Raw genomic sequence first — 280,173 nt, 5'->3', positions numbered from 1 at the left:
TGTGGCCTCATAGAATGAGTTTGGTAATGTTCCTTCTGTTTCTATATTTGGAATAGTTTGAGGAGTATTAGTATTTCTCTTCTTGGAAAGGATGTTAGAATTCTGCACTACAATCATCTGTCCCTGGGTTGGGAGACTTTTAATGACTACTTCTATTTCCTTAGGGGTTATAGGACTATTTAAGTTTGTTTGCCTGATGTTGATTTTACTTTGGCAGGTGTTATTTATCAAGAAATTTGTCCATTTTCATTTATATTTTCCAATTTTGTGGAGTACAGTCTTGTGAGGTAAGATCTAATGATTCTTTGAATTTCCTCAGTGTCTGTTATGTCCCCTTTTTCATTTTTGATTTTATTTATTTGCATGCTGTCTCCCTGCCTTTTAGTTAATTTGGTTAAGGGTGTATCCATTTTGTTGGGGCTGTCAGTGGCCTGGAGCTCCACACATAGGCTATACTGGATGGCTATTGAACCCCAGGGATCTTCTGTCTAGGCCTCTCCAATATTTTCTAGAAATTGAACTCAGGCTAACTGGACCATCTTTCTAGCCAATGAACTAATGCTACCACTTCCCAGTGGGGGCAGGGACAAAAGAAACCCTCAATGTCATAAAACATACTGTGTTTTATTCTGCCTCTAAGAAACCAGGTTTCATCATGGAAGCTGGACATAAAGCTACTTTGGTAAACTCTCTCACCCTAGTCAGAATAGCTACGATGAAGAAACTAAATGCCAGGCAGATATAGTGGCAAACACCTTTCATCCCAGCACTGAGGAGGCAAGGGCAGGTGGGTCTCTGAGAGTTTGAGGCCAGCTTGGGCTACATGGTGAGTTCCAAGACAGCCAGAGCTATACAGTGAGACACTGTGTCAAAAATAAATGTGGCAGGAAGGAAGAAAGGAAGGAAGGAAGGAAGGAAAGGGAAGGGAAGGGAAGAGAAGAGAAGGGAAGGAAGAGAGGGAGGGAGGGAGGGAGGGAGGGAGGGAGGGAGGGAGGGAGGGAGGAAGGAAGTAGAAAAGGGAAGGGAAGGAAGAGAGGGAGGGAGGGAGGGAGGGAGGAAGGAAGGAAGTAGAAAAGGGAAGGGAAGTAGCAGGTGCTGGCATGGATGTGTGAAAAGAACACTTATTCGCTGCTGATGAATGTAACAACTGGTGCTGCCAAGTGAGCCATCTGTGTGATGGTTCCTCAGAAAGTCAAAAACAGATCTACTGTATGACCCAGCTACAGCACTCTGGGCATGTGGCCACTGTGCATTCTACCTCCAGAAAGACCCTTGCTCCCTCACGCTCAGTGACATTCTATTCCCAGTACGGAAGAAAAGGAATCAACCTAGGTGTCCATGGATTATGATAAATGATGAAGTTGTCTCTCGTGTGTTCTATGAATATTACTTAACTGTTGAAATTATCGAATTTGAGGCAGCTACTGGTGGTACACACCTTTAATTCCAGCACTCAGGAGGCAGAAGCAGGTGGACCTTTTTGAGTCTGAGGCCCAGAGTGAGTAGGACCAGGCCTCCAGGCTTCCCAGACAGCCAGGACTACAAAAAGAAACCCTGTGTTTAAAGCCAAAAAGGAAAGAAAGAATGGTGAAAAATCCAGGCCAGTGTATGGAGCTAGAAACAATAATTCTGAATGAGGTTAACCCGGACCCACAGAAATAAATGTCACACATTCTCTCAGTGTGGATTCTAACTTTGAGACCTTAGTTTTATACGTTTAACCTGGGGTGCCTGTAGAATCTAGGAGTCTAGAAGGGTCTGTGGGCATTTTAAAGGAGGGCACCGATATTATGGGCAACTACCTCATTTTCATGCCCTCCCACAGGGCACAAGACTTGCACTGTCCCCTCAGTCACTCTACACTCATTCTTTACCCAAATAAACACCTCATACCCCCAACTCCTCAGCCTTCTCTTTTACCCCTGACAGTGACAGTCAAATGTCACAGACTGTCTCTAACCACTGCACCTTCCAACCTACATCCTGTGAACTGAGTCACAGGACATTCACAAAGGTTTCCAGTTACCAAGAAAAATATGTGATTCAGCAGCTCAACCTACTCAGGAAACATCTGAGTCTGGAGAATATGCTTTCCCTTACCCATCAACTGCACCCTCTCTCACATCCCATAAGCAGACTCATAGTTTTCAACGCTCAGTTCCAGGAATGGTACCCTGACCCCATCACCTCTACCTCAGACACACTCAGCTTGTGCCTCCTTTCCCATCTAAAGACAGGAAAAAAGGCTGTGAGATCCATTCCATCACCTCACAACTCACACTTGATCTCTGTGCACACCCATCCCATGGCCCTTCTTCCTGCCTGTCTGGATCTGGGACCAGCCTTTCTCCTTTGTGTCACCTAGCCTTTGCAGCTTCCCCCACTCTGCCACCTTCAGACCGTGTGCTAGGTGGGTCCACCTTTTGCCATCTCAAGCTTTTCTGTATAATGAAAAACAGGAAACAACTAAAGAACCCAGGAGATGACCCACTGGATAAGTGTCCTTGATGCCGAAACATGAACAGCTGAGTTCAATTCTCCAACACCCATATAAAGTGTAACCAAGTGAAGCCACAAGTATACCTGTAACCCCAGAACCATGAAGGGCAGAGGCAGGAGGATGACTGGAGTTTGCAAGATACCAGCCTAGCTCCAGGCTCAACAAGAGACCTCGTCTCAAAGAAGCAAGGCAGAGAATGATGGCGCAGCATACCTGACATCCTCTGCTGGCTTCTATGTAGGCACACAGGCATGCACAAAAGCACACAGGCACACATGCATACACAAAGCCACACTCAGAAGTAAAGAGTAAAATAATAGTTGCTTATGACTAGGAATGGGAGAGAAAAGATGTTGATCAAAAGATTCAAGTTCTGGAGATGTGGCTTAGTTGGTAATGTACTTGTTAATATGCACAAAGCCCTGGATTCCGTCCCTAGCATCATGTAAACTGGGCATGGTGACCTTTCCTAGCCCCACTTGAAAAGTGAAGGTAGACAGGTCAAGAGTTCAAGGCCAGCCTTTAAGTTTAAGGCTAGTCTGGGCCACAGGATACCTTGCCAAAGGAACAGAAAGGAATAAAACGGACAACGGCTACAGAGATTTCTCATTAATGAACACTATGCACTTGGGTACTTCTTACAGAAGACCCAAGATCTGTTCCCAGTACCCAAGACAAGTAACTCACAACCACCTATAATTCCAGCTCCACTTTTAAGAGAACCTGGTGCTCCTGGCATCCTAAGGGATCTGCATCATGTGCAATCCCCACCACACACATACACACACACCACACACATACACACCACACACATACACACCACACACATACACACACACCACACACATACACATACACCATACAGGGACAACCCATACATACACACACACATTTATTTACACACCACACACACACACCTTAGAGATACCATATAGAGACACCACACATATACATAACACACACACACACACACACACACACACACACACACACCATAAGGACAACATACACATACCACACACACCCTACACAAACCACACAGAGACACCACACACACACATACCACAGACACTATACACATACCACACAAAGGCACTCTGGAGCTGGAGATACAGGTAAGCTGCCTGATGTGGGTGCTGGAAACTGAACTCAGATCCTTTGGAAGAGCAGCCAGAGCTCTTAACCTCTAAGTCAGCCCCTGTGGTCATCTTGGCAAATACGATTGGACAATGTTACAATCTATCCCACTCACTCTCACTTTATGGTTTTATCCTTTAAATGTGCTGTACAACGTCCCTTCAGGGTCGCAGTTCAGATCCCGAGTCTGTTCTGTAGGCCTGATTGGTCAGTAGTGGCTTGATGACAATAAACTCTTGTCATCTGCATTGACCTGGTGTTTGAGTTTTGTTGGATTTAAGCAAACTCCATTACATAAACTTGGCCTGCCACTCATCTTGGTTACATGGATTATTGCATTCTCTATCATAGGGCTGGTGTTCAAACATATTCACACTAAGGACAGCTTTATTTTTCTCAAAGCAACAGACCACTAGTGAGGCTGCTATGATAGGCTTTCTACTCACAGGGTGAATCTTGTACTTACTCAATTGAAACCTATTCCCATCTCATTACAAATGAACCAGACTCAGACTGTGGTTATTTTATTTGGCTTTGACAGTTACTGGGAGGTCACCCCTAATCTACTTTTCTAACTGCTGGACTGGCTTCTTCCCCAGTGGTGTACCCCAAATACTTGTTTCTCATGGCCCTTCTCCTCTTGTGGTAGCTTTCTCCTCTCTTTTCTCTCCTCTCCTCTCTACCTGCCTACCTCTACTCCCTCATGGATTGCCTGGAGCCATTTTTATTCAACCAATAGTTTTAAATTAGTGAACAAGGTTTGCACAACAAAAGCTGATACATGTGATAATTAACTCATCTTGAAGCAACTAGACCTTAGACTATAGAATTTAGCATTACATAGCAACAGAACAAACCTCAACAAAATCTGTTGGAATCTTTGATCAGGTCTGTCTTCATACATTCGCATCAGCCTGTCTTGTCTTTGTTTCCTTTCCTGCTGCTGTGATTAAAAAAAAAAAAATTGACAAAAGCAACTTCCTCTTCCTCTATCTCCTGTCTTTGTCTCTTATTCTCTGTCCTTTGTACCCCTGGAGTAAATAAATCTCCTTTGTGCTGAGAACTTAGTCTTGGGGGTTCTGATGATACTTTTCATCATGTCTCCCAAATTTAAGACATCAAAAAAAGTCCCATAACCTTCCCAAACAGCACCACTAGCTGGGAAGCATGTGTTCAGACAAGTGAGTCTATGGCAGATGTTTCAAGCCTCAGCACACATATAAACAATTCATTTCAACCTGACCTGCATCCCTGGTGTGGCTCTACTGTCCAATCTTACAGACTTGGTAGGTGGTAGACAGTGGAAGCTGCATGGAATCTGTAAAACTAAGAAGCTTTCTGAAGCAGAGAGGCTCTGTAACCTGGGCCAGGATGCCTCTTTAACCTAGACCTCTTCTGACTCTGGTAGAACATGCTCAATACTCAGTATCCTCAACACCGCCCAGAGAATCCTCTCTGCAGTGGGCAACAGTGAATGCAGAGACTCATAACTGGGTCAGAGTTATGAGTGTGATAATGTGACTGTTGAGTGCCCTGCCATACATGGGGCATCTGTACCAGCACCACAAAGGGTCAGGGAATGTTGCAGAAGATGGGGGCAGAATGAACCTAAGAGCCAGCAGATGTGGAAGAGCAGATGTGAAGGGCTGACTTCAGGGAATGGCACGGCCCTGCACTCATGAACTTACCTGGGCAAGACTGGGCCAACAAGATCGTCCGTTCACCAATAAGAAAGCACTAACGGGTCTGATGGGTCACCAAGTGAGAATACTCAAAAGCAGAAGCACATGATGGGGGGCCCTGAGAGAAGGAAAACATGGTGGGTATCATCAAGACACATTATATACGTATCAATATAGACATGTATTAAATTGTCAAGAAAAAAACAAAAGGCGTTTCAAATTTAAATTTACTACTTAAACATTTAGAATTCAGTGGCGTTAGACATGTTCCCACAGTTGTTCAGCCACCAACCGCCCCCCCATCTCCATAACTCTCTCACCTTCCTAGACTGAAGCTCTATGTCCACTCAGCACTGGCTGCTCACCTCTCTCCCCATCCCTGCTCCCACCGTTCTGCCTTCTGTTTCTGTGGTTCTGGTGACTTAGGGATCTTCTGTGTGTGAAGTCATGTGATGTGTGTTCTTTTAGAGATGCCCTGTTACTGAGCACTTGCTCCTTAAAGTTCAACCATACGGAAGCAGATATCAGAGCCGCTGTCCTTCTTAAGGCTGAATAATATTCTGTCACACATATGCAGCACCTGGTGTTTGTTCATCTGTTAGGTTAGTAGGTCTTTGAGTTGTCTTCATCTTTTAAGTTTTGTGACTAGGACTGTTCTGAACATTGGAGAAAAGGGATCAAATGGAGAAGGAGATAGAGCAAGAGGAAGAAGTGGAGGAGGTGACAGAGGAAAAGGAAATGGGAAAGAGATGCAGGAAGAGGGAGAAGGAGAGAGAGAAGATATGGAGAGGTGGTGTGGAGGACACTGAAGAAGGGCTGATCAAACAGAAGGAGACAGGAGGGGGGAAAGGAGTAGAAGATAAAGAAGAAGATGGAGAGATGAGAGAGAGAAGGAGCAGGCAATGGATGGAGAGGGAGATGGAGGAGGAGATGAGAAAAAGATGAAAGAGATAAAGAAATGGAGCAGGAAGATGAAAGAAGAGGCCAAGGAAGGGAGAAGGAGAATAAGGAGGAGGTGTCAGTTACAATGGATAAACACCAAAAGTGTCAAAAGCACAATAGTAGAAGTTAAGAATGTGGCCGTGGGTGGAAAACCTTTTGCAGGAGGGATGACACACCTTGCCAGAAATAACTTTTGACTGGAGGCCTGGAGAATGAGAAGGGTTCATTCATCCATGAAGATGTGGCGACAGAATGCAGAGAGCAACAAACAGATGAGTCAGGAAGTGTAGGCTCCCAGAGGAACGGAACGGCCTGCAGCCATAGTTCAACCTGTACAGGACTCAAATGTGCTGGGTCCTGTTTGTGAAGAGAAACACGCAAATGCCATTTATAACAGCTAAGCTCCAGGGTTGGCATAAAGACCTACTTTGTAAATGTGACAGTTTGTTGAGACTGGCTTCTGAAACGTGGGAGACAGCACAGCACTGCAAAACAACTGACTCTATCTTACACAGTAGCCATGTTTGGGAAAGAAGCAGCCAAAGACAAAAAGAAAAAAGAGGAAAGAGAAAAGTAAGAAGGAGAGAAAGAAAGAAAGTAAGAAAGAAAGAAAGAAAGAAAGAAAGAAAGAAAGAAAGAAAGAAAGAAAAGACATCCATTTAAAATGGCTGGGGAGATAAATTATATAAAGAGATGAGATAGACAAATAAACAGATTAAATTAATGACCAATTTAGTAGAAGATGATGATGATGATAGATAGATAGATAGATAGATAGATAGATAGATAGATAGATGATGGATGAAGGGATGGACGAGTGGATGGACAGTTGGACAGGTAGTTACAACTATAGGTAACAGGGCATAGTTCTGTAACTAGGGCTAACCACATCTACCCTAGACTTCTCTAGACACCCAGGTTGATAGCTATCTGGGTAGCTGCTTTTCTACCCTTGTCTGGGTCCATGTCTCTGGGTACATCTCTGTCTACACTTTTGAGTGTTGGCCCTATACCCCCATGACCATGACCAAGCAGCCTAACCTCTTCAAACTCTAATCTCATCTCCTGCTAACTGAGCCTGACCTTGCTCTTCCTCCTTCCTCATAAGCACGTTCACAGCCTTGGGTGTCCCTGAATACACTCTATTCCAAGATTCTTAATCATACCTTTCAAGACCCTTTTTGATTTATCGGGAGACATACTTGAAGCTTCGGGGAATTAAAGCAGGAGCTGTGTTCTCTACTTTTTTTTAATATTTACTGCTATCTTTTCAAAAGATTTATTTTATTTTGTTTATGTGTGTCTGTATTTGTGCATGTGCCGGTGTCCAGAGGCCAGAACGGGACATCAGATCCCTTGGAACTGGCTACAGATGGTTGTCAGCCTCCTGAGATTCGTACTGAGCCCCATGCTTTCCTCGTATCAGCTGCCCTTCAACCCTCACTGGAAAAATTCACTTGCATTCCTTCCTGACAGCAGAACCCAACTTCCTCCAATGTAAACTGAAGACAGCATTTCTCCTGGAGCTTCTGGGCCTTCGGACTGAGAGAAGTAGTAGTTGTTCAGAGTAGTCTGAACAACTACTGAGTTCTCAGCTTCTCCGGCATTAAGGCCTGTGCCATGTTAGCCAATGTAACCCTTTTTTAATATATATGTATTCCATACGCTCTGTTCCCTTAGAGAACTTCACTAATACATAACAAGTACGAAGAAATAAAATGATTTCCCTAAATGGGAAGAAAATAAAGACAAAACATAAAAATAAAACTAGGGGAAGGCTTAGAGACTAGCAGAGAGACAGAAGGGGTACTTCTGAGCAGAGACAACATTCCAGAAAAGCCACATGTGCTCCCAGGTGAACATGTGTCCAGGTCACTAAGATATCCAGGCCCCTAGTACAGTCTTGGATTTCAAGAGCTCACTCCTGCAGGCAGATGGCTGGATTCTGAGTCCGTGAGAACCTTGCAAGAGAAACCTTCACATCTGTGACCTGCCATGTCCCTGAACACCATGCCCTTCCTTCAGAGTTCCCAGAGTCCTTGGCACACACAGAGGAAAAGGAAGGCCATCAATGCAGGTCATCCTTGTGAGCTAGCTGCAGGGTGGAGACCTACAGAGACCTTTCCAGAAAGACCAGAGAAGTGGCTGAAAAATTCCAGGTTCGGGAAACAAAACTGTCAGGAAATGGGTAGAGGAGTTACCCTCAGAGGATGATGGGAATTGAGGCCAACGGGTCCAAATTGATGACTTTAGAAAATACTCCCCTCCCCCCTTGACTATGTCCTTGGGTAATCAGGCAGAGATCCATCCTTATGCCCCATACCTCAAAGAGACACAAAATCTGGCTCGCACTGCCTTGTATAGCCAAGGCTGGCCTTGAATTTCTGATCCTTCTGCCTTCCCCTCCTGAGAGCTAGGATGACAGATATGTGCCTCATGTCCAGTTTATGTAGTGGTTCGTGCATGAGCCCAGGGCCTTGTACATGCTAGGCCAGTACTACACCAATGGAGTGACATCCCCAGCCTCTCACTGCCTACTGAGTATCTGTGCGCGCTGCCCTCTTTTCTCCGTATTACATCTAGGCAACTGCCCTGTCCCCTACATGACAATAATACCATTGCTGGAACTTTTAGGACATCAGCCTGGGCTCTGGCAATCCCCAAAGGATGATCGTCTCAGGTATACATCCCCAGAACTCCAACTAAAGAGATAAGCAAGGGGTGGAAAGATGGTGCAGTCATAAAGTATACCTTATACTTGCCTTGCAAGTATAAGGACCTGAGTTTGATACCCAGAAACCACATAGAAATGTCGTGGGTGTGCAATTGTATTCCTAATGCAGGGGATGCAGAGGCAGGAGGACCCTCAAACCTGCTGGTGCCAGCCAGCGTAGCCTGATGGTGAGCTCCACAACAAGTGATAACTTGTCTCAAAGGAGCTGAACAGCTTTCCTGAGGGTGAGGATGACACTGGAAGTTATCTTCCAGTCCCCTCTACCCCCCCCCACATACACACACAGAGGAGGAGCAAAAATGAAAAGCAGAGAAAGGAGATTTTGTCGATAAGATCACGTTGGAAAAAGAAACAAAGAGGGCCTGGTCTATCACTAACCCCCCATTGTCTAGGCTCTAGACTCTTGCGAGGTTTAACGAGTTATCAGAAATGAGTGTAATCTGGGTTGGGGAGATGACTTAGTGGGGAAAAGGTGCTTTCAGCAAAAGCCTGATGACCTGTACCCATTCCCAGAACCCACAGGAAGGTGATGGAGAGAACCAACTCCACAAATCGTCTCTGACCACCACCTTCCATCCTTGGCCATAAGCACACAAATAATAATGAAAAAAGATTCCCTAGAAGCATGTTTTAAGTCTCTTCTTGTGAGGCCATCTCCCCTCTGGCTCTACCAAGACTTCAGCCCTCTTTCCTCAGTGTGAGATTCCTGATAAAATTGTACTTCTCTGGGTCTGTGTTTCAGTAGTCAGATAGCACCAGTACCTCTCTTTAAAATGCCTTCTCTCTTGCCAGGACAGTTACTGTGTCATCTCCTCAGCACATTCTAGCATTCCAGAATCTCAGAATCTCAGCATCTCAGCACATCCTAGCATTCCAGCATCCCAGCATCCCAGCATCCCAGCATCCCAGCATCCCAGCATCCCAGCATCCCAGCATCCCAGCATCCCAGCATCCCAGCATCCCAGCATCCCAGCATCCCAGCATCCCAGCATCCCAGCATCCCAGCATCCCAGCATCCCAGCATCCCAGCATCCCAGCATCCCAGCATCCCAGCATCCCAGCATCCCAGCATCCCAGCATCCCAGCATCCAAGCATCCCAGCACCCCAACATCCCAGTATCCAGCATACCAGCACTCCAACATCCAAGCATCCCAGCACCCCAGCATCATAGCACCCCAGCCATCCCAGCATCCAGGAGCCCACTATCTTTTTTTTGTCATTCTCCTCATGCCTAGACAGAGGAAGCTTTCAAATACAAAACCCCAACTTTGGCACCTCTCCTCAAAAAATTCTCCCAAGGCTCCCTATTTCCTTAAGGGTACAAACCTAAAGTAGGGGCTAGAGGTGTTGTGAATTTGACACTCCTCCAGCCTGCCTTTCTGTGACTTAGAAGCACATTTTCACTGTCACTGCCAGTTGCCTCATTTGTTCTCCTCTCTCTCTCTCTCTCTCTCTCTCTCTCTCTCTCTCTCTCTCTCTCTTTCTCTCTCTCTCTCCCCACTCCAAGATGGCCTTTCCATCTCACCACTCCCCCAATAAATGTCTTACACTAGATCTGTTTTCATGGTGTGATCTCTTAGCACCACACCTTGCCCCAACCCACCAAGGTACTCCAGACCCCTTATCCTAATATGTGGCTCAGTTTTGTGGACTGCTTGCCTATCCCTGGGTTCTGCCTCCAGCACCACATAAACCAGGTATAGTGATACATAGCTACCTGCTGGTCCAGTGTGCTTTCTGTTGCCGTTAAATACCAGGACCAAGGCAACTTGGGACAGAGTCTACTTCTAGGACAGAGTCTGTCACCTAGGAAATTTGGGGGCAGGAATTTGGAGCAGAAACCATGGAGGAACACTGCTTACTGGCTTGCTTCCTTTGACTTGCTCAGCTAGCTTTCATAGGCAGACTAAGACCTCTTGCCTAGGGATGATATTGCCTAGGGAGTTGTCCACTCCTCCCCAGTATTGACTAGCAATTAAGAAAATGCCTCATATTCCCACGAAACAATCTGATAGAGGCAATTCCCAGTTGAGACTCCCTCGACTGAACTGTGCCAAGTTGACGGCAGAAGCTAACAGAGGTCTGTTATCCCAGCACTTGGGAGCTGGAGACAAGATCAGAAGTTCACAGTCATCTTCAGCTGCAAAGTGAATCCAAAAAACCCTGGGCTGTGATGATAGCAGCAGCAGCAACAACAACAACAACAGCAGCAGCAGCAGTAGTAATTCTGGTATAGCAGCTCAACAAATGACAGCTACATACTGCATGGCAAGATACCCTCAGTATGATCATGTATGACATTGTCATGCAGTTACCAGAGACTTGCAGGTAACACTTCATGGCTCATTCTGAGGGCAAGACATAGAAGACCCCTCCCCTCAACTCTTCTAACATAGATAAATAAGATAAATCTTGGGAAAACAAATATACAGGTGCTCGTCATCAAGACCAACCATCTGAACTCCATCCCCAGAGACCCACATGGCAAAAGGGGAGAACTGACTTGTATAAATTATCTTCTGACCTCCACATATGTGACATGACACACCCAGAGCCACACATACTAATTCATTAATCAATTAATTTAAAATATCTACTAGGCCTATTAAGCTCTTCCTCCTCACGCTCCCATGACCCCCTTTCTACACTCACAACCACAGATAGTCCAAGTTACACATACATCTAAAGGCTGTAAGCTGGGATCCACAGATGAGATCAGGAAGTGTGTGTCTTCCTAGTCTGGGTGATTTTGTCAGTATGATTGGTTCAGTTCCACCTGTTTACCAGAATAAAGCACAGGAGATGTTCAGAAAAGAATAATCTCAGTATTGCACTGTCGGTTTTTTGACCTGGGACAAGCAGCTGAAGTGCCTATTTAATATATCAAAGCAGACCTGGCCTCCAGGTTCTCCCAGCATCCCTCACTCCCTATGTGTTACAGGGTATGGCTAGCAAACCCTGCCTCTACCCTGAGGCTGCCTCCCACCCCCACTCCTTGCCCTCAGAGGCTTTTTCCCTATATAATCCAGACATTTTGGTCACCAACTCTCTCTCTCTCTCTCTCTCTCTCTCTCTCTCTCTCTCTCTCTCTCTCTCTCTCTCTCCATATCTCACACTGTCTTTCTCTCTCTCTGTCTTTCTCTCTGTCTCTGTCTCTCTCTGCCCCACCCACTCCCACCCCTCCCATCTTCCTGTTTGCATAGCAAGTCCCCTAACCCGATTCTTTGGTATCAGTGAGTCTGCCTGAGAGCTGCCCCCAATAACCTGCCTTCATATATTTAATTTGGCTTGAATTGACTTATTTCATCAGTGGAGAAAACCTATTGTCTTGGTGTTGTTACTCTGATCACACTAACAAAAGGAAAAATAATTTGGCAGGCAACTTCTTTGTGGAATTAAAAAAAAAAAAAGTATGCCAAAACTCATACAGGAAAAAAAAAAAAAAAAAAAAGAATAATGACTGGGCAACTTGCTTTAATCAGAATGTGAAATAGAAAATCCCTGAGTTGGATTGAACAGTGTGTGGTGATTTCTTGCCTCCAAGAGAGCAGCTGAGACCCAGAGGAGAATGACTTCCCCAACACAGCACACTAGGAACAACTCCTTTCTTTCCTCTTCTCCCAACACTCCACTTCCTGCCTTCCCAAGGCTCTCCTCTGCGGTCTGTAAAGCTGGCCCTTTGCAGAGACAATGGCTAACCCAGAGGGCACTCCGTCAGCATCCTGACAGGTGTTCTGAGAAGGAGCTGAATTCTAAGACTTTGTAAGTTGGAAATAAATAAAATCCACATCTTCTCAGTTTATGGGAGGTTAGGTAAAAACAGCCGTCGTGTATAGTAGAGTCTTTGAACTTTACTCTAGACAGAAGCATTCCTGGTCCAGGGCTTCTGGGAATTGCCTAGAGGAATAAAGTGTTTTGAGCATTGGTAATGACCAAACACTGAGTAAGTGGCTATGAGGGATAGGTCTGGGTTGCCTGATCCAAGATAAAAAGACAGACCGCCAGTACCAGATTCAGGAAGGGGACTATATTTCAGATTAACACTGGGTCAGTAGAAGACATTTGATCTAAACATTTTTTAAAAAAACTATACTTTTCTTTCTTTCCTTTCCTTTTTCTTTTAGATACAAGCACAAGCTTTGGTCTAAAGTAACATTGAGAAAAACATTTTTACCTGTAAAAGCATTTTCCCCCTCAGCAACTACCTTTATTTAAAAAGAGAAAAAGATGGAGCTAGAAGGATGGCTCAGCAGTTAGGAGCCCTAACCGTTATTCCAGAGGACTGGGGTTCGATTCCCAGCATCCATATGGCCCTCACAATTGTCTGTAACTCCAAGATCAGATACCTTCACACAGATATACATGCAAGCAAAAACACCAACACAAGTTAAATAAATAAATATGATTTTAAAAAGAAAAAGATAACCCCTTGAATCTGCATGACAAACTGCACCCGTTTACTCTAGCATGCTACTAAAGCCATTTTTACATCTTAAAGACGCTCCTAATCATAAAGACTCAAGAGACCACCGGCACAACTCACCATGGCCAAATTAATTAAAGCAAGTGTTTTTATTCATGTGTAAGGGTTGCTTCCTCCTAAGGCGAGGTTTGAGAGGCTGGCCTTAGAAGCGAGGAAGACAAGGTTTTTGTAGCTCAGGGGAAAGGGGTTTCCAAATGGGAGATTTGGTGGGTAAAGTAGGCGGGGTTACAGGAGCAGACCATAAGCATAAGAGGTTAGTCCTAAGGACCTCCTGAAACAATGACATAGTTGCAAGATGGTTATAACAATGTACCCATCACAACAGGTAGTCATAACAGGTAGTCAGTCATAATAACCGTTTGAAACAAAGTATGGTTGTTGTCCTTGGAACACGCAATACAGAACAATTGTAGTTAAGGTTACAGGAGGAGCATAGCCCAATCCTTGAGAAACAGAGGTTTAATCACAAACAGGAATAAACCTTGTACCTAGTTGTATTCATTTTAACTGTGTGCTAAACTATTTTTTGCATACCCAGTTAAAATGTATCTGCATATTTACAAATTTATTTATTTATTTATTTATTTATTTATTTAATGTATACAAGTATCTTGCCTCCGCGTTTGTATTTGTATCATGTCTTTACCTGGTGCCTATGGAGGTCAGAAGAAGACATCCAATCCCCTGGAACTGTATTTACAGGTGGTTGAGAGCCACCATGTGGGTGCTGAGAATCAAGCCTGGGTCCTCAGCAAGAGCAAAAAGTGCTCCTAACCACTGACCCACCTCTCTAGCCTTCAAACTGAGTATTTTAATGATGTATTAAAAGGCCTGACACTGCCTTATAAACTTGATGGCTCTAAACATACTAAAACCTATTTAAAACAATTACTTTAGTGTTGCAGCAGACAATTAACCTCTTCTTCAATCGCCTTGGCAGCGGCCAAGGTGGGGCAGCATAAGTTCCTCACTACCCACTTCACACACACACACACACACACACACACACACACACACACACACCCTTATATTTAATATGCCTTAATCAGCTCAATAACTGGGCTACTCCCAAATATCCATGTGGCTATCACCTCCCCTCTGATATTCCGGAGTTATTACCTACTAAAATCTACATTCCACCGTTGTTATCCTAGACTCAGCGTGTGTGGAGGGGCCTGGCATGGTGATTTTAAATCTTCCTTCTTTTCTTGGTGCCCTTGCCCGTAAATGCTAAAGTCCTGCCTCTGTCTCCCTGCTCAGCCATTGGCCACTGGCAACTTTTACCAACCAAAACCGAAACTGGGGGCAAGGATCCTCAGCGTCTTACTTGAGGGATTCTCCTGCAATTTTGGGAGCCCAATTAACATAATACAAGCGTTAAACCAAATCTACAACACTTTAGTCTTTGTTTCTATAAAACCACATTCATTAGAATCATAAAATCAAGATTTCATTAAGCTATAAAATTATATATATATATATATATATATATATATATATATATATATATATATATATATAATGATTTTTCCAAAACAGGGTCTAAATAAATATATAAATAAAATTTTAATTCATTTGCATAGTAGTTATGGATAACGTAAAAGTATTGCAATTGAGGCTGGAGAGATGGCTCAGCAGTTAAGAACACTCACTGCCTGTGCATCCAAAGGACCTGGATTCCATTCTCAGCATCGACATGTCAGCTCACAACCAGCTCTAAGTCCAGTTTCAAGGGATCTGATGCCCTCTTCTGGCCTCTAAGCACACCAGATAACACACATGCTATGCAGACATACATACAAACACCCACACACATAAAATTAAATTTTAAGAGTTTTTAATTATCTGATTTTGTTTTCATGCATTCTTAATATAAAACTGTTCTATGTAAGGTTTTTTATTAATAGATATGTTTACTAAAGATCCTGTTAAATTTCCTTTTCAGGGTAAGGATCACAGGAGATAAAAGTCAATAAACAATACCATTCAATCAAGGACATGCATAGAAGAGTTGGGGAAGAATTGAAGGACCTAAAGTGTGTAGAAACCCCACAGGAAGACTAACAGAGTCAACTAACCTGGACCTCTGATAGGCCTGGGTAGGGGGATACCCAAGGGGCCCCCACCCTCTCAGAGGAAAAGGGGAGGGGGGAGGGACTCTGTGAGGGAAGGACCAGGAGGGGAAGCAGTGTTTGGGAGATAGATATCATTTGATTGATTGATTGATAGATAGATAGATAGATAGATAGATAGATAGATAGATAGATAGATAGATAGATAGATAGAGGAGGATCTCAATGAATTCAAGCCACCCTGGCCTACATAGTGAGTTCCAGGGCAGTCAAGGCTATGTAGAGAGACCCTGTCTCAAAAAAAAAAGAATCTATGATATGTATGTACAAAAGTTCTGGTCATGATGTTATTTCCTTGATCTTTGTCTCAATTCTGGTTGCACAACATGGTCTCTATTGCTTGAGGACACTGATTAAGAGATACCGGTTCCTGCTGGAATGCTTTGTTCTGTGCTACAAATTCCTTCATTCCAAAGTCTGAGATATTCATGTACATATGGATAAATAAAAGCATTTGTAGAACCTTAAGGATGTTTTCAATGATTGCCTCCTTAAAATAAATGAACGAATTAACAAATAGGTTTTCCAGGTCCATATATTTGATAAGTTTATGTAAGAGACAATAATAAGCAATTTTTAATCATCATTTTTAAAACCTGCTTCAAGGCTTGCAAAAATATCTTAACGTTTACAGATAATCTTAATGCATTATGTCATAATATATTTGAAATAATTATTTATCTCTGCTTTTAATTGTTTGCTTGTTTGTTCAACGATCTGTTTTTGAGTCAGGGTCTCACAACAAGGCCCTGGATGTCCCAGAACTCACTACATAGACCAGGCTGGCCTTTAACTCACAGAGATCTGACTTCTACTGCCTCCCAAGTGCTAGGATTAAAGGTATGACCCCCCCACCTCCCACTGGCTGTGTTTAGTTTTAAACAAAGATAAAGCACCTTAGGTAAATATGTGTTAAATAATTAACATACTTAAGACAAAAGTAAACAGGTGACTCGGGAGGACTCCAGTAAAGGTCACTCTTTACCCTGCTTTTGATGTCTCAGACCCTAAGAGAAGCGAGTGGTTTTTGTTTAAAGAAGAACAATTTCAACATGTCTTACATTTTTAACTAATAGTTATTTTAAATTAATTTATAAAAGGCCACTAATGTATCACCTGTATTTATAACTGTAAATATTTGAAGATACCATATATATGTTTTCTTTGTTCCTGTGTTCTCATTTAAAATTATCTTATGAAAATATTTTCTAAATGTTATAAAAATAATAAAGATTAAAAACAAAAGCATCAAGTTTTGAAAAAGAAGACATAAGGGATACAGGTATGATTGCTCTGGAATGGAAACAGATGCAAATAATGTTAGATTAAATTAAGATTTAAGTTTTAGAAAGATTGTAAAAATAAAACTTACAGAAACTGGATATAACTAAATTGTGTATAAAATAATGAATCTTAACCTAAGGTCAAGAATCAATAGCTGAAATTATAGAAGTTAGGCAGTTCTTCCTCCCAGCCCCATGCTCCCAGAAATAAAACTCAGACTTAAAATATATTTACAAATACCTTGGCCATAGAGCTAGGCTCTTCTCTGACTAGCTCATAATTCAAAATAACCCATTTAGGGGGTAACCTTAGCTGTGACTCACTACACTGGGGAGATGAAACCTGAAAAGGCCACCTCCTGTAGTCAGACAGGAACCCCAGTGGAGCAACAGAGACACCAACCCACTAACAAAACTTTCAACCCAAAATTTATCCTGTCTACAAATAATGAGCATGAGAAAGGGAGCAGAGACTGAGGGAATGGCCAACCAACAACTGGCCCAGCTTGTGACCCATCCCATGGGCAAGCACCAACCTCTAACACTACTAAGGATACTCTGTTATGATTGCAGACAGGAGTTTAAGCATGGCTGTCCTCTGGAAGGTTCCACCCAGCAGCTGACTCAGACAGATACAGGCACTCACAATCAAACAGTGGACGGAGCTTGTGGACTCATAGAAGAACAGGAGGAAGGAGTGCAGGCCCTGAGGGGATAGGAACTCCACAGGAAGACCAACAGAGTCAACTAGCCTGGACTTTTGGAGCTCTGCGAGTTTGAACCACCAACCAAAGAACACACATGGGCTGTACCTAGACCTCCCCACACATATGTAGCAGATGTGCAGCTTGATCTTCATGAGGGTCCTGAACAACTGGAATGGTGGGCTGTCTCAAAAAACGTTGCCTGTACATGGTATATGTTCTGCTAGCTGGGCTTCCTTGTCTGGCCTCAGTGGGAGAGAAGTACCTAGCCTCCCAGAGACTTGAAGTGCCAGGAGGTGGGGAATACCCAGGGGGTCCCCACCCCCTCAGAGGAGAAGGGGAAGGGAGATGGGGGAAGAGTTAGATGAGGGAGTAGCAGGAGGGGGACAGAGAGTGGGATGTAAAATGATTAAGTTTTTAAAAATCAAATTAAATTAAAAATAAATAAATAAAATAACCCATTTATTCTAATCTACATTCTGCCACACGGCTATGCTCAGGTACCTCAGGGCTGTCTCTCACATCTTCCCAGGTGAATCTCCCACACCACTAACCCAGAATTCTTTTCCCCTCCCAGGAAGTACCACCTTCCTCTCTCTAATTGCCCAATCACAGACTTTAGCCTTTTGTTGACTAAATTGGGAAGCAAGGTTTGCACACAAGAAGCTGGTTGCCCCCACCCCACAAGTAGGGTTGCCCCCACTCATCCAAGAGCAACCAGATCTTGGAGTATAGTGTTTAGCAATTTGAATACATAGCATCACCAAATCAACCCCAACAGATCATCCCGACTCCATTTTAAGATTAGAAGCCATCTTGTTAAAAGGTCAAAATAAGTTCATTCCTGTTTTCTATGAAACTTGGATTTGACCAAGTCTTGACCCATTTTCTAGTTGACATGTTCCACACCCTATATCCCCGACTGCCACCCTGAAGAGAAGATGCTCGTCCAAGTTCCTTGGAAATTTCTTGTAGGTTTTTGTTGTTGTTGTTGTTGTTGTTGTTGTTAGAGTTTTTTTTTGGGGGGGGGGATGCTAGATGAGCCTTCCTTTTTTCTATGTTCAATTCCATTTTCTGAGAGCCCACTTTACGGAGACAGCCCTGTCTGACAGAAAATAATGCCTGCTTAAGCTGACTGAAGAATTTGAGTGATGGTCTGTCTTTCTTTTGTTCAGTAGAATTAAGAAAGATGACATCAGTATTTGATTCTGTTCCCAATAGTGTTTTCCTTAAGTGATTGTTTTTAATGGCTTTCAGACAAGAGATTTGCCCTGTTCTTTACTGAATGCAACATTTAAAACCTGTGGTTACATTTTATTTTTAAATATTTTGTTTTTTTTTCCTTTGGGTAATACCTTGGATAGTCAGTCATTGCCTTCACCATGGGAGAAGTTCTGGTTAGAAAGTCATTCCTATTTGAGCATTTCTACTAAGTTACATGCTAACTGGGGAACTCTATTCAATGGACAAGTTTTTAAATCTCTCTATAGAGTTAGGCCTATTCAATAAACAAGTAACACTAATAAATTATCAAGATAAAATTATCAAAACTACAGCTTGGACTTTCTTTTAAGAGTTACCCTTCTGGGGGCCTGGAGAGATAGCTCAGTGGTTAACAGCACTGGTTGCTCTTCCTGAGACCAGGTTCCATTCCCAGCACCCACATGGTGGCTCATAATTGTCTGTGTTCCCAGGAAACCCAACACCCTCTTTGGGTACCCCCCAACCCCAACAGTGCACACACATGGTACACAGAATTAGTACATGCAAGCAAACACTCATATTCATAAAATAAAATAAAAATATCAAAAAATTAAATAAAAGATGTGTTCCTTTTAGAAAACTTCCATCATATCCACATAAAATAATTGAAAACCTATAAAAAAAATTAAAAACTTCATGTGCCTCTACTAAACAAGTATAAATTAGTCCTCCTCAAAGGCTAAGAAAAAAGAACATCACATTAAAGACTGTTCTGACTGAAGAGAAAGGACCTCATCCAGGTACTTCTTGCCCCCAGATTCCCAGGGATGAGCCGGATGAACTCATATCAAACATCTGCCAGCTTATTTCACCCGAGAGCAGTAACACGTGGACATCAGAAACACTTGGTCATACAGGTCTCCAGCTCCAGCTAAATGAACATTTCTATCATATTTTATGCTGATTAAATACTTTATTTTTATTAATATTTTTAAATTCTATATGACTGATATTTAATATTTCACTTGGCATATTTGTAAGAGATAAAATAATGGTAGCCTTTGTTTTACTGAAGTTATAAATGAGGATATTATATTCTTTCATTAAATGTGCTTTTTTTAACCTCTACCCTACTCAAAAATAGTTTTCATGTTTAAAATAGTTATGTGTTTTCACTGTCTTTGTTTTAGTTTTTTTCTCATTATTCAATACAATTTGGATTTTCTTAGTTTTAAATGGACAAAAACTTACTTTTAAGTCTTCCAAAGAAAATTCTATTTGGGGATAACTATATTTTAAGTCCAAATTCTTAGACCTTTTGCTCTAAAAACAAACATTTTTCTAATAAAAAAAATATAGCCCAACTGATTGCATTACTATGAGTACACACACACACACAAAAATTTAAACATTGTAAAAGGTACCATAGTATACATTGAACAGACAACCTTTAACTCCATTTACTCTAGCTAGAGACCCAAAGATTGTGGGTCAGCTCTGACTATATAGATTACACAAAAATTGGTCCTTAATAACGGCAGCATTTATATCTTATATCTTAGGTAATGATGTTTCTTGAATAAATTAGTATCCAAGGTGTCCAAAGTACAACTAAATATCAATCAAACAATTATTATATTCTGGTATGGTACAGGCCTTTAATCCCAGCACTCAGGAGGCAGAGATAGCTAAATCTCTATGAGTTTGAGGCCAGCCTGGTCTACATAGTGAGTTCCAGGCCAGCCAAGAACATAGTAAGTTCACATGGATAGAACGTGTCTTAAAAACACAAAACAAACAAGTATGCCCAATTTGCATTTTTCTGATAAAAAGGAAGTGGACAGTACTACAGCAACGTCTTCTATTAATCCCACTTCCATTTCTCTTCTTTTTAAATTTTTTCATGTGCATGAATGTTTGCCCCATGTGTGTCTGTGCACAGAGAGTGTTGGATCTCCTAGAACTGGAGTTACAGATGGTGTGAGCCACCACTGTGTAGACACTGAGAACCAGTGGTTCCTTCACCACTGAGTCATCTCTTCAGCCCCATTTTTATTTCTAACCCTTAAAATAAAAAGCAAGATGTTTACACCTACAAAGACTATAACATTCTGATTTCTAATGGATCTGGACTGTAGTTTCTATCAATGTTATTAACATTTGGTACATAAGAAATTTCTTAAAAGAAAGTATTTTTAAATGTTATATTGTTGTCTAATTTTTCCATAATATGGTTTTTCATTCACTGAATTCCAAACTGAACCTGCCGTAATACCAGTGTGGTAAGACAGATCTTGTCAGTGTCCACAGATAAGACCTATGCTATTTTGAAGAGTGAGCATCAATCTTTCCTAGAGTGACAGCTAGCCAGTCCACATGATGTTATGGCCACAAGACCAAACTGGACCAAAGAGGAACTAAAATTCAGGGAACTGCAGAGATGGCTCAGCTTTTCAGAGCACACCGGCTGCCCTAGCAGAGGATTCAAATTCAATTCCCAGCACTCAAACAGAAGGTCAAAAACTGTGTAACTTCAGCTTCAGGAGAATCTGACATCCTCTTCCTGCTTCTGAAGTCACTGAAGACAAATGGAATTCAGACTTACATGCAGCAAGACACTCACACACATAAAATAACACAAGCCTAAAAAAATTGTAAAGAAAAGTTAAAATTTAAAGACAATGGATTTTTAAAATGCTCTCATATGAATGTGATGATTTGTAGAGTACAAATAACTATAAATACAGGAAAAACATACAATCTAGCTTTCTTAAATATGCAATTTTTGGTTATTTAAAATCCATGTTTTCTCCATGTGTCACCTTTACTCCATTAGACCAGACAATGTTCTTAATTATTTTAATTTTAGACATAATTGTGAGGAGCGGGTGTGGCGACCAACCCAAGATGGCGCCCGGGACGGCTGCCAAGTCTCAGGACTAGCACCTGACTTCCTCATACACCCCACAAAGAGCCACGTCCACAGAACTACTGTGCAGTCTCGCTGCTACACATTATCAGGCCACCTGACGTGTACCAATGAAACTACCCCACATGGCAGGCACTGTATGGGGACGGCTTGGGGATAAAAGGAGAAAAGCAACTGGAATGGGGGGGGCGCTTCCTGAGAGAGGTGTTATAAAAGGTTCCTGAATAAACTGCATTGTGAAGAGTCCCGTGTTACGTCACTCCTTTCTGCGGGTCAGATAGAGAAGCGACAAGTGGTGGCCCATATGGGGAAGTTCAGAACTCATCGCAGTCAGGGCAGCTAGCTGGTAAGTTCCCAGGTAAGTGGGACAAGGACAAATTCTCGTATTGGAGACGAAATAATGTTGGGGTCCACACTAGCCCCACGTTGGGCACCAAAATAATGTTGGGGACCGCACTAGCCCCAAGTTGGGGCGGCCAAAATAAATGTTGCAGCCCAGGCAAAATGTTGAGGCCAGGGCCGACCCACGTTTGGGCGGCCACTGTATCCCGGCCCAAGCTGCTGCTCCGGTCTGCAGGTTGGATTTCAGCAAGAGCGAGGGTGAGGGCAGATTCTACCTAATGTCTGATGTGTATGAATCTCTCTCTCTGGTCTGATGTCTGGTTCTGTCTTCTATAGTCTGATTCTAAGCCACGCCTCTAAGTTACACCTTTAATCATGCCCTTAGGTCTTGTCTCTAACTCTGATCTCTATACTTCTAAATCACACACCTTTAATCTCACACACCTTTAATCTCACGCACCTTTAATCTCAAAGGTATCTAAACCAAGATTATTGGAGTGTGCTCAGCTGTTGTAGGCTATTGTAATACAAGTCTCATGTCAGGGTATATGGCTCAAGATGGCTGCAAAGCTGATAGCCGCTTTCTGCTAAAAGTCGGCCCCCAACAATATAAGTTCCCGGTTTTGGGACAAGTTAAGCAGGCTCTTCAGAGTTTGTTAAAAAACAAAAGGAGTAGGGCTTAAGAAGGCTAGTAGGGATACTAGTCACAGGAGTACTACCAGTGTGGAAGCTAGTGAGATCTTGCATAGATGTTGGGGGTATTTACATTGGAAATGAAACCATCTTTGTTTCTTTTTTCCCCACTCTATTAGTATCTTTCGAAGGAACAAGGTCAGAAAAAGTTTGGGTGTTTTTAAATTGGCTTGCTTTATATGAGGTTTTTTTGACACAGGTATGAAAGGCTAGCCTAGCCCTTGAATAAGACTTTTAAGACAAACATCACATCAAGCAAGAGAGTGATTAATATTATCAAATTGACATTGTTATGATGCAACACAAACCGATGTGGGTTCAGACTTTTAATCATGTTTAATAATGATTGGATGTCTCAAGAACATTTGTAGGTCAGACTGTTATAGTTTGGAAGTCTCACTAGTTTTAGATTGCAGAATGATAGATAGTTTGTGATCTATCCAAGTTGAGAGTCAGGGTGTAGTTCTTAGAGGTCTGTGGGTACCGGATTACACATCCACCCATGCAGGGCCACGTTAGGTTAGCTTGGGAATTTACTGAGTACAATAGTTCAAAGCTGTTTCTTTGATTCAGGCTGATCAGTAGGACCCCCTTCATTCTCACCTGCTTGGGTGTGGCTGCTGGGAGCCTGTGCTTCATCCAATGTGGATTTGATGGACTATAAAAGCGCACATACACACCAGTACTTATATTCCAAATCCATGTTTATTCTTCTCTGAGGTACAAGAGACACAACAGAGATTTTAATCTTCTCTCTCCATTATGTGGAGGTCCCCAAAGGTAGTGTTATTAAATGGCAAAGAATAGTTATATGAACAAGGAAGCTGCTGTTTTCAATCCAATTGTTTGGACTCCCACAAGTCTGAATGCGATTATGTTGTTTGAAAACACAAAGGAGCATTACAGCAATGGTGGTGTCTGTGGCAAGCAATCCCTAGGATATTTGGCTTTTGTGTGGAGTAAATGGAAGCTGTACAGATATATCTATCCCCTATGAGTATGATAGTGGGTGGAGTTATTGGTAATGCTAGTTTTTGCTGGGATGGGGGTGTTATTTTGAAAGTTCAGTAAAATTGTTGAGTTCAGGAAAGAATATTTCTTTCCAACTCACTCCAGTGTGTGTTTGGCCACCCTTCATATTTATAGTGTTTAATGGTAGTTTTAATGGTTGTGTGTTTTAAAAAAGTGATAATAATAGTTGTTTTTATTCATTATGTTGAAATGCTTCTAAATATCATTTTGCTATGGTTACCCGTGTGCCTTGATATATTCCTTGGCCTATGGAAGCCCCTTTCAGCTATGATTTTATTTAGATCTAAAAGAGATTTTGGCATTACTGCAGCAATAGTTATAGCCATTGCTGTTTCAGCCACCACGACCACAGTGGCTGCTATTTCATCGACCACCACAGTCCAGACAGCAGCTGCTTTGAATAATATGTCTGCAGCAGTTGCCGAGGCCTTGGATACTCAAGGAAATATTAATAGTCATTTGAAAGTGGGCATTCCATTGCTTAATCAAAGAGTTGATCTTGTTCAGGAACAGGTAGATGTATTGATGGAGTTGGCTCAATTGGGTTGCCAATGGAAAAATACAGGTATATGTGTTACCTCCGTGCCTTTTCAGAATATAAGCCCTGCTAGTAATCTTTCCAAAAGCCTTTCTCAGTACCTTACAGGAAATTGGTCAAGAGAATTCAAGGAAATGCTGAGAGCATTACAACAATCCATTGTTCACATTAACTCGACCAGAGTGGACGCCTCCCTGGCCTCCAGATTGACAAGCTGGATTCTTCAAGCAATGTCCCACATCAAGGAGTGGGCGGGAATCAAGGGGGGGTTGCTATGTGCCTGATCCTTATTAGTTGCCTTGCCTTTTGGTGCATGTGTAAAATGAAAGCCCGACATGACAAAATGCGGCCTTGATTGTACAAGCGTTTGCAGCCGTGGAGATGGGACAATCTTCTCAAGTGTGGCTTGGCATGCTAGAGAGGTAGTCAATGATGGGTAAGACTCCTTGAGCGTGTTACCAACCTAAGACAGGGACCAAACCAAAGCTGTTTGACTCCCAATTATGGGTAAGGAACATTGTTTGCAAGGGGCAACCTAAGACAGGCACTCTCTGCCAAAATTAATAAATAAGAGGGAATTATGAGGAGCTGGTGTGGTGGCCAACTCAAGATGGCTCCCGGGACAGCTGCCAAGTCTCAGGACTAGCACCTGACTTCCTTATACACCCCACAAAGAGCCACATCCACAGAACTACTGCGAAGTCTTGCTGCTACACATTATCAGGCCACCTGACATGTACCAATGAAACCACCCCACGTGGCAGGTGCTGTATGGAGATGGCTTGGGGATAAAAGGAGAAATGCACCTGGAATGGGGGGGAGGGCTTCCTGAGAGGGGTGTTGTAAAAGGTTCCTGAATAAACTGCGTTGAGAAGAATCCCATGTTACGTCGCTCCTTTCTATGGGTCGGATAGAGAAGCGACACATAATAATCTTATTATGTTACATGTGAATATTACATCAGATATAAAGTATAAAAGACAAGAAGAATCACAATTGTCGTGCCCCCACTAGATCAGCAAGGAAGAGGCTACAAACCGGATCCTTCTCAACAACCTTTATTGGACGCGCTCTTTTAGGTTTCTGGGAGAGACCTCGAATGCCCAGAACGGGCTGTTTATATACCCTCAGCCCTGGGCGGGGCAAAGCACATGGAGGTGCTCGATTGGTCAATTTGCAGTGCCTCATATGCATACACCTCAGCATACCCCGCCCGGGAGGGGGTGATTGGCCAGGTTCGTGGTACCCTAGTGGTACCTTATTTACATGCCCCATTCGGGAGGGGCTGGAGCCAAATTCCAAAGTGCACTGTGCAGTGCACTGGTAGTCACTACATGAGCCTAAGCAGCCGCCATCTTGGATTGCACGTCAGAGCGGCTGATGTGCAAATGCCAGTCAAAGCGGCGGCACTGCTTCACTCAGCTGTCAGCCGCTTTGAGTCGGCGGTGCTGCTTTACTCAGCCGACAGACCTGCGGCGCCATTCAGTCAGCCAACAGACCTGCAGCTCCGTTTAGTCCGCCATTAGGTCGGAGGCTTACATCTCCCCCTTTTTTGTTTTATTGCAAACCCTGAGTCATAGAACGGGTACATGATAGTTGCCCTATGAGTGTAGTTGTACAGTGAGGGAAAACAGAGGCCTGATCCCCTGTGAAAGATGAGATATTGTAATGGGTTTCTTCTCTTGCAATGAGTAATACTTCCCATACCCATCTCGATGCCTTTTGATGGGGAAAGGGAGCCTCCACCCTGGGGCGCCACCAGGAGAGGAGGTTTGGCATCAAACCTTTGTGCAATCAGGCATACTTTCGGGAAATCTATCCATACTCGTGGAACATTCCCTGTCGAGTACCCACTCACAAACACCTCAAACTGCCAGTAGTGCACTCCTTAAGGGCTGGTATCTATGAAACCTGCTCATATTTCCTTCAGGGTTGCTAGCCAAACATGGGGAGGTTCACCATTCTCAATGGCTGCTAAGGCTTGGTAGACTACGGTTTTGTGCCTGGCATGGTCTCTCTTTAGTTTGCATAGAAGCCACATGCAAAAGACACAACCGGCCAACACCATGGCTCCCCAAACCAGGACTCCTGCCCACTCTTTAAAGAAGGAAAAGGCATTGGCCATCCAGGAGGTGAGGTCACTGAGGGAGAGAGGCTGCAGTCTGGTCCCATTCAGCTGGGCAACCTGGACAAACAATCTGGTCACCATCTCTTCTGCTTGCAATGACCAGTTGCCTCGCAGGTATTCTGACAGCATCCTAGATTGATTAATAGACTGAGAAAAGTTAGTTTGTAGGAGGGTGACACAGAGGCCTCTCATGGAGTACACACAGGAGGCCTGAATGACTTTGAATAGTTCCTCTACTTGGTTTTGGACTATATCAATGCGCTGGTTAGCCAGTAGTATTCCAGAGGTAAGATGGGCATTAATCTCTCTCTGGGTGGTCAGTGCAGCAGCTGTCTGCTCTACTATGGAATTGACTGTCTCTGCCGTCTGTACTTGAGAGGTCATAGCGACCGCAGCAGTTGTGGCCGCGGCGGCAGATATTACAATAGCAGTTACTATCGCTGCTGTGATACCAAAATAACACTTATGGCGCAACAGGGTTAGTATTGGAAATTGTTCAGGATCAGCTTCGACAGGGACGGGTACAAAGGTTGGTAACCGCACCACCAGAGCTGTGGTACTTGTCCCATCCCAGCACTCAGATATCAAGCAGGCAACCCCAGAGGCGTTGCAACTTAGCACCTCCCCTGAGGTGTTAATCAGAATAAAGAAAAAGGGGGGCTTCACACAAACGGGAGCCTCTGTGTAAGAAAGATTCTGTAATTGCCCATTAATCTTGATATCTGACAAACTCACATCGGGGTGCCTGGTGGCACTAATGTTAACCAATGAGAAATTGCCCCCTCTCAACCTAGAGAATGGGGTGAGAGAAGTAAAGGCTGACTTGTTATTAGAGAGCAGCCATTGATACCAGGGCCAGATGTTACCTGGCCTGGATGCAATCCTTAAGTTATTAGTATACTTTGCTTTAAACAAAGGGGGGCTAAATTCAAACCCAGAAGATATCTGGGTGTCCTGATGATCGGGACTCTGGCAAGGAGAGAAATCAGGGGGAAACTCTTGGTATGGTGGACAAATAGGCAGGATTTTGCACTTAGTGGACTTGGCTTGGGTGGAATTACCATCAGAGGGTATAATTAAATATTGAGACATAAGCAAGGTGGTAATATTAAGGGAGGCACTAGAATTAGTGCCTGTCTCTCCTGAACCCTGGCTAAAGCCGGAGCTCAGCTTTGATAGAGCTGCGTGTAATACTCCGGTGCTTGTTCCCCCTATATCTATGGGATCTAGCCAATTCACCAAATACTGGGATGCTAGGAAAATGCATGGAGCAACACTCCTATTGAAGGTGAAACATAAGGTGCCTGCCAAGGTGTAATTAGTGGCTGTATACCTTGCAGGGGCCTCCTGAGTGGGAATAGTGCAGGGCATATCTTGCTCACAAGAGGTGGAGAAAAAGGTGGGAAGAACCGGGGAATTGCTATGGATGGGCATGGGAACCGGCCAGGTTCTGGCTATCGCCCATAGTTGAATGGCTAATCCCTGGGTTACCATCAGCAGTAGACTCATCATCTGGATCCTCACGTATGTCTTCCGCATTGTCCCGGTCCTGGGGTGGTTCAATACGTCTGGTGAGGCGTTCAGGGACCCAAATTGGATCTTCCTGGTCCTGTGGAAAAACACAGACAGCTCCCCTGGATCTGGAAATGACCGGATCCGGACCATGCCATGAGCCTGTTAAGACATCCTTCCATTTTACTTCTTGCTTAACGGTTGGGGTGGACAGTGAATGCCGGTCGGCCGCTGAGCGTCTGTCTGCATCCAGTGTCAAAAATTTTAGAGTGAAGAGGGCTAAAGAAAGTTGATCTTTTGGGGAGTGCCCATGAGCTACTCCCCCTTTTTGTTTTATTAGCAGTTCCTTTAGTGTGCAATGGGCACGTTCCACGATACCCTGACCTTGAGGGTTGTAGGGTAAACCAGTGATATGTTTCACCTTTATGTGTTGACAGAATGTGGCGAAAGGCCTAGATGGATAGGCTGGTCCATTGTCCATTTTAATGACATCGGGTTTTCCCCATGCCACCCAAGCCGCAAGGCAATGGCTTATCACATTGCGGACTTTTTCCCCACTTAGGGGAGAGGCATAGACGATGCCTGAACATGTATCTATAGAAAGGTGGACATACTTAAGAGTCCCAAAGCGGGATATGTGGGTAACATCCATTTGCCAGAGTTTGAGAGGCAACAAGCCTCTAGGATTAATGCCAGTATGAGGCGGATGAAGAAACTGTGCACAGTCTGGATAATTGGTTACAGTATCTCTGGCTGCTGCTCATGGCAAGCGAAACATATGGTGGAGTGTGGTGGATGGTACGTGAAACTGCTTATGAAAAGCAGAGGCTTTGGTAATTGCATCCGTGTGGAAGACAAATTCCATGCGGGTGGCTGCATCCACCAGAGCATTGCGCTCTGTCCTGGGACCTGGCAGCATAGTATGGGCTTTCATATGTTGGATGAAAAACTTATTTTCCCTTAGCCAAATAAGCTTCTGGATCTGTTGGAGAAGGTGGCAGACAGGACTATACTTAATAGGTCTTGCAAGTTCCAAAGAAGCTACAGCATTAGAAGCTACAGCATTGACCACATAACTGGAATCTGATACCAAATGAAATGGACCAGGGAAGGTTTGAAAGACCACTAACACAATTTGGCACTCCACGAGTTGTGGAGTTCCAGGGGTAAACTGAATTTGTACTGGGGGTTCAGAGCCAACAACGTAACTGCCAACTCCTGTTTTGGAGCCATCCATATATATATCCACTGCCTCAGGTATAGGTAATGAGGCTGTAACCTTTGGAAATATAATGGGGTGATTGATAAAAAACTGCAGGATAGGGCTCTTGGGTAAATGATTATCAAAATCTCCATCAAAGCTACATCTAAGAATAGTCCAATCATCTATCACGGCACACAAAGTTTGTATCTGCTGACTAGTGTAAGGGGTAATAATCCTCATTGGAGGCACACCGAAGTGTGCCAAGCACGATTTAAGGCCCATTAAAGCTAACTGTGCGATGACCGTGGGATAGTGTTCCACGGTTTTACTAGGAGAAACATGAGGATGTATCCATAATAGGGGGCTCTCCTGCCTTAGTACTGCAGTAGGTTGTCTCAGTGTCCGTAAAATACATAAAAGGATGGTATGCACATCACGGACGCGAGTAACTTGTGCCTTACTTAGGGCAGTTTCTACCCTTTGCAGGGCTAACCTAGCATCTGGTGTGAGGCTCCTGGGGGAGGTCAGGTGGGGATCCCCCTTCAAGATGTCAAATAATGGAACAAACTCATGATTGGGGATCTTTAAATAGGGTCTAATCCAATTGATATCTCCTAATAATTGTTGAAAATCATTTAGTGTACGTAAATGATCTTTTCTGATATTTATTTTTTGAGGTCTAATGTCCCTGGGAGATATTACTGCTCCCAAGAATCGTCCCACCATTTCTGTCTGTACCTTCTCTGGAGCCACATATAATTGTGCTTTCTTCAGTTGTTTAATCAATGCTGCATAAGCAGAATCCAACTGGTCTCTGGTGGGAGCGGCCAGTAAAATGTCATGCATGTAATGACAAACTCTAATCTCTGGGAAGGTCTGCCTAACTGGCAGCAAAGCTCGCCCTACATACAGCTGACACATAGTAGGACTATTGGCCATTCCTTGTGGTAGTACCCGCCATTGATAGCGGGCGTCAGGTTCCTCATTGTTTATTTCGGGAACAGTAAAAGCAAACCGCTCGCAATTGGCAGGGGCCAATGGTATAGAGAAGAAACAATCCTTAATGTCAATTATAAAGATAGGCCATTCCTTTAGCAGGCTAGAAAGTAAAGGAAGGCCTCGTTGAATGGGGCCCATAGGTTGCATCTGGGCGCTGATGGCCCGCAAATCATGTAGCAATCTCCACTTACCCGATTTCTTTTATTACAAAGATTGGGGTGTTCCAGTCCTGCCTCTAATTGTTCTTGCACTAAGGCTCTTGCCGCCTGTAACTTTTCTATAGGCAATGGCCACTAAGGGACCCACACTGGGTCCCCCGTTTTCCAAGTGATAGTATACCTCCCTCAGTGGCCCCTAAGAAAAACCCAGCCCAGTCCTATCATGTTTGGGAAGTGTAGTTATCACATCTGGGCTGCCTTGCAGATTCTTTCCCAGTCCCTTGCCTGGCCTATAGCCCATGCCCTGCATCATATTTTGTGATTGAGCAGAGTAATCATTTGTGAGTTTCATGCCTAATTGTACTAGTACGTCTCTTCCCCACAAGGTGACCGGGAGGTCCAGAACATACCTAGTAAACCTTCCTGTTTTCCCTTCCTGGTTTTTCCACACCAGCTCCTTAGAGCTCATCATGGGGGAGGATTCATAGCCTAATCCCCGGAGGTTTTGAGCAGACCTCTGGGTTGGCCATTTGGCAGGCCAGTCATGGGCAGATATGATGCTACGATCTGCCCCAGTGTCCAACAGTCCCCAAAAGGATCGACCTTCTACCCATAGTGTCGTCATAGGACGATCTTGTAATTCTAAAGAAAGGCAAAGCGAGACCCGGTAGACCCGAGCCCGCTATTACCTCTAGTCTTGTTATGGGATGGAAAATAGCTATGCAAACTGGGCAGTAGTAACAGCTGAGCTATCCTATCTCCTGGGGAAATAGCCATAATTCCTCTTGGAGAGGAGGCCAATATTTTGACCTTCCCAGTATAGTCTGCATCTACGACTCCTGGAACGATCTGTAATCCCCTCAGAGCTGAGGATGATCGTCCTAAAAGTAGGCCTACAGTGTCTTTGGGCAATGGTCCTGAAAAATCAGACTCTATAGGCTGCACTCCCATTTGCGGTGTCAGCACGATTCTAATGGTGGCACTGAGGTCCAGTCCTGCGGAACCCGGAGTGGCCCTCCTTGGTTCTGAGGGGCTCGCAGAGATGGACTCTGAATGGCCCCATACATTTGCAGGCCCTGGGGTCGTGGGCCCTTCTGCCAGTTTTTTGGATGAACACCATCATAGTTGTTACGTAGGGGACGTCCGTTAATATCTCTGAAGGAGCGACATTCTTTTGCCCAATGATTCCCCTTCTTACATCTGGGACAAGGCCCAGGGCCCTGTCTGTGTTGTCCCGTACTGTTACTCCTCTCGGGGCACTGTCTTTTGAAGTGCCCAGACTTCCCACAAATAAAGCAGGCTTTGGCTCTCTCTATTCCTTTTGCAGCTTGTAGGACAGCAGCTGCTAATCCTGCATTGGACAAAGGGCCTCCTATTTCCCTGTATGCCTTCATCCATGCCTGCAATCCTTTAGCCTTCCATGAAGTGATAGCATTCCTACATTCCTTCGTACACTGCTCATAGATAAGCTGTTCTATCAATGGCATGGCTGTATCTGGGTCACCAAAAATCCTCTCTGCTGCCTCTATCATTCTTGCCACAAAGTCAGAAAATGGCTCCGTGGGCCCCTGGATGACCTTTGTTAGGTTTCCTGATACCTCTCCTTTGTTGGGCAGGGACCTCCATGCCTTTATGGCCATAGCATTAATCTGGCTGTAAACTGGTATGGGATAACCTGTCTGATTTGCGGCCCATTGACCCTGACCCATTAACATGTCAAAGGACCATGCATCTTGGCCATCGATTTGGTTGGCCTGAGCCTGGCTTTGAGCGTACTCGATACACAGGGCCTTCCAGTTCAAATACTGTCCCATAGTTAAGCAGGCTTTAACTGTGCTCATCCAATCAGATGGGGTCATGGCAGGCAAGGTTAATCTTTCTAACAATGCCTGAGTAAAAGATGCATTAATCCCATCTGCCTGGACGGACTCAACCAAGGCCTTTAGTTGCTTAAACTCTAAAGGCTCATAAAATCTCTGTCGATTATCATCCTCAAAAACAGGAAAGGCCCCCGCGGCCTCCTTCCATGTCTGAGGGCAAAAGAAAGATCCCTTTTCTAATGGTGGGCGCTGCGGAACTTCCGCATGAGGCGGCGTTCCTGCAGGCGGTGCACTAGGTGCCGCCCAGGGCCGTGGCTTAAGCCCACTCCCATCTTTTCTCCCCTCTTCCTGTTTCTTTCTTGAAAGAGTCATTGATCTCATTTCGGCTAGGAACTCTTTCAGCTCCTCCTCCATTTTGTCTAACTTATCCTCTTCCTGTTTATCCTTGGCCTTACTGATGTTTCCCCGACCAAAATCACATCTTTTTTGTATATACTTAGTGGCTCCCCTTTTGAGCTCTGCTTCTTCCTCAGAAGCTAACCCTGACTCATCTGAAGTTTCTAATTCTTTCAAAGAGGGGTAAATCCCTGTGGATCCCTCTTCCCTCTTCTCCTTTTTATCCTTTTCAGGCCGTTTAGGCCTGTCTTTGGCTCTGCTAGCTTTTCCCTTTTCTTTATCTTTGTACCCCTTATCCTCTTTTTTCTCCTTAAAGGCCCTTTCCTCTTCTGACATGCTCTCCTGATGCTCTTGAAGCAATTTCTGTCCTGCTTTCACACCCTCAACACATCTTTTATCCTCCAAGCAGGCGCATATTATGCGCCAAAGGGGCCTCACCCCGGGTTTCACTGACCCTTCCTCAGCCTCCCTATCAAGCTCTTCACCCAATTTCTCCCATGAGCCAATGGTTAGAGACCCTGTGAGTGCAAACCACGGGGCTACTCGCTCTATTTCACGTAGAAAGCCCTCTAGCACTTTTCTTTTTATATCAAGGTGTCATTGCTCAAGGAGCTCTTGCAACGTGCTCAAGAATTGGCTAGATTGAGTATTCCCCATGTTACTCACTTAGCTATATGAGATTTACACACGGGTGGACAGACGGAGTTGTCTAGCCCTGTCTGTCTTAATCAAACATTGGGCTTATATTGTCCTGTTCCCTCAGAAACTTTCCCTTGGGCAAATTGCCGCTAGACTGCGGACTTCTGAGCTGCCTCTTTTCCGAGGTCTTTTGAGGTGCCTCTTTACTGAGGTCTTCTGAGCTGCCTCTTTACCGAGGTCTTTTGAGGTGCCTCTTTTCCGAGGTCTTCTGAGCTGCCTCTTTACCGAGGTCTTCTGAATCTGCGAATTTTCGAATCCTCTTTTTCTGAGGACCTTTTCTTATTATCCCATTTGACCTGGGAACTTACCGGTACCACCGCTTCTCAGGGTGAAGAGTTCTGAATCCGCGAGAATTTCTCCTTGAGTTCCCCCGTGCTCGATTTCTTCTTCTTTCTTCGGTCCTCTCTCCCGGGTTTCTTCTTTCTTCGTTTCTTCTTTCTTCTTTTCTTCTTTCTTCGTTCACGGGTTTCGGCACCACTTTGTCTCGCCCCCACTAGATCAGCAAGGAAGACACTACAAACCGGATCCTTCTCAACAGCCTTTATTGGAAGCGCTCTTTTAGGTTTCTGGGAGAGACCTCGAATGCCCAGAACTGGCTGTTTATATACCCTCAGCCCTGGGCGGGGCAAAGCGCATGGAGGTGCTCGATTGGTCAATTTGCAGTGCCTCATATGCATACACCTCAGCATACCCCGCCCGGGAGGGTGTGATTGGCTAGGTTCGTGGTACCCTAGTGGTACCTCATTTGCATGCCCCATTCGGGAGGGGCTGGAGTCAAATTCCAAAGTGCACTGCGCATGCCAGTCAAAGCGGCAGTGCTGTCAGCTGCTTTGAGTCAGGCAACAGACCTGCGGCGCCATTCAGTCAGCCGACAGACCTGCAGCTCCATTTAGTCAGCTGACAGGTCTGCGGCTCTGTTTAGTCGGCCGTCAGGTCGGCGGCTTACACACAATGACTAAAAGTTTTCATGTGATCAGGAGGTGTTGTTTGTTTTGTCTGTTTTTGTTTTGTTTTGTTTTGTTTTTTAAGACAGGGTTTCTCTGTGTAGCCCTGGCTGTCCTGGAACTTAATCTGTAGACCAGGCTGGCCTCGAACTCACAGAGATTTACCTGCCTCTACTTCCTGAGAGCTGGAATTAAAGGCATGTGCCACCACAACTAGACTAGGAGTTTCTTTCTTAATGGCCTTTCCAGCTATTCCCCTCTCCTGAAGACTTCTGCCCTTACCTCACATCAGATCCTAGGGATGAACCTTGCTAGTTATGTGGACGTTTATAATATTTAGTAAATTGTATGTGGCCTTTGTGTACATAAAAATGTGATGCTTGACCAACAGCAGGTACTATGACTGAGAATCCCTGGAAAGAAGCAATGCCTGCAAGGTTAATTGACTCATTAGAGCTTCAGTCACATAGAAAGATCAAAATACTGCAGGTCCAGAGCCTAATTACAATTTGTCTTGAGCCATCTCTAACCCGCTAAATAAGCCACTCCATGCCCACTCTGTACAATACCTAACATTCTACCTAACAAGACAAAAATCTTTTAAGTAAACATTAACTTTACTACCTGACATATCCACTAGGTTTTTGAAAAGCACCTGATTCCTTACCGTATTGATTGTTCTTGATCTGTACTGTAAAAGGTTCATGAAATTACTATCTCATTGACATGTGGTGTTTGAGGTGACCTAAATCGATGTTCCTGGGCCATGGTCACACATCCCTGGCTCCAAACTAAGCAACCATATCTTCTCCCTTTGCAAGTGAGAGCTGAGTGTTTGTTTCTTGGGTCATTCTGCCTGTCATTTTTTTCCTGACTTACTTCTTTCTTTCATTTTGTTTTTTGTTTGTTGGGGTTTGTTTTTGGTGGAGAGGCTTGCCAAGGATCAATGGCAGGGCTTCCTTTGTGCTGCACCCCAGCCCTGAATGATATTGCCCCATGCTCTCAACTTTTGTATCCCACAAGGTGGAAGGAGAAAACTGACTTCCCATATTGTCCTTTGACCTATACATACACAGCCACACACACATACAGACACACAGACACACACAGAGACACACACACATAGACAGAAACACACAGACATGCACACATACAGACACACACATGTACAGAGACACAGAGACATGCACACACACAGACACACACAGAGAGAGACACACAGACAGACACACACAGACACACATTCACAGAGACACACAGACATACACACACAGAGACACAGACATACACACACACACACACACACACTAGATGATAGATTAAATAGGTAGATAGATAGGTAGATAGATAGATAGATAGATAATAGATAGATAGATAGATAGATAGATAGATAGATAGATAGATGATAGATAGATGGACAGATGTAATTTTAAAATTGAGAGAGGCTTAGTAAGGAATGAGGAAGTGGGGAGCTGAGAAGTGCACCTCCAAACACTGTGGCAGGAGAGCTGAGACCCAGGCAGCAACATCAGGATTAAGATAGGAAGGAACCAGTAGCCAGACAGACTGGGGTCCTTCCCTGGGCTTTCTACAAGGAATGAAAAACTAATTAAAAAGCTCAGGATACACAAAACTCAAAGGGGTGGCACAGCATCTTTGAGCACAACCTTTTCCTCAGCTCACTGTCCCCCACCCCCATCCTGGGGAGTCCATTCCCTTAATTAATTATCTGAGGCTATCTATTTCTTTCTCTAGCCATGTGTTCCTGTAGGTTTTGTTGTTGGTGGGTTTTTTTTTTTCTGTCCTGGGACGAAAGAAAATTTCAGCCATTTCCCTCTGAATACCTATCCTTATCTATAACATCAATGAACCCAGCAACTGAAGGCCAATTTGTGTGACACAGCAATGCCCCCATCTGCGGAGCAGAGGAACAGGAAGAAGAGTAAGAAAGGGAGGCGGGACAGGTGAGGGACAGAGCGAAGGGAGTACCATTGGTGGTTATTCTTGGCTGGCAACATAACTACATCTGGAATTAACTAAAACCCAAGAGGTTGGGTACAAGTGTGAGGGGGGTTTCTTGATTGAATCTTTTGAAGTGGGAAAGCCTACCTTAAATCTGGGCCTCGCCTTCTGGTGGCAGCCTATACTTAAAACAGGAAAGAATGAAGCTTCCTCTCTCTTTGCCTGCATGTCCTTGGTCTTGCTGGCAAGTCCATTCCTTCACTGGCACTAGAGCCAACTCCTTCGGGATTCCGGTGTCTACTGAAGACCACTTGAGACATGAAACATCATGGACTGAACAATGACTGGTGTTTTAGTTGGGTTTTACTGCCATGAACAGACACCATGACCAAGGCAACTCTCATAAGGACAACATTTAATTGGGGCTGGCTTACAGGTTTCAGAGGTTCAGTCCATTATCATCAAGGTGGGAACATGGCAGCAGCATCCAGGCAGGCATGGTGCAGGAGGAGCTGAGAGTTCTACATCTTCATCTAAAGGCTACTAGCAGAATACTGGCTTTCAGGCAGCTAGGATGAAGGTCTCAAAGCCCACACCCACAGTGACACACCTACTCAACAAGGGTATACCTCATAATAGTGCCACTCCCTGGGCCAAGCATATACAAACCATTACAACTGGATTCTTGGACTTTCCATTGGTAGACAGCCAGTGTTAAACTAGCTGGACCATAGCCTGTAAACCACCTTACGAGTCCCCCTTATATATTTAATTTATATCTGTCTATCTATCTATCTATCTATCTATCTATCTATCTATCTACTTTATCTATCTATCTATCTATCTACCTATCTATGTATATATCTCTACATAGATATACGTTTTATATAGAGGGAGATAATATATGTAGATATACATATGTATTCATTCTATCAGTACTGTTCTTCTAGAGAATCCTGACAGTTAACCCTGACATCTATTAAGAGGGAGAGAGAATGGAGAGGAGGGAAGAAGGGAGTAAAAAGGAGAAAGTAAGGAAAAAAGAAGGGGAGGGGGAGGAGGAGAGAGAAGACAGTGGTGCACAGAACACACCTCCATCTCTGCTCTCACAAGCCCACAGCAGTAGCAGAGAAAATGAAAGTAATAAGAGTGAGAACCTGACTCTCTCAATGAATGTTGTCTTTTGACAAAGTCTCATGTAGCCCAGGCTAACCACAGACTCGCTACGTAGCTAAGGGTGGCTTTGAATGTCTGATTCTTCCACCTCCATGCGCAAGTGCTGAGATTTCAGGTGTGCAGCGCTGTACCAAGTTCATGCGGTGCTGAGGATGGAACCCTGAGCTCTGTGCATGCCAGGTAAACACCTTATGAACTGAGCCACATCTCCAGCCCCTCTCAATACATTTGTGTTTGTTTACTTGTGACAAGTTCTCACTATATATCCCTGGCTGACCTCAAACTCACAGAGCTCTGCCTGCCTCTGCCTCCCAAGTGTTAGGACTGAAGGCGTGTGCCACCAATACACTTTTACCTAGGAAGGTCTCTGTGCTAGCTAGTTTTATGTCAACTTGACAAGAGCAAGAGTCACTTGGGAAAATGGAAGCTCAACTGAGAAGATATCCCCACAGTTTGGCCAGTGGGCAAGATGTGTTTTGTTGATTAATATGAGACATGAGAGGGCCCAGTTGTGGGCAGTGCCACTCTGTTGAGATTCAGACTGATGCAAAGCTTTCTCAAAAGCCCTTGTGAAAGAATAAGGGAACCTAGTTCTGTGTTCTTACTGGAGCAGACTTGGCAAGGCCAGGCTGGGTCCGGGTCCGGGTCCGGGTCTGGGGCAGGGGCAGGGTGAGCACGCCTTGGGGAATAAGCCTGTAAGTGGAGCCTCTCAGTGGCCTCTGCATCAGTCTCTGCTTCCATTTCCCACCCTGTTTGAGTTCCTGCCCTGACTTCCCTTGGTGATGAAGTGTGATGTGGAACTGTAAGCTGAAGGAAACCCTTTCCTTCCCAAGTTGCTTTTTGTCATGGTATGTCCTCATAGCAATAGAAATCTTAACTAGGACAGTCTCTAAGAGGGTCTCCCCTCTGTAGCCTGTAGGAGACTGTGTTAGAGCCTTGTCTCATCTGTTTTTAGCTTCTGCTTCTGCAAAATGGGTCGCGGAGACCTGCTTCTCAGGACACTCACAGAGACAGAGTAAGATATGATGATGCCCACTGGTTCATAAATAATGGTTCATAAACAGCCATGGAAACTGGCTTTAAGTCATGGACATTGAGTTATAAGGACATTAAGTTCCCAGTTATATTAAGACATGGTTTTCCTGTTGAGGCTCTTGAGTCTTCTGTGGTTTCCCTAGCAGTCCAGGAACAGCAGAGGGGGTGGGGTAGGTCCTCAGTCAAGAGTCCGGGAGGAAGGCCCTGTCACCGTCCCCAACCTCAAGTAACTCTCTGACCTGGGAAAGCAGTCCTGGAAGACTCAGGGTTTGTCAAAAAAACAGTCCCTTTGGGGAAAGGACCTTTATCCACAGTGTGTGAGAATATAAACTTTTGCAGCCACAGTGGGGGTCAGTTTGGAGGCCCCTCTGAGGGCTAAAAATAGTACTGCTGTGTGACCCAGCTACTTCCTTCCTGCACTGAGACCCTGCCTCAAAGGAATGAGCAGGGAGCCGGAAATGAGGACATTTAAAGCCCTCTGATACCCATTTCATACAATTGTGCACAAGTTAGCATACACATACACACATGTACACACACACACACACACATACCACATCACAGAGATATTTATACATCCATGTTTGTAATGGCCAATCTTGGGAAGCTCAATGGAAGACCTGCCTGCTTTGATCCATGGCAGTGGGGCATGATGCCATGCCTATGCAGGTGGCCCTAGGTTCTGTGAGAAGTGAGCCAGGAAGTAATACTCCCCGAAGGCCTCCATTTCAGATCCTGCCTTGGCTTCACTCTGTCACAGACTACAACCTGTAAGATGAAATAAACCCTCTCCTCCCAGGATCCTCTGGGACATTGTGCTTATTACAGCAACAGAAAGCAAACTAGAGCAATCTTTATTGTCATGCTATTCACAACAGATAAGAGACAGAATCAGACTAAATGTCCATCTACAAGAAATGTATAAAGAAAATACGGTCCATATCAATTTGGATATGAAGAAGGGTGAGTCGTGTCCTTTGCGGGACCATGGATGGAACTAAAAATCACCATGCTAAGCAAAGACCAGCTCGGGAAAACGAAATGTCATGTGTTTCCTTCATATAAGAAGTGTGTGTGTGTGTGTGTGTGTGTGTGTGTGAGAGAGAGAGAGAGAGAGAGAGAGAGAGAGAGAGAGAGATGTATTTGTAAGTGAAGGCACTCATGTACTGTGTGTAGCATGTGTGAAAGTTAGAGAATAGGGTGCCAATCCTGTTTGCCACTGTCTGGTGGCTATCTGGGGCTTCCGAGGACTTCTCTGCCTGCCATTTCACAGTAGGAGCCTGGGATTGCAAATTACACACACACACACACACACACATATATATATATATATATGTATATATATATATATATATATACATATATACATATATGTATATATATGTATATATATATACATATATACATATATATATGTATATATATATACATATATACATATATATATGTGTGTGTGTGTGTGTGTGTGTATATATATGTGTGTGTGTGTGTGTGTGTATACACATATATATGTATATACATACATAAATGATCTTGTGGCTTTCTAAGTTATATTTCTCAAAGGATATAATTTATAAGGCTTAAAGATTAAGCAAAGCTTAAATTTTAAATAACATTTAAAATTAAGTACAATACATTAAGTGGTCTGCTTAATAAATTTCCATTTGTAAATGAAATTGTAAGAGTCTTGTGTTCAGATTTAGGGTTGAGAGAAGTGCTGATATGGTAAAGTTCAAGATTATAGACATTTTGGCCCTAAGTAAGAACCGTTTCTTTGTTGACTTATTATTTTCCTTTTGTTTTTGACACAGGTTCTCCTTCTGTAGCTCTGGCTAGTTTAGAACTTGCTCTGAGGATCATGCTGACTTTAAACTCGGGAAGACTGCCTGTCTCTGCCTCTGCATGCTGTGGAGGCAGGGTGCACAGCCATGCGCTAATGTTTTGTTTTTAAATTTGTTTTTTTTTTTTTGATATCTTATTTTGAGATGTCATTACAAAAAACACATTTTCCCCTCTTTAGGCAATTTTCGACTGTATCCATTGTGTCCACATTTTAAAATCTTCATCATAAAGTCTGGGGGTGAGTGGTTTCTTTCCTTCTTCGTGCCCTCTCCAATTTCCAATGTCTTTCCAGCCCACCTCAATGTCTTTCTAGTTCCACCAATGACTGGAACTTAGCATGGTGTCCAGATAATAAAAATAAAAGCCCAGAGACAGAGGCAGTTGAGTGGAGGGGATAGATAAGGAGGTTCAGAGATCGGCGGTTTATCCCCCTCCCACCCCCCGGGAGTTTCATTCTGTGAAGCCTTTACCAAAAGCGCAAGTAAAAGTGTCCTAGACCTCACATCCCAGCTATGCCACACTTGGCCCTGTAAAGTCTTCGGGATTTCCACATCCATTTTCCCTCTTTTACTGTCTGTGATTACAACCCAGTGAGAGCACACGGTGTGGGACAATCCTGCCCTCTAGTGGTCATACAGAGGATAGTACATTGGCAGAATTTGTTTTTTAAAAGACATCTAAGGGGTGTGCCTGTGTGCGCGTGCGCCTGCCTGACTGTGTGTAGGTCCCAGGTAGATGTTGTGTTTCTTCCTCAATCTATCTCCACCTTTTTTTTTTTTTTTTTGAGACAGGGTCTCAACATCTCCTACAGAGCCTGGAGCTCATTCAAGAGCCAGTGAAATTCCTTTCTCAGCCATGCCAATCTGAGATGGTGGGCTCAGAGGGGGCCCCAGCCCACACACAGAGGGGTGGAACGTGGTATCAGTGGTATCGGGCCCATATGGCCGGGTCTCTTCTTATAGCTCTCTTATTAAGTGGGTTGTCTCAACAGCACCTGTAGCCAGTCCCTCCCGTTATGGTTGCCTCAGAGGGGAGAGGGGCTGCTGCAGGCGTTGTAGTGTGAGCAGTAACAGGCTTCTAACATTCCAGGTATCTTCCTCAATCTAGCTCCAGTCTTAAAAACAAACTCTTACTACGTTTACTTATTGTGTGTGTGTTTGTGGTGTACATGCACACAGGTACAACAGCATAGTTACGGAGGCCGAGGGACAGTTTGAAGGAGTTGGCTCTCTCCCTCTACCCTGTGGGACCTGGAGATAGGACTCGGGGTGTCAGACTTGATGGTAAGTGCCCTTAGCCACTAAGGCATCTCATCATCTCCCAGTGAAGCTGCAGCTCACCATTGCAGACTACAGGCTAGCCGTGCCCAGTGCTCGCAGGCACACACCTCTGGCCTGTCTTGCCTTCCAGCCTCTGTCCCACCCACATCTTACTCCCAGTTAAACTTTCCCAGAAAGTTTAGCTTCTTGACAGCCTTCGGGTCTCAGCTCAAATGTCCTTTCCTGACCATCCAGACTGAGCCAACAGCTTTCATGGTCCAGCCTGTATCATTTCATCTTGTGTTCTTCCTGCTATCGAAGCCTTCTTCACAGTGCCTGTCAGGCCTTCTCAGATCTGTTTCCTGAGTCATGGTTCGCCTCCCCCCACTGACCTGTGAGCCACTTTAGGTCCATTTGTCATGTTCGACACACAGTACCCAGAACAAGTGGGTACTTGTTAAGTACATGTTGCAGGCTGGGAGTGAGTCCGATCGTAGAGAGCTGCCTAGCAGGCATGAAGGAAGCCCTGGGTCCTAAATAGTGGACAAGGTGGTGCGCACCTGTCGTCTCGGCACTCAGGAGGTAGAGGCAGGCATATCAGAAGCTCAGCCGTCCTCAGCTACATATGGAGCTGGACACCAGCCTGGGCTACTTTGACCCGGTCTCGAAAATAAATAAATGTCAATTTCATTGAAGAAATAACCACAAAATGTATACATGCAAATCTGTGCATTGCTGTGTCTCCTGGTGCTTCCTGTATGCATTCATGCATGCATGCATACATGCGTGTGAATATTGTTTTAGTTTCTCTGGACAGTCCCCGTATGTCCCTGGAGACAAGTTTGAAATTCTACACTGATGTTTGTGTTGTGCCGCTTCCGGTCTAAGCATCTTCTGTGGGGTCATACATTCCAGACACCAGTGTGAGAGTGTCTCTGTGTGTGTCTGTGCTTGTGTAATATGTGTGTGCACATTCACTGTTTGTGTCCATGTGAGTGTAACCACCTGTCAGGAAAGAGTGTGTGTGTGTCTTTGTGTGTGTGTCTTTGTGTGTGTGTCTTTGTGTGTCTGTGTGCATGTGTATGTGTGTCTCTGTGTGTCTGTGTACATGTGTGTCTGTGTGTCTCTCTGTGTGTCTCTGTGTGTCTGTGTGTGTATGCATGTGTGTCTCTGTGTGTGTGTGTCTGTGTGTCTGTGTGTGTATGCATGTGTGTCTCTCTGTGTGTGTGTCTGTGTGTCTGTGTGTGTATGCATGTGTGTGTCTGTGTGTGTGTTTGTGTGTCTGTGTGTATGTCTGTGTGCATGTGCCTGTGTGTGTGCCTGTGTGTGTCTGTGTGTGTGCCTGTGTGTGTCTGTGTGTGTACATGTGTGTGTGTTCACGCATATAGAAGCCAGAAGTCAACCTCAAATGTCATTTCTCAGGCATCGTCTACCTTATTTTTTGAGACAGAGTCTCTCAGTGGGACCCAGAGCTTACAGATTTGATTCAGCTAAGCTGGCTGTCTAGCAAGCTCCAGGGATCCTCCTGTCTCTGCTCCCCCAACCGTAGGATTAGAAACACACACTAGCATTTCAGGCATTTTATGTGGTTGCTAAGGGTCCAACTAAATTCTTCATGCTTGTATGGCAAGCACTCTATTGACTGAGCCATCTCCCCAGCCCTAGGAGATGGGGTATTCTAAGGAGAGATACTACACCCCTCCTCTTAGCTATCAAAGTGTCGGAACAAAGACCCCAAAGAATTGAAATTTCCCTGGAAATCTCATGTTAAAGGAAAAGAAAAGCTGAAACTCTGGACCAGCCAGAAGGAAAACTGGTCTCCCAGGAAAAGATTTTCGTAAACTGACAATATGTCAGATCCCTTGCAGGAGAGACCATAGCTGAGACAGTGACGGGTTAGTGATGGGCAGGACCACACCAGGAGAGACTGTAACTATGACACGATGGGTTAGTGATGGGCAGGACCACACCAGGAGAGACTGTAACTATGACACGATGGGTCAGTGATGGGCAGGACCACACCAGGAGAAACCATAGCTGACACAATGATGGGGTAGTGATGGGAAATGACCACACCTTCATCAGGGCTGCTTAGCTACTCAACATTTTGCTGCCAGGACTCTGGAGAGTAGGCCCTGAACCTCACCTGGACAGTACAGCAGAGCTGGCCCTGGTGGTGGGGGTGCAGGTGACCAAGGGTGAGAGCTTGGGATTGCTGGCCCCACCATTCCTCTGCCATGAGATGGTGGGATGGCCCCTGGAGAGAGGAGAGAAGTGAGGTTTTCCCGGACTTGCCATCTTAAGCAGTTGGGAGAGCTGGCCACTGGGTCATGAGAGCAGGTGAGCAGGTCCTGCCTCTCACTGGCTGTAGCACTCAGGAGAGTGAACCTTCACCTCATGTGGGCAGCACAGTGGAGCTGGCTCTTGGAGGTATGAGGCAGGTGAGCCAGCCCTGAGGTTGTGTGTGTGTGTGTGTGTGTGTGTGTGTGTGTGTGTGTGTGTGTGAGAGAGAGAGAGAGAGAGAGCTGACCCTGCCTCACACTGATGGCAGCACTGAATGGCCTAGCCAGAGCAGCTCTAGAGAGCTCACTCTAGTGATGGGCGCGTATAACAGAGAGCCTACATGCTCACAAGCTCTGCTACTAGCTAGGCCCAGCTCCATGACTTTGAGTTGTGCCACCTCAATATCTACAGCTTCTGTTAACTGTTGGGGTGCATGAAAGGGCTGCGGATCTAAAGATGCAAGATCCCCATGACACAGGGCAGCAACGGTATAACTGGGAGGAGTCTCAGCGATGATCCAATATTGATGATGTCACAGAAGCCAGAGACCTTAAACCATTGCCATTTCCAATATGAACAGGGGCACACCCTGACACATTACAGCTTCCACAATAAGATGATTTCTATGCTTTGTTTCATTTTGTTTAGTGTGGGTGTGCATGTGTGTGGGGTGTGTGTGTGCATTGGGGGGGGAGATTGCAAAGGCAAAGGGTGGATATTAGGAGACAGAGGAATGAGTGGGAGATGAGAATGCATGATGTGAAATTTACAAAGAACCAATAAAAAGCGAGTACCAAAAACAAAAAACAAAAAACAAGCAAACAAATTTAAAAAAAAAAAAAAAAAACATACCCTGAGGTAGATGGGGTGGGTCATGGGTTCCTGGAGACTGTAGGGCTGTCTTCACGGAAGGGCAGCCTGTTTATCTGGTCTACCAGACTCTATCTCCGTCTCTGTCTCTATCACCATCATCCCTGATTCGCTCAACCTTGACTCTTTCTGTGAGCCTGACAGTGCAGCATTGCCACAGCTGGGCTTCCAGCAGCTGAAGGATACGGTCTCTTGTTTTGGCAGGAAGGTTGTTTGTTTTATTTAGTCCCCTGAGGTAAGTCCTCTTTCTTTATATATTGTTGCTTTGACATCATGAGGGGCTAGTCCCCCTTTGGATGCTTTCCTATCAATAGAAAGTTCTATATCTGAACTGGGGGATCAGCTCATCCTTTAAGTTAAGCTGTGAGGGGAGAATCTCATTTATAATTTCTCTGCACTCATGGAGGGGCTCTCCCTCCTCTTCAGGCAAGTATGTGGCTAGATTTAAGGCCAGGTATCATAGTTGTCATCTTCTTGGGTAAGGAGAGGACCTGGCATTTTTCTCAGTGGCACACTGGAAAGGAATTTTCCCAGGAACACAGTTGACCTGAGCTTGGTGAGCATCCCCATGTAGCTCTTGAGTCTGGTGGAGGTAGATAGCAGGAGGATGTTGGTGAGCAACCAGTGGGGTGGATGACAATGGAGAGACAGGTACAGAGGATCTTGCACATGACTAGTGCTTGCGATTGGAGCCACTATGAACGTGGCATCATGGACAAATTTTTATCCTCTGGGGAAGCTAATAGGGATGTTTCCTTGGTGTCTTCAGACTTAACTGTCTTTGTAGCAGATGTGGTCTGGGGCTGGGAAGGTTCTGGAGAAGCCTTCTGTCTTAGTGTTTCCATTGCTGTAAAGAGACACCATGTCCAAGGCAATTCTTCTAAAAGACAGCACTTAATTGGGGCTGGCCAAAAGTTCAGAGGTTTAGTTCATTGTCATCAAAGTGTAAAGCATGCCAGTGTCCAGGCAGACATGGTGCTGGAGAAGGAGGTGAGAGTTTGTATCTTGATTGGAAGGCAATCAGGAGAAGACTGTCTCCCAGGCAGCTAGAAGGAGGGTCTCAAAGCTCACCCCCACAGTGACACACTTTCTCCAACCTCCTCATAGTGCCACTCCCTGGGACAAGTATATTCAAACCACCACACCATCCCAGAGGTTCTTGGACTATCAGACACCATAAATCAATATGTGGGAATTGCTCTGTGTAGCCAGGTATCCCATATGGACCTCTCAGACTCTGATAATCAAAGTCAAATCTAGAATTCCTTCTTGTGGCCAGATGACATCAAAAGAAGACCAATCAGTTTCACAGAGAGTCTTTAATTTGGAGGGTTTCATCTTTATCTCATAGTCAGCATAAATCTTCTTTTAAAGTTGTCAAGTTTGGTTTGTAGGACTATGTGGGTTTCACATCAGGACTGTGTAGACCCCATAATAAGAGGAGTTCCCTGACTAGAACTTAGGGGAATTTATGTGTACCTAGCCATGCCAGCTGCATAGGGTGGGCAGAGAACACTGGCTTCTCCCTTAATCAGATATCTTCCTGCCTTAAATTACCTCTTGGTGATTTAAGAGGTCTGACCTAGCTAGGCAATAGTGGAGCACACGTTTAATTCCAGCACTTAAGAGGCAGAAGCAGGCAGGTCTCTTAAGAGTTTGAGGCCAGCCTGGTCTACAGAGTGAGCTTCAGGACAGCCAAGGCTACCTAGAGAAACTCTGTCTCAAAAAAAGAAAGAAAGAAAGAAAGAAAGAAAGAAAGAAAGAAAGAAAGAAAGAAAGAGAGAAAGAGAGAAAGAGAGAGAGAAAGAGAGAGAGAAAGAGAGAGAGAAAGAGAGAGAAAGAAAGAGAAAGAAAGAGAGAGAGAAAGAAAGAGAAAGAAAGAAAGAGAAAGAAAGAAAGAAAGAAAGAAGAGAAAAAGAAAAAAGAAAGAGAAAAAGAAAAAAAAGAGGTCTTACCTTAAGGACCACACACATAATCCCATGCTCAGTCACCTCCTATTGTGGAAGGTAAGTGTCTATTTAGTTGAAATGACCATGGTAGATCTACAAGTTGGAGCCCAGTCTGATCCTGTAGCCACAGAGCTGTGGGACCATTACAAGCATTCCCACTTTAAATTCCTAATTTGTCTTTTTCTCCTGGGAGACCAGTGCCACCTCAGTATCTCATCAAGGCTTCGGATGCAGTCTCTGGTGGGGGATCCATCTTGCATTCCTGGCTATCCCCAGGGGCTCCTTACCTGGTCTGGATGTCCATTCTAGTCTTGTGTTTTTTACTCAGAGGCTGCAGTCCTATGTCTCACACGGTGGGACAGACAAGCAAGCATGTGTTTACAGAAGTGTCCAGGGCAGTCAGCAGGTTGTTAAGGGCAGTGACTGCTTCAGCTGTTTCTCCAGATCATTCTGCTCCAGGCTGCAAGTGAAATCATCCCTGGCAAATAAGCAGTGCAAGCCGCACTTTAAGTAAATCACCAAATAAAGCAATAAATCAGCATCTAACAGCTGGTCTGTTCTACCTTATTCTGCTTTGGGCTGGGAGTCGACGGTGACAAGATAATGAATCACAGCAGAGTTGAGGAAGCTGCAGCAGACGCTGTGGGATCAGGGTTGACAGCAAAACAGCAGAGTCCACATGCAAGGTGAAAGGTTGAACCGGGAAGAACAGGAATGTCAGGGTCAGAATCAGATGAGCAAACACGGCCAGGCAGTCATCCAGCTGAGTCGACAGTAGGGGACCAAACCCAGATGAAGCTCAAAGAACAGCTAGGGTGTCCTCAGTCCTACACACCAGGTGTCGGATGACAGGCTGTTGTGAGGTCATAGCAGTGTGATACCACACTGTTATGTGCCCATCACTTTATGGGGTCCAGGTGACGGAGTTAGACCTTTACCCTAGCCTGGTGTGTCTGATAAGTTCTTGGGCCTTGTTTCCTTAATGTGATTTTAATATGCACATGTGCCCCCACCATTTCCACTCACCCAAGTAAACTTATAGGGCAGTTCCTTTCTACTCTCAGGAATAAGGATGAAATGTGTCCGACAGATGATGCAGTTCCTGGATTCTCAAAATAGAGTCAAAAGCTCCTCGTAAAATAGAGTCCCCTAGAGCAAGGCACAGTCAAAAAAAAACCAAAACAAAACAAAATAAAATCACTGTTTTATACAACATACAGTAACTCAGAGTGGGGCTGTATTAGGGTCCTCTAAAAGAACAGAAATAGTAGAATGAGTGAACACACACACACACACACACACACACACACACACACACACACACACACCCCTTATTGGAGTAGCTTACAGACTGTGGCCTTTGTAGTCCAAAAGTGGCTGTCTCCTGGAGGAAAGGCCAAGAATCTGACAGTTGTTCAGTCAAGAGTTGGGATAATCTTTTTGTGCACTGTGTAAAGGTTGTCTTTATACTATTCAAATGTTGATTTCCATACCAGCAGAGAGTCTAGTACAGGCCAGATCTTGGTGTAGTTATTTTTATTGGATCATCACCTACTTGAGTATTTTGTAAACATTCTTCTCCATTACCTCCTGATTGGTTAAACAAAGAGCTGGCGGCAAACAGGCAAAGAAAGGTGGGGCATCGGGACACAGATGGGAACTGTGGGAAGGAAGCACTGAGGCTCGAGACCCACACGGAGGTGGAAGGAACAGGACTGATTGTGTATGAGACCTAGGTAACGGGCCATGTGACAGGATGTGGAAAAGAATAGTCAGGTTAGCTTAAATGAGGTGAGCTAGCTGAGAGGTAGTCAGCTGAGGCCGAAAATAAATAATAATGTCTATATGTTATTATTCAGAAGCTGGTGGGTCGAGACAGTCCAGCAATAAAGACTGGATGTCTCTGCAGTCCCAATCTGGTGCTGGAGTCCTGGAGGGTTCCTGGAGAGCTGCTGGTCTTCTGTCTAAGTTAGAACCCCAAAGAAGTCTAATACCAGTGAAGAAATGTCTCAGCAACAGGGTAAATGTAGGCTGGTGTGAGTGAGGAGACATTGGAAGATATAACCCATATCCAAAGTGAACCTTCCTACCTCAAATAATCCAATTAAGAAAATTCCTCATAGTTATGTGCCCAGCTGCTTGGATTTTAATTAATTCCATATATGGTCAAGTTGACAATCAAGATTAGCCACCAAGGGCATAGATTTATCTCAACATTGTCAAAAATTTATTTAGGCATGGTGGCACAAGCCTCTCAGTCCAGGCTGAGGCAGAAAGCATGTAAATTGGGAATCCATCTGAACTCTAAGACAAGTTCAAGGCTAGTCTGAATAACTTGGAGAGACCCTGTCTTCAAACAGGAAGAATTATAATAATAAAAGTGGGATGGGGCTGAAGAGGTAGCCCAGTGGATAAAGTACTTGCTCGCATCATGAGTTTAAGGACCTGAGTTCAATCCCAGGAATCCACATAAAAATATCTGGACATGGTAGTGCACACTTGCACTGTTGGGTGATCCCAGTGCTGTGGATGTGGAGATAGGCAAATGCTGGGCTTGATGTCCAGCCAGCCCAGCCTACTTGTTGAATCCGAGGTTCCTCCGATGACACATGTCTGTGCAAAGCCTAATGTCCAATGTATCCACCCAGGAATCTCTGCATGTGTGGACACTGCTATTTGTACATAACTGTTTCCCAGAGGGCCACATTTGAGAACATGCAAGAGTAACATGCTAAGAGACCACTCAGTTCCCATTTGGAGCCAAATGTGAGCCCTTCTTCTTACCTTTTCTTCTTACCTCTTACACAGGATGGGTACACACTTATGCTGGCAGGAGTGAAGATATTCTATATTCATTTTTATTATTAAGTGTATGTGTGTATATATGTGTGCATATGTGTGCAGGTGGCTGTATGGGTATTTCTCTGTGTGTGGATATATGAATGTATATGGGCAGGTGCCTGTGGGTATGTGTGGTTGTCTGTATGTGGATATGTGCTTGTGTGCAACTGTGTTCAGGTACCTATAGAGGTCAGAAGAGGCACAGGACCCCCTATAGCAGAAATTACAGCAGTTATGAGTCACCCAACGTAGGTATTGGGAACTGAACTCAGGTTCTCTAGAAGAGTAGCAAGCTCTCCTAACCACCGAGCCTTCTCTCCAGCTCTGTGCATACCTCTTGCCTTCTATTTAAACCTAAATCTAATATCAGGTCTCTAAGGATGAACTTGGAGGGGAGAGGTGGGAGAAACAGGGGGCCTTTTATTCCTCTTCCAGGTGCAGCAACACTGCATAAATGTGCCTTTTCTACTTCTCACTGTTGTTTGTTTACTCTGGTTGGACTGGAACTCCCTCTGAAGACTGGGCTGGCCTCAGATTCAGAGGTGCGCCTGCCTCTGCCTACCCAGTGCTGGGATTGAAGGAGTGCACCGCCATACCCAGCTCTGCTTAATTTTTGAGACAAGGTCTCTCACTGAACCTGGAACACTGGGACAGGCTGAGCAGTCTACCCTCCCCTGGGATTCCCCTGTCACTCAGCTCAGTGCTGGAATTATTACAGGTGGTCTTACCACACCCTGACTTTATTTACTCAGGTGAGGACGGAGATCTAAAACTCAGGTCCACTTGCTTGCCCTTAACCCTGTGAGCCATTTCCTAGCCCTTGACTGACTTTCTGAGGATGAGTTGCTGGAGGATGAGGTTTGTTAGGAGACTGTCAGGACTCAGGCCTTAACAGCTCTGGTAACAGTGCATTCCTTGAAAAACTGGAGTTAGTCGTGGTGGCAGTATTTGCACCAGGAGAACGGACAGATAGCAGACAGAATGACATTACGTTTAGACATTTACAAGCATGGCATTCAGCTCCACAAGTTTCCATGGGTCCACACACCCACATATGTGTCTGTCTCCATGTGTGTTCCAGTGTGTTTCTTTCTAGAGACATGTGACTCCCATGTGTCTCTGTGCCCTTGTGTGTTAGGGTGAGGCCCTCACACGCCGTTGTTCCTCTTCAGCAGTTGGCTCCACAGGAAGCTATTGGGTGGGGGTTCAGTGCTGCTGCTGAGCCTCCCCTCTTGACTCTCGACTTCCCTGTGACACCTACAACAGGTACAGGCTAAGGGTGGACTCCCAGGTTCTCACAACCCACCTCTGTCTGTTTTCTACTCTCCTTGCTGACCCCTGATGCTGCTGCCTGCTGCCTTTTGCCCGATATTGATGGAGACAAAAACAAAAGAAGCCGGTAGCTGAGAAAGAGGAAACTGGGCAGAGTTGAGCCATTCTGTGGTTAGCCTGGCCCATGTGTCCCTTGAAACCCTGGCTGTGTGACATGGGACCTGCAAGAGCTGTTAACAAAGCCAGTTACCTACTTAAGCAACAATCTCGATCTAATGGGTGAGTAACCATCTTGAGGAGTGGTGGGTGAACGGACACTTTGGGTCTGCAAGTCTGAGAGTCTGTGAGGCACGAGGTTGACTCCTATAGCCGGGACACAACCACAAGAGAGTAGGGCAGCTGTTTGCTCTGCAGAGATCAGTGATCCTATAATGACCCTGGAGGGTGCTGGGGATATAGCTTAGTTGATAGGGTGCTTGCTTAGTATGGGCAAAGTCCTGGGTTTCATCCCCAGCTCTGCATAAATCAAAGCTGGATGTTGCATGCCTGTCAAGCATCACTTGGGAGACAGAGGCAGGAGGATTAGGAGTTTAGGTTATCCTCAGTTACATAAGGAGTTCAGAGGTCACCTGGTCTACAGGAGACTCTTGCTGGAGTCTCATGGAACCCTTTGTAACCAAAGACTGTGTGGGGACAGAGGGGTGGGGGCCAGGCATGAGGGAGGAAGTTTAAGCTCCTCTTCAGCAGGTGCCAGTGTTTTGTCTTGTTCTGTTTTGCTTTGCTTTTGAAGCTGGGTCTCGCCATGCAGTCCAGGTGCTCTTTTGACTCCCAGTGCTCCTACCTGTGTCTCCCCAGTTCTGGGATGACAGGTATGCGTGTGCACGTGTGTGCCACCACACTGTAGCTTGTCCTCTTCACCTTTCAAAGCATTGGTTCTGGGGTTTCGTTCAGCCTTGCACGATACAGGCTTGGAGAATCCAGTTTGCAAAGCAAACTTCTAAGGCTGACATCTGCTGAAAAGCAGATTTTTTCCCAGGACTTGGGGACCACCCCAGGCTGTGAGCCCTTAATCTTGGAAGTCACTGGTGGCTCCCTTTGTGGCCCAAAAGAGGAACCACCCATAACAACTGCCTGAATAGAGTACGGTGAGGAGGCAGGCTGTGGTTTGTACCAGGCACACCCAAGACTATGGTTTCCTCAGTTTCTGTTGACTTCATGCACTCTAGGGTATAGGAAGACGGCCCGCAGAGCCATGTAGAAGTGGGTTTAGAGCTGACCACTCTAATGGAGGTGGTGATTTAGGTGGGAGACAGGCTTTGAATGTGGCTCCCACAGGGATGACCCTCCAAGAGGGTCACCCTTGTTTCTGAGGGAAAATCCAAGTTATACCCACTTGTGAGCATCTTTCTTATGACCATAAATTCCTGCAAGAGACAGCTTTTCTTGAGACTTGAAGTGCCAGCAAAATTTTGACTTTCAGGGCCTAGGGAGAAAGCACAGCGAAAGCACATACGAATTTGGGTTCAGCTCCTCTAAATTCATGGGAAAAAAATGTTTTTGAGCATGGTGATGCGGTCCTGATATCTCAGCATTGTAGAAGCAGAGACAGGATCACTGAATTAGAGAACTTCAGGGAGAACCAGGGAAAGCTTGTCTCAAAAATAAAAATAAAAAATAAGGTGGGTACTGTCAAGATGGTTCAGCAGGTAAAGGCTAAGCCTGATGACCTGAGCTCTCTCCCCAGGACCCACACTTTGGAAGGAGAGAGCTGACTCCTGCAAGTTGTCCTCTGACCTCCGCACACACTCTGTGGATGGTGCACACACATGCAAATTAATAATTAACCAATAATTAATTAACTAAGTTTTACAAATAAGGTGGAAAGCGATTGTGGGAGACACTCCATGTCAACCTCCTGCCCCCACATGCATACACACTTGTACACACACCAGCATGTACTTATGTGTAGATCACACAACACATGGTTAACTGCAAACTCCTCAGTGTATCTGGGCTGGACTGTTTCTGCCTCCCAAGTCTCTCCAACTCCTAACACGGAGCTAGGAATGTGCTTGTGCTCACTCCTGTGGGTCGTGCCAGAGCATCATTTTGGATAGGTATGTGTTCGAAGCCTAACACTCCCACCTCTGTGTGACTACAGGACCTCAGACAACCTCTCTGGGCTTCTATTTGAGCACCTGTGTGAGAGAAAAGTCATGAGGTCACGCACGAGAGATCGTTGAGCTTGGAGCCTGGCAGGTTGTAGCAGCTCCGAAAACATCGCTAACCCCGCCTTTTCCTTTGCTCTGTGTTCTTGTGGTGAAGCCTTGCTTCCTGGGCTGTCCCCACCCATAAAACATGTATGTGTCACAGACACTTCCTGTGTTTTATCTCAAAAGAAAGCCCAGTGGAGTCAGAGGACTAGTTTAGTGGTTAAGAGTACTTGCTGCTCTTGCAGAGAAACAAGATTCAATCCCAAGCACCCACATGGGGTGGCTCACAACTACCTGTAACTCCAGCTCCAGAGAGTTCAGCCTCCTCTTCTGATCTCCGAGGGCACTGCATGCTCAGTTCATATATGGTGGGTATACATACATGTAGAAAAAATACATACATAAAATAAAAAGAAATAAATCCTTTTTTTAAGGCTCATGATGTACCCATCTCTCAGCCAGTCCCACGGTCCCCATTTCTCTGAGGTTTTCCTTTATCCACTGTCAACCTAAGTCTGAAAGTCCTACATAGCATGAAGTATCCTGAAAGAATTGACAACATTGTCAAGAATTGTCATTACTGCCTTTGTTGTCTTTTATGCTTGATTTTTTATTGCATTCATTTGTTTGTTTTAAATTTTGTTCTATTACATTTCTTCACATGTATGTGTGGTGTGCACATGCATGTATGTGTGTAGAGGGCCGAGAACAGCCTATAGAAATCAGTTCTTTCCTTCCCACCATAAGGCTCCTAAGAATCAAACTCAGATCGTCAGACTTGCCAGCATGCACCTTCCCCAACTGAGCCAACTGGCCAGCCCTGTGCTCTTGATCTTCAGGGTTTTTTATGTGGGGTGGGAGCCCATGAGTGCTAGTGCCCTCAGAAGAGCGAGCTGGATTCTCTGGAGCTGGATTTACTGTTGCTTATAAGCTACCTGACAGTAATGCTGGGACCCAAACTCAGATCATCTGGGAGAACAGCACATGGGCATACATGCACACATGCATGTACACACGCACACACATGCACATACATGCACATAAACACACACAAAAACACACACATGCACACACATACACACATGCACACACACGCACACACATGCACATACATGCACATAAACACACACAAAAACACACACATGCACACACATACACACATGCACACACACGCACACACATGCACATACATGCACATAAACACACACAAAAACACACACATGCAAACACATACACACATGCACACACACGCACACACATGCACATACATGCACATAAACACACACAAAAACACACACATGCAAACACATACACACATGCACACACACGCACACACATGCACATACATGCACATAAACACACACAAAAACACACACATGCACACACATACACACATGCATGTACACACACACACACATGCACATAAACACACACAAAAACACACACATGCAAACACATACACACATATACACATATACACGTGTACACACACAAAAACACACATATACAAACACGCACACACATGCACACACATACACACATGCACACATACATGCACATACACATACATACACACAAAAACACAAACACACATGCACATACACACAAAAAACACAAACACACACATACACACACACATATACACATGCACACACACAAAAACACACATATATACACATACACACACATGCACATAAACACATACATACACATACAGAGGTCAGGAACAACTTTTTTGTCTTTTTGAGACAAGGTTTCTCTGTACAGCCCTGGCTGTCCTGGAACTCACTCTGTAGACCAGGCTGGCCTCAAACTCAGAAATCCGCCTGCCTTGCCGGGCGGTGGTGGCGCACACCTTTAATCCCAGCACTTGGGAGGCAGAGGCAGGCGGATTTCTGAGTTTGAGGCCAGCCTGGTCTACAGAGTGAGTTCCAGGACAGCCAGGGCTACACACAGAAACCCTGTCTCAAAAAAAGAAAGAAAGAAAGAAAGAAAGAAAGAAAGAAAGAAAGAAAGAAAGAAAGAAAGAAAGAAAGAAATCCGCCTGCCTCTGCCTCCCAAGTGCTGGGATTAAAGGCATGTGCCTCCACTGTCCCAGGAACACCTTTTAAGATTCAGTTCTTTCCTTCCAGGAGGTCCTTGGGCTTGGGGGCAGAGGCATCTACCAGCCCTTGTTTTGTCTTCTTGGAAAAGTCTTTTCATATACCTGTGCTGGCCCGGGACTCAGAACTTAACCCAAGCTGACTTCAAACCCCTCCTGATCCTCTTGCCTCAGTTTCCCAAATACTGAGATTACAGCCAGGCAGCACCATGTTTATTAATTAATTGTTCTAGTTTATTACTGCCTATAGTTGTTGCTCTCTGACTATGTCTAATTAAATGTTATCATAGGCATATGAGCCTAAGGAAAGCTTGTATGGGGCAGCTATCAACATGGTTTCAGGCAGCCACTTAGGACATTCAAATGCACTCCATGGACTGGAGTGACACTCGGTTGGAAAAGAAAAGCACATTAGCTACGAACTCAAGAGTCCATAATAACCAATAATCCATCAGGGCCAAACTAAGGAGAAGAATTAAAAGCACTCTGTTTTAGAACAGTTTTACCAAGAGAGAGACCAGATTTGAATTCTCTACTTCTTTCTCCTTGTCTTCTGTCATCTCCTGACTGTCCATTGTCTGGGTCTGAACTGGTGCTTGACTGTATGTTGCCTTGTAAATCTGTCCCCTTGTCTGTATGTCCATGACTAAACGCTTTGTTCTATATTTACTGAACTGCAAAGAGTGAGCCACAAAGGGAAGGAATGGGGGTTTTTAGAAGAAGGGATGAAGTCACCTGCTCCAGCTGACTCAAGTAACAAATACAACCGGAAACAGACTTACAAACCTATGTTGTAACCCCATTTATGGTGGATATTTGCCTGATACGGTTTCTTTAAACCTATTTTCTGTTTGATAAGTGACTAAGCTGAGCCATCATATATGAGATGCTTGACCACATTCTGGTCCAATGCAGAGAACCTTTGGGTTCTCAAAGATGCCCCTTCTCTCGTTGTTTCTTTCCCTCTCTTCTGTTTCTCTTCCTTCCCTTGCTCTTCCTTCCTTTCCTCTTCCTCCCCTCACCTCTATCCCCTCTTGTTCTCTTCCCAGGGAAGGAACACGTAGGACACAGAGAAAGAAGACCAGACTATCTAGGTCCTGAAGAGAGAGGGAGGGATTTGTCTCTGGTTTGGTCTCCCGTGCTGGGGGGCAGAGGTCGGATGGGATAGAGACAGGATCATAGATACTCCCAGGTTTGCAGTTATGGTAGTAGGAAAGTGTGCCCACACCACTATTCTGGAATTTGCTTTCGCATTGCCTATGTTTTATAGATTATTCAATATTTTATTATGAGGGAGGGGAGACTATGTAAGATGAGTTTGCCCCAATGTGAGCTCCTGAGAGTATCCTGAACCAAGTAGGTGGAGCCTGGAGTTTGGGGACGTTCGAAATGAAGCCAAACTTGGGGCTTCTACCGCCAGGGGGCAGCACCTGCATGGGCAAGTATAAGTTTGTCATGTACCTGCACATGGCTTTCAAAACCACCTATTTATTTATTTATTTATTTATTTAGTTAGTTAGTTAGTTAGTTATCATACAAATAAATGGTGTGCATTGTAAACTTTCCCAACATACCATATTTTACTTATTTACATTCCCAAGTCCTCCCAATCTATCCTCTTCTCTTGCTTGGCCCCTCCCTCCCTTCAAATAGTTTCCCTTCCTGCTTTATTTTATATATATGCAGACATATTCAAATATATCATTAATCTCTCTTGACTTCCTCTTTTCCCTTGCTTTGACTTCTTTCTCCCCTATTCTCTCTCTCTCTCTCTCTCTCTCTCTCTCTCTCTCTCTCTCTCTCTGTTTCATGTAGCCCAGCTGGCCTCAAACTTTGTATAGCCTCTCTTTGTATTTTCACACCCTAGATACATATAAGCACAGGAGTGCACATGGGTACACACACACACACACACACTAGATTGTGCATGTGAAAGAAAACATGCAACATTTCTATCCCCAACTCTGCTGCACTTCACTCTTACTGATCTTCAGTTCCATCTGTCGTTCTAGGACTGATATAATTTCATTCTTCACAGCTAAATGAAGCTTTCAGCCTGTCTTAGCCTTGAACTTTTGATGTTCCTGCCTCCACCTCCTGAATTCAAGCTGAGAGTCTACCACCACACCTGGTTCCACCTTGATGCTCAGATGTGGTTCTACCTGCACAAGTTTGAAACTCAACACTTCAGCTAGGCATGGTGGTTCATACCTGTCATCCCAATCATGAGGAGATAGAGGCAGGTGTCAAGAGGATCAGGAATTCAAGGCCATCCTCCACTCTGTAACAGTGTTGACCAGCCAGGAGAGCTTGAGATCTTGTCTCAAAAAAGTCAGTTGCCTAGCTTGAAGGAAACCCCGGGTTCTGTTCTCAGCACCACATATATCAGATATGGCGGGATACGTGTGTCATCTCAGCACCCAAGAGGTTAAAGGAGGAAGGTCAGGAGTTAAGGACCATCCTCAGCTACACAGTGAATTCCAGGTGGACCTGGGTTATTCAAGATCTCTTTTAAAAGTGTGTGTGTGTGTGTGTGTGTGTGTGTGTGTGTGTGTGTGTGTGTGTGTTGTGTAAGCAGCTGTAAGTGTAGACACAGAATAACACCGATGGAGCTAAGGGTGAGCTTAGATGATGAGGAAGGGCATGAGTCATGAGAGAGGACGTAAACCTAATGGGTTTTCCTAGTTTTAACTCTGCCATGTTCTTGGTGTTTTGTGTGGGGTGTATACGTGCATGGAGGTGCAATTGGTAGTGAAAGCGAATCCTCACAGCTTCCAAGTGGCTACTCTGACAGCGCAGAACTCATGGAGAGGCACCAAGTGTGTCACAGGGTGGGTGTTGCTGTGGATGGCTTCCCTAAACCAGTTGTGTGGTCTTCCAATTTGTTCTGATTTCAGAACAAAGTGACTTTTGGGGGGTTCAAAAAAATTAACATTAAAAGAAAAACAAGAGCTAGAGAGATAGCAGGTAATAAGGTAATGAGGATGTAAGTTTGAGCCCCAGAAACCATGCAAAAAAAGCTGAACATTGTGGTGTGTACTTATAACCCCAGCTCTGGACAGTCAGAGGCACGCAGACAGACAACTAGGGCACACTGGCCAGGCAGCATAGCCTAATGGGCCAGTGAACATTACTGCCTCAAAAGTATTATGAACATTGATCCTCGGGAATGACTCTAAGATTGACTCTGGCCTTCAAATGCATATTCAAGCACAGACATACACCATATACAAGACTCACACAATCACAAAACTATGTGTGTGTGAGTGTATTCTCTGTGTAATAGAGAATATTCACATTTTCTATGTAAATAAATAATTGCCCTGTAAAACGCACAATGAATTGCACGTGAGCACAGAAATACACAGAGAAAGTCAGACTGACAGACGTAGCCAAGCTCCCCTCAGATGCAGGGTGGGCTTATTTTCTCTCAGGAATGTCTTGTTGTACCAGAGTGAGTGGCCCCCTGGGTCTGGGCTGAGGTGCTGGGTCAGTCCTGGAGGTGCTGAGCCCTGCCTTGCCTGTAGCCTCAGGATCTGCCCCTCTCCACTGTTGCAATGTCTGGCTCTCCTCCTCCAACCCAGGCTCCCATAAGCTGATGTCTCTGGCAGGCCTTGGAGGCAGTCTCCGCCCCCCTTGCTGGCAGGCCGATTCTGGCAGGAATCCCCAGTCTAAGCTTTTCTGCTCCCTCGGGGCCCGAGCTGGACACCCTACTCACATGCATGAGGTACCCATGGCTGACTCGGTGCTCAACCACTCCTGGCCGGCTCTCTCCAAGCTGTGGCTGAAGAGATGGGCATTTAAGCGAGGTAAGGAGGCAAGGAGTGGACCACCACCCAGACAGAAACCCTTAAACCACTGGCTTATTGTCCTCACGGGAGTTTTTTGGGGGTTTTTTTGGTTTTTTTCTTAGCTGGTTGACAGGCTTTGCCCAGGTCCAACCTCAGAGTCCATGACCGCCAAATTTTCCCAGAGCACCAAGGACCTTCACAAGCATTGGGGCTCCCCCCTTTTCTTTTCTCAGAGAAAACGTTTCCCCAAGGCTCTGTGAAAATTTTACAACAGGAAAATCCACCATATCGCCAGCTGATGAGCCCCTTGGGGGAGCTTGGTAACTTAGCATGGGTCCCTAGCATGTGACAGGACAAGTAAATCAAGAAGGCAGCCAATTGAAACAGGGAGACTTGAGGGGGTGAGGGATGTAGTCAGTAGGGTGCTTGCTTAGTTTTCATGAGGTCGCACCCCAGTCTACTGTTGCTTGGCCGTCATACTAGCAATCAGGAGGTAGAGGCAGGGGGATCAAGAGTTTAAGGTCATCCTTGGCTACATAGTTGAATTCAAGGACAGCAGGGACTCCATGAGATTATGTCTCAAAAAAGAAAGAGAAAAGAAGATTTTAAATTCTGAAGCATGCACCTCCCTCAAGCGTGCACACTTATGCAAGCAAATGCACACATGCATGCGCGCACACACACATAAGCGCGCACACACACGCACGCACACACACACACACATGCACAAGCTTCATGTTCTTTCAAGCCTTGGTTTAACTATGTAGGGATTAGGTTCTTGTATTACATTCCCTATGGTTTGTATGATTACTCCTTAGGAAGAGACCATGCTCCCCTCCCTCCCTCCCTCCCTCCCTCCCTCCCTCCCTCCCTCCCTCCCTCCCTCCCTTCCTTCTTACCCTTTGAGACAGCATCTCACAAAACCCAGGCAAGGTCTCAAATTCACTATGTAGTCAAGGATGACCTTGAATTCCTGATCCTCCTGCCTTGAACTGACCATAGCACCCTTGGTTTTCTGGTGCTCCATGCATCCATCTTCCTGTAACTGCCTCCCTGGTCAGACCCCCATCTATCCGAGCTACCTGCAGATATCATATGTTCCTTGTTCAGAGTATCATATGTTTCCATGATGAAGGGACCATGGTACAAGAGAGTACTCAGGGTCATCTTACTCACACATTCTCTTTGTGCTGGAACCAGAGGACTCAGAGTCTGTGACTAGGGCTGGAGAGAGGGGTGGCCTGGGAACTGGGGTAGGATTAAAGACTAGTCATCAAGAGGGAGTTACCGCCCATTGCTGACCTTCATTGAGACTAGGCTCAGAGAAGCTGAGCAACTTGCTCACACAACCAGCACATACCAAAGGAGCTGGAATTTGAAACCAAGTCAGTTCTGGGGCTGCCTTTGTGATGGGTTCTGGTCATTAGGCAGAGCTGCCATGTGGGCAGTGCCAGAGCCAGGAGAGGGTACTAAATCCATCTGTAGGCAACCTGAGAGAACTAGCACACAGGGCACGGATCACTTAGGTGTCCTCCTGTAGCCTGGGTCTTGGATCCTGACCATCCAGCACGCCTTGTTTTGGGGTTCAAGCATGTTGAGATTATGATTTGTAGGCCAGCAGACAGGTGGGGGAGTGAACTATAAGCGCTGACAGTGACTGTTACACCCTTTTATGGCTGAGGCCACAGGGGCTGGTGGGGGAGGAGGATGCTGCCCTTGGCCTGAACCTAGGCTGAGAGGTTTCTCTGGTCGTTAGTCCTAAAGTGCTGGGGAAAAGACAACGTGTGTGTGTGTGTGTGTGTGTGTGTGTGTGTGTGTGTGTGTGTGTGTGTGAATAATGAGGCTAGACAGGCAACATGTGAGAGAGAAGTGAGACCTGCTATGTTCCCGTGCCCCAGGGCAAAGGGGCCCTCTGTTCTCTTCCCTCCCTCGGCTACTACAGTATCACCTTCTGCTCATAGTTTTTAAGTTACTCTGCAGTCAGTGAAGATACAGTGTTCTGTATCTGCCTGGTGTCCCTTTCTGTCTGGCCTCTCAGCCTCAGTTCTGCTCACTTGCATCTATAAGACTCCCAGCCCTGAAGATTACCATCTCCTGGATGTGCCTCTCTCCAGCTACCTAATCCACCCACCCACCCAACTATCTTCCCATCTATCCAAGCATTCTTCCTTGCAGCCCGCCACCCAGCCAGCCTGGGATCTAACCAGCAAACTAGCTAACTGTCCTGTCCGTCTTTCTATCCTTCCTTCCATCCATCCCTCCACTCACCTGTTTTTCCCTTCCCTTCTCCCACTTGTTCCATTCCCACTCTGGTCCAAAGGTTTATTTTTTACTTATTACATGTGAGTACACTGTCTTCAGACCCATTACAGATGGTTGTGAGCCACCATGTGGTTGCTGGGATTTGAACTCAGGACCTCCAGAAGAGAAGTCAGTGCTCTTAACCACTGATCCATCTCACCAGTCCCCCCTCCAGTCATCCTTATATCCATTCCTTCTTTCTTCTATACACCCTGCCATCTAACTATCGAACCATTCCAATGGATAGCTAACTATCTGCCATCTACCCATTCACTCATGGAATCATACATCATCTATCTGACCGGCCACCCAGCCAGACCTACAGTCTAGCCAGTCCCAAATCCATCTACATCCTACCTACCCAGCCACCCATCTGCTCTTCTAATCATCTATCCATCTATTCAACTATCCATCCATCAGCTATCCATTCATCCACCTATGTATGCATCCAGCCAGTCAAGCACTCATTATGTGTTGCCTTTATCAATCATTTATGTGTTCATCTGCTCAACCCTCTATTCCTTCACCTATCAACTGTCCATTCATCCATACATTTAACTACCTACTTTTCATCCATAAGCCATTTATCCATCAACCTGTCAAGCCACATCCTGCCATCTACCATCTATTCAATCATTCACATACCCTTCCAGTCATTTATCTACCTGTCTATCCATTCTTCTCCCAATTCGGCAGAGCACAGAATACACTGGTAATATTCTCTCTCTCTCTCTCTCTCTCTCTCTCTCTCTCTCTCTCTCTCTCTCTCTCTCTCTCCCTCCCTCCCTCCCTCCCTCCCTTCCTCCCACCCACTCCCATGTGTGTCTTTCTCTGTGTGTGTGTGGATATATATATATATGTGTGTGTGTGTGTGTGTGTGTGTGTGTGTGTGTGTGTGTATAATTGTATATATGTGTGTGTCATGTATCATGTTTATGTGGGTGTGGAGGCTAGAGGTTGATGTCAGACATCTTTCTTGATCTCTTTCTCGACTTTTTGAAACATGGTCTTATGTCTAGCTCTGGCTATCCTGGAGCTTGTTCTTTAGACCAGGCTGGCCTCAAACTCACAGCAATCCACTTACCTCTGTCTCCCAAGTGCTGGGATTAAAGGTTTATGCCACCACCACCCACCTTTTTAAAAAAAGATTTTATTTTTATGTGTAAGGGTATTTGCCTATTTGTATGTCTGTGTACCATGTGTGCACAGTTCCCACACAGACCAAGAGGACACTCCATCCTCTAGGACTGGAGTTACAAACAGTTGCTAGCTGTTGTGTGGGTTCTGGGAATTGAACCTAAGTCTTCTACAAGAGCCTTTCACTACTGTGTTTTTTACTTTAGTTTTTGACACATGGTCTCTCACTGAACCAAGAACTCACTCTATCTGCTAGTCTGGCCAATGAGCTTCGAGAATCTGCCTGTCTCTGCCCCCCTGGTGCTGGAGTGATAAACTTGTGCCACTGTACCTGGGAGTACTGGGAATCCAAACTCAGATCCTCACACTTGCATGGCAGGTGCTGTACTGACTGAGCCACCTGCCCTGCTGTGAACCCTTATTTGAACTCAGAAATACCTAGATTTAATCTCAATTCTACCAGTGTAGTGTGACTTTGGTGAAGTCATTTGCCCCTCTTATTCCATTGTCCACGCTTTTAAAATGAGGTGTCAGAGAGCCGTGGAGGGGACAAAAGAATGAAATCTGCGCACTGTGCTTGGCACTGGTGCAAGCATCGAGGTGGTGATCAGTCCACTAGGATAAGAGCTTTGCCCGTGATGCTAGGTTATGCACCCTGACAGCAAGGTCACATGGAGTGTATGATGCCTGAACGGGTCGGTCTAGGACACTAGGATTAGTGTCTAACCGGATTACAGGATGAGGCACATAGTATGACCAAGACTCTGGCTCTGTCTATGAAGCCGGAATAGAACTCATTTTGTGACACTAAGACAGTAGCTCAGTATATGATCCCAGGATGGGGGCTCAGTCTATGACATTTTGAGTCAGCGCTAAACCTGACAATAGAATGAGCCATGGTATATGATGCCAAGACCATGGCTTAGCCTATGACACCTGGATGAGGCCCAACCTGTGTGCTGGGTAGTCTTAATTATCAACATGGCGGAATCTGTAAGCACCTGGGAAATGGGTCTCTGGGCGAGCCTATGAGGGAGTTATTATCTTGGTTGGATTCATCAATGTAGAAAGACCCAGCCTCAAACTGGGTGGCACTATCACCTGGGCTTAGGGAACTATACTGTATAAACGTAGAGCATAAGCTAAGAACAAACATTCATTGCTCTCTGCTTCTAGCTTCTGCTGCCTTGACTGAACCTTGAACGGTGAGCTCAAATAAACCCTTTCTCCCTTAAGTTGCCTTTGTCAGAGTATTTTATCACAGTGACAGGAAAAGAAAATAATATAGTCTGTGATACCAGGGTCAGGTCTCAACTCATGATGGCAGCATAAGGCACATCTGTGACACCAAAGTCATGGTTCAGTATGTGACAGCAGGATGAGGGATTACTATACCAAGACAAGGCTCAGTCTGTGACACCAGGATTAGGGCTCAACCTATTATAGGAGGGTGAGGCATGGCGTATATATAACACCAAGGTTATGGCTCAGAATGTGACATTAGGATGGGGGCTCAGTCTCTGACACTAGAATTGGTGCCCATCCAGACACCACCTGTCAAATGAGAACTTGTTGCCAGAGCCAGTGTCACCGTGAAGCCACTCAGGTTCCTAGAAATGAGTAGCTTTAAGTAGAAAAGAGCTTCATCTGTGGTTAACTAGAAATGTCTGCCGCAGGCAAAGGTTAGGAAAGACGTATTGTGTTGGCTTCAAGGTCATTTAAAGAATTTTTTTTCCATCTGAGTGCCTCCTCACCATCCACATTTGTCTGGCCTACTTGTCTCACTGCTGTGATAAAATACCTGACAAAAGCATGTTCAGAAAGTAAGGGTTTGCTTTTTCTGTGTCTCTCCGTTTCTCTCTGTGTGTGTGTCTCTCTCTCTGTCTCTCTCTGTCTCTGTCTTTCTTTCTGTCTCTGTCCCCCTCTACCTGTGCTGGTAGCTAAGGGTGTAAGCTCTCAGCTTCCTGCCCACCATTATGGTCAAAGACTCTAACCCTCTGGAACTGTAAGCCCCCAAATAAACACTTTTATTTTATATGTTAAAAAAAGAAAGTAAGGGTTTATTCTGGTACGTGAGTAAGGATGCCATCCGTCATGGTGGAGAAAGCAAATTGGCAGGAGCTTGAGACCGCTGGATATGTTGCAACTACATTCAGGAATCAGAGGGCAATAAACACTGATGCTTGGCTCACTTTCTAGTTTGTATTAGTCCAGGGCCACATCTTTGAATGGTGCCACCCAGAATGAGCAGGTCTTTCTGTCTCAGTTGACCTAATCCAGATCAGCCCTCACAGGCATGCCTAGAAGCTTGTCTTCCAGCTGATTCTAGATCCTGTCAAGTTGACAATCAATATTAACCACCATGCCATTGTCCAGGGCAAGCAGTGACAGGTACAGAGTCAAGTCCTAGCTCCCCCTGTCCAGGAGGAATTCCTGACCCCTTTATTTCTCCTTTCTGTACAGGCTCTGAGCCCAAGCCATATGCCCAGCCCTTGGACTCTGGAGCGACAGCCTCAACCACCAAGGGTAGCCGTGGACCCAGGAAACCTGAGAATCCAGATATCTTCTCAACTATGGAGGATGAGCAGGCAGGTATTAGGTGGGTGAGTCGGGCAGGAGATGATGACGATGCTGGTAGCAAGTATACTTTGTTTAGTGCCGTGGTTTATTTGGTGCTTGAGAGATATTATTTCACAGAGCCCACCTGGGCTTGGCTAGGACTGGGGTCTTAACAATGGCCCTCATGACAATTCCCAGCATTCTTTTCGAGAAAACTAGCACTTGGTTAGGGGTGAGATATATACGAAGATAATCCTAAGAAGAAAGACACCAAGGAGTGTCATCACGAATACAATTCCATCCCAGCTCTACAGGGACAGACCAACAAATAGTGAGTGTTGAATCCCCCAGGGAGTTTAATTTTAATAGCGTTTGTCTGAGATGATATATTAGTCCATTTCCCATTAATATAACAAAATACCTGAGTCTCGACTCAGGTGCACTATAAATGGAAACTCTTAGATTTCTTAAAAAGCGCATTTCTCTGTACATATGTGTATGGGTGTGCATGTAAGCAGAGGGCAACCTCAGCTAGCACTACTTGGATGTCTTCTATGCTGGTTTCTGAGACAGAATCTCTCACTCCCTCAGAACTCACCAGCTAGTGTAGAGAGCAGAAAAGTTGGGATCAAGTGTTCTGAACTCTTGGCTGAAGAAACCACAGCACCCATCTCCAAGTTCAGCATGTTTATTATATAGAGTTGAACAGAGAGATGGGGTTATTGCATTCAGCTAGATAAGGGGGCAGGGTTAATATACACAGATACATAGGAGACAGGGTTTATAGACAGTTATATACAGTTGAAGACAAAGTTAGCTAATCTCAGTAAGAGCAGTCCCTGGTGGGGGGGGGGGGCAGACTTCAGGCCATAAGTATCAAGGGGAGAATGTTATGGTGGACACTTTCTGCACAGATTGTTAATATTCCTCTTGAGCGCCCCCCCACCTCCAAGAAAGGCTGTGCCATCCCTCTGAACCAGAAGAGCTGGTGTCTTGCCACTGTTTCCTTTGTCAGTGTTCTCTTTGTCACTGTTGCCTTTGTCAGTGTTCTCTTTGTCAGTGTTGCCTTTGTCAGTGTTGCCTTTGTCAGTGTTGCCTTTGTCAGTGTTGCCTTTGTCACTGTTGCCTTTGTCACTGTTGCCTTTGTCACTGTTGCCTTTGTCACTGTTGCCTTTGTCACTGTTGCCTTTGTCACTGTTGCCTTTGTCACTGTTGCCTTTGTCAGTGTTCTTTTTGTCACTTTTGCCTTTGTCACTGTTGCCTTTGTCACTGTTGCTTTCCTCTCTGCTGCCTTTGTCAGTGTTGCCTTTGTCACTGTTGCCTTTATCAATGTTGCCTTTGTCACTGTTGCCTTTGTCAGTGTTGCCTTTGTCAGTGTTGCCATTGTCAGTGTTGCCTTTGTCAGTGTTGCCTTTGTCACTGTTTCCTTTGTCAGTGTTCTTTTTGTCACTTTTGCCTTTGTCACTGTTGCCTTTGTCACTGTTGCTTTCCTCTCTGCTGCCTTTGTCAGTGTTGCCTTTGTCAGTGTTGCCTTTATCAATGTTGCCTTTGTCACTGTTGCCTTTGTCACTGTTGCCTTTGTCAGTGTTGCCATTGTCAGTGTTGCCTTTGTCACTGTTGCCTTTGTCAGTGTTGCCTTTGTCACTGTTGCCTTTGTCAGTGTTGTCATTGTCAGTGTTGCCTTTGTCACTGTTTCCTTTGTCAGTGTTCTTTTTGTCACTTTTGCCTTTGTCACTGTTGCCTTTGTCACTGTTGCTTTCCTCTCTGCTGCCTTTGTCAGTGTTGCCTTTGTCAGTGTTGCCTTTATCAATGTTGCCTTTGTCACTGTTGCCTTTGTCACTGTTGCCTTTGTCACTGTTGCTTTCCTCTCTGCTGCCTTTGTCAGTGTTGCCTTTGTCAGTGTTGCCTTTGTCAGTGTTGCCTTTATCAATGTTGCCTTTGTCACTGTTGCCTTTATCACTGTTGCCTTTATCACTGTTGCCTTTGTCAGTGTTGCCTTTCTCAGTGTTGCCTTTATCAATGTTGCCTTTGTCACTGTTGCCTTTGTCACTGTTGCCTTTGTCACTGTTGCCTTTGTCACTGTTGCCTCTATCAGTGTTGCCTCTGTCAGTGTTGCCTTTGTCAGTGTTGCCTTTGTCAGTGTTGCCTTTGTCAGTGTTGCCTTTGTCACTGTTGCCTTTATCAGTGTTGCCTTTGTCACTATTGCCTTTATCAGTGTTGCCTTTGTCACTGTTGCCTTTGTCACTGTTGCCTTTGTCAGTGTTGCTTTCCTCTCTGTTGCCTTTGTCAGTGTTGCCTTTGTCAGTGTTGCCTTTGTCACTGTTGCCTTTATCAGTGTTGCCTTTGTCACTGTTGTCTTCCTCTCTGTTGCCTTTGTCAGTGTTGCCTTTGTCAGTGTTGCCTTTGTCAGTGTTGCCTTTATCAATGTTGCCTTTGTCACTGTTGCCTTTGTCACTGTTGCCTTTATCACTGTTGCCTTCCTCTCTGTTGCCTTTCTCAGTGTTGCCTTTCTCAATGTTGCCTTTGTCAGTGTTGCCTTTGTCACTGTTGCCTTTGTCAGTGTTGCCTTTGTCACTGTTGCCTTTATCACTGTTGCCTTTGTCAGTGTTGCCTTTGTCAGTGTTGCTTTCCTCTCTGTTGCCTTTGTCAGTGTTGCCTTTGTCAGTGTTGCCTTTATCAGTGTTGCCTTTGTCACTGTTGCCTTTGTCACTGTTGCCTTTATCACTGTTGCCTTTATCACTGTTGCTTTCCTCTCTGTTGCCTTTGTCAGTGTTGCCTTTGTCAGTGTTGCCTTTATCAATGTTGCCTTTGTCACTGTTGCCTTTGTCACTGTTGCCTTTATCACTGTTGCCTTCCTCTCTGTTGCCTTTGTCAGTGTTCTCTTTTTCATTGTTGCCTGTTTCACTGTTGCCTTTGTCACTGTTGCCTTTATCACTGTTGCCTTTGTCACTGTTGCCTTTGTCAGTGTTACCATTGTCAGTGTTGCCTTTGTCACTGTTGCCTTTATCAGTGTTGCCTTTGTCACTGTTGCCTTTGTCAGTGTTGTCTTTGTCAGTGTTGCCTTTGTCATTGTTCCTTTTGTCACTATTTCTTCTTGTCACTGTTGCCTTTGTCAGTGTTGCTTTTGTCATTGTTGCCTTTGTCATTGTTGCCTTTGTCAGTGTTGCCTTTGTCAACAGTTGACTCACTCTAGACCTCCTCTGCTTGGTGAAAAGATACCAACTCAGATGGGCAGGGAAGGGAGGTAGATCTGAAAAGAGTTGAAGAAGGGGATAAATATGATTATTGTAAAATTTCCAAAGAACTAATACAAATTGAATATGTGTGTGTGTGCATGTATTTATGTATAATAGTTCCTAGCCAAAAAAAAAAATCTGAGTTCATGTGACTCATTGGTAAGGTTTTTTATTAGCTTCCCATCACTATGATGAGATACCTGAGGTAGACACACTTATTAACAGAAACTATTTATTTTGGCTCATGGTTCTAGAGGTTTTAATCCAAGATCCAGAAGTCCCATTGCTAGGAGTGTAAACAACCACTAGACTCATGAATGAGCTGAAAACAGAAAGAGAATCTGAGGTGAGGCCCCACAGTCCCTTCTTAGAGCATCCCCACAATGACCTAAAGACCTCCCATCAATCCCTGCTATTAAAACTTCCACCCCTGTATAGCATCACCATGAAGATCAAGCTGTTAGCACCCAGACTTCTGCCAGATAATACTCACATTTAAACTATAGCAAGTTGTAACATCAATCATATCAAGACTTGTGTGGGAAGGAAAACTTGTATCTCAAAATAGGAAACCAGAGAAGCTGTAGTATGTCACAGTCAGTAAAGTACTTGCCTTGTAAGCATGAGTTTGATTCACCAGACCCACATTAACTACAGACAAGAAGGAAGGAAGGAAGGAAGGAAGGAAGGAAGGAAGGAAGGAAGGGTCTGAGCCAGTGACAGTTCAGTGGATAAAGGTGCTTTCTGCCAAGTCTGATGACCTGAGTTTGATCCCCAGGAACCACATAGTAGGAGAGAACTGACTCCTGTAAGTTGTCCTCTGATCTCTACACATGTGCTATGGCAAACTTACACACACACACAATTAATTTATGTGAAAATAAAGGCTCTTACCACCAACCCAATGACCAGGGTTCAATCCCTAGGACCTACAAAGTGGAAGGAGAGATTAGACTCCCACATGTTGCCCTCTGACCTTAACACATGGGCCATAACCATGACACAGAGGGGTGAGGTGAGACTATCCTAGCATTGGAACTTTAGTGAGGTAGAGATAGTGGATCTTGAGTCTCCTTGGCTAGCCTAGGCTAACTTGTTGTGCTCTGTCCAGTAAAAGACATTACCTCAAAATAACCAAAGTGAAGATTCTGAGGTTCTGAATCCCAGGTTGTTCTCTTCTGGTGGTCTGCATTCTGGGTTCTATCAACAGGGATCTCCCTGTGGGGCCAGAGCAGCCAAAGAGTTGTGGCTCTCCAAGGGGAAGGGGGAGCTAGAGCAAGGCAGGCTGCCAGGAGCTATTGCCACAACAGCCAATTGGGCACAGGGGCCGTGGCTAAGAGTCAAAACTGCCTTAGGCTCAAGCAGCTTCCAGCAACAAAAGCTTTGGGAGAGGATTCTCTTCCCCAAGGTGTTACAGATCTATAATACAGACACCCTCAGACTGTCTTTGATGAAATAATGCGCGCACTTTATTCCCTGTGGAGAGGGTCTTGTATACACTTTAGGATAGGTTAGGGTCTAAAAGCAGATGCTTTCTATGGGCTTGATCCGAGATGCTAGGGATGGCTCATCTGCATGTGGAGGGCCTTCAAGTATTGCTCCTACATGATTCATTGTCACAGTCTTCTCCATGGGATGTTGTGGTCACGTGTTCTGGGACAGGAACCTGGTCAGGAGTAGATTAAACACCTATGGTTCTCAAATATGAGAATTACATGGGTTTCTGAATCTGCTAGACCTTGCCAAGTTTTCTGTCTGGTGGCATGGTCCACTGCACCACAGTCCTGGCTTCCACATACACATGTTTACACATGTACTTACACCCTTATACATCCATGCACCTACATCTTCACACACAGATGCACCTACACCCTTATACACATATATGCACCGGCACCTTCACACTCAGATGCAGATGCACCTACCTCTTTACACACATACATGCATCTACACACACACACACACACACACACACACACACACACACACACACACGGAGCCAGAAAGCCTGGAGATCCATGGTCCCTTCCTAAGGTACAATCCCAAATATCCCAATGACCACCACTAAGTAAGGCACTTCTTTTTTCTTTCTTAAGGCAGGATTTCACTGTGGACCCTTGGCTGGATTGGCACTCACTATGTAGACTAGGCCAGACTTGTCTACATGTCTGCCTGGCTCTTCCTCCTTAGTGTTTGGCACAGGCCTTACTTATTAAAGGCTCAACCACTGCCCAGTAGTGCCACCCTGGGGACCAAGTTTCTAATAGATGATCTCTGTGGAGATTAACCAAATCTAAGCCACAGTGGATCTAAGGCTGTTTGTCACCATCTCAGCTGTCAATATATGTGGGTTTTTATAGAAGGACGTAACTCAGCCATAGGACCAATAGCTGGTAGTACTTCTTCCACTAGTACCGGGCACCTGGGTGCTCGTCTCAGCTTCATTTCCTCTTGCTATGATGAAATCGTTTAACAAAAACAACTTAAGAAAGAGAAGATTTATTTTGGCTCACAGTTCAAGACCACATTCCATAATGGCAGGGCGGTCGGGATAGCAGAAGCTTGAAGCAGCTGCACTCAGATATAGGGAGAAACAGGGGCTAGTGCTTACCCCCTCTCCAGCTGTACAGTCCAGAATCTGGGAACAGTCCCATTCACAATTAAGATGGGTCCTCCCATCTAAATCTCAAGTAACCCGACCACAATAATCCATCCGTATCATACTCACCCCCTCTGAGGCTCAGGGACAGCCTCAGAAAGGGGAACAGAAAGGTTGTAAGGACCAGAAGTAGTGAATACCTACAACAAAGCAGTATCCGCCTAACATGTCAGGGTTATTGCACACATGAGCTCACAGTAGCACAAGACCCACACAAGATGAAGCCAGGCAAAATCCCAGTATAAATTGTGGAGGACTCACAAAGTCCCACACCTAGCTGAGGAGCTATTCACAGCTGATGGCCCTGGAGGAGAGGACAGTCAGTTTATTTTTTCAGTTGACAACAGTAGTAAGAAGACTCAGTGTGGCGGGGAGAGGAGCACATTAAGTTGGAAGAGAGAGGGAATGGTGGAGAGAGGGGAAGAATTGGGGGGAAGGGAATGGGGAGTGGACTTGATCAAAAGACATCATCAACATGTAAGAAATCCTTACACAATAAAAATTCATTTAAAAAAAAAAACAAAAACAAAAAATGATGACTCCTCACAGGCATTTTCAGAGACCCGCCTCTCAGATGATTCTAAACCGTCAAGTTGATAGTTAATACTACCTATCACAGTGGCATTTGACAGTCTATTAAACTAAGAAGAGGACCTGTGGGAGGGCCAGCTGTAATGGCCAACTCGACCCAACCTAGAATCTCCTTGGAAGAATCTCAATGCAAGTGCCTGTACCTGGTTGACTGTGAGCATGTCTGTGGAGGAACTGTCTCAATTCAGTTAACTGATGGGGCTGGAGAGATGACTTAATGGTTAAGAGATCTTCCTGCTTCTGCAGGGAACTTAAATTCACTTCTAGCACTCATCTTCTGCAGTCCCCAGTGGCCTGTAACCACAACCCCAGAGGACCCAATGCTTTCTTTTGTCCTCCACAATACACTCACTCACACCACACACACACACACACACACACACACACACACACACACACACATTTTGTCCCAGTTCTCTGGAGGCAGAGACAGGCAGATCTCTGAGTTCCCAGCTAGCCTGTGTGTGTGGTGTGTGGTGTGTGGTGTGTGATGTATATCTGTGGAATGTATATGGTATACATGCATGTCTGGATGGGTACATAAAGAAGTCAGATGTATGTATGTATACGTGCATGTATGCATGTGGATGCCAAAGGAGGACATTTCATGTTCTGTTCTATATTCTCTGCTTTGTTTCCTCAAGACAGGGTCTCTTACTGAACCCACAGCTAAGCTGGCAGCCTGCAAGCCTCACAAATCCTCCTTCCTCCATCCCCAAAGCACGGGGATTGCAGATATACCCAATGCCCTGCATAGCTTTTTACATGTGTGCTAGGGATTTGAACTCAGGTCCTGATGCTTGATCAGCAAGTGCTCTTACCCATAAGCCATCTTCTCAGCCCACCATCATTATCTTGATCATATAATCAGTCCTCAAAGTCAGAGACCTGGATGTTTTTCTTACCCCCTTCTCTCACATCAGATACCTAGTACCATAAACACTGAACTCAGAAAAGCACATATCGCTTCCTGGGTCTTCAGCTGTAACCCGAGGTTCTAAGAAGGGCATCACAATGATACTGACAGGTAATTACTGCCTGGTGATATTTCTGCTGCCAGTGTCTTTCTGGCCCTGTCTGCTTTTATCTGAGCCCCTTCCAAACCATCTTTTCTCTGCGACTAGAATAGCCTTTCTTCCTTTTACATTCTCTCTCTCTCTCTCTCTCTCTCTCTCTCTCTCTCTCTCTCTCTGTGTGTGTGTGTGTGTGTGTGTGTGTGTGTGTGTGTGTGAAGGTGTACATGCATGTGAAGACCAGAAGACAACCTTAGCTGTCATAGGAGCCAAACACCTTATTCTTTGAGACAGAGTCTCTTACTGACAGATAAATAAGGGGTTTTAATACCTGAAGTAGAACTGAGAATGGTGGCATTTGCCTCTTAATCCTGGCACTTGGGATGTTGAAGTAGGAGGGACAAAGAGTTAAGGCCACCCTAGGCTATATAGTGAGCTCTTGTCTCAAAAAAATAAAAAACCAAGGAGCTGAAGAAATGTCTCAGTGGTTAAGGCTGCTCTTCCAAAATACACAAGTTCAATTCCAAGGACCCACATGGCATGGTGACTAACAACCATCTATAACTCCAGTTCCATGTGATTATATGCCCTCTGCTGGCCTCTACCTGCACAAGACAAAATATCCATACACATAAAATATTTTTTAAATTTTTTAAACAAAAATTATTTTAATTAAATTAAAACGTGAAATGTAGAAACAGCCATATTTTCTAACACAGAGTGAGGATTTGCAATGTGCAAGTCTTTGCATTCCCAAATATCCCCCCACCATATTGCCACCATAGTAATTATGTGAGGTGGCCACAGTGTGCACATTTAGCACTGAGGCTCTGAGAAGCTTATGATTTCTCCATGGTTGGGCCCAGAGAGATAGTAGTGTATAGCGGTGAATTTAGCTAAACCATTTTGTGCTCCCAGTGGGTCACATGCACACACTGCCCAAGAGCTGTCCAGTTAATTTTAAATATGCCTTGACTAGCTCAAAGGCTGGGCAGTTCTAATCCTTGCCTGGCTAGCATACATTTCTCTCTGGTATTCCTGGCTCAACACCTTCTAAATCTGTGTTTTATCTTTGCTGCCCTGTTACCTTCTGGGCAGCCCCCATAGGTATGCTTTCCCTTTTCACCTACATTTTGGATAAATTTTCTTTTGCAGCTCTAAATCTGGTCCGTCTCCCTCTGAGACAGCATTCCCCCACCCTTCCTCTCTCCCAGTTTCTAGTCTATGCAAATCTAAAGGTCCCTCCTCAGTCTACCTGCACAACCATTGGTTCTTTATTGATAAATCAAAAACCAATTGGGGACACGGACCTTCAGCATTTGGATATGCAGATTTCTGATTTGTGGGGTTGGATTAATTCAAAGCATTAGAACCAATCTCCAGTGCAGTGAGTGAGAACACTTGATGCTTAAGCAGGAAGACCTAAGTTTAAATCCAGGGCATATGCAGCTCTGTCATCCTCCTCTAGGCCAGAGGAGATTAGCACACCCCAACCGCCACACATGTACACATATGTCACACACACACTAAAACAAAAAGATTATTCACTTGGTAAAAGGAACCAAGGATAAGAATTTTATTCCCAAGATTTACATGGTAGAAAGAGAAAACCAACTCCCACTGGGAGACCAGAACCAAGTCTTCTGGTCTCCACATGTATCACAACACGTCTATATATACATACATACATACATATATACATACATACATACACACACACACACACACACAAGTAAATAACATATAATGTTAAAAAATTTAATAAAAAACAAAAAGATCATGTCCAAGGTTAAACTAACAGAAGCCTTTGTAGGAAGTTGGGTGTAACTCCATGACAGAGCACTTACCAAGCCTACTCAAGACCCGTGGTTCCATCCAGCACTGGGAGAGATGCTTGGTTCAGTAAATAAATAGTCAGCATTTGATGTGAGCACTGACTGTAGTCTTTCTATGAGTCATCCCTTCTCAAGTCATGTGCTTTATGATAAGTTCAGTGTCCTTTGCTGGGACTGGGGCACAGGCCTGACTTCACTGCTGCTCATGTGTCTGAGGATCATAAATTCAAAGCCAAACTAGTATGAGACCCTATATTCTAGTTTCATTTCTGCTGCTATAATGAAAAAAAAAAAAAAAAACTTCCCAAAAGCCATGTAGAATAGAAAGAGGATTGTGTTAGTTTATAATTGTGGGTTACAGTCCATCACTGCAGGGAAGTCAAAGCAGGAACTTCAAACACCTCACCATATCATACTCACAGTCAAGATCACACATGCTCGCTTACTGTTTCAGTTCAGTTTCTATTGCTGTGAAAAACACCATGACCAAGAACAGTTTGGGGAGGAGAGCACTTATTCCATCTTATAATTCCAGGGTACTTCTCATCAATGAAGGAAGAAAATGCAGAAACTCAGGCAGGAGCTGAAACAGAGACTATGGAGGATGCTGTTTACTGGCTTGCTTTCTGTCTCGTGCTCAGCTCGCTTGCTTGCATAAATCAGGCCCATGTGCCTAGGGATGGTGCTACTCACAGTGGGCTGGGCCCTCCCATACCCATCATCAATGAAGACCATCTCTCACAAGTATGACTGCAGACCAATCTGATCTGGGCAATCCCTCAGTTGAAGCTCCCTCTTCTTAGGTGACTCTAGGTTTTGTCAAATTGACAATAAAAACTAACTGGGACATTTGGTTTCCTCTTTATCTTCATTTTAGTTTATCCACTCTGCCTAGAAAACAGTGCCACCCAGAGGGAGCTGGGTCTTCTCAGTCAATTAACTTAAGACAATCCCCACTGACATGCCCACAGGCAAACCCAATTCCTCACTGAAGCTCACAAAAGCTTTTCCCTATCTGTGGGATATGTTAATCTAGCTAGGCTGCCTTGTCTGACCTCAGTGGGAAAGGATGTACCTAGCCCTGCAGAGATTTGATGTGCCAGGGTTGGGGGAGACCTAGGGAGACTCCACCTGCTCAGAGGAGAAGGGGAGAGGTAAGGGGAAGGATTGAGGGAGGGGATGACCAGGAGGGGGCAGTGAGTAGGATGTAAAGTGAATACATAAAACAAATAAATAAATAAACAAATAAATAAATACCCACACACAGAAAGCATCAGAAATGAAAAAGTCATGTTAAAAAAAACTAATCATCAGACACATATCTTTTTTTCAATTATTTATTTATTCACTTTACATCCCAATCATAGCCCCGCTTCCTCCTCTCCTTCCAGTCCCACCCTTACAAATCCCTCACCCCGCTATGCCTTCCTCTTCCCCTCAGAGAATGGGAGCCTCCCTTGGGTACCACCCTGACCTAAGACATCTACTCCCAGCAGAACTAAGCACATCCTCTCCCACTGAGGCTCAACCAGGCAGTCCAGTTAGGAGAGGGAAGCCAATAGCAAGCAACAGAGTCAGAGACAGCGTCCGTTCCAAGTGTGAGGGGACCCACATGAAGACAAGCTGCACATCTGCTGAAATGTACGCACCTATCTTAAAAGAACCGAAAGGTAAAATGAGTAATGGGATGTAGGTCAGTGGTCGAGTGTGCACTAGCAGGCCACACTGCATTCGATCCCCAGCACCAAAACAAAACAATTAAGTGCCCCTACCTAAAAATGGTTAGGTTTAGTTTTCTTTATTTGTTCGTCGTGTGTGTGTGTGTGTGTGTGTGTGTGTGTGTGTGTGTGACATATATGTACTGGGGTGTCTGTGTTGGGGTGTGTGTTGGGGTGTGTGTGTGTGTTGGTGTGTGTTTACAGATGTAAGTCCAAGTTTGATGGTGGGTGTCTTCCTCAATCATTCATAACCTTATACGTTGAGGCAGGATATCTCACTGAACCTGGAGCTAGCCATCTTGCTCTGGGGATTTCCTGTCTCTGCTTCCTATACACTGGGATTATAACGGGGCTGCCCCACCCACCTACCCTGCTTTCAGATGGATTCTGAGAGTCTGAACTCTGTTCTTTCCTGTGTACTTGTTTCTATAAGGCAGGGTCTCCTGTAGCCCAGGCTGGTCTCAAACTCACTAACTAACCAAAGGTGACCTTGAAATACTAATCTTCCTGCACCTCTCCAGTGCTGAGATTCTAGGAATGTACCACCAGGCAGAACTTTCGTGTATATGTGTGGTTTTGTTGATACATAGTCTCATATAAGCCAGCACACCTGGCTTGGTTTTTAGATTTAATAAATATGTATGGGGTTTGTGTGGAGGTGCCTCCATGCCAGAGGTCAAAGTTGAGAATATTTCTCAATTTCCTCCATCTTATGTTTTGAGACAGGGTCTGTTACTGACGCTGAAACTCATGCATTTGGGGAGCTTAATGGCTCCCTAGAAATTCTCTTCTCCCTGCCCTCCCCAGGCGATGAGGTTACAGAAGGGAGTCACTACATCTTGACTTTTATGTGGGTTTTGGGAATCAAATTAGGTTTTCATCCTTGTTGGGAGAGCACTTTACCTACCGGGTTATCTCCCCAGCCCACAGATTTTGGACTTTTCCAGGTTGGAAATATTTGTGTAAACCTAATAAGGTAATTTGGGGATGAAACCCTGTCTAAACGTTGGAATCACTGGTGTTTCATGTATACTTAATACCCATGACCTTAAGGTATTTCATATGCTACTCTTTATCTCTGTATTTGTGTGTGTGTGTTGTGTGTGTATGGGGGGGAGGGGTACATTTAAATTAAGCCTGTTTGTGTAGAGGTTTGTGCACATGAGTGTAGTAACCACAGAGGCCAGCAGGGGGCAACAGATCACCTGGAGTGAAGTCCCTGAGTATCATACATTATATGCAGTTGTGTTCCAGTGCCTCATGGGTGATGGGAACAGAATCACCCTCTACAGCAGCAATGCTTGCTTTTCACTGCCAAGACGCCTCTCTAGCCTGTTTTGTTTTTTAATTTTTTTTTCACGGTATTTTTTTATTTATTTTGCTCCAGTGCCGCTGCACTTGTGGTTCTCAGGGATTGAACTCATGCCGTCGGGCTACGGAAGCAAATGCTTTTTTGACCTGCTGAATCCTTTTTCTGGTGCCCGACCACTGCATTTTGATTGTCATCTGTCACTCGTGGAATGTTCCACTTGCATTATCATGTCAGGGCTCAACTGGTTTTGGAGCCTGGAGACTTTGGGGTTACAAATCTTCTGCCTTGATGGCTGTGTGTTTGAAACTAAGACACTTCGTTGCGTGGCAAAATGGGAACAGAGGCACAATATAGTTGAAGTTGCTTCAGTGAGCTATCTCTTTCTAAGAGCTAAGTAAATAAGTAACTATTTATATTTTTAAAAATAAAAGCCTATTTTATTTTAAAATAAATAGATTTGGGAAATACAGACAGGAGAATCTCAAGTCTGAGGCTAGTCTGTGCCACAGAGTAAAGCCTGTCTTCAAACAACACCCAAGAACTGGAGGTGTTTCTCAGAGGCAGGGTCACTCCCTAGAGTTCCCCATGAGGGGCTGCGGGCTGTGGCTCAGTCAGAGAAGATTTGCCTGGCATGCTCAAGGGTTTGGCTCTCCCCTGCTCACAGCACCACAATAAATAAAGTGTATCCGTGTACAATATGAGCCTGCATGTGGTAGTCCAAGGGGAAGCTTGGAATGTTTTGCCTCTACTTTGAACTCAGCAGAATTTAGTGGGGGTAGGGGCCAACCCAAGGCTCCCTGAGTCTGTGGAGCAGGAGCAGAGCTTTCTTAGATCCTTAATTGCAGAATGTCAGGCCTGGGACAGTGTTTACCTAGCTCTCTGGGAAGGCCCTCAGCAAAAGGGCTCCCTCTTTTCTCACCCAGGGAAATGAGTCTGAAAAAGTGTTCAAGCTTCCAGACAAAGGAGAGTCAGGGCTTTCCCTCCTTCCCGTGTGCCTGCTGGCTAGAGAGCTGGGACAGGCTGTGCTTTAGTTTCCCAGAACCCTCCTCCCAAGCTCTGGCCTGGCTCCCACCTCTGCCTCAGATGAGAGAGGCCAGACACTGGAAAAGGAGGGAGCCCAGCACCAGCCCAGAGCCCATCCTGACGTGTTTATATTTATGGGAAGATGAAAAGCAGAGATACAAGGAAACCTTGTGGGGAAGCAACGGTGAGAGATGGGAGTCCACAAGAGGTTGTCCATGCATCAGGAACAGGAATGGAGCAATCCAGAGGATAGACAGGATCATGAGACAAGGCTGCAAGCAAAGCCTTAGGAGAGCAAGGGCAGGGTCACGCTGGTCCAGCCACATCCACTCTGTGATCTTTTAGAAAGAGGCTGAATGAAACCTAGATATGGTATTTAAGAGCAGAGGGAGGAAGAGTGGGCCAGGGAGACGGCTCAGTTTTAAAGCACTTTCTGCACAAAGACCAGAGCTCAGATCCTCAGGATTCACATACAAAAATCAGGCATGGCGGTATATAACTCCAGCCTTTGGGGTGAGAGTACAAAGAGGGAAATCACAGGGCTTACTGCTCAGCCAGCCAAACCATGAGCTCTAGGATCAGTGAGAGACCCTGTGTCACCAAATACACACACGCACATGCACACACATTGCTAGCTTGGTAATAGAGTGCACGACTCACCCCTTAAAACTCAAACAGAGAAACACTATAAGAAGTAGCAATTTTGCTTCTGGGTATATACATAAAAGAACTGAAAGGAAGACCAGCAAGATGGCTCAGTAGGTAAGGGAGCTTGCCATCAAACCCTGACGACCTGAATTCCACTTCCAGGACTCACATGGTAGAAGGAGAGAGCAGACTCTTACAAGTTGTTCTTTGATGTAGAAACAAATAAATAAATGTAAAAAAAAAAAAAATGAGAAAAAGAATTGAAAGTGGGGCCGGTTGTGATGTTGCATGTCTGTAATCCCAGCACGGGAGCCAGGAGGCAGGAGGTTTGCAAGTCTGAGGCTAGTGAGTTCCCATCACCCAGAGCAGTCCAGCAGAGCCCTGTCTGGGAAACAAAGCAAACGAAAACACAGAAAGCAGATCACGAATAGATACCTGCATGATACATCCTCAACAGTGACTCACAATAGCCCAAAGACAAATAAACAGAATGTAATCTGGGTGGCCGGAATGGCTCAGTTGGCAACGTTGTTGCTATGCAAGCATGAGGACTTGAGTTCGTATACCAGGAACCTGCATAAAATGGAACAGCCTGGAGTTGCAGCACAAGCTGGTAATCAACCCCAGTGTTGGGGGAAGAGAGACAGACAGATCCCTGTGGCCCACTGGCCAACCAACACGGACACATGGGTGTGTTTCAGGCCTCTGACAGACCTTGTCTCAAAAACCAAGGTGGATGGTACCTGCAATGGTTATTTTTGATTGTCAAATTGACACAATGTAGAAGCATCTGGAAATAAAGTCTCCATCAAGGATTGTCTACAGCGGGCTAACCTGTGGGCATGTCTAAAGGGGCTTCTTCTGGTCACATTTGCTGAAAAGGAAAGGCTCAACTGACTGTGGGTGATGACAAATAAACTCTTGGGACTAGAAGCCAAATAAACTCTTTCTCCCTAAAGTTGATTTAGACACATAGTATTAGACATTTAGTATTTTAGCACAGCAACAAGATAAGATCCTGAGGAAAGGTAACCAAAGTTGACCCTCTGACCTTTACATGCACACACACACATATGTACTGTACCTCCTCATACCAGAACGCATGCACACGTGCGCACACACACACATATGCATGAGTACACACACATGTGCATGAGTACACACACACACTCGGGTGAAACATAGCCTATGCATACAATGCAATGATCTATGGCTCTTGACTCAGAAGCACAGGATCCAACATGGCCGCCTTTGGGGAAACTGAAACACTGAATCCCAGGTTAGGCATATGTCTTAGTTTTTTATTGCTGTGAAGAGAAACCATGACCAAGGAAACTCATATAGAAGAAAACATTTAATTAGAAGCTTATTGACAGTTTCAGAGGTTTACAGTTCAGAGTCCATTATCATTGTGGCAACTTGTAGGCAAATGCTGGAACAGCGGCTGCGAGCTACATCGTGATCTATAGGCAGGGGGAAGAGAGAGAGAGAGAGAGAGAGAGAGAGAGAGAGAGAGAGAGAGAGAGAGAGAGATTGATTCTGGGCTTGTCTTGAAATCTCAAAGCCCACCCCCAGAACACATTTCCTCCAACAAAGCCACATCTCCTAATCCCTTTAATCCTTTCACATAATGCCACTCTCTGGTGACTAACCATTTAAATACATAACCCTATGGGGGTATTCTTATTCAAACCACATGATTCTTTCCCCATACTCATATCCATATTTACAGCAAATTGTATTTAGTCCAGCTTCGAAAATCTCCATAGTCTATCACAGTCTCAACATTGTTTAAAAGTCCAAAACCTCGTCTGAGACTTGTGATACTGTAACCCCCTGTAAAATCAAACCCAAAAAGCAGATCGCATTCTTCCAACACACAGTGGCACAAGAGTATACATTACCATTCCAAAAAGTGGGCATCGTGAAGAAACAGTGGGCCAAAGAAAGGCTGAAAACCTTTCTTACTCAAACTACCACAGCATACCACTGGAGAGATGAGCAGGAGAAAGACAAGCCCATCTGTGTGTTAAGGAGTGGGGACTTGAGTTTAGGAGACCTCACCTCTGTTATCCCTTGACCAACACCCTCTTTTCCCAACCTACAGGAAGATGGCTTTCTGAGGCACCTCAGTGAGAGCACAGAAGACCTCAGCCTGGATATGAGAGCCCTTCAGGGCAGCGAGTACCTCCGGGATCTAGGCTTAGGGGCCCCTTCTGACCTCCATCAGTCTGAAGTGGTTATGGATAGTGAAACCTCCAGAAAAGAAGCCAGAAGAGAGTTCTTCCACACAAGCTGTGAAGGAACTTCAGCTCTGCCTCAGAGACACAGCTGGGAGAGGTCCCGGAGCTGCTCCGAGAGCCGTCGAAGGTCAGCCCCCACCATTGCCTACCTTCCTGGTGCCACCAGGAAGGAATCTGGAAATCTGCAGCCAGTTCTCAGGACAGACTGCTGTCCTGAGTGTTATCCAGCTGTGTGACTTTTGCTGAGGAGATACAATCATCTCTTCACACCAGAAAAGGCACCAGTAATAGACCAAAGAAATTACCCCATCCAAGTCCAGCCCAGTGAACCAATTTCATTGGAGTTTACTTACAGGAGTTTGGGGAGGGATTACATACATGAGTGTAGATAACTCAAAAGTAGCTACATCATGAATACCAGCTCTGACTCACAAAGGCTGCATGGCTGAAGCTTCCTGTCCAGCTTGCAGTCAGCTCCACCAAAGAGTCTCTTCTCCCCCAGAAACTGTGTATGAACCTCTCATATAACCTCAAGTTCTTGAGCTTTCTTATGAGTTTCTGAGGGTTCCTCTTCCCTCCAAATGTGAAGTTTCAATTGGGAAGTAGCATGTGTGAACATGTATGTATAAGGTCCTGCACACACAAACACAACATAGAGCCACTGGGGTGCCTATGCTGCTAGAAGCAGCCCAGATATGTACTCTCACAAACATGTATGTGTGTGTGTAGATTCTTACACACACAAACATATATGTGTGGTACACATAGAAACTACCTGCTTCCCACTCACCCTGAACCATACATGAACATCACTCATCCCATAAACCCATACACAATGGCAGTGGGATGTCTACACAAAGTTTGCCCACCATCTGCATGCTACAGACTCACAAGTGATCAAAACACAGATGAGTACTGATCACCCTGCACACACGGTAACAGCATCAGCATCAAAAGTAGAGGGGCCTCAGTCATCTCCATCCCAACTGGTGTGCCTCAACTTCTCCCAAGAGGGTTCAAGCTGTAGATTAATGGTAGAGTGCTTGCCTGCGTGCATGAGGCCCTGGGTTTTTCTCTCAATATGGAAAAGTAGGAAAAGGAAGGAAGGAAGGAAGGAAGGAAGGAAGGAAGGAAGGAAGGAAGGAAACTCCCATAGAAAAGAGGCTGGGAGGATCTCCTTGAAGATGCAGACTTTCTGTATTGGGAGGGTTGGACCCCTCAGTGTGGCCCACTTTTCTCTCTGACCTGGAAACATCCCTGTGAGTTCACTCCTTTGTGTGCCTAAGACCATGGCCAGGTGGATACTAACCACTAAAGCTTCAATATCTGCTCTTCCCCCAGGCTCAGCCTTGATGCCTCCACAGTGGACAAAGGGGCTTGTCTCCCTCGGACTCTGGCTAGCCTTGCTCTGAATCTGTCTGGAGATGGGCAGAAGACTTGGACCCAAGGATGCTTACCTGTCAGTGGGACACCTGCACCCTCAGGCAAGGTGGGTAGAACTTGCACCAATCCATCCAAACAGTAGGCACCACTCTGGGCGTTGATGCTGTGGGCGGAAGGGAGCACCTACCCCCATGGCTTTCAGAAGTCACTGATCATAGTGAGGGCAGGGAGGAAGGGTCTTCTAATTTGACCCATGGCTGTGGCATCTTTGGGTCCTGAGATACTATGTGCCATTGTGTGTGTTTGTGTGTGTCTGTGTGTGATACAATACCACAGAATGGGTGTATTATAAAGAAAAGAGGTTTGTTTTAGTTCATGGGTCTAGAAATATAAGGTCAAGAGTGGTGTTTGGTGATGACTTTCTTACTGGATGGTCCTTAGAGGTGCAGCAAATCACAAGGCAACAGACAAAGACTGTTCATGTGTCCATGTCTATTCCTTCAGTCTCTATCCTCTCTCTCTCTCTCTCTCTCTCTCTCTCTCTCTCTCTCTCTCTCTCTGTGTGTGTGTGTGTGTGTGTGTGTGTGTGTGTGTGTGTCTGTCTGTCTGTCTGTCTGTCTGTGTGTGTCTGTGTGTGTCTGTGTGTGTCTGTGTGTAAGCACGTAGGGTGGGGAGAGGGCGTCAAAACCGGAGGATGGCCTCTGATGTAATTTCTCAGTGCCATCACTTTCTTTTGAGACAGATTAAAACTTGCTAAGAAAGCTGGGCATGGGCATGATGTCATGTGCCTTTAATCTCAGCACTTGGGATGCAAAGGCAAGCAGATCTCTGTGAGTTCAAGGCCAGGCCGGTCTACATAGTGAGCTCCAGAATAGCTAGGACTATATAAAGAGGTTCTATCTCAAAAAGAAGGAGGAAGAAGAGGAGGAGGAGGAGGAGGAGGAGGAGGAGGAGGAGGAGGAGGAGGAGGAGAAAAGGGAACAGAAATGAAAGAGGGAAAGGGAAAGGGAATAACATTGCCAAGTAAGCTAGCCAGCAAGCCCCAGGAGTCTACCCATCTCTACCACCCCCTCCAAGCACTGAGATTATAAACATGTGCCACATGTCCAGATGTTTTTACTTATATCCTCATGGTATGTTATGGACTGAGCCGTCTCCACAGCCCTCTGTCCCTTCTGATAAAGTTGCCTGGGACTAGAGAGATGGCTCAGTCAGTAAAGCCCTTCTACATAAATTTAGGTCCCTAGCTCCAAGTAAAGGCGTGGCATGGTGATACAAGCTTTTAATTCTACCAAGGGGCAGTGGAGGGATAACAAGGGATCCCTGGAGCTCACTGGCCAGCTGACTCATCATGTGATAAGCTCCAGGCTCAGTGACACTCAATGAGAGAGTCCATCTCAAAACTTAGAGTGAAGGACTAGTGAGAAGACTCAGTAGGTAGAGGCACTTGCCACCAAACCAGAAAACCTAAATTCAATCCCTCAGCCCAATGGCGGAAGGAAAGAATCAAGTTGTCCTCTGACCTTCACATGTAAACACACACACACACACACACACACACACACACACACACACACAGAGGAACTAATTAACTGAAATTTAAATATAAGGTGGAGAGTGGGATAAATATTCAGTGTTGACGTGTGGCCTCCACACACATGTGCACATAGCCACACAAACACGTAAATGCACTGTACATACACATACACATTCTCTAAAGGTTGGGTGGCCATGGTGAGGTAGAGGGGTAGAGTATAGCTCTCATCCCAGCACTCAGGAGACAGAGACAAAAAGATCTCTATGAATTTGAGGTCAGCCCGGTCTACACAGTGAGTTGCAGGCAGCCAAGGCTACACAGTGAGACCCTGTTACTGAAAAAAAAAGATTCCAGTTGGGGGAACTCCAGCCTGAACAGTAATGTAGACTCCCTAAAGCTTCATATGCCGACATTCAGACGGTCAGATTTCCCACTCTTTTTAATACCCCACAATGGGGATTTAACTCCTACCTGAGTTTCAGATAAGATAAACCATAGACACCTCTGGCACTACCCCAGGGTCAAAGCCTCTTCTCTAAGATGGGCATGTTCCTATCAAAGGAGAATCATGAGACTGGAGAGAGCACACCATCGGAAAAGTATCTGCTTTATCAGCACAAGGCTGTGAACTAGATCCCAAGAGCCCATGAATAAAAAGCCAGGTGTGGTGGGGCATGCTCGTAATCCCAGCTCTGGGGAGGCAGAGACATGGAGGATCCCGGGAACTCAACTGGCTGATCACCCTAGCCAAGTTTACAAGTCTAGGTCAGTGAGGAATCTTCACTACAACAAAACTCATAGGTTGTGCTTTGAGAAATGATTCTCACAGTTGTCTTCTGGCCTCTCCATGCAAGCACACACAGCTGCATCTGCTAGTATGTCTGCACACGTGTATGTACACACATCATACCAGAGACAGAGACACAAGAAATGTTACCAGTGGGCTCGGGGAAAGAGAGCCTGTCCTCTAATGCTGAAGCCCCAACCAGGCATAGAGGAGCCCTACCTGAGGGGATGCTTGCAGTGAGAGGAAAACAGGCTGGGGGCTGCAACCAGGGAGAGTGTGGCTCAGACTTGTGACGGCAGTTGATACCTGGGGAATGCATGTTTGGGGCTATAGCCTGTGGTCCCTGAACATGACCAATGGTTGTGGTAAAGTCTTACAGCCTCAGACATAATAAGGGATTTTGAGAAAGGGTTACAGTCTGTGACTAAGTAGAGGAAGCCCCTGATGTAGCTGGAATCTGGAACTGGGGGAGGAGGTATGACACTGGCTGTGTGTACCTGGGATACACACGGGCGGTCTGTAGCCCAGGCTATAAATCCTGTTCCCCTGACAGGAATGTAGCAGCCCTGAGAAAAGGCTCAGATCCAAGTCAGTGCCCGTGTCCTGTGAGGAGATCAGCTGTCTGGAACTGTCTTCTGGCTCAGATGTGTTCACTCCGCCTGTACAAGGTAGCCAGGCCTGGGAAAGTCTACCAAGTAGCTGAGGCAGGGAAGAGCTCCATGGGTGGAGGCCCAGCTGGGCCACAGGGAAGACAGGAGCTGATGGAGGAAGCACAGGGTCACTTGGGCAGGAGGTTGGCAATCCTGTGGGTCCAGAAAGAGGTATTACCTTCAGTGTCTATCTGAGTACCATCTACTCATCTCCAGGATGCCTTTAGCTCTTCTTTCCCCTTCTTTCTTCCCTGTGCCTCATTTTCTTCCTATCGCCCTCCTTCCTTCCATCCCTCCCTCTTGTCTTTCTCCTTCACTCCTTTAAAATTTGTTATAGTTGTTATTAATGTATGTAATGGTAATTTTTGCTATACTGCTTTGTGCTCCCGACGGGTCACAAGTGCACACCCACCCAAGAGCTATCTGAATTCGCAAATGAAACACACACACACACACACACACACACACACACACACACACACACACGTCAGTTAATTTTTGACATGCCTTAACTAGTTCAGAGGCTGGGCATTTGGTTTTTCAAGACAGGGTTTCTCTGTGTAGCCCTGGAATTCACTCTGTAGAGCAGGATGGCCTTGAACTCAGAAATCCACCTGCCTCTGCCTCCGAAGTGCTGGGATTAAAGAGGTGCACCACCACTGCCTGGCCAAGGCTGGGCAGTTCTAATCCTCCCCACAGCTAGCACACACTTCCCTCTGGTACTCCTGGCTTAATACCCTCTAATTTTATATTTCATCTTTGTTGCCCTGGCTCCTGCTGGGCGGCCCCGTAGTCTTTGCTGCCAGAGATGGTTCTGGGCAGCCCTTCCAGGGGCTACATTCCTTCTCACATACATTTCGGATCATTTTCCTTCTACAGCTCTAAATCCAGTCCGTCTCCCTCCAAATCATGGGGATTCTCCTTCATCTCTCCCAGTCCCTAGCCAGCGCAAATCTAAAGGTCCCGCCTCAGTCTTTCTGCCCAACCATTGGCCGTTGGCTCTTTATTGGTCGATCAAAAACCAGTCGAGGACACGAACCTTTAGTGTTTGTACACACAGATTCCCGATTTTGTGGGCGGGATTAATTCAAAGCATTAGAACCAATCCCCAACAAATGTGTGTGGTAACATGATGGGAGGGGCATGCACATGCCTTAACACATATGTGAAGGTCAGAGGACAGGAGTTGGCTCTCTCCTTCCACTGTGTGGCTACAGGGAATTGAACTTTCATCATCACCCTTGGGAGCAAGCACCTCTACTTACTGAGCCATCTTCAACTTCCCTCCCACTCCCTTTTTCCTCTCTCTCTCTCTCTCTCTCTCTCTCTCTCTCTCTCTCTCTCTCCTTCTCTCCCCTGTTCTGGCTCTCTCTTTATCTCCCTCTTGGTGTCTGAATCTTTACCAAAGACCACACTTCTGTACTCTCACTCAAACAGTCGTCATACAAATCCAACCTGCTATTTTGAATGGGTCTGAGCCTCCCTGGCTTTCCTCAGTAAGAAAGTACTGTGAGCATAGCTCAGGAGTGTTCCTGGGAGAGCCTCCACGTTTGCCCAGACTCACTACAATGATGGCGCAGTCGCTGGTCCAAGGCATCCTGTCTCTCCTCCCTGAGAGATTGCTAGTGTTATACGCAAAGCTTCTGATCGTTCGTAGGCTGGAGGTGGGCGGGTGAAGGACTGGATCCTTGCTCATTCCTGTGTCCCCTGTGTGGGGGGGCTCCTTCTAGGCCTTGAACCCCCAGTGCTGGAGTGTTTGGAAAAGGACCATGTGGAGCCAGACCATGTGTGAGTGTCTGTCCCACAACGGACAGGAGTGCCCCAGGGAACCTGCTGGGGGAGGTGGGTAGAGAATCTGCCCCGCAGCAGACAGGAGTGCCAGCAACAGGCTAGAGGGTGGTGGTAGAGGCTGGGGCCAGGGGATGCAACGCTGCTGTTTGTAGGCAACCATGGCTGGAACTGGGGCTCATCTGATAGATAGCCCACGACAACATAAACCAGGCATGTGGTACTATCTACCTGCCATCCTACCACTCAGTGAGTGGAGGCAGGAAGACTGGAAGAGTTCAAGGTTATCCCCAGCTAATCGTGAGTAGGAGGTTGGCCTGAAATACATGAGAGCTTGTTCCTGAAAAAGGTTTGTTTTTCGATAGCTAGCCATCACCTCGCTTAGACTCACATAATGGGGCCTCTCCTGCAAACAACCTTTGCCTAGGGGAAAGACACCTGTCCATCTTCAGGGCATCCAGTTAGAGTGTGCATGGGAGCTTGGGTCTGGCCAAGTAACCGTGGTTCATGTGTTTGTATCCCATCCCTTCCTAGGTTGATAGTACAACAAGTGCTTCAGGAGCTGAGGCAGTATCATGGGTAAGTGAGAAGGGAACAGGCATAAAGGAGAGGACAAACATGTGGCAATTAAGGGAAAAATGTGGGGTTTACACATTGGGAAAACAGATGTAAGGGGCAGGTGTCCGCATCTGTAGGGGACTACACAGTTTCAGGATCCGGTAGGAGGAAGGGTGCTTATGGCTGTGACAATACATGCCTGTCACCTTAGCATTTAGGAGACTGACAAGGCAAGAAGGTCGTGAGTTTAAGGCTAACCTGGGCTATGTAGTGAAACTCTGCCATAGAAGGACGGATAGGAAAAAGGGAGGGAGGCAGAAGTTAAGAATACAATGGAGGGGGGAGGGGGAGGAGAGGAAGAAGAGAAGAAAAAAGAGGAGGAGGGAAATGGTGCTGAGGAGGAGGATGGAGAGATGAAGAAAGGAAACCTAGTGGAGAATGAGACAAAGAGAAGGTGTCCGTTCCCTGAGATCTGTTAGAAAACCTTCCTGACATGCGCACGCGGTTTATCCAAGGCACAGTACTGCTGCCCTCTGCTGGAAAGCTGCTGTAGTGCCCCTGTATGCAAGCCCACAGTCGCTGGTCGGCCCTCAGACAGGGACCCCCGGGATGCACCAGTACTCTAAAGCCCTGGGGATGCAGAAATGAAGGATACGGGTTGAGTTGCCTGCAGACCTACATGTCTGTCCCACTCCGATCCTACAGGGCCCGTCAGCGAGCTCGCATGTCCGTCAGCCCTGGAGGAGCCCACTCCAACCTCACCTGGTTTGAGTTCCTGTCTGAGTAAGCACAAGCTGCCAGAGGTGGCTATGGTAGGGCCTTTATGCAAAGTCCCCTAAGAGCTGATTTCACCTAAAGAGCAAAGGCTGAGACAGGATGATCACAGGTTCAAGGGCTGCCTGGGCTGCAGAGCAAGGGGGGTGGGGGAGTGAAGGGAGAGAGAAAAGGAAACCGGGGAAGAAGGGATGGGGAACTGGGAACCAAAGGTGGGATCACATTAGAGGGAAACATATTCCTAGAGCACCTTCTCAGAAAGACCTGAACCTTTCCTCACCCACTTCCTGCTGTCCAGGAGCGAGGATGGTGCATGCAAGAATGAGAAGCCCGACAAGGGCACCAGAGTGAAGCGCAGCCTGAGTTCCCTCCGCAGCAGGGTCACGAGGCAGAAGGAGAAGGTGAGGGGAGCTGAGCTGGAGCTTGGGGACTCACTCTTCCTTTTCCTGTTCCGTCTGGGCTTGACTCAGGAACCCTGGGATCCAAGCCCAGACTAGATAAATGGAGGTGGAGGACATAAAAGGAGCAGCCTGCAGGAGATATCCTAAGACCCATCATTTCTCATGCAGGGGAAGAGCCCAGCACATCTAAAAGATAAAAGTCAGGATATTCCAGGGAAGCGGGAGTGTGTCAATGGGCACCAGCTGGTTCGAGGAACCTTCTCGGGCCACTCCAGCTGTCTTCTGTGTGGCGAACCTTTGCTGAGCTCAGGTGAGTCCCAGCCCCATCCATCCACCCAAGGAGGGTGTCAGCCTTCTTCCTTCACTTCCTTCATAATGTCTCTCCATTCTCTGGTCCATCCTGGCTCCATTTCACTCTCTCCAATGTGAGCAAGTATAAGTAGTAACCTGGAAAGAACCAGAGGGACCAGTCAGTCGCTGGAGATGGTGACTAAGCTTCGGCCTTTGTAGAAATCCAGCAGGATCTGGACACAGGCAGGGTATTTATCAGGTGTGGTATTTCTTGGCAAAAATCTCAGAAATGTGTTTTGTCATAGCACTGGGACCTGGCTGGCCAAGGACAAGTTATCTACTGGTGTCGGGTTTCTCCCCCACCCTTCTCCCAGATTCTGGTAGCTCTCCAACCTCGTGACAGCATCATCCTACAATGTCCTTGTGTGCACACTAGAGTCCCAAACTCTCTTTTCTGTTTTTCCTTCTGTTGTATGAGGGCTTGTTCATGTGTGCACTTAATGTGCTCGTGTATGGACACCAAAGGACAACCTTGGCAGTGTTTCCTCATGTGCTATTCCATCATGTTTTATGTGTGATTTGGGTGCAGGTGCATCCATGTACATGCACGCACATGCATCCACATGCATGTGGAGGCTAGAGATTTTTGAGACAAGGAAGCTGGAGTTTGCTGACTCAGCAACTGCCTGCAAGCCCCAGGGATCCTCCTATCTCTGACTCCTGGGATTATAAGCACTGTGCCTTCATGCTCGGTTTATTGTTTATTATTTTTATGTGGCTTCCGGAGGATGGACCTTAGGTCCTCATGCTTTCAGGGAAAGTACTTTTTCAGATGTGTTTTCATGCCAGCCTCCAATCTCCTTTCCTTTAGGGACCCATCATCACCATGTTGGAGAAGGGGGCTCAACCTAGTCTGTTATGAAGCTCATTGTGAGTTAAGACTAAGTAAATATGCAAGGACAAATTTCCAAACAAGATCTTAATCTTTATTTCAGTTACATTTTACTTATCTTTATTTCCTGTGTGAATATGTGTGTGGATATAGAGGCCGGTTCCATTCTCCCATCATTCTGGATTCAGGGGATAGAATTCAGGTTATCAGTTCTTTACTGACCCATGGTCTTATTCTGCAATGAGGGAAGGGATGGGCTATAATACATTGAGAGGAGACAGCAACCCATAACACAGAGTTTCCTCCCTCCTGGAGCTGTCCAAAACTGCTGGGCTAGCCTGGGCTGGGTTGAGCTGGGCTGGCATAAGTCTGTGTTTGGCAAACAGTCCTAGGTTACTGGAATCCCTGGAGAGAGAGGGGGGACTCTGATTGTCACTGGGGTTAGAACATTTCCCTTTTGAAATCAAGCCCAATTTTGAGGAAAATTAAAGGTGCTATGGTAGTTGCTTCTTAAAAGGCATGTATGTGGTGCTGAAGACGTAGCTCAGCCAAGATCTGTGTGTGTGTGTGTGTGTGTGTGTCTGTGAATGCACACATGTGCCCATGCATTTACACATTAGTAGCAAGAAGTCAAACTACAGAGTATTTACAAGCAAGACTCAGGCAAGTTCAAGGTTCAACTGCAGGACATCAGCATGGTTGGCCTTTGAGGCCAATCAATCCTCCGAGAACAATGACCTTGACCCACTAGGCACTAATAGCACCTGCCTAATCTAAAGTTGTGGCAAAATGTCTCCAGACATTGTCAAATGTCTCTTGTTGGTGTGGGATGGCCCAAGGTGAGACCTGGTTATCGAAGACTACCAGAAGGCCCTAGGGTGTGCATAGACCTTGATGTAAGAACAACAGACCTGGTGCCTCCCAGACTCCTGAATGGCAGGCTTTTCTTCACCACCGTGCTCCCACCCCCTTTTTGTCAAAGTGTCATTTTGCTAGTTCAAGGACTATAGGACATTCTGCCTGTGGCTACTGCTGTTTATTGTAATGGTGACTGGACACAAGAGACATAACATAACACATCGGGCCAGTATTCTACAACTGAGCCATGCCCAGCCCCTCACTGAGGGATTCCAGGAAGGAGCTCTGCCACTGAGACACACCTCCAGCCTGGTTTTTACTTTTTGAAACAGAATGTCTTCTTTTGAGACAGGGTTTCCCTATGTAGCCCTGGCTGTCCTAGAACTTGCTCGTAGACAAGGCTAGCCTCAAACTCAGAGATCTGCCTGCCTCTGCCTTCCAAATGCTGGGATTAAAGGCATTCATCACCACTGCCTGACAGCTGTCTTCACTTTCGAGTAGGTGTGATGTCATGATTTCTTTTTCTTTTCTTCTTTCCTCTCCTCCTCTTTTCCCTCTGCCTCTTGGTCTCCCCACCTACCTAACTCTCTTTCTTCCTTCCTTCCTTCCTTTCTTTCTTTCTTTCTTTCTTTCTTTCTTTCTTTCTTTCTTTCTTTCTTAAAAGGGTCTCATATAGCCCAGGCCACCCTCAAATTTCAAACTTGCCATGTAGCCAAAGATGACTGGAACTTCCAGTCCTTCTGGAATTATGGCCATGTATCATCACATCCGGTTTATGTGGCGCTGGGGCTGGAACCCAGAGCTTCATGCATGCTCGACAAGCCCTCTCCAAACTGAGCTGTATCTTTATCCTCCCTTGTCGTATGTATTGCCTGCTTGTAGCATTCAGGTGACCACGGCAGGGCTGAGTGGATTATAGCATGGTCTGCAAAGCTGGAGCTGTTTTCTGGAGGGCTTTTGAGAGGCACATACTGGCTCAACCCTGAGCCAGATGATCTAGCAGTGAGCAAAGCAGACTGTTGGGTGTGACCTATCAGAGCTAGCTGATCAATAACCCACAACAAATATATCCTTGAAGGATAACAGTTCCTACAACCTCTAATTTCCTGACTGCCACCTTGTGATCCAGAACGTTGTGTGCAGATAGCGGCAAGGGGCAGCCTTGCTGTACTGAATATTTCCCTTGCCCTAACACTTGAAGAGCATCTTCCTCTATCTGTACAGCTTGAAGACACCTTCTCTTTCACAGATGAGGAAACAGGGGCTTAAAGAGAAGTTCCTCATTTGCCTGTCTATCTGTTTGTTTTGTTGGGGATGGGCACACTTGCCAAAGCTCACGTATGAAAGGCGGAGGATTTCTACCTTGAGCTAGTTCTTTCCCTGTATCATGTTTGGGGATCAAACTCAGATTGATCGATGGCTTGGCAGCAAGCACCTTTACTCACTGAGCCATCTTGCTGCCCCAAGAATTTTGGTTTTGTTGTTTTGGAGACAGAGTCTTAGGTAACCCAGGCTACCCTCAAACTGACTATGTAGCCAAGAATGCTTAAGCTTCTTCATCTCCAGCTTCCACCTACCTAGAAATGGGATTGCAGGTGTGCACCACCATGAATTTTTTTTTTTTTATATGATGCTGGGGGTGGAAACCCAAGGCTTTTCAAACACCAGACAAACACTCCCAAAACATCTCAGCCCTCCAAAAAATTTAAATATTTCTCTTTTTTAGTTTTTTTGTTGTTCTTTGAGGAAGGGGTTGTTTTGTTTTATATTGCGGTTTTAAGTGTAGAGCCTTGCTATATCACAAAGGCTCTTTTCAAACTCCTGGACTCATGTGACTCTTCTGTGGCTGCCATTTAAATAGCTAGGACTATATGTGTGCCCCTTTGCCAAGCTGGAAGTTATCTTGGGCTAGAGAGAAAGCTAAATGGTCAAAGGCGCTTGCCGCTCTTGCAGAGAACCCATGATAGGTTCCCAGTACCCACATAGTGAGTGGCTCATAATCACCCATAACTCCAGTTCCAAGGAATCAAACACCTTCTTAGGGCCTTCTTGAGCATCAGGGACACACATGGTGCACATACATACATGTAAGAACACACACAAACGAAATTAAAAAAAAAACATGAAAAAGCAAGTTCTTAAGTCAGGATTTGAACTCAGAACTGAAGCCATTGTTATATCTCATTATTTAATTTTTCTACTTTACTTATTTTTTGTTATTTACTTTTTAGTATTTATTTATTCTATTTTATGCACATTGGTGTTTTGCCTACTTGTCTGTTTGGGCCCCACCTCCTGAGTGTTCAGATGGCCATTTGCACAGTGCAGGGGATGACTTCCTATATGTTAGGCAAGCATTCTAGTGATTAAACTACATTCTCAGCCAAGGTCACAGATCACTAACTAGCATATTACCTCTCCAGACCTGACACTCCCTCCTATGCTGGGGGTTCGAGAGCACTTGTATGTAATGGCATATGTATGTATGGAGGTCAAGGAATAACTTTGTGGTAACCATTCTTTCCTTACAAGATGTGGGTCCCTGTTATCAACTGAGGTCATCAGGCTGTTGTGTGTATATGTGTGTGTGTGTGTGTGTGTGTGTGTGTGCGCGCGCGCGCGCGCGAGTGTGCTCATGTGGGTGTGCCTTGCGTTTTAGAATAGAGACAGTTTATTAAAGAACGAAAAGATATTCCTAAGCAAGGAACAGGGCTGAGGCTCAAAAGCTAGCAGTAGGTGGTTCTTCGAGAAATCTGTTGTGCTTTTCGCACCCTGTCCACTAGCTTTGAGGATTTTTGTTGTGACAGTTTTGCTCCCCGTTCTTTTCCCGTTTTTCCTATGTGTTTATGCATGAGCCGTGTGCTTGTGTGTGTATGCCTGGCTGTATGTGTGCGGGCACATGTGTATATGAGTGTGTATACCTACGTGCACCTGCATGTAGAGGGCTGAGGTTGATAGGACGGTCTCAGCCAACTGCAAAGTTCCAAAGTCCCAGGTGCCTGGCGGAACTACCTCTGGACGAGGCTCTGCCCCCTTCCGGGCCCCGCCCCCTCTGGGGACGGCCTACACATGCGCAGCTTGGTCTCGCGCTGCACACCGCTTCCGGCTCCTAGGAGGCCGGGCGGAGGCTGCGAGAGGGACTCAGGAGCCAGCAGGGCGGAGAGCGGCCTGTGAGGGACCCCGCGGAGGTGAGGGGGCCGCGGCGATTTTCGTGGCGCAGGGGCCGGGGTCGCGGACTCTTTGGAAACTACCTGGTGCACACCATACCTCCGAAGGTGCCTCAGGGCTGTGCACGCCTCCCATACAGGTGACCTCTTCCATACAAGTGGGGCTCCAAGTGGAGAATGTGGGGGTGCAGTGATGCAGACCATACCCAGTCACCCTGTCCCTGAGCCGTGGACGCTGTAGCCACCTTTCTTGGAAAGGAGAGAGAAAAGCCACTCAGCTGCATGCAGCTTTTTGCTCCTGGCTTGGGGACACAAGGGCCAGGGTCAAGGGTGGAGTGTCCCCCACGGCAATCTCTTGCACCACTTTCGGCCCTGAGGAAATCTTGACACCCTTGCCTGCGAGCGTTTGGGTGCAACACCGTGCAAACTGGGTGTGTTTCGGTTTTTTTGCTTTCTGGATTCCTTCTAGGCGGAAAATTAAACAGGTGCGATACAACTTTGATTGCTCCCAGGCAAATTGAGCGTTTTGTTGTTGCTGTCCTCTCCTTATCTTCTTTTAAAGAGTTACCTGTCGCTGGGTAAAAGAAACGGCTGTCCAAGGAGAGGGTTGGGGGGGGGGGGGGGAATAGTTTCTCAAAGTTTTTTACCCTCCGTCTTTGCTCTGGGCATTGGAACCTGGAGCTGACATTCAAGGACCCTTTCCACTTCTTGCTGGGAGCGTGTGCACATAGCTTGATGAGTTGGGCGATTTGAAGATTGAAGGGGTTTTGGTTTTCGGTCTGGGGCTTTGGTTTTGTTTTGCAGGTGTATGGATGAATGATTAGCCTTTGAACTGTGAGGAAAGAAATCTTAAGAGTCACATTAGACCTGAGCTTCTGATCCCAATTCTATCATATGGGCCATGTCACATCACCAAGCTTCAGTTTCCTCGTTGTCAAAATGAGAATAAGAACTTGATGTGGGTTCAGTGAGGTAGCCTGTGCAAGGGATGTAGTGGATGTCTGGCATATGGTCGGTGCTGGGTGTTACGTAACCTATGAATATGGACCCGCTTCCAGACCCAGAGGATTGTTGTGTGTGAGTGAGTGCCCGGAAGGCAGAGGACAACTTTGTAGAGTAGATTATCTTTCTCCCTGAATGTGAGTTCTGGGATTCGAACTCACCTCACCAGGCTCGTACTGCAAGTACATTTGTCCACTGAGCTATCTCTGACCTCCAAGCCTAGATTGTAGGTGGTGTGAGTCTACGAGAGTTGGATTGTTTGGATTGGGTCAGGAGCTAGACTTTTCCCTGTTTGCTACTCCTGTCGGTCCCCAAGCTCTTCTGGAGGGGAGAGACAATGGCTTCTTAAAATAAAAATTCTTGGTAATATGTTTTGTTTTATATCAGTTCATTTATTTTTATTAATTTGAGGCTTGAGCCCAGTTCCTTGCACATACTAGGAAAACTCCCACCAAGCCACCTCCCCCGCCCTTATTATTTTTGGAGGTCAAATGGCAACATTGTGATTCTGTCTTTCCACCTTTTGCAAGCCAGCAAGCAGAGCTAGAGTCTTAACCGTATCCCAGGCTGGCCTTGAATACCCCCTTCACTTCTCAAGGGCTGAGCCCCCTTTTTCAATGTCACAGGTTAGAGAGATCCAGAAGTTCTGTGATTTCTTTCTTAAGTTCCTTGGTGAATGGCCCAGGACTTTCTCTGTTGAGTGGCCCACGGCACTTTGTTGCATAGCTGGGTGTAATTTGCATTCTTGTCACACAGGAGCAATTTGGCCACTTGCATTGCTTACCACCCCAGGCACCCTGAGTAAGCAGCTGAGCCTCCCCGTGTTTATCTACTGCGAGTTTAACATAGTTCTGATCTTGTACGTCTCCTTCGTTTCTCCCTTCCTGGGTCATGTTTCCATTTCTTTCAACTCCATCTGTGACTTTTCAGCAATTTTCACCTCCTCCTGCTTTAAATTCTTCAAAGCCCCAAATCTTGTCTAAAACCCCGCCCCTCTCGGTTTTATTTATTTATTTATTTTTTCTTTCTTGTTAAAGCAAACACTTTCCCTGCTTGAAAGGGAAGGGGAGCCAGACTAACTTGTGAAAAACCCTCTCACCAGGTGCAAGACAGTTCGGGGGTAGCTCTGGAGGAATTTATTTTTGGGGGAGGAATGCTGCTAGCTGAGGGAGGAAAACTTTTAAAACAGTGTTCACCCTGAGAGGGTGGTGCTGGTCAGTCCCAGCAGCCGCCCATCTCTCTGTCACGCTGTTTCTTTCTCATTCAAATCAAGTTGTGAGTAAACTGAATTCAGCTGGTTTCTCTGCTTTTGTGAGTAAATAGAGTCTTCCCTTCAATTACTTAGAAAAGGCTCTACTTGGAGTGTGGCTTCTTTGGTGGCTTTCCTGAGTGCACAGAGCCCAAGTTCCATCTGCAGCTATGTAAGCCAGGGTGTGGTGGGGCAAGCCTGTGACACAGCACTCAAGTGGTGGAGGCTACACGATCAGGGGGAGTTCAAGGACTTCCTTGGTGCCAGCCAGTTTGAGGCAATCCTGGGCACCATGAGACCCAGTCTGAAAAATAAACAACCAAACAATCAAAGTACTAACAGCAGCTACACTGACTTGCATCATATCTTGAAAAAAAAAAGTGTTCTAACATTTCTGATGGAACACATTTTAAAAATACAATGGTTACATTTTCAATATGTCAGTTTGGTTAGGATCAAATGTCCACTTTTGTTATTACTCTTTTAACGTGACAGTTTCATTGGGATACAAGTCATATGCCATAAAATTACCTTAAAACTATACCACCCAGTGATTTTAATTTTTTATTTATTTTTATATTATTTTTATCATTTGGCTGATATAGAACAAAACCATTGAGCCTTGTTGGGTATCTGACCTTCCTTATGCAATCCAGGGAAGTGTTAACTGAAGTTTGGGAGGGATGGGGGCTTGTGAGCATGGCTCTGCTGTGCAGTGGTTGTCTAACAAGTATAGGCTGTGTGTTCTATCCTAGCCAGAGGAGAAAGAAGGGCAGATGGGAGGATGGAAGGTGGAGATCCTTCTATATTTCTGGTAGAAATTTAGAATGGTGCAGCTAGCTTTGGAAAAACTGATTCTGACAGTCCTGAGATTAAACCTAGAATCAAGTGTCTATCCCGGAGAAAGGAATACAGAGCTATATAAACATGCATGGCAAGGCTGCAGGAAGGGCTGGGTGGGTACGGGTACTTGTGTAAGCATAAGAACCCAAGTGCAGGTACTAGCATCAGCCCTTGCATTTAAAAAAAAGAAACAAGTAGAAGCCAGGAGTGTCTGTGCTTAGGCTAGCCTTTTATCCCAGCACTCTGGGGGCAGGGGCATCGCTTGAGTCCTAGGCCTAGGTGGATTCAGGGCCTACCCTGTGTCAAACAAAAAAAAAAAAAACTATGTACACTCACACCTCTTAAACCCAGTGCTGTGGGGGAGATGGAGATTGGACCTGGGCTTGGTGGCTTCAGGTGAAGCCCCAGGTTTAATAAAAGACTCTGACTCAAGGAAATAAGAAAGTGTCAGAGTAGGACCTGCACCATCCTCCCCGCCCCCACAGGCACAGGTGCCTGCACACACACACAGGTGTGCACACACCATATACAAATACTTTTGGAGGCAGTTCTTGATTTCCAATGGGATCATATCCTGATGAACCCCTCAGAATTGCGAGTGCGTTTATTTAAAGCTGGGCCTATTCCTCACAAATACTTCTAGTTGTTAAATATGGATTGATTACCTAGGTGGGAGTAAAGACAGGGAAGCTGAGAAGGGGGCTGTGGGGTGAGAGAGGTAATAGATCACATAAGATACTGAAAGTGGGAAGGTAGGGAAGGTGGAGAGTTACCAGAAGTAGGAAATGTCATAAAGAAACCTGTTACTTTGTAGCTACTCTTTAAAAGCTTTCACCTGCCTGTGTATATGGTATATGAGCACGTGTGAAGGCTCAGGGACAACTTGAGGAAACTGGTTCTTATTCTACCATGTTAGTCCTGGGAATTGGAAGTCTGGTTGCCAGGTTTGGCAGCAGGTGCCTTTACCCTCTGAGCCATCTCTCCAGCCCTATAACTTTAAATAAATAAAGCCTGGTCTGGCGGCATAGGGGCACCAACTACTTGAGAAGGTAAATCAGGAGAATCATAAATTCAAGGCCTCCCCTAGGCCACAGGGTGGGTTTGAGGGCACCTTGGGCAACCTAGTGAGACTCCGTCTCAGAAAGTAAATGTAGGAGTTGTGGATCCTTGGTACAGTGACTGCCATATAGTCATGAGGGCCTAGAATCCTAGTGCCACCAAAAGAAAAATACACTGTAATACAGTCTAGCAAGCAGCACACTATAGTGTCTTTTTAAAAATTTTGTTCATATAGTTCATGGGGGTGGGGGGGTGGGGTGTCTGCTATGGCTCTCAGGTGGAGGTCAGAGGACAACTTTGTGGATCAGTTATCTCCTTCTGTTATGAAAGTCCCAGGAACCAAAGTAAGATTACCAGGTTTGTGAAGTTTTATCTACCAAGCTATCTTACCAGCCTCATTACACACACACACACACACACACACACACACACACAGTTTCTGTTAGATGGATGCATATTGATTTGTACAGTCATAAAGTTGAGAAATCATAAAACAAACCATTGCAAGTCAGGGTCCTCAGACGTTCCTAGGGTTATTCATAAAAGCCCAGTAATGGAGATAAATGAGATGTCCATGCTGATCTGATGCATAAATAATATGTAGCCTGTCCATATGATTAAATAGTACTCAACAATGAAAAACAAAAAAGCAAGCTGTGTTACACAGTGAACTTGAAATGTCCCGAGTGGGCTTTTCCCGTGGACGACAGTGGGTGTGTGTGTCAGTGGCTGCAGACTGATATCTAAGTAAGGTGGTAGCTTTCTCTTGGGTGTGATGGAAACATTTTAAAGCTGGCGGTTGGGTCCGTAAGACGGCTCATTGGATAATGGAGCTCACTGCCAAACCTGATGACCTGAGCGTTTGTTCGGGGATAAAGAGAGGAAAGAGCCAGCCATTACATGTTGTCCTCTGGTTTCCACACGTACATGCACAGACAAAAACATGTTAGTAAGTGTAAAACCGATGGCAGCCATGACTTGAGGACTGAGTATACCTGGAGACAGGGAACTAGGAAGGGGTATGTGTGCACATGTGAACATGCACATGCATGCACGTGTGTGTCAGAGTCAGAAGATAACCTGGATTATCAGTCCTCAGCCCCTTTGGAAGTCTGGGCCCTCATTTGCTGCAGCATTCAACTGAAGCTTGTTAAGATGCTCAGGATTCCTGTTGCTCACCTCCTGCCTCACTGTGGGAACCCTAGGGTTACAAATGTGCATTGTTGGGCTTGGCTCGACTTGGGGATCTGAACTCCGCTCTTCATACTTGCACATCCTGCACGTCACCCTCTGAGCCGTCTCCCCAGTCCTGCCTTGTTTTTTGACACTGGTCTGGAATTCACGAGGTAGACTAGTTTGGCTGGCCAGCGCACCCCAGGAAATTCCCGTCTTAGTCTCCCTAGTATCAGGGAAGTGCCACAAACATGTGCCACCACACCCAGAGTTTTTATGTGAATTCTAGAGTTAAACTCAGGTCCTCAATGCTTGCTTGGAGAACACTTTACCCACTGAGCCATCTCCCCAGCCCCATGGGATGAACTGCTAAAATCAATTTTTAGTTACATGTATTTACTTTATTTCTTGGGTCCACTCATGCGCTGCCCCGTGTGTGTGTGGAGGTCAGAGACAGCCAGCCAGCAGGAAGTTCTTTCCTTCTACCATGTCAGTTCCAAGGATCAAAGCCAGGTCAGCAAGCTTGGCAGCAAGCGCCTTTACCCATTGAGACATCTTGCTGGCCTTGGGACAGAATTTTAAGGAAGCGTTTGAAACTGATTAAGCCATGAGGTTAAGGGATAATGATCTTGAGAATGCTAAAGAAACATGGTTGAGCTAGGTATTGGATCATAGGACTATATCCTCTCACACTGGAGGCTGAAACTGAAATGCTCAGTTCAGGATTAGCCTGGGCTAAATAGTGAATCCCAGTGCACTGGGGTAAAGTCAGTTATAGACTTAAGATAGTGCCCACAGAAGAAAGTTACAAAGCTGGTCCACTGTGGCAAGGGTTGAGGCAGAGACATGGGGGTACTACCTTTGAAGGCATTGGATTGGTCCTTCCAACATAAACTCAGGCCCAGCAGCAAGTGCCTTCACCAGCTGAGCCATCTTGCTGGCCCGAAAGCATTGGTTTGTTTTTATGTGTGCCTGTATGTAATGTGTGTACATGGTCTTATGCAGGTGCACTTGTGAGGTGCACACGCAGGTGTGGAGGCTGGAGGAGAACCATGTTCTACCACTCTCTGCCTTACTCCTTTGAAATAGGGTCTCTCACTACACTTGGACCTAGGCCCCAGGCATCCTCCTGTCTCAGCCTCCCACAGTGGCCAGGGTTACAGGCACACATAGACATGTCCTGCTTTTTATATGGCTAACGGGAACTTGAACTTAGGTCTAGCACAGCGGGCCTTCTTCTCACTGAGCCGTCTTCCAAGCCCCACCTGATTTTGGAACAGGGTTTCTCACTGAACCTGGAGCTTGCTGATTGAGTAAGGCTACCTGGACAGTCAGTCCCAGGGATCCTCTGTCTCCACCCCTGGTCTAGGATGACAGCTGGGGTTAGGTGGCTGTGGGGGTTCTAAACTCAGGTCCTTGTGCATGCTGGACACAGCTATCAAGCTTCAGGGGTCTTCCTGTTTCTGTATCCCCAGCACTTGGAGTGGCTTTTAAAATGGGTGCTGGGGATCCAAGTCAGGTCCTCATGCTTTCCCAGTTGAGGCTTCTCCCCACTCCAGATCCCTTGGCTTCTGACCTCTCCCAGTGAGTGCTATGTACAGTACTTTCCCAGCATTTTGAAGTTCAAGTAGTAGATTTAGACTCACTTAATCCAAGGAGGAAGAGATGATAAGGGTGTTGGACTCTTTAGAGTCCCAGGCTCTCTGGAGATAATTTACCTTAAAGAATAACTGAGGGCCTACTAGGTGGCTCATCAGGTAAAGGTGCTTGCTGCTAAGCCTGATGACTTTGGCACGCATACCCCACCTCAAATGTAAAAGGATACAAAAGTGAAGCCACTGTGGTGACACATGCATATAACTTTAGCATATGGGAGTTAGAGACAGAAGAACCAAGAGTTTCAAGGTATCTTCAGCTTCCTCATGAATTCAAGGGCCATCCTGTGCTACATGAGAACCTGCTTCAAAAGATTAATGGATAAATGGATACATTGTATCACAGTGTGTCAGATACTCATGTTTGTCCCTGCAGTTTATAATCTTTTCAGCCCCCACGTATTCAGATATCACCTTAAAGGGGCTGGGAGATGACTCGGTGGTTGGAGTGTTTGCTGCTCAGGGGTGAGGACCGGAATTTGATCATCTTCAGACCCGGAACCCACATAAATGCGAGGTTGGCAGTACACCCGTGATTCTGGCCTCAGAAAGTGGAGATAAGGGATCCCTGGAACAAACAGACTATGGAGACGAGGCACACTGGGGAGCGCTGGGTTCTGCAGGGAGACTCTGCCTCAGTGAATAATGTGGAAGAGTGATTGTGTATGATTCCCAGTATCAATCCCAGGCCTCCAAATGCTTGCTTCAACGTGACACACATGCCCTTGTACTGACACACATTCACACACACACACCCATATACACGTGTGAAAATGGGAAAGGACAAGACGCTATCCCTTTAAAGACAAAGGTGAGAGAAAGAAAATGTCCTTCCCATCAAACACCCCCCCACCCCCACCCCCCCCCACCCCCCCACCCCCCGATCCCAGGTTGCACCCTGACCTTGATACAGAGGATATGTTAAAATATATTCAAGCTCACACCATTTTAGTAATTAGGAATGCTAATGAAGGCTTTTGCAAGGTTCTGGAATTTTCCTGCCATAGGAATTAGCTACTGGTTTTACATTTTTAAAAAAAGTTGAGTGCATTTTTACTTACTTATTTTGTATGGCAGGAAGGCTTGTGTGGAAGTCACATGACAATCTGCATGGCACAGTTCCCACATTCTACCATATGGGTTCTGGGCCTGGGGATCGAACTCAAGTGGTCAGGCTTGGCAGCAGCCATCTTTCCCCACTGAGCCTTCTTGCCAGCCCCCTGTTTACTTACATGAATAGTTGGCTTGCTTTTTTTTTTTTTTTTTTTAAAGTTAGAAGCTTCTTTAAAAATTTTTAATACTCTTTTATTTTATGTGTATGAGTGTTTTACTTGACATGTGTGTTCATGCACTGTATTTGTGCCTGGTGCCTGAGGAGGTCAGAAGAGGGCATTGGCTACCCTGGAACTGGACTTATGGACAGTTGTGAGCCTCCATGTCCATGCTGGTAACTGGACCCAGGTCCTCTGAATGAACAGCCAGTGTTTTTAGCCTCTAAGCTGTTACAGCTGGCCTCCTTAGGCTTGTAGGGAAGTTAAGGTGCTCAGAGAACAAAATGCCTGCTCCCTGTTTGCAGGTTTGGCACTCTGGAGCGCAGGATGATTGCCCATCTGCGTTTCCTTCATTTTAATCTCTTCTGCTGTCGAGCATAATAATGGGTGTTCCCTCACCTCTGGGCGATCCCTGCCTGGCACATTTTTTTTGATGGTGGAATTGGTTGGCCCTCCCTTCCAGAACAAGCTAATTAGATACAGTAGAGGGACCAGCAAACTGCTCTGGGAAGACCCATGTGGCCTGCAGGAGCTCAAGCCTGCCGAAATCTCAGTGTGGACAGAGCAGGGGCTCATGAAACCCCACCCCTGGCTGAGAAGTTATTGACAGTTGGTGGCTGCTTGGGGAAGGAGAGGTGGTATTCTTCAGAGATGTGGTCCCTGAAAGTCCACCTGTGCTCCCGTCACCAGGTACATACCGACAACAGTAAGTGTACTCCCTGAGTTTTGGTTTTTGGGTTTTTTAGGAGTGGGTTTTGTTTTTGTCTTTGTTTTTGTTTTTTTAAGAGCACAGGAAATTGGGAGGAGAAAGTAGAGCTAGGGATAGAGGAGTTGGAATACAGAGGGGAAAATGAAGATGTGGCCTTGTTCCAATTAGACTTCATTCACAAATTCAGACATCTCACCCATGGATATTTGTTGGTCAGCGATTGTGGTAAGGGTGAAGGGGGGTGGGCCGTGTTTGTGTGCATGCGTGTGCGTAAGCACACATACCCACACGCACAAAAGTGGAGCCTAGAGGCCATGTCAAGTGTCCTCCTCCATCACTCTCTGCTTCCTTTGGGTCCTGGTCTTTCACCGAACCTAGAGCTCACTGATTTGGCTAGACTGGCTGATCAGTAAGCCCTCAGCATCCCTGCCTGTCTCCACCTCCCCAAAGCTGGTATGGTAGGTGCATACTCCCATAGCCTGGCTTTTTTACATGAAGTCCTCATGCTTGCCCAGCCAGCACTTTGCTGCCCCAGCCACTTCCCCTAGCCCCTAGACTTGGCCTCTTGACACTTCTGTCTCTAGGCTGTATGGCTTTGTAAAGGCTGAGGTGTGAGGACCACAGATGAGGAGTTAAGGTAACTGGACTTGAGTGACTCAGAATCTGAGTGATTGTGTGAGTGCACTGTTTCCTTCAGGGGTGCTTTTTCTGCTATGGTGCTTGTTATCTAGGGCATGGGTTAGCAAAGAGTTCAGTTGTGGGTAGGGGTCATATGTGGAGGTCAAAGGATGATTTGGGACAGTCAGTTCTCTCCCACTGCATCAATCCTGGGAACCAAGCTCAGTTGATCGGACATGGCAGCAAGGCCCTTTATCTGATGAGCCATCTTGCCAATCCTCCACCAGGCTAAAAACAATAACACCTTCAGGTTATTCTACTCCCTCTTCGGAAAGATTCACTTACCTTGGGCAAGTTCAGACCAGAGCATCCCTCCCATGGCAAATCTTTCTGGGATTCCCCTACCCTGACTCCATTTGATGTATTTTTTTCCAGAAATGCAGTGAGTCAAAACACTTATTTCCAAAGTCATTAAAGAAAAGAGACTTCCCCCTAGGAGGAGGAGCATTCTGTGTACACCGGTTCTTCCCTGTTCCTGCCCAGGACAGTCTGCTTTTCTATTCACTGAAAGGAAAAAAACAAACAAAAAACAAAAAAAACCTGATCTCTTCAAGTCTTTGTCCCCCATCTAGCCACCTCTGTTGACACATATTCTTTATTTCACCAATAAAGCTTGGCTCTGTCCCTCCATTTCAAGATTTATTTTTATTTTCACGTGACTGTTTGCCTGAACGGATCCATGTATTGCCAATGGAGACCAGAAGAGAGAATCAAGTTCCTGAGCCTGGAGTTACAGGCTCTGGGAAGCACAAGGTGTGAGTGCTGGGAACTGAGTCTGGGTCCTCAGAGGACAGAGGACAGCCAGTGCTCTTAACTATCCCACCTCTTCTGTTTTAAGTAGAGGGCGGGACTTGGCGCTTTTTGGTACTTAGTCACTGTCACTGAACATATCTATCTTCTGTAAGTAGCCACTGTCATTATTTCCAGACACTAACTTTGATTTTATTTTAAAATATTTTTATTGCATTGATTGATTGATTGATTGATTGGCAATCAGAGGACAGCTTGCAAGGGTCATTTCTCTCCTTCCACCACGTGGATCCTGAAGATGGAACTCAGGTTGCTGGGCTTGGAGGTAGCACCTTTACTCATTGGCCCCCTTACCACCCAGTTTTGATTTCTGAGTGACCGATTGAGTTGACATAACTTTTTAAAAAAGATTGATATCTGGCATAATGTAAAACAGAAACCCATGTTAGTGTTATCTGTCATCTCGCCTCTCTGCAGGTAAAAACAGGAGGATCAGTTCACGGTCACCCTCTGATACATAGTGAGTGTAAGGCCAGCCTGGGGTAGGTGAGGCTCTGTCTCAGAAACAAATGAAAACAAAACAGAAAAGATTCCCAGAAGGTGGCTGGGGCTCAGGCCCAGGCCCATCCTAGGCTACATGAGAGAATTCAGGACCAACCTAGGCTTACATAGCCACTGGCTTTAAAAAATATAAATAAAGAAATATCCAGAAGAAAAGCAGCTGTATTTCTGGGGATGCCTACCTGAAGTGGGAGAGTTGTTTTGCTAGGATCTCCATAGTTCAACATCTAGATTGTTTGTTTGCTTTGTTTCAAAGGTTTGATTCTTATCATTTTATGTGTATGACTATTGTTTGCCAGTATATATGTATGTAGACTAGAACTGGTTGCCAGGTTCCCTGGAGGTGGAGTTACAGAAAGTTGTGAGCCACCTTATAGGTGCTGGGAACCAAGGCCTAGTCCTCTGCAAGAATACCAAGAGCTCCTAACCACTGAGCCATTGCCCCAGCCCCTGGTTTTTAAGTTGTTTTACACTTATCCATTAAGTGTGGGAGTAGTGAAGGAGAGAGAGAAAATTCTTGTACATACATGGCACTTATGTGAGGGTCAGACAACAACCTGGGAAGTTTTCTTCTACCATGTGGGTTCTGGGGATCAAACACTTCTTTAGACTCAGCAGCAGGTGCCTTTACCTGTTAGTCATTTCACTGGCCCCGCATCTGGCTTTAATTTTGGCGAGAAGCATATAAAATTCATGTGGGCACTTCGTTTCAGTAGGTAGGGCAGGTATGTTGAGTCAGAGCCTTTAGCATAGGCTACCCTTGAACTCTCGGTATAGTGCAAGCTGACCCATGATACGTAGCCTATGAGCTAGGATAACATGCTCATAGCTCCACGTATCTGAAAGTCCCTCCACCCCATGCCAGAAAGTAGTGTGAAATTGCAACTTGGAAGGAACTGGTCTTGTCCTACAGGACAAGCCTGGGCCGTTCAGGGCTAGCTTCGCTGTGCAGACTGGGAACAGTGGGGTGACTTGGCCCACTGCTGTACCTCCTCAGTCCTCTTCATCTTCAGCTCATCCCTCTGGTGTCATGCGTGGACATCCCTCTCCAAGTACACATAGAAAGGCCACTTCTTCTGTCTGGTGGCTTGGTCAGTCAGTCTGTCTGTCTCTGTCACTGAACCTGGAGCTATTTGTTGTAGCCTGTAAGCCTCAGTGCTCCTCCTGGCCTCCAGCCCCAGCCCCAGCCCTGGTGTTAGAGGTGTGCATGGTCACATCCAGCTTCTATATAGGTAATGGAGATTTGAACTCAGGTCTTCATGCCTGCACAGCAAATGCAGTGACCCACTGAGACACCTCCCCAGCTCCTTACTGGTGACTCTAACAAATGATGGTCGTAGTTCATCAACCTTGACTGATATTTCAGGACCATCCACTCCACCACCATGTAGCATCCACAGTTAACCTTGGTGATGGCTCCATCTCGGAGGCATTTGTTCATGAGCTGGCCTGTCATTACCAGGTGGGTTTCAGAAAGTACAAAAACAGAAGCATGGGCAGGGACCTTCCAGGTGTCGCTGTGGTGCAGCTTGTGTCTTCCAGAAGCCACCCAAATCCTGTCATTCAGGACAGTCGGACATGAAGAGTGTAGGGCAGGTTCCAGGTTATCCTTTTTTTTTTCCTTTGTCTTCTGTTGTTTTGTTCCATGTCAGGTGGGGGCAGAGCCTAAGGCTACAGTAAGGAAGGGGCAGCATCACTAAGGCTCCTGCTCCACTACTGTGTTAGTGGTGTGTATGAACTGTGTGTGTGTGTCTGTGTGTGTGGTGTGTGTGCACTGTGTGTGTACTGTCTGTGTGTGTGTGGTGTGCACTGTGCGTGTGCGTGTGTGTGCACTGTGTGTGTACTGTCTGTGTGTGTGTGTGTGCACTGTGTGTACTGTGTGTGTGCACTGTGTGTCCTTTCTACCGTGTAGGTCCTGGGAACTGAGACTGTCAGGGTTAGACTGAAGGGTTTTCCCCCTCTCTTGTGACCTTTATTTTAAAACACTATGATAAAGTTTTAAATGCCGCAGAGCATGAGAAGTGCTTTCGACAGATCCATGACTACATGCATTATTTCCTATTCGTTATCAACTTACTAATCTCTTACTATTTATTTATTTATGGTTAGCATACTGAATGATGGCCGTCACAGTGACATTTTGTACATAAGTGCTGTTGAACTTTGTGCATATTTACCCTCTTAAGACTCTTCCTCATCCCACCACCATCGTCATCCTTTCAAATAGTTCTTCCTTCTGTTTTATTGGTTTTGTGTTTTGAGAAAGGGTTACATAGAAAGGGTATGTTATGTAGGCCAAATTTGCCTTGAACTTGCTAAATAACACAGATCAGCGCTTCTGGTCCTTCTGCCTCCGCCTCACAAGAGCTGGGATCATAGGAGTGTACTACCATGCCCTGGTCTTCATTGTTTGCTTGTTGTTTTCATTTAAGACAGGGTCTCACGTGAGCCAGGAGCTCTCAAGGTAAACCAGGCTTACCTGAAATCTTCTGTGTGTGCCTCCCAAGCACTGTGACTATAGACATATACCACTGTGCCTAGCTACTTTTTATTATTTTTATTACATTTATTTATTTATGTGTGTATATTTGCATGCATTTAGAGAGGGTTGTGTGCCTTTTGCATGTTTGTAGCAGGCATATGCATGTAGAAGCCTCAAATTGATGTTGGATCCCCCACCACCACCACACACACACTTTATTGAGGGATCTCAATGAACCTTTAGCTCACTGAGTTGGTCAGTCTCAGCCAGTTAGTTCATGTAGGAAACCCTTGTCAGCTTTCCAAGTGCCGGAATTAACAGCAGCCACCATGCCTGCCCAGCCTTTACATGGGTCCAGGAGATCCAAACTCTGGTCTGTGTGCCTACATGGTAAACACTGTCCACTGAGCCATACCTGCAGCATGCCTGACTGTTTTGTGTGTATTTAAACCTTGCCTCTATGTATGAGAGAAGCTATGACATAATTCTTACCCTGTTACCCTCTCCTGTTCTCCCCCATAGCCTTCTCGTTATTTTGATGTCTCACACAATCTGAATTGCACACCTAACACAGAGTGCCATTTATTTATTTTTGATATGTGAGAACGGGTGTGAATTGGTGTTTGTGTGTGTGCCTGTGAGTGCCTGAGTGTTCATGTGTACATGCACACAAGTGCATGCACCCAGGTGTATACACGGAGGCCAGGAAAGGACATCAGATACCATGTTCTAACTGTGTCCACTTTATTTCTTCAAAACAGGGTCTCTCACTGAAGCTAGAGCTGGGCAGGCATTGGGCAAACCTCAGAAATCCCGGTCTCTGACCCTCCCGACTCTAGCACACATTGCCACACCCAGCTTTGTTCTTGGATGTAAGAAATTCAAACGCAGATCCTCATGCCTGCACAGCAAGTGTGTTAGCCCCTGGACCATCTTTCTGGTCCCTAATGTGGTTTAAAAGGCAAGCTGGGACCAGTGAGAAAACTCAACAAGTCATGACCTCAAGCCTAATGGTCTAACTCAATTCTGTTACCATGTGGTAGATGGGAAGAACACACACACACAACACACTAAACCAATGTTTGTTTGTTTGTTTGTTCTAGCTTTTTTTAAGGCTAGAGCACACACCGCTAATCCCAGCACTTAGGATCTATGCGGGAAGGAAGATTAGGGTGGGGATCTGAGTGGAGTTCAGAGGAGAGCTTGCAATGTGGGTCCTGTGGATTGAACCCGGGCTATCAGGCTTGGCAACAGGTGTCTTTACCTACTGAGCCATCTTGCTGTTCTGATGACAGTAAGGACCATGACAGTGACAATGACAGTAAAGGCAGGCTGTAGTCTTGAGCCTTAGAGTCCATATGAAAAAGCCCTGTCAGCTCAGCCTTCTACCCATTCTGGGACATGGAGACCATGGGAGCTGGCTGATCACATGCTTGTCTCCAATATCATGTTCTTGGGGACCACAGGAAACGTGCACAGGGCTACCAAGATCCTTCTGAGCTGACCGCCCTCTAGCCAAGCCCATAACAGGATGGGTGAAACGTCTTCATTCAAACTACTTATTAGTGAATTGTTATGAACCTGACAGGAGGCTGCCCCAGGCCAAACTCCTGTCCCAGCATCTAAGCCTTCGCTTTGGTTGTCATGTAGAGAGATGATGAGGGAGAAAACCTCATCAAGGCTACAGGCCACAGACTACAGGAGGGGCCTGAACTACCATGTGAGAAGCTAAGATCTGAAAACTCCCAGCAACTTCCAGCAGTTGCCTGAGGCCAGCAAGGTGGGCGTAAGTGTAAAGAAGCCCTGCACTCCGGTCACAGTGAGGTCTTCCCAACCCCAGCGTTGTTAGCATTAGAGCTAAAGAGACTGTGGTGGGCTGCCCTGGGGAACGCCTTCCAGGAGTACCCTCACTCCCTCATTGGGATAATCAGAGGCAGTGGGACAGGAACTGGGCATGTAGCTCAGGTGTAAAGCAGCTTCCCAGAATACACCAGTGAGGAGTTGGGGGTATGGCTTAAAGATGGAATCCCCCCACTGTGGAGCTAGGGGCGTGGCTTGGGTCAAAAGCCTGTCTGGAAACCTCCAGAGAGAGCATGGTGGGCATCATACGTGGCTCAGCATGTGCAAAGCCTACCTGGCATGCATGAGGTCCTGGGTTCGAACTCTGTGTTTACCTACCTACTTTTGGCAAACAGCATCATCAGGTGTTGTCAGTGTCTAGTGGAGCCCTGTGTTGTTTCAGGTACTTTCAGGGCTTCTAGACCAGCGTGTCCTGGACCCTTCAGAGGGAAGGAAGCTAACTCTCCCTTCCCTCTACAGATTCTCCCTCAGTGACCCAGATTACATCCCTGGATCATCTGTATCCTCCCTGCTCCTGACCCCCTGTGTTTCACAGGGCACAGAACTCCCCTCACCTGTCTGTCATTCCACCCTGTGGCTTCCTTAAAGACCTGATCTGGAATGCAGATGACCAGACTGGCTTCCTGCTCTGTCCCTGTAATCACTGGCCTGCCTGTAACATTCCCTCTGTGAAATGCAGGTTCCGTCATGCCTCTTCCTCTGTTGACACCCTAGTGCAGGAAGTAAAGGCACAAAGGACTGAACCACCAGGTGCCCAGCCCTGCTGGTGAGCCCCATGCCACCCACTCCCAGCTAACTTGCACTTAGTAAGCCTTCATTCCTGTGTCTCGCCTCTTGCTCTTTCCCACCGTTCCCTTCTGGAATGCAGTTCCTCTTCCTTCTTTTCTCCTAACAACCTCTTACTCATACTACAAAACCTAGTGCAGACAACCCTATGACATCTTCCTTGGGTGAGAGGACTTGAAACATTCCAGGTTTCTTCGGTAACCGTGGGCTGTACTGCCATTCTTTGGTCACCTGGACTCCTCTGGGCTGTGACCCAGTGTCATTCCCTCACTGTACAGCTATTCTCCAGAGATATTTTAACTCTGGGGCAGATTTGTAAATAGATTTTACTTGGGGGATTGTAGCCTGGGCACTCGGGAATGAGGAGCTGCAGAGCTGACTTCCAATTCCACCCATTCTTAAGAACTTAAGGATTGCATGAAGCCCATCCATATAGTCTCCTCTGCATTTTGGAAAGTTCCAGGATTAATTGCTTAGGCAGTAGCTTGGGGACTGGGGAGTCAGCAGAGGAGCCTTGCTCCATCTCTAGACACTGGACTCTTCCTCACTTGGTCTTAGCAAGACTCCAGTTAGCTGAGCAGGCATGAGAGGGGGTAGAGCTGGTTAGGACCGTGAGGTTTATACAAGCCCTGAAAAATGTACAGCCTGTTTTGCTTTCCTCTATAACTTATATTGGGGCTTGAAATGGCTCACTGGGTGAAGGTGTTTGCCACCAAGCCCGATGATGACGTCAGCTCAGTCCTCAGGACCCACAGAGTAGGAGAGAACTTCCGACCTCCACGGCACACCTTACTGTGCATTGTGGATGCACACAGACATACAACTAAGTACAGTAATAAAGGCATTTCGTTTGCTTGCTTTTTGTTTTGAGACACTATCTCTCTTCATCTCCCTGGCTGACTTTGAACTCTCTATGTAGATAAGGCTGGCTTCCACCTGCCTTTGTCTCCTGAGTGCTGAAATTAAAGGTTTGTGCCACTTTGGCCTCCCTGAAGTATTCATTTAGGTTTGGTTTTTGGTTTTCAGAGACAGGGTTTCTCTGTGTAGCTCTGGCTGTCCTAGAACTTGCTTGTAGACCAGTTTGGCCTCAAATTTAGAGATCTGCCAGCTTTTGCCTCCTGAGTGCTGGAATTAAAGGCTTGTGCCACCACTGCCCGGCTTTGAAATAATTTTTTTAAGTTTATGTTTTTGGAGAAAACTCCCATGTATCACAATGTCCTTAAATGTACCTCCCTAAACTTGGGGAAAGAAAATGATTCTACTTCCCCCCCACACCCCACCCGCGGGCTGAGGATTGAACTCAGGGCTTCAAGCACTGTCAAGCAAGCCATATCTCAGTCCTGAGGATATTTATACTGATTACATTTCCCCTACCAGAAGTGCTTCAAATTTGTGGTTATTTCATCCAATTTGGGATATTTGCAAATGCAAATGCAAATTGAACTAGCTTGAAATAAGACCTAAATATAAACACAGAATTCATTCCCATTTTTTTTCTATACCTCATACACATAGCTTAAAGATAATTACTTTCGATTTATTTTTGGAGACCATGTATGTGGAGGAACTTATAGGGGCAGTTCTTTGCCTAGTTGAGTCTTGGGGCTCAAACTCAAGATGTCAGGCTTGGCTCGCCAGCAAAAGCCTTTTGGCTCTAGCTGAGCCATTTGAAAGTAATTTTGGGCAGTCATTTTTCTTATTTTTGTATGGATGTGTTTTGAGTGTAACCCATTGTGACAGACTAGGTGTGAAATTGTCCACTTGCTATATCATCCTGGTGCTCTAAAATTTTTGGATTTTGGTGCAGTTTGTGTTTCAAGTTTAGAGATCAGGGATGTTTGGCCATCAGAACTCAGTAGAAGAAAGCCATTTGAAAACTAACATATCACGCTAAGTGTGATGGCACACCTGTGATTCTGGTACCCAAGAGGCTGAGGCAGGAGGATCATCTCAAATTTGAGGCCAGGCAGGGCTATAGAGTAAAAGAAAAATTAATGGTGAGCCTGGTGCCAGCCTGCCTTCTCCATCTGAGAGATGGAGGCTGGATATTCAGAAGTTCAAAGTCATCTTTGGCTATAGAGAAAGGTGGATGCCAGCCTGGGTTACAAGAAACCCTGTCTCACTAAAGAGTGGAAAGACTGGAGCGGGAACTCGGTGGGTAGAGTCTCACTTCACATGTATAGGACCCTGGGTTCTGTCTTCAGCACTGCACTAGTACAGTAATACACATCAGAAACCCCAGCACCTGGACGATAAGGTTGTCTTCCACTGCACAGAAAGTTGGAGGACAGCCTGGGCTACATGAGAGGAGAGAAAAAAGGAGCAGGGAGAGAGCAGGGGAAAGGGGAGAAGGAAGAAAACACCTTGCAGCCATCTTCTTTAAGCCTTTTTAATTTTTTGCTTTCATTTTGCAATTATTTTAAATTTATAGACTTTAATGGGATTATGTGGAGTTCCGCCTGCTATTCCTACTGTCAGCCTCATCTAGAGTTTATTTTTAATTCTGTGTCTATGGGTGTTTTGCCTGCATGTGTGTCTGTGCACCACTTTGTGCCTGGTGCCTGTGAAGGTCAGAAGGTCCAGTCCCCTAGAACTAGAGTTACAGACAGATGTAAGCATCAATGTTAGTGCTGGGAATCAAACCAGGATCCTCTGAAAGAACATCCAGTGCTTTTAACTGCTGAGCCATGACTCCAGCTTCCCAACCTTAATTTTTTTTTAACATTTATTTAATGTGTGTGCCTATATGCAGGCAATGGCATGCTTGCACGGGTCAAAGGGCAGGCAATGGCACAGCTTCAGAGTCAAAGGGCAACTTGGAGAAGTCAGTTCTCTTTTACCATGTGGGTTCCAGAGATTAAACTCAGGTTAGCAGGTTTTGTGGCAAGCTCCCTTATCTGCTGAGCCATCTTGCTGGCCCTCCGCCTTATTTCTTTGAGATAGAGTCTCTCACTAAACATGTAGCTAATGAATTGGATAGAATGGCCAGCCAGAGGGCTTCGGGGACCCACCTCTCTGCCTCCCCAGGGCTCAGTGTTGCTGGGCCTAGCTTTGTTGTTGTTGTTGTTGTTGTTGTTGTTGTTGTTGTTGTTGTTGTTGTTGTTGGGACAGGGATTCTCTGTGTAACCCTGGCTGTTCTTCCTCCTGTAGAGCAGGCTGGTTTCACACCCAGAGATCTCTCTGCCTGAGTGCTGAGATTAAACATGTGTACCACCACCCCCAGCCTTCTGGACCCAACTTTTATATGGATTTTAGGATCAAGTCTTCCTGCTTGCCCTGCTTTCCTCATGAAGCTGTCTCTCCACCCACTCTAATTCCTTTTAGACTTAATTTCAAGTTCATTTTATACTATCAACAGAGGCAGGTGGATGGACTGGGAGACTGCTCAATGATAGAATTCATACCCAGCCCCGGGTTCAATCAGTTTGTTCAAAACCCACTTCAGGGAACTTGGGTTTAGAGGAAGAGGTAGCATTTCTTCAGGACCCTTGGAGGTATTTCCTAAGGCCCATTTCTTATCAACCCAGAGTCTTTACAGGTGGGAGGCCTGTTCTCATTCCCGACACCGCAGGATTGACCACACCAGGCAGCCAACTGGTTTCTGCCCAAGAATGTTCCACTTTTTTTTTTTTTTTAATTCCTTCTTAGATGAGTCACCTGCAGCAGTTTGCCTTAGTTACTCCTTATCTTTATTAAGCAAGAATCCAACTGTGGGTAGTAGACATTAAGAGACCTGCAGGGTGTGGTGGCACATACCTGTCATCTCAGTGCTGGAGAGATGGAGGCAAGAGAATCCAGGGTCCAAGGGAAACCTGGGCTATACAGTAGTGATCTTGTCTCAAAAATAGCGGCTGTTGAAATAGGTCAGAGAGTAAAGGCACTTGCTGCCAAGCCTAATGACCTGAATTTAATTCTTGGAAACAACATGGTGGAAAGAACTGATTCCCTTAAGGTGTCCCCTGACTTCCACCCATGAGCACATACACTAAATAAATAAAAAAGATGAGAAAACAGTGGTAGAAAAACCAAGAAGTTGAAACAGGAGAGAAGAGGAGCTGGGGGCGTGGCTTACAGAGCCTGTACCTAACACGCAGAGGCTCTGAATTCAGCCCCTATCAGAACAATTCAAACCCCACCACAGATAATAACCCTTGAGGTAGCAGTGGTCCTTAAAATACAGACTGGTATACCTGGCTGCCTGTAGCCCCGCCCTGCCCTTCATCACAAGGACGTGATCATCTGTGTGCTGGTACTGAGAGGTTGGTAGCATATGGAATTGCTCCTTTTCTCCTCTGTGAGGTCAGGGTCCTTGTGATAACATCCAGTTTTCAGCATTGTACTGGGTCTGACTTGCAAAAGGAGTAGGAAGGGGGTTGGCAACACAGCTCAGCAATCAGGGTGCCTGACCAAACCTGAAGACCAGAGTTCAATCCCTTCAGACCAGAGTTCAAACCCTTCCGCACCATAGAAGAACAGAACCGACTCCTGTGAGTTATTCTTTGACCTCTCCACAGGCATGCTATCCACTCCCTCAAAATATATATCAAAGTGTAATAAAAAAATTTTAAGGGAAAGCAGAGCTGCTGAGAGCACTTACTGCTCTGGCAGAGGGCCCAGGTTTGGTTATCAGCACCTACGGTGCAGCTCCCAGCCACCTCCAGACACCAGGCATGCGTGTGGTGTACATGCACATATACAGGCGAACGTTTATGCTCAGAATTAAAGTGACTATTGAGAGACTCCCCGGCTTTGAGTGTTTCTGCTTTGTTCATTACAGGGCCCTCAGGGAGAGGGCTTTCAGTCTGCCTTTCCAGCTGGCTTTTTTCATATGTTAATCTTGATGTCACTTTCTCCAGTTCTTATTTGCCACTCTGCACAGTGCTCAAGAGAAATCTTCTGCCCAGCAGCTTACCAGGAAGCCACCCAAAAAAAAGGCCTTGCCCTAGACCAAGTGACCAGGGGACATCCCTAGAGCCCATTTATCAGTAAAAGGCAAACTAGTGATTGTTTGGGGATACAAGAAAAGGCAATACCTGCCCCACAGGTACCCCAATCTGGCTCATGCTTCTGACTTAGGGAGACCCATTCAGGTGGAAAGAGGTCCTAGAAAAGCACCAGGAAAATTAGAAAAAAATTTTTTTAGAGGGAAAGCTTACGCCTTGTCATGAGATTGTCACTAGGTCGCGATCAGCCTCAACTACACAGTGAGATCCAGCTTAAAAATAGCAGTAGTCGTAATAGGAGCCATAATGGCATGGGTAGATAGACAGCAGTTTATGGGTAGGTAGACAGAGTTCAGGCTCTAGCCCCAGGGACTGCATAGTGGGGCCTTTCAGAGGAAATTGATTCCCCTATCCCCATATCAGAAATAGGAGTCTCATATCTTTCTGAGGGAGAGCCTGCAACCCAGAGTGGGGGGCAGGGAAGGGGGTAGGATGATGAACGTGTGGCCACTAATACTCTATTTGATGTAAACTCCCTTCTCCAGGTGAGAAACCCTGGCACCAGGCTTTGGTCTGTTAGCCAGCAATTCACAGTTAGTGTCTCAGGGAGCCCTTAGGACCGGAAAGAGGAAGAGCCGCCTCAGGCAGATCCTGTGGCCTGAGCAGCAGTCTGGTCCTTTCTTATGCAGGTGTCTTCCTCAGCCACCGTCTCCCTGGTCTCCTATAGACTTTAATCCGTAGCTAATGATAATCCCTGATAAGGTGTGAATGCCACATGCATAGTTGTTACACCGAATTGGAGATAGTGACCAGAATAAAGGTCACACAGGACTGGCACAGAAACAAGTCTCTGGGCAGGAAGGTGGCTCCGTGGGTAAAGTGCTTGCTGTGCCAGCATGAGGACCTGAGTTCCATTCCCTGATACCTATGGAAAAGTCAGATGCAATGGAACACACCTTTAACACACAGCGAAGTGGGAGACAGACAGGAGGAGCACCCCGAAGCTTGAGAGCTAGTGTGTGGCACACACACACACATGAACAAATAAAAATTAAACAATTCCCTCAAGGGTTTTTCATCCAAAAATCCCTAAACTGTTCAGCTGAACAGTCCGCAGATAAGGAGGGTGACTGTTCCGGGTTTAGAGAGTGTTCTTTCTGACTCATACTTGACCTTCCAAGCTCCAAGATGTCCTTTTAACTTTACCGTGTCCCCTGAGGTGTAGAACGAAGCATGTGTCCCTCCCACCCATGTACTTTCTTCCTTTTCATACTGCCTTTCCCCTCTAACATCAGAACGAGGCAAGGCAGAGAAATCGATGAGTCCCCCGCTCTCATCGATCGAGTCGATCCTCGGGTGCCAGAAACGCCGGGAACTGTGAACTGCAAACTCCACTTGGCATCCGATTTTGCTCTTAATTGTCTGTTGAACACTTGAACTATCGCAAGCAAACACCTGCTAGAACTCTCCAGACCCAGGGAGCACTCTGAGCCTGTAACAGGAATCTTCCCCAAAGAGTAGACGACAGAATAGGGTATCAATGCTGCCTCTGTGTGGAGGGACCAGTTTTTGCTGTTGCCCACCCCCCACCCCACATACACTTTTGTTTTCTCTGGAATGGCCTTTTTACCGAAAACTGGACATTTCCATTGCCAGGGCCCAGCTTCCTTGGAGAGGAGTTAATAGTGAGAGTGACGTGAGAGGCATCAGCGGGCCAGTAAGATTACTGGAACCTATAGACTAGGAGATGAGCGGCCTCCATATTTGTTGCTTTAAGCTAGTGTAGTTCAGTGTAGAACAGTTGCCCAGTTGACAGGGCCTCACCTAGCATCAGCATGACCTCTCCTCCACAGGACAAAAAGTTGATAGTTTTCTTTTGTTCTATCTTATTTACATTTTTATCACATTTTATTTATTATTGTGGGGGAGGTGCTGTGCTTGCCACATTGGGCATGTGGAGGTCAGAGGACAACTTGCAGGAATCTGTTTCCTTTCAATCATGTGGGTCCTAGAGATCAAACTCAGGTTGCTGGGCTTGACTGTAAACACCTTTATCTGCTGAGCCATCTCTCTGGGCCCTGCTTTTAGATTTTAGGTGTGTTTGTTCATTTGGGCATTCTCCACACTGTAACACAGACTGGCCTTGAACCTGTGGCAGTCCTCCTGCCTCACCCCTCCCAAGTGCTCTAGCATTACAGATATGAACCACCATGCCTCATTTAAAACACTGGTGATTCTAGAAGCTTCTGTGTTCTAGATTATATGTTGAAGTCTAAAACACATAAAGATCACTGAGTGCATCATACTGGACTTCCTGTGAAAGTAGTGTGTACAAGTAATTAACTACCTGATTGCATAAAGTGCCATACACATAAATTAAAAAAAAAACAAAAAAAAAAACAAAAAAAAAAACATCTTTGTGGCCAGTGAAATAGATGTCTCAGTGAGCGAAGGTTCTTGCCACAAAGGTTAATGACAGAGTTCTCCAGGACCCACATGGCTGAAGGAAAGAATGAATTAACTCCCACCAATTGACCTCTGACCTCCATACCCACATCATGGTATATACACACACTGAATAAAAACTTCAAGTCATCTTGAAAGCAGCTTCTTGTCTGTTACATAGTCAGTGGGTTTTCTTAGCCCCGTGCACCAAGAGCTTTTTCAGTTTTCACTGTTGGCTTAGTCCCCTCCCCCTCCAGTCCTGGGTCCCTTGCAGAAGCAGCTCTGTGTCAGTCACACAAGTGCTATGCCACCAGGGGCCTGCCGATCAATCCCACCTCGGCAGGGAGGGCAGACAGTGCTAATTGAGCTCCAGAGTGACTTTTGATTTCCCCTCCCAGCACTGGAGATCAAGCCCAGGACTTTTGTGAGTACCAGGCAAGCAAGCGCTGGTCCAAATCAGCTCTTTCCGCCGGCTGAGAAGGGGTCTCAGGTAGCCTAGGATGGGTCTCCAGTTTGCTATGTAGCTGAGGATGACCTTGAACTCTTGGTCCATCTGCCTCTAACTTCTGAGTCGGGGTGGATTGCAGGCAGGTGCTACCGTGCCTGGTTTATTCAATGCTGGGATTGAATAAACCCAGGAATTTAGGTCCAGGGCTTCCTAAACGCTAGGCAAGCATTAGACCAGTGAGCTACATCCCCAGCCCCCAAATTGTCTTTTATGGCTTTACAGATAGTTTTAGGCAACGGCAAGCTACATTTCCCTGTGTGGCCAGGTCCCAACCACACCCGAGCTGCCCTTCCTTCCCACCATGGCTGTCTGCTTTAGGAAAGCAGGCATCAGGAGATGTTTTCCTGTCTCAAAGCCAAGAGCAGTATGACTAATGCAGGTGGAATGAGCTTCAAACCAGAAAGATGGCAGCCTCCAACACAGCTGTGTGTGTGTTTGCCTAGCAGCTTTATTGAGGCACAGTTCACATACCGCCCCAGTTGGTCACTTAAGTATGCATCCCAGTGGCTTTTAATATGTTTACAGTGACCATAATCAAATTTAGAACTCCCAGAGGTGGGCTGGAAATGTAGCTCAGTGGGTAGAGCATTTCTTTAGCATGCACCAAGCCTGGGTTCCATCCCCAGCATAGCCATAAACTGTCAGTCATCCACTGGAAGCAGGAGGATCAGGAGTTTGATACCAACATGGGATACATGTTCATGAAACATAACTTCCCAAGAAAACTCCATACCCACTGGTCCATTCATGATTACCTTTTTGAACCTTGCCCAGCCTAAACATTTCCTGTCAATGGACCCATGCAAACAGCAGTCTTTTGAGTTTGATTTCTTTTATTATGTGCGTTTGGGTATGTGTGCACCATTACACGTGTGTAGAGAGCAGAGAAAGCTTGTGGAGGCTTGTCCTCTCCTTGCACCTTGTCAAGGCAAGCTTTCTCCTGCTGCTCTCCTTCCTACTCCAGGGAGCTGGCCTCAACGCCTCCACCTCCCATCTTGCTATAGGATTTGGTGAAATTACAGATGCATCACATCCAACTTTCGTTGTAAGATTAATTTTATTTTAAATCATGTGAATGTGTGTGGGTGTGTGTACATGTATGTGTGTGCTCAAGGAAGCTAGGGGTCTCCAGATCCCCTGGAGCTGGAGTTACAAAAGGTTACAAGCCTCCTGGTGTATGTGCTGGTAACCAGATTCAGGTCCTTTGCAGGAGCGGTGCATGCTTTTGACCACTGAGCCGTCTCTTTAGCCCCAAATTTGGCTTTTTCACACATTCGGTTTGTCAGGGTTATGCATGAAGCACTTTTTCCCACTGAGCCTTTTTTCTGGACCTGGACCTTACTTCCCTCCAGAGCATGGTTGTGTTTCTTCAATAGCTAGATAGTATTTCCCTGGCTACATTGGACCACACTGGGGTCATCTGTTGACCAGTAGGTTGGTAGATGATTGAGCAGTTTCTACTACCGACTTCCACAAACTGTACTGCTGTGAACAGTCCATATTTACATTACTTTAACACATATATCCAAGAGTATGATCACAGCATTTTTGTGGAGGTGTGGGTATGGATGTGGTACTTAGGCTTGTGCATACAGAAGAAGCCAGAGGTCAACATCCAATACTTTTCCTCTGTCACCCTCCACCTCATTTTTTAAAGATTTATTTTATTTTATGTGTATGAGTGCCTCCATGTCTGGATGTGTACTGTTTATGTAGAGGAACCTATGGAGGCCTGAAGAGGGCATCAGATTCTTTGGAACTGGAGTTGCAAATGGTTCTATCCGTGCATCACGTTTGCTCAGTGGCATCCTGAGGAGGCCAGGAGTAGGCATCAGATCCCCTTATACCTGGAGTCACATGGTTGTTAGCTGTCATTCAGGTCAGAGAATCTTTTTGTTTTGTTTGTGCTTTGACTTTTCTCTGTGTAATTCTGGAACTTGCTCTGTAAACTAGGCTGGCCTCGAACTCAGGGATATGCTTGTACCTGCTTCCCGAGTAATGGGTTGGGGAATCTTAACCTGGGTCCTCAGGAAGAGCAGCCAGTGTCTTGCCTGCTGAGTCTCTCAAGCCCCTCCACCTTGACTTTAAGACACAGTCTCCCCCTGACCTTGCGCTCATTATTTTGGCTAGCCTAGCTCCCCAGCAAGCTCTTGCTGTCTGCACACAACAGCACAGGTGCCGGGCCGGCGTGCATGGCTTTTAGAGATGCTGGTGATTTACACTCAGCTCGCTCTCTCTCTCTCTCTCTCTCTCTCTCTCTCTCTCTCTCTCTCTCTCTCTCTCTCTCACTTTCTCAGCAGGCACTCCTAACCTGCTGGGCTAATTCTTTAACATTTTCCAAAGCACCACAAAGCTCCCATCGTGTGTAGCATGGTAAATGCTATCTAGAAGAGGAGAGACAGAGGCATATGGTTTCACTTGTCCCAATAGGCAAACCTTCAGGTCTCTGGGCCACTGGTGTGTAGAGAGTGGCTGGGACCTGTTTGATAAGGTGTGATAAGACATACAAACACTGAAGGGACTGCCACAGAGGAAGCTTAGCTCACAACTGACTAGAAACAGGCAGCACAGTACTGCATACAGGGCATTCTGGGAGTGCCCTGGTTGGTAAGAAGCAGAAGGAACCAAAGCAGAAATGTAGATAGAATGAATCTTCAAGGATAGCTTCTTCTTTCACATTGATAGGTGCTAAGCATTTTAGCAGCCTTAGGGCCTCAGGCCCTTATGACAGCCATCCTCAGCCTGTGGGGCACAGCCCCTCTAGGGGGTTGGGCCAAATGACCGGTTCACAGGAGTTGCCTAAGACCATCAGAAAACACAGATATTTACATTACAGTTCCTGTCAGTAGCAAAATTACAGTTAGGAAGTAGCACTGGAAATAATTTTATGTTGGGGGAGGGGGTGATGTGATGAAGTAGTTAAACCTCTCTGGCTCCCAGTGGGTTACACACACTGCAGGTGCCCAAGAGCTCTCTGGATTCACAAATGAAAGACACACACACAAGCTAATTTTGATATGGCTTAACTAGCTCAATGGTTAGGCAGTTCTTAAATTTCCCCGGCACACACTTCCCTTCAGCACTCCTGGCTCAACACCTTCTAAATCTATATTTTATCTTTGTTGCCCTGTTACTTTCTGGTTCCCATTGGGAAGGTTGAGAACAATGGTCTTGTAGTCTTGTACTTGGCTCTGAGACGATAGAGCAGACGGAATGCCCCCTAGAGTAAAGAGAACAGTTGGGAAAGGAGGTGGGTGAGAACCAATGGTGGCTTGAGAGACTGAAGCAGGAGGATTGTCTTGAGTTCAAAGCCTCAAGTCAGCCTGGACTACAGAGTGTGACCCATGTTAATGACTACTCTCATTACTGACAGAACACCTGACAGAAGTAGTTTATGAAAGGGAGGCATCTTCATCGTATTTTCGATCCTGTGATAAGCATTTTAGGGGAAAAGGGGACTTGTTTCAGCTTACAGTTCCAGGTTACAGTCCATCACTCCGCCCTGGGAAGTCACACCACACGACTAGTCACATCTACAGTCAAGAGCAGAGAGAGATAGATGCAGGCAGACTGACTTGACTGCTTGTGTCTAGCTTGCTGTCTGCACTCTCACACAGGTCAGGAACCCTGCCTAGGGAAGAGCAAGTTTGCAGTAGGCTGGACCTTCCCATATCAATTATCATAGTTAAGAGTGCTCCCCACCCCAACACATCCACAGGCCCATCCAGTGTAGAGGGTTCCGCACTGAGACTCTTCCCAGGTGACTATAGGTTGTGTCAAGTGAACAATTGAAGCCAAGGGTTGTGAGAAATTTGTTGTGGCTACAGGAGCAACAAGATTGTGAGGTAGATACCAGAGCAGGCTGATAATCCATAGCTACATAGACCCTGTCTGTGGGTGTTGACTATGGATTGACCACTTTCTGTAGTATTAAATATTAATTAATAAATCCTGACGTGGGGTGGTGCCTGCCTCAGTAGTTTATGTTCCTGAATGAAAGACACACACACACACACACACACAGCCTTTATATTTTAATATGCTTTAAACAGCACAATAGTGGGCCACTGCCTGACCTCCACTGCTGCTAGAGTCTACCTCCGGCTGATAATGAGTTACTACTTAGTGATTCTGTGTTCTAGCTGGGCTCCTCTGGACCCAGTTGGGCAGCCCTCTGCACTGCACTCTCCTGGCTCCTTCACACGGCAGTTATGCCTCTCTGTCCTGCACTCGTCTCCAAACTCTCCCAGCATGGCAGCTCTCCCCCTCCTCCTCCTGGTCCCAACCTAAAATCCCACCTCTGTCTGTTCTCCCCAGCTATTATTGGCTGTTGGCATCTTTATTTACCAATCAGAACCAACTGGGGGGGGGGGGACCCGACAGGTTCCTGGAAGCTACAAGCAGACATTCTCGTGTAAGTTGTTTTGGGGAAACCTGATTAGCAGTAATACAAGCAGCTACAACTTCCCATATGAGAGATGTGTGGGCATGTTTTTTCTTTTAGTGACTAATTAATTTGTGGGCACACATAGAATGCAACATCATGCTTACTACAGAAGTCAAAAGACAGTTTTCAGTAGTTGGTTCTCATTCTGCCTTATGGGTCTCAGGGATCAGACTCAGGTCACCACGCTGTGCAGCAGGTGCCTTTGCTCAGTGAGCCATCTCATGCCTCGATGTGAATCTTTTATTATCTCTTCCGATTGGCTAGTCTTGGTACTTAAAGATTGGTCCTACCAGGAACTGTAAATCCCAAAGTATCAAAAGCATGAAACCCCAGTATAAAAAAGCACAGAGAGATGGCTCAGTGGTTAAGAGCATTAACTGCTCTTCCAGAGGTCCTGAGTTTAGTTAACCAGCAACTACATGGTGGCTCACAACCATCTATAATGGGATCTGATGCCCTCTTCTGGTGTGTCTGAAGAGAGTGACAGTGTACTCACATATATAAAATAAATAAAATTTTAAAACTTTTTTAAAGGCACAATTCATACAACTGTTTAAGTCAGAGAGCCTGGTTCATAAATTTCTTCCATGGCTACAAACATTATGGAGAGAGTCATTTTGGACCCATCCTCCATAACACATAAATACTTGTACCGGAGGGCTGGCTCAGAGGTTAAGAATAATACTTTTGAGAGGATCAGAGTTTGGTTCTCAGCAGCTAAATGGTGGCTTACAACATTCTATAACTCCAGCTCCAGAGGATCTGATACCCTCTCTGGCCTCCACGGGTACCACTCATGAACTTGGTACACAGATGCACATGCAGGCAAAACACCAATATGCATTTTTTAAAATACATTATTCAAAACAAATACTTTACATTGTGTTCTACATTATACAAGTGCATTTAAGTGTGCTGCCATACTTTTAGCGTTGATGATAGTTTCTGTTTGGAGGGTTGTTTGTTTATGACAGGGTCTCACTATGTAGTCCTGGCTGGTCTTTAAGTTGCTATGTCAAGGATGCTGTCCCTGAACTCAAATATCTACTTGCCTCTGCTTTCTTAAGTTCTGGGATAAAAGGAATGCACTAGCACACTCTGTCCATTCTGATAGTTTATTTTACTGTTACTGTTTGCTGTACTAGGGAAACTAAGGTCTCAGTTTGGGTTCACAGTCTCATTAGTTAAAGAATTATTTTTTAAATGGACTTGAACCTCAAAGATAATTTTATTTTGAGAAAAACAGGCTCAGTGTCTTAGACTGTGTACTGCTCTTGCAGAGGGCCTGAGTTCAGTTCCTAGCACACAGTGGGGCAGCTCTCAATGTTCTAACTCCAGCTCCAGCATAGCCAGTGCTTTCCTCTGGCCTCCTTAGGAACCCACTACATACACACATACATACTATACCTAAACAAAAAACAATCATCAGAGCTTTACAGTGTGAAGGGAAACAACAGCAGACAAGCAGAAACCTGGCAGTAGACCCGAGGAAGAGAGAAGGAGCGTTGCGCCTTCTGCAGTGGAGGTCAGCAAGCCACTTCATGGTGGAGGGACATGGAGGGCTTCAGAGAAAAACCGAAAAGGCCCAGAGCAACCGGAAAAGTGTGCTTGGACTTTTGGCGGGTATCCCAAGGAAAAGGAACAAAACAAAGAATGGTTAACTTTTCTGAGGACTCAAAATTCCATCACCGGCTGCCGTGAGGGAGGGGCTCCTTGAAGGAATGAGCACATTATCTCATTAAGGGGACAGTTACCCTTTCCTTCCCTGTAGCATGAGCCCTAGCTAGGTGAGTGACAAACCAAGCTGGCAAATAAGATAGTATAGCCTGTGATGTTTGGAGTAGCTTATAATGCCAGGTCTCTTTCCGGGGACAGAGGAATGCATAACTTGGATTCTATTCCAGCTTGACCAGGAGGAAGTAGCTCTACGTTAATGGGGCTTTGATTTAAAAACTAAGAAGTAACTTCCCTTTCTGGTGTTGGGGGTGAGGAATGACGGGACACAACACAACGCAGGAACAGATAGACAGGAGGTAGGTTCATTCTCAGTGATCTCCAAGGTAGCTGTTAATTCCTATAACAGGTAGGGATCAAACCCTGGGCCTTGGACATGCTAGGTAAACACTACCATCAAGCTATACATCTAGCCTTTGGTTTTAGGTTCTTGTTTGTTTAGTTTGTTTTGATGTTTTTAACTGATGGAGGGAAAACTTGTTTGCACGGGCACATATGTGTAGGTCAGAGGACAACTTGCAGGAGTCAGCTGTCTCCTTCCAGGGGGAATGAGGACATCAAATTCAGGTCATCAGGATTAGTACCAAAGGGACTTTATCCACTGAGTTATCTCAGTAGCCCTTGTTTGTATACTTTATGTCTATGCACCCTGTATAGATATATAGTATACATAATGTATATGTGTGTATGCATATGTATACAAGTGTATAGTGGCGTGCTTAATGTATGTGTGTATATGCATGCATGAACAGGTATATGGTGGTAAACTTAATGTGTATGTATGTGTGCATGCCTGTGTGTACAGCTAGTATACTCTGTGTGTTTGTGTGTGTGTGTGTGTGTGTGCACGCGCATGCATGCACGCATGCACACACTGCACATACAGGTATATGGTAGTGTTCAAGGAAGCCAGATGAGTGTCTCAGATCTCTTGAAACTGGAGTTACAGATGGTTGTGAGTTGCCATGCTGGTGCTGGGAACAGGCATCCCCTGCAAGAGCAGCAAGTGCTCTTAACCACTGAGCCATCTTTCCAAGCTCTTTGTCCTTTTGTTTTTGAGACAGGCTGGCCTTAAAGCCGTGATCCTCCTGCCTCATTCTCCCCAGCATTTGGATGACAGGTGTATGTCCTCAAGGCCCACCGTTAGCAATGTTTATTAACATTCTTTGAAGCTGACCATCCCTAGATGGTGTTTGTACTTTCTCTTCTCTGAACAGTGTGAAAGCAGAATCTATTCAGCTTGGGGTCAGACCTTCAGGAAGTAGCTGGCCATGCTAAGAGAGGCCCGGCAGAGCCGCCACTCAGGTTTGCCCCATACTTGTATGCTTAAATCATCATAGCCTGGGTGGGGTTTGGTATGGTGTACGAATGGCAGGAAATTCCTGTCCTGACCTGATCCACTTCCATTTATGATTTTTTTTTTTTATTTGTAAATGGGTGTGTGCGCACTGGTGACATCTACGTGGCCAACATCTACCATAATAATAACAGTTGTCAGACATGTATTAACTTGACAGCAGAACATTTGAGGCAGGAGACAGTAGCATCCCCGCCATGCTGGGCTGATTAAAATATTGAATGTCATGAGGGCTAGGGACGTGGCTCAGCTAGTAGATCACTTGGCTAGTAGCTATGAAGTCCTGGGTTCCACGTCCAGCAGTCACTAAAAGACATGGCGGTACACAGCTGTGAACCTGGTGCTTGGGAGATGGAGGCTGGGAAGTATGAAGCTGTTCTCAGCAACTGAGCTCCAGGCCTGCCAGGGCTACACAGGGAGACCCTGTCTTGAAGGGGGAAAAAAGAGTATTGTTCTATTTGATAAATAATAAATAATAGTATTTAAATATTAAATAAAATAAATAAAAATTAAGGAATGAATTTTAATTGAAAATATTTGCAGCAAGTAGTAATTCATATCTTAAGCTTCCTTCATGACCTCTCTGTCAGAAAATTTCCAATGTAGTCTTAGTTTGTTTTTGTTTTGTTTTCAAGATAGGATTTCTCTATGTGGCCCTGGCTTTCCTGGTTCAAGACAGAGACAGAGGTATTTGTCTGGCCCATGGTTTTGGAGTTTCGAGACTGCAACAACAGCACCCAGCAAGGGTCTTCCTGCTAGACAAGGGCAGGCTAGCAAGCTAAAAAGAAGTGCACTTTTTCTTAACTAAACAAATCCTGAGAGGGTTGGGGCATGGCTCAGGGGTAGAACCCCTGCCTATGCTCAGAGAAAGCTATAGAACACTTTCCTAGAATCTCTTAGTGAGGAATTAGGGTGTGGTTCAGTCATACAGAGCTGCCAGTAGAGCGTGCGCACTGTCTTGGATTCCACCCCCAGCATTGCTGGTTTGTTTTGTTAAGCTTTTTTTTTTTCCATCAGTGGGAAGCATTTCTATCAGTGGGTGCATGGATCCTCCTGTCCAGACCCTAAAAAGGAAGCAGTTGAAATAAATTACCGTTCAGAGCTCTGATGTGTGTTGGGCGTGTCCATAAAACAGAATAATGAGCCCCAGGTATACCCTGGTTAGAGTCCTATCCAACACCAGGACTGATGAGCACAGCCAGCTAAGTCAGCATCATCCCGACATCCGATCTCAGATCAATTATCATCCTGAGTGTAGTGTCTGTGCCGAACACGGCAAGTGCACAGCTCCCGATAGTAGATCATTTGCCGTGAACACAAGCTGTCCTCTGCCACTGCCCCCTGCAAAGAGCAAGCAGAGTGTGAGAGAGCCATTCCCTTTTTTTTTTTTTTTAATTGTTTTACCCAAAGAGAAAATTCTGTGCCATTTGTCCACCACACAGTCACGGTAGGGACCAGTTTCCAGCACACCAGCCCCACTGCCCAGCCAATACAGCGGGGGGAAGGCGCAGCTCGGTTTTCTAGAAGGATCCCACCCAAGGCATCAAAAACAGCACAGCACAGCCTGGGTACAGTGCCAGGCACCAGCATGGGGACCACACACTCTAAAGGTGGCGACAGGCGGGGGTCACCCCCTGGTAACCCTGAGCTGCCCTTCTACGGCTCTCTCCCCAGGAAATGGAACGAGAATGTCTTCTTGGATAATGAGCTATTGACCTCCAAGATCCTGTCGGTGCTGAGGCCCCAGACGGAGCGAGGCTTCAGGACAGGCAACCTCCGCTACCCTGCCCACTTTCTCAGCTCCAGCTCTGTCTTTGCCTCTGTTGCAGCCTCCCTGAAGGAGCACCCTCGGACCACACTTCTGTCTGATGGCAGCAGCCCAGCTCCTTCCAGGAATGTCGGCATGACCGTCTCTCAGAAAGGGGGTCCCCAGCCAACACCGAGCCCAGCGGGATCTGGGGTGCGACTTGGGTAAGCTGAAGGGGGTGTGCCTTTCTGCTGACAGGTGCACTCACAGGGTGGTGGGAGGGAGAAAAGAAACTCATTTATGCCCCATGGTGATGACCCGTTAACACATGCTTTCTGAGTCCTGGTGTTGTTTAAAATTTATCATTATCATTGTCAGAGCAGTCTTACAGCCTAGGTTGGTCTAGAACTCAGTGTAGTCAAAGATGACCTTAAGCCTGTTTTTCTAGATTGCACGTATTTATTTGTGTGGCTGTGTTGGGGTATACGTGCCACAGCAGACATGGGGATCAGAGGCTGACTTTGAGGAGTTGGCTCTCTCCTCCTACTGTTTGGGAGCCAGGGGTTGAACTTAATTACATCATCGGTCTTTAAGGCAAGCACCTTTACTGGCTGAGCTATCATCTCATTGGCCCAGTCCATGCGTTTTCTTTTTGGTTTGGGTATTTTGTTTTGTTTCGTTTCAGTTTTTTGAGACAAGGTTTCTCTGTATATAACCCTGGCTGTCCTGGAACTTGGCTCTGGCCTCAAACTCAGAGCTCTACCTGCCTCTGACTCCCAAGTGCTGGGATTAACAGTGTGTGCCACCAATCCCTGGCTACGTTTTCTTTTTGTAAAACCAACGCATACCTGATTATGTCTAACCGTGGGTGGAGGCAGTTTGCGTAGCATACTGGTGTGGCATCCGTGGACAGGGCTCACTCCTATTCCCAGGACATGCTCAGTGCTTATGCCTCTCTTGGCTTCACAGTACATCCTATCAATTGATGGTCCTATCAGTACAGGACCAGGAGCATTGACTTAGAGCCACAGCATAACGTAACGGTTATGTTCACTGATGAGTACCTGGGGAAGGGTTACGGTTAGGGCCATCTTCTCCTTTTGTAAAAAGTCCTTCCTGTTACCCATTGCTGTGAGGCTGTGCATCCTGTAAGTGGTCACCAGTAAAGTCAGGGCACTTGGGTACTCCTGCACACAGACCTACTGAGTCATCTTACTATGTCATCAGTCGTTGAGCATGTGTTCTACCACACCCCCAGTTGCTAAAATCTTTTTAAAATTTCCAGAAAATGTGAGCAAGTAGCAGAGTCTCCAGATTCCTTCCCTAGCCTACCCCTCAGCATCCACAGACACAGTTGCCTCTGTTGTTATGCCAGGACGGCACATCTGTTACAGTTGCTACATCATCCGTTACAGTTGCATCACTAACTGATACATGGAACAACCCAAACTAAGTCAATACTTCAGTCAGCAGTCCAGGCTTTTCCCCTAATGCGGTCTCTCTGAGGACACACCTAGAATTCCAAAATTATGGTTCTCAACGTCTTTCCCTTCTTCCTGCCTCTTCTTCCACATTTCTTTCCTTGCTCCTTCCCCTCTTCCTCTTCCTGGGGGGTAGGATGCAGGGCCTCGAGCATCCTGGGCAAGCACTCTAACACTGCTGTGTTTCTAGCCCAGAAGTTTCCTCATTTTTTAAAAGATGACCTGTGACAAGTTAAAGAGTTCTCCTGGAATCCAGCAAGTTCTTTAAACATCTAATTAGAAGGAGTAACAATCCCGCTTGCCTTACGTATTCCGAGTGTGCACACATACCCGTTGAAGCCACTTTTGTTGTTTGTGGAGTTGGCTCTCTGCTTCCACTCCGTGTGAGACCCAGGGATTGAATTCAGGTCACCAGGCTTAGAAGCATCTTCCCCCCACAAAGCCATCTCGCTGGCCTTGATTTCTTTTTGTGAAATAAACAAACATTTCAATCACTTCCACTCAGACCAATCGCTGGAGACATGGATGAAGCTGACTCCGTGTTTTTAAAATTGAAGCAGACGGCCGACGACTCTCTGTCACTCACATCCTCGAATGCTGAGTCTGTTTTCATAGAAGGTATGGTCAGTCCACTCTGCTCTCCCAGAGATGCCACATGGTTCCCAGCTCTACTGGGAAAGGCCAGAGGCTTCAGTATGTCCATAAACAGGACAGGAAGATATGGCAAGCATTGGACCCTTACCAACAACCTTCTGTCCTTCCCCCAGATCCTTACATTGCCTCACTGAGGTGTGAGATCGAATCAGATGCCCATGAGTTTGAGGCTGAGTCCTGGAGCCTCTCTGTGGATTTAGCATATGCCAAGAAACAGAAGAAGGAGGTGGTAAAGAGACAAGACGTCCTGTATGGTAAAGTGTCTAACGCCTGTGCCACCACACCGGCACTATGTTTAATTCTTCTCTTTCTTCCCATTCTTCCGTAAAAATCATTGTGTGTGGTGCATGCCTGCATGCGCTCAGCCTTGTCAGGAAACACCTTTGTCCACTGAGCCATCCTACCAGCCCTGTTTTGGTTTTGGTTTTTCTTGTTTTGTTTTTTGAGATAGACAGTCATAGCCTCAAACTCACCATGTCACCTCGAATAACCTTAAACTTCCTCCACCTCCCAAGTACTTGGAATTACAGACAGGCACTGCCCAACCTGATTATGCAGTGCCGGGGATGGAAGCCAGAGCTTTGTGTATACTAAGCAAGCTCTCTACCAACTGTGCTAAGTCCCAGCACCTTCTTCTTTTTGATTTTTCTTTCCCTAATTTCACCTAAGAGTCTGAGGTATGCAGCCAGTCTCTTGGGAAACCCGGTCATCTGCCTCACTTTATTCTCTCCTGGGACAGCCCTACCTGTTGTACCAGGGAGGGTTGTGTTAGCACAGGTCCCTGCAGACCAGCCTGACAAGTGCTGGGGCTGATTCATGCTCGCCTTGTTAGTGACTGTCCCCATCTGTTTGCTCTGCTGGAACAGAATGTCATCAGCAGGGTGGTGTTTAGAGACTGCATCGTCCAGAATTTGGTGAAACCTGCTTCCTGGTCTTAGCCGGCACCTCCCTGCTGTGTCTTCAGGGTGCTTGAGAGGCAGGCGCCTCTTTTATTTGTATGTGTGCTAGTTCCGAATCCAAAGCACATGATAGCCATTAGTTTCATCTGTAACCTGCTCGGATTTGGTTGTTGTTTTAATTGTTTTGTTTTGTTGTTTTGTTTTTTAGTGTTTTTGTTGTTTAGTTTGAGGATTTCCTACCTGAAAACAGTGTGTTTATATCATTTTCATTCCTCTCTAACCCCCCAACTCCTCCTGTGTACCACCAATCACCTGCTCTCAAATTCAAGACCTTCTCATACACAGGCGTGTGTGTGTGTGTGTGTGTGTGTGTGTGTGTGTGTGTGTGAGAGAGAGAGAGAGAGAGAGAGAGAGAGAGAGAGAGAGAGACAGATAGAGGTCAGAGGACATTTGCAGACTCATTTCTCTTTTTCTTCCTTTTGTGAGTTCCAGAGATTGAACTTGAGGTCACCAAAATTATGCAGCAAATGCCTTTCCTCTCCGAGCCAGCTAGCCAGCCCAGAATCCTAGTCTATAAACACGTTTCCCGTCTGTGAAGATTTTACTTACCTGACCTAATAACTTCTCAGAGACTTACCAGTTTTCTTTGCTTTTGTTTTTGCTCTTTAGGCAGGGTCTCTTGTGTAGCCTAGGCTAGCCTCAGTGTTGCTTTGTAGCTGAGCATGACCTTGAACTTCTGACTCTCCTGCCTTCACTGCTGGAGTTCTAGGATGACAGGCCTGGTCCACTGTCCCTGGGTCATGGGTTGCTCAGGGTAGAACCCGCGTCTTTGTTCATGATAAGCAAGCACTTCTACAGCCATGCCTATTAATGACACGGAGGATACATTTCAGCACACGAATGAACTGCAGACATTGTGTTCAGGGTCCATTGAAGTCTGTGTGTGATCACATTTATTCAGAGACGTGCAAGCTCCACGCCTACCAATGCTAGAAGTTCCTCAGCATGGCCTTCCTGACATTAAGGACAGGGGCTCCTGGGACATTGAGGTTCTACAGCACATTCCTACATACTTTTTTTTCCTTTGCATCTGCTTCGGCTTCAGACTCACATAGCACTGTGGCGAGGGGAGGCTTCTAATTAAGAAAGGCTAAAGGCCAAGTGTGATGGGATACACCTGTTGTTACTATGGCAGGGAAGATGTTTTTGAAGAGTCAGTCACTCCCTGCTCCCTAGCGGTACTGAAGGGAGGATCACTGAACCACCCTGTCTTCCAGCCTCTGCCTTCCAAGTACTCGGACTCCAATAACACAGTGCAGCACCCAGGTTTTTAAGGTGCTGAGGATAGACCGTAACCCTGTGCACATCCTTGCCTACTCAGGACTATTCCTTCTTTTTGTTGTTGATTTTGTTGTTTGTTAAGTAACTGACTAGAACCTAGGGCCAGTGTGTGTGAGGCTAACGCTACTTAGCTATGGTTCCTCCGACCCCAAGACCCTGTGTCAAAAAGAGAGAAGACACAGAGGCAGGAGGAACACAAGCCTGAGTCCAGATTCCAGCACCCATGTGAAAATCTGGGCAGCGCAACATGGGTGCACAGATGTCGCAGTATGGGAGAGGGGACTGCAGATTAGAGGATCCTTCCGGCTCTGCTGCTGACCAGCAAGCTTTGCTGGGGAAGTGGTTTGGAGGGTTTTTCCACACAGGGATGGAAACCTGAGTTGGATCCCAGCTGCCCTGCGAGAAGCTAACATCAGGCAGGAGCAGAAACAGGAGGACCGTTAGCATTCCACGAACTAGCTAGCCAGAGCACAGCATGATGCATAGTGGGGATACCCATGGCACCCTCTTCTTGGCTTTGCATGTGTGCGGACACACAGAAGAAAAATGTGCCAAATTGAATATATTTGTTTATATACTGTGGTGTGGGTATGGAGGTCAAAGGACAACTTACATGGGTCCTAGGAATTGAACACAAATTGTTAGAATATGTGGGCTGACATGTTTCCGTGTGCCGCTGATGACTTACTGGACATGCACTTTTACCGACATAAGGCTTGAAGTTTTTCTTTTCCTTTAACATGTATGTGTGTTTGTCCTGCATGTGTGCCTGGGCACCACTTACATGCCCGGTGCCCCAAGAATGCCAGAAGAGGATACCAGATACTCTGGAACTGGAGTTACAGATGGTTGTGAGCTGTTATATGTGGGTGCTGCAAATAAAACCTGGGTCCTTTTGGAAGAACAACCAATGGTCTTAGCCACCGAGCCATTTCTGTAGTCCTATTGTCTATTTCTAACGTAATTTCTTAAATATTTATTATTTTATATGACGTGGGGGGTGGGGCTTAGTATATGTGTGTGTACCATGTGGACGCAGGTAATGACACAGGCTGGTAGAGAACATCAGATGGCCCGGAAATGGAATTACAGGTGGTTGTGAGCCTCCGTGTGGGTGCTAGAAACAAAGCCCTGCTCCTCTGCAAGAGCAGCAACAAGTGCTCTTAACCACTGAGCCACATGTCCAGTTCCACAAATTCACTGTGTAACCCTGGAGTTGCTTGGAATTCACAATGTAGACCAGGCTGCTCTTGAGTTCAGAGCTCTGTCGATGCCTCCAGCATGCTGGGATTAAACATGTGCAACACCAGGCACAGCCTAAGGGGTAAAAAAGTTTTGGTGGAGAACAGTTAAGGAAGACACCAAACATTAACCATTAGCCCCCAGCCTCCATGCACACTCACATGTATAAACTCATGTGTACACATAGACCACACAGAAAAAGAGAGAGGAGAGAGAGTGTGTGTGCATGTACATGGGTCCAGCCGTAGGGGCAGGGATGTGGGCAGAGAGCTGGCAGGGTCAATCCAGCTGGAGCAGGCCTACAGAAGCTGTGAGAATCTTGGGAGGTAAGGTGCATCTTCCACGCCTCTGTCCCTGCAGAGCTGATGCAGACAGAGGCACATCACGTGCGCACACTAAAGATCATGCTGAAAGTCTACTCCAGAGCCCTGCAGGAGGAGCTGCAATTCAGCGGCCAGGCAGTCAGCCGCCTGTTTCCGTGCGCTGATGACTTACTGGACATGCACAGCCACTTCCTTGCCCGCCTTAAGGAGCGCCGGCAGGAGTTTCTAGAGGAGGGCAGTGATCGGAATTACATCATCCAGAAGATCGGAGATGTCCTGGTTCAGCAGGTGGGTACTCTGACCAGGGTGGGCCACACCCATCTCCACCCTGTCTTCCTTTTCTCTGGTGGTAAGGTTGATGATTCTGGTATATTACATACCCACCATTCCCAGAGAGTACACAGAGCCGGCTCCTGTCCAGATTGCTCATATCTTAGGAACCCCGAGCCTGGAATGGCAACCAAACATGTGTAAACACTATTCAGAATTGCATTCAGCTAGGGATCTATCACAGTTGGTAGAGCTCTTGCCTGGCATGCAGAAAGCATTGAGTGCTCTCCCTAACACAGCATGCTAGGCATGCTGGTTTCTGCCACTTGGGAGGATCAGGATTTTTGTCATCATCACCATTGACATAGTGGTCCTATCCCAAAAGGAAAAAAAACAATTGTATGATTTTGTTTCGTTGGTTGGTGTTTTGTTGGGTTTTGTGGGAGACAAGAGGCTCAGTCAGGACCTCTTGTAGCTCACCTCGCTCGAACCTTGAAATGATCAATCCTCTTGATTTCTCTTCCTGAGTGCTGGGATTACTGACGTTCCCACAGTGCTGGGGACCGTGGCCAGGGCGTTCGGTATACCAGACAGACACTTTAATGAGTTATGTCTCCAGGCCCTAACTGCTAGGGGATAGTATATATGTTCCAGTGCAGGTGCCTGCTGAAGCCAGAGGTTGATGTCCGGTGTCCTCCATCATTAGCATGCTTTAAAAAAAAAAAAAAGATAATCATTTATAAGCCAGGCAGTGGGGGCACATGCCTTTAGTCCCATTACTCAGGAGGCAGGCTGATCTCTGAGTTCGAGGTCAGCCTGGACTACAGAGCAGGTTCCAGAACAGCCAGGGCTACACAGAGAAAGCCTGCCTTGCAAAACCAAAAAAAAAAAAAAAAAAGAAAAAAAGAAAAAAAAAGAAAAAGAAAAGAAAAAGAAAGAAAAGAAAAGATGGAGAAAACGATAATGTTATCATATGTGTGGCCATGCATGGTCTACCTGAGGAAGTCAGAGGAGAGGTTTCAGGAATTGGTCCTCTCCTGCCATGCAGCTCTCGGGGATCACCTCAGTCATCAGACTAAGAGCCAGTGTCTTTACTACTGAGCCTTCTTGACAGCCCTGCTCCTTTCTTTGTTTCTTTATTTCTTTGTTTCTCTTTCCTCTCTTTCCTATTTTTTGTTTTGATTTTTGTTTGTTTTATTTTTATTTGCTTACCTCTCTATGTAGCCCTGGTGTCCAGGAACTTGCTGTGTCAAGCAGGGTGACCCTCTGCCTCTGCTTTTAAGTGCTGGGATTAAAGGCATGCGCCACCATGCCAGGCTGGGGCAGGGTCCTTGAGTGAACCTAGAGCTGACTGTTTGGGCTGGTTAGCTGCCCAGGGAGCCCCTACAATCCTCCTGCCTCACCCTCCCAGCACTGCGGTTATAGGCACATGCTGCCTGACTTAGTTCTTTAGGAAGGTGCTGAAACCCTAAGCCCAGGCTGTTATGCATATGTACTGTGACCACTGAGCCATCTCCTCGGGCCAAGCCGTCCATCGAAGGTCTCCTCTTCAGCCGCTCCTTCTGATCCTAGGACCAGTTGGGCAGAAAGGAGCAGATCAAGAGTTTGAAGCCGCACAACCTTAGAAAACCCTTCACTAAACCAGAAAGAAATCATTCCATGCTCACTGCAGATAATGGTTACGAAAGGGAAATTTTACCTTTAGGACTCAGTCCGTAGCAGTAGATTAGGTCACCTGACAACGGTGTGGACCAGAAGAAGCACCTGGAAAGTGGGGACAGGCAGAGCTCAAGACCCTTCCTACCTCCTTAGACCTTGTCTTGAGGCGCCCAATAAGCTCCAGGCCAAGGAGGTGTTGGGAGGGAGTGGTCAGGGGAATACAGGTCTCAGCATGAGCAGATGAGCCGGATGGAAGCAGTCACAGTTCACTTTCTGCTAACTTTTCAGTCTCCTTTCCATGTTAGTTCTCAGGAGAAACCGGGGAGAGAATGAAGGAGAAATACGGCGTGTTCTGTAGTGGCCACAAGGATGCGGTCAGTCACTACAAGTTATTGCTGCAGCAGAGCAAGAAGTTTCAAAACTTAATCAAGGTAAAACAAGCAAACAAAAAAACATACACACACACAAGCAAAAAAATTTGTGTTTGTGTATATGAAGGGATATGGATGTGGGGGGGGGGGCCCAGTTTGTGTAGACACACACATACACCATGCCACAGGATAACCTTGGATGTTGGTTCTTTTCTTCTGCCTCTTTTGACATAGTAACTCCTGTTCTCCACCAGACTAGCTGACCTTTGGCTTCTGGGAGTCTCCTGTCTCTGCCTCCTATCTCACTTTTAAAGTACTGTGATTACAGACATGCACCATTATACCTGGCTTTCTGTGGGTCTCACTAGGTATCCCAGTCTGGCTTCAAACTTGCAGATCCTCCTGTGTCAGCCTCCCAAAGTCTTACAGGGCTGTACCACCATCATTTGTTCATTTGCTGACAGGCTCTCCTGGAATCCATACTGACCGTAAATCTCTGTGTAGCCAAGGATGCCCTGGATTTTGTGATCCTCCTGCCTCTGCCCCACCAAGTATTTCGGTGACAGGACTGTATCATCACAACCAGTTTATGTGCCAGTGAGGATGGAACCCAGGGTTTCAGGCATACCACCAACTAACCTACATCCCTCAGCCCTCACTTTATATAGTTCTGGTTAGCCTCAAGCTGGAATTGCAGGCTCGTGCCGTAACACCCAGCCATGTGGGTCCTTTGTGGCATTGTCCCACTGAGGAACCACCCTTCAGAGCTACTGCCATCTTCCTCGAGTTCTGTGAGGCATGCACACTCTCTTAAACCTTTCTTCTCTGGCTGGTCCCTGTGACCCTCGGGGCTTGTAGCATGATATTGGGATGTTGACATGGCTGATGGTAAAGAGGCTTGGCTATCACCAGGCCTGACGACCTAATTTTGGTCCTATGATGGAAGGAGGGAACTGATTCTGAAAGTTGTTCCCTAACTTCCACACAGGGGCACACACACAAAACTTAGTAAGTGTGTGTGTGTGTGTGTGTGTGTGTGTGTGTTTTAAAAAACACTAAAAACAAAACAGGTGTAAGTCATCTCAATGCTAGAAGGATTAGAAGTTCAAAGTCATAGAGACTCCAACCTGGGTCATATATGACCCTGGCCTTTAAAGGGGGGTTGGGGAGAGCCGGGCAGTGGTGGCACATGCCTTTAATCACTGTAGTCAGGAGGCAGAGGTAGATGGATCTCTGAGTTTGGGGCCAGCCTGGTCTACAAAGTGAGTGACAGCCAGGAACACAAACCCTGTCTCCAAAAAAAAGGGGGTAGCTGTTCACCTTTGCTGACACATTCCCATCCCTTAAAGAGCAGTGGAATCAGCCCCCTAGAGTGGACAGTGTGTTAGGCAGAGTACAAGGAGCGGCTCTCAGCCCCCACCAGGAAACAGGTTTAAGTGCCACTGCCACTTTGATTCTTCATTAAAGATATGTGAGTAAATCAGGAGTAACCAGAGCCAGTCTGGTCCTAGAGGGTTCTAGGATACGAGCTATCAGCCAGGATCAAGGATCAGGGTTTGTGTGTGCACAAATGTAAATACACACCGGATACCCAATTTGTGTTCCTCAGAATTAGTCCATAGCTGGTTCTGTCTTCCTTTCCTGTTAGTTTGTTTTCTTGTTTCATTCTTTTTGTTTGTTTTGAAGTACTTTCTTATGTAGCCTAGATTACCCTTGAACTCACTGTGTGGCCCAGAATGACTTTGAAGTCCTGCCACCATCTCCCAAGTGCTGAGATTACAGGAGCATACTTTCATACTCAACTTGTCTTTTTTAAAAAAACAAACAAACAAATGTTTATATTTATGTGGATGTATTTGTGCCAGAAGTCATCAGATCTCCTGGAACTGTAGTTCCTAGTGATTGTGAGCCGTGTAGGTACTGGGACCTTTTTCAGAACAGTTAAGTGCTCTTAACCACTGAGCCATGTCTTGAGCCTTTTGTCTTCTTATTTTGAGACAAAATCTTGCCTACAGATCCCAGTCTGCTCTACAGCTTTCTCTGTAGCACAGGCTAACCCAAAATTACTGATCCCCTGCTCTGCGTTCCAGATGTTAAATTTACACTGCACTACCCTCACCTTAATATTTCTATTCTTATTTTTATTTGCTTTGTAGCCCAAGCTAGCCTCAAACTCAAGATCCTCCCGCCTTGGCCTCCCCAGTATTAGAATTTCAGGCAGGCCCCACCACACCTAAGTCCCTCTTTAGCAATTTTACTGAGTGCCTACACAGCTGAGGCCTTTTAGTTAGAAGGCAATCTCTGTTTGGGGTTGTAGAAGAAAGAAAAGAGTCAGAGCAAAGGTGAAAGGGCAGGAGCCCCTGGCCTGAGATGGCTTAACTTACTCAACAGAACGCTAAACCTGGTAGTCCAGGTCTGTATTCGCAGCTTCCCAAGGAACTAATGCAGAAAAATCCCTCAAAATCTTCACTGTCATCAAAAAACATAAAAAGGCCTGGAGAGGTAGCTCAGCAGTTTTTAATGCCTGCTGCTCAGCCGTCAGTTAGAAGTGTGTATTCCAGAACAAGTCTGGCCCACAGCACATTCCTGTAACCCCAACTCAGTTGTGGAGTTGGGGAAGACAAGAGAATCCCTGAGACTCTTTGGCATCTAGCCTTGACCAAAAAACAAACAAACAAACAAACAAAAAAAAAAAAATCAGAAACTCCATGTTCAGGAGAGACTATCTCAAAGAGCATGGTCGAATAGGCTTCTAATCCCAGCATTAAGGGGCCAAGAGCCAGCCTGGTCTTCAGACTGAGACAATATCTTAAAAAAAAAAAAAAAAAAAAAAACCCTAGGTGAAGAGTGGCAGAGAAGAACCCCTATCCTGATGCCCTCTTCCAGTCTGTGAACACACACTCATACAGACACGCCCCCCCAAAAGATGTTAGCATAACAGTGCATGCCAATAATCACCAAACAGTATCTGTCTGTCTTGAAATAAGCTTAATAATGAGTATTTGTTCATCTTGCTTGGGGCCGTGGTTCAAACACAAATACAAGGGAAGGAAGAGGAGAGAGGAGAGGAGAGGAGAGGAGAGGAGAGGAGAGGAGAGGAGAGGAGAGGAGAGGAGAGGAGAGGAGAGGAGAGGAGAGGAGAGGAGAGGAGAGGAGAGGAGAAAGACAGAGGAGCGAGAGAAAACAGAAGGAGAGCCAGGCATAGTAGCACACACCTTTAATCACAGCTCTGGAGCCAGAGGCTGGCAGAGAACAGCCAGGGTCACATGGAGAGCCGTGTCTCAAAAATACCAAAAAAAATTAAAGAAGAAGGCAGAAAAAAAATGAAATAAGCTGTTTGTTTTCCATTTCAGAAAATTGGCAACTTCTCCATTGTGCGACGTCTGGGAGTGCAGGAGTGTATCCTTCTGGTCACGCAGCGTATAACCAAGTACCCGGTGCTAGTGGAACGTATCATCCAGAACACAGAAGGTAGGAACCTTCTGCCATAACCCTGGGTCTGTGTGGATTGCTGCCTCAGCCCACCAACCCTGAAGTTTATCAGTGGACTGGCCAAGTTACCTCTTGTAATCCCCTATACTGGGCACCAGGCACTCGGCACAGAAAGAGGGGAGCTAGGTGAGCCTCTGCCCTTAGCAAATGCTGGGCTGAGGCAGGTCCCAGGTCACTATCTCTAAACTAGATGAAAACAAGATGATTCTTGGGTTATTGAATGATTTCTGGGTCTGGAGATGGCCCAGCCATTAAGAGACCAGCTGCTTTTCCAGAGGACCCAGGCTTGAGTTCTAGCACTCACATGGTGGCAGCCATACGTAACACCAGTTCCTGGGGAATCTGATGCCCTCCATAGGCTCTATATGTGTGGTGCACAGACAAAATACCTATAAATGTAAAATAAAATTGTAAAAATTTAAGTTTAAGTTTAAAAAAAGGAAGAAAAGAAAATAACAAGGAAAGAAAAGAAGAAAGGTCTTGTGTTAAATGGCCAGGGAAAGATCTGAGCTGGGTGCAGTGGGCACAGGTATTCTCTCAGGGACCTTGTGTTGTGTGACATTAATAAATGTCAACTTACTTCAAATAGGATTTGGGAACTGACAATAGACCAAAGTACAACTGATGAGCCAATGACTTTATTGAGGGTACTTAAGAGAATGGATATGTAGTTATTTATAGGAATAGGGGTGACTCAAAGGCAGCTGCTTCACCAAAAACTACCCCAGCATGGGTTAGGACTCAAGAAAGCTAAAGTTCTCTGCAGATCTTACAGACAGCTAAACATGTTGGAGAGTCTCCTCTCCTTGGCAATCCTCATTGCTTATATAATCTTAGAGAGATCAACTGTGTGATTCTGGTGAGTTTCAGGGAATTTCCTGAGACTTGCGAGTTGTTTACTTTTTGAGTTTTAACAGCTTCCCTCCAGGATAGAATGTTTCAGTTCAGAGGAAATTGCTACACAACACATAGACAGGAAGAGACATGTTCTATACCAGCCTGGGCTACATTATGAGATCCTGATTCAAAACTCAAACAGAAGAAAGGATGACATGCTGATAGCCACAGAAAACACAGTAAAAAGGTCAGAAAGCATTCCAGGTGCTCTTGGGGGCCTAGCATGGTGACCACCTCTTTCCATATTTCTGGTAGGTTTGGGCCATGTGAAAATAGGAAGTTTCCTTACTAAAGAGACTGATATCAGCTGAAGACACTCCAAGACCAAGTTCCCTGCACAAGGAGATTATTTGCCCCAGAGGACAAAGGGCAGGGATAAGAGACAAAAGATAGGAGATAGAGCACAAGGGAGAGGAGGAAGAGAACAAGGAAAAAGGGAAACATATTATTCCTGGAGGGACAAAGGACTACCTGTGGATAGAGAGAAAACAGATGTGGTCCATAGGCAAATGGAAGTATATAAAGGTTAAGAGGGAAGCCCATGTGTTAGGATGAGGTGTTTAATTTTAATTGGACAAGTTAATTAGGGCAGCCACTAAGGGGTTTGTGATCGCTGAACTTCAATACTTCGATAGCTGGGCCTTGGTAGTCAGCCTCAGAAGGAGGAAGTGGCCAAATACTTGGTGGCTAGCTTTAGGAATGTTATTTAATGTTTTGAGTTTTGTTTTTGTTTTTTTGTTTTTTTTGTTTTTTTTTTTTTTCAAGGTAGAGGGAATGGGGGAGAAGGGCAAGACCTGCCAAAGCCATGTTTGCCATGTTCTGGTCGGTGAGAGTCCTTTCACCTACTCTGTTCTTCAGGTGGGAGGGGCTTCTCTCTGTTGTAGCAGGAAGCTTTTCATGAAGAGCCAAAGGACTGGAGGGGGTCTGTATACAGTAGTGGTAGGAGTGCGTGCACTGTGCTCAATAGTTTATGCCATTCAAACCATCACGCCTTAACGTTTGCATTTGAGCAAAAGCTAAACTCTAAGCCAGGCATGGTGGCACATGCCTGTAACCCCAACATTCCAGAGGCGGAGGTAGGAAGATCTGCAAGTTTGCGGCTGGTCTGATCGACACTAAATTCTGGGCTAGCCAGGGCTACGGGACAAGCCCCTTCTCAACACAAAAAAAATACAGGTCAGGAATAGTGGCTCAAGCCTTTAGTCCCAGCACTCAAGGCAGAGGCAGGTGGATCTCTGTGAATTGCACAGCAGCTGAGGCATGTGGAGAGACCCTGTCTCAAACAAAACAACAAAACTAGCTAAGTGTGGTATTGCAAGCCCGTAACTCTGAGCAGTGGTCCTAGGAAGCACATCTCACAGATCCAGACGCAGCAAGCACATCAGCTTCTGTGTATCTGTAAGCATGGGCTCAGAAACCAGTGCTACCTCTGCTTACATGTGACAGCCGGTACCGAGGACTACAAAGACCTGAGCCAGGCCCTGAGTCTCATCAAAGACATCATCTCACAAGTGGACGCCAAAGTCAGTGAGTGTGAGAAGGACCAACGCCTCAAGGAGATCGCAGCCAAGATGGACTTGAAGTCCTCCAGCAAACTCAAGAACGGGCTAACCTTCCGGAAGGAGGACATGCAGCAGCGCCAGCTCCACCTGGAAGGCACCCTGTGCTGGAAGTCCACGTCGGGGCGCCTGAAAGGTAAATCTCTGCCTCTGGCCACCTCTGGATCCGCATGGTACTAGCTTGGAGCTCCAGTTGCCATGTTAGTGTGGTAGGCACCACCTTAGAGTGCTGGGCTCTGTCTTGGATTGGTATTCTATCTTGAATTGTCACCAAGCTAAGAGATGGGAACACAACCAGACTTGCAGCACTCGAATGCCTTGAATTCTAAATCAGCCAGTGGGCTAGAGAACCGGACAGAGGAGCTGTTTAATTTAGACAAGCTCCTCAGAAACGGCTCTTCCTGGGATGGAGTTGCAGGTCAGTTGTTAAGTGCGTTTCTGACATTCATCGGGTCCTGGTTTCTATCTCCAACCCCAAGTAAACTTGACTATAGTGACCGTCAGCTCTAGGGAAGTAGAAGGAAGAAGATTGGGAGTTCAAGGTTGTCCTCAGCTACATAGCAAGTTTGAAGCCAGAGTAGGATCCATGAAACCCAGTCTCAAAAGAGAAGAAGAAAAGAAAAGGGCTCCCTATGATACTCACGTGCAAAACTCACTGCGAGAGATGCTTACACCATCATACAGGGACCCGACACCAAGCAGGACTGGGATTCAGAGAGCCTGAGGCCAGCCCTGCCTGCATCTGTGTAGGCAAGGTATGACCTGGGGCAGAAAGAGAAGTCCATTTTCAACAAAGAGAACACTGGCCTGAATTGATCCCCAGCCAGGCATCGTGGCACATGCCTGTAACCTTAGTGTTGGGGTGTGACAGAGACAGTCAGATACCTGGAGCTAACTGGCCAGCCAGCCTAACCGAATAAATGAGTCTCTGGGTCAGTGAGAGACCCTGTCTAAAAACTCAGGTTGAGGGCTGACAAGGTAGCCTACTACCCACTGATATTTGTTGCCAAGCCTAACAACCTGAGTTAAATGCCTGACCCACATGTGGAAGAAGCACAAAATTAATAATACACAAAATAAATAAATTTAAAAAAATAAGTGATCAGGAAAGATACCCCACATCAACCCCTAGTGCACGCACATACACACATACACACAGTTTATAAATACTGCACATGCCACCCATATACACAAAGTAGTAATGTAATAACTGAGGGACTGGAAAGATGGCACAGCCATTAAGAGCATCTGCTGCTCTTGTAGAAGACTAAATTTTGTGTCCAGAACCCACCCTGGGCAGCTTGCAGCTGCCTGTTACTCCAGCTCCAGGAATCCAGCACCTCTAGCCCCTGAGAACACTTGCACACACATGCACTAAACCACATAGAGACCCCTGCCTATATACATGCACACACGTGCAGACACACACACAGTTAAAACTGAATCCTTAAAGAACTGCATGGCACACTGGAGCTCTGGCCTAGTTCTGAACAGTCTGAGCAGGATCCCCTGAAGGGACCATCTGAGGAGAGCCTCTGGCATTCGTTGACGCTGACTCTCCAAACTCAGGAACTTTGGAATGGGGTGAGTTAGAGTTGGGACTTGTAGAATGAGAAGCTGAAGCATCATGGTACTTAAGCTGCCCCGAGCCCCTCTGGACATGTGGCCACTAAGACCCTCCTCTGTGTGCTGGTCTCTGCAGATGTCCTCGCTGTCCTGCTGACCGATGTGCTTTTGCTGCTCCAAGAAAAGGATCAGAAATATGTCTTTGCTTCTGTGGTATGTGTCCAAGTCTTCAAGGGTCCTACTTGCTGGTACAGTACAGTGGTGGGCCCACTGAAGGAGGATGCCCATGACAAAACAGGGAGAGGGAAATACAGGGAGGAAAATACACTGACAGGCACCCTGTCTCGTCAGGATCCTTTCAGAAGGTTCCAGACAGTCACGGGTAGAACTTATAGAGAATAAATCCTTGTCTTGCTCCCTGGTGTGGTGCTGATTCTCACTGGAAGGTCTCAGGTGGGAAGGCCTCAAGCGGGACACTCAGGCAAATTGTCATTTGGTTAAAAGTTTATTAAAAGAATTTGTAATGCATAAGTGTACAGACAGATGGCAGGATGGAGGAGGCTCTAAACGGAGTTCAGGCTCAAGAGGCAGAATAGGGACCATTTTTTATAGGTATGAGAGGAAAGAGGAGGGTTCACATAAGCTGTCTCTGATTTCTGGGTGGCAGACCAGAGGGACAGAATTCCACGGTAGGACTGTTCCATTTGGAGGATGTGAGAAGGAAGAGCGCATCTAGTTGAGGCATGTAAATTTACTTGAGGAAGTGAGAGCCGTGTGTCATTCTTCTGGAATGGTCCCTGGGGAGTCTTTGCTGACTCCTGAGACTGATGTCTGTCTCCTCCCATGGCAGCAAAGATGCCAGAATCTGCTCTGAGGATGGAGATAGTGGAGCTGCAGGTGGGCAGAACTTGAGCAGTGTCTGGTCTGGAGTCAAGCATTTCCTGGAGTGCCCAAGGAGCCCCTTACAGATTCAGACATAGTCTCTATACCAGGAAGTGGGGAGGGGGGAGGGGCCAGCCTGTAAACTATGAGCCTAGGGAGAAAGGGCAAGGCTGCTGCCTGATTAGCCCCTAACCCAGAATCTAAAACATCCTCAGTCTTCCCAGCCTCATCACTTTTCTGTGGCTCTCCTGCTACCCAACATTCCTGGGTACTCACAGACTCCAGGGTCTGGCCAAAAGAACCTTACCTTGGTGTATAGATATTAGATAGGCTGGTGAGGCAGATAGTGAAAGGCCTCTGCTCCGGAGGTCTGTAGAGAAGGGGCTGGGGGTTGGGGGGACAGGGAGCTGAAGACAAGGACCTAAACTGAGTTTAAGTGGCACACTTACATGGACCCTTTGGGATATGCTCCATTTACATGGACAAAGAACGAAAGACACCAAGACCTAGAGGTTCCGTGTCGTAACAGGCAACTGTTCAGTCCCTGAGTGGCCATGCCCCCATGGATGGGGGTCAGAGAAAGGAGGGAGATGAGAAAAGGGAGTGAGGAAAGGTGGGCCAAAGCAAAGAGCTGGGTGTGGTGCCCCAACCCCTCCCTCCCCCCCCCAGGTTTTCAGCACAAAGTGTTAGATCCGGAGAGAAAGAGGTGAGATGTGAACAAAAGACAACCCCCTCTACCAAAGCAGATTATCCTTTAATCAAAGAGAAGGATGCAGTCTCTGCAGGAGTGGAGATGTGGCAAGGCCGGCACTTAGTGGCTTCTAGGGCAGAAAAGGCATCCCTTGCAGTGACAGATCCCAGCTACCCTGTCCCCTCAGGCTCAGAGCGGTAAGCCCTGCCAGGGTTGGTATGTTGATCTTAAAGCACCTCAGAACCCTCCCCTCCCTTGTCACCATTCCCACCTCTCCACAAACTGGGTCAGGTTATTCCATCACAGATGTTCGTTTGCCCAGCACACCTCTGTGCCACCATAGTCTCACAGAAAGCAGAGATGTCCACTGTGATAGCTGTGGCCCCTCATACTGTCAGGAGACTTCGAGGCACTAATAGACTTGACAGTGGGCCCTAAGCTTCCGGGGAAACATGCAAACACCACCATCTTCCCAGACCTTCTTGTCTTCCTGCCTCCCTTTATGGCCACCAGATGGATCACTTTGTATCCCGCATACTGTGTCACAGGCCTGTCTTAGTCTCCAGAAATGCAACCACAGACACCCAGTGTTAATATGTTCCAGGAGTTCTTTTTCAAAAAAGCACACACACAAAGAGAAAAATCCTCCAAGCTGGCATGATGGCATACGCTTATCATCTCACGGTTTTAAATGCAGGGCCTTATATAGCCCAGGTTGACCCTGGAATTCATTTAGCTGAGACTGACCTTGAACTTCTGAGCTTCCTACCTCCAAGCCTTAAGTGTTAGGGTGGCAGGCCTGTGACACCACACCTGGTCTAATCTTACAGTCCTATAAGGATACCAATTATACTGGACTAGGGCCACTATAAAAACAAACCTTGCTTAACATGATTACATAAAGGTTCTGTCTCTACACACCATCATGTTCTAAGGTAGCTGAGCTTAGGATCTCAGTATATGAATTATAAGAGAGTCTGGGGCAGTAATAGACTTGACAGTGGGCCAGCCCTCAGCTTCCAGAAAACATACAAACACCACCATCTTCCCAGACCCTCTTGTCTTCCCTCACGCCTTTCATCCCAGCACTCAGGAGGCAGAGGTAAATAGATCTCTGAATTTGAGGCCAGCCTGGTCTACAGAATGAGTTCCAGGACAGCCAGGGCTACACAGAAAGCACTGTCTCACAAAACTAAGAGAGAGAGCGAGAGTATATGTGTGAGTGTGTGTGTGTGTGTGTGTCTACAAGTGCACTGTGCATACATGTGTACACACACACAAATGTTTAAAAATATTAATAATAAAAGAGAGACCAGGTATGATGACATACCTATAATTCCAGCACTTGGGAGGCAGAGGCAGGCAGATCTTTGTGAGTTTGAGGCCATCCTGGTCTACAAAGTGAGTCCAGGACAGCCAGGGCTCTGTTACACAGAGAAACCTTGTCTTTAAAAAAAAAAAAAAAAAAAAAAAAAAACCAACAACAAAAGAGAGGGAGAGAGGTGCCCTTTTCTGGGCATAGTGGTACGCACCCGAAATCCCAACACTTAGGAAGCTGAGGCAGGGTCACTGTAAATTTGAGGCCTGCAGCGTTTCACAGTGAGCTTAAGGCCTCTAAAACAAAACCCATTAAAAAGAATACTAGGATATCGGTTGAAAAGTCTCCAGTTAGTAAACTTCTGCTCTGTTCTGGCATGACAGTTCAGTGCTTGAAGACCAGAACTCACTCCCCAGAATCCATACAAAAAGGTAGGATGTGGTGGCACACACTAGTAGCCATGTGCTGGGGAGGAAGATACTGGGGGCTCATCGCCACCTGCCCAGCAAGATTACCAAGCACACTTGTGACATTGTCTCAGCAACCAAAGTAGATGGCACCTGAGGTCCAACAGCCAAGATGATCCTCTGCCTTCCGTATGAATGTGTATACACACTGGGCGTCTGGGCATGTCTCCCCCTTTAGTCCTCCACTATAGTGGCCCTCTCTCCAGACTCAGGATTCTAATGTTTTTTGGATATAGCAAGACAACAGTGAAGTCTCTGTCACCTTCTCCTACACAGGACTCAAAGCCACCTGTCATCTCTCTGCAAAAGCTCATCGTGAGGGAGGTAGCCAACGAGGAGAAGGCCATGTTTCTGATCAGCGCCTCCATGCAGGGGCCAGAGATGTACGAGATCTATACCAGCTCCAAAGAGGACAGGAACATCTGGATGGCCCACATCCGCCGAGCCGTGGAGAGGTGAGACAAGCCCAGGGTTTCCTGCCTCCTCAGGCTGGATCCTCACTTGTGACCTTGACCTCCCAGACAGACCACTTGGTTCATTGCTTCACTGGTTGGCTGGCTGGCTGGCTGACTTTGAGAGACAGTCTCCTGCAGCCCAGGCTTTGCTCCAACTCATTTTGTTGCCAGTGATGACCCTTATTCCTGCCTCTACCTCCCAGGTACTGGGATGAAAGGCATACACCACCATACCCAGCATATGCAGTGCCAGGGATGGAACCTAAGCTTCATGAGTGCTAAGTGAGCATCCTAGCACTTCTCATAAGTGAACTAATGGAGTCTACTCCTTCTCATAATACCAACCTGTCGCCATGCTAAAACGGCCTGGATATCTCTGTACCCAGCGAATGAGGGGCCAGGCAGTTCTAACTTGAACCTTTATTGTGGGCCACTCAGATAAACAGCTTGAGGCCAGCCTTGTTGGAGCATGTTGTAATGCCCTATCATTGTTTCTTAGGTTGAGTGCCCTCCAGATCCCAGCCCAGTGCCCGCTCTCTTCCACCTGCCCGAACTAGAATCTTCCTGACAGGTGGGCATGGGAAGCTGTGGCCAGCCTCTGGCTTTACACTCCCATCACGCTCAGTAATTTTAGCTCTGAGTGGCCCATAGCCTCCAGGACCTGACTGGAAGTGGCCACCTCTGTGCCACAGCCAGGCACATTAAACATGAGAGTCTGGAGAGAACTCAGTGGCTAACAGTGCTTACTGCTTTTGCAGAGGAGCCAGGTTAAGTTCCAAGTACCCACATAGGGTGGCACACATCTGGCTGTAATTTTAATTCAGGGGGTCGAATACCTTTTTGTGGCACCCACAGGTACCTGCACATACATGGCATGTGCACACACATATAAACTAAATCCAATAACAGATAGTTTAAAGAAGGTATACAAGGAGCTGAGCTTGGTGCGCGCCTATCCTCAGCAGGAACCTGAGGCAGAAGGATCACGAGTCATCTCTTTGAGAACTGTCATGTGTCATTGGTTGTCCTTGTCGTCCCTTCTCTTCCTCCAATCAGAGTCCCCCACAAAAAGTGCAGGACTTGGGCTATGGTTCATTATTGATAGAGTGTTTACCCAGTGTGCACAAAGACCTCGCTGTAAACCCCAGCACCAAATCAGCTCAGTTTGGTGGTAATGCCTGTTATTCTAACACCTGAGTAGTAGAGGCAGGAGGATCAGAAGTCCAACATCATCCTTGACCACTGTAGATCCAAGGCTACCCTGGGATGATGCATGGTGCCTGATGTCTTTAAAAGGCAAAACAAAACAAACAAAAAACCGGGTGGTGGTGCCACGCACCATTCTTTAATCCCCACCCTCAGAGAGGTAGAGGCAGGTAGATCCTGAGTTGAAGGCTAGCCTGATCTACAGAAGGAGTTCTAGGACAGTCAGGGCTACACAGAAACCCTGTCTTGGAAAACAAAACAAAAGCTCATCCATAGAGGGTGGGGATGTAGGTCAGTGGAAGAGCCTTTTATAGCTAATACAGGCCCTGCCTCGGGAGTTCTTTTCATAGTTACATGTCTTTATTGGAGCGGTGAGCTGTGCCATGCATGTGGAGGTTAGATAACAACTTTGCCAGTCAGTGATTCTCTTCTGTCATGTAGATCCTGGGGATCGAACTCAGGTACCAAGGCCACAGAGGCTATCGGACATCCTGTCACTCTTTGCCTACACCACTCAGACAGTCCCCTCTAGATCTAGGGCTCCATTATCCCCCAAGCCATCTCGACAGCATTAGAGGGTCAGGAAGAGGATGCTCTGCAGTGCTGGTGTCAGGACAGCTAACCCACGAGACACTGATGGCAGCCATCCCCCTTCCCTGCAGCTGCCCTGACGAGGAGGAGGGCGTTTTCAGTGAGGCTGAGGAGAGAAAGATGGCTGAAGCCCGCAGCATGAAACTCCGGGACTTTCAAGGTAAAGGGGGCCAGCACCATGGGCAGGTCCGTCTTGTAACCCATGGGTCCACATCAAGTTCCTATCACTTCGTTGAGGTTTAATGCACATACCATAAGGTTCACCCATTTTTAAGAGTTGAGTTCAGGGCCAGGAATGTGGCTCAGTAGTGGTTGACTAGCTTGCCCTGGGTTCTAACACCAGCACCACATATACAGGCACATGTGTCAGAAATGCAAGGGCATCTTCAGCCATGTGGTGAGCAAAGCTTGCCAGCGCTGAAGACCAGACAGACAAATAAGGAAAGGTAGAAAACTGAAACAGCACAATAAAAAAAGAAGTAAATGGAGCTGGCGGTGGTGGCGCATGCCTTTACTCCTACCACTTGAGAGGCAGAGGCCAGCAGATCTCTTAAGTTTGAGGCCAGCCTGGTCTACAGAGTAAGTTCTAAGATAGCCAGGGCTACACAGAAAAACTGTCTCAAAAAATAAATAGGAGGAGGAGGAGGAAGAAGGAAGAAGGAAGAGGAGAGGAAGAAGGAGGAGGAAGAGAAGGAGGAGGAAGAAGAGGAGGAGGAGGAGGAGAAGTATATGTGTGTGGGTAGTGGACATACAACAAACGTCCTTAACCACTGAACCACCTCACCAGCCCAAAGAGGCCGAGGTGGGAATTCGAAGCCAGCCTGTATTATGCAGCAATTACCAGATAAACCAAAAATCTACAGCAAGACAGTGTCTCAAAAACAAAAACTTAATCAGTCAAATACACCTCTGTTTTCTGGGCAGACAGGACAGCTCAGCAAGTAAAGATAGCTGGCCACCAAGCCTGACAATCCATGGCTTGGCTGTATTTGGGTAGCCAAGGCATGGGGAAGCTCCAGCCTGGGGGAAAATAAAATCCTCTCAGTAAAACAAACGGGCTGGAGAGACGGCTTAGCAGTTAAGAGTACTCGCTGTACCACCCTGTAGGCCAGAGTTCAGACCCAACACCTACATAACAAGCCAGATGTCCTATGCACACACGCAGGTCTGAAAAGTGCAGGCAGAGACAAGGATTGCCAGGATTTGCTGGCTTAAAGCATAGGTGAGAAAGCAAAACCCCAGTTTTGAGGAGAGACCCTACCTCACATGAATAGGCAACATGACAGAGAAGCGCACCTGACATCCTCTTCTGGCCTTCAAGCATGCACACAGATGTGCACACCCAAATATAGTCATGCATGCTCATATACACAAATAATTTGGGAGGTTTTTTGAAACAGAGTCTCTCTATATAGTCCTAGCTGCATCTTATAGACCAGAGATGCTTCTGCCTCCCAAGTGCTGGGATTAAAAGTGTGCACCACCATACCCAGCAAGTAAATGTTCAAAAACCAAACAACAGCAACAACAACAAACTGGACTGGCAAGATGGCTCAGTGTGTAGACCCTTGCTGCCAAGCCTGATGACCCAAATTCAATCCCCCGGTCCCACAGAATGGAAGGCATCGACTCCCACAAGTCGATGACCTCCATATACGTGTGTGCCCACAGATATACACAAATAAATGTAATACAAATTGTTTTAAATTTAAAGGGTGGGGGCTGTGGCATTTTTTGTTTGTTTGTTTGTTTCTTTTTTTTTTTTTTTTTTTTTTTTTTTTGGTTTTTTGTTTGGTTTGGTTTTTTTGCGGTTTTTTTGGGGGGGGGGGTATCTGGGTTTTTTTGGTTGGTTGGTTGGTTGGTTTTTGGTTTGTTTTGTTTGTCTTTCAAGGCTTGCTATTCCAGACTCCTTACCCTTCACTTTGGTGTTCACAGTGGGGATAAGAGGAGCAGTCATGAGGACAGGACCACACTGCAAAGCTAGTGGTGTTGGAGGGAGGATAGGGAAGGCACAGTCCAGCGGGGGGCCCACCCTCACAGCCTGACTCCAAGGCCAGGCCCCTAAGGCTGACCATCACCTCTGGGTTCTCCTGTAGAGCGACTGAGCCTGAAAGACCAGCTGATTGCCCAGAGCCTTCTGGAGAAACAGCAGATCTACCTGGAGATGGCTCAGCTGAGCGGACTGGAAGAGTCAGCCCAGTACCAAGGCCTCTTCCGAGGAGGCGGAGACCCCTCCGAGACCCTGCGGGGGGAGCAGATTCTCAGATCTGCCATGAGTGAGAGTAAGTCAGCCACCCCACTGAGCTACGCTATGATATTCCAGGGTGGGCTACCCAGGGGACTAAAGCCAGGCCCCGTACTCTGTTGCTTAACCAGGGCCGCCATCATTTTGCTTTTTTTCATAATCCAGGGAATGGGATCCAGCATGTGCAGTGGCTCTGCAGCTAAGCTCTGCCCAAATCCTTTAAGCACTTACTCAGCAAACTCTCCCTGGGCCACCTTGGGGGGGGGGGGGGGCCGAGGATGGGGAAATAAAACTTGAGCCTAAGAGATGGCCAGCAGGCGAGGGTACTAGCCTCCACATACGACAGCCTGAGTTTGGTCCTAGAGATCCACATAGTAAAAGGAGAGAACCAACCTGTACAAATACAGGTTGTCCTCTGAGCTCCACAGGTGTGCTGTGTCACATGTGTACACTCAAATATAATCAATCAATCAATCAATCAACCAATGTAATCTAGATTGTTGTTAGTAAGACAAAGTTCCCTGATACTGGTATTCCTTCTTCTCTGGAATAGGTCCCTGATAAGAATCTCAGGAAAATAATGTATGCTCTTTTGAGGGACTTCTGGAGTCCAGAATGCGCCCTAATCTTGGACCAGAACCTTAACCTCTAGCTCTGGCAGGCGTCCAGGCTTAACAACCATGGTATAATCCACGGGGTATACATAACCTACTATCCCCACACAGTTCTAGCCTGGCCATGCAGAGACACCTCTGCCAACCTCAAAGCTAGATAGACCTGGTAAGGGGAGCCTTTAATGCTACAGGAGCACTTACCAGTCAGTGCCATTGCAGCCACCAGGGCCCCAGGCAGTCGAGCAGGGTGGGCAGCCAGTGCTTAATGGCTCTCTTCCATCAGCAAGTCAGACCACTCAACCCTTTGCCTGTACAGATTAGCCAAGACCCAATGGTTGTCTTGCTCTCCCCAGCAATACCTGTACTACCCTTTCACCTCTGTCTCCTGTGGCTATTGTTCATGGCCTCCAAAAACACTGGTAAATCTGGTACTTGGGCTGGGAATATTCTCCCTGCCTCTTCGTCTGCAGACCATTGAAGGGTATATAGACCACTCTTACCCTCGTGGGCAGCCTCTTGTGTAGCTCTTCATTTAACATGTGTTAAATCTGTTACTATACCTAGGCAAGGACTGGTCTATCACATCCCTAGGCCCAGATAGGGAACTGATGACAGACCCAAGTAACAGTCACACAAGTCCAACTTGGTGAATCAGTAGGTTGTTTGAGTCACTTACAGGAAGAAGCAGGGGTAAGAAGTAGCAGTTCCTTACAACTTAAAAGGCAGCTGCATCGCTGAAAGCTACCCTAGCCTAGGTGATGACTAATGAAAGCTAGGACCCTGAAGCTCTCTTCAAGACTTGCAGGTGAAGTTGGCGAGACAGGTTGGAGAGTCTCTTCTCCCCAGCAGTCCTTTTCTGTATATAACCTTTAGTAAGTTTCAGGAACTTCCTAAGATTTGTGCATTGTTGACTTCCTGAGTCTTAACAAGTCTCACTTCAGAACTTTCTGAATCTTAAGGAGCCTGCCTCCAAGATGAATTGTTTCAAACCCAATGGCTGCCTGATTGCCTAGATGCTGAGGATGATGGCTCAGGATTGGGCTCTGTTGTTAGAGTGTTTGCCTAGCACTGGGTTCTATCTTTGGCACTGCCTGGGCTGAGGTGGTGGTGTGTACCCTTCATCCTAGCACTCACTGCCACACTTGCTCCTTGCTCAAGTCTGGGCTGCCCTGCTACCCGTGGTATAACCCCATCACCTGCTGACTTATGTTCCCCACCTCTCCCTCACAGTTGAGGGCATCCAGAGCCTGATCTGCCGGCGCCTGGGGAGCACCAGTAGCCAAGTGGAGGAGGGAGGTGTCTCTGCAGGCCTGCCTCGGAGGGCTGAGACCTTCGGGGGCTATGACAGTGTGGGCAGCCCCAGCAAGGGTATGTATGTCACTTTCCTCTGAGGCTGTGTCTTGGGAAGCTCATGAGCGGCGGATCCAGTGTACTGTACAGTGTAATTTCCTGAAATTTTAGTTGTTAGTCTTAGCCTTTAACATATGAGTTATCTCTCCAGAGTTGGGAGTGTAATTTCTGAGAACATTCCTCAGCCTTCTGAGTACTGTGGGCTCTGAACTACAAAGCCAGGACTCCATAGCAGGCCTCTAGGAATACCCTAGCCTGCATTTACTACATGGGCTGGGCTCAGAGGAGGGGGATCCCAAGCCTTGTGGGATTCATAGCATCCTCTTATGATCTATTTGGGGTCTCCAGGTGGCAGCTTTAGAAGGAAGGTGTACAACAGTGACCCCAGGCCCCAAGACTGGCAGGGGCCTGCTAGCAGCCCAGACTCCAAGCCCTGTGACAACACCACCCCCAGTGGCTGCTGCGAGGAATCGCTACAGGATGTAAGTGGCTTCTGGTAATTTTGATGGCATGGGTAAAGACAATCCATGTTGACATAACAGCCACTAACATGACAGCCTTCCAAGTTACTCCTGCAGACTCCTGGGAATGGCAAGTAGTGACGTGGGAAGGAGGCAGAGACAGAGATAGGCACAACATAGTTGCCTCAACTTCATCAGGCCCAAAGCCCCACATTGGTTCCACAGCTAACCAGAGTGCGTGGTGACATCTGCCAGTGCTCCTGACTACTGGCCCTTCCCTCCACCTTTGACTCAGCACATCCTTGTTGCTGAGGTTTCCAGAGGCTAAGGCTGCCTGCCCCAGCTGTCTGAAACTTGAACTGGATATGTATTTATTGCATGAGTAGCCACACAAGCTCCACTTCCAAGCCCACCCTACTGTAGAGCTGCTGTCAAGCCACCCACCCGACCATCTCCCAGGCTTCCCCACACCTTCATCCAACAGACTCTCAGATAGGCATACGTCAGATGGCCACAGGACTTCTGCCCCACAGTCACAGCCCGGCACTGAGTTTTGTTTTCTGTACAAAGGACTTGGCTCCTCCCACAGTGAGCTGTGGTGGTTTAGATCCCATGTGATACTATCTGTCATTCTTGTCTTCACAGGTGGAGATGCCTAGCACAGAGAGTAGCTCATGTCTGCCCACTGTCCTGGAATCAGAGGTACCGCCCCTGGTCCATCTCCCACAGGGACAGCATGCCCACATGCCCTATGCACCATCATCAGGTAGACCAATTTGGCTTTCTCTCTGCAGCTGGTCCACCGGGTTCAGACACTGTCGCAGTTGCTTCTTAGTCTCCAGGTACCTGCAGCATCAGGGAGGGACTGGCTGCTCCTGCCTGCCCTTGGCTGGTTGGCTGGGTCTAACCAAGTGCAGGACTCTCATTAGACCCACCCCTGTCCCTGTCCCCAGGCAGTCATCGCTCAACAGGATAGCTATGTGGAGATGCAACGGATGGCCATCCAGGAGCGGGAGAAGCAGTTCCGACTGCAATCAACACGTGGGAACCTGCTGCTGGAGCAAGAGCGGCAACGCAACTTTGAGAAGCAGCGTGAGGAGCGCGCGGGTGTGGAGAAGCTGCAAAGCCAGCTGCGCCAGGAGCAGCAGCGATGGGAGCGGGAGCGGGCACGCCAGCAGCAGGAACTGGAGCTGGCAGGTGCGCGACTGCAGGAGCGAGAGGGTGAGGCTCGCCAGCTGCGCCAGCGACTGGACCAGGAACGCACAGAGCTGGAGCGACAGCGCCAGGCCTACCAGCATGATCTGGAGCGTCTGCGAGAGGCCCAGCGAGCAGTGGATCGTGAACGCGAGCGCCTGGAGCTGCTGCGCAGGTTCAAGAAACAGAACACTGTACCAGGGGCACTGCCCCCAGAAGTGCTGGCCGAGGTTAGTGGGCCTGTATGGCCAAACCCTCTCAGCTGGAAATGTGTCTCGGTTTTGTGCTTGCGTAGTATGCATGAAGCCCCTAGTTCCAGCCCCAGCACTGTATTTTAAAAAAAAATTCAAATATGGTGGCACAGGCCTAGCACTGAAGAGGTAGAGGCAAGAGAATTAGAACATCCTTGGCTACATAGCAAGTTCAAGACCATTTGGGCTCTGTGAGACCCTAGGGCATGGTGGAGCCAGGCCTAATGTCACATGCCTTTAATCCCCAGCACTCAGGATGCAGAGATGGATCTCTGTGAGTTTTAGGCCAACCTGGTCTACATAGAGTTCCAGGGCAGCCAGGGCTACATAGAGACACCCTGTCTCCGAAAAGAAAAAGAAAAGAAAAAAAAAAGTGTGAGTTGTCCAAATATAAATTGTATCTATATTTGAGAGAGCAGAGCGGGCGGGGGGGGGGGGGAGAACAAATGAACACATATGTATATGGCTCATATGACCATGGGTACACACACACTGCTGTGCTCCAAGAACGCTCATTCACCAGAAGCCAGTTTAGATGGAAGCGGTGCTTTGCAGAGTGCAGAACCGACCTTCCCAGCTCAAACTGGACCCAGAGCCGGGTAGACAGCACCCATTCATCTCTGAGCATTTAACAGCCATGTTTGGTCCTCCCCAGGCCAAAGCCACCAAAACGCTCGGAAGCCTGGTGTGGGTTAGTAGCCACCAGCAGGCTTAGCAGCTATAGGATGTGTCTTCTATCACTTCCAGGCCCAGCCTGCATGTCACCCTCCCAGCTTCAATGGGGATGGGCTGGAGGGGCACTTGGCCCCAGCCAAAGCACCGGGAAGCCAAGGGAGCGTGCTGCTACACGGCACAGGACCTGAGTGCATAGAGCGGCCTGAGGTGACCCGCTGGGACAGTGCCCCTGCTGAGAGCCGGCCGGCCAAGAGCGACGTGCCCATCCAGCTGCTCAGTGCCACCAATCAGATTCAGAGGCAGACCGCCGTGCAGCAGCAGATCCCCACCAAGCTGGCCGCCTCCACCAAGGGTGGCAAGGACAAGGGCAGCAAGAGCAGGGGTTCCCAGCGTTGGGAGAGCTCAGGTGAGCTGCAACCCACCCCGGAGGCTCAAGGACCCCTACACCATTCAGAGAAGCAGCACTCCCTTCCCAGTGGACCTCAGACAGGGAGGCAGATAACCAAGCAGCAGCATGGGCAAGAAGGCAGAGAAATTCATTTTTCCAGTTGCATTTCTGTTGTGGTAAAAATGCCCTGACTCATACATAGTTCCAGGTTTGAGTCCATCACTGTGAGGAGTCACAGCAGGGAAAGCCTGAGACAGCCAGTCATATCCAGTCAGGAGCAGAGAGAAATGAATGCATGTATGCTTAGTGTCCAGCCAGCCAGCTCCACTCTTATCCAAACCTAAGAAATGGTGGTGCCCCAGACTGGGTCTTCCACACCGATAAAGGCAGATAAGAGCCCCACAGACAGATAACCACAGCTCAGCCTGATGGAGGCAGTCCTTCACTGAAACCTTTGTCCCAGGTTGAGTTGTTGACAGAATTAACCATCATGCTCACTTACTTAGAACCTCCCAGCTGGGGCACAGGACAGGCACTAGGGGCTGTGCTATACCCAGCTTCTTAATCCCCTCACCACAGAGATTCCCTGTCCCCTGTTGACACAAAGTATTGTGGGACCTTCTCCATAAGCAGAATCCATGTCCTAATGATGATGGGGAAAGCGTGCTTGGGAGCCACAGGCTTCTCTCATGCCAACACTGACCGACTCCATGCCACCTTTCAAAGTTCTTATCTGGCTGCCCATGAGGAAGTGCGAGCAGGGGGGACGCACCCCACCAGATGGCATAGGGTCAGGTTCAAGCGCCTTCTCTCTTCCAGCGTCCTTCGACCTGAAGCAGCAGCTGCTCCTCAACAAGTTCATAGGCAAGGATGAGAATGCATCCCGGAACCGTCGCTCACTGAGTCCCGTCCTGCCCGCCACCCATGGATCTGCACCTGCCCCAGGTGAGCCCGGCCACAGGTGGGCCATTAGGGCTGCCCACTCTGGTTGCTTCTAACACTCCTATAACCACCCCCAACTCTCTTCCAGACCCCTGCTTCCCAGCCCCAAGCCCGGCCCCAGCTGCCACACTCCCTGAGGCCTTCAAGTTCGGAGGCACATCACTGCCACCTGCTTCCCCAGCTCCCTCGCTGCCAACCACACCGCCCACCACCACAGATGAAGTTGGCAAGGAAGATGTCATCTTTTTCTGAGGGCCATGGCAGATCCCCTTCTGTCCTGATAACCCTTTATGTCTCTGGGGATCCTATGGGTGACTGTTCCGTCTGGCCATCTCCTCCCCCTGCACAAGCACAGCCAGGCACTTGTTCGCCTGAGATTCCCCAGTTGGTGTCTTGGGTCTCACAGCTCTCTATAGATTTAGTGGTAAAACATGGGTAGCCCTTGAGCATAGATGCATGCATATGCATACACATATGCATGTAAATAAGCTCAAAGTTCTTTGAAGTTGAAGGTGGGAACCCAGCTAAACCACAGAGCTATCTTAAATCAGAGGTAGAAAGTACCAACCTGCAGAGACCGGAGGCAGAGCAGGCAGGTCTGAGAAGACACCCAGCTCCAGGAGCAAACTCCATGGCCCCTAGGAATCTCTGGATTGAACTGAGTCATTTTGCACCCAAAGGCACTAGAATCACACGGAGTCCAGCAAATCTCCACTTTGAGAGCAGCAACTGGCACTGGCCACAGCCTTGACCAGTAAGTGAACTGGGCAACTACAGAGGACCACAGGGTTGGAAAGACTCAGGCAGCCCCAGGCAACCCATGGAGCAATGGACTGGATCTGTGGGTTCAGAAATCAGTCTGAAGAGAGGTTACCAACTGTCACTCCTTGTAGTAGGCTGGGGTTTTCCCCAGCTCTGCTTCTGTCATGTCCTCCCATCCACCTTATCTAAGATGCAGAACCCCGGGTTCAGCAGGGCAGTATATATCTCAGACAGACAGTGCTTGATCACTGTGAAATGAGGTTTCCCTGGTCCCTTCAGTGTCCTGCCAGAAAAGTAGAGCTAACACATTCAGGGACATGTGGAGGAATGGCCTAGTGACATTGCCAGTGAGTAGCCACAGATGGCTACTTGGTACCACCTCAGGCTATGCAGGAGTTGGGACAGCAGCTAGCCTGGTCTAGGCTTGTTCCCAGAACTGAGCAGGTTTGAGTTCCAGGTCTTAACCACATTTAGACCTGCCCGAGGTCCAGAATCATCCCTTACCCAGGTTCCCCTGCTGTGCCCTGCCCTGAAGTACTAACAGGCAGGACCAAGTCCTGCACTGAATGATTCCTAGTCCCAGAAAGGACAGTCAGTCTCTAGAGCCCAGCATCCTAAGGAACCACTCCCAAGAGCCCTGCCCTGTGATACCTAATGCAGTCATCCAGGCCATCCCCACCACTGTGGAACAGGGACATGTCAGAGGCTGCTGGTGTGAGCAACAGAGACTTCCAGAGCCAAGACTTAAGCTAAGCATTCATGAGCTCAGGGAGCGACTGTGGATGTAGTTACCAAGAGTCCACCAGCTGGTAGGCAACAGGGTGCTGAAAGTGGTGGTCTCTAGTGACTTCAGAATGCCAGGAGTGGTGTGTCCTCCATCCCCCGTCCTCATCCCTCGGCTCGTGGACCACTGCATCCGAATAGCTCTTATCCTGGTCCCTTCCTCTGTCTTGTGTCCAGAGTGTGTCTGCGTCTACCAGACCTCACTGTGCCATGTTGCTCATCAGTGTTTTGTGTTGTTTTTTTTTTTTTTTTGTTTTTTGTTTGTTTTTTTTTTTTTTACTGAGATGTATCAGAGCACTTTAGGAAAGCTGAGTTTTAAGTTCCCACTCTGTGAAGAGAACATTCCAGTACCCAACCAGAGCTGGGTGGGCTCACCATCAGACACCATGATTTTTTGGATTTAGAAGTTCAAATGGTTTCCACTTGACCCTGGGAAGGATTCAGCTTATCTCTGCCAGATGGCCAGGTTCTCAGCTGTGTGCCGCACACAGGACAGCGTCACCAGCAGCCATGGGCTCCTTCCTGGCAGATCTCATTTGAGAAGACGGTGAGCTAGCAGCATTCAGTCTCTGAGGTTGAGTGGCATCCCATGTCAGTTGTGACCATGATTCTTTGCCTACCCTTGATTAATTTCCCAGTGATAACAGAGCATCCTGGCAACAGGGTACTCTGGAACCACCCTAGAACTTATGACCAGATTCTAGCAATAAAATTATCCAAAGGCTCTCGGGCTGGAACAGACCTTCTTGGGAGCTGTGAATGCAGAGTGTGGAGCTGTGCCCTGCCACAGTTTTGCTGATAAAGAACTTGAATGTAGAAGGTGAGCCAGTGCTATGGGCAGACCCAAGGGTGTGTTTCAGTTAGGAGGGTGTTGGCCAAGCATCCAGGAAGTCTATTCCCAGTTCAGCCTGGCGGTACCCAGTTGAAATCTCGGCATTTAGGAGGTGGAGGCAAAGGATCAGAAGTTCCAGGTGGGGCTGGGGAGATGGCTCAGAGCATAAGGTGCTTGTCATCGTGCAAGGGTGAGGGCCTAAGCCAGGTAAAAGCCAGACTGAGCAGCATGCAGCTGTAATCCCAACACTCAGAGAAGATAGGAAGCAGAAACAAGACTGGCCAGCTCGCGTGATGAACACACAGTAAGCAACGAAGAGCCCCTGTCTCAAGCTGCTGAACCTATATTCATCCTTTGACCTTTACACAGGCCTGCATTTACACACACACACACACACACACACTTATTTATTTATGTTTAAGGTCTGGGAACGGGGAAGATGGTTCAGTGTTTGAGAGCACTGGATACTCAGACGGCCTAGATTTCTTTCCCGTGGTGGCTCCAAATCATGTTAACTCCAGTTCTAGGGGACCCACTCTCCATAGGCACCAGGCATGCATGTGGCTCGTACATACACTAGGGCACATACACAAGTCTTTTTCTGAAAAATAAAAGTTTAGTTGGGTATGGTGGCACACACCTTTAATGCCATCACTCGGGGAGGCAGAGAAAGATCTCTTAGTTTGAGGCCAGGCAAGGCTACATACATCGTGAGACCCTGTCTCAAGTTTCAAGCATCCTTTGAATTTACTATGTAAATAACCTAACCAAGTAAGGCCTTGTCTCAATGTGTTTGGACTGAACTGGGGCTCCTGATGGAGGACTTGGCTAGTACATATGAGGTAGTTCCATCCCACCCTGAACCACTGGACGGCTCAGGCGAGCTGCCGTTTCTGGAAGTGTCTGTCCTTTTAGTCCACGTCTGCACCATACACAGTTGGGGTCAAAGGTCTTCCCATGCAAGGCTTGGACCTCAAGCTCGGGCTGTTTTCCTGGCACCCTGACTAGGTAAGGTATTGCTTTGAGGGCCTCACGGTCAGTCTTCAGGTGGGACCACCAGAGACAGGAGCTGATCCTGGCCTACCCATGAACCCTGCACAGGTGCCCACAAGCAAAAGGGTGGAGTGCTTTGCTGGGGCCCTCTACCCCACTACCCCAAGTGGTCCCAGCATCCCAGTGGTTCACAACCACCTGTCTTCCTTATAAAAAAAAAAAAAAAAAGTTTCTTGGACTTTGGCCAGCACCAAAGGGTAGGGGTTAGAGGGCACTGTATCTTGACAATAGAACACACGAGTCATCCACCCCCCTAGGACCAGAAATTGGGAGGGAAGGAGGAGAAAGGGAAGGAAAAGACATTTCTATACTTGGGAAACAGGCTTGCCTGTGCAGCAAGACTGTCTCAGAACACAAACACAAAAGGTTGGTATATTGTAAAGTTCAAAGGCCACTGTCTCCTAGGCTGGGCCCAGAGTTTCTCAAACATTCTTAGCTTTCAGATCAAAAACCATACACGTGGACGGGTGAAATGGCCCCGTGAGTAAAGGTGCCCACAGCCAAGCCTAACAAACTGAGTTAGATACCCAGGACAGAGTGTGGGTGCCATGACACACTAAAATGTACACTTAAGTTGTTTAAAAAGAAGAAAAGGCCCAACCTACCATGATCTCTCTGATATAGGACACAAATCTATCTACATGTTGTCAGAGAAGCCAACAACCATGCCCTGACCCCAGCTTAAATGGGGACTCTGTGGCCCTTGAGGTCCCTCATTTAGGTGTGGCCTTCCTGGAGGCAACAACCTACAGTTTCCCTCTGAGAACTGCAGGTAGTCCTGGGCTCAGTGGGCAGAGGTCAGTCAGATACTGAGGCCAATCGGCTGAGGGGATGAGTGGTTTCCCTCTCGTGTTCAGTGCACCTGTGAGAGCAGCCCTTGTGACTTAGGCCCTGAGGAGGGAAGGTCAGAGTGGGACTGCTCCATTCACCTCATGTACACACTGGCACCACACCAAGAAATTTAATAGGCATTCCTCTATTCCAGCTTTGCCGAAGCCCGGCCTGAGCCACAGCATCTCCCACTCACCTTTAGGCAAGCCAGCAGGTGGGAGGTTCTAGCAGTGTCCTCCTGGGATGTCCTCCTGGGACTTTGTAAACCTGGCCTTGGCTCTGGGAGTCCTGGGGTTCTCATGTGCCCCCCTTCTCCCCAAAGGATTAGCTTCCTCTGAAACTCTAGCTGGGGCCTGAGAAGATCTCATTTCAGCCCCTTTCCCACCCCACCCAGGGGCCAGCACCGGAGTACACAATTATGGATGTACCCATGGCCAGTGGTTCCCATCGGGGATCCGAGTCCTGTTGAGCTGCACAGTATCCTCCACCTGCCACTCCAGGGCCTGGTCAAGGGCTGTCTGCCTCAGCCTGTCTGTCGGCCCTGGCAGCTTGATAGATGCTGAGGATGGAGGAAATGGTACCCATGAGGCCCACCAGCCAAGGAGGGAAGCTGCCAGCCCACAGGACACCTCGGGGTAACCAGTGCACAGCATTTGCCAGGTCAGCCAGGTTGCTGAGGAGAGTTAGAACCTCTGAACATATCCTTGCCTCCATGGCCCTCCGCTTGCTCCTGGGCAGCTGGCTGAGGGAGACAAAGAGGAGAGAGACACTCATTGCCTGCCCTTTCCATAGCCCCCAGAGAAAAAGCAAGCACAGAATGGCCCACAGCCTCAATCCCACACCTCCTCAGAATCCTTGGGCATGGCATATAGGAAATGTGACTATTGTCTCAACTTCGCATACCCACCCTGCTATGAGATCCAGCCATGAAGGCTCAAGCCTGTAGGCCTCATTCAAACAAACCTGATGCCCTACCGGATCAATGCTCTGTGAACTCACACATTGCACACATCACACAGACACACCACAGGCCTAACATACACATGTTCACAAGCACTCCTTTAGTAGTGAGCTGTCCCTGGACCACAGCCATCAGCGCTGTTGACTGCTGACTTTCCCTCGTGTGGAGAGGTGAAAAGGGTCACTGGGCCTTCATCAGACATTTTAGCTGCCTTCTCCTGACCTCCCAGCCACACCGTGTGCAGTTCTACCCTGATTGCATGGAGGTCCTGTGAAGCTATGAGGAAGTTGTCACCCATGCTGGAGTGAGACTTTCCAATGATGACAGCTGTTTGGAGGTCACCTACACTCAGGCTCTGCTGGGCTCCACAAGTTTGAGCTGACTAAACCATACTATAGTTTTTCATCGGTACCCTACGAGGCTCGGCAGGCATCTCTTTGCAACTCTCTGGTGGGGGGGCGGGGGGGGGGGAGAGTTCCTAAAAAGCTCAGCAGGGGTATGGATCATCGAGGTCACCACGATAGACACCTTGCAGGAAAGGTTAGGACAAGGTACCTTGAAAAGGTGCCTGTGGGGCTCCGCAGCTTCTGTCTTAACTTCAGCATTGTCCACAGGGCCCTGCAACAGGAGAGAAAGGGACGCTCTGTCAGAGCAGCTGGGAGGGGCGGGGTCAGCTCCCCACAGCAGCTAAGGCAGCAAGAGCCTCTATGGCCTTCAATCCGGGGAACTCTGAGACTGGCCACTGTCCATACGTGGCCAGCCGTGGGCCTGCTTGCAGCCTCCTGCATAGTGACTAACTGTGCCTTGAAAGATGCCTTGGAAGAGACTTGTCGCTTTGTGGGGCGAAGGCTGGGGTTCTGTCCTAGTTAACTTTAATTGTCAAACTGACTCAGCCTAGAATCATCTGAGAGGAAGGCCTTGATTAAGAATCAGAATAGCCTGTGGGCATATGGGGTGTGGGGGGTCAAATTATTTACTAGAGAACAAAGGAAGTCCTGAGTGAGGGGAGTCCTGAATAAATACATATTGTTGACAGGGGTATAGCCGAGTCAAGGATTCCAGTGCCTTAGCCCCATGGGAGTGGCAAAGCTTCCCAAAAGGATGAGGCCTGAAAATTTGCAAAAGTTTCCTAGGGGGTCTGAGTACAAATGATTGACCAATGTGTACAAAACCCAGCCACTGCAGCTTCCTCCTCTGTCTGAGGCTGCTGCTTACAGACACTTCCTCCTAAGACTAGCCGACCCACCCCCCCCACCACACACCACACACCCCCCCCCCGTCCTGCCTGACCTCAGCTTTTCTTTCCTTTTGGTAGAGATAATGGTTGGTTGGATGGTTCTGTTTTTAAGACAGGATCTCACTATGTAACCCTGGTTTCCCTAGATCTCACTATATAGACCAGACTCCCCACTTTTCTGTACATGTATCCAAGTCTCTGTCACTTGATGTCACAATCCTTTCCTCATTCTCTTCCCCTCCCTGGTCAGGGTTCCAGATCCAAACTCTGCAGGTGATGGCACCGATAAGTGAGCCAGCAGACAGTGTTTCCCTGTGGTTCTTTGCCTTGAGTCCCTGCCCTGACTTCCCTTGCCTCTTCCTGGTCCTCTGTTCTGAGTTCTGGGATGACAGGCATGGACCCCCACATTTGCTTTATGCAATTTCTGAGAATGGAAACCAGGGCCTCATGCATGCTGAACCACATTCCTAGCCCAGGAGAGACCCATCACTTAACCTAGATCCACCAGCATGGGTCAGTGTGGTCCTGCCCAGTGATAGACAGGAGGCCATAAGCAGCAGCCAGGGGACATTAAGAGCTCAGCCCAAATATCCACTCTAGAGTCTCTGAATGCTGACAGGTAGTCAATAGTGTGCATGGGGATCAGACAGCAAGCGTAAGGGGGCCTGGGAGGTCAGCTGTGGTCAGCAAGAAAACCATACTCCTGAAAGGACATCGGGATAGTGTCTGAGCGTGTCAGACAAGCATACATTCAAAGGCTGGCAAAGCCAGGCATAGTGGCACAGGCCTGTTGTCCCATCCTCTTGGGGGACTGGACAGGAGGACCTAAATTCAAGGCCTGCTTGGAATACTTAATGAAGTTCTGGCTCAAAATAATAAGTAAAACGAGGAGCTGGAAAGGTGGCTCAGAGGGTAAAGGCATTAGCAGCCAAGCCTGGTACCCTAAGTTTGATCCCCTGGATCCACATGGTGAAAGGAAAGAACCAGCTCCCACAAACTGTCTGACCTCCACAGATGGACCATGCATGGCACATGTAAGCACACACAAAAAATAAATAAATCTATATATACATATAAAAAAAGCAAAAAGGATGGGGATATAACCCTTAAAAAAAAAAAAAAAAAACTCAATACTGAGGGAACCTAGTGGTGCTCGTTAGTCAACCAGCTTAGCTCAGTTGGTGGTAAGGCCCAGACCAGTGAGAAAAGAAAGAAAGAAAAGGTGGCGGCTTAGCAGCCAAGGGTGCTTGCCAGGAGGAATCCTAAGGACCTGAGTTCCAACCCCAGAATCCAAACTCCACAACCCTACACATGCCCCACACACAACGTCTAAAAGACATTTTAAATCAAATAATAAAAAAAAATATTAAACTTAGAGGCCAATGACTGAGGAATACCATCTCAGGTTGGCCTCCAGCCTCCACGTGCTCACACGCCCTCATGCACATGCAGGCATAAGAAAAGCAACGGGGAGTGAGGGAGATGGCTCCATGGTTAAGAGTATTGCTTACAGCCATTAGGACTTTAGTTCTGACCCCAACACTCACATGACAAGCTGGGCACTGTCTTGTACAGTCCAGTAATCCACGTGCTAAGGGTTGAGGAGCGGGGACAGGAGGGCCGCTGAGGCTTGCTGGCTGCCAAACCAGCCAAAAATATAAGGTCTGGGTTCTGGCCAAGACATGCCCTCAACAGAAAAGGCAAAGAAGAACCAGAGTTCCGTGTCCTCCTCTGCCCTGCCCCGACAGGTTTGCGCGTGCGCGTATGCGCACATACACATCCCACCACCACCACCACCACATTCACACACAAACACACATAATCTATAAACTCATGTTTAATGGGACTGGAGAAGGGACTCAGTGGCTACAAGTGAGTGGACTGCCCTTGCAGAGGGCGGATTCAGTTCCCAGCATTCATGTCGGGCAGCTTACAGCTGCGGGTAACCAGCCCCACACACTCCAAAGGCCTTTTCTGGTACAGGCGCATGCGCTCATCTGCCATACACCATCAACGTAATAAGAAATCAAATCTTTCTTTAAAAGCTTTCAAGAATAAGTGCATCCATAAAGAGCGAGTGACTATGGAGAGAGGGGAAGAGAGAAGTGGGGGATCGGAAGCAGAGATACACCCTTAAGACTCTGAGGTGCCAGCTTTGGAGGAAGAGGGGGCCACAAGCAAAGGGATGTGGGCTGGCTAGACAAAGATACAAGTGGATACACTGTGGAGCCTGCAGAAGGGCCTGGCCTGGCCCCATCTGGACTTTACCCTATGGAAACTGATTTCAAGCCTCTGACTTCCAGGACTGTGAACTGACTGCCGTGTTGTTTAAATGACCGCGTTTGTATCTAACTTTTACAGCAGTTACCTTAGCAGAAACAAACAGAGGGTCAAACATCAGGGGAAGGGCTACAGATATGGGCTCAGCAGCTGAGAGCACTGGCTGCTCTTGCAGACAACCTGGTTTTGGTTCCCAGCACCCACAGGGCAGCTCACAACTGTCAGTAACTCCAGTTCCAGGGATATGACATCGCCTTCCAGCTTCCCGTGGGTACTGCACACACAGGGTGCACAGGCATAGATACAAACAAAACACTCAAACACAAAATTAAAAATAATAAATATGCCGGGCGGTGGTGGTGCACGCCTTTAATCCCAGCACTTGGGAGGCAGAGGCAGGCAGATTTCTGAGTTCGAGGCCAGCCTGGTCTACAGAGTGAGTTCCAGGACAGCCAGGGCTACACAGAGAAACCCTGTCTCGGATAGATAAATAAATAAATAAATAAATAAATATAAATAAAATAATAATAATAACTATAAGGAAGGAAATTCCAATAGGTGAAGACTTGCCAACTTTTGGGCCTCTGGTGAGGTAACACCACTTGGGGACTTCAGGTGGCCCCTCTGGGACTTCTGGACTTCAGATGTCACTTACTTGACAACTCCAAGGAGGAGAGAGAGCGTCCAGAGGACTGTGCTCAGTGTCCACCACCGAGCAGAGTCCACCTGGAGGACCTTGGCATCGGCGGCCCAAGCGATATGCTCACACGGATAGTACAGCTGGTCAGCCATGTTACTCAGGACAGACAACCATCGGATGAAGATGTCCTCCTCCTATGAAACCAAGAGGTGAGGATGGGCCTGCAAGTCAGACCTCCCCACTACCCATTTAGGATGGTCCCATTCTGGTGCCACAAGACTTCCCTGTGACCACACAGGGAAGTGTCCTGGTGCCTGGGCAGTACAGCCCACAGCTAACAGCTGTGCAAGAGAGGAGCTAGGCCTGGCTTCCTCTGCTCATGTTCATTGGACAGCTCACTGGGTCTCAACTCAAGCAGTGGAATCCCCTCGAGAGCTGTCAAAACCCAAGCCTTAGACCAGCCACAGACATTGCAGGAGGGCTGGGATAAACACCAAAGTTTATTGTAAACATATGTGCGCAGTAACTTCCAGGGCCAGAAGAGGGCATGGGATCCCTTGAAGCTGGAGGTAGAGACCTTTATGGGCTGCCATAAATGGGTTCTGGGAACCGTATTCTGATCCTCATGATTAAGCAACAAGCTTCCTTAACCACTGAGCCATCTGTCTGGCCCCAGGAATCTTGTTTTAAAGACATGGTCTCATATATCCAAGGCTGGTCTCAAACTCACTCTATAGCTAAGGATGCTTTTGAACTCGTGTGTGTGTGTGTGTGTGTGTGTGTGTGTGTGTGTGTGTGTGTAGGAGAGAAGGAAGAGGAGGAGGAGGAGGAAGAGGAGGAGGAGGAGTGCAAGTGCTTTTGGAGGCCAGAAAAGGGTGTGAGGTTCTCTGGAGACGGAGTTATAGACTCCTCTGACGTAGGGGAGTCAGTATGGGGAGTGTGAGTGCACTTTTGTATGTGAGTATATAGGTGCATGCATCCACAGCGCGTGTGTGGCGGTTGGAAGACAACCTTGGTGTCATTAGTCCTTGTCTTCTATTGTGATTGGGGCAGAATCTTTCTCCCCAGTCCTCTCACCAAGCTAGCTGTCCTTCATGCTTCTGGGGATTCTCCTGCCTCCACATCTCATCTCCCTGTAGAAATACTCGCGTCAGAGACATGACTTTATCGAGATTTATGTGAGTCATGGAGATTGGAACTCAGGTCCTCATACTCGTGCTGCCAGCACTTTATCCACTGAGTCATTTGCACAGCCGGCACTGTTGGTTTGTTTTGAGACTGTCTCTCTCACAGTCCTGACGCTCACTAAATAGGCTAAGCTGCCTGGGTAATGGTATCCCCCAAGGATTCTCCCATATATGCCCCTCCAGAATGGAATTACAAGCACAGGTCTCCATGCCCAGTTTATTTTACATGGGTTTTGGGAATCGGACTCAGGTTATTTCACCGACTGAACTATCTCCCCAGCCCAGATCTGAAACCTCAGATTCACTTGCCTCTATTTCTCAAGTGCCAGGATTACAAGTGTAGGCTATCACCCCCTATCACCCCTGGGTTGGGGACCTTCGAAGTGTGTGTGTGTGTGTGTGAGATGTGTGTGTGTACACATGTATGAGGGTTCAAAAGACAACTTTCAGGAGTGTTTTCTCAGTCCACCAAAACTCGGGTGATCAATTTTGTATAGTAAGCATTTTTACCTACCTACTGAGATTGGGAGCATGGCTCAGCAGCAGAGCCCCTGCCTAGACTCCCCCCCACTGAGGGGCAGTTATGTGGCTTAACAGTAAAGTGCTTAAGTAACATGTACAAGGCTCCAGTTCTGTGGCCAATATTGCCATAAGAAATAAGATGACCCAGTAGGAAGCACTTTGGAACCCACGGAAGCCATTGTTTCTGTTCCTCAGGAAGTTCTATTCCCGTCTCCCTACAACAGCCCCTGTTACCTCTGTCCCCAGGCCGTACTGCTTAGTGTAGACAAACATGGCCAGGTCATCAAAGAGTCGCAAGACAGTCCTGCAGTGACTGAGCTGGGCTGACACCACCAGCAAGCGCCTTCCCACTTCGGACCTGGTGGGACATTGCTCCACTAGGACCCCACCGATGAGCTGGCAGCAATACCCCAGTGTGCGGATCTGTGGGAGACCAGAAGCAGTCACCATGGTCCCAATCATGGCTAAGCTGCAGTCCCCACCACCCAGCCATGGGCCCCTTAGGATGGAACCTGGAAAGGGTTGGAGGGAATGGTGGCTTGGACATATACGTCTCAGCACTTGAGAGACTGAGGCAGGAGGGTCAGCCCCAAGTTCAAGGCCAGCCTGGGCTACTGAGACTGTGTCTCAAAACCATAAAGAGAAAGTTCTGAGAGTCAGCAAACTCCCACCGGATCTGAGAGATTTTCGTCTTTTGTTTCTTTCTTTTGGTTGCTGACGCTGAGTCTCACTTTCACCTCACTCACCACATAGGCCAGCAAGTCACTGCCATTCCCCTGCCTCAGAATCTGCAGGGCTGTAATAACAAGCATGAGGCACTAAACCTGGCTAAAACTGAAACCTCCTTTCTTTCTCTTCCTTTTCTTTTTTTTCTTTTTTTTTTTTTTTTTTTTTTTTTGTTGTTGTTGTTGTTTTGTTTTGTTTTTCAGTTTTTTGAGACAGGGTTTCTCTGTGTAGCCCTGGCTGTCCTGGAACTCACTCTGTAGACCAGGCTGGCCTCGAACTCAGAAATCCACCTGCCTCTGCCTCCCAAGTGCTGGGATTAAAGGCGTGTGCCACCACTTCCATTTTTTAAAAGACGAAAATTTATTGTAATTTGTTAATTTGAGACAAGGTCTCATGTAGCCCAGGCTAACCAGACACTGTGGTCATGATTAGAATTCCTGATCCTCCTACTTCAGCCTCCCAAACTCTGGGATGAAAGGTCTACAAGCATCTGGTGTGCCGGGCACTGAAACCAAGTCCTGAACGCTACACAAGCACTCTACCAATTGAGCCAACATCCCAGGCTTGGAAGAGGTTGAGAGCTTGACATCAAAATTCAAAAGGTGTCACATCCAGGTGTGGTGAGGCACACTTGTCATCCCAGCCAACACTTGGGGAGCTGGGGCAGAAAGGACCAGAAAGTTCAAGGTCAGCCTGAGCTATGTGGTAAGTTATAGACAACCTGACCAATATAACAAGGCCCTGCTTCAACAAAGAAAGAAGCGGGAGGAGAGGGAAGTGGAAGGGAGGGGAAGGGAGGGGAAAAAAGAGTTGCCTTGGAGAGTCCCAATAGAGGGCTAGCTTGCTCACCAATGGTTGAAATGACAGGTTCAAAGAAAACAAAACTATTTCCCACCTCCTGGGCTCTCCTTTGCCCACAGGCAGGAGCACAAGGCTCTTCCTGGCCTAGCCATGTCTTTAGCAGTCTAGGAGGCAAAATAGCAATTTGCTTGGAAGACTTTAGAGGCCGCCATTCAGTAGGAGACTTACAACTCATGTGGAAACTCAGCAGCCTCAGCACTCTTGTATCTTTGTTTCTTTTGTTTTGAAACAGGGTATCATGTAACCCAGGCTGGCCTTGAACTACTGATCTTTTCCATCAAGAGTGCCGAGATCGCAGGCTTGTGCCAACGTATCTGGTTTATGTGGTGCTGAGGACAGACTTTAAGGTTTCGTCTATGCTAGGAAAGCCGTGGGCTACAGTCCCAGATCTTTTCTTATTTCATTTGCTTGTCAGAAATTATTAGTTTCAAGCTGTGTGTGATGCCACACACCTGTAATCCCAGCAATTCAGGAGGCTGAGGAGGTGCTCATGTAAGACACCAGCCTGCCGATACCGGTCCCTTTAGGACCCTCTCTCTGGCCTGTTTTCCTTATCTCTTGAGTCCTGACCAAACTCCAGGTCACTCTGTCCCGCCACGGCCCCAGACTTCCTCTCACCAGGCGGTCCCGGCCCCTGTAGGACTCCAGCGCGGAAGCCAGACCGTTCAGCAGAGCCATGGCAACTCGATCGTGATGTCACCTAGGGCGGGGTCAAACTCCTTTCGGAAAGGGCCGAAGGTCCGCGCAGGCGCAACTGCTCGCCCTTTGTCCGAGTACTGTTGCCTTGTAGGCGTGCTAAACTTGAACCCAGTTTGCAAATGCAGTGCTGCCACGTCTGTCCTCGCTGCCCACGGGCACCCAGAATGACCTTCTAAGCCTGTTGCAGCCCGCTCCACGGCTGCTTAGGCAACTCCACAGGCAAAATGTTTCAAAAGTTAATTCATTTCCCACAGGGAAAAAAAAAAGAAAATTCAAGCAAAACACGTGTCAGATCCACACAAAAGGGATTTCTCCTTCACTTGTCGGCGTCACATGCGGGCTTTATCATCTTGTCTGTTCTGAGCATCTGTGACTGGTGTACTCTCACAAGGCATCTTGATTTTCATTTTCTTTGAGAGATGATTAGATTTTTTGTTTGTCTTTGTTTTTTTTTTAAGGAATCTCGAGTATATTAAGCTATCCTTGTACTTACCACGAATTCAAACTGGCCTTACACTCCTTATTCAGTCTCCCAAGTGCTGAATGACAGGCATCTGGCACAAGGCTCCAAGACATTAGATGCCACTTGGCTACTACAAGGCACCTTTAGAAGAAAAATGAGCCTGTCAAGGGACGAGTGCCTTTAATCCCAGCATTCAGGGTGCAGAGGTTCTCAGTAGGTTCCAGGCCAGCCAGATATACATAGGGAGCTCCAGGCAAGCAGGATGGCACAATGGGTAGAGCCACATGTGGGTCAAGCCTGAACACATGAGTTCCATTCTTGGGACTGGCATGGTCAAAGGTAAGAACTGACTTTGGGCAAACTGTAATCTGACCCCTACGGTTACAGTGTGGTGTGTGTGCATGGACATGTGTGTGTGTGTTTCTGTGTGTAAACAACTACAAAATATTCAATGTTTTCTTCCACTTTTTGTTTGTTGGTTTGTTTGTTTTTTGGTTCTTTTATTTTATTTTCTTTTATTTTATTTTATTTATTTATTTATTTTTGGTTTTTCCAGACAGGGTTTCTCTGTATAGCCCTGGCTGTCCTGGAACTCACTCTGTAGACCAGGCTGGCCTCGAACTCAGAAATCCATCTGCCTCTGCCTCCCAAGTGTTGGGATTAAAGGCGTGTGCCACCACTGCCTGGATCTCCTCCACTCTTCCTTTCAGGAAGGACAAAAGTTGATCGCTTAAAGGTGTTTCCATATCTACCTGAACATGGCACCAGAGGATTCACTTTAACCAGCTGGATTGTTTTGTTTTGTTTGGAGGAGGGAAGACACAAGTATTTTTGAGTATTTGTTTTGAAACAGGATCTTATGTAGTCCGGAACTCCAACTGAATTAATTTGTAGCCAAGACTGACCTTGGACTCCTGATCCTCCTGCCTCCACCTCAAAAGCGCTGGCATGACAGGTGTGTGCCACCAAGTCCCATCTGTGCAGCACTGGGTGGGAACCCAGAGCTTTCTGCACGCTAAGCTGACGTTCTGCCCCCTGAGCCACATTCACAATGCCCCACCCCCAGACCCCAGAACAGTGTTCTTGAAGTGACAAAGATAAGTTTCTCAGGGTAGTGAGTTATGGGTAGGCGGATAAAGGCTAGATAAAGGTTAGGTAGTAAGGCTTGTTGAGTAGGAAGTTGGGGATATAGCTCAGTTAGAAAGGGAAAGAGCCAACATTGAGCAAAGGAGTGATTTCGTTCAAGTCTAATGTAGCGAAGCAGTCTATTGAACTTTCTTACAGGAGCAGGGTGATGCATACATCTCTGAAAAGCTTCGGCAGAATGGAGGATGCTTGGGAAAGCTGCATGCTCAGAGCTTCCTGCTTAACTGGTAGGCAGCCTAGCTATTTGGACAGTGTCTTCTCCCCATCAGCTCTCTGTGTGTGTGTGTGTGTGTGTGTGTGTGTGTGTGTGTGTGTGTGTGCTCGTGTGATCATATGCTCTCAAGACCACATGTGTGGGTGGCCTCAGAGGGCGGAAGCATTGAATTTGGAGCTAGAGTTACAGGCTGCTCTGAGATGCCTGGCTGATATAGAAGGTGAAAAACAAACTTTGGTCGCCTGGAGGAGAGAGATGTGCTTAAGTAACTCCTTGGCCATCTCTTCAGCCTTTGTTTGTTTCTGTAAAAGTGGTTCTCAGCCCTTCTAATACAGTTCCTCGTGTTGGAGTAACCCCCAACCATAACATTCTTTGCTACTTCATAAGTGTGATTTTGCTGCTGTTATAAATTATAATGTGAATATCCAATATGCAGAATATCTGATATGGGAGCCCGGTGGGAGTCGCCACCTACAGGTTGAGAACCACTGCTTTAATAGGTGAAGGTAGCAGGCTAAAGAGGTGGTTCAGTGGTTAAGAGAGCTGAATGCTCTTCCAGAGGTCCTGAGTTCAATTCCCAGGAACCACATCCTCACAGGCTCACAACCCTCTGTAATGGAATACAGTGCCCTCATCTGGTATGTCTGAAGACAGCTGCAGTGTACTCATATAAACTAAAAAATAAAATAAAAATAAAAAAATTCTCAAAAAAATTTTTTTAAAGTGCCTACCTCTCTCAAAAAAAAAAAAAAAAAAAAAAAAGTGAAGGAAGTGAAAGAAGATTAGATCGTTGGGAATGTGCCCTGGAAAGAAATATTGGTATCCAGGCCCGTTTCTGTCTCCCTTTGCTTCCTAGAAATCATGGAAACTCTGGCCATGATGTACTAAATCCCAAGCCCAAGCTATAAAGCCAAGAGATTATAGACTGAAGCCTCCCAAGACCATAAACTAAAATAACTCCCTCTAATAAGTTAACTGTACTTTGATACAATAGTGGAAAGCTAATTCAGTGAATATATATATATTTATTCTTTCGCTAATCTCTTCTTTTAGGTTTGTTAACATGATAATATGTATCATAATCTCATCTCTTCTGGAGGTAATATTCCACTTGGTGAACCACGATGTGTTTATCCAGTCACCTATTGTTGGACATGTGAGTGATGTCCATCTTTTGACTCCTATGAATCAAGATGTTATGAACACTCAGGAATATGTGCTTTTTCAAATCCCTGGTTTCAATCTGTCTTAGTTAGGGTTTCACTGCTGTGAAAGGACAAGACCAAAGCAACTCTTATAAGGACATCATTTAATTGGGGCTGGCTTACAGTTTCAGAGGTTTGGTCCATTATCATCATAGTGGGAAGCATGGCAGCACGAAGGCAGACGTGATACTGGAAAAGCTGAGAGTCCTACATCTTGATCCGAAGGCAGCCAGGAGGAGAAGAGTCTGGATCACATTGGCCCGACTTAAACATATATATGAGACCTCAAAGCCCTGCCTCCATAGTGACACATTTCCTCTAACAAGGCCACATTTCCTCCAATAAGGCCACACCTCCTGATAATGCCACTTCCCATGGGCCAAGCATATTCAAACCACCACACAATCCCATGCATGGAATGACTGACTCATGTGGTGATTATTTCTTTTCTCTTCATTTTTTTTGAGTGGGTGGTGATTGGTGGTGGTTGTTGTGTGTGTGTATCTGGAAATAAGCATACGGAGGCCAGAGGTAAACCTCAGGTGTCTTTCTCAACTGATCTCCACTTAATTTTGAGACAAGTCTCTCATGTTACCCAGAACACTCTAATTCAACATGGTGGCCAGCCCCAGGGATCTTCCTGTCTCTTCTTCCCTAGCACTGAGATTACAAACATATACCACCAGAGGCAACTTCTGTGTGTGTGTGTGTGTGTGTGTGTGTGTGTGTATGTGTGTGTGTGTGTGTGTGTGTGGTGTTGCTGGGGGTAGAACCTAGGGCCTTGCACTTGGTAGGCAAACACTCTATCATTGAGTTACACCCACAAACTCTGTTTAACTTTCAAAAACTGATTTTACATTTTACTTACTTAATGTATGTGTGGGTGTGCGTGCACATATGCACACATGTAAATATGTCACTGAACATGTGTGTAAGTCAGAGGACAACTTTCAGGAGTCAGTTGGGTCCAAGCTCAGGTCTTCAGCAGGTGTTGGGGGCCGACTTTTAGCAGAAAGCAGCTATCAGCTTTGCAGCCATCTTGAGCCATATACCCTGACATGAGACTTGGATTACAATAGCCTACAACAGCTGAGAACACTCTGATAATCTTGGTTTAGATCCCTTGGGTGTGTGAGATTAAAGGTGTGTGAGATTAAAGGTGTGTGACTTAAAAGTATGACTTAGAAGTATAGAGATCAGAGTTAGAGACAAGACCTAAGGGCATGATTAAAGGTGTAACTTAGAGGCGTGGCTTAGAAGTGAGACATATAAAAGGCAGAGACAGAACAGATCAGATTCAGACTGAGATCAGAGAATCAGACACATCAGACATTAGGTAGAGTCTGCCCTCACCCTTGCTCTTGCTGAACCCCGACCTGCAGACCGGAGCAGCAGCTTGAGCCAGGATACAGTGGCCGCCCAAACGTGGGTCGGCCCGGGCCTCAACATTTTGCCTGGGCTGCAACATTATTTGGCCACCCCAACGTGGGGCTAGTGTGGACCCCAACAAACAGGCACCTTTTCTTGCTGAGCCTCCTCACTCCATGTTTGACTGTAACCTTGAGCTTTCCTACCCATGCCCAAGTTCCCTGAAATAATGACTCTGAGACTTCTTACATATGAATAAATACCCAGGCCAATAGCATTGGCTTGTTTCCGCTAGCTTATAACTTGTTTCTATATTTCTTGTTATCTTGTTTATTCTATATTCTAAGTCCTGCCACATGGTTAGCTACCACTCCTCAGGTTCATGAGACTGTCTTCTCAGAGTTCAGGACAAATCCTCTCCTGTGCCTCACTCTATCCCAGAATCCCTTTCTTTCTGCCAGAACTCCCACCTCCTATTTCCTGCCTCAGCTCATTGGTCAATCAGCTTTTTACAGGTGATGCCTCCATCCGATGCATAAAAAATTCTAATTTTAACTTTCTGAGGAATTGCCTGTTTTCCATAGCAGCTGTGGTATGTTACAGCTCCATCCACAATGCTCTAGGACTGAAACCTCACCAGTGTCTTTGCAACTTCTCTCTCTCTCTCTCTCTCTCTCTCTCTCTCTCTCTCTCTCTCTCTTTCTTCTATTAGCTAACCTAGTAGATGTAAAGTGATCCCTATGTTGCATTTTCCTGCCTGGATAATTGATTCATTTTTGAAAGACATCTCCTGTCTGTTTCAACCTCTGCTGCTCTCCCTCCTCTCCCCCCCCCCCCCCCCCCCCGCCTCTAACCACATCTCTTTCCTCCTGTTTCTTCAGATGAAACCTCTTTCTGCCTCAGGGCCTTTGCACAATTGTTCCCTCTGCCTAGAATGCTTTCCTTCTAGATACATAGATGTCTCCTGTCCCTATTTTCTTATATTTCTTTCCCATTTTGTTTGAAACAGGGTGTCGCTCTGTAGCCTATGCTCATCCTGCAAACATGATTCTCAGGACCCTGCCTAAATGTTTTCATCTTAGGGGGCCCTCCTGACCACAGCTTCTGAGGGTTCCTTACACCCTTACTCTCCCCCGTCACTGGTTCTTAGGTTGAGCTCCAATAAGTGGGAGTGCACATGATAACATGCATGCAGAGCCCAGATGGCAATGTTTTCTACCTTTTTTTGGTATGGGGTCTCTCACTGGCCTGGAACTTACCAATTGGACTAGGCTGGCTTGTCGGGAAGTCCCAGTGATCCATCTGTCTCTGTCCCCTAGTGCTGGAATTATAATCATGCCACCTTATGCTGCTTTTAAATATAAGTTCAGGGCATTGAGCTTGGATCCTTATGCTTGCATAAACAACCCTTTATCAACTGAGCCACCTCCCCTAGCCACCAAGTCAAGCTATACTGGAACTTGCTATGTAGCATAGGATGGCCTATAACCATCTTTGAGACATCATCTCTTCTCCACTTCCCAAGTGCAGGGATGACAAGTATGTACAATGACATGAGACTGTGGGTTTTTTTTTTTTTTTTTTTTTTTTTGGTTTACTTATTCGAGACAGGGTTTTATTCTGTAGCTCTGGATAACCTGAGACTCACTATATAGCCCAGGTTGGCCTCAAGCTTGCAGCAATCCTTCTGCCTCGATTTAAAAAATGCTGAAATTTCACATGAGCACAACCATACCCAGATAGATCCCTTGAATATATGCTCTTCCCAACGGCATGGCCTGTGTTTACGTGATGCTTTTCTCTGAATCCCCTGCATGCTGCCCGGCTCTCTGCAACACTCCTGTCTCCAAGCTCCAAGAAACACTGAGACACAGCACTGAACTTTGCAAGCCATGCTCTTACCAGCTGGTGAAGAATAGAGCTTGATTTGACTGTTTGTTGAGAAATACTTAAGCCCTGGCCTTCCTAGCTGACCTTGGAGTTGCCAGGCACTGGTCTAGCAGTCACTGCTGTTCCCCAGCCAGTGTCCTCCTCCCCAGCAGAGAACACCCACATGAGACAAGGCCACTCTGTGACCTTGGAGGAGCAAGACAAAACAAGGCCGCTCTGTTATCATGTCTCTAGACACAGGCAGCATACACAGCTGAACACAAATGAGAGGGGACAGACCTCTGTTCGTTTACTGTGGTGAACACGCAGGGGCTGCCGTGTACATATGGCTGTCTGACAAGTTCAGGAGTTGGGTCTCTCCTTCCATTACAGGGATGGAACTCAGCCATCAGTCTTGGTGGTAAGCACCTTTACCACCTGAGCCATCTCATACCCTCTGTCCATCATGGCTTCAATTCTTTGTAGTTCTCCCTTTAAGTGATTCAGATACTCACAGAAGAAACACAGCTTCATGCGTGCTAAGCAGACACCTTCCTGATGATCTGTGCTAGCCCCTGCTCTGTGATCTGCCCTCCTAAACCTGAATTCTCAGCAATTCGTTGAGGAGGAACCCATCCAAATTGCTTTGGTGTTTGTTAAAACTTCAACTTTTACTTTTTTAGACAAAGTCTCAGCAAATAGCTCTGGCTGGCCCAAAACTCCCTAGATAGACAAGGCTGGTCTCAAACTCACAGAGAGCTACCTACTCCTGCTTCCTGAATTCTTATATTAAAAACATGTGTCACCACACCTGGCCTGCAAATTTTTAATATTCTCTCTCTCTCCATCTCCACTTGCCATGTATGTGTAGGGGAGGCTCTCTTTTTAACTGCCATTTTTTTAAGTATAATTTGCATACAATGAAATTCGCTTTTTAAACATTTATTTGGGGGTAACAGGGAGGAACTCACAAATGCATGCATGCCATGTGGAGGTCAGACATCTTTCAGAATTCAGTTCTCTCCTTTTACCATGTGGGACCCCAGGATCAAGGGCTGCCCTAGAACTCACAGAGATCCGACTGCCTCTGCCATAACCAAGTGCTGGGATTAAAGGTGTGTACCAGCACACCAGGCCTCAACATTTTTTTTTAAGACAAAGTGCTGAAGACTAGTCTGGCCTGGAGCTTGTGATGACTTGCCTCTTGCCTCTGTTGAGATTATAGAGCTGGGAGTGTAGGTGATTACCAGCATGCCTGGTTTACTAGCAGAGCACTTGCCTACCTGTGTGATTTCCATCCACAGCAATGAAAAAAGGAAGGAAAAAAAAAATGTGACTTTCTAACCTAACTCTGAGCTTTTCCCAGGCAGAAAAGCCCCAGTTCCTTCTCTCCCCCCAAACTCACACAAAACAAGTCCTCTATGTACTTTATAAAACACCCCAGCATACACACAGCACGTATACACACACATATGGTATGGTAGTTAGAATATGCTTGGCCCGGGGAATGGCACTACTAGGAGGTGTGGCTTGTTGGAGGAAGTGTGTCACTGTAGGGGTGGGCTTTAAGACCTTCCTCCTAGATGCCCGGAAAACAATCTCTCCTGGCTGGAGTTGGATCAAGATGTAAAACTCTCAGCTTCTTCTCCAGCACCAGGTCTACCTGCACACTGCCATGCTTCCTGCCATGATGATAATGGACTGAACCTCTGAACCTGTAAGCCAGCCCTAATTAAATGTTGTCATTGGTCGTGGTGTCTCTTCACAGCAGTATAAACCCTGAGACATACACATAGCACACATACATACGCATCTCACATACATATACTCACATGTATATATACACATATCACACACACACATACACACACACGCACACGCACACGCACAAGGACAAGTCAAATTAGTCAGAATTTATCTAACCAAAGGTATGTTTCCAAGCAGTATATTAGATAGTAGGGTAACATACATCTAAAAGGTACCTTGAGGAGTGCTTGGACTGTAGCTCTCAGCTGGCAGAGTGTTTGCTTAGCACGCATCAAGCCCTGGATTCCATCCCTAGGACCACATAAAGCAGGTGTGGTAGTGCACATCTGACATGTCAGCACTGAGGAGGTAGAGGCAGGAGGATCAGTTTAAAGTCATTCTTGACTATATCACAAGTTGGAGACCAGCCTGGGCTACATAAAACCTGTCTCAAAAATCGACAGGGGCCAAAAAGATCATTCAGTGAGTGAAGGCACTTGCTGTTAAAGTAAGGGGAGTTTCTGTGCCCTCCCTTGTTCCCTAATAATGACCTTTATATTTATTGAGAGTTTCAGCACTATAGCTGGGCAGATCCTGAGCTATCCTAACCCAACAATGCAGGTCTGACCTACTTCCCAGCCATGTGGCCCGTTACCTGCCATCTTAGTCTCTGGTCCTGGCACCTTCTTGCTCATCCATGTCTCTCCAGGTCCCACCTGAAACTCTCTCCCTCTCTCTCTGGACTCAGAAGTCCTGCCTTTTCCTCTCCTGCCCAGCTATAGGCTTTTCAGCCCTTTATTTTAACCAATCAGAAGATGGTGAAGAACAATGGTTTACAAAATACCAGAGGAATTTTGATACAAAAATCAGGAAATGCTTCATATTGATGACAATACTAAGGCCGGACTACAACCAGATCTTCAGGGAGAGAAATCAGCAGCTGAGTTCACAATGCACAAAAAAAAACTTACTCCCTAAAACCCAAATGGTAGAAGAAGAAAGTTGACTCCCAAATAGTTTTTCCTGACATCCACAGACCATCATGGAACATATGCACACACCCACATCTATACAATTAAATGTGTTCTGGTTCCATCTATATTGCCGTGGTTTAAATACTCTTAAAAAAAAAAAAAAAGAAGAAGAAGAAGCAACTTAGGGGAAAAGAATGTATTGCAGCTTATGATTCTAGGTGGTTGTCCGCTGTGAAGGCAAGGTAGGAACTTCAAACAGCTATTCAGATCACACCCACAGTAGACAATGGAGAGAATTAAATGCATGGGTGCTCAATTCTTGCTCAAATGTGCTCACCGATTGCTCCACACTAGGACCCCCTGCCTAGGGAATGTTACCGCCTATAGAAGACTGAGTTCACATCAATTAACTCAAGACAATCATGTATAGACAGGCCCCACAGGCCAACTGTATGTACACAACTCTTCACAGGAGACCCTTTTCTCAAGTGATTCTAGGTTGTGCCTGTTAACAGTTTAATTCTCACAAAATGTACTTTTAAAAGTTCTTTTTTTTTTTTTTTAAGGAATTAAATTTTTAAAAGATTCTTTGGCAGACTGTGACCCGTAGCATGACAAGAAGGGGTCAGTGACTCAAGGACACCTGTCCCTGTGTGCGGCATCAAGATACAGATAAACAGAAAAACATTAAAAATATTATCCTCACTGGGCCCACCCCCACATATACATCTTCTAAATTCATCAGTATTCTCCATACCATTTCTCAGATCACAAAACTGAAGCTCTTGAAAACTCAAATTCCATGCTTGAGTCTCTGACAGAATTCAATCCCAGGTCCTCAAGGCTGTCCCTAGAGGTAATAGGACACCTATGTGACAGCATTACCTGGGAGAACTCTTGAAGTCACAATGAGCTGGGCCAGACCATCTTGGGTTAACCTCTAGGAAGGACCAGAAGACCATCCTCTGGGATGACCAGGGCTGGACAGGATCAGAGGGACCAGACAGGAGCCAAGTTCAAGATTTATTAATCCAGTAAGGTAGGTCTGCGTCCTTGTCCCTGTACTCTGTAGTACTAGGATCTGAACCTAGGATTTCACATACGCCAGACACACACACAACCACTAAGCTACAGCTTTAACCTAAGACACAGGTTGGATGTAGCCTAGGTGTTGGATATTCATGTAGGACTCCCTTTGTAAACTTTGTATACTTTGCAATCTTTGTGTACTTTGTAAATTTTGTAAACCTTCATAGCAAGAAAGTAGCCAGGCCCCTCAGCTAGACCTCCCTGTCATAAAGGTGTTTCCAATATCTGTCATAGTTACAAAGGTCATCTCCAGCCCCTCAACAGGACCCTCCTAAGAGTATGCTAATTTTAGGTGAAAAGTCTGAACAAAAGCCACCAATCTCTGAACTTCCCACAGAAACCCACTAATTCCTGAGTACAAAAATCCATCAATCCCAGACAGAAAAAACGACCAATCCCTGAGCTCACCCAAGTTTGAGACTTGAAATCCCACCAATCCTCACCCTGGAAAACTCTGCCCTAGAAAGCTCCACTCTGCAAGAACCCCTGTGTAAGCACTACACTCTGTCCAATTGCTTGCTGTCTGCTCCCTCCTGGGAGCATAGGCAGCCACTCCTGGATTCTTCCATCCACATCCTGGACCCTCCAATAAGTTTTTTAGGAGATTTGCTGCCTGGTATGACTCTCTCACTGGAAGACAAGAAGCAATGAAGAAAAGAAGCAGGGCTGAGGCTGCTGAGTTCCTCAGCTGGGGATAGCCTGCCCTAGAAGATTCAATGCCTCTGCTGAGGAGGATTCCTCTCAGAGCTGTGTGGGTCCTGGGTTTCTGAGTCCCAGGATATCTTCCCGTCTGAGCAGGAAGGCTAACACTAGGCTGGACTCCAACTTGATACGCAGTCAGGGATGGCCTTGAATTTATGTTCTTCCTCCCTTCAACTTCTAACCTTGGGATTGTAGGTATATCACCATGATTGGCTTGTGTCTCGAAGAGGATGGAGCCCAGGTCTCAATGCATTTTAGGCGCGCACTCTACCAGCTGACTACAGTGCAAGGTCCCTCATTTCTTTCATTCATTCATTCATTCATTCATTCATTGGTCTAAGCTAATCTCAAACTCGCACTCTATCTTGCCTCTACTTTCTAAATTCAGGGATCACCGACACAAAGCCAACTTGTAGGTGTAGGTGTGTGTATGTGTGTGTGTGTGTGTGTGTGTGTGTGTGTGTGTGTGTGTGTATACATGTGTGGAGGTTAGAAAACAACCTCAGATGTCATTCTCAAAATTGTCCTTCACCTCCTTTGAGACAGTCTCTTATGGGCTTGGAGCTCATTGATTTAGCTAGGCAGGATAGCAGTGAGCCCCAGGGATGCCCCTGTCTCTACTATCCCAATGCTGAGATCATAAGAGCCACCTAACATGGGTGCTAGGAATCAAATTCACTGAATGATCCAATCTTCAGCTCTTTTTTGTTTCTTTTTTGACATATCTTATGTAATCCAGTCTAATCTTGAACTCCTTATGCAGATAAGAATGACTGAATTTCTGATCCTCTAGCTCCTGCCTTCAGAGTGCTAAGATATCAGACCTATATCACCACACCTAGTTTACACAATGCTGGGATTCCAACCCAGGACCTCATGCATGCTGGGTAAGCTTTTTGCCAATGAACCAGAGCCCTAGTCCAATATAGGTCCTTCTCTTCCTTTTTATCTTTATCAGAGTCCAATGTGAGCACATAGCAGGCTGAAGTCAGGGAGGGCTTTCTGAAGGAAGTGAGCCTGGAAGGCAGAAATGTTGGTGGGCAGCAAGAGTCTCTAAGAGTATCAAGGAAGATGTGGGAGGAAGCATCTGGCTGATTGATCAGAGGGACTGATCATCTAAAGTTGAAGGAGGAAGGCATTGAGGGAAGCTTCTGACATAAGCATATGGCAGTGCAGTCAACAAGCAAAGCTATTGTCTTAGTCAGGGATTTATTGCTGTAAAGGGATATTGTGTCCAAGGTAACTCTTATAAAGGGTTATACCTTTATACCTTATTTGGTATGTGATTATACCTTAATCGGGGCTGGCAGTTTCAGGGGTTTAATCCATTATCATTGTGGCAGGAAGCAGAGCAGCCAGTAGACATGTTGCTGGAGAAGGAGCTGAGAGTTCTACATCTTAATACGAAGGCAGTCAGGAGCCAACTGGCTTCTAGGCAGCTAGCAGGAGGGTCTCAAAGCCCACCCCATACTTCTTCCAACAAGACCACACCTACTCCAACAAGGCCACTCCCTGGGCCAAGCATATTCAAACCACCACATTCCACTCCCTGGCTCCCAAAGGCTTGTTCAAACACATGAGTCTATGGGGGCCACACCTAGCTATAGAATAATGCAAAACACATTTAGACCAACTTCAAAAGCCCTCATACTCTATCACAGTCTCAACACAGTCTAAAGTTCAAAGTTTCTTCTGAGATTCATCCAATCAATTATAATCCCCTATAAAATCATAATCACAAAGCAGGTCACGTACATCCAACATATCATGACACGGGCTATACATTGCCATTCCAAATGTCACAGGGAGGAAATACTAGAGCAAAGCAAGACCAAAAACCAGCTGGGCAAATTCCAAATTCTGCATCTCCGTGTCTGATGTCCAACTCCTTTCAGCTTGGTAGACTGCAACACAATTCTTTCTCTTGGGCTGGTGCCACTCCCTGTTATCAGCTTCCCTCAGCAGGTATCCCATGGCGCTGACATCTCTAACATCTTGAGGTATTCAAGGCAACTTCTATGTTACAGCTTCTTGTTCCAATGTCTGTGATCCACACATGATCTTCTGTGCTCCTCCAAAGGGCTGGTGTCAATTCTACAGCTCTGCCCTCTGTAGCACTCTAGGCTCTAACCAGAGACTCTACTCCACTGCTGCTGCTATTCTTGGTGGTCATCCCAAGGTAACTGGCATCTCTAATACACTGGTGTCTTCTGCTGCAACTAAGCTTCACCAATAGCCTCTCAAAGGCTCTCTTCATGATGTCCGGCCTCAACTTCTTTGCATGACCCCTTCAGTCCTAGGCCGTCAACTGCGACTGAGACTATACCTTCAGCAATGGCCTTTCCTGACCTCTCACAGTGCCAAGCCTCAGCTTCTCTCCATGGCCCCTCATACCTTCAAAAACAAGTACCACATGGGTGATTTTTCACACATTACCAAGTCCAGCTGCCAGTAGGAGGTCTATCTCTGGAACGCAGCTTCTTTATGCTCTTAGAAAACACTTTCCAGGTTTCACATCTTTTTAATAACCACTAATTTCTTAGCTCCAGCTAACCAGTATCAATTGTCCCAGTAACCCCTTCTACTCTTGACTTTAAAGCCAGAGCCACATGGTTGAAGCTGCCGAGTTCTGCTGCTTGCTGGGGCTGGAACATGACCCCCTTGTTCTATTATATCATCACCAGCTTTCTGTTTTCCAACCCCCTCTCTGCCTAAGCTTGGCTGTCCTGGAACTTGCTCTGTAGACTAGCCTTGAACTCACAGATCTATAAGCCCCTGTCTCCTCAGTTCTGGGATTAAAGGCATGTACTAACACACCTGGACCTAAGCTTTTCTCTACTTGGTACTTGTTCTGCCCCAGACTAGTCTTGAACTCAGAGATCTGCTTGCCTCTGTCTAGGATTAAAGGCATTAACCACCATGCCTGAGCCTAAGCTTTTCATGGCCATTAGACCTCAACATTCAGATCAAAAGCCTGTGTCTTCCAGCCGTAAGATCTGGATGGCATGTGTGCCCTCAATTTCTGGATTGTAGTTCATTCCAGAGTAAAGTCCAAACAAAAACAGTAACTAGGTAATAACACCTAACTTGATAACATTATCTCTAGTTCAACTGCAAAAGCATAAGTTTAGCTGGGTAAGATCTTTCCTAGTGGTCACCACTCCCTTAACTCCACTTAATATCTGTGACCTTCATTCCACTTCCTGGTGCCCCTCACTCTTTGAAACATACATTTTGTATCTTTTCTTTCTAACCATACATTTTGTATCTTTTCTTTCTAACCATACATTTTGTATCTTTTCTTGCTACACTTGATCAAAATGTTCTTCTTGAGAGTAAATCATAGCAAGGAGTCAAAACTGGGTTGTTTTGAGACCTCCTTTCTCAATGCAATTAATTTGAGTCTCTTCACCTTAGCCTCCCGAAGACTTTTTGGACAAGGGCAAAAAGCAACCACATTCTTCACCAAAATATCACAAGAATAGTCTATAGGCCACATACTAAAATTCTTCTCCTCTGAAACTTCTAGAGGCAGGCTTCCACAGTTCAAAGCATCCTCAGCAACAGTGTCTTCCGTCTTCCTACTAGGCTAGCCCACTAAGCCCCACTCAAAACACTGCACTGCTTTCTAAATTCAAAGTTGTAGAGAGAATATATTGTGTGTTGTATGGATGCATCATCAATTAAAAAGCCTATGGCTTCTGGCTTAGGCAGCAAATAGCAGTGGTAGAGAGAAAGGAGAGCCAGGCAGGAGATTGACTGGGAAGATGTGAGAAGATGGATACATGGCACCTGAGCACAGGTAACCAGCCACGTGGCAGAATGAAGGTTAAAATAACTGGGTTATTTAGTTATGATCTGTTCAAAATGGCCAAGATATTTGTAAATATATTTTAAGTCTTCCCTAATAAACTGCACACTCTCGCAGGAGTAGAGTTTGACAAAGCCAGTCAGTCTGAGGAGGGTTTTTAAAGGGAAAAACCACAAACCAGGGGAGTGGGAAGGTTGGGTGAGGGGTTGTCAAGGATACATAACATAAAAATAGTGGAACATTTCAGAGGAACACACCCCAAATGATTTAGAGCCATGTGAGAATCACTCTGCACACTCATTCTTCTCAAAAATGTGGTTTTACCATGTCACTGTGCCCTACCCTGTCATTACCAACTATTTCAGGTTAACTATTTCTCACTTGCCATAGCCCCACCCTGAGGCTTGAGGAATGTTAATCCAGCAAATGTCCTCTGATTCAGGGATAATGCCCTCCACCCGGAATGTGTCCCAGGGGAAGTGAAAGTGAAGGCCTGAAATCTTGCATCCAGTTCCTCGTTCTGGAACTTGCACTCTTCTGCTCAGGTCTAAGGGCAAAGAAAAAGCCTGCATATTTTTCACAAAATGGTCTTTATAATTTTTCACTCTACACTACCAATGCTTGTGTTCAGGTCAACTTCACCATTTATACCAGTGGTTCTCAGCCTTCCTAATGCTGCAACCCTTTAATATAGTTCCTCATGTTGTGGTGGACCCCCAACCATAAAATTCATTGCTATTTCATAACTAATTTTTCTACTATTATAAATCATAATGTAAATATCTGTGTTTTCTGATGGTCTGAGGTTGACCCCAGTGGCAGGCATCGAAGGCATCCTGATTTCATCCTGAGAACCACTGATTTACACAACCCAGGACCCAGCTCAAGGTCACTGTTAGTGTGCATCTTCTTAGCTCAAATAACTTCCAACATTTTTCACAGGCCTCCTTGGAGGCTTGCCCCCTGCATGATTTCAGATTCATTGGCCATCACAATGCTTAAATATTCGTGTGTGTGTGTGTGTGTGTGTGTGTGTGTGTGTGTGTGTGTGTGTTCTCTAGCCCCATCATTAGCTGACAAAATCTCAGACTTCTTGGTATATTTTTTGTTAACTGAAGTCTGGGGTAATCTGTCTCAGGATTTTTTTTTTTTTTTTTTTCCTGTGATAAAATACCGTGACCAAAACCAAGTTTGGGTGGAAAGGGTTTGTTTTATTTTACAGCATATAGTCCATCGTCTAGGGAAGTCAGGGAAAGAACTCAGGGCAGGAACCTGGAGGCAGGGTATGATTCAGAGGCCATGGAGAGAAGCTGGGTACTAGCTTGCTCCTCAAGCTCTGCTCAGCCTTTCTGCCCTATAGAAGCTACAACCACTAGCCCAGAAATGGCACCACCCACAGTGGGTTGGGCCTGCCTATCCCAATATTCAATGAAGAAAATGTTTCCCAGGTCAGTCTAGTAGGAGTATTATCTCAATTGAGGTCCCGCTTCTAAACGGGCTCTAAGCTAAACTAGCTGGCAGAGTACCACAACACCGTCTACATAGTAGGTGCCAAGTAAAGAGACTGTCTCTTTACTCTTCCTAGAGTCAGGCCACAAAATGAAAGGCAGAACTGTCCTGTTGTGGAGGAGGCCTTTGTCTCTAGCGCAAGGCTTTGTCTTTGTCCCTTGCAGGTGGAGAAAGGCCTCATAATGCCCGTGTGCCCGATGTCCCGGGAGTTCCTCAAGGCCTCACACTTCTCTCTGGGTCCTGATCCGCGGCTACATGATGGCACTATGCAGTGCACAACGCACAGGGACTTTCCGGCCTATTCCTCTGTCACCCAGGTCCAGCCCCCCTCGTCACCACCGCAAGGCACAATCTTCCAAAGGGAAGCGCGGTGGGCTGCCCAGAAGCGTGTATCTGAGACGCGCCGTGCATTCTCACCACCACCCACGTTACCGTCGCAGGAGCAGCTGCGGGAGCACATAATGGAGCAAACGCGAGCTATGCAGATGAGCAATCTGCATTTGCATGCAGATACGCGTCCTGTCCTCAACTTGTCCATTGCACGTGCTGACTATGGCTGGCCGGAGCTACCACCAAGCGCCCGCGCGGACATCCGAGGAGCGCGCCTTCTCTTTGACAGGGATTCGATGCCCTCGGGTGACAGGAAGAAGCTGCGCATGCCACCCACCTCATACCAGGCACACTACCCGCCCTACCATGGCGTCACCCCTCAGCCCCGTGCTCCCTGCAGCCATCTAGGTGAGCGTATACCCTAGCCATGTTGTACCCAAGGACACTCAGGGACACCTCACGAGTCATCGCCCCTCGCCCCCACCCGCTTCCTGCAAATGGTCACCTTTCAAGACCGAGAGGAAAATGCTTCTAGCTGTCAACCAGTAGAGATGCTGCTGGTCAAGCCTCCAGGACTGAAGATGTGACTCGATTGGTAGAATAGTTACTTCGCATGCACAATACCCTAGTATCCCATCCCAGCACTATGTAAACTCGGCATGATAGCCAACAACAATCATCCCAACATTGAGAAAGTAGAGGTAGAAAAATCAAGACTCCTCTCTCTCTCTCTCTCTCTCTCTCTCTCTCTCTCTCTCTCTCTCTCTCTCTCTCTCTCTCCCTTCCCTTTCTCTCCTTCCCCCCCCCCAACACACACCACCATCACCACTACCACCACCTACAACAACAAGTCAAATCTGTAGTCTCAGCACTTGAGAAGCTAAGATAGAAGTTCAAGACAAGCATTGGCTACACCATGAGTTCAAGTCTAGCCCGGGTGACATAATGAAATTCCCAAAATAAAAAGGGCTAGGGATGTAGCTCGGTGGTAGAGCACTGGACTGGTGATGTACAAGACCCCAGGATTTTTTTTTTTTTTTTTTTTTTTTTTTTTTTTGGAATTTTCTGGCAACGTCTCCAGTACTATTGTAGTTGCTGTTGGTAAGAGAACTCCCTTTGATTTGGTCTTTGGGGGGGAGGGGGGGAGGGGAGGGGTGTTTCTATTTGCTTCTTTTGTGTGAGTTTGGGTATGATTCTGTAAGTTATACCACAACCTTGGGTGTCAGAGCTCAGACACCTTCCACCTTTGTGGGTCCAGAGAATGAACTACGATAGCCATTCTTTTGTTTTTGGACTAGTTGGGATTATTAGTATATAGTAAGCCAAAATAACAGAAAAAAATTAGCAACTACAGTAACTAGCCTTAACTAGTAAAACATCCGCATATTGGGCTCTCAAAGAATCCAGCAGAAATCCACCAAGGGAATCTTCATCAAGGTAGGGACCTAGAGCCCTTGACTGAGACAGTCCCAGGCCGAGCAGTGTCCCCTTAGGTGAGGCTTCCAAGTAGAACAAATAACAGCTGGAAATGGCATTGGATTAGGTGTTCAAACCTGCAACAGAAACTTACATAATAGTGACACATACCTTTTATCCCAGCCAAAAGTTTGAGGCCAGCCAGGACTACATGAGACCCTGTCTGGGGGTGGGGGCAGAGGCAGATGGATTCCTGTGAATTCTAGGACAGGCTGGTCTGCAGAGAGAAAGAGGGGGCGGGGAGACTGGGGAAGTTGAGGCAGTCAGAGGGAGTTCCTGACTGAGCTGTCTGTCTCTCCATGGTGAGCGTCCCCACTGCAAGGGCTTTCCCATCACAGGAGAAGCAACAGTAACGGCTGCTGGAAATGGTTCACCTTCTAGTGGTTCTCAAGTACATGTTTTCATTCTTGGGTTATTTTGCTGCTTTTCCCTCCTTGTCAGAGTTAAGAGGGGACAGCCCTCCCTTGGAGAGAACACTTTAAGACGTGCGTTGCTGAGGTCTAAAATGGGAGAAGGGCCTGGCTTCCAGAACTAGTTTCTCAGTTCATAAAACAGGGTCTGTAATTGGCCTGGAGTTTACCCAATAGGCTACGCTGGCTGGCCAGCCAGCTCCTGGGATCTGCCCCCTTAGACTGAGACCACAAACTTGTGCCATTATTACTGAATTTTTTTGTGTGGATTCTGGAAATCCAAACCCAGGTCTTTATGATTGTGAGACAAGTGCTTTACTGAGTCTCCCCAACCTTCTTTTCTTTTTCCTGTTGGGAACCGAATTCCGGGTCTCAGATATACTCCAACATGACTAGATATACAAAGCAAGTGCTCTACCACGGTCCAGCTCCCACGCCCCTCATTTCTATCACGCCACTTCAAGTCTCTGAGCCTCAGGGGTATAAAATGAGTGAAAGACTTAATTCAGCCTAAGGGAGGCCTATGACCCAGGACACAGAAGGCTGAAAACTGAGAGTTCCTAAGCAGCTATGGCTACTGATCAAAATACTGTATCAACACGTACATACATAACCAACCTGAAACAAACCAAAGTATAGAAGAAAGAAGGGAGGAGCCTGGGCATGGTGGCCAAGCCTATAAAAGTAGCACTGTGAGGGAGACAGAAGCAAGGTAATCAGGAATTCATGACCATTTCCAACTATGGAAAAAGTTTGAGGCCAGCCAGGACTACGTGAGATCCTGTCTGGCGGGTAGAGGCAGAAGGTAGAGGGAAGGGAGAGAAAGAGAAGAGGGAATGACCTTAGCCTAGGTACCTGTCTCGATACTCAGTAGCCACATGTTTTCTTACATTTACTGTGTTTATATGTACGTGCGCATGCTCCAGGGTGTGCATGTGGCGGTCAGAGGAGAGCTTGCAAGAGGTACTTCTTTCACCATGTAAAGCTCAGGGATCTAACCCAGGTCATTGGGCTTGACAGCAAATATCTTTACCCACCAAACCATCTCAACAGCTCTCCCTCTTTTAAAATTACTTTTAGCTTTTTGTTTTGTTTTGTTTTGGGAAATCTTTCAGTCTCGAATGATCAGGGTTGCCCACCTCACCTTCCTGTGGGTAGAGTTCCAGGTGGCCTTGAGGCTACAGAAAAATCAGTCCCATCTTCTCCCACCCACTTCTCATTCCTCTTCCGTAGGGGGTCTTAACACCCTGAAGTGGAACTACAAGGGACAGGAAGACACCTCCTACAAGAAGCAGTTCCAAGCCCTCCCAGGCCCACCAGCCTTGATGTGTAAGAGGGTAAATGAAGGTGACATTGGCTCTGCTGGGAATGGGTGGCAACCATGACAACTAGGGTAGTTCTGACCTTTCACCCTCTTTTGCCCATAGGCCGCCTCCAGTATAAGCCTAGGGGACAGCAAGATTGGCTATAGTCCCCAGTGCTCACTTGTGAAGCAGACCTACACACCTCAGGGGCTGTCCCCATACAGGTACAAAAGGCCACTCTCTCCCCACAGCTGGCTTTCAGCAACATGTTGGGTGACTGCTCAGGGCTCCTAAACTTTTGCTTGCCTTGGAAATGTTCACTCCAAGCTCCACCACGATACCACATTGCCCACTAAAGCACCTGCTGGGAAGATGGCTCAGGATGTAAGTGTGGACTGCCTGAGCATGAGGATCTGAGTTCAAATCCTTCCTCAGCACCTACCTAAAAAGCTAGCTGTGGCCACGTGCCTGTCATCCCCACGGAGTGGTGCACATAGACAAGGGGAATGACTGGACCTTGTCAACTGCCAGCCTAACTCCAGCTTCAGTGAGACTCTGTCTTAGAAGGAATAAGGCACGAGCCAATGAGATGGCTCAATGGTTAAAGTGCTTGCCAGCAAGCCTGATACCTATTTGAGTTCAATCCCCAGGATCCACATAGTGGAGGGAAAGGACAGATTTCCATAAGTTCTCCTCTGACCTCCACATGGGCACGATGGAAAATACACAGGCAGGTACGTTTATCCGCAGAGTCAGGCACACACTTGCGTATACCCTGTATACACACAGCTCACTTTTACCAAAACACCAGAATCAGGAAGAGAGATGTTTCATGGTTAAGGGAGTTGCAGGATAGTTGATCACACTGTGAACCCCCAAGATTGTGTTCTTTACTAAAAACAAACAAACAAACAACAAACAAAAAGGAAAAAGTGTTTCTAGCTGTGGGCGTGGCTTTCTTTAAATCCCAACCTTTAATCCCAAATAATAAAGGAAAGTTAGTTTGTGGAAGGAAGAGCCCATGTTTGAAAGTGATGTCTAATTGAGTGGCAGAGAAATTGACGAATCAGAGAAAGATCTGACAGAACAGGATCTGCCCAATTCTCGCAAGAAGAGAGAGGAAAGAGAGGCAATGTAAGAGGGAAACAGTCCAGAGGGAGAGAAGAAGGAGGCAATTTTACCGAGAGAGTTTTTCAGAGACAGGTTGAAGAGAGAACACAGGTGAAGACAGAAGGAGCCAGAGAATGAGAAGGAGCCAGATCAGAACAGATTGCAAGAGTTGGAGGCCAAGCAGAGCAATTCAGTCAGAGGCTGAGAAAGAAACCAGATTTAATCACCCAGCTTAGAGAGGAGTTTGAGCCAGGACAGCTGAGTTGAATCAGCCAGCCAGAGTACAGTAAGAACAAGAAAGGGTGAACTTATTCAGCAGTAAGTCTCAGAGGCTAAAAACATTCTAAGCCTAGATTAGATTATACTGAGGCTAGAAGCTTTTCACGACTAGGCCTAAGGTTCGCAGACAGAGGCAGTAAGCCTCAAACAATTACATCAGGCAAATAAGAGATGGCTCAGCTGTGAAGAGCACTGACTGCTCATCCAGAGGTCCTGAGTTCAATTCCCAGCGACCACCTGGTGGCTCCCAACCATCTGTAATGGATCTGATGTCCTCTTCTTGTGTGTCTGAAGTCAGCAACAGTGTACTCACATACATACATATAATAAATAAATAAAACCTTTTTTTTAAAAAAAAAAAAAAAAGTTACTTTTACATAGAGTACTTGCTACTCTTGTAGAGAGCCAAAGTTTGGTTCTCAGCATCCATCTGGCAACTCACAATGACTTGTAACTCCCGTTCCAGGAGACCCAACACCCCCTTCTAGCACCTACACATGAATATGTTTTTTTTTTTAAATCTTTCAAAAAACAAATTGTGGGAGCACTGTTCATTGATGAACAACACTGTCTGCTGTTGCACAGAACCCATATGTGGATTCCTAGCATCCACATGGCAGCTCACAACTGTTTCTAAGTCTAGTTCCAGGACATTTGACTGCTTCATCTTGTCTTCCCAGGCACCAGGCATGAATGTTGTGTACAAATACACATGCAGGCAAAATACCTTTTTGGTTGTTGTTTTTAGTTTTTGGTTGTTTTTTTTTTTTTTTTTAATGTAGCCCTGAATGTCCTGGAACTCTCCCTGTAGTCCAGGCTGGCCTCAAACTCACAGAGATCTGCCTGCCTCTGCTTCCCAAGCTGCTGGGATTAAAGGTGTGGGTCACTAACACCTGGCAAATAAAAACATTTTTAAAAAGGGAAGTTGGATGTGGTGGTGATGCCCTGCATCCCAGAACTTGGGAGGCTGTAAATGCATTTTTAAAAGTTGATCATTTTTCTCTATCCTGGCTAGCTCTCAAATAAATGAGAAAGAGATTAAAGATTTCTTTAATCAAGCTTTAGAACAATAACTGGGCAGTCATTGATCTATTCTAGTTCTCTAAACTAATATGGCCCCCCTCCCAGCCCAAATCTCCAAGATACTTGCATTTTAGTAGGTGTCTGGCTTTCTCTGCTCCATGTGTGTTCCCATCGTATCTCTCCTGGACCCCTTTCTTGTAGCAAATCCTCTCTCTCCTCTCCTCCTCTTCTCCTCTCAGCACCCATATGGTCTCTCTTGCTCTCCCTCCCTCCCTCCTTCCTTCCCCTGGCAGGTGGAAGTCCCGCCCTGCTCTCTCTTCTGCCCAGCCATTGGCTGATCAGCATGTGGAGCAATGTTTACACAACATTGAAACAGGAGATAGTTAGAATAAGCATTACAACGCTGTGTCCGGATTGCAGCACAATATGGGGGCAGAGAAATCAGCATTTGACTAATATACAAGGAAAATCTTTACACAGTGCACAAAAACATTATGCCTACAGGAGGCAAAGAAAACAGTGTGCTTCACTGTGAGGTTGGGGCCAACCTGGTCTACACAGTTCTGGACATAAGGCTTCATAGTAAGAGCCTGTCTTGAAATAAATAAGACCTAGAGAGATGGCTCAACAGTTAAGAGTGCTTGCTGCTCTCGAAGATGACCTGAGTTTTATTCCTAGTACCCACTGGTGGCTCATGCTTATCTGTAATGCCAGTTCTTAGAGATCTGATACCCTCTTCTGCCTTCCGTGGACACCAAAAATACATGTGATATACTTACATAATGCAGGCAAACTCGTACACACAAAATAATCTTTAAAAATAAATTAAAAGGCTGGGCAAGCCTTTTATTAAATTTCCAAGTTTATTAAATTAAAAGGTGGCACATGCCTTTAATTCTGGAACTGCTGCCCTACTTTGTTTTCTGTGGCTCTGATAAACACCAAGGCCAAAAGCAACTTTGAAAGGAAAGTGTTTGTTTGGTTTATAGGTTATACTGCATCACTGAGGAAAGTCAAGGGAACTCAAGAAGGAACCTAGAGGCAGGAACCGAAGCAGAAACCATAGAGAAATGCTGCTTGCTTACTGGCCTCTTTCCTATACAACCCAAATCGGCCCAGCCCTTCCCACACCAATCATTAATGAAGAAAATGCCCCACAGACAGGCACCACAGGCCAATCTGATTGAGACAATTCCTCAGTTAAGGGTACCTCTTTCCAAGTGATTCTAATTTGTGTTGAGTTGACAAAAACTAACCAACACAACTGTGAGGCAGAAACGAGAGAATCTGGAGAGTCCCAGGCCAGCCAGGGTTATGTAGTGAGATTATCTCAAGGACGTATACAAATATTAGTTAATGCACCCCAGGCTTAGTCATGGTTCACCCGTCCCTATCACCTTTCCTGAAATTTTTGAGGACCTACCTTGATCCTAACTTATTTTGTCTGAGGTATGACAAGGCCCAGGCCATAGCCCACATCCACCAGGTGAACATTGGTCCTGGAGACAGACTGTTCCACGGCAGAACCACCATGAATGACTACTGCGACGCCAAGGAGCCAGGTGAGAGCCTACTGCGCATGCATTCCACCCCTGGCTCCCTGTGCAGCTTCGTTTCTATTGCTTGACACTGACCTACCCCTCCCCTGGCAGAGCCTTTCGTTCTTCACCATGATAAGACTCCGGAGTCACACATCCTGAAAGGAAACTGGTGCCCTGGTCCTGGCAGCCTTGATACCTCCTCAAAGTTCTTCTACGGTGAGGTCAGCAGGAAGAGGGAGAAGGTGGCAGTGTGCCCGTATGGGGGAGAAGGGGTCTTAAAGGCAGAACAAGATGTGGCGCTCAGAGTAGATCACAGGTCCTGGGTTTGACATACACAAATATCATCCTCAATGGTTCTATCTGTAAAATACAATAACCCAACAATTTAAGCCCATCTGGAATCCAGAGGGTGGAAGCTATCCACATGGCACGGAATGACTCCCAAGGCTCCAATCCCAGGACTGGAGATACCTAGAAACCTGTATTCCAACAGCTACCTCCTGCAACGCAGCCTCCAAGCCGACAGGTGTCCCATGAAAAACTGAAGGATCACGTGGTCTTGGGAGACTCAAAGCTGCTTGGAAACTTCTTCCAAACCTCTATGGGCTCAGACTACTGCCCTCTGACTACCCCCATGAAACAAAGAACCTTCAACCTGTCTTTGTTGGAGAGTAACTGGCCTGAGGGCACAGGCAGTAAGTGTGAGCTACCTCTCTGAGAGCCCCGCCCCATCCCCAAAGATCCTCCCTGGTTTCTGGAAGCTCCGCCCACCACTGAAACCTTTCCCTCTTCCCCAAATCCTGAAAAACCTGTCCCTCTCTCTGAAGCTTTACCGCACCCCATCCCCTCCTTTAACACTAAAGACCTGCCTCTGTCCCTGGGAAAAAAAAAAAAAAACCCACCTCATTCTTAATGACCCACCCATCTGAAAGCACCGCACCAGCACTAAAGCTCCGAAGCCTCAATTCCCTCCTAATTCTCACAGACCTGACCGTTCCTTACGCGTCCTCTCCATCTCCAAGAACCTGCTCCTTTTCCAAAGGCCCTGCCCATAATTGAAAGCTCTGCCTCTGGGCGCTCATCACCTCCCCCCATCTTTTGGGGTGTGGGGGGTTGATTTTTGTTTTTTTCGAGACATGGTATCTCCCCTTGTGTAAATCCAACCCTCTGATCTGGCCGTTCTGACCCCGCCCACACTTCAGACAGTCCTCAGCCTCTGTTCAACATAGGTGCTTGAGCCCTCACTCTTCCACACTTAGTCCCTCATATTTTGCCTGCTCCATTTTCTCTACCCCTCAACTTTCCCCAACCCCAAATCTCAGAATTAGACTTTTTAACCACGAACCAAATGATGATGAAGCCGCATGGAATAGTTCGAGCCTCTATCACTGAAGAATTGTTACGGAAGGTGAGCCATGGGGAAGGGATGCATCGCCTCATCAGCGTCTCTCAAACTAGTGTTAACCCCAGTCTCAAAATCACAGTTAAGTAGCCTAGGGTCAAATGAGTGCTGAAAGATCAAGCCAAAAGTCTCTGTCTGTCTCTGTCTCTGTCTCTGTCTCTGTCTCTGTCTCTGTCTCTGTCTCTGTCTCTCTCTCTCTCTCTCTCTCTCTCTCTCTCTCTCTCTCTCTCTCTCTCCCTCTCTCCCTTTCTCTTCTTTTCCCTCCCCTTCCCTCTTGAAGCAAGGTTCCTAGCTCAGGCTGGCCTGGAATCCCCTGTGTGGCTGCTGTTGACCTTAAACTCCCACCTCTACCTCCCCAGTGCTGAAGTTTCAGGCATGCACCACAATTTAGAATTCAGTGATCTCGCTGGTGACAACCCGGCTTCAGGATCATACCTAGTTTCTTCAGAGGCTCGGGTTCATAACAACTAAGATACATTTATTGCCCAACAGGGTTTTAGCCTCAAAGAAGAGTTCATTTAGAAGCTACCTAGGACTATCCAAAGTCCTGGGGTCATTCCAGGGACCATTTAAAAAAATTTTTTTTTAATTTTTATGACATTTCATTTTAATGGGTTGTGTGTATGTGCACCCATGGGCATACATGTGGGTCTTCTCACCCTCCAGTGTCCTTGCTAGAGTGGCCTTGAGGTGGCTGGGGGAGGGGGGTTAGCAACCACAAGACTGTCTGGCAAACTGCCTACCTTGATTTCACAGTGCAAATACAGCCACATAGAGCCCCCGCTGGGCAGACAACGCTTCTTCTCTACACAGTATCAAGATGAGTATCCCGTCAAGTCCCAGAGCCCATTGGTACAGAAGCTAAGTAACATGCATGACAGCCATGTGCCACTGGGCACACCCAGCTACTTTGGCTGCTGGCATGAGAAAGTAGACCCTCAGGGCCCCCAGATTCCTATGTACCCTTGCCTGAGTCAGCAATAAATATCACTTGATTGTCAAATCGACAGGCTGGATCTTTTGCTTTATTTCACATGGCCTTATTTACTTTGTATTTGTGCATGATCGTGCGCATGCCACGGTGGGGGAGGGGGTGTCAGAAACCAGTTTGTAAGAACTGGTTCTCTCCTACCAGATGAGTTCCAGGGAATTGACCTCAGGTCCCCAGGAACCAAGCTTTGTGACAAAGCCTTTACTTGCTGAGCCATCTTGCCTGCCCTTAACAGAATTTAGAACAACCATGATGCAAACCTCTAATCATGTCTTCAAGAGAGTTTCTGGATTAGGTTAATTGAGGAGAGAAGACCCTAAATGTGGTTGGCACAATTTCATGGGTTTAAAGGTGCTCTTAATGGCTGAGCTGTCTCTACAACACTGAACTGTCAGGTTTTTATGAGCTATTTTCTCATAGTGATGAGTGAAGTAACTAATACAGAGGGCATCTTGTCCTCTCCACCAGTCATCATGAAAGGGGAGGTTTGGAGAGGGGCCAGTAGAAGGGGATGTACTAGAAACAATGACTTCGTGAAGATACCCGAGCAGCTGTGTTTGGTGCAGCATACCTGGAGACTCCGGTAAGAGGATGAAGAACCTAAGCCTAGCCTGAGCTACACAGTGAGTACCAGTTCTACAGAACAAGACCCCTACCATGAAAAAGCCAGAATGAAAGGCAAAACAAAGTAAGACACTTGAGCAGGCTTTTCTGATGTCTTAGTGGCACAGAGAATATGGATGATGGGGCCAGAGAGGGATCATTGGTTAAGAGCACCAGATGCTCTTACGGATGGATAACCAGAGTTCCATTCTCAGCACTTATGTCTAGTGGCTCTCTTGTGACTCTAGCCCAAGTGAATCCATGGCCCTACCTTCTGAGTGGACTGCACTCACATACACAAACACAGAGTTATGAGCATAGATGCATAATTAAATATTAAAAATCATGCAGGAAAAATAATGGCTCAGTGGTTAAGAGCACTGCCTGCTCTTCCAGAGGAGTTGGGTTTAATTCTCAGTGGCACATGGTGGCTCACAACCAGTTGTAATTCTAGTTCCAAGGAATCTGATGCCCTTTTCTGGGCCCTTTTAGTGCTTCATCCATGTGGTACACAGACATATACGCAGGTAAAACACCCATACACACAAATAAAAATATGTAAATCTTTTTTTTAAAAAATCTTTAAAATAGTTGATATAAAAAAATAGAAGACTTGTTTTGGACAGAGGCATTGAGCAGGGCTGTTTAATGTGGAAGAGTCCTAGGGATCCAGGGACAGTATCAATCCAGACTTCAGGTCATATACACACTGGCATGTGTGTGTGTGTGTGTGTGTGTGTGTGTGTGTGTGTCTGTGTGTGTCTGTGTGTGTGTACATGCCAGGCATGATGGTGCATGTCTTTAATCCCAGCATTTAGGAAACAGAAGCAGGCAAGTTTCTGTGAGTTCGAGGCCAGCCTAGTCTACAAAGAGAGTTTCAGGACAGTTAGGGCTGGAATACAGAGAACCTCTGTCTAGAAAAACTATATAATATATATATTATATAAATATATATTTCCTAGAGTTGTGAACCACCTTATGTAAATGTTAGAAATCTTACTTCTTTTTTTTTTTTCTGGTTTTTTGAGACAGAGTTTCTCTGTGTAGCCCTGACTGTCCTGGAACTCACTCTGTAGACCAGGCTAGCCTCGAACTCAGAAATCCATCTGCCTCTGCCTCCCAAGTGCTGGGATTAAAGGCGTGCGCCACCACCGCCCGGCTAAATGTCAGAAATCAAACTCTGGTCCTCTGCAAGAGCATCAAGAGAGTATTTAACCACTATGCTGTCTTTTCAGGGCACCACTATCCACTTTTTTTTTCTTTGAGACAAGATCTCATTATGTAGCCCTGGCTGGCTTGGAATTCTCTATGTAGACCAAGTTGATCTCAAACTCATAGAGACCTGCCTGCCTCTGCTTCCTGAGTACTGAGATTAAAGGTAGGTACCACCATGCAAGGCTTTTAAAAGGTTTTGCTGTTTTGTTTTATTTTGTTTACACTCATTTACTTAATGCAGGTTGTTGGGGATACACATATCATGTCTCCAGGGGAGAGGTCAGAGGACAGCTTGTGGGAGTTGGTTTTCTCTTTCTACAGTGTGGATAAGGAGAGGGGTTGAATTCAGGTCACTGTCAGGTTTGACAATATCTTTACCCACTAAGCCATCCTTCTGACTCTCACCTCATTTTTTTTTTTAACACATTGTGTAGATCAGGCTGGCCTTGAACTAATAAAGATCTGTGTGCTTCTCCCTTCTGAGTACTTAGGTTAAAGATGTGCACCACCATGTCTGGCCACATCACAGTGTTTTCAATCTAGGGCCAAATATTACTGGGCCCTGTCTCCTAGCAACAGACCCACGTTTGCCCGGACCATCTATCTAGTTGAAAGTATAACCAGTATAAATAAAGCCTGTAGTGAGCTCTTAGTACTGAAAATGATACTTAGGTTCTGTGGATGAGGAGTATTTAGTCAGAAGAGAAAAGCATCTAGAATCCCCATGTATATTTTCTGATAATCCTAGTTTTATCTCTACCTCATTACTTTGCTCTTTTAGTGTGGACAGAGAATTCATTCATCTCTAGCAATTTCACATGACGCAGAAACCATCTTGTCTTTGGCAAAGAATGTGTACAAGAAGCTTATGTCTTAAGACCCACTAAAGGTGCCAGTGACATGACTTAGCAGGTACAACTTGTGGCCAACTGGGGAAATGTGAGTTCCACCCTGAGGACCCGTGTGTCGGAGGGCGAGATTAACATCCGCTACTTACACTTTAACCTCCACACAAATGCACTGGCTCACGCAATAATAATAAACAATAAGAAAAGACCACAGTGGGGCTGCTGAGATGGCACAGCAGTTTAGAACACTAAGGTCCTAAGTTCAATTCCCAGCAACCACATGGTGGCTCATAACCATCTATAAAGAGATATGATGCCCTCTTCTGGCAAGCAGTGTACATGCAGAACATTCAATAATAATAATAATAATAATAATAATAATAATAATAATGAATATAAATTTTAAAAGAAGAAAGAAAAGACCACACTGAAGGCTTTGTCCAACATCCCGATCTTTTTCTTTAAAACCCCTTAAGCCATAACATCAAAAATCTATTGCTAAAGTTCCCAAATGAAGTAAGAGACTGCTTATTTAATATTTTTCCTACATAGTAGACTTCTCGTTTCCTGAGGAATACTTTCCACAGGGAGGTTGTGTATATTCACACAGGTTGTGTATATTCACACAGGTTGTGTATATTCACATAGGTTGTGTATATTCACACAGGTTGAGTATATTCACATAGGTTGTGTATATTCACACAGGTTGAGTATATTCACACAGGTTGAGTATATTCACACAGGTTGAGTATATTCACATAGGTTGTGTATATTCACACAGGTTGAGTATATTCACATAGGTTGTGTATATTCACACAGGTTGAGTATATTCACACAGGTTGAGTATATTCACACAGGTTGAGTATATTCACATAGGTTGTGTATATTCACACAGGTTGAGTATATTCACACAGGTTGAGTATATTCACACAGGTTGAGTATATTCACATAGGTTGTGTACTTAACAAACCGGGGAATCTCTATTGATTTTATAGTTCTTGTATGAGGTGGCTCTTTTCTTGGCTCGCTCCCCAGCCAACTCCAAATTTGACCCACCCACAATTCAATACCCTTTTCTTTCCAGGTCGTGATTTCTTTTATTTTGGTTTCGTTTGGAAACATTTTGTTTTTAGTTTCTTTTGGTATTCTTTTTTCTATATAGCCAAGAATGAAAATGAACTTCTGATCCTCCTGCCTCTCTCTCCCAAGCCTTAGGGAACTGATGGGATGGGTCAGTGGATAAAGGCACCTGCTGCCAAGCCTGGCAACCTGGGTTCATTTCTTGGAGCTCTTATGATAGAAGGAGAACACTGAGTCTCCTGTGCTGTCTGTCGTCTGACTTGCACATATGGGTATGCACTGATACCTTCTCTACAATAAACACATTATTTTAAAAATATTTGTGTATATAAGTGTTTGCCTACATGTATGTATGTGTATTGTGTATATGCCTGGTGCCTGAAGAAGCCAGATGAGAATGTTGGATCCCCTGGAACTGAACTTACAGAGGCTTGTGAGCAGCCATGTGAGTCCTGGAAAGTAAACCTGAGTCCTCTGCAAGAGTTGCCAGTCCTGTGAACTGCTGAGCCATCTTAGCCTCATAAATGTAATTTAAAAAGAAAAAAGCAAAAAGGGATTGAGATGATGTGGTTTAATGTGGCTTTGTGGCCCGGCATGCACAAAGTCCTGGGTAGGTAGGTACATGCCTATCAGCAAGGCTACCCTCTGATCATATCAGAACTAAGATAGACACTTGAGAGGTGGAGGCGAAAGTATTAGAAGTCTAAGGACATCCTCAGCTACATAGTGAATTTGAGGTCAACCTGGGCTACAAGAGACCTTGAAAAGGAAAAGACAGAGGGAAGGAGGGAGGGAGACTAATGTCTGTGTACAGTGAGAAAGATCCCAAAATGAAAAGAGGATGTTCTCTAGCAGGCAGGGGCTGTTGGGAGACTTCTGTGGCTGGGTGGGGCATGGACTCGTGCTGGGTAGTTTTAGGGAAAGTTATGGTTAGTGCGGTCTGTGGCTAGGATTCCAGCTACTTTTATCTCAGAGATGTGGGTGGGTTGAAAGTAGAGTGTAGGCTGTGGCTGGCAAACAGGGGCAGTCATTTGTGTTATGGGGGAAAGAGGGGATGTGTGGTCCTTGTTATGGCTGCAACCTATCCTTGTGTCTATCTTAGTTCAGGTTTGGTCAGAGGGTAGACCTTGCTGTGCATTTGTTTCAGCCTGTGACCATTGTTTCTACTTAGGCAAGAACATCCTGGTCCAACTGCCATCTCCCCTTGGGCTTGTTTTCATTCCCTCTGTGGTGGAGAGAACTGTGTCTTTAAAGTTTGGTCTAGAGCCTTCCTCAGTCCTGGCTAAGGTCTTCCAGAAATCAGCTCTTGGTCCAGCCTCCTTGACCGCCTCTGGTGTCGCCTGCTGTTTGAATAGGAAGCAGAGAAGATGGAAGGATCAGAGGACGAAAGGTTGCCTAAAGAAAAATTCTACTATCAACAAAATCTCAATCTCTCTCTCTCTCTCTCTCTCTCTCTCTCTCTCTCTCTCTCTCTCTCTCGGAAATTGGTTCCAAGATGGAGTAGTTCTCTATCCTCTATCACACAGACACACAGACACACACACACACACACACACAGAGAGAGGGGGGGGAGAACTTGTACATATACGTGGAACTACAGAGATTGACTTCAGGTGTCTTCCTCAATTGGTCCCCACTTTATTTAAATGTTTTAACTACACTTGTTTATGTAGTGGGGTATGTATAGCTTCCATGTGAAGGTCGGAAGGTAGTTCAATCCTTCCACCATGTTGGTCCTAAGGAATCAAACTTGGGTCCTTGGCTTTTCAGCAAGCACCTTTACCTACTGAGCCACCTGGTTGGCCCTCCAACCTTACTTTTTGTGACAACGACTCATAATGACCCTGGGAGCTCACTGATTCAGCTAGACTGGCTGGCCAGTGAGCCCCTGGATCCTTTGGCCTCAGCCACCTCAAAACTAGGATTTTAGATCCCCACCACTGAATCTATCTTTCCACATAGGTGACAGAGGTCTCAAGTCAGGTCTTAAGCTTCTGCCAACAAGCAGTTTACCAACTGGGTCACCTCTCTAACCACTACAAACCATCACCCACTGAGCCATTTTGTCAGCCCTAAACTTTTTGGGATAATACTGAATGAAGAAAAGACAGATGCATGTTTAAACTGAAGGCCTTCTCAAAGCCTCCTCTCTTGCGTATGTGTTTAAATAGCATGCATGATAGCTGGTTTTGAAACAAGATAGAGAAATGAACAAGAGGGCAAGACACAGGCAGGCAGAGACAAAAGAGGGCAGAGGCAGAGAAAATCACTGAGCCAGAGGCAAAGAAATTAAAAGAGAAAAATAGATTCTGATACAGATGGAGAAAGATAAAAACGGAGGACGGGAGAGATGGTTCAGCAGGTACAGGTGCACGGTCAAGCACGCGGACCCTGGTTCCATCCCTAGAATGGAATAAGGAGAGAACGGACTCTGCATCGTGTCCGCTGATTTCCCCATGCGCATCGCCGCACGCATAGGCTCTGAATCAAATAATTTTTTAAGGAGATGAAAAAAAGAAAAGAGATGGAGAGGAGGGGACAGAATGGAAGACAGATGGACAGATGGAGACAGGGATACAGATGGAGAATCAAGATCAGGATCGGAGAAGAGGCCAGAAGAGTCACATGGGTGTATGGAGAGATTAGGGTGGCGCGGGTTGGTAGGGCGCAAACAAAGACTGGACGCGCGCCGGCCCGTGTAGCCCTGGCCCGGACAAAGGCTTGGCCCGGGGGGCGGGGGCAACGATGGCGCCGGCCGCCGAGGGCGCGGGCGAACTACAAGTCCCAGCAGCTCCCGCAGCGGCCCTCGGCCGGCCCCTCTCGCTACCCCGGAGCGCCTGGCGGGGCCGCTGGGCCGAGGGGGCCGCCAGCGGGGCTGGCGATCGGTGGGGTTTCCTGCAAGCCCGGGGCGGGGAGACACCGGCTGGCCAGCGCGAGTGCAGCCAGGCCGGGCAGGGGCAAGGGGCATTGGGTGAGTGACCCCGAAAGCGGATCGGGCCGGATTGGGAAAGGCTGGACAAAAGGGGGAGGTGGTTGGGAGGAGACCCCCAACACTAAGAGCAGAGTGTGGGGCGCGGCCCCAGGCTATCTCTATGCACTCCTTGCAGAATGCATGGTGCCAACGCTCGACTTGGGGGGTCAAGGTGGCGGACGCGGTGGGAGGGGGTCCCGAGGAGCTCAGGCCTAGTACATTTATCTGGCCAACGCCGGGACCACCCCCTAATCTACAGTGAATCTGAGATCCGGATGGGTGGAGGCGCCCGCTAGCTCGGGTCCCACAGAGCAGAACACCTCCTTGCTTCAGGGGGTTCTTTCTTTCTGGAAACCGAGAGAAGCCTGGGGCATTGTTCTTCCGATGTGGGACTTTATACTCCATAGTGTGTGTGTCCAGGAGGGAGGTGTCGTGTTACCTCAAGGATCCCGAGAAAAATCCCAGTTATTGTTATCTTCCACCTCCAGTCTTGGGATGTAGAGCTCTTGGAAGCCCATTTTCCCAAGAGATGATGGGGGTTGCACCTGCCCTCTCCAAAGGGTTTCATCTAAGAGATAGATGGCACTTTCCACCCAAGATGGGAGTTCATCAGGCTGCTTCCTTCGAAGACAATCCAAAAATACCTTGTCTCCAGAAACCTGGGCGGAGGCCCGGGGTATTGCCCACTAATCTCCAGCAGTGGGGCCTGGGTAGAGAAACTGTTGGGGGAACTCGGCTCCCCTCTGTGTACTGTCTCCTGGCTGTGAGGTAGGTCTCTCTAATCCCCAACAAAGAGTTCACTTAGCCCCAAGGTAGAGATATGTTACTCTTTCTCCACGAGCCCCTTTCCCTAACACACCCCTTATACCCTAATCAAGGAACTTGGTTCGGGAATTCCCTTCCCTGGAGGCATTCCTCCTCACCCTCTGCTGCCCCACCCTCCAGTTCTCTCTATAACCCCAAAGAGCCCCAGCTATTGTTTTCACAGGCTCTTCACCAAGGGGTTAAAATTCACAATCTTCTAGCCAATTGGGAAATTGCTATATTAACCGCTCTCTCCACCCTCTGGCTATGGAGTTCTTAGTGCTCTTTCAGTCCCTTTTCCCAGAAGGGGGCCATGTATGCACCCTCCTTAATTTTGAAAAGTGTTATTATTTTGTAGCCCAGGCTGGTCAGATCTGCCAGCCTCATCCTCCAAAATGCTGGGATTCCAGATGTGTGTCACCACTGCTAGCTCAGGTCCCTCTCCCTTGTCCTCTGGTTTAGGAGAGAATATATCTCAGTCAAACTGTGAGATCTAGAATTCGTCCCTGGAAGCAAACAAGGGTCCCTGCATTTTTCCCATGACAGAGAAGGAATACTACACACCATTAACTTCCCAGCCTTAGCACTACCCATTCTACTGTAAGACAAGCCACACACGTTCCTCTCCTCACCAGGGATCTCCAGATCTACCACTTTCCAAGGTGGGACAAGAATTCAGACCATGACCTCAGGAGGAAAAAAAAAGAACCCTGACACTCTTTCCCCCAGATTTAGGGTGTCAGACCTTAGAACTGCCTTCTGTAACACCCAAGTTCCCATACTACATAGAATTCAGAGTGCTCACCTACCTGCAGGAAACCAGTACCACACAAGCTGAATGTGCTTGTGCACGCCCTGTGATTCCACACAGCAGGTTGAGGTAGGAGAATAAGATATTCAAGGTCATCCTTGATTACATAATGAGTTGGTAGACAGCTGGGGCTACACAAGACCCTGTTTTAAAAAACGAGATCCCAAGATGACCCCCATCCAGGTTTGAGGTGAAAAGTGAGGGTCCCAATACGTCCCACGAGGATCCTTCTATTCCAAATCCTGGCTAGGACATCAGTTAGAACTCTTCCTGTGGTTAAAGACAAGAACACGAACTGTATGCGTTCACTAGGGGGTTTGGTGTGGTATGGCCGGTCCCCTCTCCCCCAGAACCTCCTTCCACCAACCTCCTGTTCTCATACTGCAGACCCTGCTCCAGAAGCCGCAAGCAGTTCTACTTCCAGGATGAGGCGCTCAGTCCTGGTTAGAAACCCGGGCCACAAGAGTCTTAGGCCTCTTTATGGAGACCTTCATTCAGACCCAGAAGACCTGGACCCCAGTCCCAAAGATCCAGATCCTATTTCTGAAAGCCCTGAGCCAGAGCCGGGAGACCTCAACACTGTCTCAGAAGATGGGGACGCCAGCTTAGAAGATCTGGACCCTGAAGCAGACGAAGCTCCACAACCCATCTTGGGGAAGCCAGACTTGGATTCCCAAGATCTGGATCCCATGTCTTCAAGTTTCGACCTTGATCCCGATGTGATTGGCCCGGTGCCACTAGTTCTCGACCCAAGCAATGACACCCTCAGCCCTGCTGCACCAGATGTGGATTCTCTTCCTTCTAGCCTCACTGCCACTCCCGAAATCTTGGCCACCAGTCCAGCGGTGCTTCCTGCCCCTGCCAGTCCACCTCGTCCCTTCTCCTGTCCTGATTGTGGGCGAGCCTTCCGTCGCAGCTCTGGACTGAGCCAGCACCGGCGCACACACAGTGGAGAGAAGCCTTACCGCTGCCCCGACTGTGGCAAGTCATTCAGCCACGGCGCCACACTGGCCCAACATCGTGGCATCCACACTGGTGCACGGCCCTATCAGTGTGCTGCCTGCGGCAAAGCCTTCGGCTGGCGGTCTACACTGCTCAAGCACCGCAGCAGCCATAGCGGGGAGAAGCCACACCACTGTCCCGTGTGTGGCAAGGCCTTTGGTCACGGCTCGTTGCTGGCCCAACACCTGCGCACGCACGGTGGTCCTCGTCCCCACAAGTGCCCAGTGTGTGCCAAAGGCTTTGGGCAGGGCTCTGCGCTACTTAAACACCTGCGCACCCACACAGGCGAGCGTCCCTACCCATGCCCGCAGTGCGGCAAGGCTTTTGGGCAGAGCTCAGCACTACTCCAGCATCAGCGCACCCACACTGCTGAGCGTCCCTACCGCTGTCCCCACTGCGGCAAGGCCTTTGGGCAGAGCTCCAACTTGCAGCACCACCTCCGCATCCACACTGGTGAGCGACCTTACGCCTGCCCACACTGCTCTAAGGCCTTTGGGCAGAGTTCAGCACTGCTACAACACCTCCACGTGCATTCTGGCGAGCGCCCCTACCGTTGTCAACTCTGCGGAAAAGCCTTTGGCCAAGCCTCCAGCCTCACCAAACACAAGCGTGTGCATGAGGGAGCCGCCGCTGCTGCCGCTGCTGCTGCCGCCGCCGCCGCCGCAGCAGCAGCAGCTGGGCTGGGCCTTGGGCCTGGTTTGAGCCCAGTATCTATGATGAGGCCAGGGCAGATCTCTTTCCTGGGTCCTGATGCTGTTTCTGTGCTGGAATCTGGCCTAGGCCTCAGTTCTAGTGCCAGCTCTGCCCGAAGCTCAGCTCCTACTTCTGTGAGGGGTTCACTCCAAAATCCCATCCTCCAGACCCACTCAGGATCTATCTCCAGTCCTGATCTTGTTCTGTCTTCTGACCCTAAGCCAGGCCATGATGCTGATCCTGATGTGGTACCCAGTCCTGACCAAGAATCTGATCCCAGCCCTAACCCTGATCTTGTCCCCAGTCCTGACCCCAAACCCAAGTCCCAAACTGACACCTGCTCTCCCACTCACGACAGTCCCAGCCCAGCCCTTCCAACTGAAGAAAGTCCCAAGTGGGTAAAGGAGGAAGGGGCATTGCTGGGGCCTGATGGATAAAGGGGGCACTGGTATCTATGGCGATCTGAGGAAGGTGTGTACTATATTCACAGTAAAATCCTTCTGCCTCCAGGCTCTGTGTCATTGCTTGCCTTTTTTGATTTCTCCTACCGCTGGTGAGGATGGAGGGTGTGGTCTGGGCTAGGCAGATCTGTGAAGGCACACACTCTAGGATCCCTATTTTACCATACAAGGCCCCACAGAGAGTCTTTGCACCGTTATGTCTCTGCTCTCCTGGGTCTGATCACTGTAGTCAGGTCACTCAACTTCTGTGGCTGTTTTCCTTAGGTATCTGCTCCAGTGCCGGCACCAGAGACAAGCCACTGGATCTTTGGCTTAACTTCTTTGCCCTGAAAAGCCACTGAAGGAGTGGAGATTGCGTATTCCTATTGCACATTTCATGTGCTTAACGAACATCTGTTAGCCAGCGTAGCGGTGCAGGCTTGTCACCCAAGCACTCTGAAAGTAGCAGCAGGAAGATTGAACTATGTAGTAAGCCTGTCACAGAAAATTAGACTATCACATAGTGATTCATCTTAAAATATTTCATTTGACATGTATAAATGTTTTGCCTATATGTATAGCTGTGTATCATGTGCATGGAGTGCCCTCATAGAACAAAAGAGGACATTGGATCCCCTTGAACTGGAGTTTCAGATGGCTATAAACCATGATCTGGGTGCTAGGAATTAAACCCAGGTCTTCTATAAGAGTGGTAAGTGCTCTTAACCACTGAGCTATCTCTTATATATTTAAAAAGTACAGTGTGTGTGTGTGTGTGTGTGTGTGTGTGTATGTGTGTGCATATGCATGCCATAGCATCCATGTGTGGACATCAGATAACTTTCAGGGGTTGGTTTTCCTACCATGAAGATTTGGGGTACTGAATTCAAGTCATCAGGTTAGGCAGCAAGTGCCTTTACCCAGTGAGCTATCTGCCAGCTTGCTTTACTTTATTTAAATTTTTATTTTACGTGTATGAGAGTGTTTTACCTGCATGTATGTGCATCAGTCGTGAGCATGCCTGATGCCTCTCTGGGAAGCCAAAGGATGGTGCTGGATCCTCTGGAACTGGAGCTACGGGCAGCTGTGAACTGCCATGTGGGTCCTGTGAACTGACCCAAGTTTAGCCATTGAAACCATCTCTTCACCTCATTTGTTGGTTTATTTGTTTATTGAGATAGGGTCTCATTTTGTAACCCAGGCTAGCCTAGAACTTACAATGTAGCCCAGGCTTCCCTCAGTTTCCTGAGTGTTGGTGTTACAGGTTTAACCATCATGTTCTAATAAATGTCTAATACTGAGGTCTCAGAAGGAAGCGAGACCAGCACAGTTTAGACACTTCTAATTTAGAAATCTCTCAAAACTAAGGACGGAGGGTGGAACATTCTAAAACCATAGCAAGATTTCTGATTTAGATGGAAAGACCACTTTTCCTGAGGAAGGTTTTTGCTTTATTTAGGGGGTAGAAAATCATTACACAGCCTTAGCTGATCTCAAAATCCACACTAAACAGCCCAACACACCCCCTGCCCCTCTGTGTGTGTGTGTGTGTGTGTGTGTGGGCAGCCGATGTACTTGTAGGCATGGGTGCCGCACTTGTGTGTGTGTATGCAAGGAATCCAGGTTGGCATCTTCCTCAATTCTTCACTTTTTTATTTTTTTAATTTTATTTTCATCATATATGTATGAGTGGTTTGCTTTCAGGTAAGTCTGTGTCCCATGGCTGGTGACTTTGGCGGTCAGAAGAGGGCATTGTATCTAGTGGAACTGGAATTATCAGCTGCCGTGTGGGTGTTGGGAATTGAACTCTAGTCCTCTGTAAGAACCAGTTCTAACTGATGAGCTATCTCTTCAGCCCCTCACTTTTATCCTGGAGCTCACAGACTGGCTAGACTGGCTGGCCCCAGACCCCAGGGATCCTCTCATCTCTGCTTCCTCAATACTGGGATTACAGGTACCAGGCCTTAGTTTTTACATGAATTCTAGGGATCTGAATTCAGGTCTTTGTGCTTTCGTGCAAGTACTTGAGCCACATAACCATCTCCCTGTACTATTGCACGGAGCCACCTCCATGTAGTATTGCACTGAGCCATCTATCTCCCTGTACTATTGCACTGAGCCACCTCTCCAGCCTCAATGTTTGGCGTTTGAGAAAATCTTTTAAAACTCAACAATATTACTGACTGCATGGGCCATCAATGCCTTATCCCAATTCGTGCATGCTGAGCAAGCACCCTATCAACTGCACTACATCCCCAGCACTATAAAATGGTCTTGAATTATTTTATTTAAACTTTTGTGCAGCTCTGGGATGCAGGCAACTCTGGGTGATCCCCGTTTTGCAAAGGACAAGAAAATTTTAATTGATTGCTATTAATAATAAAAGGAAATAGAGCACACAGTTTGAGGCACTGCGGAAAGGTTTGAAGTGATGGTGAGATTCAAACTCGAATTGCCTTCCTTGCAGAGCCCGTGGTTTTAACTCTCAAGTTCCAAGCAAGACTGCCATAAATAGGTGAATGGCAGAAGACGGAAACTAGACCAGTGGTCAGTTTAGGTGGAAAGTTTTCTCGTCGTTGCAAAGCCATGGGAAGCCACTAGGAGGTTCTAGAAGGTAAACATTCTTTGGAGGTTTTTCTGGATTCTCCGTAGGAGGAGACTAGCAGTAAAAGATAAGACTGAGGCTGTTGCAGTAGTGCAGGAAGGCCAATGTCTTTGGACTGTTTTTTTTAAAAAAAAAAAAAAAAAATGGCTCTATTTGGTTTAGGAAATACAGTTTGCTTGTATAGCTCAGATAGGAGACAGAAAAGGTTTCTGGGAGTAGAGGGGAGAATATTTTCGGCTTAGGACGTCGCGTCATCACCGGATACTATTGAGGGTAACGGGCCAAGCTCTGGACGCAGAAATTTCAAGGCTGACGCCGAACCAGATCGGATCCAATCCCCGCCACACCTAGAAGCCAGCAGGGCTTTTTGTTAGAGTCGCCTGCGGCACTAGGACCGCGCGACTGCGCGACTGTTTGCAGGCCACCAGAGGCCAGCTGAAGGCGCATGCGCACTGCTGGGAGGTTCTGTCCTGCCCCCTTAGACAGAGTCGAGCTCGTCACGTGTTCAGCGCAGGCGTCCCGCTCACGTGACCGCGACGCAGGTCAGCTGATGCGGGAGGGTTTGAAGCGGCGCCGGGAGGGAGCGAGGCCGCAGTGACCGCGGCGCGCGCTCGGACCCGCCCGCGTCCCGCGCTCACCCTGCGGCCATGGCCACCGCGGCGGGCCGGCGCGGCTCAGGTGAGCGCGGGCGGCGGGAGGGCGCGCCCGGCTCCGCGACCTCGGGTGACGAGCGCTCAGCCTTTCACTCCAGTCCAATGCGGGGAGATGGGCATTCGGCTTTTGGAATCTGGGCGGCGGTTGGGCACCAGCATCTCCTACCTCAGGCTTCTACCGATCCGATCCTAGAATCTGGGCGTCGGGTGGGCATTGACATATCTGACCTTGGGCAGCGAATGTCCAGGGTTCTGAAGTTCAGTTCGGACTTCTCAGCGTTCCTATGGGAGATTGACAGATGACGCCTCCAAGAACCTAAGCAGTTGGGTGCGCTTCGACATCCCGACCTTGGACGTCAAGCGCTCAACTTCACATTCCTCAAGTCCAATTCGGACTTCTCAGATGCTCCATAGGGGAGAGATGGGCAGATGGCTCCCAGAACCTGGGATTATAGTTCTCAAGTTGTCCTAAATCCCCGTAGGAGAGAGACAGACAATTGCATTCTAGAACCTGGGTGGTGAGTGGGTACCGACAACATCTCTAACCTCAGGTGAACAGCTTGCATAGTACCCAGAACCCAGGTATCATATATCATGATACCAGTAATGGGTATCAGCATCTCTTGGCCTCAAGCAGTGAGGGTCTACAGTTCCTGGAACTGAGCGATGGGTGGACACCATCTTCCCCAGCCTCTTGCACCAAGCTCTCCATTTTTCCCCTTAAAATGTGGTGGAGACTTATGGAGGAAAGATGTGCAGTTGGTTCCTAGAAGCAGTGGGTGGGCCCCAGCCTTTAAAACCTCTACAGAGAGCGTATTGTTGTTGATGATGATCAGGAAGGCCAGACAAACTTAGTTGCCTTATGAGAGAGAGACAGATTCCAAAGAAAGAACTTGGACTGTGCGTGGGCTTAAGATTCTCCAATTTGGGCGGTGGTGGTGCACGCCTTTAATCCCAGCACTTGGGAGGCAGAGGCAGGCGGATTTCTGAGTTCGAGACCAGCCTGGTCTACAGAGTGAGTTCCAGGACAGCCCGGGTTACACAGAGAAACCCTGTCTCGAAAAACAAAACAAAACAAAAAAAAAGATTCTCCAATTTAAGAGGGCAGGACTCCTGATAATCCAGACCTCCACCTCCCTTGTGCTGGGATTCTAAGCATGTGTCACCATGCATGGCTGTATTAGTGTTATTACCGAGTATTTCTTTCCAGCGTTGTTTGTGACTTGTAAGAGTTTCCCAACCTAGTCTCTTCTTAGTTTGTAAACAGGCAGCAGGCAGGCAGCCAGCTTCTTCCATTAGGACAGTATTTGAAGCCCAAGGTTTTGCTGGTGGTAGTTTTGGTTTCAATTGGGCCAGGGTCTTATTCTATAGACCCTGAACTTCTTTTACTTTTGTTTTTGTCTGTTTTGAGACAGAGTCTCTATGTAGCTCTGGCAGTTCTGGAATTCTGAGATCTGCCCTTCTTTGCCTTCATATTTCTGCCAGCTTTGAACCTGTGATACTCCTTCCTCAGCCTCTGAGTACTGGGATTACAGGCCTACTCCAGTCTTTCTCCTCCTCTTCCCTCCTCCTTCTGGATTGAACCTAGGGCCATGTACCACACTACCAGTGAGCTATGTTCTGAGCTATAGCCAAGGCTGTAGTTGCTCAGTTTGCTGGAACTCAGACAGCAACCTGCACATGAGACTCAAGGCTTCCCTTCTGGAAGCCAGCGCCCAGATGCTCAGTCTCCCTAAACACAGGCAGGAAGAGAGCTAGAGGGATGACCTCCACGAACTAGGGGACTAAGTTACAGTTCCCCAAACTCATGCAGTCTTGCTTTCTTAAAATGAGATTGTGTGCCCCCAGCTTCCAAGCTTGTCACTGAGAAATCTGGGGATGACATTTGGTGTTGTTCCCCACTGTGTGCTGTCTGCAGACAGTGGCAGTCCTAGCTGGAAGTACCTGGGATGGGTTAAGCTATGATCTTAGCAAGGGAGTTACAGCCTGCCTTTTGGCTTTCCTCCCTACTAGCTTGTAAACAAGCTCACCTAGACTATAAAGGGAGGAGTCAGGTAGGAACCACATGTAGTTACATGGCCCAGCCTAATCCTGGCAGCTTTGGGGCTGGAAGAATGGCTCCCAGATAGAATGCTTGTATAGTCTGCTCCTCAGACCTAGCTATGCCCCGAAGCATGGGCTATTCTCTGGTTGGTCTGGCAGGATTCTTAAAGTAGCTTCTGGATCTCTACCTTAGTGGTAGATGGTTTTAATTTCCACTTTCTAGACAGATTGAGGAAGGTGGACTGGCAGGATTCTCAAAGTAGCCTCTGGATTTCAACCTTAGGGATAGACGGTTTTAATTTCCACTTTCTGGACAGATTGAGGGACGTGGACTGAGTCTGGAATTTGGCTTTTGTCTGTGGGATTCCCAGAACTTGACTCCCTGAAGGGTGATGAAGTCAGTTGACTGCAGAGGACAACCTGTAGGCATTCATCCTCTCTTTCTACCTTGTGGGTCCCAGGGATTGAACTCAGGGTGTTAGGTTTGGCAACAAGCACCTTTACCTACTGATCCACCTTGCCAGCCCGTTTTGGGGTTCATCTGGATCAGGCTCTAACCCAACCTGGCCTGTGTTTTGCTATGTAATTCAGGTGAGCCTTAAACTTCTACCTCTGAGTGCCGGGTTTACAGACATGAGTCATGTCAGCCTTCATTATTGTTAATGTCAGACCTGTGGCCTGGAATGGGCTGTTTTCTAATGAGTTCAAGGGTTATTCTTGGGGGATTTGTCCTGAGAACACTGGAATTTGGGCCCTGCTCTGTGCTAATTACCTGTAGGCTGGAGTTTGGGTGTGAGGCCTTTGCCAAGCCAGCCCTTCTCTCACAAAGAAGACTGGTAGATTTTTGTTTTTCTTTTTGGCTAGCCTCAATCCAGGCTCTGTGATAAAGGCTTCTGAATATTGAGTTCTTGGCTTATGGAGGATGCTGGGTGCTTTGGCTCATCGAGGACACTAAACTTAGGTTGTCAGGCTTGGTAGCAAACACCTTTACTCTCTGAGCCATCTTACTGCCAACAAATGGTTGAGGTGCCTATTTAACATATCAAAGCAGACACTGGCCTCCAGGTTCATCCCTCAGTCCCTGCCTGTTACAGGACCTTCCTGGCTGGCATACCCAACCCTGCCCTCTAACTCTCTGGCCCAGGGACTGGGCTGCCCTTCTCCCAGCTACCCTTGCTTATATAATCTCACCATTTTAGTTATCTGGACCCTTCATCTACTTTGTTTTAAGCCTTCTGGCTTCTGTTCCTGGTTCCTTTCTCTTCCTCCTCCTTTCCCCTCCCCCTCTACCTCTCCTTACATGGCTCAGGGTCCTATCCACTCTGGACTCTCCCAGATGTCCCTGCCTTTGGCTATGTTCTCCCACATGTCTATAATAAACTTTCTCTTCCACCATCCCTAGGGACAGTCATGTTTCTTTTCTTTTTATTTATTTCTTCTTTTTTTTTTTTTTCATTCACCTACACTTACCCCCTCCTTTCTCCTCAAGACAGAATCCTAGACTGGCCTAGGATACTTATGTAGCTGAGGATGACCCTGAACTTCTGATCCTCCTGTCTCTGCCTCACAAGTGCTAGGATTACAGGCATGTGTCATGCCAGGCTCTTTTCTTCTTTCTCTCAAGTGTATGGCCCATGCTAACCTAGAACTTGTAATCCTCCTGCCTCAAACTTCCAGTGTTGGGATTACAAATTCAGGCCTTCTTCTGTTCTACCTACCTCCTTCCCACTGTCCTCCTGGTCTCGCCAAGGTCGCCTGTATCTCAAGCTGGCCTTAAACTTGCTGTGTAGCAAAAGATGGACTTGATTCCATGACCCTCCTGCTTCTGGCTCCCAAGAGCTGGGGTTTCAGATATGTGCACCACCATGCTCAATTTATTACAGCTGGGGTGAGACTCCGGACTTTGTACACTCTAGGCAGGCACTCTACCAACTGAGCTGCATCCCAACCCTGGTTTTTTTCTTCTTTCTAAAATACGTTTTATTACATTTTCTTATTTATGTGCACACGAGCTTGTGAGTGCTCTCTTTCTACCTTGCGGGTTCAGAAGATCAGACTCAGGTTGTCAGGCTTGGAGGCAAACACGTTACCTACTGAGCCATCTTACAGTCTTCTTCTACGTTCTTATTTTTCTGATACACTCTTTTTGTCCCTGTGGAATTGGTAGAGGCTTGCTGGTGACGGCAGAGGGCATTGTCCATCCCTGATCTTCTACTATCGTTTCCCATTCTTTTAGAGACTGAGCGGCTGCTGACCCCCAATCCTGGGTATGGGACCCAGGTGGGGACCTCACCAGCCCCAACAACCCCCCCAGAAGAGGAAGACCTCCGCCGACGCCTCAAGTACTTCTTTATGAGCCCATGTGACAAGTTCCGGGCCAAAGGCCGAAAGCCCTGCAAGCTGATGCTACAGGTGGTCAAGATCTTGGTGGTCACTGTGCAGGTGAGACCAGCCAGGCAGGACCTTGGCCAAATGCCACCATAGTCACTGTTTTCATCTTAGAATGGCCCCTTGCTGCCACATAATGATAATGACAGTGGTATTACCAGTCAGGAAGGAGTCTGAGATTTGTGGTCAATAACTCTTTAGCTCCCAGAAGCACTGGCCACTCTCTCACCTCCATAGTATACCAAAAATGCCCCTGAGGCTCACACAGTTATTGTGTAAAGTTACCCATTGGTTGAGCACAGGGTAGATGGGATTTGAATCTGGTCAACCTGATGTTATCCTTTCTGATCTCCCCTCAGCAAAAGTAGACACTAATGTTACCTATCCTGGAGGTGTGGGTTTAGGACACATCCTGTCAGTCAGGATACATACACTGACCATTCGCTCAGCACTGCTGTGAGGTATACTAGTACCCACCTTGTGTACACTGGGGACGCTTTGATCAATGTAGCATGGGACTTAAGAGGCAAAAAAGAAAAAGTACACGGGGCTGGCTGGTTTGCCAGCTGGTTTTTACGGCAACTTGATACAAGCTAGAGTCATAAAACAAGAGGGAACTTCAAGTGAGAAATGCCTTCATAAGAGCTGGCTGTAGGCAAGCCTGTTGGGCATTTTGTTAATTTGTGGTTGATTGGGGAGGGCCAAGCTCTTTGTTAGTGAAGCCATTCTTGGGGTGGTGGTCCTGGATTCTATAAGAAAGCAGACTGTGTAAGCCATAACGAGCAAGCCAGTGAGCAGCACCCCTCCATGGCCTCTGCAGCAGCTCTTGCTTCCAGGTTCCTGCCCTGTGTGAGTTCTTGTCCTGACTTTCTTCAGTGATGAACTGTGATGTGAAAGCATAAACAAATAAACTCTTTCCTCCCCAAGCTGCCTTTGGTCATGGTGTTCCATCACAATAGTAACCCTAAGACAGCTGGGGATATGGTTCAGCTTGTAGAGTGCTTGCCTGGCGTGCATGAAGCCCTGGGTTCCATATCCAGTATTGCACAAACTCGTGGTGTACACCTGTCATCCCAGCATTTGGGAGATGGAGGCAGGAAGATCAGGAGTTCAAAGGCATCTTTGACTCCATAGTGAGTTACGGGCTATTCCATGCAGTGCCAGTAGGGCCTTGTCTTACCTCAGGGGGCATCTCTTGGAGTCTCTTTTTCTTCTTCCTCTCCCTGTGCCTTGCTGAGTTGTGCTATCAAGGCCAACCTCTGACTTCTTCTTGGCAGCTCATTCTCTTTGGGCTCAGTAACCAGCTGGTGGTGACATTCCGGGAAGAGAACACCATTGCCTTCCGACACCTCTTCCTGCTGGGTTACTCTGATGGGTCCGACGACACCTTCGCAGCCTACACACAGGAACAGCTCTACCAAGCCATCTTCTATGCTGTGGACCAGGTATAGTGAGCAGATGTTGGAGGGGCTGGGGAGTACTGAACAAGTGAGGCTGACAGAACCTCCCCTTCTCTCCCCACAGTACCTGATACTACCTGAGATATCCCTGGGCCGGTATGCCTATGTCCGTGGTGGGGGCGGGCCTTGGGCTAATGGCTCAGCTCTGGCTCTCTGCCAGCGGTACTACCACCGCGGCCATGTGGATCCAGCCAATGATACCTTTGACATTGATCCAAGGGTAGTCACTGGTGAGTAGCCAGGGCAGGGCCTAACTGTTGGGTGTGTAGGTTTCTGGGATTAGAATCCTGACATCTAGGGTTCAGAGATGTGTCTCAACAGTAGAGAGCCCACCTAGAATCCCCCAGTGATGACCTGGGGTATGTGTTAGCGGTAGATGTCTTGCCTAGAATCCCGCAGTGAGGGCCTGGGGTGTGGCTCAGATGTCTTGCCTAGAATCCCCCAGTGAGGGGCTAAAGGTGAGGCTGTGAGGAAAAAAAGTAGAGAAGAAGAAAAAAAGATCTAAAATCTTGACCTTGTCACTTATACATCTGTGTGATCAGATTGTATAATCAAGAATAATTTGGCACGTACAGTGTGCTTAGTGGAATGTATGACACAGGAGGAGGCAGGCATGAACATACTCACTGAGCATCTGGAGGACCTGTGGAGCGCTGTGGTCTTTATAGAACGTTAGGCAGATCGTGCCCTCCCTTGGGCAGTGGCAGCGAAAGCATAAATGTGAAGGAGCAGGCTGAAGGTGTAGCTCTAGTGGACTCTGGCCTAGCACACAGATTCTAGGCTTGATCCCTAGTGTTAGAAAGAAGCAATAAAGCATAAAGCAGTAAGGACAGCCCAACAGGACTGTAGGAGCCCAGCCGGGCCTCCCTGTTCCCTAAGTCCTTTTGTGTGACTGCTGTCCTCAGACTGTATCCAGGTGGATCCTCCTGACAGACCCCCTGACATCCCCAGTGAGGACTTGGATTTCTTGGATGGCAGCACCAGTTACAAGAACCTCACATTGAAATTCCACAAGTACTGCCCTTTTCTCTTGAGGGGGCTGATTCTTTGAGGGGCTCAAGGGTCCAACTGAGGATGGGGTGAGTGGAGTGGCCTGAGTCCAAACATTGGAGCTGAGGCCGCTTTAATAGGGGGCAGGGCCCTCACCCTGCAGAGTCAGCATGGGATAGGAGTGACTGACATGGGCCCCTGCCCCTCACCCGAAGCCTCCCCCAATAGGCTGATCAACGTCACCATCCACTTCCAGCTGAAGACAATTAACCTGCAGAGCCTCATTAACAACGAGATTCCCGACTGTTACACCTTCAGTATCCTGGTGAGCAACTGGTGACGCTCTGGACCTCCAAGCTCCCCTGCATGGTTGAGGGACTTCAGAGGAATATTCACTCAAGAAGTTATGAGAGTGATGGGTAGAGGCTAAGATGGACCAGCTGTCCTGGGGCTGGTTTTGGTATGGGAGTGATGGGGTAGAGGCTAGGACAGATTGGCTGTCATGGCAGCCGGGGTTGTTGTTTGGAGCTGCTCCAGCTTACTTTGCCCTCACCTCTTCAGATCACATTTGACAATAAAGCGCACAGTGGGCGAATCCCCATCCGCCTGGAGACCCAGACCCACATCCAGGAGTGTAAACACCCCAGTGTCTCCAGTCATGGTAAACCCTCCCATCCTCAGACCCCCAATTATTACCCTAAGATTAGTGCTGACTCTCCCAGACATTTCTTGGGCCTCAAAATGTACTGTCCAGGGGCCCTTACTATTCATGACTTGTGTATGACCCCAGGCCAGTGTTGATCAGGCATCCTGTATAGGAATATCCTGGGTATCTTAGGGTTTCATTGCTGTGAAGAGACACCATGACTAAGGTAACTCTTATCAAAGAAAACACTTAATTGGGGCTGGTTTAGGGTTTCAGAGGTTTAGTCCATTATCATCATGGCAGCAAGCATGTAGACATGGTTCTGGAAGGAGAGTTCTATACCTTGATCCAAAGGCAGCCAGGAGGAGACTGTTCTGCAGGCAGCCAGGAGGAGACTGTTCTGCGGGCAGCCAGGAGGAGACTGTTCTGCGGGCAGCCAGGAGGAGACTGTTCTGCGGGCAGCCAGGAGGAGGGTCCCTTCTGCACTGAGTAGAGTTTAAGCAGTAGGAGTCCTCAAAGCCCACTTACACAGTGACACACTTCCTCTAACAAAGCCACACACCCCAATAATGCCATTTCCCGTGGGCCAAGCATATTCAAATCACCACAGTGGGCCTGGTCAACTTCATCACAAGGAACCAGGCCTGTAGTCCTAACTATTAGGCAGTTGATTAGGATACTCACACATTCAAAATCTGCCTGAGAAATTTCGAGAGATTTTGTCTCAAAACAATGTAAAAAGATGGCTGGGGATATAGCCCAGTGGTACAGTGGTTTCCTGCCATGCTCTAGGCCTTAGGTTTAATCACCGGTACTGTACATAAATATATAAGTAAACAAACATTTTCGTTTAATCACAGCACAAGGCGTTCGACATCATCCTTGTCTACATGCAATGTGTCCCAGATTACCTCAGGTTATGTGAGACCTTGTCACAAAACAAAGCAAAACGGGCTGGAGAGTAATTCTAGCAGATATGAGGCCCAATTCTCGCTGCTTTGAAAACATTTTTAAAAATTAGTTTTCCTGTAATCCCAGTATGAATTCAAGACCAGCCTTGGCTACATAGTAAGTTTGAGGTCAGCCTAGGATACATGAGATCCTGTCTTTGAGACAAACAACAAAACAAGTTGGAGTTGTATTTTAGTGGTACAGCACTTGGCCTAACACCACATTGTTCTATACCAGGGTTCCATGCCAGGGAAGCCCTAAGTCTCCTCATAGTCCCAAACCAGCTACACACACACACACACACACAAGTATGTTCCTCTCTTCCAGGGCTTCTTCCCTGGCCCAACCCCAGCCCCAACCTCTTACGGCCCTGGCCCTTCATGAGTTTTGATCTCAATCACCCCTTTCCTGTAGGAGACAACAGCTTCCGGCTTCTATTTGATGTGGTGGTCATCCTCACCTGCTCCCTGTCCTTCCTGCTGTGTGCCCGCTCACTGCTCCGTGGCTTCCTGCTGCAGAACGTGAGGCCCTGGTGTCACAAGCGCTGGTGCCCACCTTGCCCAGCCCTGGGGCCATGGTGGGGGTGATGGCCTAGGGGTTTCTAGACAGACCCTCACCTGGGCTCCTCCCATAGGAGTTTGTTGTATTCATGTGGCGGCGGCGGGGCCGGGAAATCAGCCTCTGGGAACGGCTGGAGTTTGTCAATGGCTGGTATATCCTGTTGGTCACCAGTGATGTGCTTACCATCTCAGGGACTGTCATGAAGATTGGCATTGAGGCAAAGGTATGAGTCCTATCAATGCCCTGTTTTCAGGACCCAGTGTCTCGGTCTCCAGGTCTTTGCCTGCTTGGGGACCACCTTCCCTCCAGGTAGAGTTCAGCCCGTGGGTTGACTCCTTGCTTCTGCCCACAGAACCTAGCCAGCTATGACGTCTGCAGCATCCTCTTGGGCACCTCCACTCTGCTCGTCTGGGTTGGTGTCATTCGCTACCTGACATTTTTCCACAAGTACAACGTGAGTGTCCTGTGCCTGAGCCCCACCTGGGCAGTATCTGCCCCATGCCTTTCAAACCCAAATACACAAAGCAGTCACTAGTTCCTGCCATCAGTGACTCATCACAAGACTTTCTCTGCTTTGCTTTGCTTTCCTTCTTTCTTTCTTTCCTTTTTTCTTTCTTTCTTTCTTTCTTTCTTTCTTTCTTTTTTCTTCCTTCCTTCCTTTCTTTTTTCATTTCTTTATTATTATTATTTAAAAATTATTATTTAAAAATATTTTTGAGACAGGGTTTCTCTGTATAGCCCTCACTCTATAAACCAGGTTGATCTCAAATTCAAAGATCTGCCTGCCTCTGTCTCTCAAGTGCTGACAAGAAAGGCATACATCTGGCTTTTTTTTTTTTTTTTTAAAGACAAAATTTTTTGTAGCCCAGGTTGGCCTTCCTATCTAGTTAAGGATGACCTTGAACTCCAGATCTTTCTGTCTTTCACCTCTCAAGTGCTGGAATGACACCTGTGTGTCACTAAGCTTAGCTTTATGCAGTGCCAGGGATTGAACTCAAGTTTCTGTGCATACTAGGCACTCTATAATTGATCTATATTACCAAACCACAAATCTCTTCCTTAGACCCACCTACCACAGACACACGAGTCTTTGAACCTGGGCAGGACCACGGGAGCCTGTCCCTACCTGCCAATCCAGCTGAGTCCAGCTGTGGTATGTTCTAGGCTCCTCCCAGGTGGGTCCTGCCCTGTCTAAACAATCAGCAGCCCCTCTGACCACATAGTGAGGCCTTTCCTGCCATCTGAGAGCTAGTTGGGTTGTGGCCATTGCTTTCATTGTGGTCCCCTTTCCCTTCTGCAGATCTTGATTGCCACATTGCGTGTGGCCCTGCCCAGTGTCATGCGTTTTTGCTGCTGTGTGGCTGTCATCTACCTGGGCTATTGCTTCTGTGGCTGGATCGTCTTAGGGCCCTACCACGTGAAGGTACAGACTACTGGGGCCTGCGGGCGTTTGTGAACAACCATCAAGGGGCTTTGTTTTTTATTTGATTAAGTAGATGTGTTCATGTGTGTGTGTACATGTATGTACTCATGTGTGTGTGTACATGTATGTACTCGGTATATACTTGTATGTGGAAGCCAGAGGTCAGCCTTTACTATCATTCTAAAAATTCATTCCCCTAATAGGTTTGTTTTATTTGTAGACCACACAAACACAGTGTAGCCCTGACTATCTTGGAACTCACTGTATAAGTCAGGCTAGCCCCAAATCCACAGACATGCATGTGTCTGCCTTCAGAATGCTGGGATTAAAGGCAGGTGGCATAATGTCCATCTCCACCTTGGTTTTTATTTTGAGACAGGGTCCAGTTGGCCTGTAGCTCATGATTCGGATAAATTAGCTGGCATCTGAGCCCCAAGGGCTCCTCCCGTCTCCACCTCCCCAGTGCTGGGATTACAAGCACACTTTCACACCCAGTTCTGTATGTAGCTGCTGGAGATCAAACTTGGAACCTCATGCTTTCTAGTCAAGAGCTTTACCAGCTGACCACCTCTTATGCACCTTGGAGCAGTTCTGTGTTCTGTCCCCTCTGACCCTCCATGCTTCTGACATTGACCCTGTGACTTGGTCATTCTTGTGATGACTATCTTGTGTTGTGTTTCTCCACCTATCAGCCCCTCTGACTCTTAAGGAATTAGTCCTTGACCCTATGACCTTTCTGTTAACTCCATGACCTTGCCTTTGATATGATGACCCTCAGATGACCCCAGTTGCCAATCTTCCTGCCCACGGACCCCTAGTGAGCCCAACAACCCCCCACTCATGTATCTTCTTATCCAACTTCACTGCCTACAGTTCCGCTCGCTGTCCATGGTGTCCGAGTGTCTCTTCTCACTCATCAATGGAGACGACATGTTTGTGACATTCGCAGCCATGCAGGCCCAGCAGGGTCACAGCAGCCTGGTGTGGCTCTTCTCCCAGCTCTACCTCTACTCCTTCATCAGCCTCTTCATCTACATGGTGCTGAGTCTCTTCATTGCACTCATCACCGGCGCCTACGACACCATCAAGGTCAGCCGTCTTTTACCATCTCCTCCTGGGAGTCCTGTTTCCCCTTCCCTCCCCTGAGCATGTTCATCCCTGACTTCCAAGAGCTGATTGGCTTCACAGAGTTGTTCTGGCTTCACAATAGGTGGAGCAGGTAAGACCCAGAAGCTCTATCAAGTCCAAAGAGAGTGTCCAGGAGCTGGGTTTGGGGTAGTTGAGGTTGTTTGAGTCATCCTGGAAGAGTAGCCTAAGAGGTACCACAGCTAGATTCAGTTGGATGGTATTCTCTCTCTCTCTTTCTATGTGTGCATGTGCGCTCGTGCGTGTGTGCGCGCGTGTGCGTGCGTGCGTGCATCTTGTTACATGTATCAGAGGACAAACCGTGGGGGTTGGTTCTTTCCCTTCACTGTTGGAATCATACACCTGAACACAAGTTATCAGTTTTGCAGCAAGTGCCTTTACCCGCCAAGCCATCTCACTGGCCTCCTCCCTCTCTCACATCGTCTCTTTAAAAACAAACAAACAAACAAACAAACACAAAAAAAACTATACTTATTTGGGGGTGGGAGGAGGTTGTGCACAGCACAGTGTGTTTGGAGATTAGAGACAACTTGTGGAAGTCAATTCTCTCCGTCCACCATGTGGAATCATCAGGTTTGATGGCAAAAACTTTATTTCGCTTCTGAACCGTCTTACAGGTCTGTTAAGATCTTTCCTTTGAGGGTGACCTTGAACGACTGTCGTGGGTCCACCACCTGAGAGCTGGGCTTATAGATAGATGCATCCTCTCACCCCCCGTGTGTGTGTGGGGTGGGCATGGCACTCAGGTCCTCCTGCATGCTGTGTGATCACTCTACCAGCTGAGCCACATATCCACCCTGATACCAACTACAACAGGGTCCCCCTGTACAGTCGTCCATGTTTCCTTTATACCTGTTGCTAGTGCCTGTCCATCCATGGATCATTCGTATTCCTCACTAGCACTAGATGGATGGCGACTGTTGATTCTCCTTGATGTCCAGTGCTCGACACACTCCTTAGAACATGCTTGCTGGATTAATTCAGCCTCCCCGCCACCCACAGTGTTCTTGCCTCTCGTCTAAGCCACCACAGCCTGCAGGAATGCTACTTTTTCTTAGCACTCTATGAGACACAGGAGTTTTATACCACACACACACACACACACACACACACACACACATGTGCACATGCTACGCACACAAGGCAAATATACATAACTATCCAAAAATCAGTGCAGCTAGGTGGCTGCTTAGAACATTCCGTTCATCGCTTGGGAATTCTAGATTGGGGAGATGGGAGCCCAAGGAAGAGCACACTGGTAGAAAGGAACATCCGAAGACTGGTAGACAGAAAGGACTTGGAGAAATAGCAGTGATGCCAGGAGGTTACGGGAGATTTTACTGGGACTCTGCCTCATTCTAAGTCACTGGCAGTGGATGTGTGCACCTTTCCCCACATGGATGTATCTATACCACAGGTACGTTACTGTCACCCAGGACCAAAGCAGCCACATTGAGTCTTGCTGGGACACTCAGGTACCACATACATGCAGGAGCCTTGGATGTAGGAGTTCAGGCCTTATGCCCATTAACTGTGTGTTACACTGTTCCAGCTGAGAAGCTAGGTTGCTAAATACTAGTCTAGGCTTCTAGCCCACAGCAGAGGGCACTAAACCCATAAGCCTGAGACCTGTGCCACATCCAGGGATCGGGAAGATGTCTACAGTGAAGCAAGCCACAAAGCAAAGGTCCAGAAGTGAGACCCAGAGTGGTCACATCAGAGAAACAGCAGGACACCCAGTTGACAGGACCTAAAGAGCTTTAGAGGTCCAACTTTCATGCGGAGTTCCCGGAATCATCTCTTTCCAGCACCCAGGAGGTACTGGCACAGAGAAGAGTGAGCTCCAGGCCTACATCGAGCAGTGCCAGGATAGTCCCACATCTGGCAAGTTCCGTCGTGGAAGTGGCTCAGCTTGTAGCCTTCTCTGCTGCTGTGGAAGGTTGGAGCCCCGGGTCTGAGTTGTGGATTGGTAGAGGCTGGGGTAGAAGTGTGTACCAGAGAGATCTGATGCCTCTCCTCTCCATTTCTCTCTTGCAGGGACTCCCCGGAGGACCGTTCGCTGCTGGTGAACTGATTCCAACGTGATTGCCACTAGACTGTATCCCCATGGACTGCTGGACCCCAGCTTATTTATTTTTAGAATTTACTTTAAAAGATCTGCTTCTGACAGGCCTTGTGAGGGCTTGGGCTGATCGAACCGGACACTGGGGAAGGGAGGGCATGCAGGGCGGCTGTTAAATAAAAGGGAACATAAATGTGGTGGTCTTAATTTGTAACAGGTGAAGCAACCCTCTCATAAATTGTCAGCTCCTTTAAGAGGCCGCCACACTAGGCATGGCTGGCGCAGTGCGACCTTCCAAGCATGGCGGGAGGCGGGGACGGGGCGTGCCCTGCAGCGGAATAATTTAAAGGTGCCGAGTCTGAGGCAGTGGACAGAAAACTATGGGTGTTGGCCGGCGCTGGGTGGACCTGGTTGCAGCTCCTGAGTGGTCCGAGTTTCCATCGACTGAGCAAAGGTGTCCCTTCGAGGACCGTTAGCGAGCTTCAGCTTTGCCCCGGATCGATTTGTCCTGATTCCGGGTAGGTCCCGACTTTTTGATGCTCCAATACCACCCCACCCCCATACCTAAGTTCCTTGTCCCGGTGTTCCCGCATCAGTAGCCAGATGCGACCTGGAGTACGGAAAGGAAGTAGTCAATCTAACAATTTTCCAGGTAACATCTCAGGGCCCTGCGATCCCTCTAAATTTCCATGAATAGTCTAAGGGTATCAAAAAGATCTTCAGCGTCACAGAAGAGTACCGGCAACATTCCTACCTCCCTCGGTATCTTCCTGGAAGTTCCTAGACTCCTTAGTAGTTATGTGTATTCCGGATCTCAGTAACTTTCCAGTGCATCGTTCCTCCTACCCTCCCCCAATTCCGGCGTCCCTGGTTACATACACCTCCTGCATCATTCCACTAATCCCGGGGATGCTCCGCACCTCGAGACCCGGTAACTTTCCTTTTACGTGACAGTTAAATCTCCAAGCTTACGACTCTAACACTTTGGGAGCTCCTCTTACTCCAATGGCCCTAGAGCCCCCTTTCCAGTAGATTCCACAGCAGTGTTCCTCTACGCCCCAGCTCCCAGCTTCCTTGATGGGGCAGGCTTGGGTCAGGAGCCCAAAGTCCAATTGTCGCCTCAGCCTCCTGGCTTACAGGTCCTGGTTTCTCCCGGACTGGGACATTACGTTTTTACCGGGTGTAGGAGTGGGTCTCAGGTGAGGGTTGGTTAATCGAGAGTAGTCAGACTTATGGAAGGCCAGGCTAAAAGGAGCCACTGCCAGAAGAGATCATAGCTTAAGGGCACCTGCCAGCGAGCTGCTAACTGTGGGTGGCAGGACCGCTACCCTTTGGCCATTGGGTGCAGATGAATTCGTTGGGGAGTCTGGTTAGCCTTATGCATAAGTGAAGTAGGTCAAAGAACTGGGGGCTGGTCTTACCCCTTGATCTGGGCTGGGAGGTCAATTTGCCCCCATCCTTCTGTCTAGCAGTTCCCGCTCTAGACGCTCTCACCCCAACCCAGGCGAATGGAGGAGTCACTCCAGCCAAAGGTATCTAGGGGGCGTGGCTTGTGAGATGAGATAGGGGAAGAGCCTGTAGTCAGGGCTGGGTAGGCTTGATTGACATCTTGTACTGGTCCCTTCTGCTCCTCGATTTCCAGGACTGCAGGCTACCAGACCTGCTACCTAGTCTGAAGCAATCAATGGAGGCCCCACTGCAAACTGGAATGGTAAGGGTTGGGGATTTTTTTTTTTTTTTTTTTTTTGCACCGGACTACAACTCCCGGCGGGCTTGCCGTGCACCTCGCGATTCTTTCTCCGAGAACCATGTATGTGCAGGCGAAACTACGTTTCCCAGCATGCATTGCGGGAGACCTAGTCTCAGGGAAGGCTTAGTCGCTCCCCCCGTAGGGGGTGGGAAAGAAACCTGCATTGACCCATTCTGCGGATGGGGACGCCGAGTCACGAGCTGAATACGACCTCCTCCGGGGCAGAGGTGATTCGAAAGGCCCTGGAGGAGGGCTTGGGGAGACGGATATGCGTTGCCCAGCCTGTGCCGTTCGTTCCCCAGGTGCTGGGCGTGATGATCGGGGCCGGTGTGGCGGTGCTGGTCACCGCCGTGCTCATCCTCTTGGTGGTGCGAAGGCTCCGGGTGCAGAGTGAGGATCCCGAGGGCCCCTCTGGGGGAATCCTATAGGGATGGAGGGGAAGCCGCAATACCGGGAGAGACCAAACGGCTGGGGTGGGGATTTGTTGAAGCGTGCGCGGAGCTCAAGCACCGTCTTCCCCCGCCCCCAATCCTCAGAAACTCCAGCCCCGGAGGGTCCCCGATATCGGTTCCGGAAGCGGGACAAAGTGCTTTTCTATGGCCGGAAGATTATGCGGAAGGTGAGTTCCAAGACCTACTGCTGGCCTGGCTGACCACAGAAACCCTGCCCTTTCCTATTTACACTTAATAGTGGACATCTCTGCCTTTATTAAGGTCTCCTTAGATCAGCCCTTCCTCTTTCCCCAAATGACTCAATATTCTAAATTCTCCCAGGTGTCACAATCCACTTCGTCCCTGGTGGACACATCAGTCTCCACCACTTCCCGGCCCCGAATGAAGAAGAAACTGAAGATGCTTAACATTGCCAAGAAGTAAGGCTGACACTGAGTGTACTGGGTGCCAGACGGGTCAACTCACACCGGAATGTTTGTATTTCAGAGTCCTTCTCTGTTCAGAGAAGTTCATATGGACTGTCTGGGAAATATTCCCATAGCAGAGGGACATCTCAAGGCTCTCACTTGGCAGGGGCTATCTCAGAGTTCTGTCACCCCAGACGTGACACTTCTGGTGTGGGCATGTTTGTCACTTAAGGCTTGTCTCAGTGTTTCCCTGTCCCTGGAGACTATCTGCCGCATATTTAGGAATCTACACCTGGTAGCAATATCAGATATTTGTATGGCTAGCTAGGAGGGCTGTTTTTCAGTTCTGTTCTCCAGGGGCATCATTCTGTCCATATAGGAAAGCATCTCTCTTGGAGTTGTCTGCGTCATTCACCCTTTATAGTTTTTTGCCCTGGGGAGCTATCTCAAGGGTATACGTGTGTATGTGTGTGTGTTGTTGTTTGCTTGGGTTTGTTTTGTTTTGTTGGCTTCCGGTCCTCCTTTGTGTTGGGATTATAAGTATGTGTCAGTATGCCTAGTTTATATGGTCCTGAGGATTAAATTCAAGACGTTTTTGCATGCCAGGCAAGCATGCTGCTAACAGAGCCACATCCCTATTCATTTATTCATTCGTTCATTCATTCATTCACTCATTTTTTGCAACAAGCACTCTGCCACTAACTATATCACTAGCCCTTACTTTATTGAGTTTTTTATTACTTAAAATTTATTTATTGTGTATGTGTTTGTATGTGGGTGTGTACATCTTATAGCATGTGTATGGCAGTTGGTTGTCTCCTTCCACCATGTGGATATCAGGGATGGAACTTGGGTTGTGAGGCTTGGCAGAAAGTACCTTTACCCACAAGCCATCTTGCTGGCCCTACTTTTTTTTTTTTTTTTTTTTTAATTTATTCAATTTACTTTGTGGTGCACAGTGTCAAACTCAGAGACTGGCCATGGTAGGCAAGCAATTTTGCCAGTGAGCTAAACTTAAGTCCTATGTCTTTTTTTTTTTTTTTTTTTTTTTTTTGAGACAAGGTCTTGCAAAGTTATCCAGGTTGGCCTTGAACTTTCTCTATAGCCCAGGCAGGCTTTGAACGTGTGATTCTTCTTTCTCAGCTTCCTGGGTAACTGGAACAACAGACCCTTGCCTATCATGCTTACCTATTTCAGAATTCCTTTATGGGCCAGTAAGATGGCACAGTGGGTAAAGACACTTGCTGTCAAGCCTGGAGACATGAGTTCTATTCCTAAGACCCATATAGGGGAAGGAGAAAACTTACTCTTGCAAGTTGTCCTCTGACCTACACAACACACATAGACACACACACACACAGACAGACAGACACACATTAGATAAACAAATATAAATTTGGATTTTTAAGGAAATAATTCCTTTGCATTAGAAAGTTAGGAAGGTTATCTCATATTTATCACTGTCTTTGAGAAGGCGCTTCTAGGGATCTCTGTAAGTTAAGAAATGGTTCTGGGATCTTCTTTCATCATGAGGTCTACCTGAAGGTCTTGTCCAAGAGTGTATTTAACACCAGGGGGCCATCCTTGAACTCTATGACACGCCACGGTATCACAGATCTTTTTATGATTTTGGTAGAATGACTGTTGGTAAAGTATTTGCTTTGCAAATAACACTATCTAGGTCTAATCTTTAGAACTCACATTTAAAAAAAATATCTGAGTATGGTAGCTCACTTATTATCTCAGCCCTGGGGAGCTGGACTCACTGACTGGCCAGCACAGCCTACTTGGTGAGTTCCACACCACTGAGAGACCCTGTCTCAACCAGATAAGGTAGACAGTATCTGAGGAACTACAACTGAGGTTGTCTTCTGGCCTACAGACATACTCACACACAGATACACATCACACACATATATGCCCCACCCACATACTACACACACCACACACATACACACCACATACAAACACACATACACATATAGACCACCCACACACAGAGACACACACATACACACCACATAACACACACACAAAAGTGTATTTCTAGCTTTTCTGAACCATGAATTGGCTGTGGTAATCACATAATGTTAATGTTAATGGAGTCTTTTTGAGTTCAGGATGATTATCTCAGAATGGTGAGCCAGGAGATGGTTTGGTCTCCTTGATAGAAGAATTCTTCCAGGCCTGGTATGGCACACACCTGCTATCTCTCGACTGACGAAGTGGAAGCAGGAATATCTGGAGTTCAAGGTCATCGTTGGCTACTTAGCCAAGTTTAATGCCATCTTGGGTTACAAGGAACACTGCCTAAAAATACTAACAAAACAATAAGGACAAAATGAAAGAGTTCTGTCTAGGTCTCTCCTTATCACTGAATTTAATTCATATGAGAGGGTCTATCTCAGGACTCTTGTGCTAGTGACGGGGCCTGCCTCATGCCACTTTGACTCAGAAAGCAGTTTCCCCCAAGTCCCTAGCAGAGCATCTGTACCTAAACTCTCCACAGTGGAAGAGGGTAGCTCAGGTTATCTGTCAGGATCAGAAAAGTTACAGTAGGGTTCACTAAGACCTGAGAGGAAGCTATCTCATGGACCTTTTGTTTCTCCTCTCTCTCTCTCTTTGCTTTAACTTTTTCTTCTCTTCCCTTCTGTTTCTCTTTCCTGCCTTCTTTTTTTAATTAATTAATTTAGTGTGTAGGTATGTGTGATGTATGTGACCATGTGTGTGGGCAGACTGAGGAGAACATCAGGTGTGCTGATCTGTTGCTGTCAGCCTTAGTGAGTGAGACGGAGTCTCTCACTGAACTTGCAGGTGATGGTTTTGGCTAGCCTGGCTGAAATAACTTTCAGGTCTCCTGTGACAACTACGAGTGCCATGAGCCTAAATCTCAGGGTTCAGTCACATTGGAACTGTAGAGTTCAGGGAACAGGGTTCTTGAGGCTCCCCCTCCTGAGGAGGTATGTCAAGTGTTTGCTTTGAGCCATAGCCCTCAGTGGTGTCACCACTAGGAAGTTGCCTTTGCTCAAGTAAAGAGCCCCCAAGCCATGCTCATGCAAGTACCCCCCACTAAACCCAGTGGGCCACAAAAACAAACGGAGCACCTCATGAAAGTAGGAAGGGGACTTCCCGAAATGAATGGGTCTGGCAGAAAGGGGATCGGGTTAGGAAGGATGGCAGAGGGCATGATCAAAGCACATTAGATATTTGTGTGAAATTGTGAATGAATAAAATAAAACTCCTAAGAAACTAGAGGGTCCATGCGAGAGCTCTGTGACTGGGGGATAGAAGTCCCTGAAGTGTACATCCTGAGTTTACTCTGTAAAAGGGCATCTGATAAACATTTTAGGACTGTATTGTGGGACATACACAGTCTCTGTGCTGGCTATTCAATTCTGCCTTTGAAGTGAGAAGGTGGCCATAAGTAATACATGAATGAATTAACATGGCAGTGTGCTAATAAATTTAATATAAAGGTAAGAAGAGGGCCTGATCTGGACAGTAGGCTGGTGTTTGCTTTGTATAAACCAAAGGGAAGAATTAAACGGGTGCCCTAGTTCTGCTCGAGCCTTCTGTTACCCAGCAGTTCTCAGCCTGTGGGTTGTGACCTCTTTGGGGGGTCGAACACCCCTTTTACAGGGATCATCCAAGACCATCTGCATGTCAGATATTTGCATTACAGTTTATAACAGTAGCAAAATTACAATTGTGAAGTAGCAACGAAAATAACTTTGTGGTCGGGGGTCACCACTGCATGAGGAACTGTATTAAAGGGCCGAAGCATCAGAAGGTTGAGAACCACTGCTCTAACCTTCCATCAGGATCTTGCGTATCCAAAAGGAGACTCCCACCCTACAAAGGAAGGAGCCCCCACCTTCGGTGCTGGAGGCTGACCTCACAGAGGGAGACCTGGCCAATTCCCACCTGCCCTCTGAGGTACTCTACATGCTTAAGAATGTTCGGTAAGTGTCGGGGCCTGGGTGTTTTGAGGGTTCCTTCAGAGCCTGGGACTACTTTGACCTCCTGCATTCCTTTCGCACCGTCCATCTCATAGGGTACTGGGTCACTTTGAGAAGCCACTCTTTCTGGAGCTCTGCCGACACATGGTTTTCCAGCGTCTCGGGCAGGGGGACTACGTCTTTCGGCCTGGTCAGCCAGATGCCAGCATCTACGTGGTTCAAGATGGGCTGTTGGAGCTCTGTCTACCTGGGCCTGTGAGTGACCCTGTGGGGCCACTGTGGGAGGCTAGGCACTGGGCATTTCTGGAGTTAGATACCGCTTTTGGGGATGTGTAGTCAGAAGTCAGGTTAATGATGGCTTAGTGTGGAGCCTAATAGTAGAGCCTTTACCCAGTGAGGGACCGCAGGTGGGGCTCAGTGGTAGGGCCCCTGTCTAGAATCCCCCAGCAAAGTGCTCACTAATGAGTGCTGGCCTATTATGTGTGGGGCTCAGGGCTCTAATTCTAATGCTATAGAAATGTCAGAGGACTGAGTGACCATTTGGGAAGATCCAACAGATGGTGAGAGAGTGATGTGCAGGAAGCAGCAACTGGTTAGGAGGTTTGTGAATTCAGTAATTACTGGGGTGAGTCAGAGGTGAGGTCCAGTGGCAGCCACTAGGAGGAGGCTGGCATTGGTATGTGGCCCCTTGTTTCAGGATGGGAAGGAGTGTGTGGTGAAGGAGGTGGTTCCGGGAGACAGCGTCAACAGCCTTCTGAGCATCCTTGATGTCATCACGGTGAGTGATAGTTTTCAGACGGGTAGAAGAGGGGAGGCCCTGATGCTGCTCCTGTTGTTTGAACCAAGAAGGGTGCAAGAGCAGGGAACGGTCTCACAGGTCTTGATCTCATCTCTTCTTCCCACACGTCTCCCAGGGTCACCAGCATCCCCAGCGGACTGTGTCAGCTAGGGCCGCACGGGACTCTACAGTGCTGAGACTCCCTGTAGAGGCCTTCTCCGCTGTCTTCACCAAGTACCCTGAGAGTTTGGTCAGAGTGGTGCAGGTCAGCCAGCCTTTCGCCTCCTCCACCTTGGCAAAGCACCACACCCTTGTACCATCCTGCTTATCCCGGGCATCAGCACAATGGTGGTCAGGCAGTACTTACTGCTTATCACCCCTGAGCAGCCAGACCTCTGTGGAGGCTGCTGACGCTGACTGCTCACTCTCCTGACCACACCTCTCTCCTGGTCCTGCCCTCATTCCTGCAGATTATCATGGTGAGGCTGCAGAGAGTCACCTTCCTGGCCCTTCACAATTACCTGGGTCTGACCAATGAACTCTTCAGCCATGTGAGTTGGACACAAGCATGAGAGGATGTGGAGACTCAATGTGGGCCACTTAGATGTGCTTTGAATGGCTTTCTGCCCTCCACTCCCACCACAGGAGATCCAGCCCCTACGCCTGTTCCCCAGCCCTGGCCTCCCAACCCGAACCAGCCCTGTCCGTGGCTCTAAACGAGTAGTCAGCACCTCAGGTACCGAGGAAACCGCAAAAGAGACCTCTGGCCGGCCCCTTGACCCCACTGGAGCTCCTCTGCCTGGGCCTGCAGGTATGTGAGGTGGGCCCTACCTGCCTCTCTAACATTTATTTATTTCATCACCATAGAAAGCAGTGAGGGTCAGATGGCAGCTTGCAGGAGTTCTTTCTCTCTACCTTGGGGGTCTCAGAGCTAGAACTCGGTCAGCAAGTTTGATGTACCAAACCCTTACTCACTGAGCCTAATTTTGCAGACTTAAATTGATCCTAGATCCAGAGGTGCCTTCTGTTCCTCACTCTTCCTAGTCCTAGCTGAGGCCTAGGGATTTGAGGGCAGGATCCTGAGCATTCATCTCTCCCCAGGGGATCCTGTGAAGCCCACGTCCTTAGAAGCGCCCCCAGCCCCTCTACTAAGCCGCTGCATCTCCATGCCAGTAGATATCTCAGGTTTGGAGCCCTGGTGGGTGGGAAGTAAAGGGTGGACAGTATGGAAATGACAAGGGTCTGGATTTGAATCTGGGACATGCTGGTTTCAGTCCTGATTTTGTATCCTTACCTACAAAATGAGTGTATACATCCTACTTCCTTGGTTCTTATTTTTTGATGGATATGCTCTGTGATCGTTCTTTTCTCAACTGTGTTAAGAAAGATGCAGAGGTAAAGTGTGGTCATCGATTAGTCATGTCTGTCATGGTTGCAGCAATAACGTGGAGTTAGTATTGGTTATAGCTGTGGTTACTAACCTATTTTTTTTTTTAACTTACTTACTTTGGAGCTGGGGGTAGAACTCAAGACCTTACGCATTCCAGCCAAATACTTCATCATTGAGGTCCACCCCAGCTCCATTTTTGTTGCCTCTCCTCCATGCATAGGCTTGCAAGGTGGCCCTCGTTCTGACTTTGACATGGCCTATGAGCGTGGCCGGATATCTGTTTCCCTTCAAGAAGAGGCATCTGGAGGATCTCAGACAGCATCCCCTAGGGTGAGGCCTTCTCTTTTCTCCCATCTCACCACAGCCCCCTTGGCCAGTTGGCAAGTCACTTGAAAAGGTCAGTTGGGAGGGCACACAGGAAATCACAAGTCCTACCTTACCCAGACCCCCACTCAGGAGCTCCGGGAGCAACCAGCAGGTGCCTGTGAATATAGCTACTGTGAAGATGAGTCAGCCACAGGTGGATGTCCCTTTGGGCCCTACCAGGGCCGCCAGACAAGCAGCATCTTTGAGGCTGCGAAGAGAGAGCTAGCCAAGCTGATGCGGATTGAGGTGAGCAGGCTGTGGAGAACTGTGGAGGGAGGCAGGGCATGAGAGAGGCAGGTGGAAGGGCTGGCTGGGCCTATGTCAAATCCTCTCCCTCCCCAGGACCCCTCTCTACTGAACAGCAGAGTATTGCTACATCATGCCAAAGCTGGCACCATCATAGCCCGCCAGGGAGACCAGGTAAGGCTGACCCTTGAGCTGTGGGACCCAGATATCATCCTCTGACCTCTGACCTCTGATCCCTGACCTTTATGTAGTGATTGCTGCTTTCCTTCGACAGTGGTCAACTTCTCACCCCTGTAGTTTTTAGCCTCTTACCCTGGGAGGATATGTTGTGTTGTTTTGAAACAGGGTCTCACTATGTATCCTTGGCTTGCCTGGAACTCACTGTACAGACCAAGCTAGCCTTGGACTCACAGAGATCCACCTGCCTCTGCCCACGACTGCTAGGACTAACGGTGTGCACCACCATGTATGGCCTAGCCAGACAGGGTTTTATGATCTTCACCCTCTCCCTTCACCTCAACTCCCATTGGGCCACTAAACCTTCACCCCTCATCCCTGAATTTTTTCTCTCGGCATTCCCAACCTCTGACTCTCTCTTATGGCCTCCCTGATCCTGTGGTGTACCTCCATCTTCTGTCCTCCTTCCAGCCTTCGTGGCTGCTTGGATAGGTGCTCATTCAATAGGGAGGAGTAGGACTCAGCTGGACGAGTGATCTCCCAGCATGCATGAAGCTCTGGGTTTCACCCCAGCACAACATAAGCTAAATGTGGCGGTGCATGCTTGTCACCCTAGCGCTGGGAAGGTAGAGGCAGGAGGATCACAATTCAGAGTCATCCTCAGCTACATAGTGACTTCGTAGTCTCAGCTACAGGAGACCTGCTCTCCAAAAACCAAGAAAAAAAACCTACTTCTGTATCTTTGTATAAAAATGGAGATCAGTGTGTGTGTCTGTAAAGTGGACCCAGAGACCATAGATTCTCACCTGTGTTAAGAAAAATACAGAGGGGCCGGGCAGTGGTGGCGCATGCCTTTAATCCCAGCACTTGGGAGGCAGAGGCAGGCGGATTTCTGAGTTCTAGGCCAGCCTGGTCTACAGAGTGAGTTCCAGGACAGCCACGGCTACACAGAGAAACTTTGTCTCGGGAAAAAAAAAAAAGAAAAGAAAAATACAGAGGAAGGGTACAGTACTCATCAATTGTGTCTGCCTTGGTTGTGGTACTTGGCATGGAGACAGGTTGGTCTTTTATCTTTATAAGCAGGGTTACTACTTCTAGTAATTTTGGCACTGGGAATGGAACTCAGCTCTTTACACATTCTAGGTGAGTGCTTTGCCACTGAGCAACACCCCAGCTCCATCCGTACTGTTCCTTTGTCTGTATCCATTCTTGTACTCGTGGGACTGCTGCTGTGTAGGCCTCAGGCGCCATTTTGAGCCTCCTAACAGCATCAAGGGTGTGGCACTATGTCTCCCCATCCCTCCATTCTTTTTATGGGGGATCTGAGGCCCACTAAGGGAAGAAACTGTGAGGCTAGGATCTCACATTCAAATGTGGAAGAGGGAAATCGGGTTGTCTTAGTCAGGGTTTCTATTCCTGCACAAACATCATGACCAAGAAGCAAGTTGAGGAAGAAAGGGTTTATTCAGCTTACACTTCCACATTGCTGTTCATCACCAAAGGAAGTCAGGACTGGAACTCAAGCAGGGCAGGAAGCAGGAGCTGATGCAGAGGCCATGGACGGATGTTACTTACTGGCTTGCTTCCCCTGGCTTGCTCAGCTTGCTTGCTTATAGAACCCAAGACCACCAGCCCAGGGATGGCACCACCCACAGTGGGCCCTCCCAATCTTGATCACTAATTGAGAAAATGCCTTACAGCTGGATCTCATGGAGGCATTTCCTCAAGGGGGGCGCCTTTCTCTGTGATAACTCCAGCTTGTGTCAAGTTGACACACAAAACCAGCCAGTACATGGGTGAATGGGTGAGACTTGAAATCTACATTTTTTTCTATTTTTTATGTTTGTGTGTGTGTGTGTGTGGGGTGTTGGTGTGTATACACACACATACATATTTTTCCCACTTGTGTTGGTGCATGTATGAATGCATGTATGTACACACACAGATGCATCCATTTAGAAGCTCATGTTAGGTGTCAGGAATTATCCTTCATCAACATCTCCATTCCAACACAGAGGTCACCAATACGCTTCGTCTCTGGCTAGCTTGTGCTGGCGATCCAGTGCCCTCTTGAGACTGGAATTACAGGTGGTCTGCTATGCCCACCTGTCATTTATTTAGGCTCTGAACTATGATCCTCACACTTTAGTAGCAAGTCCTAATAATAGCTGAGCCAGTTCCCAACCCCTGAGTTGAAACCCACACTTTGTCTCCAATTCCCTGTGTGACTCTGGCCAAAGACTAGAAAGTTCTCAGCTTCTTCAGTCTATGAGAATGAAGATAAGAAGAATCAATCAGCTCCTTGCATCAGTACAAAGGTGACAGCCCAGGAAAAGCTTTACAGGGCCTTATAGCTTGGTGTGTCCTTAGTGACAGTCGATGCCAGCAATGAGATAGAGATACTGAGAACCTGGACATGAGTTGGGGGCGGTCAAGTGGGGTGTGCTCCCTGTTGTCTCGTTGAGAGGTTCTGGCACTCGATGGGGGTGTTCTGTCTTCCCCTCTGCTGCTCATAGCAGGCATGGGCTCCTTTCAAGAGAGGAAGTCAGATGAGTCTCATGCCAGTCCTGTGTGGTCCCAGGTGGACGAACTGAAGAAGTGAGGTCACACAGCTTTGGGAGGGAAAGGCTTTATTTGGCTTACACTTCCCTATTGCTGTTCATTACTGAAGGAAGTCAGGACAGGAACTCAAACAGGGCAGGATCCTGCAGGCAGGAGCTGATGCAGAGGCCATGAAGGGATTCTTCTTACCAGCTTGCTTCTTCTTGTTCACTCAGCCTGCCTTTTTATAGAACCCAGGCTCGCCAGCCTAAGGATGGCCCCACCTACAATGAACCAAGCCCTCTGCCGTTGATCACTAATTGAGGAATTACATAACAGGTGCATCTCATGGAGGCATTTCTTCAAGTGAGGCCCTTTTTTCTCTGTTGACTCTAGCGTGCGTCAGTTTGGCACAAGATGAGCCACTACAGTGTGTGTGTGTGTGTGTGTGTGTGTGTGTGTGTGTGTGTGTGTGAGAGAGAGAGAGACAGAGACAGACAGAGACAGAGAGACAGAGACACAGAGAGACACAGAGAGAGGGAGAGAGCTAGCCTAGGGCCTTTGCACAAGCTAGGTAAGTACTCTGCCTCTACCACTGCTCAACCTCCCTGCTCCAGCATTTAAAAAATGGATCTATTTGTTTTAATTGTGTGTTAGTACACACTGTTAGTGCCAGCAGTTAGGAGGCAGAGGCAGGCCAGCCTGGTCTACATAGTAAGACCCTGTGTCAATTTTTTTTTTAATTTTTAAAATAATGTGTGTTGGTATTTGCATGTAAGCAAGACCAGAGGCATCAGATTGCCTTGGATCTGGAGTTAGGAGCAGTTGTGGTTGAGTCTACATTGGTCCTGGGAAGCAGACTTGGGTCCCCTACAATAGTTCTGTGCACTCTCAGCCACTGAGCCATTGCTGCTAGTGCACACACCCTGTCCAATTTTTGATTGCTATGACTTGAGAATCATGTGTTTGCTCCTTGTCCCAGGATCCTAGAAACCCCAGTCAGTGGAAGGAATCATCCAAACTAAAGTTATCAATAGTGTCAACTCTGGGAAACCCCGTTGTACACAAGAATCTTCCTAATGAGGGTTCTGTACCATCTCTAAGCATCCGTAATGGAAAATTTCAAATCCACAGTGCTCCCAAATCTAAAACCTTGTGTTGACATGATATCATAAGTAGGGAAGTCCACACCTGACCTGGGATAGACTGAAGTCAAACAGAAGCAGTAAACATAGTGTATGAAATTACCTTTAAGGGGCTGGAAGGATGACTTAGTTGGAAAGGTGTGTGTTTTGTAAACACAAGGATAGTTTGATCCCCAGGATCACATTCCCACATTAAAATTCAAGGCCTGATGTAGTGGTATTTGCCTGTAATCCCCGTGCTAGGGAGGTAGAGGCAGGAGGATTGGGAGAGTTCAAGGTCCTACTCAACTACATAGCAGGAGTGAGGCCAGCTTGGGCTATAAAAGACAGTATTTCTAAAAAGTAAACTAAAAAGAATTATCCTAAGGTAAAGTGTATATGAGACAAAAATAACCTGTTTAGACCTGTATCCTGTCACCAAGATACCTCATTTTTCTTCTGCAAATATTCTGAAATACAGGGGGACAATTCAAAATACAAAACACTTCTAGTCCCAAGCACTTTGAATAAGAGATTCTCAGCCTGTATTATAACAAGGGATCTGGTGAAACAGGTTTTGAAAACTGCTGTTTTATCCTTTCTTTGAAATTCTGAGTGAATTCATTAGCTTGTTCAAGGCCCTAAGAAGTTCTGCACTGAAATGTTCCTAATCTAGGGATGGCAATCAATGGCAGCTCGTTGGTAAAGCACTTGGTATGTAATCACGAGGATTGGAGTTCAAGTCCCTAGCACCCACATGAAAAACCAGGGTAATGTTTATAACCTGAGAGAGCAGCAACCTAACCTAAGCAAGCACTGGGTCCTAGTGTTAAAAGTTGTCTCAAAAAACAGAAGACAAAGTGAGCCAGGTGCAGGGGCACATGCCTTTAACCCCAGTATTCTGAAGGCAAAGGCAGATAGATCTCTGTGAGTTCTAGGCCAGCCAAGGACACATAATGAGACCCGGTCTCAAACAAAGAGCAACAGAAAGATGGACAGCACCTGAGGAATAACACCCGTGGCTGTCCCTTTGGCTTGCCTATGCACACATACACCTGCGCACACACATGCTCCCAGTTCAGTAACAAGTGATAGCCTGATTTTAGTAATGCTCATATGTAATCCACACGCTACCTGGAAATTGTCTTAGAAGGTTCTGGCATGTATGTATATTTCACTTCGCCCCCTCAGCACTGTTGGTTCTTTGGCATCAGACAGGTTGGTGAGGTTGACAGAGAAAGCTCTTCCCATCTCTGGGTAGTTTCACTTCCTCATTTATAAAGGGGTGGGGCTGGGGCTCGTCTGATGGCCAGGCTAACCACCAGAGAGAGATACATTTACCGAGCATCTGCCATGTTGAAGATCCTGTCCTACTTGCTAGACAGAGGTAAGAAAACATGGTATGTCTTTGGTAAGTCAGTCATCGGTTCTGATGGGCGTCACTCAAAGGTGCATATACATCCTTGTAAACTCAGAGAGCTTAGAGCTTCAACGAGCACTTGGCACTAGAAAGACGGGATTAAACAGGGCGGCGCCTCTAAGGATTTGACTGCCAGTGAAGGAGATAGGGTGAGGAAGTTAGTTGGGTATAGATGGAGGAAAGTTCAGGTTAGATAGAAAGCAAATTGTGCAAAGGTCCTGGAGTGACACTGCCTAGCCTTTGAATGTCCACACAGAGGACAACTTGGAGGAACCTGGTCTTTCCTTTCACCATGTGAGACCTGGGATTGAACTCGAGTTGTCAGGCTTGTCAGCAAGTACCTTTACCACGTGAGCCATCTTGCCTATCGATGCTGAGTCCCCAAGTAGTTCAGGCTAGCCCAGAATTCACTGTGTAGTCCAAGCTGGCCCTGAACCAGAACCCCTCTTGCCTCTGCCTCCTGAGTGCTGACTTCAGCATCATACCTGGCTGAAAACTGTTCAAACCTCAGCACTGGGTGGGAGGGGAGGTGAAAAAAGAAAAATACTTTAAAGTATCTTAGGATGGAAGGAAATATGTTCCATGTAGAAAACAAAAGCGGTTGGGGGATCAAATGGAATAGTTACACAGGAGCAACAGAGACTTACTGCTTTAAAGTTTTTTATTCCTTTTTTTTTTTTTGTATGTGAGTATATATGTGGGCATACATGCCACACCATAGATGTGTTGATCAGAAGACGGCCTTTGAAAGCTACTTCTCTCCTTCCACTGTGTGGGACCCAGGGATTGAATTTTTCTTGGGAGCAAGCAAGGGCCTTTAATCTGAGTCGTGGCAAAAGCCCCAAAGAGGATCTTTTAAGGGGGACCCCATTATTGAATAGTAGTTTATAATTCACATGCTTTTCCTATTTAAAAGTGCACACTTTGCTGAGTTCTCGTACATTCAGTGAGTTGTGGGATCAGTTTTGAAGACATTTGATCACCTTGAAAAGATCTCACTCCTTTAGCTACCAACCTCTCACCACAGGCCTGCCAATCGCTAGTCTTTCTGTCTCCATAAATGCTTCTGTTTTGTTTTTGTGAGACAGAATCTCACATTGCCTGGGCTGGTCTTGAGGTCTTTCAAGGAGCTGAATGACCTTGAACTCTCTACATGACTGACAGAGGCCTTTCTCCTCCTCCTTTTTCTGCCTCTAAAGTGCAGGGATTACAGGCATCTGTCACAGGCCTGGCTCTGTATAGGCTTTTACAGTCTCCTGTTGGGTTTATTTTTAAAAGAATTCATAGGCTTTAATTTGGGCTAAGAATTCCATGATCCTTTAGTAGTGTCTGGCCTTGGTGCAGATTCTGATGTAAATACATAAGATCATCCTGTCTGTAGACTTCAACCAGCAAGGACTGAACATGATTTGGTGTGGCTGGAGAGACGGCTCAGGAGCACTTGCTACTCTTCCAAAGGACACAAGTTCAACCCCTAGCTCCCACATAACTGACAACTGTTGGAATTCCAGATCCAGGGGTCCATTGCCCTCTTCTGGACTGTGAAGGCACCAGGCAGGCACATGGTGTGCATATATACATACAAGCGAACACTCATACAAAACAAAAATCCATCATAGAAAACAAGGCTGGACATGGCAGCACATGCCTTTAATCTCAGCACTCTAGGAGCAGAGATAGGTGGATTTCTAGAATTCAAGGCCAGCTAGGTGTACATAGCACTTCAGGCCAGACAAGTAATAGTGAGACCCTGTCTTAGAAGAGAAAAACAAACAAAGCATAGATAGGCTTAATTTATGTCTATACTGGACAGGTACAGCATTTCCTAAGCACTACAGTGTAGCAGTTTCTACATATTAGAGTATAAATCAATGCCCAGAAAGAGTTTAAAGTCTGCAGGAGACTGCAGGAGTCTCCTGAGTGATATGTACAGGTTCTGGGCAAATCCAGCACCATCTTGTCCAGGTGAATTAAGCTTTGAGAATTTTGGTATCCACAAGGTGTCCCTAGGAACAACTACATTGGACATCATGCAAAGACTGATTGTTCACATCCAGTCTTTCCCTTTTCCCACGTCTGCATTCTCTGATCATGAGGACTGCTGATATGCACCGGGGCACCTGTTACCTGGTGCTGGGGATGGAACGCTAGGCTTCATCTGTGTTATGAAATCACTCTGGTGAGCTACATTTTAAATTATGGCAGGGTGTCACATATCCGAGGCTGGTCTTGAACTGGGTTTGTGGCTGAGGATGACCTTGAGTTGAGAGGTAGGACTGGAGTCATGCATCCCTGCCCGTTATATGGTGGTAGGAATTCGGGGCCTCCGACATGCTAAGCAAGCACTCTTATCAACGGTGCTGCAGCCTCTTTCATTTTATTTTATCCCATCTTATTTCTGAGACAGGGCCTTCCCATGTAGGTCTGGCTGGCTTCAAACTCAAGCTGTCTTCCTGCCTCGGCCTCACAAGTGCTAGAATTGTAGGTGTGACTCTCCACACTTGGCGGCTTGCTCAGTTTCTATTCTTTCTCGTTCTTTTACTTGTGTTGTTGAGACAGGGTCTCAGATAGCCCAGAGTGGTCTCAAACTTGCTATGCAGTCAAAGGTGACCTTGAACCCTCTTCCACATGCATTTCTACCTCAGCTTCCAGAATGCTAAGTACTGGGATTCTAGTGTGCAACACCACGTCTGTGTATGTGGCAGCGGGGATGAAAACCAGGGCTTCTTGTGCCTTAGGCAAGCTCTTAATTATAGGCGGTATCTGTAGCCTTTTCTTCTTAACCCTTTTTCAAGCTTTCTTGTGAGGTGCACTAACCTGAGTTTAGGGGAGAAGTTCTCTGGCCGGCTCATCTCATTTCCCAGCCTCTGTCCCCACAGGATGTGAGCCTGCACTTTGTGCTCTGGGGCTGCCTGCACGTGTACCAACGCATGATTGACAAGGCTGAGGAAGTGTGCCTGTTTGTGGCACAGCCAGGGGAGCTGGTGGGACAACTGGCCGTGCTCACTGGGGAACCCCTCATCTTCACACTACGAGCCCAGAGAGACTGCACCTTCCTGCGGATCTCCAAATCCGACTTCTATGAGTAAGGCTTGGATACGGGGTAGGTATGGCACCTAGATGACTGAAGCCCAGTTAGTTTTTTTCAAGGGGGAAGAGACCAAAACATACTCCCCCACCCCATTCTAGAAGGTTAGGATGTAGTCTCCCCTCCCCCCCAATCAGACCTCCCAATACCTTCTAGGGCAGATGTGAATTCTTTCTGTTTTACTCCCAAACCAATACCCATTTTCTTCATTCCTTTTAATGTGCTCCAAGAAGGCATTGTCCCACATCCCCTTTTGCTTTCAGGATCATGCGTGCACAACCCAGTGTGGTGCTGAGTGCAGCTCACACAGTGGCTGCCAGGATGTCCCCCTTCGTGCGCCAGATGGACTTTGCCATTGACTGGACAGCTGTGGAGGCTGGTCGCGCGCTCTACAGGTACCACCCTTGTCCTGCCTCAGTGCTCAAACCCTATCTACAATTTTGTCTGACTCTCCACTCTTCACCCACTCCAGGCAGGGAGACCGTTCAGACTGCACCTACATTGTACTCAATGGGCGTCTCCGCAGTGTCATCCAACGAGGCAGTGGCAAGAAGGAGCTAGTTGGGGAGTATGGCCGAGGGGATCTCATTGGTGTGGTAAGGGCAGCACCCATATCTCCCCAAGCATAGTTAGCCCTTCACCTGTGTGCACGTCATCGGAGTTATCTGATGGGATTGGAGAACGCAACCCCAACTTTAGTGCCAACCCAGACCTCTTCCCTGGCTCATTCTTGCGAGTAAGAAGCAATCAGCCCAGTGGGTGAGGAGTCTGAACTCCACCCTCTGTGCCTCTTCACGCCCCCATTATCACCTGGGTGAGTTCTTATTTTATATCCCAGGTGGAGGCACTGACCCGGCAGCCACGAGCCACCACTGTACACGCTGTTCGAGACACAGAGCTGGCCAAGCTCCCCGAGGGCACCTTAGGCCACATCAAACGTCGGTACCCACAGGTGCATCTTCTGGTTGGGGACCACAGGGGCCAGGGCCTCTCGTGTGCCAGGCAGCCCTAGACGGGGCACAACCCAAGTAACGGGATTTCTAGCCTCCCAGGTGAGGGAAACAAAGATGGGACCTTTCCATCTCACTGAACACCATTCTCTTCCCCTTCCCCAACCCTCCGCCTTAGGTCGTGACCCGCCTTATTCATCTGCTAAGCCAGAAAATTCTAGGCAATCTGCAGCAGTTACAAGGACCCTTTCCAGGTGAGAGTTTGGCAGCCTCAGGGCATACTGGGGGATTTACTGGGAGTCTGCCTTGAACAAGCTATCGAATGGCATGATGGGAAACCAAGTTCAACTGTAAAGCGTACCAGACGCAGGATTGGAACAGGAAGTTGGATTTCGTGTTTGCTGGGAAATGTAGTCCTTGTTTCTAGGCAGTTTGTTAAATGGTCTAAAGTCTTAGCAGGAAGATTTTTTTTTTTTAAGTAAGGGCAAGATTTTTAGTACTTACTTATCGTGAGTGCACGCGCAAGTGCAACTGCACACACATGTGACCACACATGTGTGAAGGTCAGAGGATTCAGTTTTCTACCTTCCACCATGTGGATCTTGGAGATCAACTCAGGACTTCAGGCTTTACAGCAACGTCTTTATCTGCTGAGCCTTCTCTCAGGTCCAGGGGTGGGAGGGAGCAGACTCTTCAACAGGAAGGTTGGATCCTGGTCCCCATGGAATCACATGAGCATCCTGGGAAAGAATCAGAATACAATAACAAAAGAGCTCATGGGTGGCAAATGGTACTAGGGCACCTTGGGAAATGGCTTCCGAAGTTAAACTGGCCTTCTGGGAAATGTGATTGTTTATACTGGAGTATAGTTTCTATGAATTCATCATGGTCCAGTCTGTTCAAGTCATGCCACCAAACACACCTGAGCGTCTACATTTTTGCTAACCTTTCCTCCACAAAATCTTCACGTTCAGGAAATAAAGGTCAAAGTCATATAAGTAGGAAAGACTTAATTTTAAAAACACACATAAGCAGGGCAGTGGTGGCGCTCGCCTTTAATCCCAGCACTTGGGAGGCAAAGGCAGGCGGATTTCTGAGTTCGAGGCCAGCCTGGTCTACAGAGTGAGTTCCAGGACAGCCAGGGCTACACAGAGAAACCCTGTCTCGAAAAACAATAAATAAATAAATAAATAAATAAATAAATAAACAAAACACACGAACACACGTAAAGACCCCAGTGTCAGGAGCTGGTAAGTACGGAGGGAAACAAAGCAAGGTAACTATGCAGGGCTGCAGGCAGAAAGCAGCAGAGAAACACTGACCGAAGGAAGATTTCTGAGGACTGTGGGCTGGCTGTCACGGTTTACCTAAAACTAGATGTGGAACACACAAAGTTTGGTGGTTTGGAGCTTTGTTTTGTGTTGCCCAGGCTGGCCTTGAATTCACTGTGTAGCCAAGGATGGCCTTGAATTTATGATGCTCTTGCCTCTCTACCTTCTGAGTGCTTAAATGACAAGCATATGCCACCACCTTGGTTTCTGTTGTGGATGGAACCCAGAGCTTTGTGCGTGCTAAGTCAAACACTGGACCTATAGCCTCAGTCCAGGGTTTGGTGCTTCTGAACCATGGCAAGGAGTGACTTGAGAGGGAAAAAGGGGCCTTGGAAAGTATTTGAGTTTGCTAAGGTTGTCCTATGGGAGAGGAGAACCAACCAGTAAGTAAAGTCCAGAGTGAGGCCTGGGCAGGAGATGGGAATGGCACTTCATCTAGGCTGTTAGCTGAAAAACTGATAAGTGACAGGAGTCACAGAGTCACAAGTATGTTCTTGTCTACGTCGGTGTAGGGACATAATAGCCTGAGTCAGGATGGGATGGGAGCACAAGCATGGTGGATTTGAATGGTTCTAACGATGCATAGTGGGTACTACAGCCATGGCCTCAGTGTGGTATCATAGCTCAGAGCAGTGAGAAGCTGTAGGCTGGGGGACAGAGTCAGGGATAGAGGGAGATGAAAAGGAAGTAGAGGGAGGTATGGGGGGGGGCTGTGAGAAGAAGAGGTGGGGAAGAAGAGGAGGTGCTGGGGAGAAAGAGGATACCTCTCCAAACACAGACTTGCTCAGCGGTCTGTGATTGGTGTCTCAACAGGCTCTGGCCTCAGTGTTCCGCAGCACTCGGAACTGACCAACCCAGCCAGCAATCTGTCCACTGTAGCTATCCTCCCCGTGTGTGCAGAGGTGCCCATGGTGGCCTTTACTCTGGAACTGCAGCATGCTCTGCAGGCTATTGGTGAGTGGGGAGTCTGTTCGGTGGAACCATGTGTCATCCATACTAAGTGGTAGGTGAGTGAGTGGGTGGTGGGTGCGCGGGAAAGGGACCCTAAGCCACAGGGTGGGTAACAAGTGCTCTACTCTAGGAGAGGCCTCCGAAGCGTTGAACTAGGTATCTAACTTCCATTCTTCAACTGCCACTAGGTCCCACGCTCCTCCTTAACAGTGACATCATCCGGGCACGCCTGGGGGCTTCGGCGCTGGATAGGTGTGTGGGGGCTGGGGAGCGGGGCTGGAAGGGTGGAAGGCCTGTATTGGAGAGTCTTTCAGATTGGGTTGGAGAACTAGGCTTCTGAATGGAGGAGTCTTGTCTGTGAGATCAGTAAGGAGACGATGTGAGCAAATCCCTTTTGGTAGCAGGGCTGTCAAACTGGAAACCCAGGGGCCACATGCAGCTCTCAGAGTTATGACTGTGGCTCAAAGTATACTTAAAATATTATGAGGTTTGTTTGTTTGTTTGTTTGTTTTAATCGTTTGTTTTTTTTTCCTTTGTAACTTGATTCCATGGTTCTTTAGCTTTAACATTGTTGATGATGATTTCATGTGGCAAAAGTAATGCAGAACAAATATATGTGAAAACAAATATACATATGCCTTTGCAACACCCGAGTCCCCATTTCAACACCCCCACCCCCTGCTTTGGCATGAATTTTAATTGCTGGGACCTAGAATTATCTAAATATTTCAAGCCATAAGATTGCACTATCTCTATATTGAGAGAGGTTGTGGGACTCCAGGCCAGCTTCAAGATGACACTCCCTCATTATATCTCAGCATTCAAGAATTCCGGCTGTCAGGGTGGCTGGCCCAGCAGGAAGATGCCCATCGCATTGTGCTCTACCAAACTGACACATCCCTGACGCCTTGGACCGTCCGTTGCCTACGCCAGGCCGACTGCATCCTCATTGTGGGCCTGGGGGACCAGGAACCCACTGTTGGTCAGGTCTGGAGACTATATACACTGATTACCTACACATACACCTCAATCTTCCCCTCAGGATCTCATCCCTTGTCTTTCTGTGCCTGTATGAGACCATGTACACTCGTGCTGGTTTCTGTGAGGGAGCTGAGCTTGGTCAGGTGTGGGTAGCGAAGATATCGATGACCTCCACCTGTCTCTGTCTTCCATAGCTGGAGCAAATGCTGGAGAACACTGCCGTACGCGCCTTGAAGCAGCTGGTTTTGTTGCACCGGGAGGAAGGCCCTGGTCCCACGCGCACTGTGGAGTGGCTCAACATGCGCAGCTGGTGCTCGGGGCACCTGCACCTGCGCTGTCCTCGCCGCCTCTTCTCACGGCGCAGCCCAGCTAAACTTGTAAGGGCTGGGAACCTAAAAAAACGGAACCCAGGGGAACGCTCCCTCTTCTACCTAAGGGATTGGGTTGGGGTGTGGCATGAAGAGGAGCCTTAGGAAGCACACCTCTGCTTGGGAGTATGGTTTGAGGGATACTTCCCCTACAGTGGGCATTGACTGCCTGAGAATAACTGTTCTTCCTTCTGGAACTGAGGTTTGGGGAGACTTGAAGAAAGGCCCTGAGTGGCACGCCTCTGCTGCCAGAGTTCCCATCTGAGGACACACCCCTTAACCTGTGGGCGTGGCTTGACATCACGCCCTCTTCCACCTTGGGTGGCCTTTGGTGCATCTGCCAAAGGTTGTAGTTTAGGGGTACAGCATTCTCCACAGTGGGGCAGGACCAGTGCTTGGGCAGGGCCTGAAAAGGGCCCCTAGGAGACTACCCTTCTCTAGGAGCAAGACTTAGGGAGCTGAGACAGAGCCTGAACCAATTGCGGGGGGATTGGGGGGGGGGACTAGGTAGCAAAGACTAGTATGTGCCTGAGTGATCCCCTAGACTTGTTCTCTATTACCTCAGTCTGATGCATCTTTATTCTCTCCCGGATCCCAGCATGAGCTGTATGAGAAGGTTTTCTCCAGGCGTGCAGACCGGCACAGCGACTTCTCCCGCTTGGCCCGAGTGCTCACAGGAAACACTATTGCTCTGGTGCTGGGCGGGGGCGGAGCCAGGTAAGGAATGGGCATATTCAAGGACACAGCTTCCTTACTGTGTCCCAAGGGGTAGGACCAGGATGTGTAAGGGGTGGAGCTTATTACCTGAGAGACACCCCCACAGCCTGGTTACAGTTTTTTTCAGGAGGGGAAGTGGGAACAAGAGAATTCCTGGGGGTATGTCCCTGCAGACCCCTAGCTTGTCACCGGGTCCCTTCCATTCTGCAGAGGCTGCTCGCATATTGGGGTGCTGAAGGCATTAGAGGAGGCAGGGGTCCCAGTCGACCTTGTAGGAGGCACATCTATAGGCTCCTTCATTGGGGCCTTGTATGCGGAGGAACGCAGCGCCAGCCGTACTAAACAGCGAGCCCGGGAGTGGGCCAAGGTGTGTTTTGTGGGGGGGTCTGAGGAGGTGGGGTTGCAGGGCCCAAGAAGCGCAGGGAGACCTGTGAAGATGCCGTAGCCTGATCGGGTAGTGTGGGTAGGGCTCCTGTACTCTGGAAATTCTGCCTAGATCCTTAGAGAAATATCACTGGGACCTTGGATGAACCCTCTGTGACTTCTTAGCCGATGACTCTAGTCCCCAAACTCCAACTAGAGCAGTCATGGTGTTGAGTGACACAAGCCCTGTGTGTGTGGGGGTGGGTATTCCTGGAGCGATGATCTCTGTGACTCTAAGCAACTCCTTTGACCATTTGATTCCTAGAGCATGACTTCTGTCCTGGAGCCTGTATTGGACCTCACGTATCCTGTCACCTCCATGTTTACTGGCTCAGCCTTTAACCGAAGTATTCACCGTGTCTTCCAGGACAAGCAGATTGAGGTGTGTCCATCCCCTACACCTGGCCCTGCTGCCTCTTCCCATGGGTTTTCCACCCTCTTCTACTTTGGTTCTCACCCCTTCCCAGGACTTGTGGCTGCCTTACTTCAATGTGACCACAGACATCACTGCCTCCGCCATGCGTGTCCACAAAGATGGTGGGTGCCATTCTGCCAAGCCCTGCTACAACCATGTTGGCCAGCTGTGTGGGGATGGGTTGTAGGGGAGGGGCAGCTGAGCGTCTGGGACGTTGTTAACACAAGTGACCGTCCACCTGGGCCCGTCCACCGATCACTAACCGTCACCCACTAATGTCCCGACGTCCCCAGGTATGTCCATTTTCAGGGGTGGGGAGCTGGGAGGCTTGTCGGGCACCTCACCCCCTCCCGCCATCCCCCACAGGCTGCGTGTGGCGTTACGTCCGGGCCAGTGCCTCCTACTGTCCCTACCTGCCCCCACTCTGCGACCCCAAGGACGGGCACCTGCTGGTGGACGGGTGTTACGTTAACAACGTTCCAGGTCAGCGAGCCCACAGGCTGGCCAGGCCTCCAAGTGTGTCTGAGCGTGTCTGTGCGTGTCTGTGTCTGTGTATCCCACCGGGCAGGCTCCCTGTGGCGGTATGTGCGTGCCAGCATGACGCTCTCGGGCTACCTGCCCCCGCTGTGCGACCCGAAGGATGGGCACCTGCTCATGGACGGTGGCTACATCAACAATCTGCCAGGCAAGTGGCTGCCCACTCACATCTGCATGGACTTGTCACCAGGCACATGATCACGCTGACTTCTGCACACACAGACTAGAAGGGACAGGTTCATATAGATGAAAAGCTCAAGAGGACACACATACAGCTTGCACAGGGATAGAGACTGACACACATGCATGCATACATTCATGCATACAGATATGTGAATGTATGTGGACAGTAACACGGACATTTGAAAAGTACACACATCAGACACGGTAGCACACACCTGTGATCACAGCACTTGGGAAGCAGAGGCAGGTGGATTACTGAGTTCAATGCCAGCCTGGTTTACAGAGTGAGTTCCAGGACAGCCAGGGCTACACAGAGAAACCCTATTTGGAAACACACACACACACAAAAAAAAGTTCAAGGCCTTCCTTAGCTACATGATAGATTTGAGGCCATCCTGGGCTACATGAGATCCTCTCTCTCTCTCTCTCTCTCTCTCTCTATATATATATATATATATATATACACATATACACACACACACACTGACCAGTGTATTCATCCACACCTTCCCTGCACACTCTATGGAATATGCATGTATAGACTTGTAGATTGAATAAGGTGCCTGCCTATGTGACCAAGATAAGCACACCCACCAACTTAAAGGGTTTTTTTTTTGTTTTGTTTTGTTTTGTTTTTGACAGGGTCTCATGTAACTCCTGGTGGCCTCCAACTTGAGAGGTAATCAGAGATGCTCTTGAATTCCTGAGCCTCCTGCCTCTACCTCTAGGCTGCTGGGATGACACATGTGTTCTACCATACCCAGTTCACGTGGTGCTAGGAATGGAATCCAGGGCTTTCATGCTGTGCAGACACTCTACTGAGTTACATTCCCAGCATGCCTACTGAGTTCACAAGCATAGATGGGAGGGAGGTAGATGCAAGTGAAACTCTTAAAAAAAAAAAAAAAAAACTCATTCTCTTGATGGGCGGTGGCCACGCACACCTTTAATGACAGCACTCCAGAGGCAGAGGCAGAGGCAGAGATCTCTGAGTTTGAGGCCAGCCTGGTCTACACAGTGAGTTCCAGGACAGCCAGGGCTACACAGAGAAATCCTGTTTCAAAAAACAAAAACCAAGCAAGCAAACAAACAAACAAAAAAACTTAGTCTAAAAACTGTACGCCCCAGAAACATAAGTTTAGTTACACACACACTTGATCTTATAGACCAGGATCTGGCCAGCTTTAACACACTGCGTGCATCTGGCCTGTGCTTGAGTTTACAAATAAAGGATTTTTTTTTATAATTACATATTTATTTATTTATGTGTGGCCATAACACATGGAAGTTGGAGGACGACTTATAGGAGTTATTTTTCTCATTCCAAAATGTGGGTCCTGGGAACTGAACTCTGATTATAATGCTTTGGTTAGTACTCTACCTTCAGAGTCATCTCAGTGGCCCTATGTTTAGTTAGTTGGTTATTTAGTTAATTATTTAGTTAGCTAGTTAGTTAGTTGTTATTAAACCCAAACTGGCCTCCAACTTGCTACATAGCTGAGAGTGATATTGAGTTTATGGTCCTTCTCCATCCACTTCCCAAGTCTTGGGATTCTAGGCGTGAGCCTGGCTTATAAATAAGGATTCACCAGGAGAGCCATGCCTCGTGATCCACCTCTTATCTGCAGTTTCTGTTGCAGAACAACAACAGGGATGAAAACTCAGAGCAGAATTCAAAGCATTTTCCAATGGTCCCGCCAGCGCTGGAAATGTATTATACATGTAAACCCTGCCACAGTCCCTCACGTGGAGCTCACGTAGGTGTTCACAGACCTACAGGTGCATAGGCACACTTGGATACACACACACATACAGGGCTGGAAAAGTGGCACTACGGATGTCACAAACATGACCTGAGCTCCATCCCAGTACCCATGTAAAGATGGTCACAGATGTGGACATCCATAACCCCAGCACTTTGGGGAGGAAGTAGACTTGAGGATCCCCAGAGCTCACTAGTAGAACAGATGAACTCCCGATTCAGTGTGATACCTTGTCTCACAAAAAGAAGGTGCAGAGCTTGGCAGTTAAGACTGTGCACTGCTCCTGAAGAGGACCTAAATTCTGTTCCCAGTACCTGCATCTTCACAACTACCTGTAACTCCATCTCCAGAGACATCTAATGCCTCTCTTGGCCTCTGCAGGCATTATACACATGTGTACATAAGCACGTGCAGGCACACACCTACATACACAGAAATAAATCTTTTGTTTGTTTTGTCTGGTTTTTTAAGACAGGGTTTCTCTGTGTAGTCTTTGCAGTCCTTGAACTCACTCTGTAGACCAGGCTGGCCTTGAACTCAGAGATCTACCTGTCTATGCCTCCTGAGTGCTGGGATTAAAAGTGTGCATCACCTAGTATTTTTTTTTTAAAGTGTCAGGTGATAGAGGAAGACAATGAATGTTAACCTCCAGCCTGCACACAATACACACACACACACACACACACACACACACACACACACACGGATATTTCCTGACATTCATTTCAGACAGGCCTAGCCAGAGATGCAGACACCGGAAGACATAGTGCTTCCCACGGGGTCTCAGAAAAGAGGGTTGTAAACAGACACTCACAGGCATGTGCAGGTGACATGCATACCCGACAACATAAACTCATGGATAACTACACGTATTTCCTTGGGCTGGGGTTGGCTTTGCAGTACACACACATGTAGACAGACAGCCACAAACATAACTGCCATTCTCACCGGACCATCTTCTCTTGGCTTTGTTTGCATAAATTTCCATCTCATTTGCATGACAGCATGGTGTTTGCATGCTCCCCACCCCAAACCTCATGTGTCCATTTGCATTGCGGTATCCGTGGGACTGGGTTGGGCATCCCTGCCCTGCTGGGCTCCTGTTGGGAGAGGCTGCTGACCTCCTGGCTCCACAGCCGATATCGCCCGAAGCATGGGAGCCAAGACAGTCATTGCCATCGACGTGGGAAGCCAGGATGAGACGGATCTCAGCACCTATGGGGACAGCCTGTCTGGCTGGTGGTTGCTGTGGAAACGGCTAAACCCCTGGGCAGACAAGGTAAAGGTTCCAGACATGGCTGAGATCCAGTCCCGCTTGGCATACGTGTCCTGTGTGCGGCAGCTGGAAGTCGTCAAGTCCAGCTCCTACTGCGAGTACCTTCGTCCATCCATTGATTGCTTCAAGACCATGGACTTTGGAAAGTTTGACCAGATCTATGTGAGTAGGTGGACTGTGGGAAGTAGATCCGTGATCAAACAGTAATGTTTGCAGTAGATACATGGTTATGGCTATATTCTATGTTTGCACTAAAATTGTGTGCGCTGCCTGAAGCACTGTGTAGTGGTTTCTAACATCATTTCTAATAAGTAGAGAGTGAAAGCAGGGATCAGCTAGTAATGTCTGCCTTAGGTCTGGAGAGGGATGTAGCAATGTGCTGTATGCCACTGACCCTGCAAAACATGTCACAGCCCACATCAACTGAATGAAACTGATCAGTAGTTGCTACCCAGAGGCTCCAAGTTAAAATGTCTGACGTCCCTCTTTGATCACTGGAAGGATGTACCATAATGGACTAATGGCTACTGTAGACATTTGTTGTGACACTACTCACAAATGTAATGCATAGTTTCAGACCTTGAAAATAATTTTGCACATTACCATCTTGTGTTAGTTGGTACTTGAAATACCTCATGAGGCTGAGTGGAAAAGAGATTTGAAGAGATTGATTAGTAATGTCTGGCAGGGACAACAACTGGAAATCTGTGGGCAGGTATGTTACATATCACTCTGAAATAGATTTAATTCAGGTGTCTGCTCTCCCAGGAGTCAAGCACTTAAATGGTGATGTTGAAGGAAGCTGTGTGTAGATGCAGGGGCAGGTGGTGGTGTCAGGCATAGTCCCAGCCTCCTCGTTTCTTGCAGGATGTGGGTTACCAGTATGGAAAAGCTGTGTTTGGAGGCTGGACCCGTGGTGAAGTCATTGAGAAAATGCTCACAGACCGAAGATCTACAGACCTTAATGAGAGTCGCCGTGCAGATGTAAGCCTCTGATGCTTCTGCTGGGTCCCAACTTACTGAGAGATTCCAGAACCCCAAGCCCCTCTTTTCTGGAAACCCCAGATGGTCCAATACATCCCTGGGTTTTACTGAGCCCCTCAGGGCTACCTACCGTCCCTACTCCCAAAGTCTCACCCACCCCACCCCCACCCCACAGATACTTGCCTTCCCAAGCTCCGGCTTCACCGACTTGGCTGAGATCGTGTCCCGGATTGAGCCACCAACAAGCTATGTCTCTGATGGCTGTGCTGATGGTGAGGGACTAAAGGGACCCTTGAGAGTTGGGGGTTCTGGGCCTGGAGATGGGGCGCCTGTGTGGCTGGAAATACCAGCTCAGCCCATGCCTCTCACCTGCACCTTGATACTTCCCATCCCAGGGGAGGAGTCGGATTGCTTGACAGAGTATGAGGAAGATGCAGGACCTGACTGTTCAAGAGATGAAGGGGGCTCCCCTGAGGGTGCCAGCCCTAGCACTGCCTCAGAGGTGGTAAGCATGGACAGCCCAAAGATCACATGGCCCCAGCAGATCACTTGTGCAGTGGGAAGGAACTAAATGGAGTCTTGGGGGGTGGGAGGTGCTGGGTGACATGAGAATACAAGTTTGGAGATGGGAGATTCATGTCTCCCTATCTTACAACTAACAAACTAAACCGACATTGGTTTACTTCTGTTGCTGTGACAAAATACTCTTCAGAGCACCTCAGGAGAAAAAGGGTTTATTTATCTCATAATTTAAGGTTACACTCAGTCCTTGCAGGGGAGTCAAGGAGGCAGGAGCTTGAGAGAACAGGTGACATTAGGTCTGCAGTCAAGAAGACAGCAATAGGTGCATGCATGCCTACACTCAGCTGTCTTTCCCCACTCTACAGCCCTAAATAGGGAATGGTGCCACCTATAGTAGGCAGGTCTTCCCACTACAATTAACTGCATAGATACCCACCCCCCACATGCTCCCAGAACTTTAGGCACTACTTCATTGAGACTCCACTCCAAGGGTATTTTGATTATATCAGGTTGACAATTAAAATTAACCATCACAGTGTGTTAGTGCCCCTGGGCCAGGAAGTGTGTCACGATGCACATACTGGTTGTTTCTAAAGCGACATTTATCAAGCAATGCTTGAGATGAAACTAGTTTTGAGTGGTGAGGGTTGGACAGCTCTATTTGTGGCTATCGTGTAGATGTCACAAAGTGGATACCGTGGCTGACATTCACCCAGTCTGGGTAACACATGTGTCTTGTCTGTCCCTATAGGAAGAGGAGAAGTCCACACTCCGGCAACGACGATTTCTGCCTCAGGAGACTCCCAGCTCAGTAGCAGATGCCTGAGGACCTTCACAGGAAACCCCTGTTCCTAGACTGGATTGTGGGTGGGCCCGTGGGAGAGTTCACACTATTATTCCTGCTGCTATACTGTGACACTCCCTGGGCCCTTCCCCCTTGGCTGCAAGGACCACACACTGGACTGACTTGCCCTGACCCTAAGGGGAGGGCAGAACTGCACTGATGACCTTTGACCAACTATGTTACCTTCCCCCAATAAACTCTCGGCCCTTTCGAAGCAGCCTGGTGCTGTCTTTGGGTGTCTGGGGCTCCTCACCACACTGTCTGGGCTCCAGTGTTGGGTTGAGTCTGAGGAAACCTTCAGCTCATCCCACTGCGGTAATTCCCATGTGGGTACGCTGCACCCTGGCTGCAGAGCAGCTCTGAGCATGCTCTATCTCTTCTTACCTGGCTTTTGGGTGATCTCAGGGTGTCTCGGGCCCCTCTTACCCTCTCTACTAAGTCCCTATAGCCAGAGGCTACAGAGACAGCTCAGAAGGGGCACAATGTGCTCTGCTCTTGCAGAGGGTCTGAATTGGACTACCAGCCCCCACTCCAAGTGGCTCACAACTGACGAACTCCAGCTCCAGGGGGTCTGGTGCCCTCTTCTGGCCTCCTACTCTTCCTGCACTCTTGTGTGTATACTACCTCTCACGTACACTTATACAAAATGAAAAATAAAAACTTCCCACAGCCTTTGCACCTCACCCAGGCCTACTGTGTGCAGGGGCTATATGTGACAATATATACTACAAACCAAGTCCTAAAAGATCACTACCTCTGCTCAAGACTTGGGCATACATGGGACTTTCTGGAAGTTTCCTTTCAGTCAGACTGGTGATGAAGGCCTGTCATTCTAAGATACTCAGGAGGACATAAGTTCAAGACAAGCCTGGACTTCAGAGAAAGCTCAAGGCCAGCCTAGGCAACTTATTGAAACCTTAATGTGACTCCTAAGCACCGTTCCTACTATGTGCTCAGAAAAGGAGGTTTCCCAAAATGAACCTAGTAACCTGGACCCTAAGATGTATCTCAGATTCTTTTTTTTTTTTTTTTTTTTTTTTTTTTTTGTTTTTCGAGACAGGATTTCTCTGTGTAGCCTTGGCTGTCCTAGAACTCACTCTGTAGACCAGGCTGGCTCAGAAATCCGCCTGCCTCTGCCTCCGAAGTGCTGGGATTAAAGGCGTGCGCCACCACCGCCCGGCTTCTTGATTACTTCTCCAGCTTGGGCCGTTCGTTGAGCCATGCTGCCTTGGGGACGAGAGCGGTCCTCAACCTAGCCTTTGGAAAGGTAGCCATGGAAAGTGACTGTAGATTCCACAGGCCTTAGTTGTTCCCCTGCAGCTGTAATGAGCTACCTGAGAAGAAGCAGGTTGGGAGAAGGAAGGGGAACATGGGAGACATGGGAGCTGGCTGGTCACATTGTATCCACAGTCAAGAAGCAGAGATGGGGCGGGGAAGTAGGGCTGAGATTCAAAACTTTAAGGTCTACTCCAGTGACTCATTTCCTCCTAAAGCTTCCAGAGTCTTGCTAAACAGCACCACCAGCTGGAGAACAAGTTTGCAAACACGTAGGCCTACGGGGACGTTTCACATTGAAAGCACACAAGTTTCTGGATCAGTAAGTTGGTTATGACACATGCCTCATCAGATATCATTGTATGGGACTACAGCCTGGGCCTGGGTCCCTTAAGATTCCATTCAAGGTCTTGCCACAGGCTGGACCAGATGGGGCAGTGGAAAGTTTGTGGAATTTCTTTAAGGCCTGGTGAAAGAGACCTTGGAAAATTTATACTGCATCAAATGAACGTGTGTGTGTGTGTGTGTGTGTGTGTGTGTGTGTGTGGCCTGAGGAGAACATACAGTGTCCTATTTTATTACTTTCTGCCTTATTACGTTGAGACTAGGTCTCTCATGAAACATAGAACTATGCTCATAACCAGTAAGCTCCAGAAATCCTCCTGTCTCCATTGCCCACATCTTTCGTGGTTTGGAGAAATTTGAATTCAAGTCATACGCTAATACAATAGAACTCTTAATAGCCAAGCCATCTCTCCAGCTCTAAAATGTACTGTCTTAGCCATATTTTTTCAAAATTTATTGTATTTGTATTCGTTGTGGCAGGGGTACATGCATGCTACAATTCATGAGTAGAAGTGCTTGCAGATATTGGTTCTCTCTTTCCACCTGGGGATTGAACTCAGGTCATCAGGCTTGGTTGCAGAGACCTTTACTTCCTGAGACATTTTGCTGGTCTCTACCTTAATCTTTTAAAAAGAGATTTATTTATATGTTTACTTATGTGTATATGTCTGCATGGGAATATGTGCATGTGCATTTAGGTGCCCACAGAGGCCAGAAAAGGGTGTCAGATTCCCCCTTGAGCTGGAGTCACAGGCAGTTGCGAGCTGAACCACATGGGCTCTGAACTGAACTCGGGTCTTCTGCAAAAGCAATGTTCCAGTTGGGTTTCTCTTACTGTTATAACGTGGCCATAGGCAACTTGGGAAGGAAAGGGTTTGTTTGTTTGTTAGGTCATACTCTATCATTAGGGAAGCAGGGGCAGGAACCTGCAGACAGGGACAGAAGCAAAGGCCATTGAATTGCTCAGTTTGCTTTTATACAGACCAGGCCCACTCGCCTAGATGAGGCACCGCTGGGCTGGGTTCTCCTACCTCGCTAACAGGCAAGAAAATGCCCACAAGCCCACCCTGTGAAGGCAATTCCTTCAAGTGTGATTCTCTCTTCCTAGGTGTGTCTAGGTTTGTGGCAAGTTGACATAAAACAACCCAGCATAAGCAGCGACTGCTTTTAACTGCCGAGCCACCTCTCCAGCCTCTTAATCGTCTTTGAAATGTAAAGTTTTGCAACACTTATTACATTTGAATTGTGCAGCCATCTCCACTGTTCCTCTCCAAAACCTTTCATCTTCCCAAGCTGAATCTCCGTTTCCATTAATCACTAAGGTCCCATGTCGAACCCCACCCCCGCCCCACCCATGTGGCGGTAAATGCTGACCGCTTTGCTCCGGGTGGGTCATGCGCCCTCGCCGCATCTGCCCAGGAGCTCTCTGGATCGGAGAATGAAAGACACACACACACACACACATCAGTTAATTTTTGGCATGCCTTGCTCAAAGGCTAGGCAGTTCTAATCCTCCCCACAGCTAGCATATACTTCGCTCTGGTACTCCTGGCTTAACACCCTCTAATTCTATATTTCATCTTTGTTGCCCTGGCTCCTGCTGGGCGGCCCCTTAGTCTCTGTTGCCAGAGATGGTTCTGGGCAGCCCTTCCAGGTGCTACATTCCTTCTCACATACATTTCGGATCATTTTCCTTCTGCAGCTCTAAATCCAGTCTGTCTCCCTCCGAATCATGGGGATTCTCCTTTATCTCTCCCAGTCCCTAGCCAGCGCAAATCTAAAGGTCCTGCTTCAGTCCTTCTGCCCAACCATTGGCCGTTGGCTCTTTATTGATCGATGAAAAACCAATTTGGGACAAGGACCTTTAGCGTTTGTACACGCAGATTCCCGGTTTTGGGGGCTGGATTAATTCAAAGCATTAGAACCAATTCCCAACCCTCCCAGGACCCTGGTACCCAGCACTGTATTTCCTATCTGTAGGTCTGACAACTCTGAGGACCTACTGTGCATCGAGTCCTCCTGTGTGTATATTTTCGTGTCTGGCTTATTTTACCAAGCATCACGTTTTCAGTGTGTTTAGAATGGAATGTTCCTTCCTTTTTAGAGATGAATGACATTGTGTCATGTGAATGGATGACATTTTATTCATCCATTATCCACTGAAGGACATTTGGATTGACTTCCACTTTTTGTCTGTTTTAAATCATGATGCTGAGCAAACGCGCCTGGCCTGCCCCGCCTACGGTCCTCTCAGGATACACCTAGGAGAAGAATTACCGAGTCGTGTGTGTTGAACTATTTTCTCCAAACACAGCAACACAACCTTTCAGACTGGCCAACCTATAGGGTCCTAGGACATCGACACTATGAACAGCAAGATTGCTGTCTGCAGTGCTACCGAGATTCCCCTCTGCTACTGCCTCTGAGACCCCAAAGACCCTACCTCAGAATCCCTGAGTTTCTGGGACAAGGGAGCAGATTAAAATGAAAATTTGGGGTCGGGGGTAGAGAACTGACTCAGTGCTTCCCAGCACATGGGAATTGACCTAAAAACTAATAGGTAATAACTGTCTGTAACGCCAGTCTCAGGAGATCAGATGTCTCTGCTGGCCTCTGCTGACTCTTTTGCATGACAAACAAACATGCAGGTAAAATACTGGTACACATAAAATGTTTTGTTTTGTTTTTTAATTGAAAATTCAGTTCAAGTTGTGCCATGTGGTAGTGCCTCCATTGTAATTTTCTGTCATCTTCTTTCTCTTGCCGTCCTAATTTTGTCAGCATCTCTTTTTTTGTACTTTATTTTATGTGTTTTAAGTTGATGTCCATGGGTGTATTGTCTACATGACTCTATGCACAACATGCATGCCTAGTGCCTGCAGAAACCAGAAGGTGGCGCCAGATTCCCTGGAACTGAAGTTTCAGATGGCCTTGAGCTGCCATGTGAGTACTGGGAACCAACCATATTGAGTTCCTCCCGAAAAGCACCAAGTACACTGAGTAATCTCTCTACCCCCCTTTGTTTTGACATGTGTGTGCTTGTGCACACGTGTGTATGTGTGTGTGTGTGTGCGCGCGCATGTGCGTGTGCGTGTGCGTGTGCGTGCGTGCGTGCGTGCGTGTGCGCGTGCGTGTGTGTGCGCGTGCGTGCGCGTGCGTGTGTGTGTGTGTGCGTGCGTGTGCGCGCGCGTGCGTGCGCGTGTGCGTGTGCGTGTGTGTGTGTGCGTGTGTGTGTGTGTGTGTGTGTGTGCGCGCGTGTGCGTGTGTGTAGTTTAGTGTATGTGTATGTGAGTACATGCACATGCACACACTTGAGCACACAAGTGTAGAGGTCAAAGGAAGATTCTTCAGAATTGGTTCTGACTTCCCACCATGTGGCATGAACTCAGGGTGTCGGGTGTGGAGAAAGTGGGGGTTCACCTACTGAACCATCCCACCAGCCACTTTGTTTATTATCTTATTGTAACAAGAAAAATCTCAGAGGAACAATTTAAAGAAGGAAATGTTCTCTCCTCCCTTTCCCTCATTCTTAGTTTTAAAGACAGGATCTCATGTAGCCTTCAGCTTGCTGTGTAGCCAGAGATGACCTTAAATTTCTGATCTTTCTGCCTCTATCTCCTGAGTGCTTAAACAACAGGTGTGTATCACCACACCTGGGTTATGCCGTGTCATGATGAAATCCAAGGCTTTGTGTTGAATTATTCGGCTTCTGTTTTTGTTTGTTTTCAGTCAGGGCCTTATGTAGCTGAGACAAGTCCCGACTTCCTGACCCTTCCACCTCTGCCTCTCAAGTGATGGGATAACCAACTGAATCACACCCCCAGTCAGGAAACATTATTGAGGTTGGTTACCATACTGTATCACAATTCTGTAAATTCACTAAAACCCACCAGACTGTACACTTTTTTGTGTGTCTGAATTAGTTTTTTAAATTGTGTGTATGGGTATGGTTGTGTGTACACTCATGAGGGCAGGGGCCCTGTGTCCAGAGGGGACCGCAGAGCCCCTGGAGCTAGAGTCACAGGCTGCCATGAGCTGCCTTGTGGGTAATTGCCAAGCCCTGCAAGAATGGCACGTGCTCTTAACCACTGAGCCATGTCTCCAGCCTCCAGCCTCCAGCCTGGGTTTTGATTCTCCAACACTGAAAGAAAAGAGAAGTTGCTTTAAGACTTAAGCAAGCTGGGCAGTGGTGGCGCACGCCTTTAATCCCAGCACTTGGGAGGCAGAGGCAGGTGGATTTCTGAGTTCGAGGCCAGCCTGGTCTACACAGAGAAACCCTGTCTCGAAAAACAAACAAACAAACGCAAACAAACAAAAGACTTAAGCAAAAGGAAATGCACATACACGTGCACATAAATATATAAATATAGCTTTCTCAGTTCTTTAGTGCTATTTGTATGCAGATGATTTCAGGATGGGTCACTTGGTATTGGATAACCAACTGGGGACTCTTCCCTTAGATAGACTATTTCTTTCTCCTGCTCTTAGCATTCCTTAGTTGCTTCAGTTGTCTAGGGTTGGGGGCCCTGTGAGATTTCCTCCCTCTATATTAGCATCGAATACTGGTTTCTAGTTCTTCATGTCTTGTTTTGGCAGCCATATTGTTGAGGTATCATAGGTGAAACTTCCTGCCGTTGCTAGGAGACACCATCTCCTAGTGCATGTTCTGGTCCTCTGGCTCTCCCGCTCTTTCTGCTCTTTCTTCCACAGTGTTTCCTGAGCCCTGGGTGCAGGAGCTGAAATGTAGATGACCCTATTGGAACTGGGTTCCTGTGATTAGCTGTTCTCTGTGTTTTGACTAGTTATGGCTTTCTAGAACAGTCTCCATCTGCTGGGAAGAGAAGTTTCTTTGATGAATGGTGAATGCTACATTCATCTGTGGATGTTAGGATCAGTATTTAAAACGCAGTAAAGAATTACCCTAGTTTAGGAAAATGGCAGTTATAAATTCTCCTGTAAGATCCATGACTTCACTAACCCTGGGAAGCTGGCTATGTATGATACCAGTACAAGGTGTGACTTGGCTCTTGTTGAGAGGGCCTTGAGTTCAATTACACAATTGTTGTTTACCAGGAAGAATGAGTGTCACTGGCATTGTGGCTCATGCTTTCCATCTCAGCACTTGGGAGGCCGAGGCAGCTGGAATTTTGTGAATTCGAGGCCAGCCTGCTCCACAGAGCAAGTTCCAAGAAAGCCAAGGCCAGTTACACAGAGAATTTTTAAAAAGGGTCTGGAAAGATGGCTCAGCAGTTAAGAACACTGACTGCTCTTCCAGATGCAGCAACCACATGGTGGCTCACAACCATCTGTAATGGGATCCAATGCTCTCCTCCCTCTTCTGGAGTGTCTGAAGACAGCTACAGTGTACCCATATGCATAAAATAAATGAATAATTCTTTTTAAAAAATGAGTGTCACTATTGCACCTTTTGAGATTTGTTGCCTTGCTGGTCATTGTTGAGGAGCCAAGGTTCCACAGCTGGGCTATTAATTTAACCAAGGTCTTATTTTATTTTCTGCCACTAGGGGGCTCCCATTGCAGTATTCAGGAATCTGTCGGGAAGAATGCTACTTTCCTTTGGGAGCCCTGAAAAGGAACTGTATTAGTAACGAAGAACTGGGTGTCTGTCTCCTTTTACTTATTTTATTGGAGGCAGGAGAAGGGAGAACTATCATAAAACTACTGTGTAATTAAAATAAGCTTACAAAACCAGTAGCCATGGGTGGTCATCTGGAGATACAAGGACGGATGGTGGCACCCAAGAGACTGAGGAATAGTGATTGAAGACTTGAGGCTTATTTCTGCATGCAGGAGGCAGAAGCAGTAGGATCTCTGTGAGGTTGAGACCATCCAGGGCTACACAACAAATGTCTCAAGACAAACAAACAAAAGGAAAAAAGGAAGAAAAGAAAAAAAGAGGTTAAGGTCATCATGGGTTATAGCATCATGGGTTATAGCTCAAGAAGAAAAGAAAGAAAAACAAAAAGCCGAGGATGAGCCTCAGTTGGTGGAGTGCTAACGTAGAACCCGGGAGGTCCTGGGTTCTATCCCCAGCACCACGTCAATCAGCCATAGTTGTACACAAATGTTGCTCCAGCACCGGGAGGTATGGCCAGAAAGATCAGACGTTCAAGGTCATCCTCAGCTGTGTTGGGAGTTTAAGACCAGCTTGGGCTATGTAAGATCCTCTTTCTTTTTTCTTCTGAGACAGGATTCTCTGCGTAGCCCTGGCTGTCCTGAAACTTGCTCTGTAGACCAGGCTGGCCTCGAACTCAGAGATCCGCCTGCCTCTGCCTCCCCGGTGCTGGGATTAAAGGCGTGCCCACCACTGTTCATCTTAAGTCCCTTTCTTTTTTCTTTTCTCTTCTTCATTAACTTATTTATTCACTTTACATGTCCCCCTTCCAGTCCTTCCTCATATAGTCTCTTTCCCATCCTCCCTTGTCCTCTGAGAGGGTGGAGGACTCCCTGGGTATCCCCCAACTCTGGCACATCAAGTCTCTGCAGGGTTAGGCACATCCCCTTCCACTGAGGCCAGACAAGGCAGCCCAGTTAGAGAAACAGGATCCGCAGACAAGCAACAAGCTTTACAGACAGCCTTGTCTCCAGCTGTTGGGGGACCCACAGGAAGACTGAGCTGCACATCTGCTACATTTGTGGTGGGGGGGCTACATCTAGCCAGTGTATACTCTTTGAATAGTGGTTCAGTCTCTGAAAGCCCCAAGAGTCCAAGTTAGTTGACTCTATTGATCTTCCTGTAAAGTTCCTATCCCGTCCAGGGCTCCCATCTTCCCCCAACTCTGCCATAAGATTCCCTGAGCTCTGTTCAATGTTTGGTTATAGGTCTCTGCATCTGTTTCAGATGCTGGGCGGAGTCTCTCAGAGGACAGTTATGCTAGGCTTCTGTCTGCCACCTTAACAGAGTATCACTCATAGTGTCGGGAAATTGGTGCTTGACTTCCGCTAACAGTTTTTCTCTTTTCTCATAACCATCCTCTTGCTCTGTTCAAAAAAAAAAAAAAACACACACACACACACACAAAAAAAAAAAAAAAAACCAAAAACAAAAACAACTCATTTACTGGTGGTGACACCTTTAATCCCAGCACTCAGGAGGCAGAGCCAAGTGGGTCCTCTGTGAATTTAAGGCCAGCCTGGTCTACACAGAGAGTTCCAGGACAGTAAGGGATACACAGAGAGATTTTTTTTTTTTTTTTTTTCGAGATAGGGTTTCTCTGTGTAGCCCTGGCTGTCCTGGAACTCACTCTGTAGACCAGGCTGGCCTCGAACTCAGAAATCCGCCTGCCTCTGCCTCCCAAGTGCTGGGATTAAAGGCGTGCGCCACCACTGCCCGGCTACACAGAGAGATCTTGTCTCAAAAAATATATATATTTATCGTATGTGTGGGCATGCACAGACAATGACTTACATTTGGAGTCAGTCCCTTGATTTAAATATCCTGATTTTGCTTTGACTGAAACTCAAGCCTGTGAAAGGAAAGACTGGAGAAAGAAGACAAAAGCCACAACCTGTCAGGAGACATTGTATCATTTTAGTTTTGACTTCCTGTTTAGAAACATTGTAACTTATTTGTGTGTTGGAGGATAGAACAATCACATCATCTCTCATACAGCAGGCAAGGACTCTTAGCTGGGCCTTGAGCTCTGTCATTAGGTTTGGAGCCTAGTGTGTTGTACATCTCATCTCCATCCTATGTGGTGGGTGTTGTTCTCAGTTCTCTGTCTAACAGCTAGAAATAAGCCGGTCTGGGGGCTTGAGTGACTTACACAGAGTCACACCTTAGAGTTAGAAACGTTACAGATTTTAAAGTCTTTCTTTTTTCTTTCTTTGCTTCTTTGTCTCTTTCTTTCTTTTCATTTTCTTCTTTCTTTTTTGTTTGTTTTTGGTTTTTTGTTTTGTTTGGCTTTGGTTTTTTCAAGACAGGACTTCTCTGTGAAACTCACTTTCTAGATCTCTGCCTTCCAAGTCCTAGGATCAAGGTGTGTACCACCATATCTGGCTAAGTATTTCTTTTTTAAAGAAATACAAATCCTGTGTGTGTGGAGGTCAGAGGTCAATCTCAAGTGTCACTTCTCCACCTGGATATTCTTTTTTTTTTTTTTTTTTTTTTTTTTTTAACAGGGTCTCAATATAGTTCTGGCTGTCCTGTAGTTCACCACAGACCTGGACTAAAAGTGTGTTTCAACACATCAGGCCTGTCTGAGTTTTTGAGATAGGGTCTCACAAGGGGACCCCATTAAGCTAGGCCAGTGATTCCTAGGGAGTCCTCCTTACCTCTGCCTGGCTAGCACTGGGATTTCAGATGTAGGAAACCACAACTGGCTTTTCACATGGGTGCTGGGCATCCAACTGAGGTCCTCCAATCTCCACAACTCCCGTGCCACCACACCAGTGTTGTGGGGTGTTTACTGTAAACTATGCCCTTGTTCCCAGAAATAACGACTCTGAGGCTTTATTATATTTACAAATACCTTGGCCATAAGCTTTAGCTTGTTCTTTAACTAGTTCATAACTAACATATTCTGACGTAAGTTCTGTCATGTGACTGGTTACCTCTGTTCAGCTTTCATGCATCTGTCCTCTTTCAAGTCCTGGGACAAATTCTCATGCTTGACTATCCCAGAACCCTACTGGATGTCCCACCTTCTATTCTACCTTTTCCTATAGGTCATAGATTTTTTTTTGATTGACAGGTGATATATCCATACAATACACAAGAGACACACAAGAAATTCTCTCTACATACCAGTTTGTACAGTGTTGAGGACTGAAAAGCCGGCCTTCGTGGATGCTGGTCTAACACTCTGACATCTGTGCCACATACCAACTCTTTCTTTCTTTCTTTCTTTCTTTCTTTCTTTCTTTCTTTCTTTCAAGTTTTATTTATTTATTTTATGTATGTCGCTCTCTTCAGACACACCAGAAGAGGGATCCCATTACAGATGGTAGTGAGCCATCATGTGGTTTTTGGGAATTGAACTCAGGACCTCTGGAAGAGCAGTCAGTGCTCTTAACCATTGAGCCATCTCTTCAGCCTCCAACTCCTCTTTCTTAAGACAGGGATGTATGTAGTCCAAGCTGGCCTTCAACTTAATAAGTATCCGAGATGGGCCTTGCCCTCCCATGCTCCTTCCTCTTCCCCTGAGTGCTGGGGTGACAGGAGTGCTCCCCAGCACCTGCCGACAAACCTCTGACTTTTAGCACTGAATAATACTGCTTTGGATGAGTCCGGCTTCTACAGTCTTAAAAGCAGCTCCCGGACAGCCGAGAGTCCCACCTCGGCAGCTCGCTCACACATTTTATTCTTATGCCTTCATTTGGGAAAAGGCTAAAAATATCAACATGCCCGATCTTACTAAGAATTGAGTTTTTTTTTTTTTTTTAAAGCTATTAAGCTGGAAAATGACAATCATTTTTAAATATCTCTCTCTCTTTCCTCTCTCTCTCCTCTCTCTCTCCTCTCTCTCTCCTCTCTCTCCTCTCTCTCTTCTCTCTCTCTTCTCTCTCTCCTCTCTCTCTCCTCTCTCTTCTCTCTCTCTCCTTTCTCTCTCTTCTCTCTCTCCTCTCTCTCTTTCCTCTCTCTCTCTCCTCTCTCTCCTTTCTCTCTCCTCTCTCTCTCTTTCCTCTCTCTCTCCTCTCTCTCTCTCCTCTCTGTCTCTCTCCTCTCTGTCTCTCTCCTCTCTCCTCTCTCTCTCTTCTCTCTCTCCTCTCTGCTCTCTCTCTTCTCTCTCCTCTCTCTCCTTTCTCTCTCTCTTCTCTCTCCTCTCTCTCCTTTCTCTCTCTCTTCTCTCTCTCTCTTTCCTCTCTCTCCTCTCTCTCTCCTCTCTCCTCTCTCCTCTCTGTCTCTCTCCTCTCTCTCTCTTCTCTCTCCTCTCTCTCTCCTCTCTCTCTCTCCTCTCTCTCTTCTCTCTCTCCTCTCTCTCCTCTCTCTCCTCTCTCTCTCTTCTCTCTCTCTCTCTCTCTCTCTCTGTGCATGCAAACTGAGGGAGTAACTGTGGAAGCTAGAAGTGGATCTTAGGTGTCTTCTTCAGTTGCTCTGTTCTTCATGTTTTATTATTATTGCTACATTATTATAACATTATTTAATGTAAGTAAAATAATATATTGCTTTAATTTATGTGTATGAGTGTTTGCCCCTATGGATGCATGTATTTGCATGCCAGAGAAGGGTCTCAGATCTCAGATCCCCTGGAACTGGAGTTACAGATGGTTGTGAGACTCTTTATGATTTCTGGGAACCAAACCATGGTCCTCTGTGAGGGTAGTACATGTCCTTAACCAATGAGCCATCTCTCTAACCTCACCCACCTTAGCTCTTTGAGATCTCTCAATGAACCCAGAGTGCATCAGTCTGGCTAAACCATGATGGCTAGTAAGCCTCAGAATCGTCACATCTCTCCTCCCACCAACCACCGAACAATAGGGTTACGAACACAGGCCTTCACATTTTACGTAGTTGCTGGGGATTGAACTCAAGTCCTTTGCTTGCACATCATGCACTTTCCCAAACAGCTCAACTCCTCAGTCCCCAACCAGCACCTTGCTTTTATGAGAAAAGGCCTCTTGCTGTAATCTAGGGCTTGCTTTGTTAGGCTTGTTTGGCTGGCCAGGGAACTATCAGGATCTATTCCTGTATCTGCTTCCCCAGACCTAGGATTACAGATGCATGGTGCAATGTCTGGAGTTTTGGGTAGGTGTTGGGAACTGAATTCAGTTTCTCATTCTTGTGTGGCTGAGTCATCTCCCTAGGCATTGAGAGTGCCAAGGAAGACCATGTCTGCCCTTCCATTCCTCTTCCTTCTTCCCATTCCATCCCTTCCTTTCCCTCCGCTTCCTCTTGTTTCTCCCTTCTCTCTCTCTAGGCCCCATTCCCTGTTCTCTTCCCCACCCCTATATCCCATCCCTTCCCTCATCCCTCTCTTTCTTTCTTTCTTTCTTTCTTTCTTTCTTTCTTTCTTTCTTTCCTTTCTTTCTTTCCTTTCTTTCTTTCTTTCTTTCTTTCTTTCTTTCTTTCTTTCTTTCTTTCTTTCTTTCTACAGTTGCCGAGGCTGGCCTCAAACTCCTATATAGTCTAGGATAATCTTGGACTCCTGATCCTCCTGCCTCCACCTCCTGAGTGATGGGATTGTAGGAGGATGCTACTATATCTGGTTTATGCTAGTGATGGAAACCAGGGCTTCGAGCACAGTAGGCAAGCACTTTACCAACTCAGCCAGCCACATCCCCGTCTCGGATTTTTTAAATTGAAGCCCATAACGTCTAACTCAGCAATCCACAGTCTGGGAGCACACCTTTCAGAGGAGGTGTGCTCCTCATCCAAGTTTGGGCAGTGACACCATAGCTAGTAAAAGCAGAAATGGGAAATAGTTCCAACGGTTGTTGACAGCGGCGCAGGGGTATGGGAGGCTCTGAGGCCATTAAAAGAATGAGGCAGGGCCGTATTTGCTGACATGGAAAAGGAAAAGGAGACCGTACAGGTGGATTCCACCGGAGGACTGTGAATGAGGAGCAAGCAGACACTGTAGAGTGGCCACAGTGAGCTCTCTGCACCCCAGTGTGCTGTGGAGGAGGGGAGTCTAAAGGAGGAATGTCAGGAGAAATCTTGTTATTGAAGATGAAATATTCCTTGAGCTTGTGATCTCTCCTCCACCAGGGTTGTTTTTAGCTTTCCACTGTCATAAATGAGATGGGGTGGAGATTTTTCTTCTTCCTCCCCCTCCTCCTCTTTTTATTTGTTTCAGGTAGTTTTTTTTTGTTTGTTTGTTTGTTTTTGTTTTTTTGTTGTTGTTGTTTTTTTGTTTGTTTTTTTGTTTTTTTTTTTTTTTTTTGAGTCAGGGTTTCTCTGTGTAGCCCTGGCTGTCCTGGAACTCACTCTGTAGACCAGGCTGGCCTCGAACTCAGAAATCCACCTGTCTCTGCCTCCCAAGTGCTGGGATTAAAGGCGTGCGCCACCACCACCCGGCTCAGGTAGGTTCTTAATATGAAGCCTGGGATGACCTTAAATTTGAGATCCTCCTGCCTCAACCTTTGGAATCTTGGGATTACTGTTGTACACCCCACCCACCAACTTTTTATTTACTTGCTTCCTTGCTCCCTCTTCTCTCTCTCTCTCTCTCTCTCTCTCTCTCTCTCTCTCTCTCCTTCCTTTTATAAACTATAAACTATCATTGATTTATGTGGAGCAGCAAATATGAGGAGGTCAGAGGTCAATTTTCAAGAGTTTGTTCTCCTTTTACTATGCCAAGAGGATTCAACTCAGACATCAGGTTTGTGCAGTGACTTCTCTTCGAGTCTCATTTGACCCAGGATGATCTTGAACTTCTGAATCTCCAGCTTCTGCCTCCTGAGGTCATAGCACCATGCCTGGTTTAGTCAATACTTGGGACGGAACCCAAGTCTTCTTGCAGGCCAAGTGCTCTACCAACTTAGCCACAGCCCTAAGCCCTCAGTAATTTCTTTCCATTGTCTCCAATGTGTTATTGCAATAAATGAGTGAGAACATTCTTCCGTTTTCTCTGCTCCTGTTCTTAGGAAAAACAAACACTAGACTTGACAACAGAGGCTCATAGCTGACTGGTTTCATTGTAATGCTTGATACACTTAGCTAAGTTGCTCTGGTAAAAGACGGAAAAGTTTAACGCCCCTGGCAGTGGGTGGTAGGTTCTGTTTCATGGCACAGTTGGAAATTATTAGACAGGACAGTTAGGGCTACTGGAAGCACAGAACATATTCAGGATGTTCAAGGCTCTGGGTTCCAACCCAGGTGCATTACCCCACACCAATCAAACATCAGACTAAGCCTGGTGACGTTTGTAACCACAACACTCAGGCAGTGGAAGCAGAAGCTGAAGGCCACCTTTAGTGAGTTTGAGCCCAGCCTGGGTTACATGCCCACCCCCAATCCCCAAAATAGGACTGGGGATATGGTAAAGTACTTGCCAACTAAGTGCAAGGACCCAAGTTCAGGTCCCTAGGAGCCTCATAAAGTTAGAATGGAGTCCACAAATGATCCTCTGACCTACATATAGAGAGACTACGGCACCTACCCACCTGCACTCACACAGAAAAACATGCAAGATAAGAACTTGCTTGGCATGGTGGCACACTCTTTAACCCCAGCATCCATGAGGCATAAGCAGGTGGAGTTCTGTGAGTTTGAGGCCAGTCTGGTCTATAAAGCCAGTTCCAGGACAGCCAGGGTTACACATAGAAACCCTGTCTTGAAAAACCAAAATATATAAATAACTCTTTCTTTGGCTTTAAAAAAAAAAAATAATGGGGCTTGATGTGGTTTGCACAACTTTTAATCCTAGTGAAAGATTATAAATTAGACTGACTCCCAGATAAGCAGACAGAGAGGGAAGGGGTCAGAGTTAGGTAATAAAGATAGCAAGCTTCCAAGACAGTGGCTTTTTCCTCGCCCTGCTGAGCCGAGACAAAAGCCTGGAGGCTTAAAACAAATGCCTTACATGCTTTTGTCTCCTGCCAGCAAGACTCTGCTGGTGGTCTGGGTCAGGCGTCCAGGGCCTGCTCAGGACATGTCACACAACAGTTCTGAGCCAATCAGCCACCCTGTCATTCTTTAAACTGACCAACCCTAAACTAGGGAAGAAGACTCGACTTTAAACCCCCAGCCTTTGGTGTCAACCTCTCTGCTTTGCAGAGGGCCTTTCTCTGTGTTTGTCCTCACCCCAGATAAATACCTGTCCTCAACTGCTGATTCTGTCTGCTGCTGGCTGCAGACTGGAGATTTCTCCACTGCCACCTGTTGTGCTTGAAGTTTGTCTTGCCTTTTAGTTAGCGAATTGGCAGAGAAAATGAACCGGATAAAGACCCCTGTCTAGACTGTGTTACTAGGACTTTGGAGGCAGAGGTAGAGCTCTGTGTATTCAAGTCCAGCCTGGTTTATATAGCAAGTTCCAGGACAGTCAGGTCTACAAAATGAGACCCTGTCTTAGAAAGAAAAAGAAAGAAAAGAAAGAAAGAAAGAAAGAAAGAAAGAAAGAAAGAAAGAAAGAAAGAAACTAATGAACATGTTAGTTGTTAGAAAAAGTCTGACCGCAGTTCAGAACAGACCACTCCAGACCACACGGTTCCAGGGGGGGGGGGGGAGGTTTATTCAGGAGATAGGGCAAAGGTGGGGAGAAGAAGGTGGAAAGGTAAGAGAGAAGAGAAGTGGAGGCTGGCCATGACCACATGGAGAGAGAAGAAGGGGGGAGGGGACAGAGAGACAAGAGGGTAAGAGAAAGGGAGAGAGGGTAAGAGAGTAAGAGAGTAAGAGAGTGAGGAGGGGGCAAGCAGCCCCTTTTATAGTGGATCAGGCCTACCTGGTTGTTGCCAGGTAACTGTGGGGAGGAACATACCTGGCTGTTGCCAGGTAACTGGGGAGGTGGAGTTTAGACCGAATACTAACAGAACACAATTTGTTTTTTAATATTATTTTAGTGTATACTTATTTATTTACTCGGTGTTTGTGTGTGTGTGTATGTACACGTAGAGTTCAGAGGAGAACTTGCAGAAGTTAGTCCTCTCCTTCCACCATGTGAATCCCTGGAAACTGCCTCAGGTTGTCAGGCTAGGTAGCAAGAAAGAGTTGGGGTGAGGTGGAGGATTTTTTTTTTTTTTTTAAGCCACCTGCTGTCCGCCGTTGCTTGCCTCACTTTTTCTTCAGTATGCACATTTTCCCAAGCCTCTGTTTTTATGGTAGTTTTCTATGGCTCAAACAAGTGGTGGTTCCTGAGTGGTTATGGTGGGGTGGGGTAACACTCTCCAAAGGGGTGAGCACTCAAAAGATGCAGACAGCTGGGAGGATCGCAAACGTTTCTGCTTCCTGCTGGTTCATGTTCATAAGTACTGATTTTGTATGATCAGCTTTATTTACCTATGTGCAATGGGAGTGTTGTGCATGAAGACTCTGTGTGTGTGTGTGTGTGTGTGTGTGTGTGTGTGTGTGTGTAGCTCAGAGCTCTATCTTGGGTATAGTTCTTCAGGAGCCATTCCCCTTGCTATTTTTTAAGTTTTTATTTATTTATTTTATGCGTATAGACCTTGTAGAGTGAAAAATTATAAAGGCCATCTTATGAAATATGTGTGAATTTTTCGCCTTAGACCTTGGGCAGAAAAGCACCTGCCAGCAGGTTTGGGTCCATCTAATTAGTTACAGAGGAGGGGGGAGTTACAGGACAAAGGCCTGTTAAGAACATCCCAGAAACTGACTGGCCAAGGGAGGAACTACACCCTGCCCCATGGTACGGCCTACTAGTGTTCAAAAAAGGTAAAACAACCAATCCTGTGCACCCGCACGAAAGTTCGCTTTTTCCCTATCCCGCCCATATATAAGCGCTATGCCCCTGAGCCACGAGGTCAGTCCCTCTATCCCCTATGTGAGATATGGGGATATGGGCTGGCCCAGAGCTCTGATTTAATAAACTACCTCATGTGCTTTACAGCAAGACAGTCTCTGGTGTGTCCTTTGGGTGCGTGCTATCCTGTGACTTAAGTGGACCCCTTTCTGGGGAGTCCCGGACCTTTCACCACATACTGGACAGAAACAACTTAAGGAAGTATTATGGCTAATAATTGTCAACGTGACAGGATCTAAAAACACCTAAGAGGTAAAAATCTCTGGGCATGTGTGAAAGGGAGTTTCTAATCCGAGTTAACTGAGGTGTGAGTATCTACCCTGAGTGTAGATGACTCTATCCGGTGGTGCATGGCTTTAAATCCAGCATTTGGGAGACAGAGGCAAGAGGATCCCTGTGAATTTAAGGTCAGCCTGGTCTAAAGAGAGTGTTCTAGGACAGCCAGGGCTATATAAAGACCCTTTCCGCAATATTTTTAAATTTTTGTTTTAAGTTTTTAAGGTGCCGGGCGGTGGTGGCGCACGCCTTTAATCCCAGCACTTGGGAGGCAGAGGCAGGTGGATTTCTGAGTTTGAGGCCAGCCTGGTCTACAGAGTGAGTTCCAGGACAGCCAGGGCTATACAGAGAAACCCTGTCTTGAAAAACAAAAAAACAACAAAAAAAAAAAATTTAAGGTTTTTTGTTTACCTGATTTTATTTATATTAAATAAATAGGTATTTAAGTTTTAAAGATTTTTTTAAATGTTAGTTGTATGTCTGTATGTGGGTATGTGCACTTGTATGTATGTGGGTGTGTGCACTTGTATGTATGTGGGTGTGTACACTTGTGTGCAGTACCCAAGGAGGCTAGAAGAAGGTATCTGGATTATCTTGAGCTGTAGTTACAGAGGGCTGTGAACCACCTGATACTAGAAATTGAGCTTGTGTCTTCTGTACAATGCTGACTTTCTCTCCAATCCCTCCACTTTATTTTAACCTTTGTTTTTATCTGTTATTACTGTGCATGCATGTATGTGATATGTGTGTATGAGTGTGGCACACACTTGTCATGATGCACTTGTAGAAGTCAAAGAGCAATTTTCTTTTCTTTTCTTTTTTTTTTTTTTAAGATTTATTGTAGATTAAATTGTAGCTGTCTTCAGACACACCAGAAGAAGGTATCAGATCCTATTACAGATGGTTGTGAGCCACCATGTGGTTGCTGGGAATTGAACTCGGGACCTCTGGAAGAGCAATCAGTGCTCTTAACGGCTGAGCCATGTCTCCAGCCACAAAGATCAACTTTCAAAAGTTAGTTCTTTCTACTGTGGGATGTGGGGATTGAACTCATGTGTACAGGCATGCTCACAAGCATTTTCTCCTGCTGTGCCCTCTCGCCAGCCTAACTCTACCTTATTCTTGGAGGCAGCCCCCTTGACTGAACTTGGAGCTTACCATTTTGGCTAGATTCTCTGACCAGTGAGCTCCCTACCTTATAAAGTTGCGATTACAGATGCCCATGACTAAGCCCAGCTTTTGTGTGGGTGCTAGGGATTTATCCTGGCTGGTTTTATGTCAACTTGACAGAAACTAGAGTCATGGGAGAGGAGGGAATCCTCAACTGAGAAGAAGGTTTTATAAAACTGGGCTGTAGGCATGCCTGTATGACATTTTCTTAATTGGTGATCCAGGGGAAAGTCAATAGTGCGTGGGGCCATCCCTGGGCTGGTGGCCCTGGATTCTATAAGAAAGCAGACTGAGCAAGCTACCAGGAGCAAGCCAGGAAGCAGCAACCCTGCGTGGCCTCTGCATCAGCTCCTGCCTCCAGGTTCCTGTCCCCTTTGAGTTCCTGGACTGACGTCCTTTGATGATGAAGTGATGTGGAAGTGTAAGCCAAATACACCCTTTCCTCCCTCAATTGTTTTGGTCGTGGTGTTTCATTACAGGAATAGTATCCCTAACTAAGACAGGCATTCATACCAGGATTATTGGGTGTTGCTGTGACAGACCTGACCCTGTTGTTTTGGGGAGTATTGTGTAAGGACTTTGGAACTTTGGGCTAGAAAGTCATTGGGTGTTTAAGGCTTGGTGAGTTATTCTGTGGGAACTTGAATGATATGAATGCTGACAGCAATGCAGATGATGGAGGCCTGGTTTGTGGAGCTCCAGAGGGAAGTTTAAAAGTCATTAAAGACTCTATGGGGCCATTGCATGTTTTGAGTAAAGATTCTATGGTTCTGGTTAGCTGGGGCTGAAGAATCAGCTGTGATCAACAAGAGACCAGGCCCACGGAAGTAAAACCTTTGTATTACTGGGACAATTGATGCTGGTCAGCTGGTGCTAAGAAATTAGTGGTGATTAAGAAGTAACCAGAATCATCATGAGGTGAAATCTTCTGGGAAGTGTTTTCCTCAGAGTCAGCACACAGAAGCTGCGTTCCAGGGGTGACCAATGTTGCACCTCTCTCAAACTGGCAGCTAAACGTGGTAGTTTAGGAGTCACCAAGGTGGTTCTGGTTTTGAAGTTAGGAGGTATGGAGGACAGCTGTGGCTTGGCATGATGAGCAACCAGGATGGGCCACTGGAGAAGGTGCACTCTCAGTAGCAGTTCAAACTCCAGGACTGAAGGCCTCATAGAGAGAAGTTGAGTCTTTGCCATGAAGGTCAAACGGCGCGAAAACGTTGCAGCGATGGCGGTGGACCAGTGGCTGGGTGGCAAGGAAGGTCTTCCACGCCAGTCGCACGCTGGGCCACAATAGACACGAGAGAGTCCATGGCGAATGTAGATGGCGTGTGCACCCCCCATTCAAGCCAGAGGAAAGCTGGCTTAAATAGGGAGGGGAAAAGAGGAGGGACTGGGAAGGAATAACTTAATTTAGCCACGCCCCTCCTTTAGGTAACTCATGAATATGGAAATCTAGAGGCGGAGGCCTGTTAGTCACGCCCTCTACCTGTAGCTGTAGACGGTGATGCAAAATCTCTCTGGGAGGAGCTACAGAGCCAAACCTGTGTCTGGAAGGCACAGGTTAATGAGAGACATGGACCGCAGGGAGGAGCCTGGATTCTGGGGGCGTGGCCTAACGCCTGCCGTTTTTTCCTTGGAGTTTCGGGGTTCCAGGCCCATGCCCACCTAAGAATCAAGACATCCTTCCACGGCCCAACATCAAAAGTGCAGCCCAGTTACAGAAGAAACCCCAGCATTTTGGAGATATCAGTACCACAGGATGAAAATCAAGAGTATCAGCAGCAGTGAATAGAGGTAGCTGGAGATGTGTCTGCTACAGAGGGTGGGGCCACAGATGTGACCCAAGCCCTTCAGAGAAGCCCAGAAGATCATGCGTGGATCCCACATATTGGACATTTGACTGACTTACACTGTTGATGTTTGGTTCTGCTTTGATCTGGTTGTGACTGTGCTCTGGTTCTTCCTACTTGAATAATAAAACATTTAACTGCCAGGCACTGTGGTGCACACTTTTAATCTTAGCACTCAGGAGGCAGAGCCAGGCAGATCTCGGTGAGTTCGAGTCCAGCCTTGTCAACATAGTGAGTTCTAGGACAATGAGAACTATGTGAGAGACTCCATCTCAAAAATTATAAAAAATAAAGCATTTGACTAATTTTTAAATTTTGATTTATTGGAGCCCACAAGTGAGAGACTTTTGATTTTAACTTTTTTTTTTTTTAAAGATTTATTTATTTTATATATGTGAGTACACTGTTGCTGTCTTCAGACACACCAGAAGAGGGCATCAAGTCCCATTACAGATGGTTGTGAACCACCATGTAGTTGCTGGGAATTGAACTCAGGACCTTTGGAAGAGCAGTTAGTGCTCTTAACCACTGAGCCACCTCTCCAACCAGACTTTTGATTTTAAAAAGAGACTTGTTTTTTTTTTGTTTTTTTTTTTTTTTAAAGGGAGATTGAACTTTTAAAGTGTTTGAATTTCTAAGACTGTGGAACTTTGTGAGTTTGTAAAAATATTTTGTGTTGTGAAGTTTATGTCAATGTGTGATCTTGGGGATGAACAAGAAAGAAAATGTTGTAACTTAACAATGATGTGTTTGTGTTTCAAGCTAACAAAGGGTAAATTGTGCTGGCTACTTTTTTGTCACTTATTGACACAAACTAGAAACATAGGAGAGGAGGGCACCTCAACTGAGAAACTGTATCATTAAGATCAGGATGTAGACAAGCCTATAGGGCACTTTTTACATTGGTAATTGATGGGGGAGGGCCCAGTCTACAATGGGTGGGACCCACCTGGACTGATAGTCCTGGGTTCCATAAGAAAGCAGTCTAAGCAAGCCATGAGGAGCAAGCCAGTCAGCACCACCCCTCCACGTCCTCTGCATCAGCTCCTGCCTTCAGGTTCCTGTTCTGTTTGAGGTCCTGTAGTGACTTCTTTCCATGATGAACAATGAGGTAGAAGTGTAAACCAGATAAGCCCTTTGCTCCCCAAATTGCTTCGGTCATGGTATTTCTTCACAGCAATCGTAAGCCTGACTAAAACAAGATCGATCCAAACTCAGGTTCTCACTGAACCATGTCTACAGGCCAATCCTATGATTCTCATGTCACTCCATGTTGTCCTTGCATTCATGCTTAGGACTTAGTGCTTAATCAAGATTCTGAGAAGTGAGGAGAGCACAATGAAGCTAGGATAATGAAGACCAGAATATCCAGGGATAGCTGGTGGATTCTTCTTCTTCTTCTTCTTCTTCTTCTTCTTCTTCTTCTTCTTCTTCTTCTTCTTCTTCTTCTTCTTCTTCTTCTTCTTCTTCTTCTTCCTCCTCTTCCTCCTCCTCCTCCTCCTCCTCTTCCTCCTCCTCCTCCTCCTCCTCCTCCTCCTCCTCCTCCTCCTCCTCCTTCTTCTTCTTCTTTTTAATTTCTGTTGCTATGATCAAACACTGACAGGGGCTGGAGAGAGGCTCAGTGGGTAAGAATGTGGGCTATTCTTCAGAAGATGCAGGTTCAGTTCCCAGCACCCACATTGCAGCCCACAACTGCCTCTAACTCCATTTCCAAGGAATCCAGTGCCCTCTTCTGGCCTCCATGACCACTAGCACATATGTTTACACATAAACTCACATAAGCACGTGAGTGCGCGTGCACACACACACACACACACACACACACCACACATTAAATTAAATAAATAAATGTCTTTTTAAAAACCTGACAAAAGCCAGGCAGTGGTGGCACACGCCTTTAATCCCAGCACTTGGGAGGCAGAGGCAGGCAGATTTCTGAGTTTGAGGCCAGCCTGGTCTACAGAGTGAGTTCCAGGACAGCCAGGGCTACACAGAGAAACCCTGTCTTGAAAAACAGAGCAAAAAAAAAAAAAAAAAAAAAAAAAAAAAACCAAACAAACAAAAAACCCTGACAAAAAGCAACCTAGGGGAGAAAATTTCCCTTCTCCATTCTTATACATTCTAGAACCCAAACCCAGGGAACTGTGTCACCTACAATGGACAGGTCCTCTACATGAATTAGTGCAATCAAAACAGTCCCTCACTGACGTGATGGCAGGCCAACCTAATCCAGACAGTCTCTTCACAGACTATTCCCGGGTGTCTTAGTTAGGGTTTCCACTGCTGTGATCAAGCATCATGATCAAAAGCAATGTCACAGGAAGCAAATAGTTTATTTCATCTTACAGTTTTATATCACAATCTGTCATCAAAGGAAGTCTGGGCAGGAACCTAGAATCAGGAGCTAAAGCTGAAGCCATGGTAGGTCAAAGCTTACTGGCTCTGTCCTCATGGTTTGCTCAGCCTACTTTGTCATTCAATTCAGAACCAAATGGCACTTGTGAACCACACACTTGTGTGCTGGGCCCATCCATGTTAACCATTAAATAAGAAAATGTCTCCATGGGCTTGCCTACAGACCAATCTTAGGCAAGCATTTTCTCAACTGTGACTCCCATCTCTGAGATAACTCTAGTATCACATTGATGGAGGGGAGGAGGGCGGCACCCCAACCAAAACAGCAGGTGAGTCTAGCTTGTGGCAAATTGACAGAGCTATCCACCGCAGCTGGAAGACAGACTCCACAAATGTCATCATTCTGCTAAAGGCAGAGCTTCGTAGCTGACAGACTCCAAATAGACTGTGTCTCTGAACTTCTGGGTTATGGAAACCAAAGACAGATGAGGCTCTTTGAACTCTCAGTAACGATTTGGACTTGCTGGTATTAAAGTTTCCTTCTCTCTCTGAGAATATCTGACTGCAACAGAGAGCTACAAAGATGGTTCCGTACTTTCAAGCACTAGCTGCTCTTCCAGAGTACCCACATGGCTGCCCACAACTGTCTAACTACAGTTCTAGGGGATTCTGGGCCTTTTCTCACCTCCATGGATTCCTGCACACATGCAGTGCACACACACACACACACACACACACACTTGGAAAAGAAAAACTCCCCAGAGGACATTCAGTTTTTGGTAAAGATGGGAGATGTAAATGGTCAAAAGACAAAGCTGCCAGAGAGAACAAAAGAGCAGAGAAAAGTAGTTTCTCCATTTAGAAGACCAGGGTCATGGGGCAGACTTCAGGGTAACTTTGTGCTCTCATCTCCCTGGTAGGGTCTCATGTATCCCAGGTTGACCTCGAACTCGCTATGCACTGGAGGATGACCTTGAACTGCTAGTGTTCTGGTCTCCATCTCTGAGTGCTAGGATAGCAGGTGTGCTTCACCACGTCTGGTGCATGTGGGGCTAGGCAGCTTGAGAGCTTCCTCCACAGCCCTTGACCTTGTTTTTCACAATTGCTAAGTCACTGCTTGCTTTGGTCTGCTCAGACGTCTCCTCCCACCAGAAGAATGGAACTGAAAAAGCAATGGAGTGGACAGAATGTTTCTTCTCATCAAGGACGTATAAATGATCAAGGACATACCAGGGGAGCTCCATACCCTGAGCTGCTCCAGTACTGACAGTACACATGAGCATGACACACAGTATACATGTGTGTGTGGCTGTGTGTGTGCACATGGGCACAGAGGTGTTTATGCTCACGAGAGAAACCAAATGGAACTATTAGGCATATTGATAAGCAAGGATGTGTAGGTAGTATTTCAGTGTTTGTATGCCCACCACATGTATGCTTACTTTATGTATGTGTGTGTGTAAATGTGTGTGTGTGTGTGCACATATATCAAGTCACTCCTCAGGTGTCATTCTTCAGGACTCCATTTTTTTTTTAAGATTTACTTATTTATTTTATGTATATGAGTACACTGTCGCTCTTTTAGACATGCCAGAATAGGGCACTGGATCCCATTATAGATGGTTGTGAGCCACCATGTGGTTGCTGGGAATTGAACTCAGGACCTCTGGAAGAGCAGTCAGTGCTCTTAACCTCTGAGCCATCTCTCCAGCGCAGGACTCCATCTTTCTTGTTTTTAATTTTGATATTACAGGATATTTATTTATTTGTTTGTGCATGTATGGACAAGTTGCAGGAGTCTCCTGGAGCCCGGGTTGTTCTAAAATTTCCTGTGTATCTTAGAATAACTTTGAACTCCTAAATCTTCTGCTTCTGCTTCTTGAGTTTTGAATGACGCATATGCAGGCACCATTTCCGGTTTATGCAGTGCTAGGGATAGAATTCAATTCTTTGTGCGTGCTAGGCAAGGACTCTGCCACCTGGGCCCGTCCCTAGTCAGATTGCCTTCCTTCCCTTCATAAATTGTTTCTGCATCCGACATGCTGTACTGAACGTGTGCAGATCCGAATCCTTCGTTATCCCTTCTTTCCAAACACAGTTGAACATTTATTTGCATCCCATTAAGAAGTCACCCAGAAGCCAGGCTTTAATAAAATCTAATTAAATCACCAGCTCTAATTCCAGCACTTGGGAGGCAGAGGCAGGTGGATTTCTGAATTCTAGGACAGCCTGCTCTACAGACTGAGTTCCAGGACAGTCTGGACTACACTTTTTTTTTCCCCCTTTGGTTTTTCGAGACAGGGTTTCTCTGTATAGCCTTGGCTGTCCTGGAACTCACTCTGTAGACCAGGCTGGCCTCAAACTCAGAAATCTACCTGCCTCTGTCTCCCAAGTGCTGGGATTAAAGGCGTGTGCATGGGCCACCACTGCCTGGCTACACTGTCTCAAGCAAACAAACAAATAAACCAACCAAATCAAACCAAACCAAAAGATATAGTTTCGAGTCTACAGGAGACAGGCTTGAAATCTCTCTCTCTTTCTCTATCTGTCTCTCTGTCTCTGTCTTTCTTTCTCTTTCTGTTTGTCTCTCTGTCTCTCTGTGTCTCTCTCCCTCCCTTCTCTTTCTCCAGCCTTTCTATGGATCCCAGATTGTCCTGGAATTCTCTCTGTAGATCAGGCTAGCCTGAAATTCACAGAGATCTGCCTGCCTCAGCCTTCTGAGTGCTGGGATTAAAGGTATGTGCTCCTATGCCCAATTCAGCACTCTTGAGGCTGAAGTAGAAGATAGGGAATGTGAGGCTAGCCTAAACTACAAAATGAGTTCCAGGTCAGCCTGAGCATACAGCATGACCCTGCTTCAAAAACTAACCTTAGGCCGAGGATGGGCCTCAGCTGGTAGAATGCTGGACTAGCATTCAAAAAACCATGGGTTCAATTCCAGGACCACGTAAGTCAGGTGTGTGCTAGCCCACACCTGCTATCCCAGTATTCAGAAGTCAGAGGCAGGCAGCTCTCTGAGAGTTGTTCAAGGTTAGCTTTGACTACATGAGACCTATCTGAAAACACTCAGGTCAGGCTGGGTGAGTAGATCAGTTCAACAGAGCACTCGCTTAGCGTGCAGAAGCCCTGCATTTTCTTTCCAACACCCTATAAACCCAATGTGGTGGGACACGCCTGTAATCCTAGCACTTGGGAAGTGGAGGTAGGGAGATCAGGAATCCAACGTCATTTTTTTGCTGCATTGTGAGTGGTTTGCTTTTGGTGGTGATCGTGGTTGCATGCCTTTTATCCCGGCACTCTAGAGGCAGAGGCACTCAGGTCTCTGTGAGCTTGAGGCTGGCCTGATCTACAGAATGAGTTCCAGGAGAGTCAAAAGTTACACAGAGAAATCCTATCTCAATAAAACAAAACAAAAGGACAAAAAAGGAAAAAAAAAAAGTGGTCAGCCACTCTGGTCTGGGGGTGTGTGTAAGATCTTGCCTTAAAACAAATAATTAAAAACAAACATAAAAACTCCAACAACTAAAGTCTGCTATGGGTTGGACTGGGGTGTGGTGTGTGCTTGCACGCATAAGACCCTGGGTTCAGTTCCCAGCATTGCAAAAATTATAGAAGTATTTACAAACCAAGCCATACCTGTAATCTCAGCACTTTAGGAGGTAGAGACAGAAGGATCAGGAGTTACAAACACAACAAAAAGAACACAGTATTAGTAAGGCTAAAGCCCAGTGGTGCACACAGGTCCTCTGCAGGCTCAATATTGTTATTTTTGGTATGTCTGTGTATATATGTATGTGTGCAGGTGGACATGTGTGTCTGTACACCTGCAGGCATATTCATATTTTTTAATTTGCTAGGTATGTTTTTACATGCCTTTAATCCCAGGACTCGGGAGGCAGACACAGGTGGTTCTCTGTGAGTCTGAGACCAACCTGGTCTACAAAGCAAGTTCCTG

At 46.9% G+C, this 280,173-nt stretch overlaps 6 protein-coding genes and 1 long non-coding RNA gene across 23 annotated transcripts; 6 read left to right on the top strand and 1 right to left on the bottom strand.

Annotated features, from left to right (window-relative positions):
* Nucleotides 1-50,612: 50,612 nt before the first annotated feature.
* Arhgef18 (Rho/Rac guanine nucleotide exchange factor 18) lies at nucleotides 50,613-159,162 on the top strand. Of its 5 annotated transcripts, XM_076923814.1 has the most exons (30): nucleotides 58,695-58,807; nucleotides 64,691-64,819; nucleotides 80,933-81,191; nucleotides 82,406-82,553; nucleotides 85,325-85,439; nucleotides 87,152-87,209; nucleotides 87,744-87,788; nucleotides 88,473-88,550; nucleotides 88,840-88,942; nucleotides 89,111-89,252; nucleotides 94,061-94,171; nucleotides 127,492-127,633; nucleotides 129,396-129,508; nucleotides 129,658-129,798; nucleotides 133,387-133,637; nucleotides 135,584-135,709; nucleotides 139,003-139,120; nucleotides 141,485-141,733; nucleotides 143,300-143,376; nucleotides 146,798-146,976; nucleotides 148,845-148,933; nucleotides 150,870-151,055; nucleotides 152,863-153,000; nucleotides 153,331-153,464; nucleotides 154,089-154,145; nucleotides 154,238-154,285; nucleotides 154,397-154,867; nucleotides 155,636-155,969; nucleotides 156,771-156,896; nucleotides 156,982-159,162. In XM_076923814.1, the coding sequence occupies exons 1-30, from the start codon at nucleotides 58,717-58,719 to the stop codon at nucleotides 157,143-157,145; spliced, it is 4,422 nt and encodes a 1,473-aa protein (XP_076779929.1). In that variant the 5' UTR covers nucleotides 58,695-58,716; the 3' UTR covers nucleotides 157,146-159,162. The 5 variants fall into 5 exon arrangements, with proteins under 5 accessions (XP_076779926.1, XP_076779927.1, XP_076779929.1 ...); XM_076923811.1 differs by lacking the exons at nucleotides 58,695-58,807; nucleotides 94,061-94,171 and adding an exon at nucleotides 50,613-50,963; XM_076923812.1 differs by lacking the exons at nucleotides 58,695-58,807; nucleotides 94,061-94,171 and adding an exon at nucleotides 50,613-50,963 and having other exon boundaries at nucleotides 80,929-81,191.
* A 2,096-nt stretch (nucleotides 159,163-161,258) lies between these two features.
* Pex11g (peroxisomal biogenesis factor 11 gamma) lies at nucleotides 161,259-170,347 on the bottom strand. 3 transcript variants are annotated; one of them, XM_076923815.1, is made up of 5 exons: nucleotides 170,187-170,347; nucleotides 168,216-168,404; nucleotides 166,288-166,466; nucleotides 162,644-162,733; nucleotides 161,259-161,896 (listed from the first exon to the last, which is right to left on the bottom strand). In XM_076923815.1, the coding sequence occupies exons 1-5, from the start codon at nucleotides 170,244-170,246 to the stop codon at nucleotides 161,662-161,664; spliced, it is 753 nt and encodes a 250-aa protein (XP_076779930.1). In that variant the 5' UTR covers nucleotides 170,247-170,347; the 3' UTR covers nucleotides 161,259-161,661. The 3 variants fall into 3 exon arrangements, with proteins under 3 accessions (XP_076779930.1, XP_076779931.1, XP_076779932.1); XM_076923816.1 differs by having other exon boundaries at nucleotides 162,671-162,733; XM_076923817.1 differs by having other exon boundaries at nucleotides 162,671-162,733; nucleotides 170,021-170,238.
* A 130-nt stretch (nucleotides 170,348-170,477) lies between these two features.
* LOC143438175 (uncharacterized) lies at nucleotides 170,478-174,883 on the top strand. Its single transcript, XR_013107177.1, has 3 exons — nucleotides 170,478-171,069; nucleotides 172,015-172,103; nucleotides 173,144-174,883. It is a non-coding gene; the product is annotated as an uncharacterized LOC143438175 (long non-coding RNA).
* A 5,279-nt stretch (nucleotides 174,884-180,162) lies between these two features.
* On the top strand, nucleotides 180,163-196,244 carry Saxo5 (stabilizer of axonemal microtubules 5). Its single transcript, XM_076922275.1, has 9 exons — nucleotides 180,163-180,291; nucleotides 186,528-187,101; nucleotides 189,813-189,916; nucleotides 190,007-190,107; nucleotides 193,745-193,857; nucleotides 193,948-194,057; nucleotides 194,330-194,531; nucleotides 195,159-195,244; nucleotides 195,995-196,244. Exons 2-9 carry the CDS (start codon nucleotides 186,546-186,548, stop codon nucleotides 196,220-196,222), a joined length of 1,500 nt encoding a protein of 499 aa, XP_076778390.1. The 5' UTR covers nucleotides 180,163-180,291; nucleotides 186,528-186,545; the 3' UTR covers nucleotides 196,223-196,244.
* A 6,514-nt stretch (nucleotides 196,245-202,758) lies between these two features.
* Znf358 (zinc finger protein 358) lies at nucleotides 202,759-206,766 on the top strand. Of its 2 annotated transcripts, none has more exons than XM_076923808.1 (2): nucleotides 202,759-202,946; nucleotides 204,949-206,766. In XM_076923808.1, exon 2 carries the CDS (start codon nucleotides 204,987-204,989, stop codon nucleotides 206,691-206,693), a length of 1,707 nt encoding a protein of 568 aa, XP_076779923.1. In that variant the 5' UTR covers nucleotides 202,759-202,946; nucleotides 204,949-204,986; the 3' UTR covers nucleotides 206,694-206,766. The 2 variants fall into 2 exon arrangements, with proteins under 2 accessions (XP_076779923.1, XP_076779924.1); XM_076923809.1 differs by lacking the exon at nucleotides 202,759-202,946 and adding an exon at nucleotides 202,980-203,714.
* A 3,056-nt stretch (nucleotides 206,767-209,822) lies between these two features.
* Nucleotides 209,823-223,817, top strand: Mcoln1 (mucolipin TRP cation channel 1). Of its 2 annotated transcripts, XM_076923806.1 has the most exons (15): nucleotides 209,823-209,979; nucleotides 214,234-214,439; nucleotides 215,663-215,830; nucleotides 215,910-216,075; nucleotides 216,751-216,859; nucleotides 217,064-217,160; nucleotides 217,397-217,496; nucleotides 218,847-218,953; nucleotides 219,067-219,216; nucleotides 219,346-219,447; nucleotides 220,057-220,146; nucleotides 220,294-220,416; nucleotides 221,290-221,505; nucleotides 223,371-223,501; nucleotides 223,600-223,817. In XM_076923806.1, the coding sequence occupies exons 1-15, from the start codon at nucleotides 209,949-209,951 to the stop codon at nucleotides 223,634-223,636; spliced, it is 1,833 nt and encodes a 610-aa protein (XP_076779921.1). In that variant the 5' UTR covers nucleotides 209,823-209,948; the 3' UTR covers nucleotides 223,637-223,817. The 2 variants fall into 2 exon arrangements, with proteins under 2 accessions (XP_076779921.1, XP_076779922.1); XM_076923807.1 differs by lacking the exon at nucleotides 220,057-220,146.
* A 167-nt stretch (nucleotides 223,818-223,984) lies between these two features.
* Pnpla6 (patatin like domain 6, lysophospholipase) lies at nucleotides 223,985-253,781 on the top strand. Of its 9 annotated transcripts, none has more exons than XM_076923800.1 (35): nucleotides 223,985-224,142; nucleotides 225,097-225,156; nucleotides 225,267-225,335; nucleotides 225,677-225,764; nucleotides 225,911-225,993; nucleotides 226,148-226,245; nucleotides 230,055-230,195; nucleotides 230,288-230,447; nucleotides 230,890-230,970; nucleotides 231,107-231,235; nucleotides 231,441-231,521; nucleotides 231,616-231,781; nucleotides 232,072-232,155; nucleotides 232,581-232,690; nucleotides 232,805-232,972; nucleotides 233,069-233,146; nucleotides 241,114-241,319; nucleotides 241,586-241,717; nucleotides 241,795-241,918; nucleotides 242,161-242,274; nucleotides 242,451-242,526; nucleotides 244,417-244,557; nucleotides 244,743-244,806; nucleotides 245,373-245,541; nucleotides 245,730-245,912; nucleotides 246,502-246,620; nucleotides 246,831-246,987; nucleotides 247,309-247,425; nucleotides 247,511-247,580; nucleotides 248,027-248,143; nucleotides 251,078-251,379; nucleotides 252,085-252,201; nucleotides 252,377-252,473; nucleotides 252,597-252,706; nucleotides 253,475-253,781. In XM_076923800.1, exons 2-35 carry the CDS (start codon nucleotides 225,133-225,135, stop codon nucleotides 253,547-253,549), a joined length of 4,050 nt encoding a protein of 1,349 aa, XP_076779915.1. In that variant the 5' UTR covers nucleotides 223,985-224,142; nucleotides 225,097-225,132; the 3' UTR covers nucleotides 253,550-253,781. The 9 variants fall into 9 exon arrangements, with proteins under 9 accessions (XP_076779915.1, XP_076779919.1, XP_076779917.1 ...); XM_076923804.1 differs by lacking the exon at nucleotides 248,027-248,143 and adding an exon at nucleotides 247,825-247,941 and having other exon boundaries at nucleotides 232,817-232,972; nucleotides 253,475-253,696; XM_076923801.1 differs by having other exon boundaries at nucleotides 223,995-224,142; nucleotides 225,094-225,156; nucleotides 232,817-232,972.
* The last annotated feature ends 26,392 nt before the right edge of the window (nucleotides 253,782-280,173 follow it).

The sequence above is a fragment of the Arvicanthis niloticus genome, chromosome 24 (assembly GCF_011762505.2).
Source record: "Arvicanthis niloticus isolate mArvNil1 chromosome 24, mArvNil1.pat.X, whole genome shotgun sequence".
Lineage (NCBI taxonomy): Eukaryota > Metazoa > Chordata > Mammalia > Rodentia > Muridae > Arvicanthis > Arvicanthis niloticus.
Note: the sequence above shows the minus strand (reverse complement) of the source record. Positions and strands in the feature narration are given on the sequence as shown.

What these genes read in the sequence shown, in the direction of transcription:
- Arhgef18 (XM_076923814.1), top strand. Translation starts at nt 58,717, where the DNA reads ATGCATGAGGTACCCATGGCTGACTCGGTGCTCAACCACTCCTGGCCG. An exon ending in GAGCTGAGGCAGTATCATGG is followed by an intron (nt 87,789 to 88,472) that starts GTAAGTGAGAAG and finishes CCGATCCTACAG; the next exon opens with GGCCCGTCAGCGAGCTCGCA. An exon ending in CACGTCGGGGCGCCTGAAAG is followed by an intron (nt 141,734 to 143,299) that starts GTAAATCTCTGC and finishes TGGTCTCTGCAG; the next exon opens with ATGTCCTCGCTGTCCTGCTG.
- Pex11g (XM_076923815.1), bottom strand. Translation starts at nt 170,246, where the DNA reads ATGGCTCTGCTGAACGGTCTGGCTTCCGCGCTGGAGTCCTACAGGGGC. An exon ending in CTCCTCCTTGGAGTTGTCAA is followed by an intron (nt 162,734 to 166,287) that starts GTAAGTGACATC and finishes CTCCTGTTGCAG; the next exon opens with GGCCCTGTGGACAATGCTGA. An exon ending in GTCCTAACCTTTCCTGCAAG is followed by an intron (nt 161,897 to 162,643) that starts GTGTCTATCGTG and finishes TGTCTCCCTCAG; the next exon opens with CCAGCTGCCCAGGAGCAAGC.
- Saxo5 (XM_076922275.1), top strand. Translation starts at nt 186,546, where the DNA reads ATGCCCGTGTGCCCGATGTCCCGGGAGTTCCTCAAGGCCTCACACTTC. An exon ending in CAAAGTTCTTCTACGGTGAG is followed by an intron (nt 194,058 to 194,329) that starts GTCAGCAGGAAG and finishes GTATTCCAACAG; the next exon opens with CTACCTCCTGCAACGCAGCC. An exon ending in CTGAAGAATTGTTACGGAAG is followed by an intron (nt 195,245 to 195,994) that starts GTGAGCCATGGG and finishes TTGATTTCACAG; the next exon opens with TGCAAATACAGCCACATAGA.
- Znf358 (XM_076923808.1), top strand. Translation starts at nt 204,987, where the DNA reads ATGAGGCGCTCAGTCCTGGTTAGAAACCCGGGCCACAAGAGTCTTAGG.
- Mcoln1 (XM_076923806.1), top strand. Translation starts at nt 209,949, where the DNA reads ATGGCCACCGCGGCGGGCCGGCGCGGCTCAG. An exon ending in TCTTGGTGGTCACTGTGCAG is followed by an intron (nt 214,440 to 215,662) that starts GTGAGACCAGCC and finishes TCTTCTTGGCAG; the next exon opens with CTCATTCTCTTTGGGCTCAG. An exon ending in CATTTTTCCACAAGTACAAC is followed by an intron (nt 219,448 to 220,056) that starts GTGAGTGTCCTG and finishes TCTCTTCCTTAG; the next exon opens with ACCCACCTACCACAGACACA.
- Pnpla6 (XM_076923797.1), top strand. Translation starts at nt 225,554, where the DNA reads ATGGGGACGCCGAGTCACGAGCTGAATACGACCTCCTCCGGGGCAGAG. An exon ending in CCAATGAACTCTTCAGCCAT is followed by an intron (nt 231,522 to 231,615) that starts GTGAGTTGGACA and finishes CTCCCACCACAG; the next exon opens with GAGATCCAGCCCCTACGCCT. An exon ending in TCCAAATCCGACTTCTATGA is followed by an intron (nt 241,320 to 241,585) that starts GTAAGGCTTGGA and finishes TTTTGCTTTCAG; the next exon opens with GATCATGCGTGCACAACCCA.